The sequence below is a fragment of the Micromys minutus genome, assembly GCF_963924665.1.
Source record: "Micromys minutus genome assembly, chromosome: 10".
Lineage (NCBI taxonomy): Eukaryota > Metazoa > Chordata > Mammalia > Rodentia > Muridae > Micromys > Micromys minutus.
In genome coordinates this window covers 65,787,555-66,068,587 of record NC_137979.1, presented here as the reverse complement: position 1 = coordinate 66,068,587, position 281,033 = coordinate 65,787,555, and the positions used below count along the sequence as shown (strand labels likewise).

The 281,033-nt window shown below is 48.3% G+C and overlaps 10 protein-coding genes and 3 pseudogenes across 27 annotated transcripts in view; 8 read left to right on the top strand and 5 right to left on the bottom strand.

Annotated features, from left to right (window-relative positions):
* LOC308425633 (secreted and transmembrane protein 1b-like) overlaps positions 1-7,268 on the top strand; it is an 8,165-nt gene extending 897 nt beyond the window's left edge. Inside the window, exons 2-5 of the mRNA XM_080923043.1 lie at positions 4,714-4,986; positions 5,723-5,825; positions 6,061-6,369; positions 6,932-7,268. Of these exons, the coding sequence (XP_080779169.1) occupies positions 5,732-5,825; positions 6,061-6,369; positions 6,932-7,161 (633 nt within the window). The 5' untranslated portion in view covers positions 4,714-4,986; positions 5,723-5,731 and the 3' untranslated portion in view covers positions 7,162-7,268. The remainder of the gene's footprint in view (positions 1-4,713; positions 4,987-5,722; positions 5,826-6,060; positions 6,370-6,931) is intronic.
* Positions 7,269-23,467: 16,199 nt separating this feature from the next.
* CD7 (CD7 molecule) lies at positions 23,468-25,678 on the top strand (the record flags this gene model as incomplete). The annotated part of the gene is made up of 4 exons (XM_080922516.1): positions 23,468-23,540; positions 24,294-24,608; positions 24,831-24,967; positions 25,495-25,678. The coding sequence occupies 4 exons, from the start codon at positions 23,468-23,470 to the stop codon at positions 25,600-25,602; spliced, it is 633 nt and encodes a 210-aa protein (XP_080778642.1). The 3' UTR covers positions 25,603-25,678.
* A 5,271-nt stretch (positions 25,679-30,949) lies between these two features.
* Positions 30,950-31,290, bottom strand: LOC308425274 (NADH dehydrogenase [ubiquinone] iron-sulfur protein 6, mitochondrial-like; annotated as a pseudogene). The gene has a single exon. The product of its transcript is annotated as an NADH dehydrogenase [ubiquinone] iron-sulfur protein 6, mitochondrial-like (transcript).
* A 37,136-nt stretch (positions 31,291-68,426) lies between these two features.
* Positions 68,427-97,373, top strand: CSNK1D (casein kinase 1 delta). Of its 3 annotated transcripts, XM_080923327.1 has the most exons (10): positions 68,427-68,799; positions 76,330-76,440; positions 82,453-82,601; positions 83,301-83,529; positions 83,950-84,120; positions 84,847-84,995; positions 87,161-87,332; positions 88,346-88,485; positions 91,408-91,470; positions 92,528-94,620. In XM_080923327.1, exons 1-9 carry the CDS (start codon positions 68,724-68,726, stop codon positions 91,438-91,440), a joined length of 1,230 nt encoding a protein of 409 aa, XP_080779453.1. In that variant the 5' UTR covers positions 68,427-68,723; the 3' UTR covers positions 91,441-91,470; positions 92,528-94,620. The 3 variants fall into 3 exon arrangements, with proteins under 3 accessions (XP_080779453.1, XP_080779451.1, XP_080779452.1); XM_080923325.1 differs by lacking the exons at positions 91,408-91,470; positions 92,528-94,620 and adding an exon at positions 96,995-97,373; XM_080923326.1 differs by lacking the exon at positions 91,408-91,470.
* A 149-nt stretch (positions 97,374-97,522) lies between these two features.
* On the bottom strand, positions 97,523-107,436 carry SLC16A3 (solute carrier family 16 member 3). Of its 6 annotated transcripts, none has more exons than XM_080923320.1 (6): positions 106,978-107,436; positions 101,981-102,072; positions 100,773-101,016; positions 100,283-100,426; positions 99,171-99,938; positions 97,523-98,470 (listed from the first exon to the last, which is right to left on the bottom strand). In XM_080923320.1, the coding sequence occupies exons 3-6, from the start codon at positions 100,993-100,995 to the stop codon at positions 98,190-98,192; spliced, it is 1,416 nt and encodes a 471-aa protein (XP_080779446.1). In that variant the 5' UTR covers positions 100,996-101,016; positions 101,981-102,072; positions 106,978-107,436; the 3' UTR covers positions 97,523-98,189. The 6 variants fall into 6 exon arrangements, with proteins under 6 accessions (XP_080779446.1, XP_080779449.1, XP_080779444.1 ...); XM_080923323.1 differs by having other exon boundaries at positions 102,015-102,072; XM_080923318.1 differs by lacking the exon at positions 106,978-107,436 and adding an exon at positions 103,758-103,858.
* Positions 107,437-120,807: 13,371 nt separating this feature from the next.
* LOC308425067 (large ribosomal subunit protein uL13-like) lies at positions 120,808-121,416 on the bottom strand (annotated as a pseudogene). Its single transcript has one exon. The product of its transcript is annotated as a large ribosomal subunit protein uL13-like (transcript).
* A 4,088-nt stretch (positions 121,417-125,504) lies between these two features.
* CCDC57 (coiled-coil domain containing 57) lies at positions 125,505-216,124 on the top strand. Of its 3 annotated transcripts, none has more exons than XM_080924211.1 (19): positions 125,505-125,570; positions 138,159-138,576; positions 142,235-142,343; positions 147,726-147,827; positions 148,073-148,230; positions 148,339-148,413; positions 149,800-150,000; positions 153,809-153,967; positions 156,198-156,360; positions 156,865-156,999; positions 162,385-162,598; positions 163,165-163,317; positions 166,462-166,562; positions 168,980-169,153; positions 174,010-174,223; positions 180,709-180,830; positions 186,665-186,796; positions 187,121-187,337; positions 215,795-216,124. In XM_080924211.1, the coding sequence occupies exons 2-19, from the start codon at positions 138,167-138,169 to the stop codon at positions 216,061-216,063; spliced, it is 3,108 nt and encodes a 1,035-aa protein (XP_080780337.1). In that variant the 5' UTR covers positions 125,505-125,570; positions 138,159-138,166; the 3' UTR covers positions 216,064-216,124. The 3 variants fall into 3 exon arrangements, with proteins under 3 accessions (XP_080780337.1, XP_080780338.1, XP_080780336.1); XM_080924212.1 differs by lacking the exon at positions 125,505-125,570 and adding an exon at positions 125,640-125,792 and having other exon boundaries at positions 187,124-187,337; XM_080924210.1 differs by lacking the exon at positions 125,505-125,570 and adding an exon at positions 125,640-125,792.
* On the top strand, positions 182,304-182,782 carry LOC308426451 (low molecular weight phosphotyrosine protein phosphatase-like; annotated as a pseudogene). The gene has a single exon. The product of its transcript is annotated as a low molecular weight phosphotyrosine protein phosphatase-like (transcript).
* A 2,378-nt stretch (positions 216,125-218,502) lies between the features above and the next one.
* On the top strand, positions 218,503-235,341 carry FASN (fatty acid synthase). The gene is made up of 43 exons (XM_080922347.1): positions 218,503-218,621; positions 219,682-219,817; positions 220,335-220,487; positions 221,449-221,622; positions 221,752-221,952; positions 222,135-222,257; positions 222,353-222,468; positions 222,560-222,694; positions 223,311-223,773; positions 223,889-224,076; positions 224,335-224,524; positions 224,992-225,086; positions 225,290-225,424; positions 225,507-225,710; positions 225,816-225,931; positions 226,110-226,282; positions 226,356-226,547; positions 226,634-226,714; positions 226,801-226,980; positions 227,139-227,318; positions 227,394-227,597; positions 227,823-228,109; positions 228,457-228,843; positions 228,925-229,089; positions 229,168-229,286; positions 229,369-229,523; positions 229,628-229,831; positions 230,000-230,150; positions 230,235-230,413; positions 230,496-230,615; positions 230,726-230,848; positions 230,934-231,157; positions 231,375-231,576; positions 231,696-231,847; positions 231,958-232,049; positions 232,217-232,368; positions 232,447-232,692; positions 232,867-233,055; positions 233,180-233,407; positions 233,494-233,714; positions 233,833-233,931; positions 234,078-234,329; positions 234,414-235,341. The coding sequence occupies exons 2-43, from the start codon at positions 219,691-219,693 to the stop codon at positions 234,549-234,551; spliced, it is 7,515 nt and encodes a 2,504-aa protein (XP_080778473.1). The 5' UTR covers positions 218,503-218,621; positions 219,682-219,690; the 3' UTR covers positions 234,552-235,341.
* Positions 235,342-243,290: 7,949 nt separating this feature from the next.
* Positions 243,291-250,539, top strand: DUS1L (dihydrouridine synthase 1 like). 2 transcript variants are annotated; one of them, XM_080923250.1, is made up of 14 exons: positions 243,291-243,369; positions 244,009-244,255; positions 244,769-244,877; positions 245,491-245,541; positions 245,882-245,994; positions 246,696-246,778; positions 247,029-247,132; positions 247,328-247,472; positions 247,699-247,795; positions 247,882-247,970; positions 248,454-248,599; positions 249,862-249,899; positions 250,046-250,121; positions 250,228-250,539. In XM_080923250.1, the coding sequence occupies exons 2-14, from the start codon at positions 244,019-244,021 to the stop codon at positions 250,365-250,367; spliced, it is 1,428 nt and encodes a 475-aa protein (XP_080779376.1). In that variant the 5' UTR covers positions 243,291-243,369; positions 244,009-244,018; the 3' UTR covers positions 250,368-250,539. The 2 variants fall into 2 exon arrangements, with proteins under 2 accessions (XP_080779376.1, XP_080779375.1); XM_080923249.1 differs by having other exon boundaries at positions 243,328-243,460.
* Positions 250,540-250,696: 157 nt separating this feature from the next.
* On the bottom strand, positions 250,697-255,299 carry GPS1 (G protein pathway suppressor 1). Of its 5 annotated transcripts, none has more exons than XM_080923252.1 (13): positions 255,222-255,299; positions 254,369-254,461; positions 253,822-254,003; positions 253,092-253,392; positions 252,927-253,004; positions 252,687-252,747; positions 252,305-252,390; positions 251,981-252,075; positions 251,789-251,894; positions 251,631-251,711; positions 251,388-251,525; positions 251,170-251,304; positions 250,697-251,095 (listed from the first exon to the last, which is right to left on the bottom strand). In XM_080923252.1, exons 1-13 carry the CDS (start codon positions 255,252-255,254, stop codon positions 251,021-251,023), a joined length of 1,464 nt encoding a protein of 487 aa, XP_080779378.1. In that variant the 5' UTR covers positions 255,255-255,299; the 3' UTR covers positions 250,697-251,020. The 5 variants fall into 5 exon arrangements, with proteins under 5 accessions (XP_080779378.1, XP_080779379.1, XP_080779381.1 ...); XM_080923253.1 differs by having other exon boundaries at positions 252,687-252,744; XM_080923255.1 differs by lacking the exon at positions 255,222-255,299 and adding an exon at positions 254,848-255,157 and having other exon boundaries at positions 252,687-252,744.
* A 62-nt stretch (positions 255,300-255,361) lies between these two features.
* On the top strand, positions 255,362-258,422 carry RFNG (RFNG O-fucosylpeptide 3-beta-N-acetylglucosaminyltransferase). The gene is made up of 8 exons (XM_080923256.1): positions 255,362-255,677; positions 255,807-255,855; positions 256,271-256,373; positions 256,448-256,601; positions 256,873-256,961; positions 257,034-257,199; positions 257,501-257,586; positions 257,666-258,422. Exons 1-8 carry the CDS (start codon positions 255,402-255,404, stop codon positions 257,745-257,747), a joined length of 1,005 nt encoding a protein of 334 aa, XP_080779382.1. The 5' UTR covers positions 255,362-255,401; the 3' UTR covers positions 257,748-258,422.
* A 9,779-nt stretch (positions 258,423-268,201) lies between these two features.
* Positions 268,202-270,011, bottom strand: LOC308425273 (carbonyl reductase [NADPH] 2-like; the record flags this gene model as incomplete). Its single annotated transcript, XM_080922487.1, has 8 exons — positions 268,202-268,305; positions 268,398-268,515; positions 268,754-268,818; positions 268,917-269,009; positions 269,081-269,145; positions 269,239-269,393; positions 269,485-269,567; positions 269,960-270,011. 8 exons carry the CDS (start codon positions 270,009-270,011, stop codon positions 268,202-268,204), a joined length of 735 nt encoding a protein of 244 aa, XP_080778613.1.
* Between the last annotated feature and the right edge of the window lie 11,022 nt (positions 270,012-281,033).

The following is a 281,033-nucleotide window of genomic DNA, read 5'->3' as shown; positions in this document are numbered from 1 at the left end:
GCAAACAAAAATACAGGAGAGGAACTTAACCAACACAATCCTTGGGCAAGAATGGCAACAAAGTCTGTCAACCCATCTTTAAGACACAAACATGAGCTTTGAGCTTACATAGAGGAATGGGAAGGAGCTACATCATTAAGAAGTCCTGTCACAGTGTAGTCTGGTTGGTTACTGTCTCCATTCTGATTGAATAGGGTGCTGCCAAGAAGTCCTTGTTGAGGGATAATGGGGTTCCCAAGAGGTGACTCCTCCTGTGGGGATGACTGTGTTAAGGGGTCTGTGAGAATGTTATATGACACCTCGGGCCACTGCAATTTAAGAACGACGACTGGAGAGTTTTCATACGTTTGGGGGTGGAGGTCTGGAACATAACGCTGCAAAAGCCAAATGTTCCTTGAGTAACTTCCATACTTACATGCAGAGCTAAGCATGAACTGGAACAGGAAGGACCCAGATGGAAATAAGGTGGACACAGGTTCATTCTGTTTCTGGCCATTTTGTTGACTTGGGTAAAGAGGTCCGGTTATAGCTGGAAGAACTCCAAAGGCCCCCAGGGCCCGAGAGCCAAGGTGGCCAGGACCTAGGACCACAGACGAAGCAGAAGCCCGGAAGAGGAACAATCCCAGCTTCTCTCTCTTTGTGATCCCACCCTCACCAGGGTGGCACTCGACCCCAATCCGCTGGAAGAAGACTGAGAACTCTTGTGTTAGGATGTAGCGTGTAGCAGTTAGGACTTTGGAGAAAAGCCAGAGCCACACTGTGGAAAGTGAAACTTCAAGTTTGTCTTCTTCCAGGACATAGGTCCCAAAGGATCAAACTCAGGCAGTCAGACTTGGCAGTAAGTGATTTTAGCTGCTTGGCAGATGGTCCTTTCTTTTGTATTTTTCTGGTGTCTGTTCTTCCGGAGTGCTGGGATTAAAACCAGGTGCAACTATACCCGGAAAAACATGTTAGAAATGTGTGTGTGGGAGTCTGTGTAGGCGTGCACACGTGTACGTATATGGGGGTCAGAGGGCAACTTTATGGAGCCTTTACAAGGTTTCTGGGGTTGGATCCCTGGCGGTCATAGTTTTGATGCAACTACCTTTACCTCACCAGTCCTTAAGAGACATTTTTAACATAGATAAGGTTTTAACATAACCTTAAGGGTGAGAAGCCAAGTGGGAGAAACTAGAGTTGTTCCCCTCTCAAAGGAAGATCACACTTTGTTGTGCTTAAAACAGACATGTATAGGATGTTAGTGTGTTTTGAAGGTATTGCCTTCAAAGACTTATTAAGAAATTTAAACGACGGGGGCTAGAGCAATAGCTCAGAGGTTAAGAGGACTTACAGATTCCCAGTACACACATGGCTGCTCAAAACTGCCCATAACTCCGGTTCTAAGGGATCTTCTTCTTTCCTTTCTTTTTTGACCTCCGAGGGCACCAGGCATGCATGTGGTGCATGTGCATGCAGGCGAAATGCTAATGTACCTAAAAGTAAATAAACAAGTCTTTTTTTAACTAAATGATGCTGGGTTGGGTGGCACATGCCTTTACTCCTAGTGCTTGGAAGCAGAGGCAGGTGGATTTCTGTGAGCTCCACAGCCTGGTCTACAGCTCGAGTTCCAAGACAGCCAGGACTACACAGAGGAACCCTGTCTTGAAAAGCAAACTAACAAACTTAAATGAGATTGCAGTGATGTTTCTGAGGGCGCTAGACAGGCAAATCCTGGCTCACACAGGAAGGTAGGTACCAATATTGTAAATGTATTGTGTGTTTGAGTCCTAGAAAGTATCTGTAGTTAGACCAAAGGCATATTTAGGTCAGGCCTTGAGAATGTTTAGTGCTATTTTAAGTTTTGTTTGTTTGTTGTTTGTTTTGGAGGCAGGGTCTCTCTGTGTAGCCCTGGCTGGCTTAGACCTTGTTATGTAAACCAAACTGGCTTTGAACTCACCAAGATCTGCCAACTTTTGTGTCCCAACTACTGGGATTAAAACTATACCACTGCCACCATCAGTTATTTAACATGTTTTCCTCGGAAATATTTTATATAAAGGAATATTGTCTCTGTATAAGTAATCTTTCTAAAAACAAAACAAACAAACAAAAAAAAAAAAAACGTTAACTGTGTTGGAATTCTTGATTCTCTTTTGCTTTCCCACGTCCCCATTGTTTCCCTGTTTCCCTACCCTTTCTCAGAAAGAGAAGTAAGTATAGGGTGCTGCAGGTAGACATAGCCTCAGGCCAGACTGGAGGCACCTGACCTGGTCTGCGGTGTGTGTCTCAGAAGTCAGAGGTCCTGATCACTGTATGCCACGATCCAGGATGCCACTCTCTGCTGAACTGGGCTGGTCTTGTCACTGACAAGGACAAAGCGTAGAATATGCATACTGGAGGGTGAACAGGAACACAGATCACGTAGAGCCCAGAGGGCCATCTGATCCAGTGGAAAGAGGTCATCCACCTGTGGTTCTCAGCCTGAAGGTCCAAAATACCCAAAGAAGGAAGGCATGAACTATGATGCTGCCTGGTGCTCTGGGGAGCCCAGGGCTCAAACAGGGAAAGACTGCTGGACTGACAGGTTCCTCCTACTCCCTTCACTGGGCTGCTCCCGAATCCATTTCAAACTGGATCACTAGGAGAGGCAACGTTAGGCTACCAGAGAGAAAGAGGGGAGAGCCACCCAATCCCAGGAACAGCTTTGAGAACTGAGAAGTCTCCCGAGGGACAGCTCGATGCTTGCCCTTTTCTCTGATGGCCAATCTCAGTCCACATGGCATTTGTGACCACAGGGCAAACCAAAGACCACCTTAAAGTCAGGACAACCTGCCCAGCTTCAACTGCTTGGTCTACTGTAAGGCTTCTCTATACAGTGGTTTTCATGTAGTCACCTGGCTGTGGTGCCTGACCACTACCATAGCAACCATACTGTAGCACCACCCCAAGTGGAGGTACCTGAGAGTAAGTGAGGTGAGCATCAAACCGTCTGGAGCTCCCACTTGATGACCTCACAGCAAGCACGAGAAGAAGCTGTGGGTGATCAGGATCTTAAGTCGAAGGATAGTCTTGGCTTTGCACCCAGCTTTTCAGGAGGATTTGGGGGTACCCTCAGAGCTAAGATGCCTTCTAATGTGAATGTTTTGTGGCATTTGGAGGGGACTGGGCAGATGTGTTTCCTGAAGTGAGAAACAACAGGGAGACAGGTTCAAATGGTGAGTCGGGTGAAATGGCCATGGGGTAACATGGCAGTTAGGACTTGGGGTGTAAAGTATGGGAGAATCTTTCAGAGGCTCCCTAAGAGCCAAGAGGGAGGCTCTTGTAGGGAAAGGAAGTCCTGTCACATTCAATGCTAGCTGAGAGCTTCCTGCCTTCCCCAGAGAACACCAGCCCCCAGGACCGCTGGACCTTACTCCTGCTGCCCCATGGCCCAGTCCATCCTGTCTTTCACTTTCCATGAATCTCAACGTCAACTGTGGATCAGCAGGCATTATGTAAATACTCTTTTGGCTGAGGCTGCTAACTTTTCATGTCACCTGAGTCCAGATGAGGACCAAGACTGACCTTTGACTGCCTAGCTCCAGCACAGGAGTATGGACTAGGCCTCCCACAGGGGAGTGACCAAACCTTCCTGAAGGCTAATGTCCCAGAGAGCAAAGCTGGGCTCTGCGTCCAAGTCCATGAGGCTCCAAGGAGGCTGGACAGGGCCCCTTCCTACATCGCAGTGGGTCCAGACACACTTGTTTGAGTACCTACTGTGTGCATGGCGTGTATCAGGTCTACGGGGAACAGAGATATTGGTACAGTCATGATTGCTCACCTCTGCTCTCTTATCCTCCACCAATATAATAGTTATGTACATATATATGCACACATGTATGTGTACACATGTGAGCATGAGTGTGTTTGTGTTTAGGGTGGTGAAAAGTGGGAGGAGTTGGAAAACAGGTTATTACATCTTTACAGAAGAGGCAGTAAACTAAATAAGGTTGGGTCCTGCTGTCTCTGGGGAGCTCTCTGGCGGATGAGGTCCCTAGCAGGAGGTGTCGTGTTTTGCAGAGCCTTCTCTCTTATTGCCAGTCAATGTTCCAGGGCCCCTTGGACAGGGTCTACATATACCAGAGGTTGCACTAGTAAGAAGAGTGTGTAGGAGGGTGTAAATTTTGTGCTGGGACCCTCACATCGAGGCTGTGAAGGATGGTGCAAGACACAGCTTACATGTCCAGTGACCTGGAGCTGCCACTACCATAAGACGGAGTCACCCGGGTTGACTCTGAGGCATAGGAGAAATTGTCTACCTACTAAAAACAGCACACGGCCTATCATTTGATAAGCAGAAGAAACATAAAGCTCACTTGTTCTTTAAAAGCGTATAGTACAAAAGTAGCATGCAATCAGGCAAACAGACAGAGCTTGGGTTTAAGCAAGAAGGCACCGGGCAGGCTGCTGGGCTAAAGGTGGGTGCAGGTCTGACAGCATCTCACCTTTCCTGGCATGAATTACTGTGGTGGCTAATCTTGGTTGTCAACTTGACTACATCCAGAAGCAACTAAAACACAGCTGTGGGGCACTTCTGGGTGGAATTTTTTTCTTTTGGTGGGATTAAAATTTTCAAAACTATCATGACACCTATTGTGTTTATTTTTACAATTAAAATCCTTGCTAATTGTTGGCAAGGTGTTAAAATGGTAGTTTGGATTTAGCTCTGGTTGTAACACTTTTTTTTTTTTTAAGGATTTTTCTTGACCACAGATTATCTGAAGCAAGAAGAATCACCCGGAATGGAATGTGAGCTGCACCTTCTGGTGGCCAGATAACGGGAAGGGGAGAAGGGAGCTTTGGTTTCTGCCTGCTTGCCTTCACGCTTACTGGAGAGTTCATGCAGCCTGCTGCTGCCTCCTTCCACATTAGAACCTACGTCTTCAGGATTTCAGCACAGACAGAAGACAAGCAGCAATCCTCCAGGCCTTCAGCAGACTAGGAACTCCCAGATTCCTGGTCTCTCTGGTACGAGACAGCCATTGTAGAACCACACAGACACATCCTATAAGCTACAGCTCTCAGTGTGCCAAACACATGACTAAGGACAGGTGGGGTGGGTGTGAGAATAGCAGAGAGCCACCAGAGAGAACAAGGTGGCTCCTAGAGGCGGGCAATATGTACAGAATAGAGACAGTTCACAGGTCACAAGCCCACTAGTGTGACAAGACTGCAACGTGACCCTGTTTCCATACAAAGCACAGCTCAGGCAGTTTGCCTGGTTTGCTGTAAAGCTCTGAGAAGTGTACAAACGGCCAGTTCAGTGTGCCTGTCTCCCGGCGGCCATTTGCTCAGTGCTTTACCTCAGTACTTACACTCTGGACTTTACACTCTGTACTTTACAGTCAGTACTTACACTCAGTACTTATACTCAGTACTTTACACCCAGTACTTACACTCTGTACTTTACACTCAGTACTTTACCTCAGACAGCACTCCTTACCAAATGTGAGGACAGGAGGAGGAGGTTCACTGGTGGCTGAGGGCCCAGCATAGGTTAAGAAATCTGGGAAGGGGTGGGCAAGAAAATACTGGTGCTATTTTTGTGGGTGTCTGCAGCTGCTTTGGGGAGTTCTGACCCCTTCTTTTTCCTTCCCTTATATAGTGCCCACACACACACACACACAAACCCAACCAAAGAACAACAACAAAACAAAAACCACTGACCAGAACAATTGTTTCCTTGGAATTGTTTCCATCCTAGGAATGAGCCATGCTGGCCTACTCTTTAACATCCTCTGGCCTGTTTCCCAGATTGCTCTGGGTCCTCCTTCTACTGGCTGCCTCCCTGGACGCTTATAAAGACAGTAAGTCTGGGTTTGACTAGCCTCATGGTGGAAGGGTCAGACCTAGTTCGGGCCCAGGTGGTGACCTTACTTCACAGACCCAATATGGTGGGAACTGTTGGAGGGGGTTGAGTTGAGCTATGTACCTCTGAGAGTAGCTGATGATGGAGCTCGCGGTGCCTGCGGTCACTGCCGGGGCATTAGTTGGGGTACCAAGTACCTAGGCTGCAGAGTAAAGAGTGTGCTCTCTACACAGGCTGGGACAGCCTCAACTGCACTGAGCATGAGGTGTCTGTAGACAGAGGTGGCCGCGTGGTGATGGCCTGTAACATCCTCAACAACTTAAGAGAAGTCAGTATTAATTTGACTGCCTATGAAGAGACTAGAACCATCTTCAGAGAAATTCATCCAGGAAACTACTCCAAAGATTCATGGCAGCTTCAGATTCAAGGAGGCCGGGCCCAGCTGATGATCACAGATGTTCAGGGCTTCCACGCAGGGGAGTACGTGTGGAGGCTTCGTGGATTCCAGACGAATCTCACAGTCTTCATCCTGAATGTTAATGGTGAGCTGTGTGCTAGGGAGTGAGTGGGTGGGAGAGGGAAGAAGGACCAGAGAGGAACCCTCACTGGGTTCTGGATTCTGTCTGTTCCCACACATGAAGGAGGACTGCCCTCCCTTCCCTTCCCTCCCCAGTGTAGATTCCTCTGGGTTCCACTCCCTCAGGTCTCTCACACCAGTTCAATCCAACACACTCATATGAGCCTGCAGGAGATGGGGTAACATCAGAATTCCTTCTGACCTAACCTGGAGGTACCTCACAGCTGCTGTCCCCAAACCTGACCAGTTGTCTCTGGTAGAACCCCGAGACCAGGAAGAAGCTAAGGGCTGGAAACTCTTCATGTTCTCCGGTTCCCATGGTAGAGGCCCTTCGCAGTTTTCTCTCTCAGGCCACATAGCCACTATTTCTGGAGCCCCACCCATAGCTCCCCCAACCTCCTGCACAGCCCTTTGCTACCTCAGGAGTCCGTGGTGGGAGCACCGAGGGTTGGAAGAAGCACAAGGGTTGAGTGATACCAGAGCAAATCCATGAGGCAAGGCAATTCTCTTCCACACCTCTGCTCCAGGTCTAGCCACTGACAACCAGGAACCAGAGATCTTGCTGGTCCATGCCGAGTCCCCGACATCAGTTAGGACAGAAGTTATCTTCGTCACCATCATCATCATCACTGCCATCATCACAGGAATCAGTGTGCTTGCTTGGTACAAGCGCCGCTATTCCCCGAATCTCCACAAATACAAATTCCAGTATATGAGTCATGGATCTCCTGGTAGCCTCTACCTGACACTGCCCTAAAGTCTCCCAATTCCTGCCCCAAAAGATAGTTAAGAAGCTTTTTTATCTTCAAACAATAGACTACATAGAACCTCACCTGGCTATGGCTGACAATTCAAGCCCTGACTTGGGACAAGTTCATAGAAATTTTCTGTCCCCAAGCCCTCCTTTTGACCTTGGGACACCCAGTTGACTAGGCCCCTCCTATATTCAAAACGTAGACTGTTGGGACTTGGGGGACATCAAAGTACTTCAGAGTCTCCCGAGTATGTGTGCTGTGTCTGCTTATTTGTGTAAGCCGTCTGTACTGGGGTATCTACCTCACACAAGCCCAAGCCAGGATCTCAGGCAACTTCTCCCTCTCCTCCTCCCTTCCTTCCATATGCCTTTCCTTTCTTCCTTCCTCTTGGTCTCCCTCTGTCCCCAGATGAGGAGGCTCTGAGCCTTATGGGTGATTATAACCTGAGGGGAGCCCCCTGCAGAATGGATTCCTGTTGGAGGACCCAGAGCAAGGCCAACACCACGGATTTGGAGCCCCTGAAGACCCCATCACCCTGCAAGCATTCATGGACCTATAACTACCCACTGGCAACAGCAATAACCCATGTCCCATGTCTGGGGAGAGGCACAGGGTCCCATCATGTCCTGTGCAGAGACAGGGACATGGGTTCACCAGGGACAGGCCTAATAAGTGACGATCCAGTCCTCTCTCTGGTTCTCAATCACACACTTTCCCCTGTGATCGCTAGTTGCTTACTCTGCTCCCCCACTTTTCCCAAAATTGGGGAAAATCCAAGCAAGCACCTTGGCCTTTGGCTCTCAGGGATTTATCTGCCTTCTAAAGGGGGCCTGAGCTCCTTCCCTGCTAAAATCACTCCAATTCGCTATGGTCTCCGGTACCTGCGGGGGCTTATGGGAGATTCTATACCGGCTTTGTTCCGGGCTCGCGTCTTCTAACTCACAATAGCTAGTTTCACAGGTCCACCATCTCACACAAGAATTTTAGGTCCAAAATGATGCATTACCACACTACTACCACAAGGGGGTATGGTGGGCCTGTCTTCAGGGAGCCCTCAGGACAGCCTCAGGGAGCTCCTCACTGAGGAGCCAGAGGCCTGCTAGGGGGCACTGCTTTTCTGGTAGGACAGCTAGGCCCTCAAACTCCCGGTGAACCTCTCTTTATAGACCCTCTCCCTGACTCCCTATTTACCTCCACCCTCACCTGCTGTTCCTCTTGGGCCAATTATCTTCTTTGTTGTAATACCAACCTGAATAATCTCATCTTATATACACACTATAATTCATCCTTCAGTAAAATACTTCATCATGTAAATTGTTAAAAATATAGTAAACCAGCGATTCTATAAAGCCATAGATCTGCTAGGAAATACCTGTGTTATTGACAAACACAAACAGGCTGGAGAGAGGCCAGAGATTAAGAGTACTTGGTGCTCTCGCAGAGGACCTCAGTTTGGTTCCTACCACTCACTCACAACCATCTCTAACTCCAGTTCCAGGGAATACAGTACCTTTTATGACCTCCACAGGCTCCTACATGCATGTGGTGCAAATTCATACAATCAGGAATGTACACATAGATATAAAATAAATATTTTTTTAACCACAAAACACTTGCTTAGCACTACACACTAAATCCTAAAGGTGAAGGCTGAGGATGTTTCCTGTTGTCCTTGACCTGGTCCAGATCAGACCTATAGCAGCTTTGAGGTGGTGGCCCTAAACCCAGGTGCATGGGGGATGTGTATCTATTAGTCTAAACTAAGGTCAGTGTCATTATGGTTCAAGCCAAGCCGATTCAAGACAAGCCAGCCCACCAGCTCCTCTGGTGCCCTGGGTCGCATTGGCGACAGTTTGTGGGGCTTCTGAAAACTGTTATATACTGCCTAAAACCAGTCAAGACTGCTGATGCCTAAAAGTCAGGTGTCAGCTCTGAACCCTCGTCATAGTGGGAGGGACTGCTTAGCAGCCACAGGAATCTTACAAGAGAAACTGCAAAAGCCCTTGGCTTTTCCTTCCTCCCCCATGGCTTCTTTCTTGTCAGGCTTTCTCTGCTTGAGACAGTGCTGTCCTACATTGCCCAGACACCCTATCTCCCTTCTGTATCTTTCCCCTCTACTCCAGCCACAGGGACCCATAAGGTCTTTGTGCCATGCCCACGTGATCTGCCCCTCCCTAGTACTTTGATCCCTGTTTCATGGTGGCTTTTGAACTTCCTTCAGCAGGCCCTTCACCACCTTCCCCCCCACCCCCCCACCCCCGTGTGCCCTGTGTCCATGTCCATGGTTCATGTGATCAGGAGTCTTTGGTCCTCAGGTGTCTCTGGTCCCATTTTGCAATGTTTCTTTAAGTATACTCAGATTATAATCCTGAATGGTTTGTGTATAAATAATAATTTCCTCTTAAAGCCATATAATACCTCGTTCTGTATAAAGCAGTCCAAGAGCCTGGTCATATTGTAGAACTATTTCATTTACTGAATCTACCTGTTGATAAATCTGAGCCTGCTTTCCTGGTATGCCAGTTGGCATTATGGGTAGCCATTTTGTCCCCTATGACAGGAAGTTTTCTTTTGACCTAGCATTTCAACTTTTTAGGGGACAAGGGATGTCGTGTTCAATTTTCTAACTACTTCCAGCTGAAACTAGGGCATCACTGTTAGGGCCCAGAAATGCTGAATGGCTGGTCAGAGGCTGGGCAATGGGAAAGTCATCAGAAGCATCTGGTCAGCTGGAGCAGCTGAAGAAACCACACACATCAGCTGGACGGGTTCACATCCGCTTTCAGCAAGTCCAGGGCTCAGCAGTTTTCAGTCTGCAGCTGATTCCTGGCTGGTGTCTGTCAGCCAAGTGGAAATCTGTGGGGACAAATATAGACGAGTATACACGTTAAAATTGGGAACTTAAAGGGAAATCTTACATTTAGAACTTTCAGGCCCATATAATGCAGAACCTGGGAAAAGAGAAATCCCACTCTCTTGGGCTGTACTTATCTAGAATTCATTGACTTCATGTGTGACAGGTGCATCTGAGTCTTATGACTTCTTTGACTCCCTGTGATAACATAAATTTTTAGTTTACAAACAAGATAAAGAAGTTTTAAATATATTAAAATCAATCTGTACTGAAGCCCACATTACAAAACAGTGACTTTGAGTTCTAGCAAAAAGGTTTAAAGATTTATTTATTTCATGTATGTGAGTACACTGTCACTGTCTTCAGACACACCAGAAGAGAGCATTAGATCTCATTACAGATGGTTGTGAACTACCATGTGGTTGCTGGGAATTGAACTCAGGACCTCTGGAAGAGCAGTCAGTGCTCTTAACCACTGAGCCATCTCTCCAGTCATCTTTAACAGTTTAATAAAAATAACAATTTTCTGAATCGAAGCCTTTTTTTTATTAATGCAGTCCATAGGGAGATTTGCAACTTTATTTTCCTGGTCCTTATATAGCAAACCATTATAGGATATTAGTTACTTGTTTGACTCAGTTTACCAAAATAGCTATAGCTTAACAATCTTAGCAAGAACAAGGAGGTTGGATATACATTCTTAAATCAGTCTCTGTTAGCCTGTGTAGACCTTAAAGAAGAGACCCTTCACCAGACTGTTTAGATAATTATATTGTTATATCATAAGCTGGGAGCACCTCAGTCTCTGGTGTTTAATGCTCGGTACCCATATCTGTGGCCCTAATTTTAGCCTTTTGTCTTTTTATCAAGTTAAAATATTAACAAATATATTATAAAGTATATTATAAAATTAAAATTAAAATATACTATTCTAAGGTTAAAGATGTTCCTTTAAAAAAATAATCCTTTTTTTTTTCTCAATTAAGTCTTCTTTTTAAACTCAAAAAATTTTCTTCTTAAAGAAGTTCAAAATCTCAGCTAGGTGGTAGTGGTGCATGCCTTAAATCCCGGCACTTGAAGGCTGAGGCAGGCAGATCTTGGTGAGTTTGAGGCCAGTCTGATCTACAGAGGGAGTTCCAGGACTACATAATGAGACCCTGTCTCGAAGGGAGAAAAAAGCTTCAAGTTTCTCAACCGTGTGCTCCTGCAATATCAAAATGAAGTACCTTTTTTATTTCAAAGGAGAAGACACAGGTCACAGCCAAACCAAGTGAGGCAAAACCAAGTTCCAAGAGTGCAAACAAATTCAAAGTCTCTAAAACCAATGCAGGGTGACTCATGTTATAAAGCTTACCTGCCAGCAAGGTGTGCTGTTGTATATGAATGCAAGGGAGTGCTGCTTTTATGCCTTGTAAGACCCAAATTAGGTCTTATCTATTTGAGGCTCCCATGAATGAGAGGAGAGATTGGGGATCAATGCAAAAGCAGGAAGGAGGTTTATTAGTCCAGTGCACTGGGATGACCTACATCCAGAAGAGAGGCAATCCTGCGTCCTCCATCAGTATAGTTTTTATACACTTAGTAACAGGTGGGCTACAGCGATGATGACTAGGTAAGCATTGGTGGGTTTAGTTGACTTTTAAATTGACTGGCTGCTGCCAACATGGGTTGTTGAATCTCAGAACCTGTGCCCTACATTGCAGGGGCTGCCCAGATAAGACACTTCTCCCTGGGAAGAAGCTTGGCAGCTGCCTGGGTGATATATCAAGGCCCTTGCTCTACACTCCAGGGGCTTCCCAGATAAGGCTGAAGCACTCCTTCCTGGAGGGCGTGGGACCAAAAAGTCCTCAGTGGGAGAAGGGAGCTGTAAGACCCTCAGTGGGAAGGGGAAGCTGTAAGGAGGGTATGAGACTGTAAAAGCTCTTAGGGTCCCTCACTCTCTTTAAACAAACATTGTTTTAAAATCCTGTCTTTTATAAACCTTGTTTTTAAAATAGGGCATGAATTATCATATAAATAGCTATTCCTATTCAAAAGTATCTTTGGAGACCTGTACCAGCAGTTGCCCTTAAGCAAGATGGTGGTAAAGCCTTAGGACATCTGTCCCCTGCAACCTTAGCAAAAATGGTTACTAGCCACAGGGCTAACTAAGAAGGCAGGCCACGTGTTGCTTATAGCACAAAATGGAATTATGCCATGTGGTTCCTTTAAAACTACCTGTGAATAGAGTTTCAACCCTGTGCTATAAGTTTTAAGTTAACCCTTTGTTATGGATATTATAGTCGCCCCACCCCCCCATGGAAAATCTTTGTAATAGTTTTAGGCAATTAGATGAAACCAATCATCCCTTTTGCTGTTTTGGTTTCTTCTGTTTTCTTCCTGTCTCTTGACTCCACGGATAGACTTTAAAAGCATGTCTGGGTCTGGTAAAGGGAGAGCCATAGCCTAACTTCAGAAGCAGCTTTCTAATAAAGTAAAACAGCATAAAACAACGTTTTTGTTATCCACACACAAATGATACTTGGATCCATTTTTCACTAGATTCGGTGGCCTAAAAGCCCAGAGATAATTTCTGAGTTCCTGGGCATCACTGGCTATGACAGCAGCAGCTGAGCTATGACCAAGAAACGCAGAACACAGTAAACCCACACAGTTAAGGGAGACCAATCAGAAACAGACGTACAGTGGACACATTCATACATTCAAAGCAGACAGACAAAACTTTCCTCACCTCTTCCGGTGTTGTAATTTCAAGGGAAGAGGGCACATGGTGGCCAATGCCCAGAGGGCTAGATTGCCTGCCTGCATCTTAGAGCCACCGCAAAAGTGACTGCCTGCATCTTAGAGCCACCGCAAAACTGACTGCCTGCATCTTAGAGCCACCGCAAAAGTGACTGCAGGGTTGTGCACAGACTTGCCATATCTCATGTCCCCAAAGTTCCACCGTTTTAGGAGTGACCTCTGGAGGGGCATATCAGTCTATCCAGTCACCCCAACAGGTACATCCACAAGACAAGATGCCGTGTCAAAGTGACAATGGAAAACAACACAAAACAAAGACATTTGACTGTTGGAGTCTCTGCTTCAAAGGTCCCCCAGTTTGACCAAGACAGATTCTCTCTGCACAGCCCCTGGTCTGTCTGATGTTCAGGTTTGGCTCCCAGTGTCTTGAGGCGTCCTGGTTCTGTAGTGCAGTCCAGGGGTTGGAATCCTGCTGACAACACCATGTGCTAGACCTCTCAGCATGCTCAGATCCTACACCCTCAGGTCAGATCAGTGGCAGAGATGAGGCTCTTTTATTCTGGGCAGCTATGGGGTGGAGAGAGGCTTTGGAAGACTCCATTTGGTTTTGCTTATCTGACATAGTGTCATAGAACCATAAAGCATACAGGGTTTGAGCCGCATTTTAGAGGGGAGAAAGACGAGTTATGGAAAGAGGTCAAGGCTGGACTGTGACACTGTTTGATATCCCTGAGACAGTACCAGCTGGAACTTTATGGTCTGTAATCTGCCAGACAGCAATTGTACAAGAGGGTTAAGTTGTTGTAGTAAATAGTAAATGGACGGCTTAACCTTTTATCAGCCCCTGAGGTCTTACTCCCCGGATGCCGCTCTAGTGAGGAGTCAAACACACCGACTCTGTCACTCGGTCCACCAGCCACCCTCTCCTCCCACGTGGTTCACTCCACCTGCCCTGTTGCTTCGGCCCCCAGTGGACATGACCGCCCTATGATTCCTTTCCTTCACCAGCCATCACAAACATGACTCCAAAGCCCGGTAGCTTTTCAAGCAGGTTTATATATTAACTTCTCAACCCACAAACTCTCTGCACAATAAGACCTCATCCAATGGACAAAGGTACAAACTGCCCTGGTTAAGAAAGCAAAAATTCAAAAGGAGAATCATACAGGTGACTGGACTGTCAAGAATTAGTAACCAGGAAAGCCAGACCCATGGCCTTTCCAGGGCACCGGCTCTCAGAACTGATCTCTCCTAAATCAGATATCCTTTTGTTCTAGCTGCGGCTGGAGCTCTCCCTGATGGGTTGGCATAGACTCAGCTTTCCCCTCCTTGGGCCTGGCAAGAACCAGGCATGGCAGTTTTGATCCACCAGGTCCTGAAAGCCTTGGGAGTTGTGCAGTAGAGCTAACCCCACAGCCAAATTCACTGACCAGTTATGATAAACACAAGAAGCCAATCTAATTACACATTTCTTGTATGCATGCCTGCCATAATGTGGAGCCACTCAAAAGAGGGTGTGCTGGCTGGTTTTATGTCAATTTGATACCAACAAGGTTTGATATAAAAGAAGGGCCTCATTTGAGAAAATGACTCCACAAGATTGGCCCATGGGAAAGCCTCTGGCACATTTTCCTTCTTGATAATTGATGTTGGAGAGCCCAGTTCACTGTGGATGCTGCCACTTCTCTGCTGGTGGTCCTGGGCTGTATTAAAAAAAAAAAAAAAAAGCAAACAGGTGCTGGGACCCAAAACCAAGTTCTCTGCAAGAGCAGTAAACACTTTCACCACTGAGCCATCTCTCCAACCCAGGGTTAGTAATTTTAACCAGAGTAAAAGCCAGGGGTGAAAGAAATACCTAGACATCAAGAGCACTCCAGGGAAAAGTTAAAATAGAGAGATTTGCATTGTGGTACTGAGACTGTTTTATTTTTCCCCAGTATAGGTTAGACTGTTGTGCCCAGATCAACAAAACCCCAAAGAGACCAGCAGGAACCATAGCTCTGCGTAGGCACATGAGGGACTTTATTTAAGCCTGAGCTCAGGCTGCAAACCTTTCTAATGTAACAGGAGAGGAGAGGCGCTCCAAGGTCTAGAGGAAGGGGGTTTATAAAGGAAACACCCCCACAACCACCACCACCACCAGCAGCTGCAAGTGGGGGTTTTCAAGTCTTGGCATTATATGAGAGGGTAAAGGAATGTTGGCCTTTCAGCTAATTGGTTTACAGCACCTACTGAAACCACAAGGAGGGGGTATACATCAAAAAGGAGCACCTTGACCTGGGAAAGACTTAGGTTTTCTTGGCCTGCTCTGTTGTGATCAGCCAGCAGAAGCTACTGTGTCTATTGGCAGCTGCCAGGGAGAGTTTGTGATTTTTCTCAAGGGAGGGGGCCATGCCTCTCTAAGGGCAAGTTAACTTAGAAGGAGTCTTAAAAACAAATTGTTTATTCTAAAACCTCAGTCCCTGAGCAGAGAGAACAGCCAGAGACACCAGGAAGGCCAAGCAAGGAAATGGCTGGAGGGGAGGGAAGGAAGGGAGGAAGAAAAGAGAGAGGGAAGAGAAAAGAGAGGGCAAACAGAAGATATCCAGGAGTGAAGTCAAAATAAGACGAAGAAGCCCAGAAAGGGTGTAGCCAAAATGTCTGGGTTTTATTGAAAACAGAGAAGCTTGTGGAAGAGAAATTCAAGGGCTGGAGAGGGTTAGAATGGGGGTGAGGGTGGAGATGGGGGTGAGAAGTGGGGAGAAGTCAGGGGTAACAGGTACTTGCAGAAAGCTTGGCCAGTTTCCCCTTTGATTTGTTAATAGTCAACTCAGCCATTTTGTCCTGGGTTTCTTTGAGACCTAAGCTTAGTTACTTTTTTAATGCTGTAACAAAATACTATAACCAAGAAAACATAAAAGAAAGAGTTTAATCTGGTTTCTGGTTTCAGGCAGTAAAGGCACAGCAGCAGGTGGCTGGAGCAGCAGATGCGAGAGTCATAAGCAGGAAGCAAATAACACATTGTGAATGGCTACACTCTAGAAACCTCAAAGCCCGCCTCTGGTGACACTTCCCGGGACACAGTCACACCTCCTAATATTTGCCAGTCTACCAATTAAGCATTACAAGTATTCAATTTGAGCAAGGTCAAATCAATGACAGACATGAGACTCTTCTTCTGAACCAGCTGCAGAGCGTGGGAGCCCGTTCTCATTCAAACCCACACAATTGGACTCACTGTTATTCATTAGAGAGAGTGGGAATTTGTAGGGCCTTTTGAAAGCCCTACAAATCTTGCCAAGTTGACAAGCCAGGACAAGTTGTGTGCTGGTGAATTGTTTTGTCAACTTGACACAAAGTCCTAGGGGAAGAGGGAACCTCAACTGAAAAAGCTGCCTCTATCAGATTGGTCTGCAAGTCTTTGAGGGGGTGTGTTCTTGATTAATGGTTGATGTGAGAGGGCCCATCCTGTTGGCCTTTCTTCTAGGTTCCACCACACAGTTACCTGGCAACAGCCAGATGTGCCTGACTCACTATAAAAGGGGCTACTGGCTCCTTCCTCCCCTTCCTCACTTTTTTCTCTTGCTCCCCTCCCCCCTCTCCAGGTGTTCATGACCTGCCTCTACACCTCTACTCTCTCTTTCTCTGCCTTTCTCTGTCTCTACTCCCTCAACTCTCCTGCCCCATCCCCTAAATAAATGCTATTCTATACTATAGCATCATGTGGCTAGTACCTCCGGGGTTTGCAGAGGCACCCCTCTTCTCCCACATCATACTGAGCCTCCATTAAACATATCCCTGGCTTTTTTTTTCTTTCTTTCTTTTTCTTCTCTTTCTTTCTTTCTTTTTTTTTTAATAAAACACAATACATCCCACTGTGGGCAGTGCCACACTGGACAGAGGTCCTGTGTTGTGTGAAAAAGGAAACTGAGCCAAAGAGCAAGCCGGAAAGCCACATTCCTCCGTGGGCTCAGCTTCAGTTCCTGTTCTGATTTTCTGCCTTGGCTTCCCTCAGTGACGGCTGTGATCAGGGATCTGCAGGCCAAATACACTCTTTCCTCCCTGGGTTGCTTTTGGTCATGAACTTTATAACAATAGAAAGGAGACCAGGACAGTTAAGGACTAGCTTGATTGAGTGTTGAATTTTTATTTATTTAGAGTCTGTCAGACATGTGGAAATACCTATGAGACTTGTATGTTTATATGCTGCCTTTGCATTAGGGGTATGTGAGAGAAAGAGTAGAGACAGATTCTTTTTGTCCTGTGGAATAATATGATCTCTTTGTATAAGAGTACCTACAGGAGTAGACTTTTCTCTATGCTTGGTATCCTTAATACAGGAGGAGCCTGGATTAAAAGGCCAATATCTGACAGAACTTACAAGCAAAGAAAAAAGGGAAGGGTGAGAAAATTAAATTTGTACTTATATTTTGCTATGAAAACTTTGGAAGTGAGACAGGTCCATCAGGAGTGTGCGTTACTGGGCCCCGTATTCTGGCAAAGGAGGGAACCTCCATTGCAAAAATACTAGGGCATTTTCTTAATCAGTGATTTACAAGAATAGGCCCAGCCCATGGTGGGTGGAGCCATCATCCCTGGCCTGGTGGTCCTGGGCTCTATACTAAAGCAGGCTGAGCAAGCTAGTAAGCAGCGCCCCTCCAAGGCATCAGCTCCTGCCTCCAGGTTCCTGCCCTGCCTTCCTTCAGTGATGGACAGGTTGTGGAAGTATAACCCAACTTGCTTTTGGCTACAATGTTTCATCACAACCATAGAAATTCTAACAAAGACAGTCGGTTTGAATGGAGTAACGGTAAGCAAATCAACTTGAGTATGGGGTGGGGAAAGCCAGAAAAGTCTTCTGCAGAGGTTGAGTTGAATTGTGTGATTTGAGGAAATTATGGCCCTTTAGGAGAAGGTAAAGGGGAAGTGACTTAAAGGGGCTGGGAACAGAAATAACAGGATAACAAAAGTCTCGCTGATTTAAAAACATATCCCAGGGATGGGGCAGGCAGTATAGGGAATAGTTTAGCAGCCTAGGACTCTGCTTGGTTTGGGCTTGCACACACCTCATTTCTATGTACACCCTGGGCAGCCTGAAACACTCATCTGGACACATAATGCACATACACTGTCCTATGAGCAACGAGTCTAGCAACCTAGGACTCCCATTAGCACGGAGTTGCACTCACACATCCACTGTGAACCACTACCAAACTTAAGATTCTACTCAGCTATGCTACCCTTACATCTAGGAAGCCCAGACCTTCCCACCCCTTTCTGTGAGGGAACACCGACAGATAGGGAACAAACTCAGCTGTTAATCATTTTCGAGCAGGCCCAGGTGAGCTCACTAAGATCTCGGCGTTTTAGCTCAGACAGTCCTGCACAGCAGTTCAATGAAGACTCCATCACGGTGGGGAAGCTGAGGCAGCAGAAGCTCAAAGCAGTGGTCTCCTCGTACTGGAAGACAGGAAGCAGAGAATTATGAATCCATGTGATCGATTTGCCTCTTTTTATTTCTTTTTTTTTTTCTTTTTTTTTCCTTTTCTTTTTTTTTTTTTTCCAGTCTGGGATCTCCTGCTCAGGGAATGGTTCTGCCCAGAATTAAGATGGGTGCTCCCATAGCAATTAATATAACCAAGATAATTCTTCACAAGTGTCACCAGATGCCCATCTCTTGGTGATTTTAGTTTCTTTCAAGTTGGTAATCAGCAGTAACCATCCCAGGGAGCATCCTGTGATTCATCAGGGGAACACCACATAGAGGAAGACAGCTACCATGGGACTCCCCCCAAAGATGCTCCATTTGCAGCATGCAACCACCATCAATGCTGCCACCACCACAACAAAACAGACCCTCCGTCCATCCTGTACCAACGAGGGGAAAGTGGCCATGAGAATGCTCCATCTTCTGACAAACTGGCTTCAGCTTGCACGTCTCTTCATCACAGGGTTTCTACAACTTTCTCCTGAGCTCATCTTTAGTTTTATTAGTCTCAGAGCCCCTGCCCAACTCACAGCCACTGCCAATACAGAATCTATCTCCCCCCCTCCCCCCCCCATGTGTACCTGTATCCGTTTTTAAAGAGAAGGTGTAGCCCTGGAATTCACTACGTAGACCAGGCTGACCTCAATTCAGAGATCCACCTTCCTCTGCCTCCCAAGTGCTGGGATTAAAGGTGTGCACCACCACTGCCTGGACAGAGTCTTTTCCATCGCTTTTTTTTTTTAAAACTACATCTATAACTTTGGAGAGGAGCCTCCTGAATCTTTCTGAGCTTCCTGCTTTGCTTCCAGAGACTTACAACCCTCCTCCAGGAGGAAAAGTTTCATTTCAGTTCTGAGGAAATACCTATGTAGTGCTTTGCTCAAGTATGCTGGACATGTTTATGACTGAGCCTATGTGTGGATGCGCATTCACACACAGCACATTTCAGAGAAAAGGGAGCCCACAGAGCAAAGCCACACATTAGAACGAAGCCACAGTAAACAAGAGACTTACCCAGCACTTACAGAAGGTCAAGTGTTGTTTAAAAAAAAATCATGAAAGACCTCAGAAAGTACAACACAACTCCTGAAAACCCCAAGGTTTTGCTCCTTGCTTCACTTGACCTTCAGGGTCTGCTGCCTGTGGTGGTACACATCTTTAAATCCTTGGAAGGCAGAGGCAGAGGGATCTCTGTAAGTCCAAGGCAGCCTGATCTACATAAGGCGTTCCATTCCAGCCAGGGTGATACAGTGAGACTGTGGAGAGAGAAAGGGAGAAAGGGGGTAGAGGGAGGAAGGGAGGGAGGGAGGGAGAGAACACAACTGGGTTATCATCCCTTCAGCTGAATTCCTCATCTCAGAGCCTCTCCACTCCCTAATAGTCTGCAGTGTCTGCAAGGGCCACAGCACACCAGCTTTGCTTCAGGAGAGCTTGTTACTCACAGTAATAAACTCTGGGGACCCAGCTGGCAGGTTCCCAGGGCACTTGAGTTTAGACATCCAAGAGATGTCATCTGGCTCTTACCACAAGGGGGCAGAGTTGGCCTGCCTTACAGGGAGCTCCAAGAACACAATTTCTGGAGACTTTGATCTTCCCAAGGACCCCTTTACAGATCTCCACCCTCCCTCACCCCATCACCACCCTCCCTCAACCCCATCACCACCCTCCCTCAACCCCATCACCACCCTCCCTCACCCCATCACCACCCTCCCTCACCCCATCACCACCCTCCCTCACCCCATCACCACCCTCCCTCACCCCATCTCCACCCTCCCTCACCCCCATCACCACCCTCCCTCACCCCATCACCACCCTCCCTCACCCCATCACCACCCTCCCTCACCCCATCTCCACCCTCCCTCACCCCCATCACCACCCTCCCTCACCCCATCACCACCCTCCCTCACCCCATCACCACCCTCCCTCACCCCATCACCACCCTCCCTCACCCCCATCACCACCCTCCCTCACCCCATCTTCACCCTCCCTCACCCCCATCTCCACCCTCCCTCACCCCATCACCACCCTCTGTTTCTCTTGAGCCCACTTCTTTTTCCCTTCTTATGTAATCTGAACTTGGGCGATTTGGCCCCTACACACACCCCATAACCGGGGCTTCAGGTAAGCTTTCGTGATTCTGATTTTTAACCGAGAACAGTGAACTGGTGAATATGAGAAACATCTGGGAAATATGATTTTTTAGAAACAAAACCCACAAAATACTGAGTCAGGCTGGTGGCATATGCTTTTAGTCCCAGCACTCAGGAAACAGAGGCAGGAGGATCTCAGAGCCTAAGGCCAGCCTAGTCTACAAAGAGAGGTCCAGGACAGCCTGGGCTACACAGAGAAACCCCGTCTCGATAAACACCATCAACAAAAACCACTGTCGATCTGAGACCTGAAAATGAAGCCCTGAGCTAAAGACTCTGCCCAGTGACAGTGACCTCCAGAGCCACAACCACAGTGCATCTGAGGCTGTGGCCCAACACCCAAGTGCACAGGAGTCTGTGTCTCTTTAATCAAAACAAAGTCTGCTAGGGTTTGATCCTCACCTTCCCCTGGAGCCCTGGGTCACATTTAGGCACAGCCCATGGGGCTGTGTGTGTCTATAATCTCTGAAACTTGAGGCATTCTGCCTCAGTCAAAAGTGTCCATGCATGAAGACCACATCAAGTCATCCCTGCAGGGGTGGCAGCAGTCAGTCCATGTGTCCCTTGTATGGCCAAGGGAATCCTAGGAAGGAGACTAGGTTAAGGCCTTTGAGTGTTATTACTTCTGTCTTTCCATGAACTTCTCCCCTGGGGGCTGGGTGATGAATTCCCTACTGCCCACCTGACCTAGCTCCCCTAACACTTCTTTCCTATATCCTCAGGTTGCACAGTTCCATACCTGATGTTCCTCTGTTGCATACAGGTGACCTGTCCCTCCCCAACCCTTTGTTCCTAAAATTTTCCAACTTTGACCTTCCTTCACCTGAGTCCCTCTCCCATTGTCAGGAACCATAAAGGAACAAGCTAATAACTAGCAGGTGATCATCCTGAGATGACCAGCCTTGGATTATTATATAGCCTGAGACTGCTTCACCCTTATTCAGCAAGGCTGTAAGGGATTCATTTTAGGAAAGATCCCTGCTATTAATGTGCTTTTCCCATTATTATGAAACAGATATAACAATTATCAAGTAATAGCACACTCCTTTGGAGCAGATCTCTGCAGATCTATGAAGGTGTACTGTCTTGTAGTGATGCTATATAGACATAAATAACTTAAGTCTTGATGATCCTATAAGAATTCCTAAACTTATAACTGATTACTAAGCTCTTTTATAGTGAGACTGCCATTAGGTCATTTCTGATAGCCAAAACTGCAATGAGAACTTTGCCAGTCTCCCAAGTGACACCAGTTAATTACACATACATAGTAACCAGACTTTCTCCTACTCAGAGCACATTCCAAGAGGTTGTGAAACAATTAACCAAAGGTCATAAAAAGGGAACCAATGATTTATTATAGGTGCTAGGACAGAGAATAAAATATTGACTGGGTTTATCTATACAAAACTTCACTAGTAACTTAGCTATGGTTTTAAACCAGCAGAAAACCTGTGGAGCTGAGACAGGTGATGGATGTTTAGCCAGATAATTACTCCTAATGGATATGCATGTAAACATTCTCTGTTGTAAACTTCTATTTCAATTTATGATTTGACTTTTGGTGTGAACTTGTGATGAACTTTGTAACATGTGATCATGTATCTGAAAGATGTATAGGTACTGAGGACAAAGAGAGGAAAATATCTCTTTCTCTCACCCCCCAGATTCCTCAATTCCATTCCTATTTAGGGTTCCTTTCTATTTCCCATTCCTTTTCTACCCCACTCCATCCTTTTCTTCCCTTAGAAGAACTTATACTTTTAGAAACCTTTTTTCTCTTTCCCCACTGAGGATCTTTCTGCTTTCCCTTTAGATAGCTTTCATGGGACACTTTTACTACTCAGTAATAAACATTATAATCACTTTTCTAAGTATCCCTTTTTCTTCCTGTGACTTCCTGCTAGCAGACTAAAAGTTAGAGCCCAGCAGTTTCAGCTGAGATAGTACAAAGTCTATTTACTTAATCCCTTCTGTTTTAGGAAGAGGTGCTAAGTACCAGAAACTGCAGTTTCTAGTCTCAGAAGATCACAGAAGGCAGGTCAGCTACAGTAGCACAGTGACTTAGACTTAAATAGTAAACTTTTATTATACAGCAATCCTAAATATCTCGCAAGAACAAGGCTTAGCCCCCCGAATCTCGTAAGACAAAGTCTTACCCTCCGCCAACGCTCTTCCCCCTCCACTGCCTCAAGAAAAACCAACAAGAAAGAACCCCCACACACACGCTGGGGCTGGCTCCTGGCATCCCATGTACCCCACACAGAACCCCTGACTACACCATAGCATTCCAAATCCACCGACATGGGGAACATCTTTCAGCCACTTAGAGTAAGATCCCACAGAGGAATTGGCTCTAGGTCCCTGTGTGACCGTGTATACACACACATTAACACCCTCAGTATGACACACTGGCTCTGGTACCAGCAACTCCATGGCTGGCAAGAGCCCTAGCTCTCCCCTGACCTGGGTGCCAGACACTGGGCCTTCAGTTTTGTCCCAGAAGGCAGGTTGCTGTTGAAGGGGCTCCTAGCCGCCCTTTGGCCTAGCAGGTCTGACTCAATCCTGCTCCGAAGGCCTCCAAGGCAACCACAGCCAAAGCTACCCTGTATGCTGTGTCAGGCTGGTGCTGAAACCCCAGTGAGTTCAGACAACATGTGAGACCACAGACCTGAACATGTCCCAGTAGAAAGTGACACCAAAAAACCAAAGGTGACTTCAATTCCCTACTGTATTTTAATCCTCTAAATCCCCCTAATTTTTCTTCCAGGTCACAAGACTAGTCCTTATTTCTTCTCCCTCTTGATGTCTCTGTGGAGACTTTTGGTTAGGGATGATAAAGAGGAGGACGGTTGGGGCCAGGTGTCAGTATAATTAGAGTGGGTTCCTCCACCTGGCTTTCTGTGCTCCCTGCCCGCCAAGACTCCACCTTCATCTTCAGGAAGCCCTCCCTCTGAACCTCACCAATCATGCATGTTGAACTGACACGCCCCTGTTTCTTCCTCTCGGCTTGATGGTGTGGTCTCTCAAAGTGCTCAGTAATGTGTTGCAGCCAGAGTGGCTGATTTGGCTCTGACCGGCTGGATTTGGGCATCATGACTCAGCAGGCACTGCTGGCTTTGCTACTCACACTGGCCAGAATCCTGCCTGGCCCCCTGGATGCCCAAGGTAAGCATCCCCTTGGCAATTTTTCCAGGGGCCATCTCACACACCCGCCTGGGGAAGGGTTGGTCCTGGTGTGACTTCCCAGAGTCTTAGTCTTAGACCTGGAGTAGTCCCAGCTCCTCTGAAAAGCAGAGGCTTAAAAGCTTTAGTTACAGAATTAACACTTACCCTTGGTGCTTATGAGAACTTTGTTCTTCAGTCCGTTTCAGAGCAGCTGTCTGTGGGAAGCCTTGTTGTGGTAAGGTGCAAAAGAGATCTACATAAGAGTAGGGGAGGCTCAGGCTCCCAAGCAATTCTTGTGCAAAACCAGCATAGCTTCGGTCTGTGAGATAGTGAGGTTTGCACTCAGTCTGTGTACACAGGAAAATAGGTGGTATGGGTGCCAGGCAGGGCAAAGGGGCTGGAATCTGAAAAAGTGGGTATCCCTTGAACAAGCCAACATGCACCCCTTGCACAGAGCCATAGGCTCTAGATGCTTGAAATGAGGGAGCATTGGAAAGAGAAGGCAAAGAGGATCGAGACGGGAGAGCGAGAAGCAGGAGGGGAGAGGGGGGGGGGGAGTGTGTGTGTGTGTGTGTGTGTGTGTGTGTGTGTGTGTGTGTGTGGGTGGGTGCATATGCTGTGAGAGATGCCTGAGAGTGTGCAAGGACATATACAAATGTAGGATAGGTGGAGTCTTTGAAATATGTGTTAACATGTTTGAGTCACCATGTGCTGTGTGCCAGCTCAGTGCTAATGGTGGCTGGTCCTTCACAGAGGTGCATCAATCTCCCCGAGTCGTGATTGCCTCTGAAGGGGAGTCCATCAACATCACCTGCTCTACAAGAGGGTTCTTGGAAGGAATCTTAATGAAGCAAACCTGGCCACAGGTTTTCAATGTGATTTACTTTGAAGACGGGGAGGAGCCCACAGTAGACAAGACCTTCTCAGACCGAATTGATTTTTCTGGTACCCAGAAGAACCTGACTATCACCATGCGCCTGCTCCAGCTGTCAGACACTGGCATCTACACCTGCGAGGCTGTCAGAAAAGTCAGCGTCTGTGGCTTTCCCACCACGGTTGTGGTGAAAGGTAAGGATGTGCCCATCTGACTGCTGACCAGGCCAGGAGCCCTCTAGCTGCTAGGGACCTTCTTTACACTTGCTGGAGCTGTCTTCTTAGAGCCTATTTCTTCCTGGAAGCCTCCTAATAGTACTCATAGCTGGCTTGAACCCTAAGGCCTTCTGTGGGGATCCCCTCCACACCTGCTTATGTCCTCTCCTACCAACAATGGCTTTTTGTTCATTGTCCCAGAAAAACTATCCCAAGAAGCATACATGTCCCAGGAAGCTGTGCAGACATCAGTTTCCCTCCAAGCTGCCATTGCTATAGGGCTCTTCCTCACCGGGCTGCTCCTTGGGGTACTGTGCGGCATGCTGAGGAAGACACAGGTCAGTGTGAGCCTACGGCTGTTATCAACAAGCTGGTCCTTCTCGTGGGCTTAATGCAGAAATAGTCAGGATACACATGAGAAGATGCTGAAGAGTCAGAGAGCTGTGTGGGTGAGGTATCTCTCAGGGACACAGAATGGGAGAGTGAAGCTTAAAGAGAGTGTGGGGCTTCTGACCATGCCCCAAAATGTGTGTGAATGCGTATGTGTGTGCTATGTGAGACACACAAGTGTGCGTGGACTTGTATGAATGTAGAACATGCAGAGTCTCTGAGATATGAGTCAGTGTCTTTGAGTCACCGTGTGCTGTGTGTGAAGGACCCTGACAATGGTCAGCTCTTCGAACCACTCAGCTGTTTGCCCTGCGCCCTCCCAGCCGTTGATTCTGCCAGGTGCAGATGGAAACTGACCTGTCCCCCAGGTCTGGGAAAACTGTGTTATTGAATAAAAGGGTTACTTGGAGACAGGGGTAGTTTGCCAGGTCACCATGCTGGCCACTGCCTGGGTGACAACAGGCTGTCTTTTTAGATCAAGAAGCTGTGCGCCTCAGGGAATAAGGACTCTTCGTGTGTGGTGTATGAAGACATGTCCTGCAGCAACCGTAAGACTCCATGCACCCTCAACCAGTACCAGTGAGCCCCTCTGCCCGCAGTCCCCGTGCCTTGGTTCAGCAGAGCTCACAGCTGACCCACCCAGCCCAACTCCCCCAGTACCCTCCCTGTGGCACTTAAATGCCCCTTTGGTGCTTCTGGGTCGGTGGGATTTCTCTTCTGTAAGCTTCCCCTCAGGACTCTGCAATCTGTCACCAACCCTAGCCAGGTTCCCCTGAAAGTTGTGTCTGCCTTGGAGCAGCCTGGCCAGGAAAAGTTAAATAAACAAATACATAAGTAAAACTCTTGTTTTTGTTGTTTTGCCTTTCTCCTCCAACCATGGCTGCTTCTAGCCAGATCCTACCTGAAGAGGGCAGGGATTCAGATGGTCAGACCTCCAGGGTTCTGTGCCCAGTGTCTGTGAGATCAGAGGAAGGCAGTGTGGGGAGTAGGGGAGCTCTCCTGCCTCAGCACTCCAGGCACCCCATACAGAGCACCCTCAGAGGTGAAGAGCCAGTGGCAACAACCTCACTGGCTCAGCCCAACTGGGTTTCTGTCAGTGCAGCCCTCAGTGAGAACAGCATAAAGTGGTAGCATTGTCTCACTCCGTAGAGACTGACGTGACCACAGCACTGTCCCACACCTGGGGCAGCCCAGCTCCCAGTGTTACACCTGGGGGTAGAGCCCTCACTTTCCCATCTGTGGGTGGGGAGACCAAAGTACCCAACAGACACCTGGTGAGCTGCCCTATCCCATCCACTTCACCGTTGACTCTGGGGAGAGCTGAAGGACGAGGAAAAGGACAAAGCCAACATGTGTGCGCTGGTCTCACATCTGCTCCAGACTCCCGGCTGCCACCACTTGTCTCCTGCGGTTCTGCTCCATCCCTGTTGCCAACAGAATAAGGTGGGCACAGAAGACAGGTAACCAGCAACAGCCCTGCTCTGTGTGCCTGGGAAACAGGATGTCAGAGAATCCAGTGGAGAGGAGCACCCTGCGACCCAGACACAGCTCCCGTCAGCTCTCCACAGGGCCTCCCATGCCAGCCAGTCCCTCAGTTCAGCTTCCCCTACCCAGCTTGACCTCTGCCCCCCAAGCTTCCAACATGGTCCTCACAGAGACCCCATGCACCGTGACACTGACATGTGGTCGCTAAGGTGACTGTGACAAAGAAAGCCTGAAACAGTCCCAGGAGTGCCAGAGCCTGAAACAACCATGCAAGTCACTGGAGTTGTGAGCGCCCAGCCCACCATGTAGATAAATTGGGCAAGGGCCATGGGAGCCTCCTGGAACCTATAGGGTTAAAACCTCTGTGGGGCAGCTGAGGACTCTGTTAATAAGCCTCAGCGAGCCTTGTCTCTTTGTCCCTTGTCCCCTCTCACTTGTAGCCCCAAGTCTCATCTTTCTGGGCCACTCCTGGGTCTATGTAGCCTCCTAGACAGCACTATCAGCCTCCCTTAGGAAATGTGTATTTTCAGAATTCACTGATGCCTCTAAGACATAGGGTCTCCCTGTAAACCTAAACTCTGGCCCTCTGTCCTCCATCCAGGCCTGACCAGGCTGACCCAGCTTCCAGGTCTGCTCTACCCCTGGTTGCTCAGAAGAGCAAAGTCACTCCAGCACTGTTTGGCCCTCCCTGCAGGCCTTCATGAGCAGGGCATTGTTCAGCAGGGGTCATCCACAAAGATTCCTCCCTCAGCATGAAGAAAACCTGACTAAAATGGCTACAGATTCAGGGGCTAACAGTGAGTCCTGGGACTAAGTTTGTGCCTGACCACCACTGCAAGTCTGAGACAAAGTTAATGCCATCAACTGCATGCTTTCAAAAAAAAAAAAATCCCAGATAAAAATAGACAATGGGGAATTACAAATGGCTGGGAAATCTGTTTAATAGATGGGTCAGGATCCAATATGTTTAATTTATAAGATGACGAGTTCATGAACAGGAAGTCAGCATTTGAGGTAAAGAATCTATCAGTACCCAACTGTCCCTTTTTGCTTTACGGGGCTCTGTAGCGTCTGCTGTCACTCAGAGCTCTCTCAGCATCTGGAGACCAGATCTGCAGATCTGGGAGAGACTGTCACATCCATATCTAGAAAATCTTGGCTCCCCCACCCCGCAACAATGAGCCCGGTGGTTCTGAGTCCTTTATACCTAGCAACACCACCTGCATCCAAACAAAGTAGGAAAAGAGAAAAGAACGCAGGAGTGGGAGTCCTTGGAAGTAGCCTGAGGACAGCTGACATTCTGAGGCCCTCAGGCCGGTCGGTGTGCATGGCTGCTGCCGACAAGCATCCGGCAACCCTCAAGATGTCATATATACAAACTCTCCTTCCATTGCCGCAAAGTGGCCGTGTTGGCAACTGTACCCTGGGCAGTGACAGTTTTGTTCCAGCGAAGGACAGCAATGGTACAAAGCCCAGGAGGACTAATCCCCCTAAAGGAAGTGAAGGCTTCTAGGTCTCCAGACTCAGCCAACAGCAGATCCAGGTCTTCAGCAGGTGCTACCCAGGGCTTTCCAACTCCACAGAGAAGCTTAATTGTTGGTCCTGGGCCTCACTCCCCAGCTGTGAATTAGGTAGATGGAATCTACTTCTCTCGGTACTGGTTTGATTACCAGGCTTAGTGGGCACAAAGCTGCCCCAGACCCTCAGCTTCTATCACAGAGAAGAAACTCTACTTGGTTTCCCCTCTCATTTCAGAAGCAACTTCCTGAAAGATAAGCATACAGCCCACAAGCTCTTGTCATCTGAAACACTGCTTGCTAGACCCCACCCAGCCACAACCATGTGTACCAGAGCTAAATCCCCAGGGTCTTCATCCCTCTTCCTAACATCTCTCTGGCCACTCCGTATTCAGGCCTATGTTCCTCATGGTCTTCCCATGACCCTTCCATGTTGCAGGCTGAGTTCCCCACAGCCCTCTCTGCTCTCGTTGGGGGCCCGAATGCGTGGTACACAGGAATGAGTTCTACTATGTCCCCCTCCCCACCCAGGCTAAGAAGTACCCAGCCTCTTACTGAGAACCACTATGTGACATGTATGTTAAGTAGTATTCTGGTTCACTCCTCTACTGACAAAAGCTTGTACTTGGTCTGAGACCTGGTTCCCTGCTGTGCTAATTTCTGTGCCTCTCACCTCCCTGCAGGAAGTGGAGACTTCTATGGTTTGGGACTCAGCCAAGGACAGAGCTGAGTACACAGCTGTGCCATCAGGGACTTGCTAACTTCTGGTGCCAGATCTAGACTACTCAAAATTAAGCTTTATTTTTGGCCCTTGGGCCTTTGTGGAGGCATCTGGTACAAAGCAGTAGTTGAAAGCCATGAAGATTAACCAAGATGTGGCAGGAGATGCCTCCACATCAGAAATACTCTCTCAGACACTCAGGCTTGGACAGACAGGAGAGGTAGACCATGTGGGAAGAAAAACCTTAGGAGAAGCCCCACCCACGGGGGAAACCTTCCCTCCACCACCACCTCTTCCCCAGACACACAGCTGGAGCTTTGACACTTTTGAGGACTCAGCCTCAGCCTAAGGCTTTCCAGCACAGAGGGAAGCCACAGAACCAAAACCTTATGCCTCTTCCTCTTTTACTCCAAGCCTGAAGCTATAGATTCATTTGTTTTGTTAATATTATATATACTCTATTGCAAAAACCCGGCCAAGGGGTAGTAGCCAGTGGGGACTACAGGAAAAGAAAGGTCTACAGCAAGCAGAAAGCTCCCATGGGACAAGAGTTCACCCCACGGGCAGCTTGGGGTACCAGGTGAGAGGGAAGGGAGAGCCTGGGAGAACTATAGAGCAGTGAGGAGATTCCAGACCCACATAGTACCAGGCTCCTCATGCATTCTGACAAGAGTAATTAAAATCAAGAACTTGATTCCTGGACTGTCACTCAACAGAAGTATGCAAGAATGAAACAGATACTCAGGCATTTAAGCTCTTAAAACACACCATCCAGAGTTAACCTTGCAGTCACAGCTGGAGGCAGTATTCAAGTCAGACTAGGTTCAAGTGTAGGAGTCATCACCAAAGAGATGACATCAGGGGTTGGGTCTGTAGAGGGAACTAGCTGCAGTTCCAGGGACCACTGTTCAATTCCTAGCATGTGCATGGAGGCTCACCACCATCTGTAGCTCCAGTCCTAGGGGCTCCAAAGTCTTCTGGCCTCTCAAGGTATTACACACCCATGGTACACAGACATACATTCAGACAAACATTCATATACATAAAATAAAAGTGAGTAAAGTCAGCAGTAGCACACACCTTCAATTTCAGCACTCAGGAAGCAGATGATTTCTGTGAATTTGAGGCTACCCTAGTCTACAAAACCAGTCCAGTCCAGCCATGGCTGGACTCAAAAAAAAAAAAAAAAAAAAAAAAACAAAACACAACAACAAAAGGAAAAAATAAAGTCAAAGCTAAGAACACAAATTATTTTGCAGAATGTTTGCATGCTGTGATTAAGCCTGGAGTTTGAGCCTCCAAACCCCAAAATCTCATGGGGGTACACACCTATATTCTCTTTGCTCCGGAAGCGAGAGCAGGTAGATCGGGAGTTCAAGGTCATTCCTGGAGATACATATTTCAAGGCCGGTTGGGGTACACAATACACTGAGTCAAAACACAATAAAACAGATATAAGAGATCAGTTATCATTTGCTTTTGCTTCAAAAGAATAAAAGACTATGGAAAACAAAAGCAGGACCTATCTATCTAAAGATATAGAACTGAAACTACATCACAGCAGCAAAACCTGGCGGGAGGGAAGGCAGAGAGACATTTCTTACATCAGAAAGATAAGACAGATGAAGGTTAAGAAAATCACACTGTGAAGAATTAAGCGTGAGCCTTACAGGCAACTACCATAAAACCAAAATATTCCTATAGGTATATTTTAAAGAAGACATACATCTTTAAAAACCAGCAAAAAAAGGGGGGGTGGCTAGAGATGGCTCAGTGGTTAAGAGCACTGACTGCTCTTCCAGAGGTCCTGAGTTCAATTCCCAGAAACCACATGGTGGCTCACAACCGTCTGTAACAGGATCTGATGCCTTCTTCTGGTGAGTCGGAAGACAGCTACAGTGTACTTATATATAATAAATAAATAAATCTTTTTTTAAAAAGGACTCAACAATACATTGTTACAGGACAAGATACAATAGAGCAAGATGTAACCAGATGAGATCAGCAGAACTGGTTTCACTGGCATTGCACATACATAAGTATTTTTCTTTTTAATTTCAATCCACTGCCCATCAAAATTCCAGATAGTCTTTCTTTCTTCCTTCCTTTCTTTCAGTGGGAGCATCCTGTCTTCATAACAAGGGACACCATTCACAAAGCGGTGACCTCACACCTCTTGCACTAAGTGTGGAGATGCTCGATAGGTATCAGAGAACCTGAACACAGCCCACACTAGTGATGCTGCTGCTTGGACTGCAGGCCACAGTCGCCACACATCCCTGTTTCTGTTTATTTTTTCGTGTTTATGTTCACCCTGGGGTGGCCCAGGGCACCACCCCCTCTGTCGCAGGCTTTGACACTGCGGTCCACCTCATTCACAGGCTGCTGTGCTATCAGGTCAATGGCAAAGCTCTCATTCACCTCTTCCTGACAATCTATAAAACAAATCCTCCTGTCATTCTTGTACACCTGGCCAGTGTGCATGATCTTCTCCCCGCTCGGTGCCACTCGAGCCCTGAAACCCCATGCAGGCCCGGGGGAGAGCCAACAGTCAGCAGAAGGTCAGCACCACCACTATCTTGCTGGTGACCCTTCACAGTTATTCTTTACAGAGCTAAGAAAAAATACAAAAAAAATAAATGTGTGTGGAAACACAAAAGGCCATAGATAACCAAGGCAATCTACATAAAGAACATAGGCAAAGTATTCCATTATCTGACCTCAAATTACACCACAAAACCATACTGACAAAAACAACATGGTATTTACATAAAAATAGGCGTGTAGAGCAGAATAGAAAATCCAAAAATAAACCCACTCAATTACAGACAAAGGTGTCAAGATCGTACACTGGAAAGAGCACGCTATTCAATAAATGGTGTTGGCAGAACAGGGTGTCCACCTGAAGAAGAATGAAATTAGGACCATATTTCTTTCTTCCACTGCTTTCCTTTCTTTCTTTTTTAACCAATTAAAAGTGGATCAAAGACCTGACTTAATATCTTAAACATTTAAAATAACAGAAAGAAAATCCAGGGGAAATGCTTCAAGATAGATCTGGATAGGGGTTTTTGTTTCTGTTTTTGTTTTTTGTTCGTTTTTTTGCTTTGTAGCCCTGGTTGACCTAGAACCTGCTAAGCAGACTAGGCTGGTTTCCAGTTCAACAGAGATCCACTTGCCTCAGCTTAACACTGTGTACCATCATGTCTGGCTTGGGCCAGGATTTCTGAGCAGAACCCTAGTCACACAGAAAACAGCCTCAGTGGGATTACATGAGATCCGGAAGCTTCTGCACAGCAAGAGAAAACATCAACGGAATAAAGGAATAAACAGCCTATAAAATGGGAGAACTATTACCAGCTGTATTCCAGACTATCAAAACTATATCAGAAAGTGCAAAATTAAACACCAAAAAAAACCCACAACAAAACAAAACAAATAAACAAGCAAACCCAAAACTTCAAATCAGTAAGCAGTTAATGAGCTGAATCTGAAGTCCTCAAAAGGATACACAAAGGACCAACAGGTGCTTAAGTGTTGGCATCCTCAGCCATCAGGAGAATGGGTACTAAAGCTACTTTGAGGTCCTATCTCACCCCAATTTTATTCTTATCAAGAGAATAAAAGTCATCTCAGTGGTAGAGCACTTGCCACGCATGTATCAAACCCAGGGTTCAATCTCTAGTACTGAATAGTAGTAGTAGTAGTAGTAGTAGTAGTAGTAGTAGTAGTAGTGGTGGTGGTGGAGGTGGTGATGGTGGTGGTGGTGGTGGTGGTAGTGGTAATAGAAAAATAAGACGGCAAGTGCTGGTAAGAATATGGGGAAAGAGACTCACTGTTGGGAGTATGAACTGGTGGATGAAGCCACTGTGAGGGCTTCTCAAAAAGAGAAACAAATGCTAAAAGCATTGGGGCTGCAGAGATGGTTCCAGTGTGGGAGTCATGCCATGAAACTTGGTAAGGTAGAGCAGGTCTGAGAACACGGTTACACATCTGAGACAGTAGGTGCCTCCCTGCTTCCTGCCAAATTCCTGGTGTAGAACACTGAACCCTGTAGCCTGAAACAGAGATCTCCATGCTCATGAGGTGCCCAGAGGCCCTGAGGGTTTAGTCCCCAGGACCCACCTGGATGCTCACAGCTTTCTGTAACTCAAGTTCCAGATCAGAAACTCTCCTCTGACCTCTGCAGACATACACACATGGTATACACACATACATGCAGGCAAAACCGTCATACATGTAAAATAAATCTAAAAATGTTTTTTAATCCTAAAACTAGAAGCACCTGCAATGTCACACCTGAGCAGATACCAAAAGGTATTCTACTACAAAGCCACCGGCCCATCCATGTTTATCGGCTGTGCTTTTCACGATAGCGAGGAAATGGAACCAGCCTACATGTCCATCCACAAATGAACAGTTGGCAGACAGAGGGACGGGTGAAAAAAATTTTAATTATTTCAATGATATAATCATTATGCAGACATGTGATCTGGAAACATAAAATCTGTGCAGCTGTGGACGCCGTGACCACAGACAGAGACAGGTAAATCCATAGTTTCAAGCACAGATTTTACAGAGCAGTGTGAGGAGGAAGGAGAGTCAGATCAGCACGTGTGTAGCCAAGGATGACCTACAAGTCCTCAGTCTCCTGCTCCAGCCTCCCAAGGGCTAGGATTACAAGTGTTTGTCACCATGCCTGGCTTTGGGGAGATTTTTAGGCCTTGCTGCTGATCCAGTTCACAGAACCAGTCAACAAGGGATTCCACACTCATACCAACACTACCACCTGATAGTGTGAAGCTGTATTTTGATCATAACTTGTGTCAGGCTCTGATCAGTGAGAGGCAGGATGAGGTCTGCGAGCTCAGCATCCTTCGAGCAGCTCGTGAACTTGCAGAAAGTGCCAGAGTTATCTGCTGTAAGTTGACACAAAGGAAAGTGCACTTGAACTCAGACCAGTCAAGAGAGACTATCTTGGTTTTTCTTACAGGGGAAAAAACAAGAAACCACAAAGAAGAAGAGTGGCCACGATAAGACAGGTGACAGCTCCGGTCCTAACATCTGAGGAGGACCTGAGGCCCATACACCATCTTTGAAGTTCAGCCCGGCCTCTGTCTGGACCCAACCTGAGGGCTGTGTGCCAAAATCTAGATCTGCCCCACCCAAGAAGGACCCAAGCCTCCACCTGGGCTGCAGGTCCCCATGAGCTCAGGACACAGGACCCTAGAATATGCCTGTTCCCCGGACCCATCCTAGTCTCTTCCTTCTGGTGCTCACAAAACCTTTCTCTGTGTGAGCCCATCTTTTGCTCTCTTTACAGCCTTCCCAACAGTCTGTGTTTTTGAAACAGCTGCTGCTCTCGGTGGCCCAGAGTTCTGTGCAGAAACCCCAGAAAGTTAAAGAGTATCAGGGTATTAAAATGGAGAATGAGCCATACCTGGTGACACAGACTTGTCATTCCAGATAATTCAGAAGGCCAAGGCAGAGGGATCAGAAGTTCAAGGCTAACTTGGTCTGTGGAGGAAGTGCAAGGCTAGCCTAACAATTTGGTGAGAGTGGGGGGCTGAAGTTGTAGTTCAGTGGTAGAGTTTGCCTAGAGAGAGTGAGGCCCTTGATTCAACTCCCAGTACAATTAATTAATTAACTATATTCAACGGTTTCCATGAAGCAGTTGGTGTCTCATCTGTAACCACACTGCCTCCCAAATGCTGAGATTATAAGCATGCACCACTAAAACCTGCTGAACATTATTGTTAATGATACCACCAAAGACAACCACGACTTACCACACTGTAGACACTAACTCAGCAAATGCCAAGGTCTACAAACAGGGCTCCGGCTGCACTGGCCCTGGAGAGGCTCACCTTCTGGCTACCAATAATGAGAACACAAAGAGTTTCCTGGGTCCCCAGGCAAGCAGTGATTCTGCTGGAGGAGCCCAAACTGCACAGACTAAAAAGTTGCACCAGGAAAACAGATACAGAATCACAGATATAAAACTGTGCCGCCTGGTGAGGTAGAACATACCTTCAATCCAACACCTGAGAGGTAGAGGCAGAGGGGTTAAGAGTTCAAGGCCACCTGCAGCTACAGAGTGAGTTCAAGACTAACCTGGGCTACTTATTTAGAATCAAAAGACAATTGTAATGTGAATGTTTGTGTAACTGTGTGTGTACAGATGTGTGTAAGTTCCATCACTAGACCGAGGCTTACGAGTTAGAACAGACTGGCTACCCCTCCACCGCTAGATACCTGCTGTTTCTACCTTTGTCCTGCCACCATGCCTGGATTCTTATGTATTTGTTTTTTGTTGAGGGGCAGGAGGGTTGAGGCACAGTTTCTCTGTGCAGCCCTGGCTGTCCTGAAACTCACTCTGCCTCCCAAGTGCTAGGATTAAAGGTGTTTGCCATCACCACCACTGGGCTTTATGCCTGGATTTTTTTGTGGGTTCTGAAGACAAAACTCAGGTCCTTTGCCAACTGAACAATCTCTCCAGCCCCATTTTGTTTTTTGGTTGGCTGGCTGGTTGGTTGTTTTTTGAGAGTGGGGTTTTTTTGTGTAGCTCTGACTGTCTAGGAACTTGCTATGTAGACCAGGATGGCCTTGGACTCACAGAGATCCACCTGTCTCTGCCTCCTATTTACTGGGATTAAAGGCATGTACCACTGTGCTAGAAATCAAACTTGGGTCCAAGAATAGAATTTGATCTTAACCACTGGGCCATTTTTCTGTTTCAATATTTTTAAATGTTAAAAAGAACCCCTGAAGTTAATGTTTTAAAAAAATATGTAAGCAACATATACAATGTAGGAGCATGTACATATTTCTCATAGTTCAAAGAAAAGATTATAAGTTGTAAAATTTTAGAGAAAAAACAAGGAAGAAATTTTAATTTGTGTGAATAATTTGAAATTTATGAACTTTAAAAACTAAAATCTAGAACACTAAAAATGAAAATGACATTGTTATTTCTGTACATCTCCATCTCCTTGGGAAACTATGATTACAAAAACAGAATAGCTGTCATTGATGGCTTATTTTTTTTTTCTTTAAAATACCAGGTAAGACAAGTAGCGGGCTCATTTCTATACATCCTTAGTATGGAACTTAAACTTTTAGACGGTATTAAATTAATTGTAATGCAATTCATATTTAACCTCAGCTAACTTTAAAAATAACTATTTTGAAAAAAATAAAAGTATCTGGGGGAAATATCCAGGAACTAACAATATAGGTGTGCCTATAACACCCCCCTTCTTGTACATGAACCCACCCCACAGGACTCTATGTAAGTCTAACTCTCCTGGAACTCTCTTTGTTGAACAGACCAGCCTTGAATTCACAGAATCAATCCTCTAGCCTTTGCCTCTCAAGTGCTGGTTTTAGAGATGTACACCATCTTGTTTGGCCATTCAGCTCTTTTTTATTCCCTCTGGGTGACTTCACACCCTTCTGCCTCATCATCAACAGAGATATGTCTAGGAGTACAATCTACTGGGGATTTCCAGACGTGGGCATTGCTCACGACACACACAAGGAATTCTGAAAGATGTCTGTTGAGATTCTCAAAATAGTAAAAGACAGTGTGGTCACAGATATGATAGGCAGCTGCATCATGGGAAGTTGAAGTGTGTGCTTGTGGCCACATTTATGAGTGTGTGCATACGTGCGCGCGCGCGCGCGCGCGCGCGCGTGTGTGTGTGTGTGTGTGTGTGTGTGTGTGTGTGTGTGTGTGTGTGTGCATGACACATAGCACACTCCCATTTCCAACCTTGAAACCAGATTTAGGTCTTTCACCACTGAATATCAAGAATTTTAACACAGCTAACAAAAAATACAGTGATGACTGCCCGCAGGGATTGTGTGCTTTTTCTTGGGAGATGTTTCCAACAAAAACGTTAAAATCAGGATTGGAGAGAAGGCTTCATGGTCAAAGAGAACTTGTTGCTTTTGCAAAAGACGTGGGTTCAGTTCCTGGCTCTCATGCATCTGTAACTCTAGTTCCAGTGGACTCCTCTTAACACCTCCCCAGGCACACGGCACACACACGGCAAATGAACATACAAGCAAAACACTCACACACATTGAATAAATACACCTTTTTGTCAGTGTTTAAATAGCAGAGAACTGTGCCAAAGGTCAAAATGTTTGTGACCTTTGAGTTTAAGAGTCTCCTTTCTCAACTATAAGCTGATACCTTTCTGATAATCTCACATTAAGTTAATGAACCTGTTTACTGTTAAAAGAGGTCTTGGGGTTCTTTTTTCTTTCTTTCTTTCTTCTTCTTTTTTTTTTTTTTTTTTTTTTTTTTTTGGATGTTCCACACCTGTTTTTAATCTTATCACCCTCTATAACCTGCAGGACGCACCTCACACACCACTGATGATCTCAGTAAAGTTTCTTAGATAAAAGTAAGTGCAAATATCCTTAATTGTAAATCCTTTGGTTACTGTAACTTCAAACTCATGTATATGGCCATTGTTAAACATTGAAAAATGATTATCTTTTTTAAAAAGATTTATTTGTCTCTGTTTTGGGGCTAGAGAGATTGTTCATCATTAAAGAGTACTGGCTGATCTTCCAGAGACAGGGTCAATTCTCAGCACACCACCTTGCTCTGGCTCCCCCTCGGAGAGCTGCAACTTTCTGGCTGCTCCGGCCGGCCCAGAGCCCCTCAGATCCCCACGATAGAACCGGTACATAGACCAGCAACTGGACTGACTTGCCAGCAAATCCTAGAGATCCTCCTGTCTCTGGCTTTCTAGAAATAAAATACTCTTCCGGCAGTGTAGGAACTCTGTAACATTTAACATCTAATAAACAGTAAACCTATTTAAAAAAAGAAAAAAGAGATACAATACTCTACATGTTTATACCACATCAAACACTAAGCTGACTGGGCTACCTTCTGGCTACTTTTTGGTTTTGAAGACAAGGACTCCTATAACTCAGGCTGACCTTGAACTCCTAATCCTCCTGCCTCCACATCACAAACCCTGCCGTTGAAACCATTTGTCACCACACCTAGCTTTAACTTTTTGTTTCTATCCTGCATGTACCCATGCACCACTTGTGTCCCCTGGTGCTAATGGAGACCAGAAGAAGGTGTCAAATCCCTTGGGCTGGAGCTACAGACAGTTGTGAGCTGCCATTTGGGTGCTGAGACTCAAACCTGGGTCCTTTGAAAGAGCAGCCAGTGCTCTTAACAGCTGAGCCATCTCTCTACCCCTTATGTTTTGTTTCAGAGAGTCTTACTCTGTAGCCTAAGCTGATCAAGAAGTAACAATGTTACCTAAATTTACCCAGAACTCAGAGAGATTCTCCTCCTGTAGTCTACCAAGTGCTAGGATTTGTAAGTATGTCCCCATATACTCAACTCCCATATTTTTTCCCTAGCCACTGATCATGCTACCACCTGGTTTCAGCCCCACACGGCCCCATCAGTTGGCCATAGGGGTTAGGGCTGTAACAAAATCCATCTACCATCTACCCTTCATTACCCAGTAAGACATTGCAGGAGCCCCTCCCCCACGGCTCCCCACCAGGATGCTGAGACACCTAAATGGTAACCTGCCAGTGGGCGCCTGTCTGCTGGAGCTGTGGCCGTGGCTTTGGTTTACTGTGGTTGATGCAGGAAAAGGCTCCTCAGCCTGCAGAGGCCCACCAAGTTCTCAGGACTTCCACTGTTTAACACCACTCTCTGCTGCACCTCAACACCAGCAAGGGTCCTAGACTTTTGTGCTGGATAGTTCACAGCCCTCAACCAGGTTACGGGTGGGTTCATAAAACACTCTCACTTTGGCAAGGACCCTCAAAATGGACCTGAGAGTCAAGCTAGAGGCTCTGCACCAAGTGGGCATGCCAGTGTGTCTGGTCCCTCTGCCCATGCCTGGCCTCTCCAATGAGATTCCATTGGGCCCATCAACTGTACACACCTCTGCTCACTTCACCACGGGAGCCATAGCCAATCTGGGGAACCTTACACAGTCTTCGACTTCTATTCAGCCTCCTCGGTCTTATCTACAAGCTCGGTAGGACAATGCCCCAGAGTACAGGATGACCTCTTGAACTGTGACTTTGGATGATGGAGAGGGGGTCTTAGAGGGTTTAAGGTGAGCATGGCACAGGAGGAATACTAGACAGGAGGAAAGAAGAGGTAGGACGAAACTGAGAGAGAAAAACAAAAAACAAAAAACAGCCCTTCCAGCCCTGGGGTCAGCAAGCGCCTCTTGCCAGATACCCTCCCATCCCAACCCCATCCCACCCCAGTGGGGGAAGGAGAGAAAGCCTGGGATCCCCAGTGTTCAGAAACAAGGGCTCAGAGCCCTGTGGCCTCCAAGGGCAGCATTCATCTCGACAACCCTTCCAGCCCCAATGCCGGTTCTTCAGACCATGAGACCTTTATCCCGTTCCTGCTCTTCTTGACCCTTTCCCATTCATAGTGTTCTAGGACAGTCAATGGTGGCTAGACAACTTGCCTAGAGGCAGGACTCTTGCACCACAGTGGGCCTGAGGGCTCCTTGCATCTACAGTTATGGACAAGTATCCCACCGGCCATGTGAATGTCCCTGTTTCCTCAGACTCCTCCCCTACTTGTAGCTCCAAGGCTCAAGCTCTGAGCACTGCCATGTTATTTAAAGCATCCATTCCTCAGAGGACCCTTGAGTGGTGGGCTGCCACTCTCTTAGCAAAGCCAGCTTCCTGGGTCTGAAAACATGGCTCAGCAGTTAAGAGATTCTCAAAGTGGGCCTGAGTTAATCCCTACCACTCATTTGAGGCAGTTCACAACTGCCTGTGACTTCTGTTCTAGGGGATCCCTGGGCCCCCCAGCCCCCAACGAGCAGGGCATACAGCCTAACCCTACACTAAGCCTGTGTGCCTCAGACCCATGACCCACCCCCCTTACAGTTTCTGGAATCTGTGGCCTGCACCTTTCTGTATTTTTGGCTCTTGGGCAGCATGGAGGCCCTCTGTAGACAACTGAGAAGAACACCAGGTGGAAAAGGCACACCTTGGCTTTCATAGGTCATTAGTGATGGGTTAGCTGCTTTGTTGAGAGGCTGCTCACAGGGGCTGGAGAGATGGCTCAACAATTAATTTTGATCTTGCAGAGGACCTAGGTTCGATTCCCAGTACCTATGTGGTGGCTCAACATTCTGGGGACCCAATGCCCTCTCTCAAGAAGTGCTCAGCCCACTTCTACAAGTGCTGAGCATGCACATGGTGTAATTCATGTGCATGAAGTGACTAAGTGTGTGTGTGTGTGTGTGTGTGTGTGTGTGTGTGTGTGTGTGTGTAGAGGCTAGCTCACACTATAGTGGTCACTCAGGCCCCAGGTCCCAGGTAGCCTGAGTCCCAGAAGAACCTGTCAGTGGGTCACAAGCTCTACAGGTCCACAATAGCTACATTATATGTCAGCCGCCATCTTATCTCTACCCCCATATGGAGGCTAGACTGCTGTGTCATCTGGGAAACCGCTCCCAGGGGCTAGGGTGCCAGGCTAGCTGTGACCCTTTTGAGTGGACGCCATGAGGAACCTATGCAGACCTAAAACCTCAACTTCTCTCGAAAGGCCAAATCCAGGGTATAGGACCCAGCATAGAACTCCAAGATCTACCCTCAAAGGCTGAGTTCTTGAGGGTGGACCTTACCTCATACTGACTCTTGGAGGTATGTGCCCTCCCTTTTCTCTTGCAACCCAACCTTTTATACCTCCCATCCTGGCCTGGCAACTATACCAGGATCTTGGGCTATCTGAGATACCTTTCTACAGGACACCAAGCCAAACCACCATTACTAGCTTGAGACTTTCTGTTCTGCTTGAGCTTTGGGCCCAGCTACCCCACCTACACCCTCCAGGCCCAGAGGCCACCTTGATCTCACTCTGGGAGTGATCTGAGGCAGGACTTCTTAGGGGACTCAAGCCCCCAGAAGTGATTCTACCTAATGGGAAATGGACATTCCTCATCCTTTTTCTTCCCCAGTTGTCACCAAACTCCCTTGGGAAGAAGGAAGCCAGTCAGTCCTAAAGCCACAGCAGGAAGAAATGGCAACACACAATCATCTATCCAGGCTGAGGTGTAGCCACTGTAGTTCCTGACACTCTGGGAAAGACCAGCACAGGGGAGTGTGCAAAGGGACCTGGGTCTCTTGCTTTGTTCCCTCTCTTGGTGGTGAAACTTTGCAGACCTACCTCCTAGGAAGAATTTGGTCTAGCCACCTCCTGCCAGCCTGACCACAGCTCACGTGACCTAACAAGGCCTAGGACTCAGCTTGCCACAGGTACCACATCCCCTAGCAGAGACCTCACCCATGCACTCCAGGTATACACTAGCTCTACAATCTCAAGGTGAACATCCCTCTTAATAGCATTTGTGAGGAACGCAGAAGCTAGGTGCATCTTTCTCCCTTATAGGCCCATGATAGCGCCTAAGTTAGAGTACAAGGTCCTCCATAGACCACTGAGGAAAAAATAAAAGAAAAAATGGTGTGGGAGAGCTAAATCTTGGCTCTCATAAATGAGTAGCCTCTGATGAGATGATAACCCCCTACAAGGATCTCCCAGGCCCAAGCATGGAGATCTCAGATGCTCTTATCCCATGAAGAACTGATCTATCAGTGTGTTACAGGTCATAGGGGCAGCAAGTGACCAGGCCAAGGACCCATAAAGAGCCAGGTGGTTTCTAGCCCCAATTTTCAGGACCCTGGTCCTTGTCTTTGAGCCTGAACAATTAGGAGAAACCTGGTCCTTCAAGTCCTAACTTAGACAGCACTCAAGGGCCAGGGTTGCCTACAAGTCTTAGGAACTTTGTCTTGCTACTTGGTCATCTGTGGGAGAAGAGGGAAGCCTAGACTTTCACCATTGGTCCACAGGAATATTCCAAAATCCCAGGGCAGAGACATTTCACCCTCTGGCCACCAATGCATTCAGCAGACCTGCAGGAAGGCCCCACCTCCTCCCGCTGGTCACTCCCCTCCAGTCCTCTGTCCAAGTGAAATCCATATAGAGTCAGCCAATATCTGCACTTACTCTGTGAGAACAGGTAGAGAGCAAAGCAAAAAACATGACAGTAACTCCCTACCCATTCCTGGAGATATCGAGCCAAAGGAACCCTCAGGCAATCCCATTAATGTGACCTGAGAGTGGCATCAAGGGGTGGCCCTGGCAAGACCCCATTCAAGGTCCCAGCATTGTCTTCTAAGAGACCCATGATGAAGCCCACTACCCGTCTCTCACTCCAGGCCAAGGTGAGCTACTCTTATCCCTACCTGGGGCATGGGGATACATATCATATCAAGAGAGAGGGCCCTCAAATTCTCACTCAAGTGTTGGGAACCATGAAAAGGTCAGAGCCATAGCTAGCATACCCTGAAATGACCTTTGCCTCCAGAACCCCCTGTTTACCTCTTTCCCCACCTCTTACTCTAGCCCTTCTCTCTACTCAGGGACCACAGACCTCAGACTCTCCAGCCACAAGTGCTCAAAGGTCATCTTAGCCTTTCACACCTGGGAGGGGGGCCTCACAAGAGACCAGGCCAAGTCTGGGTCGGACCTCAGTCAAGTCTTCTCTTCCTGGCTCCGTATCTGCTGTCAAATGGCAACCTACTACTTGTAGGGTATGAGGCTGGAAAAGGGGGGAGGGTAAAAGAAAAGCAGGGAGCCCCAAAAGTTACCCAGGGCACACTGACTATCCTTGTTGTGGTCCTGGTCACTGAGGCTGAGTGGGTCACCCTAGGACATAGTCCCAGTCAAATCATCCCCTAAGACATTGAGAAAGACAGGCACTTAGTAGTAGAGCTGTCTGCCTCATCCCACTTCCCAGGATGCCGTGTGTATCCTGGGACAGCTCGTAAGCATCTAGTACCCCTGATATCTGAGCTGGAAAGCCTTCTTTCTCCTAGGGAGCCTTATTTTTCTATGTCTGACATGAGTTATGAGTCTTTAGATTTTCTCTCATGTTCCTCTCCTGTAAATCCTAGCTACCGAAGTCTTCAGTACCCTAGTACCAGCTATCTGAGTCTGAGGCAGAGTTATCTCACAAGGCAGCATGGCCTACCAATCCCTGTGGACCCTCCTTCCATAATGTTCAGGCTCTAGCATACCTGAAGTCCCCCCCCTCCCCCTCCCTGATCTGCCCCCACCTGCCCTTATCCAGAGTCAGCCCTACTTCTGAGGCCTTTGCTGTCCTTGGAAAAGATCCTGGAAGGTTTTTTAAAATGGTCACTGAATAGTCCCACCACCCTGGGGACACTAGGACCATCCTGTCTCTATACCAGGATAGCACTCCCTAGGAACCATCTGGAAACTTAGCCTTGGAGGCAGGGAAGGTCCTGGGAAGGGCTAGCATGGAGGTTTGGGCGGGGGCAGACCAGAGCACAAAGCAGTAGAGTCCAAGGCCAGTTGTAGCAAGGGCTGCCTGCCCTCTGGTGGCTAAACGGGGACAGTATGATCAGCTAGGGAGTGACCCTGCCTACCTCCACCAACACAGTTCCTTTGGTCTATCTTGCACACCTCATTTTCCCCACCAGGAAGAAAGATCTGGAAAGAGACTGAAGCCTAGTGGATAAGTGTCAAGGAAGAAGGAGCCGGCCATCACCTAGGCCCAATTGGACAACACAGATAAAGATGTCCCAGGAAGGAAAGACATCCATCTCTGCTTGTCTTCAGGCAGCATTGTGTCCATGGACCCAGGAGGAGTTGTTGTTTTGGAAGGGAAAGTGATTAGATAAAATGCGGAGAGGAGCAGGGTACCTTTGCCGGACCTGTGGCAAGGGATGCCCCCAGAAATTACACCAGGCAATAGATCTAGTAATAGAGGTTTACTAGGGGAGGGGAGAGCAAAAAGCTGTCTTGAAGTGGGGACATGAGGGAGAAGTAGAGGTACACAGGCAGACAGACAGACAGCAGACAGACAGACAGGGAGACAGAGAGTGAACAGGAGACCCAAGAGAGGGAGACAAGAGAGAAGGCAGAGAAACACAAAAGAGAGAGAGAGATCTGGGGTGGCCAGAGACACTTTTATGCACAGCATGCACCTGGTGCACCTGACAGCAGCAAGTCATGATGTAAGCTGTGGTTAGATCCCTGGGAGAAGACCAGTGAGACTGCCCAATTACTAACGGTGGCTGGGAGGGACCAGGTGGTCTTGCTTGTCCCATCTGTCCCTGTTGCTACCTGTATCTATAGTAAGCCTATGGGGCTCTCTCTCTCTCTCTGTGTGTGTGTGTGTGTGTGTGTGTGTCTGTATCTCTCCATATCTCTGCTTCTCTGTGTGCCTGTATCTCTCTGTCTCTGTGTATGTATCTCTGTCTATGTTTGTATCTGTATCTCTTTGTCTCTCTGTCTCTCCTTCCCCCTCTCTGTCTCTGACTCTCAATGTATCTCTGTCTCTCTGTGTCTGTTTCTCTGTCTGTCTCTCTGTCTCTGTCTCTCTGTGTGTCTATATCTCCCTGTCTCTCTGTGTGTGTATCCCTCTGTCTCTTTGACTGTGTCTGTGTTTCTCTGTCTCTCTGTCTGTATCTCTGTTTCTCTGTCTCTCTGTATCTCTGTGTCTCTGTGTATGTGTCTATAGCTTTCTCTCTCTCTCTCTCTCTCTCTCTCTCTCTCTCTCTCTCTGTGTGTGTGTGTGTGTGTGTGTTTGTGTGTGTGTGTGTTTTCATTACCTATTCTAAAAGGTGAACTGAAATTTGGAGATTCCATCTCTTCACAGAGATCTTTGCAGAAGTTTGAGCCCTCAGCCACTAATGGAAGTAACTCTGAGACTGGCCTGGAGGCCAGAGGCATTCTTTAGCCTTTGTGCTCCTAGACCACATATGGATGCTTCCTCCTCTCTGTCTGGGCCATGGGAAGCACAGGCCTCCATCTGTTCCTCTATCCCCATAGCCCATCCTGACTGCCTGGTGACCTGACCCCAGCTCCTGCATCACACCGTAGGGAACATCCTCCAAGACTACTCAGGTGGCCCTTAAGCAATTTTTTTTTCCTCATGAGCCTTAAAATGCCCCACAGCAGCCAAACAACCTGGTCATTCCAGCTGATAAACTGTTTCAAACAACTCGTGCAGGACTTTTTGGTATCTCAGACTTCCATGAACTTTACCTAACCCTGCAGCACTTTCTATGAAGACAGGGTGTGTAGCCTTTCCCCAACTAGAGGGCCTTGAGTAAACAGTCCTGTGTTTACAGGAAGGTCTGTAAATGTTGGTGCATTGTCTATGTATTTGAACAGGTGGTTCTACTCATCTTGTGGGGGAGCAAGAAAACACCTTCCTGGTGTTGCAACATTACAGGATACAGGACAGTGTGTGTGTGTGTGTGTGTGTGTGTGTGTGAGAGAGAGAGAGAGAGAGAGAGAGAGAGAGAGAGAGAGCAACTGAAGAACTCCAAAGAAATGCTGGGCAGAAACTAGAGTGCAGAAGTTAAGAGAAGGTTAGGTCCTAGTTACTGGCCCTGGCTGGCACCCAGGGAAGGAAGCCTGCAGAGCCCACACTGGCCTTCAGTGGTCTGGGCCTTATGGGGCACACACTGGGCTGCAGTGGACAGCAGAAAGAGCTGGTGGTGGGCTGAGGACAAGCAGTCAGAGGCTCCTGAGGCAACCACTGTGGTTATAACTTTGTCAAGCAGACTCAGGAGCATTGAAAGCACAGGTGCTCCCAAGATGGCTACCCACCTTGTCTGACAGTCCCTTTCTCAAAACATCCATGGTCCAACAGCTATCAAGTACAAAGTCAGACTACCAAACCTCCAGTATCTTTGCTACTTTTAAAAGATTAACTTGGAAAAGTGTACTTACAGCAAGGACTTCTTGCCATCAACAGTAACAGTGCCTAACAGAGTTTCACTTCTGCTCCGAGGAGATAGGGTGCTTCCTGTTCCCTTTGTCTGAGATTACAGCCTGAGGCGCCACACTTACTTCAAAGAATAAGTGAAGGTTTTTCCTCAACTACAGTGAATCCGAGGCCTTAGACAAACTAGACAAGTGCTCATTCCAATCCCTAGCATTTTGTGTTATCATTTCATTATAATTGGCCACTGTTTCCAAGTTCACATTCTCTAAGCTTTTTCCCATACTCCCTGCTCATGACTTTCTGGCAGCTGGTGTCCTGGGTTTAAGTAAGGAAAACTTGAGACAGGATAACAAGGAGAAAGTTTAGATGATATGGGTGTTAAATACAAGAGGAAGGTCATGGTTGCTGTTTAATGAAGGAGATGATACAAAATTACTCTTCATGAGTAAGGTTTATTAGGAACCCCTGACCTGGCCTTAAAGTGGAGAACATTAGAAGAAATAATAATGTATCAGAAACAGAATAATAAGGTCCTAAAGGAGAGGAGAACGAGCCCTTTAAAATCTGAAGGGAGGTTCACTAAGAGTAAGGATAAGGGACTTGGCTACTTGGGTAAGAACAGTGGCTGCTCTTCCAGAGGACCCAGACTCAACATGCAGTACCCACAGAGCAGTTCACAACTATCTGTAACGTCAGTCTCAGGGGCTCTCCTCTTTTGGCCTCCAGGGGCACTACGCTCACATGGTGCACAGACATACAGGCAAAACACCATACACAGAAGATAAAAAATAATGTTTGAGAGAGAAAGATGAAGGAGGAAGACTTTTATAAGTTTTGGGAGCTGGCTGGAATTGGTCTTATTGTAAAGTTCACAGGTGCTTTGCTATAGAGGTGTACTTTGTGAAGGCATTTTCAACAAAGCTTTGTTGTGATGACTGTCACCTGGAGACTCCCTCCCCAACACACACACACACACACACACACACACACACACACACACACACCCTAGGTTTTACTGCACTTAAATGTGTAAGAAAAATTAACAGCTTGGTCAAGCTCTGCAAGTTTTTGACCCAGTACCCACTAGAGTAGTGCTGACCCGTTTCACTCTTGCCTCAAGTGGATTGCTTGTCTGTTGGCTGTGATGTTTGCAGGGTTGCTGTGGGGGGGGGGGTATGGCTTGATTTCTTCCAGCTGAACTGCCATCCTTAGAATGACCAATATCTTAAAGAGATGGGCCTGTGTTCTAACAATGGGAAGGGGAGAGAAGCCCCTCATCCCAGAATCTGGCAAAAAAAAAAAAAAAAAAAAAAAAAAAAAAATCAGAAAACTGGACACAACTTATAAGCCCAGAATTGCCTACAGAAAGATATCTGCATCCCCTTGTTCTCAAACAAGGTGGGAGAAACCATTAGTGAACCAAGTGTATCCAGATAGAAATGTCTGACCTTGAGTTCACTAGTGTGAACTCTCCTCCTCTCTTGTCCCCGAATCTAAACGATGAGCCTTAAAAAATCACTGTTCAGCTTCATCTACAAAATGATGGGGAGGAGGACAGTTCATGTTTTCCTAAATTTTACTTAGTCATTAAACCTTGCTTTAAGTTTTATCCTTTGAGCAATGTAATTTAGAAAACTACAGAATCAGCTAGATGTGGGGGAGCTCAGTTGGAAATCCGGCACTTGGGAGGCAGAGGCTAGAAGATCACTATAAGTCTGAGGCTAGTTGAGTCTCTAAGACTGAGTTCCAAGACAATGTTGGCTACATAGCAAGACCCTGTCTCAAAAACAACAAAAGGAGCCACAAAATATATTTGGTCGTTGTAAAGATATCTAAGAGTGCCTCTTTCTAGAGATGTCGAATACCCATGCCCTGAGAGAGGCAGTGTTCTGCTCTTTTAAGCATCCCTCTCACCAGTGTCCATCCTGGTAAATATAAGTATTTTCCATCCGTTAGCTTTAGTTAATAACCCACTAGCTCCCCCCCACATTAGCTTGTCTCAGCTATTTTCGAAGCTGTTCCCACTTCCTTAGGCACCTCTCCCTTGTCTCTTCTCACTAAGAGTTAAAGGCTTCTGGCCAGATGCCCTGTGGAGGAAGCTGAAGGGCCCTAGACATGTCTATCCCAGCCCTATCCTGGTTTCCGTGAGTTGTCTTGGTTTAGTATGCCAGGAAGTACAAAACGCTGCCCTGTTTTGTAGTGTCGGGTTCTTGTTTTGTTTTCTATTCTAAGACAGAATCTGAATTTTTTTTTGAATCTGAATATTTTACAAAAGTAAAAACAGAAACTTTTAATAGGGATCTGGGTGAGAATCTAAATTTAGAAAACGCCTTCGCATTTATATCTAGTAAGTTTGGAAGCACAGACGTCAAGAAAGATGAAAGAAGGTTGTTTAGGTCTTGTCAGCTAGCAGAGATGGTCCAGGTGCTGTTGGCAAGCACTGCCTGCTGACGTCTTCCCTCAGGGGATGACAGGCGATTGCTCACTTTGGTCCCGAGACTGGCAATCAGTTTGTCTGGGACCTTTCGTCATCTGGAGGCGGCTCTTCCTGGTGGTGGGAGCTGCCTTCTGCTTTCAGTTCCCTGTGACCCATCCGCTTCCCCACTAGAGGCGGCAAACGCAAAGCTCTGGGCTACGCTCTGCAGAAAGTCCAGGCAGAGAAATGGGAAGACTGCAAGAAGCCAGACTGTGGCGTCACGCTTCCGGGCGACGCGCACACTTCCTCAGATTCACGCTATTACGTCATGATGAACTCATCTGGGAACGAGCGAAACCGATTGCCGGGAACAGAATGGCTAAAGCCCTATGTGGGTTGAACCGCTTAGATCCAATCTGCACTTGTCACGCTAGGGCGTGTTTTCTTCCACTTAAGAGTGACCCTAGTTTCGTTTGTGTCTTTGTACTCGGGAAGACCTGGGAGGATTAAAATCGTGAGTCCCCACTGCAGAACAGCCACACGATGACACAGAGGAAGAATAAGGAGGCTGAGAGGGTAGGGAGAGTGTGGGGAGGGTAAGACAATGTTGGCTGAGGAGTGGGACGTCAGAAATTCAATTATGGGGTAGAGAAAATCCTGTTACATATCCACACGGAAACCAGAACATAAAGATTTCCACGGAATATTTCTTTCTTCTGTGTTGCTGGGTCTGGAACTCGGGCCTCCAGAACCCTGAAGATTCCAAGTTCCTTTCCATTGAGTTGTACCCCTCACCCACTCAGATGTAACATTTTAACTGTTCTACCTGAAATAAGGTTCCGGCAAACCTACACGAAGATGCTTTTCTCTGCCCTCTCTGCCCTCCCTGCAATCTGGCTTAAAATACCGGAGTGAAAGGTGGACACAGAGTCACCATTTCCAAATGCTATCTTTTGGTTTGTGCTCTGTTTTTATTTGTTTGTAGCCCAGGCCGGCTTTGATTTTCACTATGTAGCCAAGAGTGACTTTGATCCTGTGACCCTCCTGCCTGTACCTCACAAGCACCAGGATAGAGCTGTATGTCACCACACCCACCTTTGTTGAGTTTGACATCATCCCATTAACTCATGCTGGCCTGTCACTTAATATGTACCTGACTGGCCTTGAACTCCTGATCCTCGGGCCTTAGCCTCCAGTGGGCTGGGATTCCACAAAGGATGGAAGATGCTGTGAGATGGAGGGAGAGGTAGAGCCAAGGGTTAAACTGGTGTGCTTTAGCAAGACTTCACAGGAAGAACAAAATTATTAACTAACCAAACCCACCACAGCTCCCAGGGACTAAAACACCAACCAATGAGCACACATGGATAGACCAGGTGCACATGAAGCAGAGGATAGTATTGTCTGGCATCAATAAGAGGAAAGGATTCTGGTCCAGCGAAGGCTCGTTTTTCCCAGTGTAGGGGGATGCCAAGGCACTGAGGTGGGAGAGGATGGCTGGGAGAGGAAAAGGGGATAACATCTGCAATGTAAATACAGAAAATATCCAATTTTTAAAAGGAGGGGGAAATTTTCACAGGCAGACAAGCATCTCAGGAAGACAAGACACTCACTCCCTGTACCGCAAAGCAGAGCAAGTTATACTTTAGACAACAGTGAGCTGCAGCCCCCTGAATGTAACTGATCTTTCTCACTGTTAGCATGTCCCCATCAGTTAAGAAACAGCCCAGCCCCGGTGGCTGGCACACCACATTTGACCGTCTAAAAGACTTCATTTGTCTGGATAGGCTCTGGGATGTGTGCCAGAGATGCCTGGAGCACAAGACTGCAATTGTGCCCAAGATGGCTTGTAATCATGCCAAGTGCATCCCTACAGCAATTCTATTTGCAACACAGAAATCTAGATTTCATCATGCTAACTAGATTTTTTTTCTTTTTTTGCTGCTTAATCAAGGCTTGAAATATAGTACCGTGTGTTTGAAAAAGTCTTTTCTACATCATAATCCATTTCACAGACATGTTCTCTGAGAAGTTGCTTGTGCTAGCTGTAGGACATTGTCATCTAGTCCTCAGAGCTATCCCCCACCCCTGTCTCTGTGTCTCTCTCTCTGTCTCTTGCTTCACAAGGTGGGAACAGAGGCAGGTTTTTAAGCAGGACTTGTTGGGTAAAGGGGAGTGAGTACCCAGGGGCCTATAGAATACCCAACCTAGAATGAATTAGGATTTATGGGGCCCCTCCCAGCCACAGGTTTTTCCTTCTTGTTACTTTTCCTTTCTTGGCAACTTGGTCTTCTGTCATCTCTGAAAGTTCAATTCCTTGTCCATACCAGAGAAGAACCCTCCATGATCACCAGCAACACATACACCCACACACTCACACGCATGCACACACACCATATACACTCACATGCACACATACATACACACTCACACACATACACACTCACACACATACATACATACACACTCAAATACACACATACATACATACACACCACACACACACACATCAAATACACACATACACACACCACACACACATCACATACACACATACACATATATACACTACACATACATATCATACACACACCACACACACTCAAATACATACATACACACACATCACACACATCACTCACACACATAAACCACAATACACACCACACACACACCACACACATACACACCACACATATACACATACACTCACACATACACACATACTCACACACACTTATACACACATGCACACATACATACACACACACACACATACACACATACATACACACACATACTACACACACACTTACCTACCCAAGAGAAAGAGAGAGAGAAACAGGCAAAGAGACAGAGGGCTGGAGAGATGGCTCAGTGGTTAAGAGCACTGACTGCTCTTCCAGAGGTCCTGAGTTCAATTCCCAGCAGCCACATGGTGGCTCACAACCATCTGTAATGGGATCTGATGCCCTCTTCTGATGCTTCTGAAGAGAGCAATAAAGTACTAATAAATAAACCTAAAAGAGAGAGAGAGAGAGAGACAAGCCTGCTTTCACCTTGTTTTTGTACATCTCTCTTACATCTCTTCACATTCCACCTTATTTACTTTTAATTTTTATTTCATTTATTTATGGGGCAGAAGAGGCCCATCTCTTCTACCGTATGGGTTCTGAAGCTGGAACTCAGGTCACCAGGATTAATAGTGAGCACCCTTACTCCCTAAGCCATCCAGCCAACCCACCCATCACCTTATTTTCTTCTTTAATAGAGTCTCTTGCAGAACCTGGAGATCATCAGCTCGGCTTCGCTGAGTGACCAGCAAATCCCAGGGTCCTCATTTTTTCTCTTTCCAGTGCTGTGATTACAATTGAACAGGACCATAGTTAGGCATTATGTGGGTGCTGGGGATCTGAACTGAGGTCCTCATCCTTTCAGGGCAAGTACTTTATCACTTAAAATTATTTCTTAAGTTCACCATTACCATCTTAGAGAGGCTATGAATTCCATGAGGGATTTTCACAAGACAGGACCTATTGGTGTTCTCTTGAAGGAGGGATTGATTGGTCCAGCAACTCAGTCCCTCCTATGTCCCCCAGCCTGGCTGCATATCAGGTCGTGTGATAGTTGTGGAGCACTGTCTGCTGGGAAACATAGCCTCCCTTGCCCCCATGTGTGCGTGCATGTATGTTCCTGTGTGTGTGTGTGTGAGTGTGTATGTGTGTGTATGTGTGTGTATGTGTATGTGTGTGTATGTGTGTATATGTGAGTGTGTATGTATATGTGTGTGTTCGTATATGTGTGTAGGCTGTAGAAATGAGGAAATTGCATGGTGCAGCTTCAGAAATGCGGTTGTTTTGCCATTGCCCATGCCCCTGTGACCCCTCACTGCACCCCTGTAAATAAACCAAATGAACTCTTTAGTTCACTAAGCTGGACTTGAGTGGAATCATTTGTTTGATCTGTTGTTGGTGTCCCAACTAGGGTAGATGTTTGAACATATCGCCCAAGGAAAAGTTACAGTAATCTTTTTCTCCTCCTACTCATCACCTTTAAAAATGGTTTACAGTGGCTGTAGTGGCTAGTTATTCTCAATGTGATACACGTTAGAACCCCTGGGAAGAGGAAACCTCCATCACATTGACCTGTGGGCATGTCTGTGGGGACATCTTCTTGGTTAATGATTAACATGGAAGAGCCCAGCATACTCTGGACAATGCCACCCTTGGACAGGGGATATTGGGGACGGGTGCAGGAGGTGTGGGAAGAGACAGGAAAGAGGGCCAGAGGGCCAGGAGAATAAATGGAAATCTGCAGTCTGGGGGCAGGGAGAGACTCTAGGAAGTTCTAGAGACCTGGGATTGGGGGAGGAGCCCAGGAGTCAATGTGGGCGACTTTAGCTGAGATGCCTAACAGTGGGGACATGGAACCTGAAGAGGGCACTTCCTGTTGCCAGTCAGGACCCCCAGTGGAGGGATAAGGACACCAACCCACCCACAAAACTTTTGACCTAAAATTTGTCCTGTCTAAAAGAAGTGCAAGGACAATGATGGAGCAGAGACTGAGGGAATGGCCAACCAATAACCTGCCCAACTTGTGACCCACCCCATGGGCAAGCACCAATCCCTGACATTATTAAAGATACTCTGTTGTGCTTACAGACAGGAGCCTGACTGTCCTCTGAGAGGCTCCACCCAGCAGCTGACTGAGACAGATGCACAAACCCACAGCCAAACACTGGATAGAAGTTGAGAACTTTTTATGGAAGAGTTGTGGGAAGGACTGAAGACTCTGAAGGGGACAGGAACTCCACAGGAGGACCGACAGAGTCAACTAACCGGGACTCTTGGGTGCTCTCAGAGACTGAGCCCCCAACCAAAGAGCATACATGGGCTGTACCAAGGTCCCCAGCACATATGTAGCAGATGTGCACCTCAGTCTCCACGTGGGTCCCCCACAATCAAAGCACAGGTTCTCCCTAAAGCTGTAGCCTGACTGTGGAATCTGTTCTCCTACAGGGCTGCCTTGTCTGGCCTCAGTAAGAAAGGATGCATCTAATCCTGCAGAGACTTGGTGTGCCAGGGTACGGGGATAGCTAGAGGGACCCCACCCTCTCAGAGGAGAAGGGGAGGGAGGGGACTCTGCGAGAGGGGTTTTTGGGTGGGAGGGGGCTAGAATGTAAATAAATAAATACATTTTTTAAAGAAAAGAAAGCAAGCTAAGAGCTGTGGGTTTCTTTAAAAACCCAGTTATATGAATTTGTTTTTGTTTTAGTCCCAGGTTCAGGCTATGGAGCCGTTCAGATTGTCCGCAGCTGCTAACTCTGATTGTCTCATGTTCTCAGAGGGGTGGGATTTCTGCCAGCTGCAGATAGTTTATGTTTGGAATTCTGGGGGGGGTGTGTCTCTTGAGAGGGTATATAAATTTGAGAGCCCAAGAGGGCCTGTAGTGGCTGCTGCTGCTCTTGCTGCTCCCTCCTACTTCCCTCACCCCCCACCCCACCCCCACTGGCCCCTCTGCTTGTCCCGGCTACTGCTGCAGTTGTTACTGCTGGATTGTTGGATTGCTGGCTGGAGACATATTCTGACGACAGAGATTGGACTGGACCCAAGGAACTTGACGCTCCCTATCAGCAGGAAATAATCTAAAGAGGTCTATGCCCCCTTTTGCTTCTAACCTTTCTCTCCTACCTAGTGTTGGGGGTTTAAAAGGGATTGTGGTAAAATAAGGGTTGGAAGGGTGACAGACAATAGAGCCAAAAAAAGTACCCCCCCCAAAGGGTACCTATAGGGAGCCAGGTATGGTGGCTTTGATATGCCTTTGATCCCAGCAGTCCAGAGGCAGAGTCAGGCTCATCTCGAGTTCAAAGCCAGCCCCTGCTCTACATTGAGATCTCTAGACCAACCATGGCTACATAGCAAATGCTGTCTCAAAAGAAAAAAAAAAAATCCACAACTATTCTTGAAGCCAAGTATCGGTTAGTAAAGGGTGCGAACACATCTCGGTGTGCTTAAAACAGTGCTACTCAGCAAGACTACTGAGGCCAGAGCGGTGGCTCAGTGCTAAAAAGAACTTACTGCTCTTGCAGAAGACCAGAGTTCAGTTCCCAGTGCCGACATGGTAGCTCACAATGGTCCATAACAGCTCCAGTGGATTCAACTCCTTCCTCTGGCTTCCCCTGGTACCAGGCACACCCAAACATGCAAGCAAAGCACTCATACACATAAAAGTAAATAAATCTGTCCAATGGTGGTGGTGCACGCCTTTAATCCCAGCACTTGGGAGGCAGAGGCAGGCAGATCTCTGAGTTTGAAGCTAGCCTGGTCTACAGAGTGAATTCCAGGATGACCAGGACTACACAGAGAAAAAGAGATAGATAGATAGATAGATAGATAGATAGATAGATAGATAGATAGATAGATAGATAGATAGACAGAATACATAGGAGAATTGCAAACACATTGTAGAAGGATATTGACCCCATGAACATGTGCTGATGATCTCACATGACCTCTGAGGATCAAACTAGTGGGAGAAACCAGAGCAGGGGATGCTTCCACAGATACGGTGACTTGAATAACGTGGGTGTTCTGGGCTACTGGAATTTTCTCTGCATCTGCAAAGCATCTTGGGTAATATAGTAATGGATATTTGCAAGAACTCAACAGATGTGCAGGTACAATTAAAATTCCTGGAGACAGTGTCTCAATTTGTAGCCCTGGCTAAACTGAAACTCACAGGTAGATCAGACTGGTCTCAAATTACAGAGATCTGACTGCCTCTGCCTCCTGAGCACCCAGACTAAAGGTGTGTGTGACCAAGAATGACACACAAGAATACTTTATAATGGTTTGAATGTTCTTGTGTTTAGGATGGAGCTGAAGGCATCTGCATTCTGATGATGTAATAATCCACCCTAAATGCACCTTAGACAGCAGGTGATGGTTTCGAGTCCTCCACTACCTGGGGAGGTATCGGTTTGACAGACAAGGGTCTCTGAAGGCCCACCCTTCCTTTTCTCTTCAGTAGCAGCATCGGTCTGCAAGTCAGCCAAGGTTCCATGTCCTCAGCAGCTCTCAGCAAACCCTCCTGCATGGGACCTGTCCTTTTCTCCAAGAATATGAAGAGGACATGAGTGTCCCGAGGAAGCACTGGAAGTCCTGGGAAACTTCTGTCTCCTCAAAGGTCCCTGTCACATGAGGCCTGATCAGAAGTTGTGGCTGATGCCAGCCAGCTCTGATATCAGCAATGACCCCTGCTTACCAAAAGTTCTCTGTGTCTACTAGCCACCAGACCCCAGTGACGTGAGGACTCGGCCCAAAGAGGAGCCCGGTTCACTACCGGAACCTTTATTTTATACATGTGGGGATCAGAAGGCAATTGAGTACAGCCAGAAAGAGCACAGATGGCTTGAGGAACATAAGACTGACATGGTATGCAGTATGAGTGTTTAGTATGAGGCTCAGGACTGTAGAGCCCATCCTCCCACCAGATCTGTTCTCATGCCTCAGAAAAGACCCTGGTCCCAGGATTTCACTAAGGCTTGCCTGTAACACAGAGACGATGCTACACCTGTGGCTTATCTGAAGCACAAATTCATCTGGAAATTCTAGGGTGTTATTAAATCTGGCCACCCGTACCTAGGTCACCAGGGACCTCATCTGGGGAGGTGATCTGAGTCTGGGCCTATCTGCCCATGAGATGTCCATTCTTAGATTCTTACCTCTCACTGTTTCCAAGAAAGCAGCCTCAAGAAAGCAGGTAGCACCCAAGCCTACCCTGGGCTGTATGGTTTCTCTGAAGGCCCCAGACACAGTTCTCCACAGAAAACCCAGCCTTCAGATAGTGTTAAAGGACAGTCGGTATAATTTTAGGTCCTAAAGATTTTTCACGAATGTGGTGTTGCCTGATTTTTTTTCTTGTTTGTATACTTCTAGTCCTTTCTATATGATTAAGGGTAAAGCTTGGTGTGGGGCACATATTTGAATGTAGAACTTTCTAGAAGTTGGGGCAACAATAACCAAGAGCTAAATGTCACTTCAGCTACTTAGTGAGCTTAAAGCTAGCCTGAGCTGCATGAGATTCTATATCTCAATCTCTTCTTGTCCCTCCTCCCCAATACTAAAAATGTAAAATAAAAAAAGGAACAGCTTTATTTTATTTTTTGAGACTGTGGTGCTGCAGTGGGCCTACTGGCCCCCTGGTAGCATAGACACTTACTTTCTTCTGATAGACCTACTTCGGGCAATCCCCAGGTCTTGTAATCTAACCTGGTTCCTAAGAGCCAGGACTTTATAGTTTCCTGTATTTCTCACACACACACACACACTCACACATACACACTCAAACACACACAAACACACTCACACACACACACTCACACACGTTCTTGTCCTTATCCTCTGAGCTTCAGGTGGGTCTTTTCTGGTGTGTTTCAGGTGCCTGTGCATTTATCACATGCTAAGTAGAAATATACATTCTTGCTGAAACCATTAGAGCCAGACATAGGTTGGTAAGTAACCTCATAGTCCCAGAATTCTGAGTCTGAGGCAGGAAGAACATTTGAATGCAGGATGTTGAGGTTGGCCTGGGTAGCTTAACAGTCCCTCACCTCAAACAATACAATACAGAATACAGATATTAGCAAGCTAGGAGGAAAAACAGAAAAGTCCATAATGTGGAATCATTCTGAAACCTAAAATATTTTTTAAAAAATCTTCCATATCAGTTTTTATTGTAGAGTAGCATAAAATTCCCACGCGCCCCATGTTTCCCACGGTTAACATTCTAACGAACATGGTGCTTCTGGGTTTGTTCTGTTTATTCACGCATGTTAGCTGTGCAGAGCAGTGGGTTTTGTGATGCCATTTTCACATGGGGAGGCAAGGCTGTTTACCGTTATGAGCCCGGTATTGGTGCGGGAAAGTCACACTTCTGGGGCTGGTGCTTCAGCTTGGCTGTTAGAGCACTTTCCTAACATGTTTAAAACAGTGTGCAATTCTCCACACTGTATAAAGCCCAGGAATGGAGGCACCCTTGTAATTCTTCCATCTAAGGGGTGGAGGCAGGAGAATCAAAGTTTTTAAGTCATTCTTGACTACATAGCAAGCTGGAGGTCAGCCTAGGCTACATTGTCTCTAAATGAAGAAAGTTGTACCTTGAACCCTTATTTCCTTAGTTACTCAAGGTGCTCCTTCTGCTCAGGATCCCACAGGTCACTTATATTCTATCCCCTCAGGCTTCTCCTGGCCCAGAGTTTCTCAGATTTTTCCCCCCTGTGGTGATGTAAATAAAAACTGCACCCCCAAAGCCTATCCCCCATAGTCTTTGGCACTTGAATACTTGATCCCCAGTTGGTAGCACGGTTTGATCTGGTTAGGAGCTGTGGCCTTGCTGGAGGAAGGACTTTGAGGTAAAGCCACCATGCCTGCCTGCTGCTATGCCTCCACACCATGATGGTGGTGAACTCCTGTCCCTCTGGTACCTAAGCCCAAACAAACCTTTCTTCTCGAAATTGCCTTGGTCGCGGTGTGCCTCACAGTGGTAGAGGGGTGAGCAATGTGCTGTCCTCTCAAGGGTTCTTGTCATCACTGTGTCTTGTCATTGACCACTGTCCTTTCCCCTTTTTCCCCCTGTGCCCCCTGTAGAAGGAGGTCACGACATTTGTGCTACTGTACTGTTCATTGCTGGGACCTACTACTCTGACTAATGGCAGTTTGGGGAGGAAAGGGTTTATTTGGTTTATGTTTCCAGGCAAGTCTGTCATTTAGGGAAGTCAGGACAGGAACCACAGGCTCCTACTTAGCTGGAGTTTTTTAAAGATCTATTTATTTATTATATACACATTGTTCTGAATATATATATATGCATGTCAGAAGAGGGCAACCAGATCCCATTACAGATGGTTGTGAGCCACCATGTGGGTTCTGGGAATTGAACTCAGGACCTTTGGAAGAGCAGTCAGTGGTCTTAACCACTGACCCACCTCTCCAGTTCAGCTGTTTCTTATACAGCCCAGGACTACTTGCCTAAGGCTGGTGCTTCCCACAGTGAACTAGGTCTTCCTGCAATAAAAATCAAGTCAGTCCTCCACAGAGAGGCCCACAGACAATTTCTCAGTTGAAATTTCCTTCCAGATAACTAAGCTGTGTCAAGTAGGCAAGGCTAACGGGGACAGGGGAGTGAGGCAGAGAATCTATTTAAGCTATATGGCATGTTCTACTTGGGACATTCTTTTCTCCAAGTTACACACTCAGTCATTTTTTAATTTATGTGTGTGAATCCACGTGGACTCATATTTGGCTCATGGCCTAGCATATGTTACGTATTTCAATGTTTAGAATCTAGATCATTCCAGTTTGAGCCATTAGGAATACCTTCTGCTTGTGTGTATCTGGTCTGATGCCATCATTGTGGGTTTACTGTTTTGTTGATGCTTTTTTCCCTTCCTGAGTGTATTAATCTGCCTGGGTTGCCTTGACTAAACACCACAAAGTGGCGTCAAGAGCAGGTACTTTCTCCAGTTCTGCTGGACATTTGCAGTCGGGATCTGGCATGGTTGGTTTCACCTGAGGCTTCTCTCTTCAGCCTACAGATGCCCCCTTCTCCCCGGGTCTCACCCTTACCTGGCTTTCTCTGTGTGCTCCCGGGATTCCTCTTATAAGGGAGTCATCCATGAGACCAGAACCTCACCCTGATGATCTCATTTAACTGTAATTACCTCATTACATAATTTGACTCCAAACAAAATCACATTGGGGTGTCTGTATGTGATTTGAGGGGAACACGACTTGGTCCACAGAAGCAGCACTAAAAGATACTTCAGGAACACAGATGTCTGCTGAGGCAAGTCCAACACCCTCCATTTCTCCAAGCTCTGTGGGTTCTTTATTAAAGAATGATGTGTCTGTGGTATTTGTGCTCACGGAAGTGACAGCACTTCTTAACTGACCACAGGTAGAGACGCATGGGGGCTGCCCTCTGCACATGCCTATGAGTAATGCATGTACCCATAAGCCTTTGCGTTAGGTAGGAGCTTGACTGTTGTCTCCGGTCTTCATTTACTACCACCTGGGCCACTCCACAGTGAGAAACCATCTACCTCATTCAGAAGCCTCAGAAACCTTTGCCAATCCACTTTACCAGATGTGGGCAAATATCTATGTGAAGTTCCTTCTGCCTTTGGTCCTTCAGAATTCGATCGCTTTCAAAATTACTTATGTCAGCCCCAAGCCTCCTTTAGCAATGCTGTCTGCTTTGATATAGTCATTGTCCCTCCTACATCTGAATCCCATCTTGGGACTCCACCTGCTAAATGACTAAATTAGCATACATGAAGGTAGGGTTTCCGGTGTCTACAATTACAAAGTAGTTCCACTGTCTTGAAAATCCCCTGTGCTTTACCTGTCATTCCTTCCATTTCTCCATCTGCAGAGCATGCAGCCTTTTGGACTGGCTTCTTCTACTAAGACTGAGCATGTGACTCATCCCTGTTTCCACATTCCCTCTTTCTGTGATTAAACATATATAATGGTTTATTCATTGTTATCATTTGAATATGACTCCTCTTTCACTGGCATGTACTGGGGCGTGTGGCTGCCAGCTGAGGACTTTGGAACCGTGACTGGATCCTGAGAGCTCTGACCTCACTGAGAACCAACCCCTTGATGGAGTCAGAATATGACATTATTGAGAGGAGGTAAACTGGGGAAGACGGGGCTTTGTCGGAGGAAGTGCTTCATCCTGGGAAGACAGTCTTGCGACCTGCTCCCTCTCCCCTCTCCCTGTATTTGCCGCAGTCCACCATGAGGAAAGCAGCTTTGCTCTACCAAGCCCTCACCCTCATGATGGTGTGCCTGTCCTCAGGGCCAACAACAGGTTTCTAAGGAACCCTTGAGGCTGTGAGCCAATCATTCCGTAGTTATTTCTCCTTGGATATTTTGACACAGCGATTTAAAAAAAGAAGCCAACATGCTTTTTTGTTTACTGCCCAGCAACCCCCTTCTTTTAGTTGGGGATAATTATTATGAGAGATGCTAAAAATCCTTATCTTTTGCTCCCACAATGGTGCACAGAGGCAGAGGTAAGTGTGCATACAAGACTCAGCTTCACTCATAAGCCACAGTGTAGCCATGGCAGAGGAACATCGTTGTTGGAGATTTATGGAAGGTGCTGCAGCCTACCCTCATCCATGTCTGTGGACTTAGGTCGGAGCCAAGCCTACCTTTGTATGATGGTATCCAATTATGGTGAGCCTCTGGACAGCAAGTCGGTAGGTGCCCTTTGATCGCCAAAGCAAACTAATTAAGGTTGATGGCAATAAACTAGAGGAAATGGGCAGGTCTCTCTGTAAGACTCATCATGAGGAGAGACCACACAAAGTGGTAAATTGTAGTTGTGTAGTGGTTAAGGACTGTGGTAAAAACAAAACAAAACAACAAAAAACCAAAACAAGCAAGCAAAATAACCTCTCAGGCCAAGGATGTCACCAAAGAGTACTTCAAATGCAAGAAACAAAGTGAAAAATTTGAATCATTTTTTTATAAGATGCTACAAATCTTCATATGAATGTTTTAATGGGGAGCAAACTAACGTGAAAGCCACACTTACAATCCTGGAGAATGAGGCACGGAAGTTGTAAATTCAAAGTCTGTTTTTTTTTTTTTTTAATTAATTTTACTTATTAGCATGTGTATGCAGATATGATGGGTGTGGGGAAACACACTCATGGCCCATGTGTAAGGTCCGAGAATAACACTGGGGAGTTGGTTCTCTCTAGCCTTTATGTGGGCTGTAGGGATGGAACTCGGGTTGCCAGGGTTACATAGCAAGCACTTTAACTAGCTGAGCCATCTTTCCAGCTGAACACAAGTTTCCAGTTCTGTTGGGCATCAAGGTTGACTGCAGGACTGTTTTGTATTGAAGGCTGTGTAAAGCAGGCCTTTTCTTGGGATTCTTGGTCTACCCATGGTCTGGGTTACTGATGTTTTTCTATTACTCACACTTCACTATACAACATTTTATATACATGTTTTCTTCTTTTGTTTTTAGGTTTCCAGTCCTCTGGAACTTTTTTCTTCATTGAGACTTTCATCTTTATCAATAACTTTTATATTATACATAGTAATTGCAGTAGACATGGGAATACTCTCATTTCTGTTGCACTGAGCTCTTTAGCCATAAATAAAGAAGACAAAAGTCTATGCTAGCTTATCAAATGATGTGTCCATGGAGTTAATGACAGAAATTGTCTGTTCCCTGATACTTATCCAGAGAAACCTAGACTATGAAATCTGTATCTAATGTACAATTGGATCCAGTTCCTGACATTGTATTTTTAAATTTGTATTTGTTACATTTATTTAATTTGGGGGGAGTGCCTGTGCCATAGCATTCATGTGGAGGTCAGAGCACAATTTACAGTACACCCTCTGTGTTCAGTATGTGGGTTCCAAGACTGAACTCTGGTTGTCAGGCCTGCTTTACTCCTGAGCTATCTTGGCAGAGCCCTATTTGTCTGCGTTTTAGCTCCTAGTGAAAGGGGCTCTCGACTGTCCTTTGTCCTTTCTGGTCTGCCTTTGCACAGTCCTGACCTTGTAAAATGAGCTGTCACCTCCGTTTTCCCTCCGAAACATTTTGTTCAAGGCAAGGATTCTCTGGTCCCAGGAAGCTGGGTGGAACAGTCCACTCTGAGCTGTGGAAAGGGAGGCACCCAAAGTCACTGTTTAGTCTTTTCAGACTGTTTCTTTTCATTTGTTTTTAGGTTTCCAGTCCTCTGGAACTTTTTTCTTCATTTAGACTTTCACCTCAATCAAGGTATCGGCATTCCTAACTCTGTTCTTCTAAACTCTGCCCGTGTGTGGCTCACTATCATGTTTTCCTGGCATCGTACCTGTGGGGAGCCTGCCTGCTGGTGTTCTTCCAGGACTGGCTTTCGGTTTCATTGATTCTTGCTCTGCCCTTCCTATTGACTTCTTTTTTTCTGGTTCCTTCAGTTTGCTCTCAGTTGACTGGTTATAGATCTGGAATGGAAGCTCACCTGGAGAAGAAGCTGCTCTTGCGTCCACTATCTGGAACCTACCCCTTCCCTAGAAATTACTCCTTTGTGTGTGTGTGTGTGTGTGTGTGTGTGTGTGTGTGTGTGTGTGTGTGTGTTTAGAGGAATGTGGATTTTGAGACTTTGGATTTGGGGAAGCAATGGAATGCTTAAGTGGAGCTTAAAGGACCACAGTCAAAATATGGAAGATGGTGGTGGTCCTGTGGGGGATTTTAACTGTTGTAGACCTGTTGGCTCAAGATGTTTCAGAGAACAGGAATTTTATTATGTAGCCTACAGACTGTTCTTGTATTATTTTGGTGAAGAATGTGGCTGCTTTTTGCCCTTGATTGGAGTCTACCTGAGGGTAAGGTAAAGAGATTTTGATTCATTAGCATTGACAAAGAAGTCCCTGAAAAGCCCCGAACAGACTTTGTACTCTGGTTGAGTCTCATGAAGAGCATTATGATCAAGCACAGCAAGTTTACAGAGGAATGGTTCAAGTAACAAAAGGCCACTAGGAAATGTAAAGGAGCCAAATCCTCTGTTAGAGGAGATAACAGATTAAAGGAAGGTCTTACTAGCTTAATACTCTAGGACAGGATGTAAATAGTCATCAGTCCCAGGTGGGACAGTCCTTTTGGAATGGAGTACAGCTGAATTCAAGATGGCAGTTGCTTAATTCATAAGATAGTCACTATGGACTGATTGATCACGGAGCCTCCACATGTTCACGTCTTCTTGGAAGTGAGAGTCAGCGCAGACCACTGTTAGCTGCTCCTTTGTTTCTGTTGCTTGTGTGCTTGCTTTTGACAATATCCCTAAGTATGTCTGGCTGGCCTAGAACACTGTTCATACCAGGCCAGCTTCTGTTTACTGGGTGCTGGGACAAAGGCTTGTGCCACTACACCTGACATGCCTACCTTTTTGTTTTGTTTTAAACCTGGGTTCTGGGGTTAAAATTCAGGCCTTGTCCTTGTACAGCAAGCAATTACTAATTAAACCACATCCCCAGCGTTTTTTGTTTTGAGACAGGGTCTGATGTACTCCACTCTTTCCTCCAAGAATTCCATGTGTCATGAAGGATGACTTTGAACACCTGATCCCTATGCCTCCACCTTCTGAATGTTGGGATTACAGGCTTGTGCCACCTTGTCTAGCCCCAGCAATTATTTCTAATAATCACAGCAGTTGTGCCTTCACTGGCCCCTGTGTATGGCCATATCCCCAACCTCAAATGTCTGTTTTGTCCCCCAGTCAGGTCTTTTGGGCCTTCTTAGAATCAAAATCTTACCCTGATTTCACCCCAAATTCCCCTAGTACTACAACACCCTTTCTTCTGCCACCTCCAGTGAACATGCTCAAGATTGGACAGAGTCAGAGTTCTGCCAGCTGAGCTGGGTGTGATGTCTTGCCTGGAGGGGGAGGGCAGACATCAGAGGCTGCCAGCACCCATCCCTTCATGATTGACTCCACTGGGAACCAAGCCTGTTGGGGTGGGTAGGCCTCACGGAGGAGGTGCTCAGGATGTTCCCATAGCTGCCAGCTAACTGGGTGCTCACCTTGGGAAACTGAGAGAAACTGGGCTGGTGACTCACACTGCCCAGTCAGTGCCCCACAGGCTTGAGATGCAGGGGTAACGGGGGTGTCAGAGCTCACAAGTCAGTGTCTGTGTGTCGGCTCTCATGCTGGTCTGGCTGGTGCCTAGACACAATGGGGTACTGTGTGGGCCTCTCATCTGCCTCCCTGCCACAAGAAAAGTGCAAGACTTCAGGTCAGAGACAGGCATGACTCTTCCAGCCTTGAATATATAGCCCAGTAACAGGAATTGGGGGCACAGCCTGAGCAAGGAGGGAATATCTGGATACTACTGAGATTTCCTTTAGACCAGGCAGGTGTCCTCCATTGCCTGCTCTGTTGTGGCAGCTGCAATGATGTCAGGAGTTCTTGTCACCTGCCAGGGCTAAGACAGGAATTCACTGAGGGACAGGACTTGGTATCTGAGAGGAAGGCCTAGGAATCAGGAGAGGAGAGGATGTGGGGGAAGAATGGTGGGCTAAAAGAAACCCAAGGCTACACAGCTAGTTCTAGAGAGGCCACTGTGGGCCAGAGCTGCTGCAATATGCCCTCCCACCCCGTATCTGAGTGATAGCCAACCGGAACTGTCAGGTTGAGAGTCAAGGTTAGGAGGCAGCCTGAGTGAGGCCCTATTAGAGCAGTGTTACTCAACCCTGAGCTTCAGCCCCTGAGGATTCCCACCTCTGCCTGTCAGCTATCAGGAGTGGCACAGAACATCTGAGAACCCAAAAGTGCTGCTTCCCACTGCTCTTGCAGGTACCTGTGTCTCACCCAAGTGCAACAAGCCCAGAACTTCCTGGAATTACCATCAGCATTTGGCTGGGTGCTAGCTTGGTCCAGCACACATACATCTGTGTGTGCATGTACACTGACGCTCATGGAGTGACCCTAGGTTCCACTGGGGGGGGTCTTCCACAGGGACAGTTCTCCACTAGACCTAAGGGTTCCCCCGGGGGGGGTGTCACTGTGGTGGCTATTCATGGTTGTCAACTCCACTACATCTGGCATAAACTGAATCCCAAGTGGCTGTGCACACCTGCGAGAGATTCTTAATTAAATCATTCGAAGTGGGAAGACCCACTTTTAATCCAGATCTTTTTGAGGTTGGAAGATACACCTTTGATCTGGGCCACACTTGCTGCTGGCAGCCTCTATAAAGGGCCTGGAAGAAGGAAGCCTTTGCTCTCTGCCTGCTTGCTCTCATTCTGGCTGGCAAGTCCACTCCTTCACTGGCACTGGAGCTACTCTTTTGGGATTCCAGTGCATACTGAAGGCCAGTTGAGACATCCAGCCTCGTGGACCGAACAACTACTGGATCTTCCATAGATAGAGAGCCATTGTTGAACTACTATAAGCCATTCTAATAAATCTTGTGTGTGTGTGTGTGTGTGTGTGTGTGTGTGTATGTGTGTGTGTGTGTGTATTCAATTAGTTCTGTTTCTTTAGAGAACTCTGACTAATATAATAATCTGCCCTATATACTGCCAGAAGTTGAAAACTGCAGCCAGGGCAGGTCTTGTGTTGCACGATGCTGTCATGAGACCCTATGTCTTTTGATAATTTGTAAATTTCTATTCACTTGTGAGTTGGGTTGTCCATCTTCACCCACCCCACCAGCAACGACAGGCTTGGGGCCACCTTGGGCAACAGGCATCGACATTCCTGTGGTTCTGCAGTGACAGGAGAGCTGCAAGAGAGAATCCTTGACCATTGATCCCCTTTGGGAAGCCAGCTAGTATGAGCTGAACTGATGACCTTCTCCCCAAGTACAAACCCCTATCAGTGACCCCAAGAGCCCCAGGGGCTACTTCAGGGGAAGCTAGAGGCAGCCACAATTTGTGTGCATGAGCCGGTTCCTTCCTAACTGTCTCCAAAGTGACAGTTTGGGCTAGCCAGTGACCTCTGACCTGATGAAACAATAAAAATAAGAGTTGGCCAATTGCCAGTGATCTCTCTTACCAAACCAAGTGGATTCGGTACTGGGAGGCCAGGAAAGCTGTTATGAGCAGAAACTGATAAGAACGGCACCAAGTGGCCAGGAAAGGTGGGACTGCCATGGGAGCTGTGAGGGGATCCCCACGGCACCTCTCATTCTGTATCCAGCCCAGGTCATGTCTTGGGACACAGGTACACATACATATACAGTGCCCTTGTTTAACTGGAGTTCACACTCATGCAGGTTGCTCGACAGGAGACATCTTTCATACTTCCAGGAGGAAGGATGTGTTTATTTTGTTCTCAGTCTCCTCTTCTTCTGATGGCTCATGATGAAAGTTAGGCTGGGTCACTGCTCATCAGACATGCCTTCCCAACTTGGGATTGTGAAAGGGAACCTTGCCCTGTGCCTGGGAGGCTGGGGAAATTTGGACTAAAGGCAAGTGGTCTTGTGTGAATCTGGAAGCTCCAACCTACTACAAGCATTGGGGGTGGGGGAATCTGCAGGCACATACCACCCTCACAGTGAAGTCCAGTGGGCAGAGACACTGCTGTGCTCAGCAAGGCCAGTGTGGAATCTATACTCCAAGTCATTGGGTGCACCTGGAAAGTTGCCTAGCTCCCCAACTCCAACAAGGGCTACTCAAACCTTCCTGAGAAAACTATGCTTCTGTTGGGGTTTGTAGTTAAAATAGACTTTGGTTGGGCAGGGGTGCCCAGTCTACAACATGCTTGGAGAGTTCAGGTATGAGTTTTGAGGGAGAGCCTGAATGAGCACTCTTGTTGGGAAGTAAGGATAAGAAGAGGACAGTCAGGACCCCATGGAAACTACCCCAAGCCCTCAAGACAGGATCTGTACCTTGTTGTCTTGCTTTGGGCTGGCCTGGCCTCATGCCCCACACTGGGCTGGACATCTGATCACGAGAGCCATTTGTGAAGCTGATGTTACTGAGTACTTAGTGTGGGTATCACTTAGGGCTGCCATGAGCCAGGAAGCTTACAAGGCCATTTCCGGCAGAATACAGCATGTTTGCTAAGCCTTTGCATGGGCATTGTTATTGTAGAAGGGTCTATAGGCCTGATACTTGGCCCCTTCTCAAGAGTGCTCAGATTACTAGCAGTGTGGTGAGAGGGTGGAGTGTGAGTACAGAAAGAACCGCAGCTTCAGAGGTGCCGGTGGTGAACAGCTGCCATGCTCAGTCTGTGTGATCCCAGCCTGGCATGCCCAGGGGATGGCTCTGGCTTTGGCACACACTTCCTGCAGCAAGGCACTGTGATGAGAAGCCAAGAACCCCAGCGCAGGATGCTTGCAAATGACCTTCGAAAACCAGCGCATCGATCCTGCCTGGGGCCTCTTTCATGCACTGCCTCCTTCTGATCAGCAGGTAAATAAAACACACCAACAACTTTGGTCACTTTATCAGCTGACTGTCCTGATTACAAGAAATAGGAAGGGGGTGCAGAGCCTAGGCATACAGCAGCTCATGCCCTCAGTTCCCTATCCCAGACAGAGCAGGTGCCTCCGGAGGGAGGACCACGGGGTCAACATCAGGCCCAAGGTTATGAGAGGGGTGAGACGAGATACCAGGTCTGCACTTTTCAGTTCAACAAATGGGCTTCTCTGATCAAGTTAGGTGTTGTTCATCAACAGAAAAAGAATTGTAAGTGAATTCTGTCTGCAAGATTATCTTTACTAGTTTGGACGAGTCTGGCTCTGAATCCTGGACTAAAAAGCTGGGCAGTGCCCAAGTACCCACCTCACTCACCACTGGTTTCAGTTTGCCTTCTGGTATCTTCTGTCTCTGGCTACAACTGTGTAAAGCTCCCCAATCTTACCGCCAACTGTGTGCATTGCAGGACCACCAAAAGGAAGGGAAGTGGAGCCAGGAGCTTAGGAGACATGAGCTCCAAGTGCTTCTGCAGGGCAGTTGCTGAACTGTTTTCTTGCCCCCAAGGCAGGGGTTGCTGAGGTGTCATGCAACTTTATACCAAGTGCAGAGTGCTGTCCGAGCTAGCTGACCAAATATAAGCATTGCATTGATCTGTGGCTCTTTTGTTTCTAGCTGGGTGGGAGTGGGTCTAGGAGTGGGCCTAGAAAAGCATCTATTTGGAAGGCTGTCCCCCCTCCCGGTTAGGGTGCGCCTGCTGTGTGGTGGTTCCTCCAGAGCCCCTCCCCAGTGGTCAGAAAGGACAGCTTGGAAGCTGGCCACCAGCCTGAACTTCATCAGAATTCATGCTTGAGCTTGCCAGGAAGAACATTCAGATCCAATACAGACCAGATAAAAACGTTGACTTGCAATCCAGGCTGATGTCCCTGGAGAGAGACCAGGATCTGGGACATACCCTTTACACACCCTCAGTGAACTCAACATTTCTTTTCCTGCCCACCGTGGTCCTAGAAGACTACTTTTCTTCTACCCTGGATGTGCAAGATTTCGGACAGTAGCAGACACGTTTTGCGCCTTTCAAAGCCCAGGACTGGTGATTCCTACAAAAACTGTCTACCTTTGGCCCGAGAGCCAAGCCTGGACCGCTCTCTCTGCCCTGTTTAACCTATCTGCAAAAGGCCTTTCCCGGTGTTTACAAAAAGAACTGCTGTTTAGCTTCTCGAACACATTATTTTGGTATACGTGATGATGTGTTAGGGGCAGGGTCTCTGTAGCCCAGTCTAGTCTCGAACTCCCAAGGGCTGGAACTACAGGCATTTCTTACCACACATGGCTTAGCTTCCTCGTACTTCTGCTGGAGACAAATGGAAACACCAAAGTAACCAGTTGTAGTCATCCTGCGGGAACAGTGGATACTGGGACAGAGAAACAGGCCCGGTTGCGACTGCGCAATCCATCAAGTAGCCAAGCCCCGCCCCCGAGCACGGTGACCCCGCCCCCTTGGGTTGCTAGGGGAAGTGACGTCACAGCGCGATGGCGGCGGCTCCTTTAGGCAGCTGAAGGGGGATTTAGGCCCGGAAGATCCGAGTCCATCCGCGGCGGGGAGAGGGCGAGCGGGGCCGGCAGGGGCCGGAGCAGCGGCGGCGGCGCTCGGACTGTCCCATCCGCCCCGTATTGAGGCGCTGAGAGCGACGGGGCGACCGGAAAGCGATGGTGAAAGCGGGGCCGTGAGGGGGGCGGAGTCGGACCGGACCCGCAGTAGCGGCAGCAGCGGCGCCGCCTCCCGGAGCGCAGACCCAGGAAGCGGCCGGGCGGGCAGTAGCGAGCCGCACCGCTGCCATGGAGCTGAGGGTCGGGAACAGGTACCGACTGGGCCGCAAGATCGGCAGCGGCTCCTTCGGAGACATCTATCTCGGTGAGGCCCAGCGCCATCGAGCACCCGGGAGCCTTGCGGGTCGGCGGGCGGGGTCCCCGGCAGGCCGAGGCCTGCACAGGGCCGTAGTGGACACTCGGCCGCTCGGCATCCCCGCAGTTCAAGGGCCCGGGCCACTGGCCGCGGCCAGACACCAACGGCCGCTGTGCGAGCGCGGCCGGGGGGCTGGGCGCGGCAGGTTGGGGTGGGGTGCGGGGAAGGGCTGGGGGGACAGCTGGGCTTGGGGACTGCAGGACCGTGGAGGCAGAGCTCGGAGCGTGTCTGGGGAGTGGTCGAGGACCCGGGGGAGGAAGAACAAGGCCTAGAGGCGGGGGACAGCGGGCCTCGGGAAGAGGTTGTGGGGTGTCAGAGGGCGTGGGAAAAGGACAGCGGGCCGGGGGGCAGCGGGGAGGGGGAGGGGAGAGCGGGGTAGGGGAGGGCAGCGGGCTGGGGGTGGGGCCCGGAGGGGGCAGGGCCTGGGCCGGGCGTCAGCATCCTCCCCCACCTAAGGTCACCGCAGTAAACAAAGGCCATGCTCTACTCCGAAAAGGGTCTGGCACTGTACCTCGTCCCTGCAGTGTCGTCCTGGATGTTTTCATGTGTGGGGGGAGAAATGTCAAAACAATCCAGATGTATAGTGTGGAGGTGGGGAGTGTCCTAGTCAGAAATGAGGAAATGACCAGCTGATTTCTAAGGGTTCTTGGGGCTGTCTGGGCCTGCCCTTTTTCCACATTGGCATCTCCAGTTAGCTGACCCGCCAAAGGGATCACCCATAGCCTCCTGGCTGCCACTTTACTCCAAAACAGGACTGAAAATGTTCTTGTGTCTGTCCTGAAAGGCCTTGGTTTGCTTGAGGTCTTCAGGATATGTTAAGCATCTAAGCTGACTACTTGACACCTGGACATCAACAGGAATGAAGTTTTGATTAATGCAGATATGTGGCAGAATAAAGGGGAGAGAAGTGGTGTGAAAGTTATGACAGCTCTCAGAACTCTCAAGGTAGACTTGAGAGTCCTAAACTTGGGGTTAAACTGTCCTGGGTTATTTCAAACTTAACGGTGAAAGGATATGCATGTACATACGTGTAATTAAAGGTTTGCTTAAACCTGATAGTTGGGGGTTTTAAATAAATTATAAGTTATTCCAAAGCCCCTTGAGAACTCGGAGCCTCCTGTTGGTGAACTTCCTGTTAGAGGTAACCTTGCTCTGTTGAGTAGTAGCCCATCCCCAGCATTTGTTTGCCTGTTGTACCTGTAATGGAGTCAGGAAGAAGCAGTGCTTTGGGCCTTGCCTTTCAGGCTTCCCAAGTTTAACAGCATGCACTCCTGCTCCCCTTAGGACCTTGGTAGCTGGCAGTGTGGGGTGAGCTGGCCTCTTTGGGTAGCTCGTAAGTGTTTATGGTGCCTGGTTAGCATGCAAGATAACCCTGCTCTGTGCCCCATCAGTGACTTTGAACCTGAACTTTTTGCCAGAATGGGCTGATGAGTAAAATATGCTTTAGAGACATTTAGGGTTCACTTATTTAAATATTTATAACCAAGTAGCCAGCCAGATGCCTTCTCGGCAATGTTTGGGAGTCAAAGTGCTGGGTAAATTGGAGCTGTTTGGCATATTTATAGAACAATAGATTTTGGCAGAAGTTTAACCTCAGGATATAGGAGCTATACTGAAAACCAATCCCATTAGCCACCCTTTCGTGGACATCAGAAAATAGGTACTTTGAAACTTTTGTTCCCTGAAAATGCCAAAAGGTTTTGTACTTTCTGAAGATTGATTCTAACAGTCATTTGTGCTATGGTGGTCACATGTCATTCAGAGATGTAAACCTTTCTCCAGGAGAATGCAAGCTGTGTCTGGGGTTACAGCTTACTTAGACACATTCCTTCTGCCCCATCTGGTTCTTACAGCCTTAAAAAAGAGAAAGAAGAAAATTATCTCCATCCAGAGCAGTGGGGTATCAGGGACAGAACAAAGGGCTAAAAGACTGTCTTCAAACAGCACATGCACATCCTTTGCAGGGTCTTCCACATGCGTGTGGAGTGGTGGCTTGCTTAGACACAGGCCTGGACACAGCATTTGATCATACGAGTTAACCTTTTCCAGAAAGTTTTAATTTGGTGACTCCTCTCATGTGCTCCAAGACCTAGGGTTAGAGTCGCTGGCTTATCTGTCATAGTGTGTTGTTTGGTTTAAGACATGATCATACCATGTAGCCCTGGCTGGCCTTGAACTCAGAGATCTGCCTTCTGAGTACCTTATGATGGGGGATTAAGCACTGCCAGTCTTTCTGCACTTAGCTCTCATCACTGTCCTTTCAAGCTCGGGGAACTGAACATGAAATGCACGATTCAGAACAAGATAGGTTAGAAAAGTGGGTCTGCGGGATGGTTTGGAGACAGGACCTGAAGACAGTGGGTGGATTGGCACCCATACTGTAGGTCAAGAACTACGTGAGCATGAGTGTAGTTGGATCCTCATCTTGAAATCTGTGTGACAGGCATTCTGGTGCAAGTATAGTTGAAAACATGCTCAAAATTCCTACTTGGGTATTCCTCATAAAGTGCTTTATTCTCCCTGTGGGTTTCTCTCTGTTTTAAGCCTGCAAGTTGGATTATTTTTTTTAAATATATTTCATCCTGAGACATTTTTTACATAGAAATTTGTAAAAATGTGGTCATAAGTTATTAAACCAGTGCTTGTTCCTTCCCTGGTGGCCTGCTGTGTGAACAGGCAGGAGGAAAGTTTGTGGTGGCCTGACACGTTATTGTTAATTCCTTCTCTAAAACTACCTCTGAAGGAAAGTGGCATCATGTGTTTATTTTTTGATCGCCCAGATTTTTAAAAACCCGTCTTGGTTTTTGTCTAAACCAGCCAGATGTAGAATATGCCATTGCCCACATACCTGTAGATGACCCCTGGACAGAAGCATTTGCTGATTTAAGCAGCCTTCCTGCCTTAACCTCACCCCAGCGTGTGTTGCTTTGGAACTGATGTTTCTGAAGCATTGAGAAAACCCTTTTTCTGGTACTGTGTCATTTGGTAACTTTCATTTCCTTTTTAATTTTATATGAATAAAATTTTTCTTGCATACTGTATGTACACAATGCTTTTGGAAACCAAAAGAGGACCGTAGAAGCCCCTGGAACTGGAGTTTGACTGTTAATGTTCAGCTAGTGCTCTTAGCTGCTAAGCCATCTCTCCAGTCCCTACTAGATAACATTTTAAAATGGAGGTTATACTCTTTAAATTGAGTTTGTTCCATGGGTAACTTAGGGAAGAGTTTGCAGGGTGGGCTAGGCTGGGGTCTCAGTTGTCTGGTGCTATGAAGTAAGTGAAGGTCTCCTCAGTGGAACAGTATAGGCCCAACCTACAAAGTCCCAGAGAGGCAAGACAAGCATTACCTACCTACTGTTTTTGGTGGCTACTTTCATCCTTATTTCTCCTCTGGAAGCAAGCAGTAAAGTCTGAGCATGTCTTTGGTAAAATGGAATTTGTTTCTTACCCATTATTCCGATTTCTCTGCACCTTAGCTGACAATGCAGTCAGATTTCATGATGTCCCTAAACATCCCTTGGGAGTTAAAACTTAGTAGTGTTTTCATCTGATTTTTCTTCTCAAAACCTCAATGGTTGATGAGAGTGGTACTTCCGATCTCACAATGGCCTCCAATAGGAAAGGTGTCTTTTAAGAAAAGTTGTGTATGCATGTGTTATGCCTATGTGCATGTGTGTTTACATGTGGGTGCATGTGTGTTTACATATGGGTACATGTGTACTTAGCATACATGTACATGTGGAAGCCAGAAGCTAACATCAGTGGCTTCTTAGTCCCTCTCTACTTTATATATTGAGGCAAACTCTCTTACTTGAAACCAGAACTCTACAGTTTGACTAGTTAACAAGCTTGCCTCAGAAATCCAGTCTGTGCTTCCTGTATGTAGGGGTGACAAGTGGGATGCCACACCTACCTGGCATTTAAATGGATGCTAGGAATCTAAACTCTGGTTCTGTGCTGGGGTAGTGAGTGTGTTACCCACAATGCCAGACATCAAAGAATTAATTTACCGGTTGTTGGAGAAAAGTCAAGGCTGAAGTCCTGGTATCTCCCAAAGAGGAGCTGACTGTCCGGAAAGAATCCATGTAGTTCTAACAGCTTATGTGACTACTTTGCTGGACAGATCTAGAACTGAGACAATAATGGTGGAACCACAGCTTGATTCTGTCTACTTCTTGCTCTGTGTTTGAAGTTGCAGGAGGGTCCACCCTAAGGCAGCTTCAAACCTCAAGTCAGTACCTGAGTAATGGGGACAGGGGAGTCACTAGATTCCTTTGTTTTGTTCTGCCCAATGTGACTACATTGAATAAATCTTCTTTCTCTTTTCGGTTTTTCAAAACATAGCTGGCTATCTTGGGACTTACTATGTTGTCTAGGCTGGCCTTGAACTCAGAGATTCACCTGTCCCTGCCTCCCCAGTAAAGGCCACCATCACCCAGCTGGTTTTTTTTTTTTTTTTTTTTTTTTTTTTTGCCTGCTTACATGTCTGTGGTGCACCATGTACCTGCAGTGCCTGAGGAAGCCTGCAGAGGATGTCTAATCTGTTTGGAGTTATAAGACAGTGTTGACTGCCCTGTGCATACTGGGGGAAAAGCCCAGGTCCTCTGGAAAAGCAGCCAGTACTCTTTAACTACTGGGTCGTCTTTCAAGCCCAGACAAGCTAGATCCTGATGAGAGTGACCAGCATCTGGGCTTGTCATTCAGTGTTCCCTTCCTGCCCTAGACAGAGTGATGTGATGACTTAGGTTCATGGAACCTTTTGGACTGCTCAACCTTAGGGCTCCTGAATATGTTCTTATCTGTTCTGTATCTGATCCCCTGACTACAGTGGCATCTTTTAGGTACTAGTGTCTCTTCTGATAAAATAGCATTTATCAGACTTATATATGGTAGAGAACCTGGTATTGTAAATTTTAGAAGTCTAAGTTGCTACCAGAGTTCCTAGGTCCTTCTGTGTTTAGCCCAGGAGCAGTGTCAGGTCTGGACTAGATTAGCACGCTAGTGGGGAATGCGGCCCTCTGGGTGATAGGACAGAAGTACAGGGCCAAATCAGTAAGTCTGAATTGGCACCTGCAATAGAACTTGGAGCTGCTTAGTCTTTGTATACGGTGACAAAGTCCCTGGAGTAGGCTTTGTGCTGTCCTCTCAGGTTTGCATGTCCTGTGTCCATCTACTGCCCTCCTGACTATCTTTCAGACTTAGTGCAGCCCTTTTAACAGGCCCTATAGGCTTTTTCTTTCTTTCTTTCTTTGGTGACATAGTATATGGTACTGACTGCATGAAAAATGTAATTCAGCCAGTTGATGGTGGCTCACACCTTTAATCTCTGCAGAGGCAGGCAGATCTCTCTGAGTTCAAGGACAACCTGGTCTTCAGGGCAAGTTCCAGGGCAGCCAGAGCTACACAGAAATATTCTTTAAAACAAAAAAAGGGCTGGAGAGATGGCTCAGTGGTTAAGAGCACTGACTGCTCTTCCAGAGGTCCTGAGTTCAATTTTCAGCAACCACATGGTGGCTCACAACCATCAGTAATGGGATCTGATGCCTTCTGGTGTGTCTGAAGACAGCTACAGTGTGTGTGTGTGTGTGTGTGTGTGTGTGTGTGTGTATGTGTATAATAAAAAGAAATATTAAAAAAAACAAAAACAAAAAAGGGGGGTGGGAACCAAACAAACAAAACAGATTAGGAATGGGGAGAGATGGTATAATTCATGTTATGTTGTGAAATTTTCATTGGTCATTTGTTCCCAAGGCTGAGCGCACTGCAGGGGTGATTTGTCAAGGCATGAGCCATAGGAGCCACAGTAAAGCTAGAGACATTTTCCATCTTCCTGGAAGTCCTGATCCAATAGGCAGGTTGGCAAGGGTATATGGTGTCCCAGAGAGTACTGCTTTGGGGTTCAGAGAATCACTGACATAACTGGTGACATGAGTCACCATAGCTCCTGGCTGGCAAGTTCAGCTCAGAGTCTGGGTCCTTAAAAGAATTCAGAGGTCATTTTTCATCTGCAGATGCATTCTAGATGAAGTCATTTCTTGTGTAAGTGTGATAAGTTGCTCTGCCTGTAGGCAAAAAGAGTAAGATATATTGCTTCTTACTACTAGTGACCCAAAGATTTCTTGTGGAATAGTAAATGAAGTTCTTAAACCTAGATTGGTCAGTGGCAGTGATTAGATCCTGTTATTCTTCTGGATCTGCACATTGGAGATGGGCTTTCAGCCCAGATGTTTTCTGAGCAGCCAGCCATCTGACAGACAAAAATGATTTGTCCATGATTCTTGGGTATCAGGAGACACAGTGTGTTGGCTTTAGGTTGTCCCTGTGCTTATGAGCCTTGCTCCACTGTCTACCTAAAGTGATTCATTTGTTTCCTCATCTCCCTGTGAAACTCTAGCATACCCCTCCTGTCTCACTTGACAAGAGAGATTGAGTCAACAACTTGTCTACCCAGTACAGACCCTGGTCATGTGTGGTTGTATCAGGCTCTATAAAAAAATTCATGTTAATCTTTTTCAAATAACTACAGTCCTGGAAGCATTGAATTGCTTTTTACTTAGAAACAACCTGTCTAGTAGGAGGACTGTGTGGTACATTAAGCTGTTCTTATTAGGCTGCTGGGTGTACCATGTGGAGGCAGAGGAAAATCCAAAGCATCTTGGACCAGGTAGACTGAGTAACATTTATAATGGAGCCTTAGAGTAAAGCACGAAAGTGAAACTTAGACAGAAAATTGCTTTTACCTCCAAACTCCAGGCTCTACTTATCAGAACATTGTCAAAAACTAACAAAACTTTGTGCTCTGTATTGCAGAGATAGAACTGGCCAGGGATTAGGTCTTTGTTCCCAAGAGGGTGAGGGTGACCTGCCTTTAACCCTAGCATTTGAGAGACTGAGGTAGGCAGATCTGAGTTCAGGCCAGTCTGATGTACAAAAGAAGGGATAGGGCCTTTTCCTTTGGCTTAGTTTGAGGGTCTTTGCTAAGCCTGTGGTAGTTTGTTTGGAGATGATTGTGTCTACATGAGAACTGTTGAGATGTATGGATGGACAGCAGGTTTGTCTGTCCTGAGAGTGGGAGGAGGAAGAATAGGCGGAAACCCAGCTCTCCTCCTGGAAGACTGAAGCATGCTCTAAAAAGGCCTATCAAACCATCACAGAGAAGCATTCTATTGCTCTTTGTTGGTATGTCCTGAGTGGGTAGAAGGAGAGGGGCCTGCAGCTATAGTGATTGGTTGGTAGGTATAGGTAAAAATGGAAGGTAGAATGCCAAAGAGACTTTCTAACATGTTTTTGAATAAAGATGGCTGTCTGTGTTGGTCAGCCAGCAGCACCTTCTCTTACTAGGAAGTGCAAAGCACCTATTGTTTATCCATCTCAGGAAGCTAGTATTCTAAGGGATAGGGTGTGGTTCTGTGGCATGGCCTTGGCCACGTGCAAGGGTGTAGACACAAAACAATGTGCATTCTTTTCTTTCTTTCTAAGGTACGGACATTGCTGCAGGAGAAGAAGTTGCTATCAAGCTTGAATGTGTCAAAACCAAACATCCTCAGCTCCACATTGAGAGCAAGATCTACAAAATGATGCAGGGAGGAGGTAAGGTTCATGTTTGGTTAAAATATCTACAACCATTGCCTGAGTCATCCATATCTCTCTCTCTCTCTCTCCTCCTCCTCCTCCTCCTCCTCCTCTTCCTCGCGGCTACCTTCCTGGGGAGACTCTCTCTCTCTCTCTCTCTCTCTCTCTCTCTCTCTCTCTCTCTCTCTCTCTCTCTCTCCACACACACACACACACACACACACACGAACCCCAATAGAGGAAGTATAATCAAGAACTGCCTTTATTAGCTTCCCATTATATGATAATGTCTTTGAAATGTGGATTTTGTATAAGTTTTAAAATAAACATGGTGCTGCATGTCACAGCACAGTGCTTCCTGCCAGTTGGCGTCTTCTGGGTCACATGCTTTCCTTAGAACTTGAGGGTAGTCCCATAAAACTCTGAAGTTTCAGTTTCTCTTGGATAGAAGTTTTGAACATGACTTCTCTGACTCCCAGCTACGTCACTCTTTTCAGTTCTGTAAAACCTTACTGCAAGACCTTGGAATACTAAATGGTTTGCCTGGTGAAGCAGGGGCTCTAATTTGAGGCTTTTAAGACCTAGGCACAACCTCCTAGGATTGGAGCCTGCTTGTAACGGGCTTTATGTCTGAAAAAAATAAACAGCAGAGGCCTCTGTGGTGCTGTGATGTTTGGAGGAGGGAAGAGAGCCCCCACCATGTGACAGACTGTTGGCCTCAGCAGGAAAAGGGAAACTGTTGGATTGATGTTTTGTTGCCCTTTCTCAGCAAAAGCAATTTAATTCTACCTCTGCTGGAGACCAACTTTGTCAAAATTTGACAAAATGTCTGAGGCTGTAGCTGTGTGCTGCTGTGTGTTTGTTCATCTTAGTTGCCATTGTATCCCTTTAATGTCCAATGTATCCTTCTCTGGGTATTAGAACCAAAGGGGTCATAGGTAGATGAATACATTCTGGTGGCATACACACATGCCTTCCAGACCACAGAGACCGTTTATGGACCTGAGCCAGATGGCCTCCCAGCCCTGAGAGAGGAAGCAGACACATGCGACCATCTTAACCAGGAGCTATTTCCAACTGATAAGTGTTCACAAAGGAAAAATTCATTTTCTCCAACAGAGTACCACTGTGCCCAACAGTAGACGGCCAACACAAAATGAGCTCAGCTCGTGTAGGTTCCTTGTCTCATAATGATTTGTTTGGACATTTTTGTTCCTTTTTTTTTCTTTTGCTTTTCATGTCACATCTTTTGCTCTGTTTTATGGTTTTTGGTGTTGTGTCTCTGCATCTCATTGTTTCATGTGTTCTTTCCTTGGTTCTTCTTTTGTTTTATCCTATTTGATTTTGTTGGGTTTTATTTTTATCTTTATTGTCCCAAAAAGAGGTCAGCAGAGTCCCAGTCCTGTACACCTGCCCTTTAGCACCATAGGACAGACTTCTTGGGGGCATTAGCTTTTGTAACAAGTGGAGTAGAACAAAATAGCATAAGGATTAGGCTTAATACATTAAGGGTTATAGTTCTGAGAATGTGCTAGCCTAGCATGCCTAAGGGTGAGGCATCTTGACAGTGTCAGAAAGGAGCATGTGGGCTCCAGACAAGTGCCTGGCTCCAGCATCACTGCCATTTGCTGTGATTGCTTTTGTTTGTGCAGTGGATCGAGAGTCCTGTGTGTTAGTTGTCCTAGTTATGATTAGAGAAGTCCTGGATGGTGCCAGGTATACCAGCTGGTAGATAGCATTACTTACGGGCATTACCTGTGGGCCCTTAATCGTTTGCCCGAATCCCTTCTCCAGACTCCTAGAATCCAGACAAGATTCAGAAATGGGTGTTACCCTTTTGTGGCCTTTGAATGTTGTTCTGGCTTTGGTCAGGTTTTACTCTTGTTGCCTACTTCTGTTTTAGGAAACACTCTGTGTCCAGGGAAAGGATGCACAGTTGGCAGTGTTTGCTATCTGTGACTAATTGGAGGTGGGGGATACACTTTACTCAGAAACCACAAGATATTGCTCCCTGACAAGTGTCATGTTTCTCTGTGTGTAGGTGATATGGGTCGCTTTTCTGCTGTCTGAAAGGAACAAGTGCCTCTTTGGTCGTCTTGATCTTGTTTACCTTAGCTCTGACTGAAACTAAAAGAAAAGCATGGCTGGCTGAAGCATGAGGTTTTATCTGGGAGAATAGTGGTGTCACCGTGCCTGATGGAGAGCTGCTGTGCTAGGTGGAAAGCTAGCTTGGGGTTCTGTGCAGTCCAGATTGAAGCCTGGACACTCAGCCTCAGGGTTGTGACCAGGCACTTCACCAGCCCAAAATCTAGTCAGGAATGTAAATTAAAGGTGAAATAGGAGAAATAAACTAGAGTTCAGTGTTAGTGGCCGTCTTGAGTAGTCAGCTGAGTTTTTCTCAACACCTGGTGCTGCCAGATAAGACCTGGTAGCTTGGTTAACTGCTTGTACCATTCGTAATATATCCCAAAGTAGATTAGACCACACCCTCCTTCAGTATCTCCTCGGCAAAAAAAAAAAAAAAAAAAAAAAACCATTAATGAGCTCACATATGCTTCCGGTAAATGTTAACTTTGTGGGAGGGGAGAATGGATCTTTGTGATAGGATCTGGATAGGGAAATAGGCACAGAATTTTCCTCTTTTTGATTATTCTTCCTTTTTTAGTAGTTGTCTGTATTGACCTGAATGGACCAGAACTTACTTTGTAGACCAGGCTGGTGTTCTTTCTTCCTCTGCCTCCCAAATTCTCTGATAAAGCACCATGTCTGGCAGTGTTTATCTTTGTCTTTTGCTTTTATCAAGATTTCATATTCACAATCTTCCTATTCCTCTTCCTAAGTGTTGGGGTTAATGTTATAGGATACTATGCCTGGCACATAATTAGTCATAAATAAACATTTGAATATTATTGGAGAACATACAGAAATAAGGAGTCTTAGATACTGGAGTAAAAGATGCCTGTGACCCCTCACTTCCTTGGAATCCAGTGCTCCCTTCTGAAGACATGTGCCTGCCTAGTCCCCTAATTTATCTCCTCTGGCCGTTGCTTACACATTCTGTTTGCCATGATTTAGGAGGTATTGGAGGTTGTTGTGGAGTGCTAGGATGAAGCGCCATCTTTGCCTGTGGTAGGTCAGCACTCTCCCAGTGAACTAGAGCCTCAGCTGTGCTGATGTTCTTTGTTGTCCTCCCACAAGGAAAATAACATTATACATATTTGACAGGTTTAAATTTAAAATTGCAGATAATGTAATGCGTTTTCTTTCAAATTCTGAGTACCCCACATTTCCATTGATAGACAAGTCGAATCATAATGGAAAGCACTTGCTAATACCTGTGTCTTTTAGTGTCTGGCCCCAGTTACTTATTTTGGTATCTTAGACCCCACAAGGGTAAAGTACCCATGTTTACAACTGTAAATGGCAGTGGGGGCAGCTCATTTCCAAGTCACAGCACAGACAGTACTCGGGTTTTTTCGTTAAACCACTGGCAGCATTTTCCAGGCATAGGTCTACTTTGGATTCTGAATTTTGCTAGTATGAGATATTTGTCTTCAGAGTAGTGTGAACCTGTTGTGGAAAGGGGCTTTGTTCTGCATTATCAGGAACCTTGTAGTTGGTCATATAGTTACCTTTTTCCTAGGCTTCACCACTAGTTAGTTTCCAGCTGTTGGCTGAGGGTAATGTGTACCATAAATGAGACTCCATCTTTTCTGGTCAGGGAATCTGTGGGCTTAGTATTTAATCCAGTCTCCATTGCCTCAGAGAAACAACACTATTGCTCCCCATTGAAAAGGATGGTGGTGCCATCTATCACATATACCTCTAGCCATGACATCAAGAAGCCATTACACACCCCTCCTAAAAGTCATGTTAGGTAATGCAGTAATGTTATGTGCATTTTATAATCGTTTGACAATATATTCCTGGAACTTGTTTGCATATGATAGAATCTCCTAGAGTAAACATAGAAAAAAATTAAGAGTTTATTTAGCTTAAGATCAAAATACCATCAGTTGGGCTGGGGAGTTAGCTCGGTGGGTTAAAATATAGAAGGTAGAAACAGGAAAATCACCTAGATGTCACGGGCCAGATAGATCACCTGGATTGCATTGGCCAGCAGCAGAAACCAAGAGAGACTCTGTCTCATACAAATTCTTTTTTTTTTTAAGATTTATTTGTTTTTATTTGTATGAGTACACTGTAGCTGCCTTCAGACACACCAGAAAAGGGCATTAGATCTCATTACAGATGGTTATGAGCCACCATGCTTCTCACACCTGGCATTGAGCTGAGTCTGGATTTGTTTTCAGATGTCTGCCTGTTTCGCTTTCCCATTTCTACTGAGCGTGAGCCTGCTGCACAGTACACTAAGGCTCCAGTTTACTTCTCTCTGCTTTAGCAGTTTCTTTTGCTGACTTTTGAGTTTATTGGTTTTTACAGTGTTTAATCTGCTTGGTTTCAATAGTTTTTGCATTATTGTGTGAGTTTTTTTTTTTTTAAGATTTGTTTATTTTACATATGTGAGTGCACTGTTGCTGCCTTCAAATATAGCAGAAGGTGGCCAGTGGTTGCTGGGAATTGAACTCAGGACCTCTGGAAGAGCAGTCAGTGCTCTTACGTACTGAACCATCTCTCCAGCCCTGAATTACTGTGTTCTAATATAAGTCTCTCACATGTTAGGCAGCCCCTCCACTACTGAGGTTTATCCCCATCACTTTTTTGTTTGTTTTTGAAACATGGTTTCAATAAGTTACCCAGTCTGATCTAGAACTCACTCTGTAGTCCTAACAAGCCTTGTGATCTTGCTTCAGTTTCCTGAGTAGCTGAAATTACAGTCCCTTATAATTTTTAAAGCCCTTCTCTACCAGCTCTAATATGTGGGTCCATTGCTCCATGCCTTTGCAACATGTCTCAAACTTTTTAATGCCAACATTGAAAATATTACCCACCCAAACCCATGTTGGATATTTCTGTCATGCACATTTTTTTTTGTTGTTTTGTTTCTGTGTTAAAGTTAAGTTACATTGGTCTTTTATGGTGACACTTGGGCATTTGTTAGGGGTTCTATAAGGTATCAGCATCATGGTCCTGAGCATCATCTTAATTCTCTTGAGTTCCTTTATAGTACAGGGGTAAATTGGATCTTTTAATGTATCACTGCTAGAAAGAGGCAAAAGTGACAAAAAGTGTTTTGTGCAGAAGTGCTCTCAGCCTTTTTCTTCCCATCTCCTGGTGACTGTTGTGTATGCTCTTAGATAAAATATTTGGGTTTTGTCCAATTTTTTTCAAAAGTAGAGTGTTTAGTGTTGACTCTTGTTTTCAGGTCTAGTATCTTGAAGGCATCTGTCAGTTTCTTCCCTCATTTGGAGATCTGAGTTGTTCATTCAGTAGTGTGATTGCTGTTGTTTTCTCTTAGACAGAGTTTTAGTATGTAGTCCAAGGTGTGAACATGCTGATCCTAGAGCTCCGCCTCATAAGCATGTCACCATAACTGGCTGGTGTCTTTCTGTTGGATTTGTCCTATTGTTTTTATTCTCTCTCCTACCAGTTGGTGGTGTGTTTACAGTCTGAATGAATCTCCAAGAAGTTGTCATTATGTTTGCTTTTCTCCCATCAATATCGGGGAAGGAAACGCTTTTTTCTCTCTTTTTACAACCCATGGTAGTTCTTTCTTTTCTGTTTCTCAACATTTGGTTCCAGCCTCACTGGTGCAGCTGTGGCTTCCAGCTGGCTTCTCTGGACCTGTCTGATCTCGCATGGTTTTCCTTTCCATGGATGTGATGTTATGAAATTGACTGCCTCACTTGCAGCCACCACTTGTTTGACTCCTGTCAGTTGGCTCTGTCGTGTGTTACTGTATCTGGCTTAATAACAAGTGGGTGTCTTACTTGAGGGCAGATACTGCCAATATCCTCTGAGCCCCTTAAACGCCACAGACCTAATCTGCTAAACACCTGTGTTATATTGAATAGAGGGGATATGATGCAATAGCATGGGCTGAAGTGCTATGTTTGGTTTCTTTTCCAGTGGGCATCCCTACCATCAGATGGTGTGGGGCTGAGGGGGACTACAATGTCATGGTGATGGAGCTGCTGGGACCCAGCCTGGAAGACCTGTTCAACTTCTGTTCAAGGAAGTTTAGTCTCAAGACTGTTCTGTTGCTTGCTGACCAAATGGTAAGCACCCCTTTTCCTGAAGTGCTAAGACACTGTAGCAAGCACTTAGTATGTGCTTTCTGGCTTGCTAGAGTAAATTATTGGGTTACATTGGCAATGGTGGCTTGTAACCCCAGCACTCAGAAAGCAGATATTTATGATTTTGGCCAACCTAGTCTACACAGCAAGTTCTAGGCCCATAAGGGCTACATAGTAAAACCCCATCTCAAACAACTAAACAAATTACTAGGTTGCCATTTCTCCATTATTACACCCATTTGTGCATAGAAAGAAAGGAGGATTTGTTTAACCTTGGCCTCAAGATGATTGACTTAGAAAGCACCCCACAGTGCATCTGTATTGAATGAACTTCTCAGTTCTTTCAGGTAGCCCACATTTGACTGGTAGCAACTCTTGGATGGTTTCCATGGAAATTCTTGTTTATGACTCACAACAGAGCCCATCTGACTAGCAGTAGATTGTCCCCTCAGCCTGCTGTCTTATCTATTCCTCTGGGAACTAAAGAGAAAAAAATATCTGGGCCTGTGGGGGGATGGGGGAGACAGAGAGCTGAAGATGTCTTGAGAGACCACCACCTTAACTGAAATCACTGTGCTCTCCAGAAAGTAGAGAATGTGTGATATGAGCTTCACTGCCAAGCAGCCTCCTTCTCCAGCATGAACCACTATAGGACTCAGTCTCACCTTTGCTTCTCTGTAGATAAGTCGCATTGAGTACATTCATTCGAAGAATTTTATCCACCGAGATGTGAAGCCAGATAACTTCCTCATGGGACTGGGAAAGAAAGGCAACTTGGTCTACATCATTGACTTTGGGCTGGCCAAGAAGTATCGGGATGCCCGCACCCACCAGCATATCCCCTATCGAGAGAACAAGAACCTCACAGGGACGGCACGCTATGCCTCCATCAACACGCACCTTGGCATTGGTGAGCCCTGACATAGAGATGGATCACTTGACTTCATGTACCTTTAGAATGTCCATCCCTTAGCTTAGAGAGAGTCCAATTTATATGTCAGCCTAGATGATGAGAGATGTGAAGGCTGTCGGCCAACCTTGGTAGCAGACAAGCAGAATTGAGCAATAGTTAGAATCTATATTGCCAGGTGCAGTGGGGTAGGCAGAAGCTGGCTTCTCCAGCAGTTCTTCAAGATGTTGATGTTGCTCCCCGGAAGTGTTAAGGGGGCGTTTCTTTAACATATGTAAGGGACTTCTGGTGACTTAATTCTGCAAGTATATTTCTCTGTTATTTTTGAAGTTTGTTTCTAATTTTTTGTTTGCCAGGTGTTGATTTTATGCACAAACAGATACACGTGCTCTCTCTAACATAGTTCCCTTTTTTTCCCAGAACAATCTCGAAGGGATGACTTGGAGTCTCTGGGGTACGTGCTGATGTACTTCAACCTGGGCTCTCTCCCCTGGCAGGGGCTGAAGGCTGCCACCAAGAGGCAGAAGTATGAGAGGATCAGTGAGAAGAAGATGTCCACTCCTATTGAAGTGCTGTGCAAGGGCTATCCTTGTGAGTCCCTCACATCCCCTTGCTGTAGACTTGGCTGGGGCATACCAGCAGCTACCTGTCCCAGTGTTAACTAGACACTTGTATGGAGCCTCTGGCTGTGCTGTCAGACTTGCTCAACTTCTGAGAAGAGCTACATGAAATGGGCACTTACATATGAAGGTGGCAGTTGGGACCTGCCACCACCACCACATCATTCCACTCCCAATCCCTAAGCACTTTTGCCAAGGTATTCTGTGGGGCCCAGAAGAGACTGGATTGAGGCAGGACTGAGCCTTGGGAAATGACCCCCCGTGGTTGAGAAAGGAAGACAATAGTAAGAGTCCTAAGGACATCTAAAACTGACCATCTTTACTCCCTTCCACCCACCTCCCAGAAACATTTCTCAGGGAGTTTTCTTGTTTGGTGAAATTGCTCCCAGGATAAGAATGCCCTCAATATCTAAATTTTGTTCTTTTTTTTTTTTTTTTTTTTTTTTTTTTTGACCTTTTGGGGGATGTGGAGGGTGCTGGATATGGAATCCAAGGCCTCACTGTGCTGTGCAAGCATTCCACCATTGAACTGTACCTCTACTTAGTTACTGAAGGCCCGAGTTCTTAAATATGACTAGTCTTAAGAGGTCTTCTTTAATGTCTTTAGTATATGGCACTTTAGTATATGGGAGGTGAACTGGATGAACTTGGCCACAGTTGGTAGTCTGGGCTAGCTTTGAGTTTCTTGTTTCTTTAGCTGAATTTGCCACATACCTGAATTTCTGCCGTTCCTTACGTTTTGATGATAAACCTGACTACTCCTACCTGAGACAGCTCTTCAGAAATCTGTTCCATCGCCAGGGCTTCTCCTACGACTATGTGTTTGACTGGAACATGCTTAAATTTGTAAGTAGAATTGCTAGAGCCTGGGGTGACAACAGCCTGGTCCTCAGGACACTGGCTGGGCTGGGTCTGCGTGTAAAACTATGCTGTCTGTGTCAGCCTTTGGTTTAACAAGGCACAGTAGAGTTGTGAAAGCCAAATACACTTTGTAGAACTTGGGCCTACAAACCACTTTGCCTGTGGGGTCAGAGGACTGAGAAGGAAGATGCTGAATAAGGCAAAAGCTTGTATAGCAATTGGGGCTGGAGAGATGGCACTGTAGTTAAGGCCACTCACTGCTTTTGCAAAGGACCTGGGTTTGGTTCTCAGGACAACTAGGGAATCCAATCTCTGGCATTTATGGATGTGCATAATAAACCCAGTAAGCTGTGGTGAAGGTCTGCTCAGAGTCCGCTCCTTCTGGATTGATAAGTTCTCCTTAGTTGAAAGGCTTGCTTGCTGTTTTTCCTCTTTAAAATTTTTATGGAGTAAAGCTACTTCTGAAAGAATTTAATTTTTAAGGGGTGTGTGTGTGTGTCTGTGTGTGTGCGCACTCGTGCTCGAGCGTGCGTGCACGCGTATCTGTGCTGTCAAGGTCAGAAACTGGCGGTAGAGGCTATTGTGAGCCTCTGGTGCTAGGAACCAAACCTCTGCAAGAGCAGCAAGTGCTGTGTAATCACTGAGCTTTGGCTCTCCAGGTGCTGCAGGGAGTGCTGTCCCTGTGCCCACCATATGTTATTCTAATTACTGTAACCAGTTTTAAGACCTTGGTGGATTCAGCTGCCTATGGTGTCATGACATGATAGTCTGGACTAGTAGGAAGCATGGTGGTAGTCTTAAGCCCTGCCCCTCCTTGTCCTCCAGTACCCCTATCCCAAATTTAGTGTATATCTTATAGGCCTCAGAAGAGCCTCTGGGGTAAAGTGCCTGGTGATCTGTCTGAATGTGATCTTGAACATTGCTGCTGCTAACATTCAAGGCTTTGTGAAACTTCGTGATTATTTTCATTAAAAATTCATTCTTGGACTGGCCATGGTGGCTCACATCTTTAAGCATTCAGAGGGCAAAGGCAGACAGATCTTGATGAGCTTGACACTAGCGCCTGGTCCACAGACTTGAGTTTCAAGTCAGCCAGGGCTACAAAGTGAGACTCAATCAAATAGACAAAAATAAATTTCTTCTTTGAGCCAAGCATGGTTGTACACCTTTCTGGTTAATTCTGCACTTAGGAGGCTGGTTGTTAGCTTGAATCCAGTCTCAGGCTGCAAAACAAGACCCTGTTTCAGTCAAGAATATTTTTGTAATTTGAAGTAGAAATTGGAATCTTTGTAGGTAATGTATCTAGTCAAAGTAGTAGCAGGAACTGCTGCTTCTGAGTTCATACTAAGCCTTGTCAGTTGCACTATGTCCCAACTCATAGGGGGCACTGTGAACTAGAGCTACCTGACTGGACCTAGTGCTACTTGTGTGTATGTACATCAACCAGGGCTGGAAGGTGACGATCCTAGGGGGTGAGCTGGCTCACAAGATGCCTAGACCTTCTGTCACAGTGAGGAGTTCAAGAGACAGCTAACTCTAATCAGACAGGTGGCACAGGGAAGTGCTTGCAGACCCCTGCTGACAGTGTGAGGATGGTACACTGACTCCTGTCCTTGGCATTGACCTGCATGTAGAAAGGCTGGCTTTGCCGTGGCACTGCATTGTCATAGTGTCTGGACTCTGCCGTGCACTCCTCCCTTCCTGCTAACACTGATAGGAAGGAGTTAAGGTGACAGGTTGTACACATGAGTTTCAGTATGGTGGGGAGTGCAGAGGCACTATGGCCTTCTTGGGTACTGTGCAGGTGTCGTTTCTGTGAGACTGTGATCTTTCTGGTTTCACTGTTTGGTGTGGGTGATTTCAAAGGGCAGTCTTACACCAAGAGCTGCCCTGTTTTTTTTTTTTTTAAAGATTTATTTATGCATCTGAGTACACTGTAGCTATCTTCAGACATACCAGAAGAGAGCACTAAGTTCATTGCAGGTGGCTGTGCACTACCATGTGGTTACTGGAAATTAAACTCAGGACCTCTGGAAGAGGTCTTAACTGCTGAGCCATCTCTCCAGCACCCACCTTTCTTATAAAGAACAAAACAGAAAACAAACACCAAGGCCATTTTGCTCCTGTTTATTCTCATCTTTCCTCATCAGGGTGCCAGCCGGGCTGCAGATGACGCTGAGCGGGAACGCCGGGACCGAGAAGAACGACTAAGACACTCCCGGAATCCAGCCACTCGTGGCCTCCCTTCTACAGCTTCCGGCCGTCTGCGGGGAACCCAGGAAGTGGCTCCCCCAACGCCCCTTACCCCTACCTCACACACGGGTAAGCACACCTCTTAGCGTGCTTCACCAAACTGGGGCCCCTGTTTAATGTATCGATGAATTGCTAACCACCCCAGTATGTGGCCTCAAAAGGATTCTGGGTTAATAAATTGAGGGTTATGTCCCTCCTTCATTCTAAAGGACACAGTGTAGTAGTAGGGGCAGAGCTCATGATGTTACCTTTAGACGTGGCATGGTAACCCCAAAACTTGGTAAGAGGGGCAGAGTGGCTCTCTGTGAACTTAAGGCCAGCCTGGTCTACATAGTGAGATCTTGTCTCAAAGAAATGAAAGAAATGTCCCTTTTACAAGACTCGATCTAAAGTTAATTTTCCCTGATGAAAAGTTGTTTCAAGAGTTGGCTCTCATGGGGCTGGAGATACGGTCGTTAAGAGCACTGACTGCTCTTCCAGAGGTCCTGAGTTCAATTTCCAGCAGCCTCATGATGGCTCACAGCCATCTATAATAGGATGTTCTCTTCTGAAGTGTCTGAAGACAGCTACAGTGTACTCACATATAAACTTTAAAAAAAAAAACACCTCTAGCTGGTCTTCCAGAGGACTTGGGTTTATTCCCAACACCCACATGTCAGTTTAAGTCCTCATAATATAGATTTTCTCATAAACCTTTGAATACTTAAGGCTGACATGTAGATTGCTAAACATTGGGGTCTTAGAATGCATTCAGCTCCCATCAGGTTTCTTGGAGTTGCTAAGCATTTGAACTTGAGTTGGTTAATAGGTTCAGAATGTGTACTTGGCTAGGGCATTTAGCCTCTGCCGTGCCTGCAGGCTCCTGAGACTTTTTTTTTTAAGATAATTATATGTGTTATGGGTATTTGCCCCATGTGTATGTGCATTGCATGTGTGCCCAGTGCCTATGAAGATCAAAAGGCATCAGATCTCCTGGAACTGAAGTTAGAGATAGTTGTGAATCACCATGTGGACACTGAATGTTTATTATTTAATAATAAAGCCAAGGGTGTTTGACAATTGTGGTCTCTCTTCCTCTCCAGCCAACACCTCTCCTAGGCCTGTCTCTGGCATGGAACGAGAAAGGAAAGTGAGTATGCGGCTGCACCGTGGGGCCCCAGTCAACGTTTCCTCATCTGATCTCACGGGCCGACAAGATACCTCTCGCATGTCCACCTCACAGGTATGCATGTAGAACTCACTGAGGCCTAGTTGTGCCAGACCCAGGTGTGGGGACGCATGTCCTTGTCACTGTGTGCTGACACACCCGGTCTTCTTACTTTTTCTTAAGGACTGACCTTTACAGGTTCATAGTCAGGAGTGGGGCGACACGTTTGTGAAGAGTGTATTTCCTTTCTTTCCCTCCTACTTCTTTTCTTATTTTTGTGAACATTTAACTCGTTGGAGTCTGTGACTTGCTGTGTTTCTAAAGGGCTTGTTTCCTGACTAGGACTGTAATGGGCTGTGAACTATATGTGAAGCTTTTTCTCTTCTGCTAGATTTCAAGGGGACATCCCTATCCCTGCTCCGCCGCCTTCCTCACCAGGGAAGACAAAATATGTCTGCTTGCTTGAACCTTTTGTTGGGGAGGTGTCTGTCGTTGGCACACCTGGCTTTTGTAACTCTACTTGTGTTTGCTAGCCAGGCTCTGCTTAGCAGGAAAAGCACTGGCTGTATAAGGGTTCCCATGAGCAATCCTTAGAGGTGCCAGGCTGTAAGTTGTCATCTTCCGTTGACCTGTCTGTCTCTAATGAAGGAAGTACTCAGGGAAGGTAGGGTAGTTTGAACTAGTTCCCTGGCCTCTTTCTCATAGATACTCCCTCATCCATATCTGAGTCGTCCTTCTCTCTTCTCTCTGCTTTTGCTGCTTTTGCATTCAACACTGTGTCATTCAACAGACTAGAATATCTTCTGTCCACATTACACTACTTTTTCTGAAGTAGGGTCTCCTACTTAGAGGGGGTGGGTACGATCAAGGATGAATTTGGGGTAGCTTTTGCCAGTACTACTGCCCTTCTGGAGCTTGTTTGGAAGCACACTTGTATGGGAACACCTCTCTGGCTCACTGTAGGACCTCGTACAGTGTTTGAGTGGGGAAGGACTAAGCATGTATGATCCATGGGGCTTCCTGGACTTGGGCCATACTTAGGACTGGTCTGATGAAAGTCATAACTGCTGAAATGTGTTTCTGTGCATTTCTTATTTACCAGAAATTATTGATTTTGTATAATTTTCTTCTTGAAAGACAACAGATGTAAGAAGTTTAACAAGAGATGACTTAAGTTCTAGGCCTTGAGTTTTGACATCAGGAGATTGAGTTCCTTGGTGTGTATACTCTTAAGCTCAGCTCCCTTGTGGAAGACTTAACAGTTTTTCTTTGTTTGGGTTTTTTTGGTTTGTTTTTTCACACAAATCATCCTGTTTGTATTAGGAAGTGGTTCAGTTCTGCCTGCTTATCTACAACCTGTGATGTGGTAAACCCTGGCTGGGTTTGGACATTTCATGCCAGCGGCTGAATAGAGACTAAGGAAGTGATGGCAGGGACGGGCTTTTTTGCTTTTGTTTTGCTTTTAGTTCAATATGGAAATGAAGCATCTGGTAGGTTGGGGTCCAGGAGGAAAATATAAGAATTAGGAGGTTCTGTGGATACCAAGAAAACACAGGGTACAGCCCAAGGCTATGGCTATCTTGGCCATAAGGTATAAGAGATTAGCACTTCTTCCCACACGATTAACTTAGACCTCAGAATTGATCTCTCGTGTTTCTACATGGAGAGCTATTAACAGGCTTTAACATAGTTAGGAGGCTCTCTTCCTGGAGTTTCTTAATTTCTCCTTGGCTATATTGGGGACTTTCTGGAGACTGCCATGTATGGTTGTCTCTAGAATGCTCATTTGTCTTCATAGCTGCATTTTTGGAGGAGTTTTGTTGTCACTAAAAGGCAGGTACCCATAAGAGGATCCCTTCCATTACATAGTACCACCAGCATCAATGTGCTTGTACAATATATGGTATGTTCTCTTCTCCAAATAATTCATCCCTCTTTACACTCTTCTCTAGGCCCTCAGCCAAGCTTCTGCTCTGGTGTTTTAAAAATTAAAGACTACTTAGGGTTACTGTAGGCATGGCAGGCCAGTATTAACTTCTCCCTAGAGAGCAGGGTTCTGGTCTACTTAGCACAAAGAACTAGAGAGCACTGTGCACATAAGCTCTTGTTACAATAGCACACACCTTTCACTTGGCCTCCTTTACTTACAGCTGCTGCTTTTCTAATAGTTGGTGCATCCTATAAGATATACTATGACACCCACAAGTCCGTACACTCAGTTAAAGCCAGTCTTGACAAGCATCTCCTGCCTTGTCCACCTCTCACAATGATAACAAGGCATAGTACAGGTCACTGGAGTCGCCTCTTCTTTCCTGTAGAACCCCACCCTCACCCAGGCTTTGCTTGTAAGCAGCTGCTGCTTCTTCAGAATCTTCCTTTCCCTGAAGGGCACTGCATTAGGCAAGTCATCTGGAGAGACCATGTTCCCATTTTTCCTGATATCTGTGAGTTTGTTCTCATTAGCCAAAAGAACATAGGCTTTGCAGGGCATCTGGTCAGTGGATCTATATTGTTTGTTTTTCCTTCGTTGAAAAGAGAGGTTTCCTGTCTAGCACAGTTCGAAATGTGCCAGTTACTGCTTTTGATACCTTATTTAGTCCACACCTGCCCCAAAATAAGGTCCTAAGATCAGCCTGGTACTCTATTAGGAGGGAGTGTGTCCATGGGTGTATCCTGGGAGGTGCTATCCCTTCTACCTGATGCACAGTACTGAAACTGATCAGTAGGGCTTCTTCAGCCTCGCCGTCCACTGGATTTCAGCTTTTCAAAAGCATGGTCACTTTTGTCAAGGGTCATGAGAGGCAGATGAGTTTTGCACTGTGTGGAGAAACTTGCCATTAGCTGGAGTCCCCAGAGTGTCTGTTCGTGTCCTGACCTGGTCAAGGCAAGGAACACATCAGGACTCAGGCTCAATACAAGAAGCCAGGGGACCAGGATCTCATGTGCTGGTGTGGCCAGCAGGACACTTACCAACAGCTGTCTTTTCCCCCACCTCAGAATAGCATTCCTTTCGAACACCACGGCAAGTAGCTGCTCGTCTCCATCGGAAGGCAGCACTGGGTGAGTGTGTTCATGGTGGGGCTCTGCAAGTAGCAGGTGCCAGGCAAGGTGGGAGCAACTCCCCACCCATCATCTGGGCTCGCTGGTGGGCTGGGCTTGCATGCCAATTGCTGGAGATAGAGAGGCTTCCTCTGCTTGTTTTTCTTGGTGTGGGTTATGGAGTAGCAATGGTGAGCTACCCAGTCTGGGGGATCAGTGGCATCCTTAGGATCTCTGGACTGAGTGACCTTTGGGAACCATCCTGCTGTGCCTTTGTCCTCTGGTCTCCTGTGATTGTATTCGGTATGCTGGAACTGCCCTCAGTCCTGGCTCTGGGCAGATGTGCTGACAGCACATGTGTCTATTGTACTCAGCTGAGTGGTCCATGCTTGGTGTTGGGCTTTCTTGAGCTCTTGCTACATGCAGATGCAGACTCCTGGTGGTCTGTCCCATCCTGGCTTTTCCAGTCATCCCTCTTCCTCTTTCATTTATCTCTGTGCTCATTTTGTGTTTCTTTCCAAAACTTGGTACCTGCCCAGCCATCTTGTCCATGCAGCTGTTGTCTGTATTAATCCAGCCACAGCCACCTGCTACCCTGCCGTCAGTGCATGGCCGGGTGTCCACGCTAAGCTCCTTTCTTGTTGGCCACATGGTATTTGGTGGTTTTTTTTCCATCAGGGGCTTGAGCTTTGGTGGGGGTTGTGCTGCTGGGAGATCTGCGCTGTTTAACACATATGTGCACTCTTGGAAGTGTGTTGATAAGAAATGTTCCGTCTTCCCTAAGGGGTATGCCTGTTCTTTCTAGGAAGGGAGGCTGGGAGCAAGTGTCGCTGCTCCACTTGGATCTACAGGAGCACAGCTCTGCAGTTTCCTTGCTTGCATGCCACTTCTTCCCCAACTTCCTGTCCTGGCTACTGAGGCCGTTCTGTGCAGCCAAGGGTGAAGGTGTTTAGATTGAAGCCAGGTGGCAGTGTATCCCTTCCCTCCCAGGCTCTATTGTGTTATGTGCACCCAAATGCCTGGCTGGCCTATTCCTCTGGCCTTATGCTGACCTTGTACTGTGCTTTGGCTCCGACAGATTCCCGGTCGGGTGGCTTCCAGTGGTCTTCAGTCTGTCGTGCACCGATGAGAACTCTCCTTTTTGCTGTGAAGGGCAGACAATGCATGGCTGATCTACTCTGTTACCAATGGCTTTACTAGTGACACGCCCCCCGGTCTAACCCGAACTGTTAACGCCGGGAGCTCTCCAGGCCACTCACCCAGCGATGCCCATGGGGAATCCAAACACAAACTAAATGGACAGGCTCCAAGAGCTGCCATCGCCAGGGGCTGCCACCATGGCCCCATGTGAGCTCAGTTATCATGGGGCTGGGATGAAGAGCAGAGGCTGGGAGACCATTGCAGAGAGAACCTGACTCCCTGTGAAGAGCCTCTCAGCTCCCACCTGTGGTGGCGGACCTGCGCTCCCTGATGACCCCACCGCAGCTACCAGTCTTCACTTGGTTAAGACAGTTTTGTATCATTTTGCTAAAAATTACTGGCTTAAATCTGTGTAAAGAAATCTGTCTTTTTATTGTTTCTTTCTTGTCTGTTTTTGCGGTCTTAAAACAAAAAAGATGTTGACCTTAAAGAATCCTAAGACATGCTGGCTTGGAGCTTCTGTGTAAAATGGAGGCAGGCAAGAAAGGGGCACATGTGAGTGTCAAGGATGTGTGTTTTGTTTTGTTTTGTTTTCTCGTGTTGTGCTGTTCACTTTGGAAAGGAAATTCTCATCAGTTGTGTGTGTGTGTGTCTTGTGGGCTCCCGTCAGCCTAACTTGGGCATCTTGCTTACTCTTCCCCACTGTAAACTGACAGCCTGCAGCCATCAGCAGGCCGAGCACTACTGCCATGGAGTAGGGTTCAACAGTCTAGCCTCAGCAGAGCACCATGGCATGGCACTCTTCCCAAAGGAGGCAAGAAGGAAGTCAAAACTGAAGAACCCACATCCCACATGTGGAGACCTTGGGAGCCCCATAGGCTGCTGGAGAGTTCGAAGATTCAAAGCTGAGCTTGTGTTTGTGGTCTCTAGGGAGAGGATTGCTGTTTTGGTAGGGCTGGTTGCCTTTGAACTTAAGAAGTTGTGGAGCAGACTCAATAGTCCCATGTAGATGCCTCTTGGGTTTGTCATTGCCTCTCTGCTCAGAGCCAGGGGGCAGGCTGTCCTAGACACCATGGTTTGCCCAGAGGGACCAGTGGCCAAAGGGAATCAACCCTGAAGTGCCAAGAAGCAGGTGCCTGCCTGACTCTAGAACCTCCAGAAAGGAGTGGGTGTCACACGCTTCATGATCTTCAGCTGGACACGTCTGCGGGCTGGGCTGCTCTGCCGCTGGCGGTTAGGATGCCAACATGCTCTTCCCTACCATGTGCACCGGATATGAAGAGACGGCAGGACCTGAGCTCCCTAAGAAATGGGGTACAGTACATGTGTGTGGGTCCATCTTTATTTTTTCTGCCAGCCTATGGAGAGAGTTATGCTGGGTACCTTGCTCCCTGTGGAGGATTGGGCTCTAATAATGCCACCATGGCTTCTCCCTTCTTCCAAGTTCCCTGGCTCTGAGCACTGGCCCAGGGTTGGGGGACACACTGCTAGTGTGTGGTAGCATCCCAGAATGTGGCTGTTAATTGTGCCTGCCAGCCATGTGAGCCTGTGGGTGCTTCTTTCTGAAACCTGAGCTGGTTACGCTGCAAGCATTTTAGGTGGAGAGACTTGACTTGGTGGGAGTGTGTGTTTAGGAGTGCAGAGGGAGGCTGAGGGGTCGGGCGAGTTTGAGATCTTCGTTCCAAATCCTTTATCAGAGTTGGCCCTCCCATCTCCAGTGGCAGGCCTGCCCGGCAAGTGTTCTTGTAGATACCTGTGGTGCTGGAGGGTTTGGCCTTGAGACTAATCCAGGTTCAGCCTGGCCCTGTTGGGTTGTGCTGAGATTAGGCCCATTGGAAGTCCTCCAGGGTGTGGCCCTGACGGTTCTTGCCCAATATTTAACCCCATCATCACTCGCAGGAAGCGTAGTTAGAATGTGTGTATCAACCTGTGTCTTGGTGACCAGTCTCTGAGCTGTGTGTTTGTACTACCACTGTATTTGTGTACTTTAACAATTGTGTAAATAATAAATTCATAATGACTTCTACCTTTCTTCCCTCCCCTTTGTGTGGTCTTTCTTTCAGCAGTATGTGTAAACCACATGAAAGCTAACTTGGTGTGGGTTGGGGTTCTGAAGTTAATAGTTTCTATAGCTTAGGCTGGCCTGGAACTCTGAGCAATCCTTTGCGTCAACCTTCTATGTGTTGGTTTTACAAACCCAACAGAGCCAACTTTTCAGGATGACATTCCTGCTTGTCCTTTTCAGTTTTGTGGGTATTGGGAAGATAGGTGGAGTAGGTGCCAGAAAGATGATTCCTGCTTGGACTGTGGTGTGCATGGTGCATATATTAGTGATGTTGTGGCATAGTTCTATGAACCCTCCTAAGTACCTAACCTAGACTGGTCTGTGTTAGTGCCTTAGATTTTCACCTTGCCTGGAAGGGAAGCTCTGAAGTGGGTGTGTCCAATTGCCTTAGTTCCTGGCATGCACAGGGAGAATCCATGTAGGATTCTACATCCACAGATCTACTGGTATCATGTAGACCTGAGTTTTCCACAGCAGCACCCTGGGGGGCAGGGGGAGAGGTACAAAGTCTTGTCAGGCTGCTGGAACTAGGTCTGTTTCTGTTTGGAAACCTGTCTTCTTGGGAGTTTCTAATCTGGATCCCACAACCTGATGAACTTAGCCAGTTGAACTTAGAGGCTCTGTTGTTGTACAGTTGGCCAAAAGCCACTTGGTAGTTCCCTGTATGTGGAAAGTGTGAACATGCTAGAGAGTAACTCCCACTATCCTGTCCCGCTAACCCCCACCCTCAACTTGCTCTTGTCTCTTCCAAGTTACTATTCAGCCTTTTCTACCTATACCTTGAGCATTCCATGCTGGCTTCTGACTCACTTGGTGTATCCTAGAAGAGGATCTGTTGTCCCACTCCATCTCATTAGCTAGGGCAGTGTTTCTTAACCTGTGGGTGGGCCACAGCCACTTGAACAAATCTGTCTCCAAAAATATTTAATTATGATTCATAATAGCAAATTTAGTTATTTAGCAGCAACAATGATTTTATGGTGGGGGGGGTCTCCACAACATGGGGAGCTGTATTAAAGGGTCACAGCATTAGGAAGGTTGAAAACCACTGAGCCAGGAGATGAAGTATGGGTACTAGCTGTATATGTGGGCACCTTCCTCAGCCTAGCTCTCCCTGCTGACTGAGCCAGGCAAAGGCAGGAGGATCCTATGAGCATCACAGTTAGGGACCTTCCCCTCCTGTACTTAGGTGAAAGGATAGACTGCACATCCAAGAGGCTGTTGTCTACACTGGAGACAACCAACCCCCTGTGCATCTGAGCAGCTGCCTTCCAGGAGCCCCATCCAGACTCCTCAGATGGTGTAGGATCTGTGTCCACTAGGCTGCTGAATCAGTCACATTCTCACTACCAAGAATAGGGGACAGGGATTGGGGAGCCAGACCAGCACATGGGGCAGCAGTAGTCTGTAAGCCAGCTAGCTCATTTGCCTCAGTCTGGTTCGAGGATGATGGGACCTTTGCAGGCCTAGTTATAGCTGGGTCTAGATGGATAGGCCTCCCCATTGTTGTTCAGGCTTGGGTCTATATAGGATCTTAAATACAACCTTCCCTTGGTAGTTATTCAGCCCTCATAGGGTTCACTGGGCTTTGTTTGTTTAATGTCCTCGACTGCTGCAGGAGTCTTTCTGGCTTTTGCATCACCCGCTTGGGTTGGTCACCACTCTAGGACCCCAGCAGCCATACGTTAAGGACGGAATTTCCTTTCCTACAATTGGAGAATATCCCAGTCCAGAAATCCAAATGGATGAAATTAGCTCCTCATTACAGGGCCCAGACTGCTACCCTGTAGAGTCCTATCACATGTAGGCTGAGGAGCCTTGGGGCCATCCAGCATCTCCCTTATAAAGGCTCCAGCCCATTCTGGCTCCCTATGAAGAACTACTACTAAACATGGCCTGCTGCCCTCACCCAGGATGAGTCTGATCAGTCCAGATAGTTCTAGGAGCCTGCCCCTCCCAAGATCCACTCTCAACCAATGAGTTCATGTCCAGGGGCCCAGGGCCTCTACCCACTTATCACCACTTTGTCTCTCTTCCTCTTCTTTCAAAAGACAGCTAATAGCAATAGCCACAGTTAGGGGTTTGGCCTATCTTGAAGCCAAAGTCTTTGCCATTCCCACTTGCTCTGGTGAGTTTGGTAAATGAGACTCCCAGGATGCATGTGACCACTGCTACCAGCAGGGCCCACCAGCTGACCCCCTAGTACAGAAAACAGACCAGATGGGAGAGGCATCCCAGAGTTTTGCCTGGGTCATGGAGTGGAGCTGAGTGGGGCCAGACCCAGCATGGGGTATGGGAGGCTGGGCCCAGATATGAGCATTCGCCTCCTTTTCCTTGCAGAGGAGCAGGGACATGGCATCTCTCCGGTTGCACGCGGCCCGCCAAGGTGCCCGCTGCCGTCCCCAGCGCCCACGACGTACCACCTACTGAGGCGGCCCCAGCGGCCTCTGACCGGGCTTCCAGCCACGCAGGCCGCCACCGGCCACAGGGCAGGTGGGTGTGAGGTGCCCAGGGCAAGCCCGAGTGCTGAGCACGGGCTGAACAGAGGACGGGGAACAGAGATCAGCAGGTGCTGACCACATAGAGAAATTTACTAGCCCTCCAGAGGGGCAAATAAACAGAAGGCAGGAAACTTATGTTGGAAGCCCACACACAGTGAACAGCTTATGCTGTATCTCAGCTCGCCCTTGGGGTTCCCAATGGCCTCCAAATGCCACCCAGGCACCCCTCTTTAGCATGGGGCTCTCTCCCTTGCTATTCCCTCTCCCCTTTTCTTCCTGCTGTATGAATGCTGTGGTTGAACAAACCCCAGGGACAACAGAGAATGTTACAGCAGGCAGAACTGGGAGGGCTAATGAGGGTCAGAAGCACAGTCTAAGAATTAGCAGTTTGTTATTTAACAAAGGTGGGACTCAGGGTGAACAGACCACTGCCCAGAACCACACAGCTCCTAGAGACAAGCCCTTTGATGCTCCTCCCGCAGGCATGTCTATTTCTGCCTTCTCAGGTAGAAGGAGTTCTTTGTCCCTTAGGTAGAGATGATGACTGGCAATGTAGGAGACTAGGGCTGGAGATGGGGGTAAGATGGTGGGATCAGGGAGGACCCTGCAGGCAGTGCCCACCTGCCAGCCTGTCCTAGCCCTGCCCTCTGATTAAAGTCATGTTGTCTCCTAAGTGTGGGTTTCTAGGTCCTTGGCCACAGTGGTGGGGGCGGGGGAGCCACAGGCTGCTTGGGCTCAGCAGGCTGGATCTCTGGTTTAGGCGGCTGGTAACTGTGGGGCTTCCTTGGCTTCACCGCAGATCCACTTTGGAATGACGCGGTTCCCACCCTGCCACCTCTCCCCGAAAAACACTGACCCGCTGACCAGGCAGCCAAGAGCTGAGCCGATGGCCCCGCCTCAGCTGGTCCTGTTTGTGAAATAAATATGAGCGTTGCCAGTCTCTGGGCCTCTTCCCTGCTCCCTGCCCGCCTGCCCGCCCGGCCAGGCCACTCACACGCTGGTTCCCTGCCCGCCCACCCGCCCGGCCAGGCCGCTCACACGCTGGTTTCGGGGGTATGAACCACCTCCCCATTTTTCTCAGGCTCTGCCTTCAGGAAGTGCTCCACCTCCCTGGAGTCCACCCTCACGTCCACAGGGGGCTTGTGGAGCTTCTCCTCCTCTGAGGCCACCTCCTCAGGCTTTGTCACCTCAGGCTTCTTCCTCTTCCCGATGCAGAAGAAGTTGCCCAGCAGCAGCACAAGGGAGGAGGTGAGCACCTCAGCCCCAGCCAGGATGAACACATACTTGTAAACTTTGGTTGCGTCCAGCAGCTTGCCTGCAAAGAAGACCCAGGTCACTAAAAGCTGCAGGGAGCCTCTTGCCTCCACCCTGGGCCAGGGCTCCATCTCCTGACATTGAGGAAGTGCCTCAGACATGCAGTCACCCTGTCTGTCTTGAACTCTATCCCTAGCGGCACCCACCAGCCCTCTCCAGTCTCCTCTTCTTTCTCCTCCCCGTGGGAGCAAAGGCTGAATCAGAAAGGACAGATAGAATCCACCTTGAGGGTTTGCACACACACCCCTTCCCAGTCTCAGCCTGGGACCCCTCGAAAGAAACATGGCTTAGCAAGACCCTTTGTATCTAGTAACTGAGGAGGCAGAGGGTATAAGGACATCAGATAGGGCTTAGAGAGACCCACGTCCAGGATGGCCAGGCTGCCCTCTCCTGCCACAGCCATTCTAAATTTCAGTGGAATGTCATTTTGTTTTTTCGGCCGGCCTTTAAATAGTAAGAGGACCAAAGCAACAAACATTGCTCCATTCCCTTGAAAGCTGCTTGTGTGGTGTGCAGACTTCTGAGGAAATGGCCAGGCCCTGTGTGTAGCGGTGTCAAGTTTATGCCTGTACTGTCTCAGAGCCAGCACTTAACTGCTGACATCTGCTGGCCCCAGTCTTCTAAAGCAGGGTGTGACGGGAGGGGGTGAGTAGCCCCTCTTCAGGTAGTGCCCTGTCTTAGATTCCGTCAGCAACACTCACCTCCCGATGGGGGTCCGATGAGCACAGCCACGGCCTCCAACAGCAGCACGAGACCAATGGCGCTGGAGAACTTGTGGGTGCCCACGATAGCCATGAGCACCTCAAACTGTAGCGCGCCCACCATGCCATATGAGATGCCAAAGAAGATGCAAAAGACTACCAGGCCACCGTAGTCGCTGGCCGTGGAGCCCGTCAGGTCAGTGAAGCCATTGAAGAACATGGCAAAGCTGAAGAGGTAGACGGAGTAGGGCCGCACCTTCTTGAGCCCTGTTATGAAACCAGCTGTGGGCCTGGCAAAGATGTCGATGAAGCCCAGGATGGTGAGAAGGAAGGCAGCCTTTGTGTCAGGTACACCCATGTCCTTAGCATAGCTCACCACAAAGACTGGAGGCACAAAGAGCCCCAGCACCATGATTGAGGCAGCCACGGCATAGATGAGGAAGCCACGGTCTCTGAAGACACTCAGGTCTAGCAGGCGCTGAGACGGCCGCTGGGGTCCAGGGGACTCAGTCCCTCCACTCGCCTGGGGTGCCACTAGTGGCCTCATGAGCGCAGCACACACGCAGCAGTTGAGCAGCAGGCCCCCCAGGATGAGGAAACCACCCCGCCAGCCATAGTGGTCCTGCAGCAGCTGCCCCAGTGGAGACAGCGCACAGAGGAACACAGGACTGCCTGCTGCCGCCAGCCCATTGGCCATAGGGCGACGCTTGTTGAAGTATCGATTGAGCATAATGAGGGAGGGCTGGAAATTGAGAGCCAGACCCAAGCCTGTAAGAGAGGGACAGCATAAGACTCCCCAGACCTCCACGGAGGACAGCTTAGAGCCCTGTGTCTCCCCAGACCTTTGTCTGTGCCCCAGCTTCCCTGAACGTGAGCTCCATTGCAGATGATGGTGAGCACCCACCCAATGGGTCTCAGACACTGGCCCCTCATCCCCAACGGGACTGTACTCACTGTTCTCATAGACTCTTGTGGGTGGGGTGAAGGATACAGCCCAGAGGCCCAACAGTCCTCCTCAACTTTTTCCCAAAGCTTGGAACAGGTGAGCAGAGGTACCACAGCCCACTCATCTTTCCTGACACCCTGAGATCTGCAGGTCCCACCAGACTCACCAGTGATGACCCCTGTGGTGAGGTAGATCTGGATGATGCTTCTGCAGAAGGATGCAGCCACCATTCCCAGGGATGCAAAGAGGCCACCCACAAGCATGACAGGCCGGCAGCCAAAGCGGTTCACACACACACTGCAGAGTGGGCCTGTGTGGAGACAGTAGCTGAGGGCAGGCTCAGGCCTCCATCTTGGCTCTGCCCTCTCCCTGCCCACCAGAACATGCCAGGCCCTCAGCCTGTCAGGTGTGCTGGGCACTGGGGGCCAGGTTCTTGGTGCAGTGACTCAGGGGACACTGGGCAGAGCTCAGCTTCTCACATTGCCTAATTAGGTCAACAAGCATCAACCATCTTTGAAGGAACTGCTTGCGGAGCCTGACCACTGGGAGTATCAATATTCCCTTCCCACCTAGACAGAGCCAATAGCTTCCTGGCAAGACCACCTACTCAGAGAGTCACCCCCATCCCCCTGTGCCCCCTGTGGGCCCCACCTCACCTGTACCATACAGCATAGCTAGCAGGATGGAGGAGATCCAAGCTGTGTCACTGTAGCCAATCCCAAATTCATGCATGAGCTCCTTGAAAAAAACGCTGACTGCTTTGGGGAAGGCATAGGAGAAACCCGTGATGATGAAACAGCCAAAGAGGACGGCCCAGCCCCAGCCCCCATCAGGGGCCTTGATGCCAGTGGGACCATCGTCCACCACAGCTCCTCCCATAGCCAGGAGGGCTGGTTTCACCTGAGAGAGAAAAGAAACGTGGATGACTCAGGTTGCTAGGGTGACCATCTCAGCCACAGCCCAGCAGAGGAAGGTAGGGATAGAATCGGGCAAGGCACCTAGAGAGTTGCCAGCTCCTCCAGCAGCTCAGCCATGGGTAGCCTGCTCTTGCTGGCTCAGGGCTACCACCCCTGGTTACCCCCTTAACTGGTACTTTGGGAAGCTGTCTAGACCCCTCGTTGCCTATTCCCACACAGGTGGTTATGGAGCACGGTGAATTTGGGCTCAAGCAGGATTCTACCTTACTTCCTGGGAAGAGCAGAAGTCAGCCTAGCTTGCATCTTCTAAACTTGTGCTGGGCAGAAGCTGTGCCCACAGAGTCATCTTGGCAGTAACTTATACTTCCTGTTCCTTTTAGGGCACACTTTTGAATCCTCCCCTAGAATGTCTAGGATGGGTATCCAGCATTCTGCCCACCCCTGAGTCTGAATAGGGTCGGCCCTGCCCTGCTTTCCTGTGCCCCAAGGAGCTATGCTGCATTCTTGCCCACTCTGGATTCCACTGGCTGACTGGGGGGACATGTCTCTAGAGCAGAGGCAGATGATGAAGCAGGCTGTGGTATCTGAGGGGAGCGTGTTTCCCAGTGCCCCCCCCCTCCCAGGTAGAGCTTAGTAGCTGTAACTCTGCCCGGAACAATCTGTGACACTGGCTTTTGGGAGAAGCTGAAGATCCCGATGGATTCTGGGAAGGTCTAGGATTAAGGAGAAAACAGTCAGCCCTGGCAGCAGCTCATATCTCTATCTATAAGAGGGGCTGACCCAAACCCCACACCCATCCAGCACTAACTTCCCTTTTCATGAATTCCAAGGCCTTACTGATGTGAGACAAAGCAACTCTGACAGCTAGGACCAAGCTTCTGTTTGGCTCTCATACCCCCAGTCAGTATTCTCCTAATCCCAGAGGTTAGCCTCATCCCCCATCTCACCAAGACTTGAGCTGCAGCGAGGGCGGCCTCTGACCTGAGTATTCAGTCCAGTCTATTGGCTTCTCCACAATGGTGTGCTGCCAAACAGTACTCTGAGGAGAAAATCAAACCATGACGTACAGAGGCAGCTAACTCTGGGATGTAAACTCCTGACCAGGTGACCTTCCCATTTTGGCTGCTCACCTTGGGAGGGCTGAGCATGGATCTCTGGGCTCCAGCTCTGCCCCTGCCCCTTTGCTGGCTTTCTCCTGTGAACAGTCCCATGATTGGGGCACAGACGTGCTAAACTAGACTGTCCTAGGAAGCCCAGTCTCTCTGTCCAGGTTTCCCTGAGGTTCAGAGAACACAGAGCTTGCTAGGAGTGCACACCAGCCTTCGAAGGCTGCACCCCATACCTCACCATCTGGCCATGGCCCAACCTGAGCACCCCCCACAAGACTCACTAACAGGACATGCTCAGTGTGAGCCCCAAACACCTCTTATCTGTTAGCCCTGAGTTTGAAAGGCCCTTAAGATTATTTAAAGGGGGAATCTTTAAAAACTAGAGTGGGTACATTCTAGGAATATACCATTTAGAGATAAAAACCAAAAGACAGAAAACATGAGGGTCACCCCAGGCCCAGAACGTAAGGAATAGTCATGGAGAGGATGGGGGCGGGGAACATAGCTAACTCTGGGGGGGGGGGGTTCAAATTGTGGACTTACAGAAGTTTGTTGCCTTTTTTGTCTGTGTGTGTGTGTGTGTGTGTGTGTGTGTGTGTGTGTGTGTGTGTGTAGACCGTGTTTCATTATGTAGCCCTAGATGGCCTTGAACTCTCCTGATTCTTCTAAATTGTTGGGATTAATTCTGATGCATTCTTTAAAATAAATCCAGGGTGGGCAAGATGGATCAATGGGTAAAGACACCTTCTACGGAGACTGACAACCTGGGTTCAATCTCCATGGCCTACATGATGGGAGAAGAGAATGAACTCCTGCAGGCTGTCCTCTGACCTCCACAAGCAATGGCGTGCACACAGACATACATTCCTGTGTCTACCTTCCCCCGCCACCACACCCTCCAGCCTCCTCCAATGTTTACAAAATAAAGATGTAAAAAAATAAAGTCCAGTTTCCATGTGAAGCAAAAAAGAGAGCAGGCCCAGAACCAGCAGTGAGCATCAGCCTAACCCTGGACACCTGAGGTCCCGTCAGAGGAGTTCGGGCTCCGGGGCTCGAGCTTCTGGGCTCTGATCAGACATACATGGCACTTACTTGTCAGGGTACTAACAAGCACCCCCAAGGTACTAACAGGCACCACAGCCTTTTGAAGTCTCTCTACCTTTGCTTATTTATTGTAAAGGTTGGCCCTCACTGGAGCTCTCGGAGTTTACAGGGGATAGAAATGGGGACATAATTACCTGCTGTAGATGAGGTGCCCTCTGAACTACAGTCCTGGAGGGCAGTCGAGGCCAAAAGAGCACCCGTTCCGGGACTTTTCTGTCCCATGGCTGCCATGTTAGGCTTACACAAGGAGGGACACCTTCAGTGCCAGGAGGTAATGGCTCGAAGACAGGAAACTCCTCGCCCAGCACCAGCGTTGTCCTTACCCAGCCCAGGCGCTAACTACCTTAATGGCACCTCACCAGTCAAACCACCAGAGAGACCTTGCAGAGAGACTGGAAGATCACAGTTTCCCAACCAGGAGTGGAGTTCGAGCATGCTATTCGTCCTGCTGTTCAACACCCAGGCCGGAACACATCCCAGTAGAGTAAAAATGTTAGAATACCCAACTTGCCTTGGGGATGAGATCCACAGAGTAACAGAACATGGATGGGCCAAAATGCAGACCAGTGCTCTAACCCTAGGGTTTCCCTGTCTATATTCACAGGGCCCCCCTTCCAACAGCATATCACATGGGCACACCCTAGCTCTCTGGCCTTTCAGTGACATTTACCCTCCCAGGGAAGCATGTGAAGCAGCCCAGAAATAACTCAGCCTCCAGGTCACAGAAAACTGATCTGGGGATGGGGGCTGGGTCAGAAGAGGCTCTGGGGTGCTCCTGAGGGCTGGTCCCTAGAAGCCTTTGGGAAGCCTAACTGGCTGTGGCCTATGACAGGGACACATGGAAGTCCTCTGCATCTGAGGGCCTGGACTTCACCCCTTTCGCCAGCTGGGGTCCTTGGACCTAGACTACCAGTTCAAGGAAGGCAAATCAGGTGTTCATTAAGTGCCTGTCACCAGAGGAGCGACCAGCCTCGGCCCTGCCTTTGTGGTCAAAGGAGACAACAGGAACTAAGGCAACTGCATCCTTTGTGCTGTACTGCAGATCCCCAAAGAACAAATAAGCACCGGTATCTCAGGGTGTCAGGGGCAGGAGGTTACTGAAAGGCCTCCTTCCAAGTTCCCTCCCTCCCCTACCATTGTACAAAAAGGTGTAGCAGCGTGTGCCTCTCCTCTCTGAGGCCTCTATGGACAGCAGAGGATGGGCCACGGCCTTGCCTGGCTCTCCATCCCGTCTCTACTGGCCTGCCCAGCCTCCAATGTGTGCCTGGCTCCCCGGCATGTTGTCCTGTCAGCTCACATCAACTTTACAGGCATCAGTGGGATAGAAATACTGGCCTTGTTTGCCAAATTAGACACTGCTGCCCAGAGCCAGCTACCACCTGGGATCCCTCCTCTTGTGAAGAACCTTGGCTGTCACAAAATGGAGCAGCCCTAGGGACCTGATCCAGCTTGCTGCGGGAGACCCTTCTATGCTAAGTTCCACCAAGACCTGCTGAGCATCCATTGAATGGGGCTCCCCTCCACAAGGGCATCTTAGGAGCCTCTCAATTCCCATGCAGTCCTCCTCCCTAAGTTAGGATCTGAGGCTAAAGCTAAAAGGAGTCATAAGCCATAAGCGACCCCCCACCCCAATTCCCATCGCTGTCTGACAAGGAGATAGGTCTGGAGATAGCTGAAGTTATGGGTGGAGGTGGGGCTTGGATCAGAGGGTGGCAACCGACTGGAGGTAGTGGTCCAGTCGACCTGGGCGGGGTTCAGTGGGTCGGACTAGGGTTGGAAAGGAAGCTCCGCCCAAGCAGCCTAGGGACGTGGGGGACGTGACCGCGCCAAGGGAGGAGCAGCCGCCGTATTGCCTGGAGTAGGCGGCCCTTCTCTGCATCTACCGTACTTGCAGCACACCGCGTCACATGCCCTGAGAAACCTACGCCTCACTCACCCGCAGATTCTCTTGCAAGGCGAGCCAGAGTGCGCGACTAAGCCTCTGGGATGCTTAGATGAGCTGCGGGTCTCTCGGTTAGTTCATGAATCCATCTGCCCCCTCATGGCCCATTCCACTGATGGGAACAGCCAGAAGTCTGCTCTGGCCACTATTCATCACTATCAGGAATGTCTCCATTCCTGATCTGCCCCTGAGCCAGTGCTCAGTGCCAGGTGGACCAAGGCCTGATCCAGAGACCTCTCCAACTGCTTAACACCGCCATCCAGAAAGTCCCACATGGGGCCCTAAGGTGCCGTCTGCTTTTGGCCCTGACCAGCCCTCCCCTTTCTGACCAGCTCACTACAGAACTGGCCCCTAGAGTCTAGGAATACCGGCATACTGTGGGGTTCCACACAGTGGTTCTTTCCACATTTCTTCTTGATGGTTCTAAGACCGACTGTGCTTTCTCCTTGCTGCCCCTCCAAATTTAGGCTTCCAAGCAGTGAGATCGTTTTTTATGGGGAGCAAGCCCTGCCCAAGGTCACTGGTGATGTGAGCAAGTCCATCTTGGAACCAAAGTCGACACCACAAAGTCCTTGTCAAGAAGGGGCCACACGTACCTCGGTAGGGTCATCAGTGCCCCTTGAAGGGTAGACCCACCCTTTGCACACCATCCTAGCTGTGCACTAGTCACTGCTCATCCTGAGTGAGTCTCCACACTTTGGGGACTGTCCTCATTCCTCAAAACCGACAGACCTAGCACCCACCGGACACCAGCCAACTTTTGGGCCTGTTGAATGATGCCGGGAGACCTCGGGGATAACCTGCTCCCGACAGAATCCACCCCCAGCTTTGGGAGAGCTAATAAGCTCCTGTTGTATGGGGGGTGGGGGGCCGCTTGCTGTTTACTGGCTCTCAGACCAACCTATTGCCCTAAGATCGCCACAGAAAGTATTCCTGTCGGCCTGGATGGACCCTGCTGCCCCCTCCTTGCTTGTAACCCAGACTCCAAGCATTATCAGTTGTTCAGAGTTAACGGCTTTCCTTGCACTTGAGCCTGTCTGTTGATTGGACCAGCATCCACGCAGGCGCCTAGTCAACCCACTTTTCAGGTAAGAAAACTGAGGCCGTGTGCCTGGTTTTCCTACGGGATGAGGATAGAGCAAACCAAGCCCATTCTGGAGGGAAACCCCACTTTCCTGTGCCTAGTTTGGACTAATAGCGGTGGCTGGGTGAGGGTTAATGAGTTTAAGATGGTTAGTAAAGGTGGATGTAAAGAGACGAAATTAAGAGTCCCGAGGGCATTCCTCCCCCAACCTGGCACCATTCCGAAGCGCACGTGTCCCTCTCTCTCACTGGGCGGCCTGCTGACGCCCGCTGGAGATTCGGGGTTCCAAGAAGACTGTAGCAGTCCCACCAAATATAGCCCAGGCTCCCCGGCCGTCCGGCCACTCTCCAACCCTCTTGGGCCGAGCTATTTATACTCCGGACGTTTGGTCGCCCAGGGCAGCTGCCTCCAGGATGAAGCCCAGCCCCCGAGGGCTACCGGATGGATAGATAGGCTTCTACGAGGGCAAGGAAGCAGGATGCACGCGCGCGAGTAGCTGCTCAGGGGCCCTTTGGTGGAGCCGAAGTGGTAAGGGGGTTCTCCAAGTCAAGAGAGATCGGGGCTGGAGAACCAGGAGGGGAGAGGATCAGGGGCTGGAAGCTCCAGGTCCGGATCCAGCACCTGATGACCGAAGGCCCCAAACCTGGGGCGACTGGAGGTGGGTCCCCGTCTCGCCACGCGCGCCAAGCATCCCGCCGCGCCTACCTGTTACCGCCAGCCGCTGTGTCCGCCTCTGCCCGCTTCAGCTACCCAGCGCCGCGCCGGGGGCGACTTTAAGTGCTCTCATCCGTCGCGCGGCACGTCCCCCGCGCACGTCACCACTGCCTGGCGCCGCCCCTGTCCTCCCCACCCGGACCCCGCGCTGCTGCCGGTGGGGGCGCCCTGGCCGCTGCGCCCCGACGGCGCGGACACTGCCATTCTCCACTTAAACGGGAGACCAGGCCGGAACTCGCTCTATAGGCGCCCAGGGCACGGACCACACCCAACGCGGACTTTCTCACTGTTCTCTTCCGCACCCTCGGACTGGAGCTGCCCATCTCTGCACCCCATTCTGCCCTCCATTTATCCCCTCACAAGGCTGTGGGCTCCATGATTCCAGCCAGAGAGTGACAACGTCCTCACTATCTCTGAGACTAGTGCCTTTTGCTCTCTAGGTCCTGGCTTGCTGGCCTGCGCCTTCTGCCGGATGGCATACGCCCCCACCGCACCCCATGCACCCTGGACTCCTGCAGCCTGCTTCTGCTTTGGGTCTGTAGGGCCTACTTTGGACTTTTCCACCCCTTCCAAACCACCATAATCCTGGACTTTTGCGTGGCCGTGGCAGCTGTCTCCCTTGGTTGAGAAGCAAGAACCAGGCACCTTGGACTGCCTGGGGATCTTGGGCAAGGCTGTCAACCTCCCTGAACTTCCGTTTTCCCCTGTGGGCTGTGGTCGGGGCTCTGCAACAAAACGAGATACGGGCATTGACACAGCCCTGCTCTGTCACCCTTCAACTCCTATAGAAGTGATTTTATGGGTGGGGGGGTGCCCCACTATAGCCTGCATAGCTCCTGAAAGAAAAAAAAAAAAAGACACAGAAGCCTGGTGTTTTTATTAACAAGCTGTAAGCTTAAACCAGGCAGGTTACTTCTGAGACTTTTATAACATCATAGGTGCCATGTTGCTTGACAACTGAGTCTTGCTGTGTTTGCTCTACCCCAAGTGTGTTCTCAGAGCAATTTTCTCTTGGCCCATCCTCGCAGTACATCCAGCCTCATGGCAACCTACTCCTTCCTCTACCTTTTTCCTTCTCTAAGTCCATAGCCAAGACACACACACTCACACATCTCAAGTTCTACCCTTCTCTCTCTTGCCCAGCCACAGGCTCTAACCTTTTCTTATCCAATCAGAAGTTATTGGGGGAACATTCTTTACAGCACATTAGTCAATACGCTGCCCACGTCCAGACTGCAACCTGATCTTGGGGCACAGAACTCAGTGTCTGAATAGGCAGAGCCCAAGACCAATCCCAACATACTCCCAGCCCAGAATGGGGACTGAGGACAGGACAGCAGCTTTCCATCCTGCTCTACAAATGGAGACTCCCTGGAAAGGAACGGGGTTGGGAGAAAACAGAGCCATTCTTCTGAGCGGGGAGAGTTCTTCCCAGCCCTGTTTCCCTCATCCACACAATGGAAATAACCAGGCACTTTGGGTGATAAGGTTTGAGGAGGCATCAGGTAGCACCCCCTTTGGTGAACAGAGCCCAGAACCCTTATTCCTGAGCATCCAGTCTGGGTTAAAGGAGCACTCCGTCTCACCTCTAATGTGGTTCCTAAATGACCCCAGGTCCCCTGAAGCAAGGGAATTTTGATAATAACTCAATGTTAGACAAAGATCTCAATGCAACCAGAATGGGAAAGGGTGATCTCCCAGTCCGAGAGGTCACAGCTGCTCATTCTTTTGACTGTGGTGATGGGGAGTGTGGGGGTGGGGAGTGAGCATGGGCATTAGCTGTGGCTCCATAGCCTACCATCCTGAGTCCTTGCCTACTGAGATGCCCAGCCTGGTAAGGCCAGCTGCACTACCAGTCATCCAGAGTCTCCACCCCTGCCTGACTGTTATTCAAAAGGTGTTTCAGAAACTACGAATTCAAGGACCCCATCGCCTCCAACAAATGGAAGCTTCAATCTTCAGGGAAGGAGACCTGTGACAGGTGGCTGACAAACTTCAGCCTCAGCCACTGGGTATGTCACAGATACCCAAACACCATCCCACAGATGCTTGCCACTCCTACCCTTCAGACCAAATAACTCAGAGCTTCCAATAGGGAAACAGAAACCAAGCCAGTGCTTCCAGGGTCTCATTGCCTCCTCGGTCTCCCAAAGGAGCAGCACAGTCGATAACCACATGTCTGCAGACCTGGTGACCTAGTTGCCCTAAAGGACCCAAGAGTTCATTTTCTGAGTTGGGAGCATTCAGGACACAGAGCCGGAGAACAAATCCTGTAGCACAGCCCCTACAGGTTTACAACTCACCTAGCAAAAATGTGAGAGTTCTCTTCAGACCTGGATCTAGTGTCCAGACGACCCACCATGGCCCTGTAACCGCCCAGGATGTCCCTTTCTGAATGAAGGTACTTGGAAAGATGTAGCTATCTCTGGTGAGGTGACAGTTTCCGGCCAACCCACTCTTGTCCCCTCTTTCCATTCCAGTCCACAGCTTCAAGTCCCACCAGTCCCTGGAATGTGCTCCAAGGTGACTTAGTGGCTGAAACCCTGAGGGACATGGAGTTTCCCAAGGAACCATGGGGTGTGAAGACTCTATCACCAGTCCTTCTTGGGGGGAGGGTGCAGTGAAACTTTATTGATGGTATTACTATCACCAGTCTTAAGCAACCATGAGGTCCCCCAGACAGCCACCTGGATCCTCCTCTGTCTCCGAAATTATCTTAGAAACAAGGAGAAAGTTATCTGAAAGGTCAAATCTCCTCTCCAGTCAGGAGCCAAGGAAGATTTCAGATTCTGTAGAGCCATACAGATGCCACATTTTTGGCCCATGGGTTTCTTTATGATCATCCAGGTTACAGACTAGTCACTATGCCTGGACAAGCCTACATGAACCACCCAGCACCAGTTGCTACTCCATGATGGATGGGGGCCAAGACAAGCTGGGTCAGGTAAAGAAAGCCAAGTCACTGGGACAAACATTCTGTCTCAAGCACAGCTCCCCTCCCTGAGGTCTGCAGCTGCCTGTCTCTTACCCCTGCTGGCTGAGTGATCTCTGTCCAGAGGATCTAGGAGACACTATCGAAATCTTTACTCCATACTGAGTGCACTTTTTCTCTAGGCACCAGCAGGTATAATGGAATGCAGCCTTCCCTGGCCCGCTCCTAAAGTTGCTAACACCTCCCAACATGCCATTACATTATAAATTAATCCATTTCTAACAATCCACAAACCTCCCAGAAGTCCAGTCTCTGAATGAACACACAAAGCCACAACAGGATCTCAGATGACTCCATCACCCCAAGGCTCCACGGGGCCTGGAGGGTCAGCTTCAGCATAGCTGTCCACAGAAGATCCTGACACCAAGAAGGGAGCAGGAACACTAGGACCAGACAGTCCACCTTCAGCCCTGGAGGGAGAGAAGAAGGCTCAGGAGCAATGGTTGCACAGGCTGTGGCCTCAGGGAGCAGCTGGGTGTGGACCGATTGAGGCAGTCCAGTGTCTGAATGGATGAGCAGGGTATGCCCCACAACTGAACAAATCATCCAGTAGACAGCAAGATGCAGACTTGAGCAGGGTGGGGCTTTGTCTTCCCGTTAGGATTGCTCCTGTACAAAGGGGTGTGGTAGCATACACAGCAGTCTGAGAACCCAGGTGTTGAGGCAAGAGGTTTGAAATGCAAGGCCAACCTGGGCTAACACACGTGTGCACACACACACACACACACTGCATACACACACACACATACACACTGACACACTGCACATGTGCACATAGATGAAATCCCAGTCTTGAAGGTAGATTTGGGATGGCTCACTGGATAAAATACTTTCTGCATTAGTATGAGTGTAGGAAATGTAGATGAAATGTACTGTCTTCACTTTCAAAGGGTTAAATGAGACCATGAAAGTCTCATCTATAAAGAATTTAGTCAAGACAGAATCTGAAGAGATGGCTCGGTGGTAAGGAACAGTTGTTGTTACAGAGGACACAGGTTAGATTCCCAGCACCTATATGGTAACTCACAACATCTGTAATTTCATACAGTCCCAGGGGATCCAATTCTGTCTTCAAGGGCACGAGGCGTGCACATGTGCATGTTATACATACAGGCAAAAGACTTAAAATAGTCACATCTGAAAAAATTATTCATTTACTTTAATTTTATGTGCACTGACTGGTGTTTTGCCTACATGTATGTCTGTGTGAGAGCATCAGATCCCTTAGAATCAGAGTTACAGACAGTTGTGAGCTGCCATGTGGGTGCTGGTAATTGAACCCCCAGTCCTCTGAAAGAGCAGTCAATGCTCTTAATCCCTGAGCCATCTCTCCAGCTCCTGGAAAGAAATTAGTAAAGACATAATCTGGCAAGAATCTCTCTCCAATTCAGCATCTTTGGGTTGTATCCTGCTCTTAAGAGTTGCAAGTTGCTTATCAGGTATGCCATTTTAAGTGGCATAATCCCTTAAAGAATGTGAGGCTAAGCTCTGGCCAATCAGTGGAAAGCCCTAGGCGCTCCGTATGGCAGGATCTGTGTTGCTCTGCACCCTTGTGCAGAAGTGAAACGTTTTACCTTGATGAAATTCTTTGGATTGTGTGGACATTTTCTTGGGACCCATTTCTAACATTAGAACTAGAGTCTGGATTTCCAAGAACCAACGTAAAAGCTAAGGCTGTCCGTTTATGTCCATAACCCCAGCAGCGTGGTGGTGGCGGACAGAGAAGGGTGGATCACTTGCCACCTAGTCCAGGCAAAACAGAGAGAGGTCTTCTTCCAAAACGGGGGCTGGGGAGATGGCTCAGTGGGTAGAGGTGCTATCTGCACCAACCTGACCATCTGAGCCACATTCCCAGAACCCACATAAAAAGTTAGAGTCAATGGGGAGCACCTGTAATACCAGCACTCCTGTGGTGACGTGGGAGGTAAAGAATCATAACTGCCCAGAAGCACGCAGGCCAACTGGCCCGAAGCATGTAGTATAACATCAAACAAAGGGCGCATTCCACCTCAACAAAGTGAAAGGTGAACTGACTCCCAGAAGTTGTCTCCTGACCTCCACACCTTGTGACACCCTCTAATCCAAACTCCCTCTCACAGCAAATGTTTTTTAAAAGGCAAGGTGATCGAGAGAGACACCCTAATGTTAGCCTTGACCCCTACATGCATCTGAGTGGCTGGGCACACTCACATAGCACACATACATACAAAGCAAACATGTATGTGCACATAGAGACCAGGACACCCTGAAGGCGACCTTATTTTATGTCTTCCCTTCTATGGCCTCAGACCGCCCTTCTCAGCAGGGTAAACGGTTACTTGCGCTTCACCTCTTTTCAAAATCAAAATGAAGTTTTCATAAAGAAACAGTGGCATCCAGTGCCTGCAAGTGTTGTGTAACTGTCAGCTTCTCAAAATCTTTCCATCATCCATAACAGCACCCTGCCCCCACTGGGTAATCACTCCCTACCAAGTAGCAACTTCCTTCCTTTTTTAAAAGATTTCTTTATTTATTTTATGTGAATACACTGTAGCTGTCTTCAGACACACTAGAAGAGGGCATCTGATCCCAGATGGTTGTGAGCCACCATGTGGTTGCTGGGAATTGAACTCAGGACTCTGGAAGAGCAGTCAGTGCTCTTAACCGCTGAACCATCTCTCCAGCCCGTAGTAACTATTTCTGTGCCTTCTGCCTCTTTCCCTGTGGACATTTTATGCACAAGGAGACAGTATGTCAGGGACTGAACCTGTGGCCTTGGGCAAATGTTCTACCCTGGAGCTACACTTCCAGACATTTCTCTTTCTTTTAACACAGGTCTCACTATGTTTCCTAGGCAGGCCTTGAACTTGCAGTCTTCCTGCCTCAACCTCCCAAAGCCACAGGGATTGCAGACCTGGCTCAGAATGTGGCCTGACATGACCTTTTTCTTTCACTGACCATAAAGTCTTTAGATTCATTCACCTGTTGATGGACATTTGGGCCATTACTGCCTCTTGGCTATCATGATGCTCTTATGAACATTTATGTATTAGTCCTTTACAAACATACTTCTCCATCTTTCTCAGCAATAGTTGGAAGAGAAATTGCTGGCTCACGTGACATTGCGTATTTAGCTTCATGAGGAACTACATACCAAGCTGCTTTCTACATCACCTGCCCCATGTCACACTCCCACCACAGAGCAGTTCCAGTTTCCCTGTGTTCTTGTTAACACCTATTTTTTCTGGTTGTGGGTTTTCTGTTTTTATTTTTACTGAAGTCATCCTTATGGGTGAGGAGTAGCAGCTCACTGTGGTTTGGATTTGTGTTTCTAAAGGGACTAGCAATTGAACATAGTTTATTGGCTTTCTACTGTGGTGTGTATGTGCATATGTGGGAGGGTGCTTAAGCACATATGTGCCTGTGAAGGCCTGATATTGACAGATGACAGATTGTTCCCCAATCTACCCAGAGCTCAGCCTTTGGCTAGTCTGCCTACCTAGTTTGCCTACGAGACTCCCTGTCTCCACTTTACACTTCCTTGTGGCTAAGATCACAGACAGGTCACCACGCCCACTCCCCCGGCATTTACATGGATGCTACAGAGCTAAACTCCTCCTGTCCTTGTACAATGAAAGCTTTACCCACTACGCCCGGCCCCTAGACCATCTTGTTTGTTGGCTTTCCCCAGCTCCCACCAAGTCTCACTATGTAGCATTGGCTAGTCTCTCCAGCAAGTGTGGGGCTTAAAGGTAACACACCACCAGGCCTTTTGTTACCCTTATTTTTTTTAAGATTTATCTATCTATCTAACTATCTATCTATCTATCTATCTATCTATCTAACTATCTATCTATCATGTATAGAGTCCTGCCTGCATATACACTTGCACACCAGAAGAGGGCATCAGATCTCATTACAGATGGTTGTGAGCCACCATGTAGTTGCTGGGAATTGAACTCAGGACCTCTGGAAGAACAGTCAGTGCTCTTAACCTTCGAGCCATCTCTCTAGCCCTATTACCCTTATTTTTAATTGCTCGTGGTTTTAGTGTCCTGACAAAAACCCTCTGCTGTGACATTTCACATACCTTTTCTTTCTCTTTACTTTTGATGTTGGGAATAGAACCCTACCCAGTGTTTCTTTCTTCTAGGAGTTGCTGGTCCGTTGACCCATTGCCCAATTTCAACATAGGCTACGTGAACAGCTTGGGATAGAGGTCTGGACTCATTCCTCTGTATGTGGACATCCAATTATCTCAGCCTTTAAAAAAGATGCTTGTCATTTTTTGTTGTCGTTGTTTTGGGTCAAACTCAGGAATGTTCACATGCTATGCAAGAGTTTATCTATTGACCTGCACTGCCATTGCCACATACATGTCTTTTATTTTTGTTTCTGAGACAGGATCTCACTGTTGTATAGCCCAGGCTAGTCTCAGATTTACGTTCTTCTTGCCTTATTCTCCCAGGTGCGGGTATTAATGGTCTGAGCCATTGTAGTTTGTTCCGCATTTTGTTTTGTTTTTGAGACAAGTTTTCCCTATGTAGCCTTAGCTGGTCTGGAACTCACTGTGTAAGCCAAGCCGGCCTCAAACTCATAGAGGGTTCTGCCTGCCTCTGCCTCCCAAGCGCTGGGATTACAGGTGTGTGCTGCTACGTCAGAGAATTGTCACTTTCATGGTTGCAGACTTGGTTGTGCTAACCCTCCTCTGTGTCTAAGCTTGAGTGAGCATTGCCTAGCAGGTCTTTCCCTGTGAAACTGCAGACTGCCCTGAGTCCCCCTCTCTCCTATGGGGTGACAAAGTCCATTGTCCATATCCTCCCTCTCCTCCTTAACCAGAATGCTGTGGGGTTTCCAGGACTTAGCTGCAGTGATACCCTACTTGAAGTAGTCTGGCCAGGCCCACAGAGAGTTATATCGTTTTCTGGGATCCACCAGACAGGTGATTTGGTGAATGGGGACACTCCCACCCCAATTCAGTCCTTAAGCCTGCAGGATGGGCAGGGAATATTTTCTAGGAATCTGTGTTCCTCCACACACACCTACTGTGACACAAACTCTCTGTTGGCTCTGTAGGTCCAGAACCCCCTGGGTAATCTTCCCCTTCCTGTTTTTCTCCCTCTTCCTTGTGTCTTTTCTCCCTTGGCCAGCTGCAGGGAACTCCAGCTCCTTGGAACCATCTAGGTCCTGGATGAGCCTGAGATATGGAGGAGACAGGCTGTGTAGGCAGAGGGGCCATTTTACCTCTTGTCCTCCTCTGCTGTGTCTGTCTACGTCGCCAGTCTCCTAGGTCTGCTCTTCTGACCTGTGGTGGAATCCAGCCGTGTATTAGTCAGGGTTATCTAGAGTAACAGCTGACACAATGAAGGGATTATTAGAGTGGCTCACAGGCTGTGGTCCAGCTAGCCCAACAGAGGCTGTCCCCCAATGGAAGGTCCAAGAATCCAGTAAGTTGTTCAGGCCATGAGGCTGGATGTCTCGGCTGGTCTTCAGCAGACACTGAGTCCTGAAGAAGTCGGCTCTAATAGTGAAGGAAAGGCCTGGCCAGCACACGTGAGAGCAAGCAAAGAGTGAATCCTTTGTCCATGTCCATTACATGGGCTGCCGCCAGAAGGTGCACCCAGATTAAAGGCGTATCTTCCCACCTCAAAGGATCCAAGAGTGGGTCCTCCCACTTCAAGTGATATGATAATAATAATAATAATGATAGTAATAATAATAATAATAATAATTTAAAACAACAACCAAGAATGGCTATCGAAAGCCTCCTCTGGATTCCTGATCATAGTGTCTCCCTTCCCTCCCTTGCTGTTCTTTGGCCTGCCACCTTTCTCCATATCCCCAGGTCTTAAGAGCAGCACCTGACCTTTCTGTATCTCTGTCCCATCTATAAAGAGCACGTGGCACCATGTTGCTTCAGAGATGGAAGGCAGTGCTGTAAAGTGAACCTTCTAAGTCTTGGCTTATGAGGTGACACTAGGAAGTCTCTGGGTCACCAAGGCTCTACCAGAGGATGAGAGTACAGCTGAGGACAAAGGGAAGACCTGTTCTGGAGCTTAGAGAACAGCCCGTGGTTGCATGGCCTCTGCTGACAGAAGTCTGTGAACGCTCTGGTCAAAGGGATAGCTGTCAGAACTTACCAGCTGCACAGACCCTTGCTCCTCATCCCCACCATGTTAGACACCGACACCCTTATCAGGTAGTGTTGGTTATTCTATACCTTGGCTCAGCCTGGACCTAAAACACACCAACTACTCCTCATACCCATGGCTTCTCTTGCGGACATCCCTGGGCCTTCTTAGCCCAGAGACCTTCTCCACGACCCCCAGATCCCAGTCTCCAAGGGTTCTGGAGACTCTTTCCTGGGAACCTTGTCCTTACTTTCTTCAGAGCTGCTTCTCCCCTCCATCCCCCACCAGCCTTCCGCATCTTCTTTCCCTCACTTTCTGTCTATACCAATAGTAATTCCCAAGGCCCCCAGCATCCCACTGGACCTCCAGACAAGGTGTATGGACAGTCAGCAGGATAGGTCAGGTCTTGCCCCCAGCCTATCCTGCCCGCATCCCTTTAGCCCATTCTCCACCAGCAGTGGGGTGGAACTGCAGAATTTCCTAGTGGTCAGCACGGCTTTGCTTATATTCAGCACTGGCTCAGATGAGCATCCATGATGATCTACCTGAGCTAGTCCCACCATGGTCTTACCACAACTTCAGCCAAACACGGCTGGGGCATCTCCTGGCTTGTGACCCACAAGAACGAATGTACCTGGTCCCTTGATTTCTCTTCCTCTACTGATTGAGGCCTGGTTTACCTCTACCATCTACCTGGAGCCTATCATGTCTACACTGCAACTAAACACTCACAGTGTAGAACACCGCAAATCATGGGGACAGAGGTCATGATCCTACCCTACCCTTGCTTTGAAATGCTCTTGCCCTTGGCTTTCATCACAGAAGAATCTAGAGTCCCAGGAGAGGCCAGACCATAGTAAGGGCACAAGAGAGCTTAGGGGTAGACAACCTTTGTGCACAACTCATGCCTCAGACCAAGGGGTGGGTAAAGCTCTGCACAACTGTCCATCAGAAATCAGGAACTACTGCCACTCCCTGTGAGTCAGCACCGAGACCTCAGAGGCCAAGCGCACAGGGAAGCAAAAGGTCACAGGTTTCTGAAGGAGAGATCGGCTGATATTCCCTCTGTACAAGACAAGTGCTGCCTTCTCGGATGTCGGCCTTTCTTTCCTCCAAAGCTCTCTCTTCTTCTTTCCTTCTTTTCTTCCTTCCTTCCTTCCTTTCTTCTGTTGGTTCTTTTTGTATGTGACAGGGTTTGTGTGTGTGTGTGTGTGTGTGTGTGTGTGTGTGTGTGTGTGTGTGTGTAAATTTGGCAGCCCTGGAACTTGCTCTGCTGACCAGGCTGGCCAGGCTGGCCTTGAACTCACAGAGATCTGCCTTCTCTCTGCCTCCCAAGTGCTAGGACTAAAGGCATGTGCCACCAATGCCTGGCCAAAGCATCATCTCTTATGTTCTCAGTCACTAAGGCAGCCCACACATCCTTGTGGCCCTATTTGAATAATTCTCTGGTTCTTAGGAAACAGAGACCATTTGTACATGTCCCGTCATACTGTAGGGTGGGTGACAGACGTTGCTGCTAATAGTCATTTCCAGAGTGGCTCCCTCCTGGGGCCTTGTAGGGAACAGATATCTGCATCCATTGTCACTCACAGAGAGGTCCAAGAAACAGGTTGCTTTCATCTCCTTCATTCTTCAGCTCACTTCCTGCCCCCCCCCTGCCATTTCCTGAACCTAAGGGAAGTGGCTTGCTCAAGCCCACACAGGCCAGTGCCCAGGCAGAGCCCTGCCCCAATTCTCATACCATCCCTGTGCTACTGTGGTTCCAACAAGGCCTAAAGTTCTAAAGCAGACAGCTTTGTGTGTGTGTGCGGGGGTGCATATGTATGCATGTGTATATGTGTATATGCATGTGGGGAGTATGTATGTATGTGTGGTGGGGTATATGTTTGTGGAGTGTGAATGTATGGAGGGTGTATATGGGGATGTGTGAATGTGTGTGGTGTGTATGTATGTGTATATATGTGTGAGGGATGTGTGTGTGTATGTGAATTTATGTGAGGTGTGCATGAATGTGTGTGTTGGGTGTGCATATATGTGTGTATATATATGTGTGTGTGTGAATGTGTTTGTGGGGGGAGCTGTGTGTGCATATATATGTGTATGTGTGTATAGATGTATGAGGTGTATGTGTGTATGTATGTATATATGTGTATATATTATATAGGAGGGTTATATGTATGTGTATATATGTGGGGTGTGTAAATGAATCTGTGTGGTATATGTGGGATGTGTGTGTGGGGTGTATTATGTGTGAAGGTGGGAGCAGGTATGTGTGTATATGTATGTATATTATGTGGAGGGGTTATGTGTGTGTGTATTATGTGTGTGTGCATGTATATGTATGTTGGGGGTAGGTACCACTGCAAGGTTGGCCTATGGCCAAAAGTCAAAGAAAGGACTCCCAAGTTGTGGGTGGTCAGAAGCAGGTGTCCTTGGGTAGCTCTGTGTTGCCTTCCGCCCCAGGGCATTGTCCTAGGAGAGTGTCTAGCTACCCAGTTAGGCTGCTCACTCAGGGATCAGTAGTATTCACATCAGCCTGTGTTTTGACTTCTCAGAATTTTGATCAAATTCTAGCCTTTCAGCCTTTCTACCCTTCCTTGTTCATTTCAACCAGGAGCCTACACATCCACTACACACAGATATGCTGACATCTGCACTGGGTTGGTGGCATTGATGCCGGGTGGTGGAGGACAGTTGGCTTCTCCTCTGCATCTTAACCTGTAGCAGGGATCACTGCTAAGTCATCAGCACAGGCTCAGACAACGAGGTCTATAGCGGGGTACACGCTGGCTCCCCAGAGGACAGGCTCAAGTCCCAGTCACCTGTGTTTCAAATGTGGCCCTACATGGAAACAGTATCACTGAAAATGCAGCTGGTTAGAATGAGATCACACTGCCTTGAGTACCTCCAGATCTGGTGTGACTGGCATCCCATGAAGTGCAGTGTGAGGAGGAAGAGAGGCACAGTGTAGAAAGTGCCTGCAGCTGAGGATACCAAGGATGGCTGCCACCAGCAGCAGCTAAAGCACACAAGGAAGAGCTTCCTTTTGAGCCTTAGCTGTGAGGCTGGTCCCCTGTTCTTCTGTCTGGAGGTGCTGAGGGTTCCAGCACATCCTTTGGCTTGAAAAAATCAAGGCAGGACTTGGATGTGGCGTCTGGGAGGCTGCAGGGTGTGGCAGTATAAACCAGCACCCTCGGGGTGGTATTTGAAAGAATCGTGGGGTGTAGATTTATGTTACGTTGATATGTGACTGGACAGTGGAAAGGTAGGCGGGAAAAGGGTTGGAAAAGAGGACAGGGAGTTAGTTAAAAGGTTTTTATTTTCTAAATAAGAGGGGCTAGAACCATGTTGAGTCATGTGATGTCTTAAGCGGGTGTTGGGGGGACCTTAAACAAAAGAAACACAGAGAAAGCCTCTGTTGGCAGGCTGTGAGTGTCCTGCCGTGAAAAGACAGGGGACCATGAATACGCATAGAGAAAGAGATTAGTCACTATTCGATTCTTTGACAAAACTGTTTTAAAAAATTAAAAGGCTTGTTTGTTTTAAGATGGTATAAAGAATTAATGTACAAGTCAAGTTTGTTTAAGAGAATATAGAATTCACCCAAATCACATGGGAATTTTCACCCACAGTTTGGAACTAAGAAGTCTGTACACCAGATAGAGTGAGTGCAGACATATATTAGGGAAGGTATTAATAAATAAAGATCTGATGCTCCAGATTGAGAGAAGGAAAGGTTCTAGTTTTACAAATTGCTTACTTATTAATTTATAAGTGATAGTAAGTTAGTTTGTTTTGTGAATTACTGCACTAAGGCCACGTGGCTCGTCAGGTGCCGGCTAGTGAGGGTTTGTGGTTATCTCAATTGTTTATATTGTTTTAAAATAGGTATGATGTTAAGTTTTGTGTTTACATTATTTCTATGGGAGAGAATACAAGATTCAAGATATTCTAGTTGCCAACTAAGGAACACACTATTTTGGGAGAAAAGTTTTGTCTTTGTGTTTTTAAAAGGTGTGATTCGGCTCTGTGTGCCTTCCAGAGTTATATGGATTAGATTTGATAGAGGATCGCCTCAAAAACTAAATTTAAAAAGATCAAAATATTTTTCGATAATAAAATGTTTTCTGTTGAGTTTTATATATATTACAGTGTATGCAGCTATGGTGAAGCTTGTCATCAGAATGCTGAACTGGCTTGATTCCAGACATCAGAGACTACAACAGTCGACAGTGTGGCTTTTCTTCTTGCTGCCTGGCCAGCTTATTCATCCCCCCACCTTCTAAATTTCCAGCACCCATATATTTAGCTTGAAGAAGCTATGAAGAGTTGTCACCCAATTCTCTGGACTTTGGGGAATAAAAATGGTTATTGTAAGGTTGTTTTTATGAATAATTTAGAAATGGTCATAATCATATAGTGAGGAATTAGCCAAATTTGATTATACAGCAATAATCTTCTTTTGGTAACTAAGCTAAAGTCATATCTTCACTGGTAGGAATCTTTCTAATTGATACAAAGTTAAAGTTATAATCTTTACAGTGCTATAAAATCGATTTGATGCTATTTAAGGTTTATACACCGTTTTTAGTTGATTAAACAATACTAGTTAAGGGCTGGATAACAAACTCATAATTCTGAGTCAATAAAAGGGTGTTTTTGAGATATTTCCTTTTTTTTTTTTTTTTTTTTTTTTTTGAGGCACAGTCTTTATTGGGTTCACACCAGTAGTCCATTGGTCTTGAGGACCTCTATGAACTTGCAGATTTTCTTCTCCACATTCTTTTCTGCCTGTTTCTGTAGCCTCAAGAGCTGCTTCTTCCGATAGTGGATCTTGGCCTTTTCCTTCCGTTTCTCCTCTAGAGTGGCAGTTACTGCCTGGTACTTCCACCCGACCTCATGAGCTAGACGACCCAGGTAAGCAAACTTTCTGGTAGGCTTCAGCCGTACAACCTTGAGGGCAGCAGGGACCACCATCCGCTTTTTCTTGTCATAGGGTGGAGGGATCCCATCCAACACCTTAAGGCGTTCCAGGGCAGCCTGGCCTCTCTTGGTCTTGTGGGGCAGCATGCCTAGCACAGTGCGCCAAAAAATGCGGCTCGAAGCTCGGAAGTGGTAGGGGCCTAGAGAGGGGTTGGTGTTCATACGCTTTCGGAGGAAGGCTGGATATTTCAACTTGTTTCTGTAGAAATTTCCAGATATGTTAATGCCCTCACAGCGTCCAACCACCACCTTCCGGCCCAGCAGTACCTGCTTGGCCACAATGGCTGCCAGGCGGCCCAGAAGATGACCTCAGCCATCCAGTATTAGAACCTGCCCCTCCGCCATCTTCAGCAGCTGCCTGGGAAAGGAGATATTTCAATTAAAGATGGCCAAGAGTAGCCAAGGCTTAACAACAATTCAGAGATGCTTTGTGTAGATAGATAATCTTCAAAGGTATCAGAAGTTCACAGAATATGACATTTATGAACATTATTTTATTAAAGATCATTTGACTAGAGACTTATCTGCTCTTGACAGCACCCCTTTTTGGATTCTAAGAAGAAATTGAGCATCAATAGAGTTGCTTCAGCTGTGGTGAGACAGCCACTAGGCAAGAATTGTCTCATTTATCTACAGACAATACTGTCCAGAAAGAGACACTTTTGTGGAACAGTTGACTGATAAACTTTGCCAAGCCAGAATTATCAGCCCTTCAAAATTCTTCATTACAAAGGTCTGTCAGATATGATCCTGGGCCAGAAGACTGATGCTCCAACGTTTTGAGGGATGAGGAACTGTCCAAGTGATCAGCGGTCTCTATAAATTGGCTAGTTTTGGAAGCTGTGTTTTGTGCTTCTCATATATCAGGTAACATTATTTGTTCTGGGTTTTCTGACGTGGTTGAAGACTGGTTGTCTCATAGCCAACCCAGGTGTTTAGCATTGAGAAAGTTAATATAGATCTGAAAGGGTGGTTTTCAGATGACATACACTCTAAAACCAGGATTTAAGTCAGGTGTAGAATTATAGTCTTTTAGGATGGATGGCAGAGTGCTTTATTTAATGGACAAAATTGTTGGACTGGGTGTTAAGGCTGTGTTATACTTCATAAATTGTAGAGTAGTAATAGTTTTACACAACTTACATTTAAAGATAAAGTTTTTTTTAAGTAAACAAAAGGAGTGATATGTAGATTTATGTTAAGTTGATACGTGATTGGACAGTAGAGGTAGGCGGAGAAAAGGTCGGGAAAACAGAGAGGACAGGAAAGGAGGAAAAAAATCAACATGGAGCCGGGAAATGCAGACTTAGATCCTGGTGGCTGTAATCAGACATAGGTAGATATAAATATTTAAAGAGATTCTGTAGGTCTTTATCTCATATGGAAGGGCAGTTTGTGTCTTTGATTATTGAATACAATCTTATTGTGTAGAGGGTTTGTGAACTGAGAATCTATTATATAAGCCATTTGAAAAGTTACCAGGCTTTGAAGTGATGTTTGTGACGGGCGGTAGAGGAAAGAAGACAAGGGGGTGGGGCAGTAATTCCACCACCTGGGACAGAAGCAGCAGGGCAGGCGGAGTGAACCTTCTGGAAAGGGAATCGTGTGTGGAGCAGGCAGCTAAAGGACAGAGTGACAGAGTCCAAGTGCATGGCTCCATACTAAAAGCGGGGTCCTTGGAGTGAGACTGTGGGGGCTGATAAAGAGATAAGCCAAATTCCATTTAATATTTACTGCAACAGTGGGGTGCAAGGGGTGTTTGGTAGGGCAGAGTAGTTGAAGATACAGCCTTAGTCAGAGCCATTGAGGGGAGCCATCAATCAAGGCAACATAGTTCAATTGGACCGAGATTAGTACAAACTGTGGGACAGTACCTCAGTTTCCAGACCTAGATGGCACCCCTGCTTCAGTTCTTAGATAGCAGGGCATGTGGCTTTGCTGCAAGACTGACTGCAGTCACTACAACACCTAGGTTACCCAGCCACAGTTCCAAGCACATGTACCTGTGATGCAGTATTTCCACCCTGGCTGCCATAACTAAATTCAGAGGGCTGGGCCTTCCAACAGACACTCCTTTCTCTCACTTCTGAAGATGAATGAGGTCAGGAAGCCAGCAGGGCTGGCATTTTTCTGGCCCCTCTTTTCAGCCTGCAGACAGTCCCCTTTTCCTATGTCCTTGCTTGGCCTTCCCTTGTGCTCCTGGCGTTTCTTCCTCTTATATTGGTCCCGCACAGATGATCTCATTAACTGGTAATTACCCCCTTAATGCCTTCCAAATGCAGTCCCTTTGGGGATTAGGAATTTAAAATATTGTTCTAGGAAATCCACTTCCTTCCATAACACACAGGCTCTTACAGACCTTCACTTTACAGATGAGGAGAAGGAGGCTTAAAAGACTCAGATGACACATATTCTGGCTCTCTTGTGGGTAGACTGGCCTTCGTTTGAGCACACAGCTTAGGCTGGCTTCTCCCAGACTTCCCTGGCCATTTTTATGTACATAGAGGCCCAGTTCCCTCTGTCACCACGGGTAATCCAAGGTGTGGAGGTATGAGACTGCTTCAGAGTGTCCACAGCAACCGACTATGATTTTCCTTGTGCTCCAGCAGAGGCGTGGTTTTGCCAGTTGCAGATAGTTTCTTCAATTGTATGATGCTTGGAATTCTGGGAACTTTTCAGAGGGTATATAAATACTAGGGACCCAAGAAGTTGGCGGGGTGGAGGTGGAGTGGGGATGGGGGTGGGGGTGGGGGTGGGGGTGGGGGTTGCAGTTTGTTAGTAGTTGTGCTCAAAGAAGAAACGAAAGGAAAGAAATTAGATCCAGGGACTTCTATCTTACTCTTTCCCCTCTAACCTTTCTCTCCTATCTGATGAGAGGGGGTGACACAGGGTTGGGGGAATAAAGGGTGGGGGGAAAAACACAAAGTAGCAAAGACCAACTATGGGAAGCTCCCAGGAATATGACAGAGGGAGGCAGAGACAAGGGATATGAGCATTCTTGTCTGGAACCAGGTTGACCCTTGAGCCCCTCAACTAAGGCAGGGGTTCTACATTAGGCATCAAAGAACTGACATTTGGGCCTACCTCACTTTTTAATAGAACAGAAGGCCCTTAGGGGTCCAGGGGATCTCTGGCTGAGGAGAAGGCTACAAAGACAAGCTGGTTGGGGGAAGGCTCAGGTCACGCACCAAGCATATGCTATCAGGAAGTGGGGACAGCAAGTAGAGGGAAGGAAGGGAGGGGAAGACCGCAGGATGTAGGGCAGGAAAGTAGGAATGACTAGATTTCTTGATGCTGCCCTCCTGGAAGATGGAGTTCCCAGACACTCCCTGTCCTCTAGGAATTACACTGGTTGAGGTATGTGAACCAGTTCCAGGGCCCGGCCACACAATTTAACTTCTTCAGTATGAAGAGAATATTTTTAGCTGGAGAGATAGCTCAGTGGTTAAGAGCACTGACTGCTCTTCCAGAGGTCCTGAGTTCAATTCCTGGCAACCACATGGTGGCTCACAACCATCTATAATGGAATCTGATGCCCTGTTCTCGTATGTGTGAAGACAGCTACAGTGTACTCATAAATAAATCTTTAAAGAAGAAAAAATACCATTCTTTTTATTATGTATTTTGTGTATTTTTGACTGTGTGAACATGTACACCATAACATGTAGAGGACAAGGAAACTCATAGGAGTTGGCTCTCTCCTTCCATTCTGTGGGTTCCAGAGTGTGAATCAGATCAACAGGCTGACGCATTCACAGAGCCATTTCCCTGACCCTCAGATGACCTGAGAATTTAAACTATGGGGAAAGACAGACAAAGGCTAGCCTGCAACTGTTCCTGGTGTGGGGCCCATGAAGGCCCCCTCCCAGCATCTAGCCTCATTCCATCCAATTCGTCTTAGTCCAGCAGGACAGACTCCATGAAAGCTGGGGTTCTGGAGAATCATTCACCCTTTGATGCTTGTGGTATCAGACCAAATCGTGGAAGGATTTCTTGTGGCCCTGCCTTACCCAGAGCTATGAAGGAGGATCAACTCCTTCACTTAGCCCTCTCCGTCTGGAGACAGGCCCTAGTTGCAACCTCCACCCATCCTTGCCATGTGCGCCCTTGTCACGGTCTCCTGTGCAGTCTACAAAGGAAAAACCTGAATCCCGGAATAACTCCTCACTCACGACTTGCAGGCTCCACCTCTGAGCTCCCAGTTGCCCCGCCTACCGGCGCCTTCTGCTAAGCTGAAGTTAGCCCTTTGGGGCTCCAGGGTGGGCACTCTGGGGACCCTCAGGCCAGCTATGGGATGGGCACAGGGCCCACAGGTGTGGGTCCTTGCTCTGGCTTGCACTGCTCTGGGAGTCGGGTACGCCACGGAACCCCGTGAGTCTCTTCCTTCGGTACCAGCATACATGTCGGAACTCTGTGTTGCGACTCCTGTTTCTGCACGGCGGGACCCGAGCGCCGCTTAGGGTGCATCCGGACCAAGGTTGCGGACTCCAGTCGCTATGGTAACGTGGCCCGCCGTTACGATATAGGCGCGGGCGGGAGAGTGCTAGTGCTCGGAATCCTGGAGACCCCGGTCCGGACTGGCGCAGCTCTAGATCGCACGCGGGAGACGGAGCTAGTTCCGCTGGGTCCTGCTGGGTGGCACATGCGTTGAGTGGACAGCTATCGCGTCAGGTTCTTGCTCCCTTGTGGTTTTGACGCAGACTTCCCAAACGCCTAATCTCGTGAGTAACCATCATCCGGGGACAGCGTCCAGCACTGGGTGCAGGTTTCACTCAAACCAGCACAAAGCTGCAGTCTTTTTACTGCTCTGCAAGCCTGCAACAGCAGCTCTTCAGTCCCTCACTGACCTCATCAGTCCGTTATCTTGTAGACTGCATTTCCTCCTGGGTTGGCCCGATATTTAACGTGATTAAGTTACACATTTTTAACAAGAAAATGTCACAGTCGTGCCTCTCAGAAGGCAGACACCCATTGCTGGGGAATACTTTTGTCACCAAGTTTTGAGTGGTTTAAGTGGTGCCTGCAAAGTGGCTAACATAAAGTTTCTATTTTTCTGCGCCGCACGGTGGCACGTGCCTTAAAGTCCCAGCACTTAGGCAGAAGCTGGGGGATCTCTGATTTCAAGGCCATCCTGGTCTTCATTGTTCCAGGACAGCCAGAGTTATGTAGAGTCTTAAAAACAATAAATAACAAAGTTACTATTATCGTAAATAATAAATACCTTATGGGGAGGTGCTTGACTGTGTAAAAGTCTTGCTTCTAACCAAATTTTCAGTTACTAATTTTAGCATACATCAGCGAAAGCTTCCTGATTTTTAAAATTTTCTGTTTTATTCTTGCTATGTTAGGTGGAGAACATGACTCACAAGTTAACTGAATCAAACCATTCAGACCTTTCAGACTAAACTGGGATCCAGTTTCCCGTAGTCTTTATTTAGAATCTGGATCAGAGTAGGTTTGGGTCATGGCTCTGGCAGCTGGGGCCCTGGGAGAGTGCAGAAAACGGGCACAGAATGCATTCTTTAGGGTTCCTGCCTGGGTACAGGTCAGTCCTCCCTGAGGATAACAGCAACTCCAAGGGATTGGGGACAGCACAGGCTAGTTATGAAGAGATGGAGATCATTGATGTCCCCACAGGGAGGGCTTCAAAGGTCACTAGCCTTCCACCTATATCCTGGAATCCTTTATAAAACTGCTCCATGAGGTCCAAGCAGGAATTTCCTTGACTTCAGGAATAGTCCCATATAAACCCCGTTGTCTTAGTTACTGTTCTATTGCTATGAAGAGACACCATGGTCAAAGCAACTATTACGGAAGAAAGCATTTAACTGGGGGCTTGTGTGTAGCTTCAGAGGCTTAGCCCATTATCACTATGGCAGCAAGCATAGTGCTGGGTTGCTGACAGCTACACCCTGATCTACAGCCAGAGAGACAGAGACTGAGAGACAGCCTGGCATGGGATTTGGAAACCTTGAAGCCCACCCTAGTGACACACTTCCTCCTACAAGGCCACTAACCCTTGCAATCTTGCAAATAGTCCCACTTTCTGGTGACTAAGTATGCAGATACATAAGCCTATGGGGCCATTCTTATTCAGACCCCTACACCCATAGATTAGCTTCTGGGGACATTTTACTTTTCTTTGTGATACTTGGCTTGCAGGGCCTGGTCTGTGTTTTTCTTCTCCCTCACCCTGATAATACTTTACCTAAAAGAAATTCCAGTTTTTGCAGAAAGCTGAAGATTTCCCAGTCACACCACATTCTCTTGGCTTGATAGTTTCTTTCTTTTAGCAGTGGATAGCATTATTTGATGTGTATCTTCACCTAGTAAAAGACATCTTGAGAGCTTACAAGCTTTAGCAACTATAAAAACAAGAGCTCTAATCATCTACGTGGAAGGTTTTGTGCATACACCTTGTTTAGATGCTGAGCCATAATGTAAGAAATTAAGCTTGGCTTTGGAGAAAACCTTCAAAATGTTTTCTAAAGTGTCTGTGTTGATTTGCATGCCCACTGGCAACAAACAAGCGTCCTTGTGGCTCCACAGCCACCAGCTTGTGGCTTGTCAGTGTTCTGCATTTTGGCCATTCTAAAGATATATGGTTTTGGTGGAACTCATTTTATCTCACATTTACCTGATGGTACGTGATGTGGAGGACATTCCATATGCTCATTTGCCATCTGTAAACCTTATCTGAAGTAGTGTATGGCTAAGGTCTTTGAGAAATTATTTAATTTGGTCATATGCTTGGTAGACGACAGGGTTTCTTTTTCTAAAACAGGTGCTGGGAAGACTATATTGTCTGACTGATGCTCATAAGACAGCATTTCATAGGCCTTTCCCCTGTCTTCTATCTCTTACATTTTTTCTTTTATTGGCACAATGTGTTCTTTGAGCTTTAGTAAGGTTTCTTTTATGAATATAGGTGCCCTTGCATTTGGAACATAGATATTCAGAATTGAGATTTCATCTTGATGGCGTTTTCCTTCTATGAAGTGTCCTTCCTTATCTTTTTTGATAACTTTTGGTTGAAAGTTGATTTTATTCGATATTAGAGTGATCTTAGTCAGGGTTTCTATCCCTGTACAAGCATCATGACCAAGAAACAAATTGGGGAGAAAAGGGTTTATTCAGCTTACATTGTTCACATTGCTGTTTATCATCAAAGGAAGTCAGGACTGGAACTCATGCAGGTCAGGAAACAGGAACTGATGCAGAGGCCATGGAGGGATGTCACTTACTGGCTTGCTTCCCCTGGCTTGTTCAGCCTGCTTTCTTATAGAACCCAGGTCTACCAGCCCAGGGATGGCTCCACCCACAATGGGCTAGGCCCTATCCCCTTGATCATTAGTTGAAAAAAAATTCCTTACAGCTGGATCTCATGGAGATACCTCCCCAACTGAGGTTCCTTTCTCTGTGATAACTCCAGCTTGTGTCAAGTTGATACAAAACCAGCCAGTACAAATGGCTACTCCAGCTTGATTTTTGGAACCATTTGCTTAGAAAATTGTTCTCCAGCCTTTTATTCTGAGGTAGTATCTGTCTTTGTCATTGAAATGTGTTTCCTGTATGCAGCAAAAGGTTGAGTCCTCTTTACATATCTAGTCTGTTATTCTATGTCTTTTTATTGAGGAATTAATAAATCCATTGATATTTAGAGATATTAGGGACCAATGGTTGTTGTTTCCTGTTATTTTTGTTGTTAGAGGTAAAATTATGTTTATGTGGCTGTCTTCTTTTGGATTAGTTGAAAGATTACTTTCTTGCTTTTTCTAGGGTGTAGTTTCCCTCCTTGTGTTGGAATTTTCCATCTATTATTCTTTGTAGGGCTGTATTTATGGAGAGATATTGTGTAAATTTGGTTTTATCATGAAATATCTTGGTTTCTCAATCTACGTTAGTTGAGAGTTTTACTGGATATAGTAGCCTTGGCTGGCATTTGTGTTCTCTTAGGATCTGTATGACATCTGCCCAGTATCTTCTAGCTTTCATAGTCTCTGTTGAAAAAGTCTGGTGTGATTCTGATATGTCTGCCTTTATAGGTTACTTGACCTTTTCCCCTTACTGCTTTTAATGTTCTTTGTTTTGTGCATTTGCTATTTTGACTATTATGTGATGTGAGGAATTTCTTTTCTGGTCCAATCTATTTGGAGTACTATAGGCTTCTTGTATGTTTATGGGCATATCTTTCTTTAGGCTAGGGAAATTTTCTTCTATAATTTTGTTGAAGATATTTACTGGTCCTTCAAGTTGGGAATCTTCACTCTCTTCTATACCTATTATCCTCAGGTTTGATCTTCTCATTGTGTCCTGGATTTCCTGGATGTTTTGGGTTAGGAGGTTTTTGCATTTCACATGTTCTTTGACTGTTGTGTTAATGTTTTCTATGGTATCTTCTCCCTCTGAGATTCTCTCTGCCATCTCTTGTAGTCTGTTGATGATGCTTGCATTTATGACTCCTGATCTCTTTCCTAGGTTTTCTACCTCCAGGGTTGTCTCCCTTTGTGATTTCTTTATTGTTTCTATTTCCATTTTTAGATCCTGGGTAGTTTTTTCAATTCTTTCACATGTTTGCCCGTGTTTTCCTGTTTTTGTTATTTTTGTTTCCTCCTTAAGGGGCATCTACCTACCTGTTTACCTGTATTGTCCTGTAGTTTTTTAAATTTATTTTATTTGTATGAGTACACTGTAGTTGTTTTTAGACACACCAGAAGAGGGCATTGGATCCCATCACAGATGGTTGTGAGCCACCATGTGGTTGCTGGGAATTGAACTCAGGACCTCTGGAAGAGCAGTCAGTGCTCTTAACCTCTGAGCCATCTCTCCAGCCCTGTCCTGTATTTTTTTTAAGGGAGTTATTTATGACCTTCTTAAAGTTCTTTAACATCATGAGTTGTGATTTTAAATCAGAATTTTGCTTTTTCAGAGTGCTGGGGTATTCAGGACTTGCTGTGGTGGGGGAACTGGGTTGTAATGATGCCAAGTGGCCTTGATTTCTATTGCTTATGTTCTTGGACTTGCCCCTCACCACCTGCTTATTTCTGGTGTTAGCTAGTCTTGCTGATTCTGACAGTGGCTTGACTCTCCTGTAAGCTTATGTGTCAGCACTACTGGGGGACCAGCTCTCTCCCAGTGGGGTCTGGTTACAGAGAGCTCTGGCTCTGGGTCAGTACAGGGCACCGACAGAAACCTGAAGGGTCCTGTCCCAGACTGCTCCTCTGTTCCTGTGTTCTGTGGGTCCCTCAGCTGAAGTGGTGGTCTTACCTGTGCTCTCAGGTGTGTCAGCCCTTCTGTGGGACTGGCTCTCTCCCAGTGGGGTCTGGTTACAGAGAGCTGTAGCACAGGGTCAGCTCTGGGTGGGCACAGGCCACACCACATTCTCATTAACTGGCCCAATGACTCTTCTGGTCCTGTGTCTCTTGTCTCTTCTTAAGCACCCAGATAATTTCACTAATTTCGGTTCAAAGAGCTTCCATCTCTACTCTGACTCCTGGGTTTTCTTTTCACTGAAACCGCAAGGCCTCATTTGAAACTGGCAGAGAATCAGCATTTATGTTGCCTGATGTAGGATCAGAGCCATGGTGCTTAACTGTGGTGACCTCTTTCTGTCTCTGGCAGCCTCAGTCCTGAAGTAATATGTGGTATTTGACAAATATTTTTCTATTTCCATTACTCCTACATTGATTAGCTGGCACTTGGCTGTAAAAGTTTCCTTATAATTTTTCCCATTAATTAATTTATTCACCTTATGTCTCGGTTGCAGCCTCTTTCTCCTTCCACTCTCCTCTGTTAAGGCCTAAGGATCTATTGCCTATCCAGACAGTGTTATAAGGAAACTTTCTCCTGCTCTAGTTGATCGCACGTTTGTTATGTTCTATGCTTTGGTGCTCTTGGAAACCAAGAGAGGTCAGTTAGAACTGCTTTGTACAGTTAGCCACAGTAAGCTTGGACCCACACTTCCCAGCAGCATTTTCTGCACCCGTGTATGAGCTTTTATGGTTTCTTGCCTTCTTAAACTGTCCCATGGATAGACCCTGACTTAGGCAGGGTTTGTATTCCTGCACAAAAACCATGACCAAGAAGCAAGTTGGGGAGAAAAGGGTTTATTCAGCTTACACTTCTATATCACTGTTCATCACCAAAGGAAGTCAGGACTGGAACTCAGGAAGGTCAGGAAGCAGGAGCTGATGCAGAGGCCATGGAGGGATGTTACTGGCTTGCTTCCCCTGGCTTGATCGGCCTGCTTTCTTATAGAACCCAGGACTACCAGCCCAGGGATGGCTCCATCCACCATGGACTGGGCCCTTTCCTTGAACACTAGTTGAGAAAGTGCCTTACAGCTGGATCTTAAGGAGGCATTTCCTCAACTAAGGCTCTTTCTCTGTGATAACTACAGCCTGTGTCAAGTTGACACAAAACCAGCCAGTACAGACCCCAACATAAGAAAGACACCTGCACCAATATAAGAGCCATTTGGAGTAAATCTTTTATTTTGGGTAGGGGTTGAGTTTAAGTTTAAGTTCCCAAGATCTCCCTGGGAGCTGACATCCTACTGGGCAGGAAGAGGCATGTACATGGGTAACTGACAGCCTGCTTAGGCAAGTCACCCAGCTCCAGTTGACTGCCCCAGCTGATGGGAGCAGGATAGGTGTACAAAAAGCACATGTTCCTAAGGGAGTTCCCTGTCCCCAAATACTGAATGGTGGAATAACTTGATGTTTGTGGATTTCAGGCTTAAATGCTCTGTAGGATCCTGGCTCTGGGTCGAAGCCAGCTCCTAAGTCTGGTCTGTGGCCATGATTGATCAGTCCTGAGGCAAATGCTCAATAAACTATCCCTGTCTGACTGAGATTGGTGTTTGTGTTTTATGAGGTGACTCCTGGACCCCAGTATCTCCCCTCACAACACTCTAGAAGTCAGAGGCAGAGGTAGAGGCAGAAAGATCTCTGTGAGTTCCAGGCCAGTATTGTCTGCATAGAGAGTTTGTCTCAGAAAAACAAAAACAGAAACAAAGACCGAATGCTCCTTAAGCTAGCCATCTTGTCTGTGTAGCCGGGTGGTGGAGCAGTTTTCAATGCAGCACTCAGAAAGCAGAGACAGGCAGATGTCTGAGTTCGAGTAAGTTCCAGGACAATGAAGGGCTACAGAGAACTCCCCTTTTTCTCCCCCTCCAGAAAAGAAAAGAAAATGCGAAAATGCCCTACAGGCTTGCCTCCTTACGGCTTGATCTTCTGGAGGCTCTTTCTCAATTGAGGGTCCCTCCTCTCAGATAACTGTAGCTTGTGTCAAACTGACATAGAATTAGCTGGCATAGGAAAGAGGGGTTTATTCATTTCATACAACCACAGACCATCACCAAGGAAAGCCAAGACATGAGCTGGAGGCAGGAGCTGAAGCAGGGGTCATGGAGGGCACTCACTATTCTCTGGCCCACTCCTCATGGTTTGTCCAATCTGTTTTCTTTTTTTAAAATTTTGTTTATTTTATGTATATGAGTACACTGTTGCTATCTTCAGACACACCAGGAGATCTTCAGATCCCATTACAGATGGTTGTGAGCCACCATGTGGTTGCTGGGAATTGAACTCAGGACCCCTAGAAGAGCAGTCAGTGCTCTTAACCACTGAGCCATCTCTCCAGCTCCCCAGTTTGTTTTCTTATATAAGCCAAGACCACCTGCCCATGGGTAGTACCATCCACGCTGGGCTAGGCACTCCCACGTTAATCATTAATCAAGAAACTGCCTCACAGACTTGCCTACAGGCAGTCTTGGGCAATCTGATGGAGTCATTCTTCTCAACTGACATTCCTTTTCCCAAATAACTCTCAGCTCGTGTCAAGTAACACAAAGCTAATCAAGACATCCTGTAATACACACAACATGGCTTCAGAATGGCAGTCTGTTTTCCTATGAAAAAACAGGCCTATTATAACTGTCAGGTATAGTGCTTGTGCGCAGTTTTTACTCTTGCTCAGAATGTATAACCAAAATGTTCTTCAAAGTCTTTGTGTGTGATGCCCATTTTTAATGGCATTAGACTCTTGTTTTTATTTTACTCTGAATGCTTATTGGTAAGTTTTGTGGGTTTGGGGGCATCTGAAACATTGCGTGTATCTAATCGTTCACATGGACCTAGCTCTTAAGTATGAGATTGTATGACTTCTCTTCCATTTTATTTCTCAATTACTTGTGTGCCCCTTGTAAGGGCATGGCACCTCTCTCCTCCAGGAAGTATGGCAAGATAGTGGAGATCCATTTAGAAATTGTAATTTTAATTTTTATTCCCCAGAGGTAATTGTCATCTCAGAAGCTTACTGCTTCAGTCTGTTCACCTAGACCTAGTCCTGGAAGCCTCCAGCCTCCATACAATCTAATCTACGCCTAGAATGTTTTCAGCCTCTGAGACCTGCTGCTAAATAAACTTACCCTTTCCTAGTTCTTTCTTTAGTCTGGATGGCTGGTTCAACTTAGCTGTTATGACTTAAACCTCTCTTCAAGCTGACTGATTCCATCTGGCTTCTCTCTCTCAGGCCTTTCCTGAATTACTCTGCTTGGCCTCATATCAACTTTGGCAATCTGTTCTGGCTCCTTCTCACTCTCTGGCTCATATCCTCACTTGTGTCTAGCTTGTTTCTCTCTCTCTCTCTCTCTCTCTCTCTCTCTCTCTCTCTCTCTCTCTCTCTCTCTCTCTCTCTCTCTCTCTTTGCAATTTGTCTCCATAAAACTGTCCTGGTGAAGTTTCTCTCCCTCTCTTCGTGACAGTTGGGCATATCCTATTCTGTCAAATCTTTCTCTGATTTGTCACTTTGTCTGTAACTCAGTTTGACATCGCTTTCAAACATGTGCTCTTCCTTCTACAAACTGATTTTACCTTCATTGTTTGGGATTAAAAGTATATACTAAGGGTGCTTCTGTATTCTAGCCAGAGGAATTAAAGGTGTGAGCTAAAGACTGAGCCACACCACAACTAGAAACAGGATTTTTCAGTAAATAACACAATGTCAGGGTTCAAAATGTGATCAAATATCCAGTAACAAAAAAAAATGGTTATAGCTGTGGCTCTGGCAAATATGAATATGAAAAAACTTGGGATCTCATAGGTTTGAATTTTGTCTCCTGTGAGCATTTAAAGGCTAGACTCCCTGAGCTTAGTTTAAATCCTTCAAAATGTTTATGAGTAAAGGCCATTGGATATTGTGATGATTAACACTGATCATCAATCTGGCAGTCTCTAGAATCAAGAGACAAATCTTGGCATATCTGAGACTTTCCCAATTAAATTAACTGAAGTGGAAAGACCCACCCACATGGGAGGGAGCATCGCTCCATAGACCGATGTCTCAGACTCAAGTAAAAAGAGAACTAAAAGCTAACTGAGCAGCAGAGTTAATCTCTTTGCTTTTTGAGTGTGGGAATGACATAGTGACAGCTGCTTTACCTTCCTGCTGCCCTGCCTTCCTGGCTGTAGCAGACTGTGCTGCCACACTGTGAGCCAAGATAAGGAAGCCCTTCCTTCCTCCCTCCCTCCCTTCCTCTCCTCCCCCATCCTTTCATCCTTCCCTCCTTCCCTCCTTTTTTTGCTGGCTCTTTGTTACAGCAATGAAGCAGTACTCATATAGGTGCTTACATGGTCATGACAGGATGACAGTGCCCCTAGTCCAGAGTAGATGGTGTTCTTCTGCACCAGACATGGCAGCTTTTCTTATTGGTATCAGAGAGAGCCAAGTGCACCAAGCTGCAATTCTTCACAGGAAGGAAACCAAAGGAAATAGACGCTGTGGAAGGCCGTCTAGTTCCTGTTCCCAAACAGCTTGTTCTCTCTCTCTCTCTCTTTTTTAAGCTGGTTTTCTTAAAAAAAAAAAAAAAAAGATTAATTTATTTTATGTATGTGAGTACACTGTAGCTGTCTTCAGACACACCAGAAGAGGGCATAGGATCTCATTACAGATGGTTGTGAGCCACCAAGTAGTTGCTGGGAATTGAACGTAGGACCTCTGGAAGAACAGTCAGTGCTCTTAAGCACTGGGCTTGAGCTGATGGGCTCCAAGACTGGCAGAAGCTTGTTTCTCTCTCTGGCTGGTGGGTTACATCATTTGCCATCTGCTCATCGAGTTGCTGTCTATGTAGGGAGACCCCAGTTTCACTGGAGAGTACAGGATGCCACACTTTCTACCTGGTCAGAGAACAAAGAGGAAATGACAGGGACAAGTGCCCAGTGCCTGGCATGGTGGACAGAAGCTTCATCGATGGTGGTGACCTGCTGAGTTTCAAAACCAAGCAGTAAGAAATTGCCCCAGTTTAAAAACAAAAGCAAAAAAGGGAAGGCCTTTATTTATTTATATTTATTTATTCTTTAGAGGATAACAGGTGTCTAGGAATAAAAGTATCAACCCTTAGGCCTCCTGGAAGCAGCTAGAAGTCAGAGAGCGCTGCAGCAGACTCTAACCCAGGGGTCTCTATATGCAGCTCCAAGGAATGAAACTTATTTAAAATTTCCAGAGGCCACAGCAGATGTTAGGCACAGTGGCGTCACACAGTCAGATTTAGTTAGAACACTAACAGCCTGAAGCCTTGTGGCTAGTGTGCTGAAGACAGGTGGTAGCTGAGTGACTTAGGTGACTCCAGTGTTCTAGGTGGAGCAGGACACCCCAGTTAGGCATCTTAAAGGGATTGTTTTCCAGTAGCCATTGGGGCATGTTACCTTTCTCGTTGCTCTGACAAGAGCCGTTTAAGGAAGGAGGGTCTCTTGGCTCACAGTTAGAGGGTGTAGACTGTGTGGCAGGAGTGTGAGGCAGCTAAGGTGCAGGCATGGGGATGAGGCAGTGTAAATTCAGGCCTGTTAGTGAGATGACCAGACCATTTAGTAGGATTCAGGAACTGAGCAGAGCTGTAGGGTGGATGCCAGGCAGCAGGCGTATCCTGAACTCAAGTAAAGGGTGATTGTGCGGCAGTTCTGAGAAGTCAGGCAGCTGTGATGGGTTGTAGAGCTAGAACTTATGCCAGGTAAGCAACAGGATGAACTAAGCTGACACAGATTGCAATCTGCTCAGGTGAACTTTATCTCAGCATACTTGAGGAGCTCTGGGGCCTACAGTGACTGTCACTGGTGGGCCAGTCTCTTCTGGATGCAGCTAGGGGGTCCCTTGCTCCAACTTTGGTTCTTCTGGGCAGCACTCAGACTCTGTGCCCTGTGCCCTCCTCCCCTAGAATCAGGGGCTTTGCACAGCCAGTGTCTTGTTTGTGTCTCTATACAGCCCATGCTAAAGGGTTGGGAATCCCGACCAGCTCTGAGAAACTTTGTCAAGCTTGTCCCCTACATGCAGGGCAGGGCTACAGTTGTAAGTTGCTATGTGGCCCAAAGCCCCTAGCAGATATTGCCTGGTCCATTACAGAGTACCTGCCAGGCCCTGACCTAGATGATTCAGCACTTACAGGAAGACCTGCCACAGAGCTGTGCCCACTGTCTGATGCAAAACTCCTTTCTTGTGGAATGCACTCTTGGTGTTTTAGTCCTGATGATGTATAATGATTTGGGCTGTAATTTTAAATTTTATTCACTTATTTTTATGTCTCTGTGTGTGTTTTTGTGAACATCTTATGTGTACCGTATATGTGAAGGAACCTGTAGACTCCAGAGGAAGACATCAGCCCTGAAACTAAACTTACAAATGCCTGTGAGCTGCCATGTGGGTGCTGGCAAAGGAATTGGGTCCTCTACAAGGACTGCGAGTACTCTTAACCACGGAGCCATCTCTCCAGCCTGACTGTTCCTCTTATCAATAATTTCTTGAGTTAAATTCTCTGTGTATTGCTTATATAAAGAGCAGTACTGGCTTAGGAACTCTGGATGGAGTTGATGTAAACACATAACACAGCACACTATAACACATGAACTCACCCACATCATACCATATACACCCATGCTGTAATATACTCACAGGCCTTCATAGCACCACACACTCATACATACACACTATAGTACATACAACACACATGCACACTCAACACATACATCATCTCCTTCTCCATGCACACATACAGCACAGCACAAAAGCAATCCCTGTTTTTGAGTTTTATGTCTGTGTTTTATGGCCTGTTCATTGTCTATTTGAGTAGAGGTGAGGGAACCCTCATTACCTGTACTCTGGGTTATCTCAGTGTGCTAGCCATGGGCTATCTCAGGGTGCTGGCCATGATTATTTTTACCTTCTCTGTAAATATACTATACATAAGATTAGTGAGTTGAAGTGATCCAGGACAGTGTTTTTCTTTCTAAAGAAGACCCACTTACAGAGAGTCACACTGCCGCCCTTGGGTGACAGTGATACAAAACCGTTACTGCCAAAAGCCTCCATGTGCCCTGGGAAAGACTTCTGGGAAATGGTGACATCAGAGAAGAGCTCTTGTGGCTCCCCTTGCTTACACTTGGCTCTTGTGCCTAGGTGATGGTGCCTAACATTGTTGACCTTAGTTCTTCCCTGTGAGCAGCCTTGGGTTGACTATAAATAAAGCCAGAAGCCCCAAGCTAAATGGCTCTGTATACAGAAAAGAACCCCTTTTATGTTGAGTACTGGCAGCAAGGCCTCACTAGAACCAGTAATGGTCTGTAGTGTACCTTGATAAGAAACAGTCTCTTCCAATGTGCTTGTGACCACTGCAGTTCCTGCCCTCTAGGCCCATTCCTCAACCCTCCAGTAAGTTGTTTTTAAAGGTTTGTTAGCTATTTGGCAAGGATCTAATGTTTTTAAAAATTAAGGCTTTTGGCAGACACAGTGGCACAGCTATTGCTGTAGCTATTCAGGAGGTTAAAATGGAAGATTGGTAGTTCAAGGTCAGCCATGGCAACTTAGCAAGACTTCATCTTAAAAAACATTGGACTTGTATATTATATCTTGGTGGTTGTTGTTGTTTTGTTTTGTTTTGTTTTTGTATCTTGTTTTTTAAATTTATTTTTATAACCAAGCAGTGGTGGCACACACCTTTAATCCCAGAGTGTGTGAGGCAGAGGCAGGTGGAACAAACAAACACATTTTATGGGTTAGGGTCCCTAATGGTGTGCTACTTGTTTTCTTCTTTGCTGCAGCTGTCACCATGCTGCTGCCACCATGCTCAGAGCGGGAACTGAGTGAGCTTTTGACTCGAAAGGAGGAGGAATGGCGAGCCCTCCAGGCCCACCGTGCACAGCTGCAGGAGACAGCTCTGCGAGCTACTCAGAACCGCCTGGAGGAGGCAGAGGGGAAGCTGCAGCGCCTACGGGAGGACTTTGTTTACAACCTTCAGGTGCTGGAAGAGAGGGACCGAGAGCTGGAGCGCTATGACTTTGAATTCACCCAGGCCCGTAGGCGGGAGGAAACCCAACAAGCAGAGGCCAGTGAGCTCAAGATAGAGGTGGCCAAGCTGAAACAGGAACTCACCAGAGAGGCCAGGCGCACCGAGGAGTTGCAGCATCAGCATCAGCTCATGCTGCAGGAGCTCCGATTGCAGCTGGAGCATGTGCACAGGTGTGTTATCTTACAGATGATTGTGGCTGGTGCCTAGTGAGTGATGAGCACATCTATAGGTCGATCAGTGGAGCTGTGAGTGATGTATATGTTCTATAGGATGCTCAGTGGAGCTTGAGTGAGTGATATATATGTTCTATAGGATGCTCAGTGGAACTAAGTGAGTGAGTGATGTATATGTTCTATAGGATGCTCAGTGGAGCTGTGAGTGATGTATATGTTCTATAGGATGCTCAGTGGAGCTGTGAGTGATGTATATGTTCTATAGGAAGTTCAGTGGAGCTGTGAGTGAGTGATGTATATGTTCTATAGGAAGCTCAGTGGAGCTGTGAGTGATGTATATGTTCTATAGGATGCTCAGTGGAGCTGTGAGTGATGTATATGTTCTATAGGATGCTCAGTGGAGCTGTGAGTGATGTATATGTTCTATAGGATGCTCAGTGGAGCTTGAGTGAGTGATGTATATGTTCTATAAGTCGCTCAGTGGAGCTGTGAGTGATGTATAAGTTCTATAGGTCGCTCAGTGGAACTAAGTGAGTGATGTATATGTTCTATAGGAAGCTCAGTGGAGCTGTGAGTGAGTGATGTATATGTTCTATAGGAAGCTCAGTGGAGCTGTGAGTGATGTATATGTTCTATAGGAAGCTCAGTGGAGCTTGAGTGAGTGATGTATATGTTCTATAGGAAGCTCAGTGGAGCTGTGAGTGAGTGATATATATATATTCTGTAGGAAGCTCAGTGGAGCTGTGAGTGATGTATATGTTCTATAGGATGCTCAGTAGAGCTTGAGTGAGTGATGTATATGTTCTATAGGATGCTCAGTGGAGCTGTGAGTGAGTGATGTATATGTTCTATAGGTCGCTCAGTGGAGCTGTGAGTGATGTATATGTTCTATAGGAAGCTCAGTGGAGCTGTGAGTGATGTATATGTTCTATAGGAAGCTCAGTGGAGCTTGAGTGAGTGATGTATATGTTCTATAGGAAGCTCAGTGGAGCTGTGAGTGAGTGATATATATATATTCTGTAGGAAGCTCAGTGGAGCTGTGAGTGATGTATATGTTCTATAGGAAGCTCAGTGGAACTTGAGTGAGTGATGTATATGTTCTATAGGAAGCTCAGTGGAGCTGTGAGTGAGTGATATATATATATATTCTGTAGGAAGCTTGGTGGAGCTGTGAGTGATGTATATGTTCTATAGGATGCTCAGTGGAGCTGTGAGTGATGTATATGTTCTATAGGATGCTCAGTGGAGCTGTGAGTGATGTATATGTTCTATAGGATGCTCAGTGGAGCTTGAGTGAGTGATGTATATGTTCTATAAGTCGCTCAGTGGAGCTGTGAGTGATGTATAAGTTCTATAGGTCGCTCAGTGGAACTAAGTGAGTGATGTATATGTTCTATAGGAAGCTCAGTGGAGCTGTGAGTGAGTGATGTATATGTTCTATAGGAAGCTCAGTGGAGCTGTGAGTGATGTATATGTTCTATAGGAAGCTCAGTGGAGCTTGAGTGAGTGATGTATATGTTCTATAGGAAGCTCAGTGGAGCTGTGAGTGAGTGATATATATATATTCTGTAGGAAGCTCAGTGGAGCTGTGAGTGATGTATATGTTCTATAGGATGCTCAGTAGAGCTTGAGTGAGTGATGTATATGTTCTATAGGATGCTCAGTGGAGCTGTGAGTGAGTGATGTATATGTTCTATAGGTCGCTCAGTGGAGCTGTGAGTGATGTATATGTTCTATAGGAAGCTCAGTGGAGCTGTGAGTGATGTATATGTTCTATAGGAAGCTCAGTGGAGCTTGAGTGAGTGATGTATATGTTCTATAGGAAGCTCAGTGGAGCTGTGAGTGAGTGATATATATATATTCTGTAGGAAGCTCAGTGGAGCTGTGAGTGATGTATATGTTCTATAGGAAGCTCAGTGGAACTTGAGTGAGTGATGTATATGTTCTATAGGAAGCTCAGTGGAGCTGTGAGTGAGTGATATATATATATATTCTGTAGGAAGCTTGGTGGAGCTGTGAGTGATGTATATGTTCTATAGGAAGTTCAGTGGAGCTTTGAGTGATGTATATGTTCTATAGGATGCTCAGTGGAGCTGTGAGTGATGTATATGTTCTATAGGATGCTCAGTGGAGCTGTGAGTGATGTATATGTTCTATAGGATGCTCAGTGGAGCATCGAGTGAGTGATGTGTATGTTCTATAGGACGCTCAGTGAAGCCATGAGCTTTTCCTTAGGTCTCAGCCCAAATTTTTTTTGTTTTTGTTGTTTTGTTTTTTACCTAAGATCTCACTGGCTGCCCTGGAACTTCCTTTGTAGACCATGCTGACCACAAATTCAGAGATCCACCTATCTCTGCCTCCTGAAATGCTGAGACTGAAGGCATGCATCCTTCTCAGCATGGCTCATGCTATCTGCTGACATTCTTACCTGTAGAGTTTGATGGAGGCTGCTGGTTTGCTCGGTTTTAGCAATATATTCTACAGGTTTCACCTACCAGGCAGATGTTGTGTCAGACATGGAGGTCTTTAGTAAATGTTCTGCAGCACCTGTGACCCAGTCAGGAAGTGCTGCTCAGCCACTGTTGGAGGACCCTCAGCTCAGGTGTCAGCTCGCACTGGGAAGATGCTTTGTGTTATTTTGTGACTCTGCTTTTTTTCCAAATCTGAGACCTTCCAGTCATGTTCAGATACTTGTCAGTCACCAATTGTTAACTACACCAAAAATCCTCAGGGCTCCGTTTGTTTGTTTGAGACAGATTTCTCTGTGTAGCTCTGGCTGTCCTGGAGCTCGCTCTGTAGACCAAGCTGGCCTCAAACTTAGAAAGCTCCCTGCCTCTGCCTCCCAATTGCTGGGGCTAAAGGTGTGTGCCGCCACTGCCTGGTTTTGTTTCTTTATCTTTTATTTTTAGTTAATTTTCTCTCCATTCAGTCATGTGATGTCTAATGTTTGTATTAAGTTCACCAACTCCCTCCTTTGCCACATGCCTCATACCCATAATATGAGACTTTTGTTTAGCTTAACGTACTTTTAAAATCTTTTCAATTGTTGTTGTTTTGAGACAGGGTCTCACTCTGTAGACCAGGCTGGCCTTGAACTCATAGAGATCTGCCTGCCTCTTCCTCTGCCTCTGGGATCCTGATTAAAGGGGTAGCTACCTGGGTACTGTTTGTACTTTAGTTATCAGGTTTTGGTTTGATTTGTTGTTATATGTTCTCCTTTGCTGAGATTCCCTGTGTTCCCTTGGTTTTTCTAAATATTGGCATCTTTTGATGATTAACCCCTCTATTTTAGTACATAGTTCTGACTGGCCTGGAATTCACTATATAAACCAGGTTGGCCTCGAACACAGTGATCAGCCTGTCTTTGCCTCCTGAGTGCTGGGATTAAAGGTGTGCTCCACCAACCTGGCCCTTTTCCTGGTTCTTGTTTGTCAACCAGTTTGTATTCTATGTTGTGTTTTCTCCTGCACGGTTGGTCCCTTCATTTAGGGGTGGCAGGCAGGTTCAGGTCAAGCAGAAGTCCTCCTTCTTGGAGGTCTGTTGCACGAACCCCTGCAACAGCCATGTGCCGGCTCCATGGGTGAGGGGCACCCTGTAGTGTGTCCAGTCGTGAACATTCAGTATGGCTCTCTGAACACTCTGTCTGCTTCCACAGCGACAAGAACAGTGAGCTTAACCAACAGCGGGAGCAGTATGAGAACCTGAAGTGGAAACTGGAAAGAAAACTGAAGGAACTCGATGGTGAACTTGTTCTGCAGAGGCAGGTAGAGAAAGCATCACTGGGCTTAGTTCTTAGGGGCAATTCCTTGCCAACTAGTTTGAAATGTTGATGGTGAAGGGTTCATTGAGTATGCTATCCAGAAGGGGATCCTTGGGCTGATCTATGTAGGAATTTGTTGGATGCTGTGAGAGGTGCCCAGATGGTTCCTGGAACTCACTGGCAATGTGTTCTTCTCTCATATACCAAACAAAAGTCTCCAGGGAAGATGATGCATAGATATGCAGATGCACATTTATTAGTGAAATGACCTTTGAGGCCACATTATCTATCATGTAGGCTGCAGAACCTGGAACTTGGTTATGTCTCAACCCAAAGGCCCTAGAAACTAGCATCCCACCCGTAAGGGCAGGAGAGATGAGGCCAGGACCTAAGCAGAGAGCAAAGGAGTGTTTCTGCAGAACAGGCCATCTGGTCTACCATCCAGCCAAACCATTGCCTACAACATGTGAGTCAGTATAGAGTTGCATATTTGCCCCCTTTTTTTTTTTTATTTTCCCCAAAAAAGTGAGCTCACTGCCCAGAGTCCTGCCCACCGGGAAGAATTACTGTGCGTCAGGAATGCTCTAGGGAGAGCCTGTGTTGCAGCTATGCACCCTCAGGTGGTGCCTGAGAATCATGGTGCAGCCAAGCCTTATCCTCCTCGGTGAACTGCTTACAGGATTCCCCTGAGACCATGGATGCAGGCTCTAGAGAAAAGGCCTGGTAACAGGAGTGAAGGCCATAGCCTTTTAGCTCAATGTACTCCTGTGGGTACCACTTTTTCTTGTTGTTGTTGTTGCTATATTGCAGTAAATATCAGACTGTGCTTAGTGTGTCAGAGAAGGAACCAGCTGAAGTCTCATGGTAAATTGGTGGCTTATAGCCAAGTGTTTGAGTTTATACCAAGACCCAGTGGCTGACCAAGAGTTTCCTAACAAAAAGGAAATAGGGAGCCTGGCTTAGTGGTGCACACCTTTAATCCAACAGAGGCAGGGGGATCTCTGTGAGTCCCACAGAGTCTCTGTGAGTTGCCCAGCCAGGGCAACATGAGACCCTATCTCACGTGCACACACACACAAAACCAAGGTGGGGGTAGAGGGGCTTGGGGATTTTGTTCAATGGTAGAGCATTTGCATATGGGTTTGATCTTCAGCTCTGAGGGGGGGGGGTGGAAGATAAAATAAAAACCAAACTGTTGAGGCATGGTGGAATATGCCTTTAATTTGAGCACTTGGGAGGCAGAGGCAGACAGATGGCTGGCCTACATGGTGAGTTCCAGGGCAGCCAGAGCTACATAGTGAGATGCTGTCTGGAAAAAACCCAACTAAACAACTAAACAAAAAACACCTAAAACAAAGATAAACAAATATAACAGGAGAGGGTTTGTCCTTTTCCCCCAGTGTTGGGAGTGAAATCCTAAGCAAGTGAGCTGCATTCGCAGCCTAGAGACCTAGTTATTTATGGATGATATTGGAGCTGCTTCACTTTTTTGAAGGTAGCCATGCTCCCAGTTTATACCACTGTCACCCAGGTAATGTTTAGTACCACTCAGTGGCACCCAAGTGAGGTGTATATTGCCTTGGAGGAGGGAACCTTGACTGAGAACTGCTTTCATCAGATTTGCCTGTGGCATATTTGTGGGACATTTTCTTGATTGCTAGTTGATGTAAGAGGGCTCCAGCTCACTGTGGGCACTGCCAACCCTTGACACTTGATTCTGGGCTATAGAAGAAAGAAAAATCCAGGGAAGCGAGCCAGCAAGCACCATTTCTTCATGGTCTCTGCTTCTCTTCCTGCATTAGCTTCCCTTGATGATGGACTATAACCTCTTACTGAGTGAACCCTTCTTTCCCCAAGTTGTTTTTGATCAAGTGTTTTATCACAGTAACAGAAGCAAGCTAGGACAGTGTAACAGACCAGTGTAATGTCCTCGTGTAGAAAGGTCAAAATTCCAAAATCCCTGTGAGCTAAACTGAAGAATGGAGTGTGGGAGCCATAAAAGCCTCAGGTAGGATAGTGCAGATACATTTCAGCCTTGGCAGCCAATCAGAAATACTACTACTGGGCCTTATGGGCAAAGGATGTCTGCATTTATCAGACCAGTAGCTGCATCTGAGCATAAGAATATGTACTTCTAGGGGCAGGAGAGATGGCTCCGCAGTTAAGGGCACTGGCTGCTCTTCCAGGGGACCTGGGTTCAATTCCTAGTACCCACATAGCAGCTCACAATTGAAACTCCAGTTCCAGAGGATCTGACACACTGAGAAGAGCAGTTCTCAAGACAGAACGTCTTATAAATGTGCTCTGGACCTGCATGTCCCATACCCATGACTTTTGAGGTAGTCACATGGCCTGGTGGCCAGGATACAGGTTAAATTTCCTCTTTCCTTGTAAGGTCAGGTTCAGCAAGCACCTGGAACTTCTTCTTATGCAAATAAGGCATTTCTGGTACCCTGACAGTGACATACACTTATCCCATAGCCCCTTCTCACCCACCAAAGTTTTAAATAGCCTTTGTTCCTCCTAATTAAATGAGCTTCTCAATGAAGCCTGCCTCCCAAGAACTCTTTTTTCTCTCCTGCTCATCCTACTGCTGCCTGAGGTCTCCATCACCCTTGCTATTCCCACTTAGCTTTCCTTGTCAGGGCACCTATCTGGGTCTGACGAGGGTGACTGACTGTGCCTTTAAGAGGATTCAGAGTGGAGTGGGAGTGACCAGTTTGACTTCCAAAACAGCCAGAGCCTAGGAATATGTAGTCCAGAAAAGATTGATTGTATCAGATATGGTGGTTCAAGGTAGCAAGTAATCTTAATACTTGGGAGGCTGAGGTAGGAGAATCACCATGAGTTTAAGGCCAACTTGGCCTACAAGATGAGAACCTGTCTAAAAAGTTAGCAACAACCACCAAAAGCAACTCAACAACCGTTATGTCTAACAAATGACTCTCTTGCAGTGGTGACAAAGTCACCAAAGGAGTTTCAAGAGAGTCTTTAGCTGGATTAGGCTGCTGAGTGGTTGGTTTGCTCGGACTCAGTGGAATACACTCGGGTGACACCAGGGAGCTTAGGCTCTGTCATTCAGGTGGCATCCCTATCTCTGGAAGCAAGAAGCCCTGACATGCTGCCACACCAGCTCTGCTGAGGAGGCTAGGGAAAGCTCTGCCCCATGGGCTGGAATAGCCAGCCTAAGGCAGCCTTCTGCATCCCAGGACAGTCTGCCTATAGCAGCCTGGAGTGACCTGGAGCAGTGTTGGCCTTCTGGGTAGTTGTGAGGAGAGTTGAGTAAACACAGTGATTCCTCAAGGCCCTGTCTTTTTGTTGTTGGGCCAGAATCCCATTTGTTGGTCACCCTTGTAAATGGAACTGATTCAATGAAATCATGATTTTCTCTATAAATTGAGACAAGATGATGACTAGTAACTGACGGGTCTGTTTAACTTCATCACGTACTGTGACCCAGAGAAGTCCTGTTTCTTATTGATTAGTTACAGGTTCACAAGATAGTGAAGGAAATTTACCCACTCATTTCAGAAATATTTCTGAACACATACTCCATGCTGGTAGCTCTTCAGGCTTGGGGTTGTGCACGGATACCTGTCATACCTGTCATGCCTGCAGTCACAGAGCAGAGAACACCCTGGGACAGTTAACTACCTGTGGACGTGATGAGTGGGGAGTGGTTGGACTCAAGTTCAGTGAGTGGGCAAGAAGGGCCATAGACGTTGGTGAGGGTGCAGAAGAGTTCAGCAGGAGAAAGACCAGAACCACCAATATGTTCAGGGTTACCTAGAAGCTAGAATTCAAGTTCAGAAGAGGAATGTACAAGGTGGAGCTGGGCCTTCAGGGCCTTACAGACTTTGGCACCATGGGAAACTGTTGAGCGTTTGTGTAGAGCAGTGACATACATGATTGGGGGGACCAGATGTAGGACAAGAACCATCAGGCTGATGGGGTGTGCAGATAAGAGCATGCCAACTCTTGGTATGCCCAGAGGGGAGCCAGTGGGGACTTCTAACCTGACCCTGAGTCCTGAGGGGTCTGAGGAAGAGGCAGGTGTCCTAAGCCCTTTCAGTTGGTTTGAGCAAAGAGGGTGACTGCCGGTTGTTGAGACAAAGAACACATGCAAGGAAACAGAGTAACAGGCTGTTGTGTAAGGTAAGTTTTCCAGAGACCTCTAGACAGGAACCTGGGGTTATAACAGTCCCCAGAACCTGGACAACAAAAGTACAATGGAGACCCGACCAGAAGGTGGCAGTACAGGCTTGATGTTGTAGTGTGGAACTCCACTTTCTGGCTGCCACGACCTGCATGCTGAACTTCCTCTGTGGCTTTTGTTCAGAAGAAACAATGTTTCGAGATTGCATGGATTTGTTGTTTGGTTGTTTGGTTGCTTTGGTTTTGAGTCTTTTGAGACAGATGCCTAACAGTAGCCAAGGCTGCCTAGACCTTGAGGGATCTTCTCTGTCTTTGTCTACAGGTTCTCAGTGGACAGGTATGTTCGACCAACTCACCGTCCTCCTTTCCTTTCCCTCCCCCTCCCCCCCTTTGCTCCATGCCTATGCTTGGAATAGAACCCAGGGCACCACACATGACAGGCAGGCATTCTGCCGTGATTTTATAATAATAATAATGATTTTAATATTCTGATTTCAGTAAGTCACATTTACCTTTCAAGGGATTGAAAAGGTGACACATAACTTCTAGTTGTGCTTTTTGCAGTTTCCTAAGCCAGAAAGTGAGACCTGCTGCTGCAGAGCTCACACAGTGCACCCCGTTTTTATAGGGCCTGTCTACCAGGGCTGGATGGTGCTTCATGAGGTAGGGGTGGGGTCAGGCTTTTTGGTTCACTGTAGCTGGAGGATCCAAGTACCCCATGGTGGGCCTCATTGTGTCAGAAATGAAAAGGAAGTGTGCGGAAGGGAATGTATGCTATCTTGACCCATGACTGTGCAGCCTGGGTGCTCACCAAACTGCAAGAACTACAGCAGCCATCCCTCAGAGAGAGGGGTCTTAAAATGGTTTCATTTATGACCCCATTTTACCTGAGAACTGTTGTTGTTTCTTTGGTTGTTTGGTATTGTTTGTTTTTCAAGACAGGATTTCTCTGTGTAGTCCTTCCTGGCTCTCTTAGAACTCTCTATAGACAAGGCTAGCCTTGAACTCAGAGACCCACCTGCATCTGCCTCCCTAGTGCTTAGATTAGAGGCATATATAGATATAGATACATAGATATTGAAGAATAGTGGTAGGAAAATATAGTTAAACAGTTTTGTATATAGAACAGAAAACCTTGTACTGTAAAAATGTCATTCATCTCGAGCAGCAGGCTCACACCTGAGCTGAGGTGTTTGCGGCTGCTCTCCTTCACCCCTGACTCTTGTTTTAGGAGCTGCGGCTGGAGTTTGATTCTGAAATGCAGAGAAGAGAGCATGAGTTCCAGCTGAGGGCTGAGGACTTGAGCAACATAGTCTTGACCCATGAACTCAAGGTAACTGGCTGGGCAGGCCTTTTTCAGGGTTTCCAGCCTTCAAGCTCACTGCTGCCAGCTTTAGTCACCCTGTGCTACAGAACACCATGCTGTTCCTTAGTTAGTTTGCTTGTTTGAGTCAGGGTTTCTCTGTGTAGTCCTGTTTACCCTGGAGCTAGATCTGTAGACCAGGATGACCTGCCTGCCTCCACCAAGTGCTGTTCCTTTTTCTCAGCTACTCTCCTGAACTTTTCAATCTTTCTCAGGTAAAACTGCTAAACAAAGAGCTTCAGGCTCTAAGAGAAGCTGGAGCACAGGCAGCAGAGAGTCTACAGAAGGCAGAAACAGAGCACGTCGAATTAGAGAGGAAGCTACATGACCATGCCCGGGAGCTCCAGGATCTGGAGGCCATGAAGGATGCTCGGTGTGTAGGTTCTGCTCTCAAGGCATTGTGGCCATAAGGACTAGATCTTCCAGTTCTGCTCTCTGGTCTCTTATAGACCTGCTCTCTACTGATACAGTTTCTGTTTAGGATAAAGGACTTGGAGAAGAAGCTTCACTCTGTACAGCTGGCCAAGAAGAAAGCTGAGGAGACTTTCAGGAAGAAGTATGTATTTCTGCCTGGGTGGTGTCTCTGGAAAAGAGTTTGCATCATGCTCACTGAGACAGGAGCCCTGGGACTGTAGCCTGAGCTGGGATGCCACTTTGGTCAACTCCATGCTCTACTTCCTCAGAGAGGGTTAGGCATCAGGTGTCTCAAAGTTTAAAATGTTTTAAGGGCCAAGACTCCAATCCAGTTCATTGATAAAACAAACTAAGAATGTCCAAAACTCTGGATTTAGTCTCCAGTGCCTAAAACAGGCTTTTAAAAATATAACCTTAGTTAAATTTTAACTTTTATAGATAAATGAGATTGCTCTGTGGATAAAGTCACTTTTCACCTAGCCGGTGACCCGAGTTTCATCCCCAGAACCCACGTGGTAAAGGAGAGAACTGACTCCACACACGCCCCCACACTAGATAAACAAGTATTTAAAAATTAAACATTAACATTTAAAACTTGAATGTTTCACTAACTAGTTTATAAGTTTTAGCCCCAAGCTTTGCTATGCTGACACAGTCACCTGGACGGTCACCCCTTACTCTCACAGGTGTTGAATCTCTTAGTTCTCTTTTTCCTACTGACATACCCTGTACTCGGTGTGGGTTGGGACCCAGCCAACAGGAGCAGGCGCTTCATGTTGCCAGGTGCCTGGAACGGCCAGGAAGTAGATGGTATGTTGGCTCAAGGTGGAACTTCAGCAATGCAATTAAGCATTGCTCCTCCCCCAGGTACAGCAGAGTTCAGGAGGTGCTGGAACAGCATAGTCTGCAAGGAGTGGGGTTGGGGCTGCCAGCTAGATACTAGAAGCACAGCTGTGGGCTCAGCCCCTGGGACAAGAATCATTTACTTTCTCTTCCAAAGAAAATGGTAACTGTAGCTACCACACACCAGACACTTAGGCTTCCCAGCCACACTTAGGAGGAAAGAGGGGAACAAATTCTCCCTTGTGTTTTCTTGTGCCACAATTTGTGCCATCAGACAAACTGCTACACTAAGAGGGTGCTAAGGAATCTGCCATCTGGGAGGCAGACAGTGTCTGTTTTCCATGGGCTGGTTGGTCAGGCCTAGTTGTCTCCTTCGAGTGCTTTGTGATCCTGCTTTGGGGTGTGTGTGTGTGTGTGTGTGAGAGAGAGAGAGAGAGACAGAGAGAGAGAGAGAGAGAGAGAGAGAGAGAGAGAGAGAGAGAGAGAGAGCTTGGGGTGGGTATGGGGGGCTCCGAGAGCCTGGCATTTAAGAAGATCTCATGTGGGAAAAGCAAGCGTACCCACAAGTTACTCCTGCAGAGTCATCAATCTTGTCAGAGACAACTATAGTGTAAGAAAGGATGAACACTTTAGAAGATTCCAGGGCACTGAGTGAGCCATTGTGGAACCTTTCCCTGTGTTTCAGACATGAAGAGCTTGACCGTCAAGCCAGGGAGAAAGACACTGTGCTGGCAGCAGTGAAGGGTGCCCATGCAGAGCAGCTGCAGGCGCTGGATGCCAAGGTGCTGGAGTTTCAGTTCCGATGTGAAATGCTGGAGGGACAGCTGCAGCGGGCTGAGTGCATGCGAGCTGAGCACACCAAGGAGAAGAATGCTCTTACTGACAAGTGAGCTGCTGCCTCTGGTGCATACAGTGGATAGGAGGGACTTTAGGGACTTTCTGCCCACCGCCATTTCTAGTAATGTTTTATTTTAATTATATAGTTTTTATATTTCTGCTTACTTGTGATAAAGTATATATAACAAAGTTGACCTATTATCTTCAGTTTTTGTTTTTCTGAGACAAGGTTTCATTTGTGCAAACTTACTCTATAACCTTGGGTGGCCTTGAATTTATAATCAGAGTGCTTTCACCTCCCAAGTGTTGTGACTGCAGGCATATGTCACTATAGTTGGCCCTCTCCTCCCCACACCCCAACTTATCTTTCTGCCTCAACCTCCCAAGTGCTGCTGGGGTTATAGGTGTGCAGCTCCATCACCTACCTGGTCAAGCTAGCCACTTAATCTTTTTAGTGTAAAATTCGCTGGCATCAGGATATGACAAATGCAGTTTCAGTTGTCCATCTGAGTACTGTTCCCACTGAGCTCTAGCTGCCACCCCTTCCCCTAGTCTCTCAACAGCCCCAGTCTGCACTGTCTGTGAATCTGCCAACTCTAGGAACAGCACATAGATTGGAATCTTATGGCACCTGACCTTATGTGTTTGGCCTGTCACAGAGACTCAAGTTCTCAAGGGCCATCCATATTTATAGGATGAGATTCTCTTTTAAATTGTGATTATGTCAAAATATACATCTCCAGAAGCCATGGGGGCCTTATTGGCCAGCTTGCCTAGCATAATCAGTGAGCATTAGGTCCCAGTGAGAGACCTTCTCTCAAGGCAAATGGCTACTGAGAAGCATCACCCAGGGTTGACCTCTGACCTGTGCTCATGCACCCACACATGTACACTCGGCATATACACAATCATTCCGTACCTAACACAGGCTCACTATTTAGTTATCTGAGTTACGGAGGGCAGTGGTTTATCAAGTCAAACTTTGTGTCTTTTAAGGCTGATATCCCATTGTGAACAGGCCAGTCTTTTATCTTCTTTGTACACATGAGTGTTTCCGCCTTGTCCCTTAGGAGTAACCCAGCTGTAAGTGCAGGTATGAAGATTTCCTTTGTAGATGTTGCTTTCAATTCTCTTTGGAATTTGAGCAGAGTTGGAAATTCAGGACCATTCAGCTCTGGGTTTACTTTTTTTTTTTTTTTTGGAGACAAGGCCTCCTCCTGATGTAGCCTGAGCGTAGTCTGAGCTGGCTTAGAAGCCTCTGTTCTCCCACATCAGCCTACCCAGTGCTGGGATACAGGTGTGCTCCAGTACACTGGCTCCTTCCCAGTATTTCATTCCAGCCATAGTGTTTGGGCAACCTGCTCCACTTGTGCCTCATGTCAGGAGCTGTGGGCGCTGGAGAGCCGTGTAATAGCGGTGGGTGTGTAGCACTAAGCCTGTCTTGGTGAGGAAATACGTGGAGACACTGTGTTCAGTAGTGTTCAGTGCATTTGCTGACATTCTGGGCTTAGCAACTGGATATTTCTTTGGGATGGGAGTATTTATATCTTTTAAAAAAGGAGAAAAATCTCTGCCAAATTACACTTCCACTATGGGGAGAAATAGTTCTTAGACCTGTAAAGTATCAGATATTAAAGCTACATGGGCAAGAGAGAAAACTCAGTGCTTAAGACTAATGGCTGCTCCTGTGAATCGGAGTTCAGACCTCAGAACCCACATGCAGACCAAACACCCACACACATAAAGTAAAATAAAACCTTAACAGTTATACTTTAAGAATTTTGGTCCACATTACATGTTAATCTAGTATGCTCTTGTTTATTCTGTAGGAAACCTGAGCAGCTCACCCTAGTGAGACCCCATCTGTGCTCTGGCTGCCTTGAGGGGTGCTGGGTCACTGCTGGTCCCACTCTCTATCAGAATAGTTAAAGTGGTGGGGCCTTACAGAGCCTGGCTGCTCCCTGCCTCCTCTTGATGCCTTAAACTAAACGACTTTGTGTTTTGAGGGGGGTCTCATTCTATATAGCCCTGGCTAGTTTGGAACTCATAATCCTCCTGCCTTAGCCTCCCAAGCGCTGGAATTACAATGTACCACACCCAGTTTTTTTAGTTTCTGTCTCGAAGGTTTTTTTTTTTTTTTTTTTTTTTTTTTTTGCTTCTTAAAGGTTATTACTACACAGACAGATCATTTCTCTGACAATATAAAACAAGGCAGGGTGGTACATTATCTGTAATCTCAGAACCCTGAAGGTAAGGCTAGCCTAGGCTACAAACTGAAATCCCATCTCAAGAGAACAGGTTCAGGAATCCTAAATCTCGCTTCTTACTTCTGGGGAGTTTGGTGACCATTCCACCTCTGTCCTGAGCATTACTAGCATTCTGTGACAACCTAAGTGCCTAGCAGCTAGCCCTTTTGGTGGGGTTGCTCTGGAACCATGGGGCACACTTGTAGGATTACAATAAGAACGCAGGCTTGGTGGTTGTGATAGAATCTCGGCCCCTGTCTGGACAGACCACACCATGCCAATGCAGTTCCACATGAGAGAGGTTTGTTGTGGGGGAGGGGACAAAATTCGGTGACAGAGACAAAGGAAGAAAAGAGAGAGGGAAGGTCAAGAGGATCTGCCGTTTATTTAGGCTGTGATGTAACCATTTGCAGAGCAAGGTGGGAGGTAAACCAAATGGATGCTGGGAATGTATGGTGATCACTATGGCAACAGATACATGAGTCCCTGTTGCCTATGGGTGATGTCACCATCATCACTAGACTCAGAGGCGATCTGCAATCCTAAAGCCGGTTCTCGATGCCAACAGTAGTGGCATGCCTGCCCCACTTGAAGCTGTGAGTGTTTATATGGTCTTCATAGTAAGACTGTGGCAGCCATGGTGGCAGCTAGGCCAGGCCAGGTGTTTGTGAAGGGAGGTAGAAGGTGAAGGAGAGGCCACAGTGGACAGAGGTCACTGGACCAAGTGTTTCTGTGCTGACCCTGGGAATGTCAGCTGGCCCGGAAAGCAGCCAGGTGAGAAGTGTTACTGAGGGCATTTCTAAGACCATTTCTTCAGTACCAGATACCAGCACAGAAGGCAGAGTCGGGCGGGCTTACCCAAAAGCAGCTAAAGATCAATACCTTTCATGTACCTGTTTTCAGCACTCCCAAAATGTGTGGAGATGTTGGCATAGTGGCCTTTCTCGTGCTGTGCAAGGCCAGGTTTGAAACTCAACATCCTGCTCTTAGTCCAGGGCAGCTCCTCGCCTTCTGCTTGTCGTACCTACTCTCACTAGCCCAGAGCCCCAGAAGGTCCGCTCCCAGGAATGTGATCATTGGCACACCGTGTGACAAAAGCAGAGCTGTTCCTATGAGCAGGTATGGTCTTGCTTAGATGAGAACAATGCCTCTCCCGAAAGTGTCACTTAATGTTTGTTTTTTGAGAAAGCCTGTCGTATTTGGGAGGCTCATCCTGCAGCACTTGACGGCCAAGCTAATGAATGTGTGGACTCTGGAGTCTTCTTGTACTTTTAACTAAAGTGTGTTAGGTGCTGGGCTGGGCAGTGAAAGACGCAGAGCTGACTCACCAGCAGCACTTCCTCAATCCCACAGGCTGTGTGTATAGATCACCTTTCTACCTTGCGCAATTTGGCCCTTTATAGTCAACTAGTTAACATTTACATGGCTGGCTGCTAGATATTTCTTCCTGAGTAGAACCATGGTCTTAAATTAGGCAATGTGGCAATGCCTTCTAATGTGGCTTTTTGATGAGGGCTTGGCAACTGTATGTGCATTCCTCTGGGTCTGTACAGGAGCACTAGAGAGAACACAAGAGAACCTCACTGCACTCACATACTTCTTCCTGTGTAGATTCCGTGAAGATGCGGCAGCTCTGAAGGCTGCCTGGGATGCCCAGATCACACAGATGTCCAAGGAGGCTGTCTCCAAAGACCTTCAGGTTCAGGCGCTACGGGAAGAAGAGATGAAGCTCAAGGCACAGGTGGCCAAGTTCCAACAGGACATAGACAGGTACTATCCCCAAGGTAGCCAGCCGCCTGTGCTGTTTCCTGCAGACAAGAACCATTCCAGGTCCTCAGGATTGAAACCACATCAAACAAACTTGGCCCTGCATTCCCTGGGGTAGGAATGGTCAATGGATGAAAGCAGATTGTGGTGGTAAAGACAGCAGACATCCAGGCCCAGAGGGCATGCCCAGACACTTTGGGATGAGGACTCTCAGTCTTCAAGGAGGCAGCCAAGGGCTGGTGTAGTGGTGAGCAGTGACAGCCTTCCTCTGCCATCAGCTTGCAGAGACAGACATTACCATGACTTCAAGGCCATTCTGATCCACACAACACTGCAGGACATCCAGGGCTATAAGGAGAGATCCTATTTCAAAAGAAAAGAAAAAGAAAGAAGGAAGAAAGAAACAAAGAGGGAACTGTGCTCGTTTTTCCTGCTTATTGTACTGACTTATGCCTGAGTGAGGAGAAGGGCCTGCTCCCTTAATGTCATTAAGTCCATCAGATATAATAAACACTGTCCACACGGTCAGTGAACTTGGATGGACATTCACATCTACACACCACTATCTAACCCAGACCCGCTCAGGTCTGTGGCCACCCTGACCGCCCCCTTCCCCTTTGTTGGTAGCCCTGGGGGAGGGTCTTCATGGACGGGACCTCCGAATGGCAGCCATAATGTGGCCTTTGACCTTGGCTTCTTTGGATTTATCACTTGGAGGCTAGGATGCACAGATTCTTTTTGATGTTCTGGAGCCATGTGATACTTGAGTCTATAGCTGCTTTTTTTCCCCTCTGATATTTGTTCTGTTCGACTAGGTATTTTGTGTTCCACTAAGTCTATTGTTGGCACTCTGCAAAACCCCTATCCTATCCTCCCTTACCCTGCTTCTATGAGGGTGTTCACCAACCACCCACCCACTGGTCCCTGTAATCTTAATGCCTGTGAGTGGATAGCAAAGGTCTCTTACTCACGACACTGGTCATTGATGGCCTCCCTTTACCCTGAGCAGCCTCACTGGAGGCTTATCAGTTCCACCAGTTTTGCTGATCTTTGTGAAGAACCAGCTTTGGATTTGTTTTTCTCCATTGTTGTTGTTGTTGTGGTGGTGGTAGTGGTTCTATTTCCTTTGGCTTTGGTTTGTTGTTCTGATCGATTCTGATATTGGAGCCAAGATGATTGATTAACTCTGAGACATTCTTCCTTCTATCAGATGTAATTGGTGTTGAAAGTTTCCTTTCCAGCACAGCTTAGCAACATCTAACAAGTCCTGATGTTATTCAGGTAAATTACTGTCTCCTTTCATATTCTCTGGTCAGTAGATGACTTAGGACCATATTGCCTAATCTCTGGTGATTTTAGTTTGCGACATTTGTCAATGATTCTGACCTGATTCTGCTGTGCACACAGAATGCACCTTGCATGATTGACTTCCTCTGCAGTCTGCTTTGTGGCTTTGAAATGTGTTCTGCCCCAATACCTGGCTAAATAGACTTAAAGATAAAACATGCCCTTGTGGTCTGGGTTCTGAAAAGTCACCTGGACCACACTGGTGGATAACACTATTCTGGTCTCCCATGTCCTTGCGATCTGCTTATTGGTTCTATCAATCACAGAAAAGTATGGAGATCTCCAGCTGTGCTTGGGCATGGCTCCCTCTCAGCTTTGTCTTTAGAGATGATGTGAAGTTTTTGTCAAGTGCACTTGCATTAGAGTTGTACTGGCTTCCCACCACACTGGCCTTTGTATAACTATAAACAGGCCTCTTTGTCCCCCTCTGTCCACAGACTACTGCCAGGCATGGACCCTCAGCCCCTCCTGCTTTTTGAGCCTTTGTACCGCCATGGCATATGCTCTAGTTTTGCCTCTTAGGTCTCTGTTCAGAGGATTTACACAGCAGTCCTGGTTTAGGTTTGACAGCTTCCCTTCTCTGTCTGCACTCTGGTTCTCTCTGCAGAGTGTGGCCACCTCCCTCCAGCCCTATTTTCTTCACCGTTTGTTGAGTCTTTATCTGTCCCTTATGTTCACCTGTCCACAGATGCTGTTGTTTCTCCAGGTCTCTCTTAGGACAGCTTCTCCTCATATCATGCACACGTCCTTCTCACATGAGCCGGGCGTGAGGTGGGAAGGACAGGGCAGAGCATCATGACAGTCCCTTACATATCACCCCACTTTTGCACTTCACGTTGAAGGGACCTCAGGAAAGTTAACATGGGACATTGACATTTGTCTATAGGTACAAACAGCAGCTGTCCCTGGCAGTGGAAAGGGAGCAGAGCCTGGAGCGTGAACAGGTACAGCTAGGCCTAGACTGGCAGCGTCGCTGCGATGACATTGAACGAGACCAGATCCAGAGATCAGAGACTTTGATCCAAGGGCTGACCAAGGCCAGAGATCAGGTGTGTTGGGTACTCTGGGAGTGGAGAATAAGCAGTCCTGTACAGGATGGGTTTGGCCCATGCCATATTATTTTTTGACTCAGAAAACTTCAAAACCTCAAATCCCAGTTAATTTATAGCTGTGAGTCACACTCATGCTGATGTAGTAATTCAGCCCTGAAATCTCAGCTGCTTGGGAAAAGGAGGCAGGAGATCTCAAAGCCAAGGCCAGTCTAACAAAAATAAGTCTCTGCCTAATCCCTAAACATATTTAGGGGCTGTTTCTGGTTCTGGAAGTGCTGAGGTGGTCCCTACCCATTGGGATGGTCCTGCCCAGCCAGGGCAAACTAGGCGCCATAACTGGACAGGAAGGCCCTCCCCCACGTTGGAGGCTGGCGCTAGAACTCTGAGGCTACATATGGACCGGCTCTTGTGGCTGCTCACCTGCTCCTGCCGCCTGCTTTTTAAGCAGAAGGGAGTCTGGTCCCTGATGACCAGCACTGCCCACAGATGGACATTTCACAGGTTGCTGCTAAGCTCCGGGAGACAGAGAGGGAACTGCATGCGCAGGAGACACTGCTGAAGGCTGTGTCTCTGGAGCGAGACCAGGCTATGGAAACTCTACGGATGCATGGGCTCCTCCCTGGACAGGAGGCACAGGTGAGCCCCCTGCTGGCTAGAAAATTCTTCACTGCCACACTTCAGTGTCCATTACATTGGTTCAGGCTTTCTTAGTCCCACCCCTCTTGATGACATTTGCTCCAATGAGGGCGAGTCCAAACTCAAATCCCAGTAGATCTCTGTGAGTTTGGGACCAGCCTGGTCATAGTGAGTTCCAGGCCAGCCAGAACTACACACTGAAACCCTTTCTCAAGCCAAAATTAAACCCACACCAAAAATATGAATATTTGAAGGGATAGGGAGATGATTCAAAGCATAACGTCCTTGCTGTATAATCATAAGGATCTAAGTCACACAGAAGTCATCTGATGTTGCCTCTTGACTCCGTACAGTGACAAGTAGATAAATAGATGCTCATGGCATACACAATTGTATCACACACATACACACACACACACATGCACACACAGACACACACACACACCAGTATATAACAGACACAGACGGGCTGGAGAGATGGCTCAGTGGTTAAGAGCACTGACTGTTCTTTCAGAGGTCCTGGGTTCAATTTCCAGCAACCACATGGTGGCTCACAACCATCTGTAATGAGATCTGATGCCCTCTTCTGGGGTGTCTGAGGAGAATGACAGTGTACTCATATACATTAAATAAATAAATCTTCAAAAAAAAAAAAAACAGACACATATACACACACACACACACCAGTATATAACAGACACAGACAGACAGACACACACAATATTAAGATTTAGGCAGGTGTGGTGGCACACACTTGTAATTTCAGTACTCAGGCAACTGAGGGAAGAATATTGTGAATTCAAGGCCAGCCTGGATTTCATAAGGTTCTGTATCAAAAACAAAGTGAGGGCTAGAGAGATGGCTTAGTGGTTAAGAGCATTGACTGCTCTTCCAAAGGTCCTGGGTTCAAATCCCAGCAACCACATGGTGGCTCACAACCAACTGTAATGAGATTTGATGCCCTCTTCTGGTGTGTGTCTGAAGATAGCTATAGTGTACTTATATATAATAATATTTAAATTTTTAAAAATGTGAAAAATGTTAAGTAGGCAGGGTTACAGAGACCAAGCACTTTCCTTGTATAACCAAAGAGGCCGTAGGCTTGAGCCCTAACACCTCAAGTACATGAAAGTGATTCGTCACTGCACAGTTATCCTCACTGTCCTGTGAGGCACACAGAGCCAGGAAGCCAATTTGTTCCCTGTGTTGGGCATGAACATATGAAGTCAATTCAGTCTTCACCTCATGGGAATTGTCCCACCACAGGAGACTGACTGGTTGTGTACTCTTGCCTGGGAGCTACTGCTGCATGAAAGGCAGGTATGTGAGTCATGGTGCAACCTCTCGGCCACTGGAGCATAAAGGAGAGGAAAGAGTTAATAGAAGCTCTAGGCTGAAGCCAGAAACCAGCATCTTAGCACCACATCATCACTAGCCAGGAACTCAAATGCTTTGCTTTGCTTTTTGGTTCTTTTTGGTTTTTTGTTTATTGGTTGGTTGGCTGATTAGTTTTTGTTTTTGTTTTTTGTTTTTGAGACAGAGACTCACTATGTAGCTTTAGCTGTCCTGCAACTCACTGTATAGAGCACTGAACTTTTTTTTCCCCCTTGAAACAGGTTTCTCTCTGTAGCCCTGGCTATCCTGGGAGTAGCTCTGTAGATCAAGCTGGCCTTGAACTTACAGAGATTCACCTGCTTCTGCTTCCCAAGTGCTGGGATGGCACATGCCCCCATAGCTGCACCTTCATTTTTAAAATATAAGATAGTGCTTCCTCTTTTATTGATCTCATTGGTTTCTGGTGCCAATTTTGAAAAATTTAGTATAATGTCAAATGTCTGGAGTAACATTTCAGAATGTTCACAGGGCCTTTTTTTTAATTACATTATTTATTTTGTGTTTCTGTGTGTGTGCATTTGTGTACATGACACGTGGGTGAAGTCAGGAAGTTCTGAGCAAGAAGTGAGAGTTCTGTCCAAACACACGACTTTGTACATGGTGTCTGAGTAACATGAGACGGAGAAGATGGTTTTCTCTCCACAAAGAGGAGCCCAGCAGCTCCGCGGTGACGACAGCCAGACACTGATTACAGGATGCCTGTGGACTGAGTTGCATTCCCTTCAAGACTCAGGTTAAAGTTCAGACCCCAGCACTTCAAAATATGACTCACTGAGATTGTATTGCAGAGGGTATAGTGAACTAAGATGAGCCATGCTGGAGTGGCCCCGACTCCTGATCCCTGACCCTGCTTCTGCTGTGCTTAGAGGAAAGGACACTTAAATGCACAGGATGGCCATGTGGTGGAAGAGGCAGAGACTAGAGTGACAGACGTACAAGCCCAGGAACATTAGATTCTGACAAGGCGTGGAACAGATCGCTGCAAGCCTTCAGATGAGGCACAGCTTCCCTCACAGCAGCGTCAGGCTTCAGGCCTGAAGAACAGGAGAGAATACATTTCTGTTTGAACCCAGCTTATGACCAACCACATGTCCCTGAAGCTGTAAGAAACTCCTACAGACTCTACTAAATCTGGATTGGCTCTCCTAGTCTGTGTCCATTTGAAGATATGGCTTCACTAGTGCAACCCCTTCTCAGGACCTTCTTTAGTGGTGTGTCCTAGTCAGGGTTCCTATGACTGTGATGAAACACCATGACCAAAAAGCAAGTTAGGGACGAGAGGGTTTATTTGGTTTACTCTTCCATGTCACTGTTCATCACTGAAGGCAGTCAGAACAGGAACTCAGACAGGGCAGGAACCTGGAGGCAGGAGCCGATGCAGAGACTGTGAAGGGTGCTGCTTACTAGCTTGCTTATCCTAGTTTTTTATAGAACCCAGGGCCACCCACAGTGAGCTGTGCCCTCCCCCATCAATCACTAATGAAGAGAATGCCCTTTAGGTTTGTCTACAGCTTGATCTTATGGAGGCATTTTCTTAATTGAGGGTCCCTTCTCTCAGACAACTTTGGCTTGTATTAAGTTGACATAAAACTATCCAGCATTTGGTCCTTTTTTTTTTCCCCAGTAGTCAAACACCTGCCCCTTTATGAAAGGTCACTCACCGCCTCTCTGGAGTAACGATGCTGAAGTTCTTACAGGCCCTTCTTGAGGGATGCCTGCCTCAAACTTGTCTTTCTCCTACCAAGAAGGCCAAGTCCCCAGATCACAAAGAGCAGGCATAGTGCCTGCACTAAAAGTGGCCCTGGTGCTGGTGACTGGTGCTTGTCTATAGCCATACTGTGCACATGTAGGGTCTGAGCAGCAGATTGCCAACAAATGCACTTCTCTGAACTTTCACATTCTGCAGCTCCCAAACTTGGCCCATGGATTAAAGTTGGTTGAAGATACTCCTGACCCCTCCTGGGGCCTATGAGGAGAGCTGCCCCAAGGGTGGACTGAGGACACCTGAGCAGCTGTGCTCATATTTCTGCCACAAGAATCAGGATGATGAAGGGACGGATGGCCTTTGATACACACAGGCCTCTTAGCCCACAGACTCTCGTGAGGTCACATATGAAGTGCCCCCCAGTCTGAGCACAGGAGAAACTATAGACAGATGATAGAAGAAAAAGTACTTATTTTCATCAATGGGTCCTTACTGGAAGCTTTCTTGTACTTTTCCCCTAGGCTGGCAATCAAAAGAATACATTTGTCTCCAAGTACCAGCTAAGCAGGTCAGCAAGGCCTATCGGCTGGCCGGCTTTTGTTAAGTAAACAATAAACTTCAGAAGTGTGCTCTATAGTCAGGAACAGCCCATACCCACCCACCTCCTCAAGTGTACCCTTGATCTTGGACACAGTATCTGGCTGTGTCCCAACAACCAAAGCAGCTAGTACAGTTCCCAGAATCTGTCTGCAGACGCAAGCCCAGGTACAGCTTTGGAATAGAGAGATGGGCCAGGCCTCAGGAGGGAGAAGCCCTCACCAGCTCCTCATTGGCAGCATTACAGAAAATTTTGAATTGAATGGTGAGGGTTGCCCAGCCTGACCTACTGGTGAGCTGCAGAAGTCAGCAAGGGAAATGCTGCCCAAGTGTTACTGAGTGAGGCTCTTCTGCAGGCCCCATTAGGAGCACCTGGGGGCTATCGCTGGACTGGCCAGGAGCCTGTGCTGTGCCCAAGGCCTGTTCAGATGCTTTCTGTTACAACTGAAGTTCTTGCTCCTCTTTGTTTTCAGCTGTATTCTACCCCAGTGAATTGTCTTACTGTTCTAAAACTGCAGAGAAGTCATAAAGCAAGGACTGGAAAAGTGGCCCAGCAGTTAAGAGCACTGACTGTTCTTCCAGAGGACCCAGGTTCAATTCCCAGCACCCACATGGCAGCTCATTGCTGTAACTTTAGTTCCAGGGGATCCAACAACTTAACTTCACATAGACATACATCTAGGCAAAACACTAATGCACATAAAAAAAAATTAAATCTTGGCCAGGCAGTGGTGGCACACACCTTTAATCCCAGGATTTAGGAGGCAGAGGCAGGTGAATCTCTGAGTTCAAGGCCAGCCTAGTCTACAGACCTAGTTCCAGGACAGCCAGGGCTACACAGAGGAAACCCTGTCTCAAAAGAAAAAAAGTAAACAGACAAATAAATCAATCAATCTTAATTTTCGTAAAGCCTCTGGTGGAGTAAATGTAGGTGTGTGACTGAACCGTCCATCCCTCCAGAGTCCCCCTGACATGCTGACTCCATCCTAGCCCTGTGACCCTTGTCTGTGAATCCAGCTATTGAGAGACCCTCAGTGCAGTACCTCACAAATCGACATACCCCTCAAGGCAAACATCCGCCTTTGTGTCAGGAGCGTCATTGTGCTGTTCGCACTTTTCCCTGGGGAAACAAACAAGCTTCTGCATCCTCCATATAGAGCTTGATGGCAAACCAAAGTATGATTCTTCCAAAGCCCAACTTGAGAAATCCAAGAGCACATTGGTCATGCGTGAGTGGCTGCCCATAGGCACATGGTGAATTCTAGAGCAGTCTTACTGCCAGTGTAGCCCAGTGTGGACAGCTACTTTCCCATGGCTGGGTAGATAAAGCCACTGCCTTCAGTTAACCTCCCACAGTCTCTGTAGACCCCCACACCTCTAAACCATGAGGACTTGTGTAGTAAGGACAAGATGCATACAGCTAGGTAGGAGAGGCCAGAGTGGGAGCTGAGGGCCCAGTGATGCCTCATTCCCACCTGTGAGGTTCGTCATCAGTCAGCAAGCCCAATCCTGGGGATCTCTTGCAAATAATCATAAAGATAAAGATGGTGGATATTACACTCCGAGGATAGTGTTCTACAACACACTGCAGTTCTGGAGGATAGGGTATGGCTCCAAGCTGAGCTAAAAACAAAGGACCTCTTCTTTTGTATTCCTAGTTACTCTCCCTTGCTGTCTGTGGTTGGCAGGTACCTCCTCAGCAGTGTGAAGGAGAAATAAGGACAGATTCTCCATCTAGTGAGATCCAGAGGCTACAGGAACAGAATGCAGGTCTGCGGAACGCTGTTTCACAGATGAGAAGAGAGATGGAAATGCTGAGTGGTCATCTTCCCTCTGCCCAGCCAGAAGAGTGTTCAAATGCAAACTCTGATCCCAAGGTTGGAGAAGATCCAGCCCCTCCAGGTGAGCAGGGAGAGATGGAGGCAAAGAGGAGTAAATGGTGGGGTATGGTAGCAGAGAGAACAGGGAGAACCCCAGGCAGGCTTCCCATTCCAGTCGTGAAAGACACACTACTACAGAGTTAACATGTTTCTTTAGTGACATAGGGGAAGAGTGCAGGGTGCATATCTGATACCCAAGGCAGGCAGGCAGACTGGGCAGGATATGGCATTGCCCACAGGGTTGCCGGACAGGCCTTCCTCAGAAGAAGCATCCTATGGTAGGTCTGAGTTGGCAGCCCTACCTATGTCTTGTTCTTAGCAGACACCATGATATCGTCCCTGATGTGGGAGTTACATTCCCTCCATTCAGAAAGCCTATGGGAGTGGAGGCAGGCAAGTTTCCACTCCTAACCCCAAAGCCTTCCTCAAGGATATGGAGGCCAAGCTGAGAAGTGAAGGTTGGTCCAGAGAGTTGGGTGGGGGGATCAGGGGCAGAGGAAAGCCTGTGAGCCCTGAAACTTTGGCAATCAGACAGTGGTGTAAGTGTGCCAGTGACTGTGTGCTGTGTTGTTCCTGGTGTTTTGGCAGATTATGTTCTGGCCCTTGAAGCAGAAATGCAAAACTTAAAGCATAAACTTAAGGCATTGGAAGAACAGCTACAAGGCACGGAAGAGCCAGTGAAGACGTCCATGGCCATCTCTGATCCACACCATGGTGCCCAAAGCTCTGCAGAAGCAGCTGGTGAGAGCACCTGGCTACCTGAACCTTACTCTCTGTCCCAGTAACACTAACTATGTGAAAATTAAGATGTATGCTTGGTGATGGCACAGGCCTTTAATCCAAGCACTTCAGAGGCAGAGGCAGGTGAAGCCAACCTGGTCTACAGAGTGAGTTCCAGGACAGCCAGGGCTACACAGAGAAAGAAAAGGCAGGACAGGACAGGGAAAGGAAAGGAAAGGAGAGAAGAGGAAAGGAAAAAGAAAAGTTTCCAAATTTGTAAAAATTAAACAGTGTTTAAGAATAAAGAAAATTGAGATATATTTCCAAAGGCAAGTCTTCCAAATGCACTCATAGCTACACAGTCTTGACTACCATCAGACACCTTATCTCCAGAGCAGGAGCTCCCTGGAAGTCCCCCAGTGTTCGTGGGAGTTCTATTTTCTCATGTAAGTGGAATTGTATGGCACATAAGCATTTGTCTGGTGTCCTTTGGTCAAAATTGTGTTTTAGTGGACACACAGCTTTACAGTGCTTGTCTGGCACAGCGATGGGCAGTCAGTGCCCATGAGCAGTGTCAGGGCCTCTCCACAACGTACACAGCCTGCCTTCCTGGTTAGCTGCCGTAGAGTCTGTGTAGCGTGTCTCATTGCAGTGTGAATTTGCAGTCCATGTGAACATCAACATCTTTTCCTGGGCTGCCCTGGCTGTCACAGTAAGTGCATTATGTTTTTGTGGCTGTGACAGCACACCACGAATTAGACAGGTTATAGAAGAAAACACTTACTTTGGTTTACAGTGGTTAGTCTATAAAGTCAAGGCTGAGGCAATAGACAGGTATGGTGACTGGGAAAGAGCAGCAAGAGCTTACACCTTGAGCCACAAGCACAAAGCAGATAGAGGTATGGAGTCTTTAGCCTCCAGTGACACATCTCCTCCATCAAGGCCATACCTCCTAGGCCTCCCTAAACACTGCCACCACGTGGGGACCAAGTATCTAACCATCTGAGCCTGTGAGGGACATTATCATTCAAATCTCGACAGTGAAATACAGCCAGCCTGGCCTTAAACCTATGCTGTGACCTACTTGTGACCTCTGAGAGACCCTGGAGTTCTGAGCAGCACACCCTACTGCCAAGTCCCAGACATGTGTTGCCCCTGAGTCCCTCTGACCACAGGCCCTTCCCAGGAGTGTGCTGTCCTTGGTGCGGAGCTGAAGCTAGCAGTGGGGCAGGAGCACAGAGGACAGACATCTTTCCTGAACAGGTTCACCCTGGGTCTTTCTTTCCATTCTTTTCAAGGAAGAAGAATGTCTGAGGTGCAGTGTACATCCCCTAGTGCCTGAGGGAAGAAAGGACAGGAGTTCACATGGGTCATCCATGGCCCCATCCCTGATCAAGGGGTCAGGCTGTGATTTTGAGTAAAGCAGGGCCGAATGCACTGTGTTCTGTCACACCACCCTTTCCTGGGAAGGAGCCGGGCACTGTGGTGCAGCTTCCTCATTGGTCCTGGGAAGGGGTCCAGACACCGTGGTGCGAACTTCCTTATGGGCTGCTGCACCTGGCCTGCCAGTGTTCTATGGAGAAACACCACAGATAGGCTTGTTACTTTGTTTCCTTTTTTGTAATGTTCTGGTCAGTTTGAAACTAGGGTTACTCTGGCCTTAGAGATATGCATGCTTACACACACACTTTATTTTTTTTAAACCATTTGTAGAATTCAGCTTTCAAATCACCAGGGCCTAAAGTTTTCTTTGTGGGAAGATTTGAAAGTTAAGTATTCATTTGTAGTTAAAGAGACTATTTACATTTTTTTTCCTGAAACAGGGTCTCTTTGTGTAGCCCTGGCTGTCCTAGAACTCACTCTGTAGACCAGCCACTAGCCTTGCACTCACAGATCTACCTGCCTCTCCTCCTGAGTGCTGGGATTAGAGGTGTGTGAGCTAGCACTGCCATATTTCTTTTTATACATTTTGTGTACATTATACTAAGAAATTATCCATTACACGATGAAGTTTCTTATCCTATCGGTTTCATTCATTTGTTTCTTTGATACAATAATCCTCCTGCCTCCACTTCTAGAGTGGCCGAGACTACAGCTGTATTGCTGTCCTGTATGTCTGTCCTGAGTCTCGGATGTCCGTAGACATTCCCCATGCACCATGCTGGGCGTCTGCCTCCGCTCTCTTATGTTCTTTCTTGGTGTTCTCCCTGGTGTACAGTTACTTCTTTCCTCATTAGCAAAGTCAGCCATCTGGGTTGCTGCATTAGACTATGTTACTTTCTATCTCCTCGGTGGTTAATTTTATCCTGCCCTTCCTTCTAGGCTATTTATTTTTCATTGCCTAATCTTTTATTTCTAAAATACTCACCTAATGATATAAATGTTCTTTTTCATTTTCTGTGCAGTGCTAGAAATGGACCCTAGAGCCTAGCACACAGTGGCTCTGGCTAGTTCTCTGCCTCTGAGCTCTAGCCACAACCAGTGGTTTGGTTTTTTTTTTTTTTTTAACCTGTATGGGTGCTTTACCTACATGTGTCTGGGTACCATGTGTGTGCCTGGTAATTGCAGAAGCTAGAAAAGGGTGTCGAACCCTCTGGAACTGAAGTCACAGATGACTGTGAGCTGTCATGTGAATGCTGGAAACCAAACCCAGTCCTCTGGGAAACAGCAAGTGCTCTGTGCCCTGGGCACCTCTTCATTCATGCTTGACCTACAGCCAGCTCTTCATTGCCACACATTCTCACTAAGTAGATCATGCTGGCCTTGAACTCACTCTGAAACCTTCTGACTCAGCCACCCAGCCTAGATGCTGTGAGTGCTATGAGTGTTCTTGAAAGGACAGCTTTACATATATTTTTATTATTATTATTTTACACATATTAGTTTACAACATCCTTAGAGTTGTTTTTAACCATTCCAGGCAAAACAACTTGGAATATTAAGTATCACTTCTTCTTTGCCCCAGGCGTGTCCCCCCCCATAAGGTTTTATTAAATATCACATCTCTGGTATTTCTAGGGACCCAACCATTTGATTCAGGGATGGACATATTTATCTTGAGGTCAATTAGAAGCTTCAATGGGCCTCTGGGAAAGGAGGGCCAGCTTCACCGGAAGATTGTTTTTGTTTGAGGTCTGAGCTGACAGCATCTGTTCTTACCTACAGATGCAGCCCTGGCAGATCAGACACCCATTGCATTGGCACTCAGAAAACTTGAAGACAGGGTGCATCTCTTGAACTTGCTGGTGACACAGCTCAAAAAGAAGGTGAGACTAGCCTGGACACTTAAGATTGTGCAAGCATTCCTGCTGAAGAACCAGTCCAGATGTGGACACAGGTGCAGGCTCTGAGAGGTGCCAGGTGTGACCTCATTGACCTTGGGTGTCATCCCAACTTCTGTTTCTTCAGAACAAAAGACTGCACTGTGCAGTAGTTGGTTTATCTTATGTTTGGCTACAGATGATTCACAAGGAAGCCTAATATGGTGGTGTCTGTTGTCCGAGCACTCAGGAGGTAGAGGCAAGAGGATCAAGGTCATCCATGGCTATAGAGAGAGTTGGAGGCCAGCCTGGGATACATGAGACTCTATTCAAAACAGCAACAACAACAACAGCAACAACACTGCACACACATACACACACATATATGTATGCATGTCTATAAACACACATTGCAAAAGTGTTTATGTACATTATGCATTTTATAAGTATATGTATAGATGCATGATGCATACACATATTTCATATGTACACATATATATGAAAAGAAAGAAGAAAAAATACAAAAAAAAAAAAAAAAAAAAAAAAGGTAGAAGACAGAGGAGGCCTTGACAGAGCAAGGTGGAACACAATACCTGTATAATGAAGTCACTGTGTCTGGCTTCTTTCACTTAAAGCAGAAGTTTGTTTTGTTTTATTTTGGTTTGGTTTTGAGATAGATGTATGTAGTCCTAACACTCCCTCTGTAGACCAGGCTGGCCTTAACTCCGAGAGATCCTCTTACCTCTATATCCCAAGTGCTGGAAAAGCTCATTCATGTTCACACCACACATGAGTGCTTCCTTCCTGTTTGTAGCCACACAGTACTCTTGTGTGGCTTTGCTTACCCATCTACCTGTGGATAGACACTTGGGTTGCCTCTGTTGTTGGCCATTGTGATAGGGTGAGCATCCCTGTACACGTGTCTCTGTAGAGATGTGTCTTCGGTTTGGGCACTGTGTACCCAGATGTAGAATTGCTGTGTTAACATTGTGGAGAGTCTGTGTTTACTCTTTGAGGAGCAACCAGACTGTTTCCAGCACAGCAGCAGCAGCAGCATCACACCTCCCCACTGTGGCTGTGCTGGGGCCTGTTTCCTCCATGTTCTCACTGACACAGCCCTCTTCTGCCTTCGTGGTTTGGGTATCTCCTGATTCATGGCATTTCACTCTGACTTGACCAGTCTTCACTTTCTGCTGGAAACAATGCTGAACCTTTTCCTAGGTGGCCAACGCGGCTCCTTTGGTGTTTGTTTGCTTAGATCCTTTGCTCATTCACAGCTCAAGTGCATTCTGGATTTTAGATCCTTAGCAGGCACATTGCTTACTAAATCTCCTATTCTTCATTTCTCTTAACTCTTGGTCACCAAACACAGTGTACCCACCTTTTCTGTTACCTGAGCCTGTGGTGCGTGGAGGGACACAGTGTCCTCTCACCATAAATGCTTTTCACAAGGATGCAGAGACAAGTACAGGCATCCCTGGAACAAAAGCATTGTTTTAATTCTTAACCTAGTCTGATGGCCGCCATGTGAGGACATGTGCTTCCCATCCTCCTGGTCCTCTGCCTACCTGGCCCAGGCCACCGTGGAGCCACATGGGTACTGGTGACATAGTAACCCTGCTGCCACCATTGTACCTGTGGCCCATGACTTCCCTTCACACCCACCATAGTCATGTCTCCCGTTGCCTTTTTTTTTTTTTTTTAAAGATAGGTTTTTGTGGAACCCAAGCTGGCTGAGAATGACCTTGAATTCCTGATCTTTCTGCCTCTACCTCCCAAGTACTAAAACTACAGGCATGGACCGCTGCTCTCTGTTTATGTGACACTGGCAGTGAAGCCCAGGGCTTCATGTGTCCTAGGCAAGCGCTCTATCAGCTGTATAGCCCCGCTCATCACTGCCTTGTGGAGCTTTCCCTTGTATCACTTCCCTCTTAAAAGGTGCCTTCTCTATCACTCCTCCTTTTTGGTCTTTTGAGACGGCATCTCTACAGAACCCTGGCTGTTCTGCAATTCACTCTGTAGACCAGGCTGACCTCAGACTCCCAGAGACCCAACTGCCTCTGCCTCTCGAGTGCTGGGATTAAAGGCGTGTGCCACAGCACCCAGCCTACCATCTACCCTTTTGATAGAAAAGATTTCCTGGTCACCAGCAATGTTATAGAAGCAGTTATATCTTCCCGGAACTAGGGCTCAGGAGAGGATTGTAACCCACTTTCATGCACGAACTCTTCCCAGTGAGCTTGGGCAGTCAGCACAGGCTATACAGATGTGGAGTACATGACAGGTTTGCAGATCATCATGTAAGTCAGAGAAGGAGTGGCCACTTGGTCCTGCTACACCCCCACACTTCATGTTTCTATTTCTAGGACAGTCCCCACTGCCTCTCTCTAACTTTAACATTACCTTCTGAACTGATTGCCTAGCTGCGGCAGAAATCCCTGGAGCTGGTCGCTATCCAACACCAGATCCCCAGTGAAGTGGACCAGGTGCACCTGGAGGTTTTGGAGCTGCAGAAGCAGGTGGCTGAGCTAAGGAAGCATCTCAAGATGATACAGCCCCAAGGAGAGCCTTCATACAGGAAGCAGTTACAGAGAGAGGTGGGTGCTGGACACATAGGACTGCCACCAATATTTTCTGGCCTGCCAGCTTCTACTGCTGAAGGCAGACATGTTTGCTGGCACATTCCTCATCTCCTCAGACACTGTTTTCCTCTGTGAGCTTGCTCAGACCTCGATTCTTTCTTTGGCTGACCATACTATTGCTAGAATGGAGCTCCTGCACTCCTTGACCAAAAAGCCTTCCTTAGGAAACACATTGCAAAGAATGTGTATCTCTTCATAGACAGGCTTGGATTGATGGCTAAGAAGGTACTGTGTGACCTGGCCTGGCCTGCCTATGAGAGAAGGGGCCATAGAGCCCTTAATGTCTGTGACCAGGGCTGATGCCTAATGAACTGAGTACCCACTGAATCCCACAGCAGACCCTAATCTACAGAAAGGGCCCCAGGCTTCAGCTGTAAGGCTTGGTCCTTTCTTCCCACCTAAGGCTTCATTGGAACCATGGGTAGGAAAGGTGACAGTCCTACCACTGCTGTGCCCTGAGGCTGTAGCCATCCTTTATGACCTTGGGTGGTATGTACTGACTTATGATGACCTTCTTCCTTGCACTGACCTGCAGTGGCCATAGTAAGTAACCTGAGCTATGACTCCCTGCCAGGTAGTTGACCTGCAGTGACAGTGGTGACTTATGCTCACTTTTGGCTACCTGTACTAATCTACAGTGGCTTCCTGTGGTTGCTGATGGTGACCTATTAATCACAGAGGTCATAAGCATTTACCTGAGATGTTTAAGACAGTGCGTGCTCATATGGCACCATAGCACAAGAACAGGAACACAGGCCATGCCTCTGGTAAAGGCTATGTCTAAGAACAAGCAGAAAAGAAACAAGGCAGGAATAGGGGCTGAGGGAGCCTTAGGCTCCAGCAAAAGACTAAACTGGCCAATACTGAAGGATCGAGCAGTGTTCATCCTGAAGGCTTCCTGCACCTAGGCCTCCCCAGGCTCTCAGACCTTCCCAGAATCCAGCAGTCCAAAGGAAGTGGACAGATCAACATTTTATGTATACACTGGATTTTAAATAGTGGTAGACTAGGTTGAAGCAGTAAGTGTGGGCCTCAACAGTCACATTTATCAGGTCACATAGTAAAAATAATTTTTAGAAAAAGATATTGGATACCCTTATTCCTGTTGGGTCTTAGTAGCTGTGATTTTGGCACACTGTGAGGTCATTCTCTGAATAAAGCTTCAGAACCATGAATGTCCAGCCCCACTGCCCAGCAGCATATCCCCCAATTGGACCACATGTTAGATGCTCAGAAATAAGGAGGCCTGGAAATCAGTGCTTCTAAGGGGCATGGTCAGTGTCCTCACCTGTCCTTACTGATAAGTGGAAAAATGGATGAGCCATTTGCATGCTTGTTCCTCACTGTCCTAAGGACCTTGCAGATACCAGTACCTGTGTCCAGAGTTTGCTCCATTTCCAGCATCAGTATCCTTGAACAATGCCAGTCCCAAATGGATATTAGGACAGCACAGATGCCATCTGGGAAGGGCTCCAACTGGCCACCTCAGCTAGGAAGGACTACGGTTCACCAGGTTTATAGGAAACCCTGAAGTGAACAGACACACGAAGAACTGTAAGCCAGCAAGATATCTCAGGAGGTAAAGAAAGGTACTTGCTGGCAAGCCTGAGGACCCAAGTTCAATCTCTGCGACCCATGTGGGAGAAGAAGCAAGCCAATTTCTAGAAGTTATTCCCATAACATGTATGTAGTGACCTGCACAGCATCCCAGACAAACAAAAGGCATAGTAAAAATAAGTTTTAAAAAGAAATGTCACAGGGTAGAGAGATGGCTCAGTGGTTAAGAGCACTGACTGCTCTTCCAGAGGTCCTGAGTTCAATTCCCAGCAACCACATGGTGGCTCACAACCACATGTAGTGGAATCTGACCTCCTCTTCTGGTGTGTCTGAAGACAACTACAGTGTACTCACAAACATCAAAAAGAAGTTACACGACTTGTACATCAAACATTAGTGAGTAAACGTGACCCACAGGCAGTTGAGTGTGGGTGTGGAACTCAGGCAGAAGCTTGGTGAGGGCCGAGGTACCCTAATCTCCAGCCACAGCGTTTCTCTCACCTCAGTCGACCTAGATCAGAAGGTGAAAAAGTCCTTTCACTGCACAAACCATGGGACACAACTGACCAACTTCTCCAGGACCAGGGCATCAGCATCTGTGCCAAGACTCACTTTGGAGTTGTGCCAAAGGACAAAACCTGAACCTAAGTAAGAGACTGCCTCAGACAGAACCAGTGGAAGGATATCCTCAGATTAACCCCTCAGGACACTTGAGGATGTCATTGTCATAAAACAAATTACGCTGGGAGATTTTTGAGTTTGAGGCCAGCATGCTCTATAGAGTGAGTTCCAGTATAGTTATGGCCTCACATAGAGACCCTGTCTCAAAAAAAAACAAAACAAACAAAAAAAAAAAAAACCCAGCAACCCCCACAATAAACAAAAGAACAACCCCCACAGATAAAGACTGAAGAACCTTCTAGCTCTAGGCACGCTCATGCTGAAGCACATCCATGCTATGAGGCCCTAGACCTGGAAAGGAGCCTCGGTTTGGAAGAGCATGCTCAGGAGGCCAGGATCAACAGTGTGTCACAGTCCTATGTGGGAAGTGCAGAAGGGATGAAGGCACAGTCTCCCGTCCATTCTCCAGTGTTTCAGGAAGAGGGTTATGTGCAGAGAGATGGGCAGCCAAGCTTGGAAATGGCAGCTCTCAAGACAGGAGTCAAAGACTGTCAAAGGCCAGCTTTGGCCAGGTGGATCCAGCCTAGTCTACAGAGTGAGTTCCAAGACAGCCAGGGCTACACAGAAGAACCCTGCCTTGGAAAATACAGAACAAAACAAAAAAGCTAGTCTTCTTTTCCCTGCACAACCAAAGAACCTGCAAAGCTAGCCACTCTTTTCTGTGCGTGTGTGACCCCAGTGACATAGCCAAAACGGGTGCCTAGATAGGCAGTAGCCTGGGCCTATTGCTCTCCATCCACACCTGACCTTCACTGGGCTTCAGTGGTTAGTCAGAGCTGGGCCCAGGTTGTCCCTGCTCCTAAGTCCTACCGTCCATCACCACACTTCCAGCCCCAAGCCTTCCTGTCCTGTGCTGGAGTAGTGTCAGCTGCCTGGAAGCTCTGACCCTGGCCTGTGAAAGACCCCTCTGTTTTACCACAGACCTCTGCAGGACTCTGGTCTGGGCCCGGTGAATCTCACTGCAGATTTCCTTACTCTACAGACTTGCTACCATTCCAAGATGGTGAAAGTAGATTGTCACAGTGTTTACTCAAATGCCTGTAGACCACAAGACATCTCTGAATGTATCTCATGTTATAAAATCTTTACTCAGGGCAAAGACTTTACAGAACACTTTAACTAAATGAAAAAAGACTTTAGAAGATTTATTTAATATGTGAGTATACTATTGTTCCCTTTAGACACACCAGAAGAGGGCACTGCATCCCATTACAGATGGTTATGAGCCAACCATGTGGTTGCTGGGATTTGAACTCAGGACCCCTAAAAGAGCAGCCAGTTCTCTTAATCATTGAGCCACCCCCCCCCCCAAATAAAAATGTTTAACAGCCAAGCCCAGGGAAATCATTCCATGTCCTTGAGGCCAGTGTCCCATCAGGAACAAGGTCACACTGGGCGCTCCTTAACCTACACACAAGGGTTCTATCCCTGTTTAGAAGTGATAGGAATGTCACACTAGGCTCTAAAAAGGTAGAGAGCCCCATCCTCCTTTCCTCCCTAGAACCTGAGTTTCTTTGTATTCTGAAGGCCACATTTGAGGAGAGACACAAGAACAAACTGCGTACATTGGAAATGCATTGATGTCTGGCGTGTTTGGTCCTATAACAGCACTTCCTAGGAGTATTGCTCTTGCCTAGCTTGGTCAGCTTGCCATAGGACCTTCTCCGACCCAGAGTTCCTGCTTCTGCCATGTCTTTCTGTGAGCCCTTCAGTCCCTTGTGGTCTGCAGCACTTGCCAAAAGCACCTGGATACAGTGCAATCACCCACACACTTCAGGCTACCTGAGGAACAGTAGCACCCAGAGGGCACAAGCGCCTGCCAGCACTGGCAAGGACCAGGGACACAGAGCAGGACATGCAGGATGTTCCAGGGCCTGGAACTCAAGCACCCAGAATAGCAACAGGTTGTCATGGTTTCTCGTAACTATCAGGACTCGATGGGTCATGCCAGAACCTGGTCTTTCCTATATCCCCTCATCACAGGCATCCCTTATGTTGTGACTATATTTCTGTAGTACGTGGTTGCCCCCCAAATCCAGGCTGGGCTAAAGGAGAGGTACATGGCACTTCCCCAGGGTTCATGTCTACTTGACCCTGGCACAGTGCCCCGCCTCCCCGGCAGTCTCCTGTACTTTCTCAGGGAAAGGTGACCATAGCTGACCCACAGGGTGATAAGAGGACAGGCAGGTAGAAGGGGTAAGCAGAAAAGGGGTAAAAGAAGAGAAGGAAGGCATGCCTGACCCTTATGCAGCAAACGAGAACATGAGGAGGTGGGGGTCTAGGCAGTGAGAACAGCAGTGGGGAGGCTGAGCACTATGCAAACTCCTGGGAGAGCAGTAGCTCACCGAAACCTGGGTACTGTTCCTACCTCCCAACTCAGGGAAAGCATGGGGAAATAGTCACTTTATTGTTTTCAGTGAGCCAGCCAGCCATGGTGATTCTAAGAGGGAAGGTGAGCAGCTCAGTGGGCCGTGCAGTAGGCTATCCCATGTACTCCCAGCCCTCATGATCTCCTCCAGCAGGCCTTCTGGAGTGTATTAACACGGCTGCTTCCTGACTGGGTTTGTGCACAGGGTCTGGCTGACTGGCACCTAATGGGCGTAGAAGACCAGACGGAGTCCCCCACTTTCCCCCAAGAAGGGGCACAGCATCCACAGACCATATCTGTGTCTCATCTGCAAAAGAAATTAAAGGATGCAGCTAGGAAAATACTCAGCCTCCACCTAGAGAGGGAGCAGCTCCTAGAAATGGGAAATCGACTCCGAGCTGAGCGGGGCCACGCGAAAGGTAAGTATCTGGGAACAGGATGGTAAGCCAGGCCACAGTTGGGGTCACGCCAGTGGGGAGGGAAGGTGGTGCCATGGTTCTGCCACAGGAGGCCAAGAGAAAAAAGCTTCCTGGCTTGCTTGCCACAAGCCTGGGGCCAGAGGGAGGGCTACAGGCTTGCTTCCCAGGGAGGCTGGAGGACAGAGGCCACTGGTGGTGGAATGGAGCCAACCAGACGCCTTAGGCACAGAGCAGGGCTTCATCTCGGCACTGTGTGTCCCTTGACCCACTCTTCTGGCCACATCTGGAAGAGGTAGCCGTGGAGCAGCTGAGGTCCTGTGAGGCAAGCAGCAGGGTCGTCCCAGGCCAGCCCCTGTAGATGTCCTCCACAGGGCAGCTCTGTGACCCCAGCACTCCAGGCCAGCCTGATCTGTAGAAGACCTTCTCTTAAAAACAAACAAGGCTGGAGAGGTAGCTCAGTGGTTGGGAGAGTTTGCAATTCAGATCCCAAGACCCACTATAGGGTCCAGCCAAGGAGCAAAGCACTGGGAATGGAAGGAGAAGGAAGAGGGGTACATAAATGGACCATGCCACTGCAGGCCCAGCAAAATGGATGGTTGTTAGCCACCTCTTCCTCCTACACACCCCCTCTGTCTCATACTGCCTCTCCCCCAAATTAGAACCCAGCATCTGTTCTTGCCTCTTATCTTATACAACATCTAATATTTTAGGGTTTTTTTTTTTCAGATTTATTGAAATGTGCATTGGTATGTCTGTGAGGGTGCCAGACCCCATAGAACTGGAGTCACAAACAAACAGTTATGAGCTGCCATGTAGGTATTAGGACTTGAACCTGGGTCCTCTCAGCCAGTTCTCTTAACCACTGAGCCATCTCCCCAGGACCCTTGCTTCTACTTTTAGACAAGGTCTCATATAGCTCAGGTTAGCCTCAAAAGGATTCCTTGTATAGTGAGGAATGAGTTGATCTCCTGCCCCCTTCCAGAATTGGGATTACAGGTCTGCGCTAGCAACTCAAGTTCCAGTGGTGCTGAGGCTGAAACTCAGGGCTTCATACATGCTAGGTAAGCACTGTACCAACAAGACATATGTGAGACCTGGTACCTATGTTTTAATCTAGCACAAGGGAGACCATTGCAAGAACACTGACTTCAAGACTAGCCTGTGCAACAGAGTGAGACAAACTCAGTCAAGGAGCGGAAGCAATGGCTCAATGTTAAGAGCACTTGTTCCTCTTGCAGAGAATCTGGGTTTGGTTCTAGCCCCAACTAGGTGACTCTGTAACTCTAGTTCCAGGAGATTCAACACTTTGTTCTGACCCCACAGGCACCAGGCACGACTGTGCATACACACGGACAAACCACTCATACACATAAAGCAAATAAATAAATCTACATTTTAAACAAAAGAAAAAACACAAGGCAAAACAAAAACTGTAGGAAAACAAAACTGAGTAACTGGAGCCCCTACACTTTGGGGAGACTCCGTCCTTCAGTCCTGGGTCCATGTGTACCCCGTGCTCACCCTCACCCAGGGGTCATGGGCATAGACGTAGGTACACAGTGTGCACATAGCTTGCTCTTCCTCCCAGCAGGGCATGCTTTGCATTCTGAGTCTTCAGCAAGCTGATTCCTAGAAGATGGAACAGTGGCTTCATACATGCTGGGCAAGCACTGTACCAGCATTGATTCCTTCCTTCTTCCTGTGGCCTGGTAATGCTGTGCGCGCTTCCTCTCATCTGCCAGCAGCCTGTTGTCTGCCTCCCACACACTCCTCTCTGCACTCTTCAGGAGCTGTGAAGGGCTGGAAGAGACTTGTATAGCAGAATTAGAATCCCATGTGACCACAGGCCCACAAAAAGTAAATGCTCGTTAGAAAATCATGATAGGTCAAATATTCATTGTTTTACTTCATATAGCCTTCCTTTTTGAAGGGTTTTCTCCCATTTATTATTATATATTTCCCCATTTTATTATATTATTATACTCTGATTTATATACTAGGTATCAAACCCAGGGCCTTGTGCATTCCAGTCAAGTTCTCTACTACTGAGCCACATCCCCAGCCCTGCTGAGGAGAATTTGATCCATCTATGAATGATTTGAGGAAAACCTGCCATGCTGGAGGTAGTGATACCCACCTATGATCCCAGCACTCAGAAGGCGCAGGCAAGATCATGAATTCAAGACCAACCACAGTCAAAAAGTAAAAAAGAAGGTAACTGGGGACCTCAGTTGGTGGTTTTTCCTTCTGAGTATATGTGCCTGAGCTGTCAGGTGCCCATACCTGGTAATTACAGTGACATGCACATCCAAAAACCTGATGTAGAAATCACTCATCATAAGAAATAGCTTGGGTTGGGGATTTAGCTCAGTGGTAGAGCACTTGCCTAGCAAGCATAAGGCCCTGGGTTTAGTCCTCAGCTCCAGAAAAAAAGAAGAAGAAAAAAAAAGAGAAGAAGAAGAAATAGCTTTAGTACAAATTTTCACCTTACAAAGCAGTTTATTACACTATTATGAAGCCATGTCATTGTCCTGGGCTCTGGGAGCAGTCCTCCTCCACACTTGGCCTCTTTAGACTCCACAAAAGGCAGCTGAGGAAACCTACCTTACATTTCATTCTCTGAGGTGGGGGCTTTTGTTTGTCTTTTAGCTGTTTCTTTAGCCAGAGCTTGAGAGCAGAGAAACCCTAGTTTAGCCACTGCCTAGAAATCTGGCTAAGCTGGAGGTACACCACTGTGTGTGTGTGTGTGTGTGTGTGTGTGTGTGTGTGTGTTTGAGCCAGGGTCTCATCTCACTCAGGCTGGCCTAAATCAAAATCCCTCTGCCTCAGACTCCCCACATGCTGGGTTAATAGGTATGTCATCTTGAGGTCTGGTCTTGGCTCCTGGTGAAGGGTCTGCTCTATACACCGGCCACTTCTGATCTGCTGTCTTCCCATTATGTTGTTGTGTCCAGTTGGGGCAATTTGATTTGTCCTGATTAAAAGTCCATGTGATACACCGTTTTGTTTTTCATATTCTTGAAAACCTAGCCAGAGGGACTGGGAAGGTGGCTCTGTGGTTAAGTATCGATATATAAACAAGGGGACTGGAAGTTGAGTCCCCAAATTCCAGTGGATATAGTAGCTGGAGACAGGGATCCCCAGAATAAGCCAGCTAGGGAAGTTAGCACATCAGTGAGCTCTGGTGTGACTGAAAGATGCTGCCTCAAAAAATAAAAGGTGAAGGGCAATAGAGAATAATCTCTGACATCGACCTTGGGACTCAGAGTTCACAAGTTCACAGATGCATGCTTTTCCACACATAAAATCCAACTCCTAGTCCTTTAAATGCTGCTTCCTGTTTCCTTCTGGTCCTTGGGTATGCCTCCATGACAGGTGTATGTGGTGTGTATTGTGTGTCTGTGTAGATGAGTATTGTGTCTATGTCTCTGTGTCTGTTGTGTGTGTGGTGTGTCTTTGTATGTGTGTGCGGATCTGTTCCTCTTGTTTTTCTGAGGCTTCTAAAGTGGCTCGATTAGTCCTGGGGGCTCTCAGTCAGCACCTCATCTCTGCTCCTTTCCTTGAGTTGAGTTGATTGTTCTCTCCCTGGTGTCTTCATTGTCTAGCCTTTTACTTGATTCCCTCATGTTCGGCTATTGCATGGCTTCTGTTGTTTTGTTTTGCTTTGCTTTGCTTTAGACAGGGTTTCTGTGTAGCCCTGGCTGTCATTGAATTTGCTCTGTACACCAGGCTGGCCTCAAACTCAGGGATCTGCCTGCCTCTATGTTCCTGGTGCTGAAATTAAAGGTGTGTGCCGCCATGCTTAGCTTGCCATTGCATGTTTTAGGGTGTAAATTCCCATGTGACTATGAATTTAAACATGTCCTAGAAACATACAGGACAGTTACCAAAAAGCCAATCTCAAAACACACAGTCTTGTTGGCTCGGGGCTCTACTTCACCCCTGAATTATCTAGAAGAGATTCTCAAAATCCCTTTTGATTATTTTTTTACTTTAATATGCAGGCTGGCTTTTTTTTTTTTTTTTAAGATTTATTTATTTGTTATATATAAGCACACTGTAGCTGTCTTCAGACACACCAGAAGAGGGCATCAGATCTCATTACAGATGGTTGTGAGCCACCATGTGGTTGCTGGGATTTGAACTCAGGACCTTTGGAAGGGCAGTCAGTGCTCTTAACCACTGAGCCATCTCTCCAACCCCGGCTTCTGTTTTTTTATTTTCTGCTGTTGAACAACTGAATAAAACATACTTACCTCCCTTCTGAATTGCCTTCTGCTCCTCAGGTTGCCAGTTTCGGTGCTTTAGAACCTTTCCATTCTGGCCTTCTACCTGCTCTTCCCTATCCCTCTGCATTTTGTTCTTGTGCTGAGTTGTTCTTGTTCTTGAGACTTTACACTTTATCACGGCTCACCCAGCATCCTTTGCTATCTGACAGTGTCCACGGTTAGATCATTCCAGGAGGAAAGCATGGCTCTCACACAGGTGTGGCCATGAGCCTGGGTTTAAATTTTGTTCTTCATTGGACAGTGAGGAGTAAGACATGCTGTGACCCATTCGAAACCTCAGGAAAGCTGCCACCCCTCCCAGTCCTCAGTCGAACATAACAAATTCCTTTCTCATTCCATTTTATTTCTCAATTAGAACTGGGAAGACTGAGTCCATGCACTCAAAGTGCTCCATTGAGTGCTCCAAGCCAAAGTTCCCACCCACTCTTGATTGAAGCGGAAGCTCCCTGGCTGACAGGCCACCCAAACTTACCAGTGAAAGCAAGAGTCCTGCCCCTAGCAAAGAGAACCACTTAACTGCAGACTGTGGGAAACAATGTCCCAGACCATTTCAGGCCTTATCCATACAGGATAGCCATGCCTCTGCAAGGCCGAGTTCTGCAGATATACAAGTGGGCGGTCCTATGGTGATGAGTCTGAGGCCAGCATGATCTATACAGAGAGAGTTCCAGACAAGCCAGGGCTACACAGTGGTCTCAGATCATGCTTACCATCTTCATCATTTTCATCTTTATGTCAGATGGGTGTCATAGCACTTGGGAGTCTGCAGCTAGAGAGAGACAGTTCTCGTCCACCCTGCCTACAGAGTTAGACCTGTTTAAACAAACAACTCCAAGATGTTTAGATTAACTTAAAACAAGTTAGGGAATACTTATTTGATTTCAAAATCATTCCTCAGTGAAAGAGTACAGAAGTATTTATTACATCCATAACTTTTAAGTTTATGCACATATATTTTCCCTGTTTTTTATTTTTATTTTAGGTTTATTTATTTTATATGTATAAGTGTTTTGGCTGTGTGTTCGAATATGTACCATATATGTGTCTGGTTCCTAAGGAGACCAAAAGAGGGTGTTAAATCTCCAGGAACTAGAGTTTTAGATATTTGAGAACCATTGTGTGGGTGCTGGGGACTGAACAAGGACCTCCTTAAGAGCAACATACCCTTCAAACAGTTGAGCTATCTCTCCAGTCCCAGCCCCCAACCCCTTTTTAAAATGGGGCTTTGCTGTGTTGTCCATGTTGGCCTCATCCTAGAACACTGGAATATCCAGAGCATTAGGGACTCAGTGTGTGAGTGTTTTATGTGTGTGGGGTGTGTATGTGGGGGGGGGTGCGTGCATGTGTGTGTGCGTGTGTGTTGATGTGTGTGGGTGTAGTGTGATGCGATATAGTGTGTGGTGTGCGTGTGTGTATTATGTGTGTTAGCATTCTAAGCTCCGCCCCACAGTTACCTGGTAACAGCCAAGTATGCCTGACACTATAAAAAGGGCTGCTTGTCCCCCCTCTCCCTCTTGCTCTCTTGCTTTTGCCCTCCTGCCCCTGCTCTGTCCTCCCATTTCCCTCCCCCCTCTCTCTTCACATGCTCATGGCCAGCCTCTACGTCTCTTCTCTCTCCCCCCTCTCCCGCTACTACCCTCATGAGCCTACTGAGGCATCTCCTCCCCATATCTCACCACACCTCCATAGAACATATCACCCCTTATCTTTTTATAAGCACATCAATGTGTGTGGGATGGTGTCTGGTGTATGTATGGTGGGGTGTGGGGTTGTGCATGCTTAATGAGCAGCTCTGAGGCCTGTATTAGTGTCTGAGGGTTAGGGTTATAGGTTAGGATTTGCTGGGAAGTAGTGCTGTGTGTCCCTGGGCTCTGCTAGGGCTCTGTGTGTCACAATTCACACCTGACCTCTGTCACCAAATTCCTTCTTTAAAGTAAAAATTTCTTTGATTTTGAAAAATAGTTTGTTGTTCCTGTCCCTAGCCCACCCACCTTGTTTTCTGAGACAGGGTTTCTCTGCATAGCCCTGAAATTCTCTGTAGACCAGGCTGGCCTTGAACTCCTTCTGACTCTGCCTCCCAAGTGCTAGAATTAAAGGTGTTCATGACCACTGCCCAGCTTAACCTGGTGTTCTTGTGTTCAAGAAATCCTTTATGATGTACATGGGGAACCAACCCTTTCCTGATCCTGTTTCCAGGGAAACTGACTCCTTGCCCAGGTCCTCCCACCTCTGAACCCCAGGACCCCCAGGAGGTGCCTGAGAGACCTTTGGATTGTGGCCCACCTTTGGGACAGTTGCAGCCCCACTCAACAACTCAGGTAACTTCTTCATCAAGAGATCTGTGTTAACTTTTCCTAAGTGCCTGGAGTCTAGGTTTTCAGTAGAAGACAACAAGAAAAACCTCTCGTCTCAGCATCCATTGTGGTGCTGCCACACCATACTCGCTCTTGCCTTCTTAATTTGTCTTGAGTTTTGGAGACAGAGCCTCACTATGTGAGCCTAGTGTGAACCCTGAGTCCTAAGTGTAGGAATTACACAAGTGCCCTACCATGCTGGCTTCCTGGATTTATTTATGGCTTTAAGTAACTAATTATACATATGGTTTACTAGCTTTGCCCATATGGGTATTACATTTTTTATCTTTACCAATATAAATTTTAGGATTTGTATCTTTAATAAAAATGTCTTGGAGCTGGAGAGATGACGCAGTAGTTAAGAGGACTTGTTGCTCTTCCAGAAGAACTGAGTTTGTCTCAGGAGCTCACAGTAACTGTAACTAACTGTAGCTCCAGGGGATCTGTCTCAACTTACTTCCCACTGCTGTGACAAAACCCCAGAACCAAAGCAGAGTGGCAAGGAAAAGGCTTAATTGGCTTATGCATCCCAGTCATGGTTCATTGTGAAGGAGAAACAGGGTGGGAACCAAAGCACAGGCCATGGAGGAACTCTGCTTACTGGCCTGCTTCTCGTGGCTTTTGATAAGTTAGTTTTTGTTTTCTTTTCTTAATTTATTCGTATTTTATGTGCATTGGTGTTTTGCTTGCATGTTTGTTTTTGCTCTGTGTGCATGTCTGGTAGACCAGGAAAGACATTAGATCCCTTGAAACTAAAATCACAGAGGGTTGTTAGCTACCATGTAGGTCCTAGAAATCAAACCTGGGTCCTCTGGAAGAGCAGCTTGTGCTTTTAGCTGTTGAGTCATCCCTCCAGCCATTCACTTGCTGTCTTATCCAGTCCAGGACCACTTGCCCAAGAGTGGCCCCATCCACGGTGGGAAGGGTAGGGCATTCTCACTTTAGTCATTAATAAAGAAAATGCCCCCACAGACTTGCTGTAGGCCATCTGAAGTGGGCATTTCCTCCATTGAAATCCCCCTCGCCACATGACTCTAGCCAATATTAATCCACCCCTTTTCTTTCTTGTTTCCTGCCTGTTAAGTTAATGTGTTCCTCCGATGTTCTGTGCAGCTAAAAGACAGGGCTGTGGATTAGGATTAAGTTGTGCTGTGTGTCCCTGAGCTCTGCTCATGTTAATATCATCGCAATATAATATATACTCCAACATTTAAAATGATCTTTAAACATTTAAATCACTTTAAAGCCAGGCAGTAGTGGTAGCACATGACTTTAATCCCAGCATTTGGGAGCAGAAGCAGGTGGATCTCTGTCCAGGGCAGCCAGGGCTTATCACACCGAGAAACCAGAAACCTTGTATTGAAAAACAAAACAAGGGGTAGTGCGCATGCTCCACATTCCTACGAGGTTTCTGGGCGCCAGGGTCAGCACTGAAACATGGCAGAGGTTGAGTCCAAGTCGGTGCTGTTCATGTGTCTCGGTAACATTTGCTGGTCACCCATTGCAGAAGCAGTGTTCAGAAAATTGGTCACCGATGAAAAGGTTCAGATAACTGAGCCATTGACAGCAGCGCCATTTCCTATTGAAACGTGGGTGGGCCCCCAGACCCAAAAGCCGTCAGCTGAATAAGAAATCATGGCATTAGCACAGCCCATAAGGCAAGACAGATTATTACAAGAGAAGACTTTGCTACATTCGATTATATAATATGTATGGATGAAAGCAATCTGAGAGATTTAAATAGAAAAAGTAATCAAGTTAAAAACTGCAAAGCTAAAATTGAGCTACTTGGGAGCCATGATCCACAGAAACAGCTCATTATTGAAGATCCCTATTATGGCAATGACTCTGACTTCGAGGTGGTGTATCAGCAATACCTTAGGTGCTGCCAGGCCTTCCTGGAGAAGACTCAGTAGCTGGTCCTGCCCACCACCATTGAGCAACTGCCTATTCACCTCTGCCATGCCCAAGGGTGGTGGCAGTCCCATCCCCCACCTCTCTTTTCAGCTGACTTACTGTATATCTTTAAAATAATTGTAGGTAGAAATTAGGCATATGTTCAGAAGGATAAAAACATTTGAATCGGACAGTTTGAGGTGTGGTTAAGCATTCTTAGACTAACTAAATCTTGCCATAATTACAAAATAGTGGAACAGCAAATATGGAACAAAAGAAAACCCAATAACGTAAGAATGACCTACAAGGTCTGGGTCAACCTCTGAGCCCAGCAAACCTGGGTAGCCTGATCTAACTGGAGCGCATGGCCAGCACCCAGTGGTGCTGTCTGCTTGCCTTGTACCTCTCTATTCTAGACTCTTATTGTGACAATATCTCTACCCAGGGCAGCCTTTCATTTAACATTAGAATTGTTTAAACTCTGAGGGTATCAGTATTTGAGAGGGAGAAGCTGGATGTGATGATGGGCCGGGAACTCCAGCAGGCCTTCCTGGGCTATATAGTGACAATCTGTCTGAAAAAGAAATAAAAATAATAGAAGATGGGACCCACAGATAGGTAAAATTAACAACTTTAATCTTACTTGGTTTTTGTGTAGTTTTTTGAGCTTTGTTTCTATTTGAGCCACTTTGCTTTAAACAAATAAGTGTGCTTAAATAGTGGTATGAGTTTTTAAGTGTTCTCTATCAACATACACAGTGACAGGCAAGCATAAATAATTTTAGTGTATTTTCAGAAAAGGGACCTCAAATTTATATGTATGTCAGTAAGGATTGTGAATTAAACTGGGACGTTATCAAATACAAGTAAGATACAAAAAAAAAAAAGAAGAAGAAGAAATAAAGAAAAACAAAAAATGTAAACACCAGAAGTTCAAGAATCCTTTTTAAAAATACAAATTATTTTAACTGTGGCATTCAGTAAAATAAAAACTAATGTAAATATTCTGTGTGTGTGTGTATGTGGCAATTTTTTTGAGAAAAAGTTTCATTGAAGCTATGAAAGGCCTAGAACAATGCAGACCAGGCTTGCCTCATGATTATCTGCCTTTACCTTCCAAGTGTTGGGATTAAGGGCCTGCTCCGTCACACCTAGTTTTTAGATCTCTGTGGCCTGGCATGGTGGCTATGGCCAAGGCTTGGGGCATAGCTCAGAGGTAGAGCACAAGTTTAGTGTGCACAAGGCCCTGTGCTTCATCCCAACGGCACAATGTCAACTCCAGCTGTGTTATTCCTTTGACTTGATTAGATTTTCCATCACTCAGAGAAGTGCCTTCTCCTCATCCCAGATTAGGAAGCAGAGGCAGGCAGATCTCTGAGTTTGAGTCCAGCCTGATGAACTCCATCCAAGGCTGCACGGTGAAACCCTGTCTTAAACAAACCACAAGATGATCTCTCCTCAGGTTTTACCCAAAACATTCATGACTTGCAAGATATGAATCTCCAGGTAGTCCAGTGTCTGGGGCTGCTCACTCAGAATTTGAGCTGAGGTAGTGGACCTGCCTCCCTGAGCGCTGAGGTAGCATGCTTCTGCCACGGGAATGTTCATATTGCTCTTTCTTCCCACAAGTTTCAATACAACTAGTAATTTCCACCATTGACCGATGAAACATAGCAAGCTTGTGCCCTGGAGCCAGATGTGTATGTAGCAGAGTTATTTGGTTTTTGAGAGTCTTACAGTCTTCCTGCCCAAGTTCCTAAAATGTGAGGATTTCAGGTCACCACTCTGGGCCAGCTGAACGCAGGGTTTAAGCTACTAGTGATCCACTTCTTTAGGTCTATGGGATTGTTTTTGGAATCTCAGTAGATTTATATTTGTTGGATAACTGCAAATATAGTCTCCCAAAAGAATTTGCCTTTTGAGTTTAGTTAAAATAAGTTAAAAGAAAAGAAAGCCATGTAGAGATGTTTTACCTTGGAGTGATGTAAATTCTAAATGTATTCCTAGCCAGGTGGGAACAGCAGGCTTTGGGCCAGAGAGCAGCATGCTGACCATCACTGGTGAGGCCCACTGAGGCTGTGGTGGAGGCAGAGCAGGGCTGAAATGTGGACACTGAGAAAGAACATCAAAGCTTAGGCCTGAGCAGCTGGGTAGGGAAGAGGGGCCAAGGTATCCCTTCCTCCTCCATTCACACCTGCACTCCAGACCACATGTGAAGCACACACCAAGAAGAGCAAGTCAGGCACAGGGGCAAGGCCACCCAGGAAGCAGGCGTGGAAGGAACAGCGGAGGCGCCTTGGTAGGCCACTTGTTCCTCAGAGAGGAAACTGAGCAGGGTTGGCCAAAGCGTGTAGGGCAGGTCCAGGTGTTTCCCCAGTGGACCACTCTCCTCACAAAGGGAGTCTGAAGGAAGCATTTCCAAGCATGGCTGAGTCTGGAGAGGAACCCCGTTTGTTCAGAGTGGCAGCTCTGCACTACTGGAGAGTGGGCTTCCCTGCTCATGCCCCACCCTCTCCCTCCACCCCCCCTCCATGGCCCCACACAGAAATGCTGCACTCACAGTGCAGAGCGCTTCAGCTCCTGACCCAGCTCCAGTCTGGGGAGGTTTCACCTCTAACTGCTTGGGAATTTTCAGTCCCTTGTACTAGTCGTTGTTTTGTCAGGAGAGACCTTTCCATACCAAGTAAACAAGTCTGCTGTCCATTGCAGTAAGCATGCCTGACATCTGACTACTCCTTCCTAGTACAGTAAATATTCTTGTTAAACTTAATTTTTCCCAAACAACAAAAGCACCACTGTTATTCCATCTACTGAAATAACTTAAAACTCTAGAAAAGAAAGGCTGGAGACTGAGGGAAGAGGACAGAGTTTAAGACCAACTTGGGCTGTGCAGAAGCCCTGCCTTAAACACAAACAAAAGAAACAAAACAGCTGGAGATGGTTTGATTCCCGGCAGCCACATGGCAGCTCACACTGTCTGCAACTCCAGTCACGGGATCCCAAGCCGCTTTCTGACCTCTGTAGGCAGCAGGTATGCACAGAATACACAGCCAGAACACCTATAGTCGTAAAAATATAAAACAGCCAGGTGGTGGTGGCATATGCCTTTAATCTCTAATCTCACAAAACTAAACAAGAATATATATGGTCATCTTTTTATTCTTTTTTTTTAATTTATGTTTATTTCTAGTAGTAATTCTACCTGCCATGTAAGAAGTAGAAAGAGCTGGGCCGTGGTGGTGCGCACCTTTAATCCCAGCACTCAGGAGGCACAAGGATCTCTGTGAGTTCAAGGCCAGCCTGGTCTACAGAGAGAGTTCTAGGACTTCCAAAGCTACAGAGAAACCTTGTCTGGGTGTTGGGGGAGGGGTGCACAGAAAAGACCATGAGCCGGGTGTGCTCACTACTGTGTGCCCTAGAGGACTGCCAGAGGGTTGGCGCCTTGTCCCACCCAATGCTCTGAGTTTGGCACACGCCCAGCTGTTTTTTCCTTCCTGTTTCCTTGTTTCCTTTCAAGCCCTTTAGTGTTCTCTTTGAAGTCCCCTGCCTCCCTTTCCATTCACTTCTCTGCAGAGCATGATGGGACTAAGCGTTCAAACTGTATGACGGGCAGAGTGGCCCAGGTAGGGACCAGCCTGAGAGCCATGCAGGACTGCCCTGCTCTTGGGGAAGAGACTTGTGCTTGAAATTCATAGCTTCCTTCCCCAGAGGATTATGAGAACCACCTAGGCCAACTGGAAGAAGATGGCTGAATTTGTAGCAAAACAAGCATGTCCTTTGTTTAAAGGCTAACAGCAAATGCAGAGCCCCCATCCTAGGATTTGGGGAGCTCTCTTTCTAATCTTGTGGGAGAGCTGACACCAATGACCAGGTCCTAAATCTCTCTTAACTTTCCATGACAGGACCCCAGGCTCACCAAGAGAAAATGTGTTTCTGAATATGCAGGGAAGAATCAATCCCACTCAGCACAAGTGGTCAGCAAAAACAACACTGCACAAGGCCACAAAGCAGGAATGGCATCAAGGCCTGCACAGGTATATAGCCAGGTCCTGGGGTGCAGTGGTCTCTGGGGGTGCATATGGGAGTTGGAGTGTAGCCATAGGATTCTGTGGGTACTGGGGTATAACTCAGCTAGATGTCCACACACACACACACACACACACACACACACACACACACAGACTGTCACACTCCAACAGGAGCCTCAGCTCTCAGGGCTGTCTCCACACTCTGTCCCCGGAGCACTCCTTTTTTATCCTGGGCCCTTTATCCTGATGGGAGTGGGAGGGAGAGATACAAGCATCTCAAGGGTGGAAAGAGGGTAGCTATGGACCATAACTACCTCTTAACTTCCCCAGAAGCAACACAGAATCCCCACAGAGACTTGGAAGTCAGTTTATCAGAAAGAAAACAGAACTCCAAAGCCACCACAGGTTCAAGAAGTTCCTGAAGAAAGTGACCACCATACCCACAGATCATCTTCATTGGCCAGCAGTTCCCTCCAAGATACCTGGAGGCTGCTAGACCTGGGATCCAGCCCTTCGGGTGTCCCCTCACAGGATAACTCTGCTGCAGGTAGGAGAGCTACCTGCCTGACTGCTACCAACAGGGTAGAGTGCCTCAGGGATGGGGACAGGGTGGCTGTGATGTTCTAAAGTGACAGGAGGTTGTGTATTGCATTTTCTCTACCATTTTGATCTCCTGGGCCCATGTATCTTAGTTCTTTATGAAGCCAGTGTCCCATGCCTTGTATCACAGAGCCCTGTATATCAGAAACCATATCATTCACAGTGTCCCCCAGGGCTCGTTAGGATGAATACTGGGTGGATGGCCTGCTTCTCTAGAAGAGCCAGTGATAGTCAAAGTGAAATTCCTAGTAAAATCTCTCCCAAGGACTCACTTTGGAGGAACTGTTTGAGATGACACTGAGCAAGAAGGGGAAGAAGAAACACTGATTTAAAACCAGAGCCAGACAAAACAAACAATACCTGGCACTATGATGCACTTGTTTAACCCCAGTACTCAAGAGGCAGAAGCAGATGAGCAAGTGAGTTCAGGGCCAGCCTGGTCTATTTACTGAGTTCCAGGATCCAGAACTACATAGAGAAACACTGTGTCGAAGGGGGCGGAGATTACAGCAGATACATTGAGTGTGCTGTGTGGTCACAGTGCACAGCTGCTATTCTCCATCACTTGGTATTAGGATTTCTAGTCCTTTGTCATTACAAATAAGACGACGGTGAGTACCCGTGAACATGCTTATTAGCATGTATTTTATGTAAAATGAGACAGTTCTAACATGAGCATGAGCACATGCCTCTGGTCCCAGTTACTCAAAGCACTGAGACAAGAGGATCAACTCCTTGGATTCAGAAATTCAGTACCTCCCTGGGCACATAGCAAAATCCTGTGTCAAAGAAGTAGAAGAGGAGGAGGAGGAAGAAGAAAGGAGGAGGAGGAGGAGAAGTCCGCCCCCCCCCCCACATTACTGTTGCCAGGCAGTAGTGATGGTGGCACATGCCTTTAATTCCAGCGCTCAGGAGGTAGAGGCAGACAGATCTCTGGAGTTGGAGGTCAGCCTGGACTACAGAGTGAGTTCCAGGATAACCAAGGTTACACAGAGAAACCCTGTCTTGGAAAACAAAACAACTAAGCTACATCCTCACCTGCCCATGCTTGTTAACCACTTTCACATTAAAGGGGAAAAATTAAATACAAAAACCATTAAAAACTAAAACAAAAAACAAACACACAGTGGAAAAAAAGAGGCAGAGACAGGCAGATGTCTGAAAGTTCAAGGCTAGCCTGGTCTACAAAGCCAAGGTTCCACAGTGAGGTTCCATTTCAAGAAACAAAAACAAGGAATTGGATAACAACAGGAAAGTAGGCTCAAGAAAGAATTAAAGAAGGACCAAGCAGCACTGAGTACAACTTAATACAGGGAAAGCAGCTCACTAGCAACAGTGCCAGTTCCCAAGTTCTTCCCAGCACAGTGAAGAAAAAGAAGGGGGAGATAGGGGCGGGCACTGGGAACAGAAGGCAAGACCTCCAGGATTTATTACAAAATATCCCTACATGGTCTCAGAACAATAAGACCCACACCCAGGAAGTTACAAGACTGCTGGCACCAAAGGCAGGTGGGTACCTCCCTGGAAATGCAGGTTCCCAAGGAGACCAGAGGATTGGATACCCCTGGAGCTGGAGTTACAAGGAGGTTGTTGTAAGATGCCCAGTGTGAGTCCTGGGAACTGAACCTGGAAAAGCACTGAACAGCTGAGCCATCTTTCCAGCCCCAGTGCAAACCTTTTGAGGGTTGTAGCAGTGGACAGACTGTTGTGACTCAGCACAGGGAACTGAGAGGCAACACAGGCAGCAAAGAGGGTGGAAATGCATTCAATAACAAAGAAACCTGTGCAACATTACCAGCAGCTGTCCCTCACCAACAGTAAGCTCAGACTTAGCCAATCTGGCAGCCACTCATGTGTCAAAACTGGGCATGGTGGCTCACCCACACCCTGAGACATCTCAGCTCTCAAAGGCAGAAGAGCAGTACAGAGTCCAGACCGACAGCAAAAGCAGCTGGTGTGAATAAAATTTTTTTTATTTTTATTTATTTTTCCAGTAGTAGTAGTAACATTCTGTTTCTTAAGCTAGATGTATAGAAAGAACCTTAAATTATTTTATTTTTATTGTTCTTTCAACTATGTGTATTACATACATTTAGAGTTTTTGTTGTTAGTTTTGGGGTTTGTTTGTTTGCTCTGAGACTGTGTCTCACTGTGTATTTCTGTCTTTAACCCTGTATGGATTAAAGACTGAGGGAGTAGTCAGCCCACAGATGCAGGAGTTATGTACAGATCAGATGGAGAAGTCACCCTTGTTTTGATTTGATTTAATTTTGATTTTTGAATCATGGTCTTGCTTTGTATCCCTGGCTGGCCTGGAACTTGTGGCAGTCCTCCTGTCTCTGCCCCTGTCTCACATGAGGACTATATAAACCTGCTGCTGTTCCCACAACTCCCAGGTTTTGCCTGGTGTAGAGCACTGGTGGTTTTGAAGAGTGGTCTCAGTGGAACAAGGATCACCACTTGAGTCTTCCTGACTGAACAGCTTCAGCAGAAATGAGGATGGACAACTCAGAAAGCAACTACCAAGAGGCCACAGAATTGGGAGCCAACAGAAGCTCCCCTGTGCAGGGATGGGGTGGGAGACAAACTCAGAGAGAAGCCCTGGAAGGGGTGAAGGTCGGATGCACCCTTGCAGTCCTGACCTGGACAGCACAGTCTGACTGGAATAGAGGGAGACCGGCTGCCAGTGCTGACAGGCAAGCTTCCCCACACTCGGACTTTCCGCATAGCTCCGCAGTCACAGTGCAGCTAACCCTGAGGGAGCTTCTGACTCTTGAACAACTGGTACCCCTGCCAGACAGAAACTCACAGGACCCAGAAGCGTGTCTGACATCAGGTTCTCAGGAAAGCTGGGCATGAGAGTGAGAGTCATAGCTGGTGGCCATGTGCTGTCCATAGCCCCAAGTGCAGCCTGGGAGCACCCTGGCTGGCAGCTGAAACAGCAGCAGAAGCCACATTTGGTGATGATGAGTGGAGTGTGGGCTGAGGGGGTAGAGGGTGGCACAGACCAGCCAAGATGCATGCAGCCACAGGTCACAGCACCCCAGGGAAGGGGGCATGGGGCAGAGCACCTTGTCAGGAGAGCCAAGGGGAACACACTGGCCAGTCCTGCCACAGAGTGCAAGCCCCCAGAGCATCAGCAGTCTGCAGGACAAGCAGGAGGACAAGACCTCTGGTTGGACCTTTGGCATCCGTATAGCTCTGCTCGTGCCATGTTGGCTGGGAAGGTCCCACCTCCTCCGCCTACTGGTCCATTTTTATCCGTGAAGGGATGCTGCCCTAGAAACCACATGCCTACTTTTCATGGGTCTCATGGCTGTCCTCACCTGTGCCTTAGGCCATCTTAGAAGCCTGCTTCTTGGAGCTCCCAGTAAGAAAGATGGGGAGAAGCTGAGCTATCTTCCTCAGCCTGCCCAAGTGTGGGGTGTGGCTGGTAGCTCCTAGCAGCTCTTTTATAATAAAAGTAAAAGTTAGAAAAAAAAATACAGCAAAGATCTCTGGCTTTCTGGTTTGCCCTACAAAGGATTTTATTGAAAGGAAAGTGAGCATTGTCAGTGCTGTCTGGTGGCTTAAGTACCTGTTAGATTCCTTGTATGGGCCTGGCATCTTGGAGACTTGGGCATGTACAGCTGGGTAGACCATGAAATTTGTCACTGTTTATGCTAATACTGTAGTGGCTCATACTTCAGGAGATGAGGTCTCTGGTGAAGATGTTAGTGGATTGAGATGGGACCAGACCCCAGTCTGTGAAACTCCAAGATCTAGGGTGGAATTCTTCCCGACTGGTTGGTTTTTGCACTTTGCATTGTGAACAGCAAACTGGCCATTGCACAGCACTAGACAGTTACAAATACTGATGAAGGAACAGAGGAGCCATGGAATAGTGTCCATATTTCATGACACCGAGGGGCTGAGACAGGAGGATCATGGGTATGAGGCACCCTGGGCCCTATGGTGCCACCCTGTCCAGAGGCTGGGATTACCTGCCTCACGCCTCCAGGTTTTGAGGTGAGAAGGAAGAAGCACTGTGTGTCTCCAGTCCAGATCCTGCCATATCAGGGCAAAGCCTCAGCCATGGACAGCTTCCTGTCATCCCTTACAGAACTACCTACACACACCCTGACTCCTACCCCACCCCCCCCACACCCTTACACACCCTGACTCCTACCCACACACACCCTGACTCCTACACACATACACACATATCCTGACTCTTACCCTCCACATACACCCTGCCTCACACACTCACACACACACATAACTACATACACCCATACTCCTATCCCCCCCCACACCCAGACTCCTACCCACACACACCCTGACTCAAACACACATACACACATATCCTGACTCTTACCCTCCACATACACCCTGCCTCACACACTCACACACACACACACACACACACACACACACACAACTACATACACCCATACTCCTACCCCCCACACACACCCTGACTCCTACCCACACACACTCTGACTCAAACACACATACACACATAGCCTGACTCTTACCCTCCACACATACACACAACTTGACTCCTACCCTCCCCCCCCCCCACACACACACCTGCAAAGCAGGCTTCCTCTCTCACCTTCACTCTTGCAAAAGCCTCAAGTCTCTCTGAGCAGAGCTGGCCCAAGGCCTGGACCCATTCTTCTGCTGTGCACCTGCAGACACCAGTAGACTTTCCCACTCTACTAGTCCCTCACACACCTAAGGGCATCCTTCACCCCCCCCCACCCCATCTCCCTAGCACCTGCCTCCTCCCCTCAGCAAAACACTCCCCTCCCCCCTGCACCTAACTGCCTCACCCCACCCCCATCCAGCCAATCCAAGGGATCACACCCCACCCAGTTTTCAGCAGCTCACCCCAGACCTTTTTCTCTTGAGCCACTTCATTCTCTTCTGGAATGCCCCTAAGGGTGGGGACACTTGAGGCTTTGTCTTGGATAATGAACTCCTAAAACCAATCAACTGGTGTTCTGATAAAGGAGGACAGAAAGAATCTTAGGAAGTCAAACTGGTTACTGATAGGGTCACTGCAAAGCCTGGGGCTAGACCAAGGCTCAGTGGTGGAGCCCTAGTCACATCCAGAAAGCTCCCAATTCACTCCACCCAATCTCCCCACACCTAACGGCTAATACTTTCTTCTAATCCTCCCCTATACCTCACAGCTAAACTTGCCTATAATCCCCACACACATACCCCACAGCTAACACTTGCCCCCTGAAAGTGGTGCACATCTACAATCCCAGGACCCTGGAGCCTAAGTCAGGCCAGACACTGTTCAAGCAAAGAAAAAGGGGGGAAAGTAAGGTTTTAAAACTAACTGCATGAAAGCATTAAGTTTGGCCAGGACAGTGGTTTTCTCCAGCAAAGAAACCTTTATATAATCCTAACTGATATATGGACAGACTTTCAGAGCCAAACAAGCGGGTTTTCAAGTTTCACAGCATTGGATGCCTGGGGAGGAGGACTCAGCCCGTTGCGGCCTTCCACACATTAAGCATTAAGACATGATGCAAGGCTAGGGCCTCCCTGAGTGACAAGAGACTTACCGCCCTATGTGCCAGGCTCTGGGTTCATCCGAAGACACACACACACCACACGCACATGCGCGCACACAAGTTAGGGCTAGGGCACTAACACAGGAAGAGCCAGAGCAGAACTTGTTCCCAGTCTGAGTAGCACCGTGGGCTCTCTCTCAAAGAACAGCTCATTGACAGGCTTGCCAGCCATTTCCGACATCTTGGCTTATCCTAGAACCAGACGCAGTTCTAAAGATCAAACTGGAAGGGTTCCTTATGCATCTTAACAAAGGGCAGTCATCTCTAAGCAGCTGTCCCCCTTGTTCACCTGATAGGACACATCTCTGAAGCTCACAGGTCACAGCCAGGGGCTTCAGGAGACCCCCTCATCCAGAAGCGCCTGTCTCCAAAGCCCAGTCTCAAGGCATCTACTACCTTCTTGCAGTGCCCCTGACTGTCTTTTCCAGGAATGAGGATAGTCCAGCCTCCCTAGTGTCTGCCCCAGGAACACAGGTGGAAGAAAGGGGCTCCGATGGCAGCCTGGTTATGCCTCCCACCTCCCTCAGTTGGATACAACCTGTGTAGTAGCAGGTGGAACACCAACCTCCACACAGCCGACTCCAGTCCGCCCACTGCCTGGTTAGTTGCCTTCCACCTACCCAGCTGCAGGGGCAGGTACACTGTGCCTTTAAACACACTTCTGCCCTTTTCCTTCCAACAGCCCTAAGCAGCTTGCTTTTTTTTTTTTTTTAATCGTATCTAAGGATCTTTTCAGAGCATGTGTTGGCTGGCAGGTCTCAGTCCTCAGCAGGGCCACACTCATTTCTCAGGGTCTCCTGCGTGTCACCTTCCACGTGAGATGTGCTGCTGCAGCATATGTCCCTGTCCTTGTGGAATCAGTGGTTGGACAATTATCTAGAAGGGAAATAGCTGGGTCAAAGGTGTGGGTAGTTTGAAGTGTTACCAAATTGTTCTAAAAAAAATCTGGTCCTATGCCAGCAGCTGCCTGGGGCGGTGTGTGGGGGGGCGCAGCTCTCAACTCCAGTGCCCAGACTTCTCTCAGTCGGGTAGATGAAAACTGACACTTCATTATTGATTTTAATTTACAGTTTGGGGTGAGGTGTGGGGGCTTGTGTTTTTTGGTTTGTTTTGCTTTGTTTTTTGAAACAGGGTTTCCTGTAGCTCAGTCTGGTTTCAAACTGTATGTAACTTAAAATGGCTGAACTTCTGATCCTCCTGCCTCCAACACCTTGATTCCCAGACACTTGTTTTGTTGTTGTTTGTTTGTTTGTGTTTGTCTTTGTGGCAAGGTACCAGCTGTCCTGGAACCATACAGTCTAGGCTTGGATTTACTAAAATCCACCTGCCTGTGCCTCCAGAGTACTGAGACCAAAAGGCGTGTGCCACCACACCCAGCCCATTAACCTGCAGTTTTGAAGCTGTAGACAGTTCATGGTCTGAGCTTACTGTGGATTTGTGACCCTTTCACAGGGGACAATTGAAACTGAGGACTTGGGGTAACGGACAGACAAGGTGCTGGGGGACCAGAGGCAGGGTGGAAGGTCCATACCTGCAGGTAACAGGGGTTGTGGGGTTCTAGGTGGGATTGTCCTGAGCGGCCAGTGTCTCGAAGGAACCTTCAGTGGTTGGCAAGTTCTTGGTTTACAAGACATCTAGGTATACAAGACAAAGTCCCAGGTACAGTGATCCCATTTTCAAGGGAAACTGAGGCCAGATTGTGGTCAGCTGGGAGGAGGGCTAAGGTTGTCCATGGGACAAAGGGTAATGGGCGTGGACACTCCTGAGGAATTCGGCTACTGGTTGGGACTAGCCCAACCCCTCCCTGCTCAGTACTGAGCTCCTAACTTTTGTCAGTGTCTCCCACCAAAGTGAAGGCTAGGCACAGAGGCACAGTACAGTGTAATGGTTGGTTTGTTTGTTTGTTTGAATGTTGTGGGGTTTTGTTTTTTTTTTTTTTTTTTGGTGTGTGTGGTGTGTTTGTGTGTGTGTGTGGTTTGTTTTGTTAGTGCATCTTTATAGCACAAGACTCTAATTCTAACTCTTGGTAGGCTAAGGAAAGAGGGTCATCATAAATTAAAGACCAGCCTGGGCCACATACCTGAACCCAGACTAAAATAAGAAACAAGAAGTTTAAAGCCATTTCTTAAATCCCACGTACATAACACACCACACCTGCTGTGATTCTGACTGTGACAGTGACCACCCTGTGCTACCAGGCTTCTCTTATCTGGAGATCCAGAGGGAAAAGAACTGAACAGCTGGCCCTTGTCTGAAGAGCCTCCCTGTCCTAGACTCGGCTTGAATGACCAGCCCTTTACCTCAGGCCTTACCAGGAGAGCACTCCTTCAGGGAAGGGGTGGGAGGACAGGCAGGAAGTGGGAAGTGGCCACAGGACAGGCCTGTACACACCCACTGGCTCCTTCCTGGCTCTGTGGCTCTAATAAGCATCTGTTTCTAGGGAAGCTAGGAAATGGTTTTTGGTTTTCCCCCCTTTAAAATGTTCACTTTGAGAACAAAAACCAGACAGTTTGTTGGTTGAGACGGGGTTTCTCTGTGTAACCCTGGCTGTCCTGGAACTTACTCTGTAGGCCAGGCTGACCTTGAACTCAGATTCACCTACCTCTGCCTTCCTAGTGCTGAGATTAAAGGTGAGCACTGCAACTCCCTGGCTACAGAACAATTCTTATAAGGACCTGAGTTCAAATCCCAGCACCCACATAAGCCAAGTGTGGCAACATGTACCTATCTATCATGGTGGATTTGGGAGTTGCTGGCAAGTCCATCTGAAGCAGCTCCTGTCAGTGAGAGGCCTTAGCGTTAGGAGATAGCTAGCTGTGATGATACACACCCTCATCCTCAGCACTGGGGCCATAGGGGTACTTAGAGGTCTCTGTAGCTCAAGGCCAGGCATAATAGAGTGACCATGTCTGAAAAGATTAAGGTTAAAAGATTAACCCAGCACATAAGACAGAGGCAGGCAGATTTCTGAAGTGGAAACTGAATGGTGTTTTGCTGGGCAAACACTTGAAGGAACGTTTAGTTTAGCTCAAGTGGACATAGACAGACTCTGGAAAGGAATGCGTGACTGAATCAGGCCAAGATAAAGGTGTTTTGTTAAAGCAAGCATGTGGAAAGACATGTGATCAAAGATTTTTATTATTGTATTGGTCTGTCTTCTGTTGTGTAGTTGAGATGTATTTGTCAGACTCTATAGAAAGAAATACAGCAAAAAAACCTTCTGGTGGTGTGGTACAGTTTCTTGTTGCTTCAGTGGACTCAGGCAGAGTGATATCAGCTGAGGCAGACCTATAAAAGACACGTGATGTTTGGAGGATACACATAGGACAGTGGCCGAGGCTGAGCTTCGCTGACAGAGCTAGGTGTGCACTGTGGGTCTCTTTGCTGATCTTCCATTTCCCGAGAGAGGCACAGCTGAGAACTTCTGGTGTTCCTCCGGGTCCCTCCTACTGACTCAAGCTAAGACTGAGGCCTTGTCGTTCCTATTAGGTCATGCCATTGCTGCTACTGACCTGGTATTTCTGTTTTTAACTGGTGTTTGTAAATGGATTGAGCTACCTCTGCTAACCTATAAAGTGAACTGCCGATTTCCAGACAACACAGTCACCCCAAAGAACCTTTCCAAACAGGTCCACTTCCCCCATATCCTTTCTTTTCTACTAGTGGGCTAAAGGGAGGTTCAAATGTTTAAAACTATCATTAAAAATTGGTTTTAAGGATTTCCCTGAGTTTGAGTACTGTATTCCCAGCACTCGGAAGGCAGAAACAGGCAGATCCCTGAGCTTGAGACCAGCCTGTTTGACAGACTAAGTTCTAGTACAGACAGGGCTATACAGAGAAACCCTGTTTCAAAAAACTAAAACAAATGAATGAATGAATAAGGTAAAGGGCTGGCAAGATGGCTTAGTGGATAAAGGTGTGTGCTGCCAAATCTAACAAGTAGATTTTGGTCCCTGGACAACATCGAGGAAAGAATATCACAAATTAACTTCTACCCGTCACACACATGCTGTGATGACATGTGCCCCGCCCCGCCAAACAAGATACTGCTCACAACCATATCCAACTCCAGTTTCAGGGTCCAACACCCCCTTCCGACTAAGTATGGGAGTGTACACATGTGGGGTATATACTGTCTCGCAGAAAAAAATACCTTAGACATAAAAGAAAATAAGTAAATATTTTTAAAAACCTTTTTAAAAAAAGGTTTTAAGAAAAGATTATTTTATGTATGTGAGTACTCTGTTGCTCTCTTCAGACACACCAGAAGAGGGCATCAGATCTCATTACAGATGGTTGTGAGCCACCATGTGTTTGCTGGGAATTGAACTCAGGACCTCTGGAGGAGCAGTGCTCTTGACCACTGAGCCATCTCTCCAGCCCCCTTTAAAAACCATTAAAAATTAATTAAACTAAACTTTACAATGTTCACTTTTTAACATAAGCACTTAATTGAGGCAAAACAGGTATGGGCTAATCCCAGTGGTTTTCAAACTCCAAAACTCACACTCTTGAAGCTTCACCAGGGTGTGGCCTCCATCTGGTCACTGGGCTGCCTTGTGGACTTCAGTTGCAGCCTCGCTGTCAGCACCAGTTGAGGGCAAGATGGACTGGAGGAGAGGTGGCTCAGCAGTCAAGAAAACTGTGTGTGCCTAGCGTGGCATATACTTCTGATTCCAGCACTTTGGGAGACAGAAGCAGTTTGAGGGACAGCCTCATTCACAGAGTGAGTTTCAGGGCAGCCAGAAACTCTGAGAAACCTGTCTTGAAAACTCATTAATAATAGTTGTAGTAGTAGTAAGATGGATGGATGGATGGATGGATGGATGGATGGATGGATGGATGGATGGGCAGACGGACACACAAACAGATGGACAAACAGACAGACAGTACTGGCTTTTCTCCTGAGGACTTGTGTTCACTTCCAGGTACCCACATGGCTCACAGCCTTCTGTGACTCCAGTCCTGGGGAATCTGGCACACACTTGAGGATGGTAGTGTAGGATTTTGATGCATTTCCTGATTTGTTTCTTAGTCCCCAACCTGGCCTCCTATAATGTTTATTAACCAGGAGTCCCTGACATCAGAACTACCTACTGTCTGGCCTCTGCAGGTGCTTTGTGTCTCTTGTGAAACCCAAGGGAAGCTCAGGAGATCAGGCAAGCTGTCCCTGTGGGAGATGGTAATGAGCTGGTTGTGATGCTTATTTATGATAAGAAAAATCAAGCGAAATCTCACAGGATGGGTAACCTCTAAGAACAGTTTGTGACTACTGCAGATTGACCCAGAACACTGTGTTCCTTTCCTGTCTGCTTCAAATACTCAAAAACTGACACACAATTCCCCTAAGGTGTGAGTAACCTGAGGTGGAAGGTGGACACGAGGCTTCTATAGCCAAGGCAATGAGATGCATGAGCTAAGAAGACCCTGGTGACAGCCACTCCACCAGGGAGAAACAGACCTCAGCAGCCTGCCAGCTGAACTCCAGGAACTTTCCAGAGGACAGCAAAGAGAGCCCTGCAGCCCTAGTTCACCTGGCCCTGGCCCACTGTCACAGACGCCTCACTGAGAGTGGGGCGTCTCTCTGCTTCTCAGCTTGTCTGTCCTCGGCTTGGTCCCTGTTGCAGAATGAGAGCCTGCTGCTGGCAACACTTCTCTGAGATGCCTGCGTACCACCCACAGCATCTTCACGCTGCCTTTACAGAAACCCATGCAGAGGCTGGAGAGATGACTCAGAGGTTAAGAACACTGACTGCTCTTCCAGAGGTCCTGAGTTTGATTCCAGGTGCTCACATAGCTGTTTACAGTTGTCATACCTCTAGTTCCAGTGAGCTCACACACACACACATAAAAAATATATATATTAAAAAGAAAAAGACAGGGAGTAGTGTGGCTCACCTTTAGAATAGCGAGGGAGACACACACACACACACACACACACACACACACACACACACGTCTCAAAAGCAAAACAACAAAATTTTTTGCTTTAGAAAGGAAGAAACAAACAAGCAAGCTTTGGAGATCCTGAGGTAGATGAGATACCTGTGCTGAGGCCCTCAGGAGAGAGGTCACGCCACAATTTTGGGACACAGATGCCCAGAGTTCTGTTTGTTTGTCTTTTAAAATAGTTATGAGGCTGTGATGACTACCACTCAGGACCACGTGTTTAAGTCTCTTCTAAAGCAAAGCAAACACATTTAGAAATACCCAAATCAGCTTGCTGCTTAGTGGTATTTGTGCTAGGGCCATAGGATTCCGGCACCTACTTCTGCTCCTACAACTTCTGCTGATAAGAACTTCACTCCAAGGCTCCCCTTAAACAACCGGCTAACTGGATGAAGATACAAAGCAGCCGTTTGCATACAGGAGGACAGGCATCACTGCGTGCCACCCTTAGGAGGAACAGAAGCCAGTTTTAGGTCGTCTGACCTTCTGTCTGGGGTGCAAGGAGCAGGTAACCACAGGGAATGGAACTCAGAGAGGCCAGGAGGATGAAGCTTGAGACAGAGTCTAGATAAAAGAAAGGACTGCACAGAAAGGAGTTCTGGATACCCTACAGTGCACGCAGCAAGCAAGGATCTGGGCTGGGGTACCTGGGTGGTGGACCACTTTTCTGACCTGCCCAAGGGTCTGTTCATTCCAGCACCAACGATGCCAACGAATGGATGGCTACAGACTCAAGGCCAGACTGCTCTACATGTGAAGTTCCAAACCAGCCAGGACTACACATGGGACCCTGTCTCAATAATCTACTTCTCTCTACCCTCAAATTATTTGAGGTCAGCCCTAAGGTACATTAGGCTTGAGACCCTATCTCAAAGAGCAGTGAGAGAGAAAAAGGAGGGAGAAAGAGGAGTTAAGGGGAAAACAGGAAAAAGAGAAAGAGAACACTAACAAGACGACTGACATGTTTTCAGAGCTCTGCCTGGGACCCAAAGAAAGCACCAAGAAGGAGGTGAAGCCTCATCTGCTTCTACAGGCCTGAGGAGTCTAGATGGCAGTTCAACTATACAAAATCAGCCCAGTCTTCCCTAAAAAACAGGGAATTTCAGTAACCAAAGAAAATGTCTAGAGGCTGGAGAGACTGCTCAGTGGTTAAGAGCACTGACTGCTCTCGTCCTGAGTTAAATTCCCAGCACCCACATGGTGGTTCCCAAACATCTGTCATGATTCCTTCTGGTGTACATGAAGATAGAACATACTCATAACATACATGAATACATAAATCTTGAAAGAAAGAAAGGAAGAGAGAGAGAAAGAAAAGGAAAGAAGGAAAGAAAAGAAAGTATCTAGCCAGGCTTGGTGGTACAATTCTTTAATCCCAGACTTCAGGAGGCAGAAGCAAGCAAGTCTCTGACTTTGAGGGCAGTCTGGTCTACACCATCAATTCCAGGACGTCTAGGGCTACATAGTGAGATCCTGTCTCCAAAAATAAAAAAGTAAAAAATAAAAAAGGGGAAAAGAACATGTCTAGTAACATCAAATCACAGTTTTATAAGACGTGAAGTGTATGAGACTGTGATCCATAACAAGGAGGATAGAAGGCTGGGTGGTCAGGTGGTTGGTGCATGCCTTTATCCAGCACTTGGGAGACAGAGGCAGGTGGATCAGAGAAACCCTGTCTCCAAAAACCAAACCAAAACACGTAGAGGGAAATCAGTCAGTGAGAAGATCCCAGAAATGGGGGAAGTGACTGAGCTAACAGACACGAGCTGTTATGAGGGCTGGAGGTGTGGACTCCCCTAACACCACATCAACCTGGGTTCAATCCCCAGCACTGCATGAACCAAGCATCAGGGCACAGTCCCATAATCCTAGCATCTAGAAGATGGAGGCAGGAGGACCAGAAGCTGAAGGTCATCCTTGGCTACTTAGCTCAGTGGTTCTCAACCATCCTGATGCTGAGATCCTTTAAGACAGTCCTCATGTTGTGGTGACCCCAACCATAAAATTATTTAGTTAGTATTTCACGTCTGTAACTTTGTTGTAAACACTTGATATGCAGGATATCTGATATGTGAGCCCTCAAAGGGGTGGAGACCCACAGATTGAGAATCGCTGACTTAGGTAGTTCTAGGCCAGCCTGGGCTATTGTCAGCACATTTGGAGGGGGGCAGTTTTTAAGATTTGGTTGTTTTTCTCTTTTTAACTATTTTTCCTACTTCTCAACCAGTTTCTCCTCCCAGTCCCTCCCCATACCCCTCCCAACCCCGACCCCATCCACTCACTCCTCCTTAGTTTCTCTTTAAAAAAGAAAGCCCTGCAGGACTGTGGTGGCACATGCCCTTGGTTCCAAGCAGGATCTCCACAGTCTCACAGACAAAGAAAGGACAGAAGTGTTTGAAAAAATAGTGGTTTGTTCTTTTTTTTTTTTTTAATTACCTTTATTTTTTTTAACAATCCAGTCATTACCTCCCCTTACCCCCTTCCACCCTCCCACAGTTCCTCATCCCATTTCTCCTCCAACTGTCTCCAGGAGGATGTCCCCACCCCCTCCACCAGGCCTCCCCACTCTCTGGGCCTCAAGTCTGTCCAGGGTTAGGTGCATCTTCTCTCACTGAGGCCAGACCAGGCAGTCCTGTGTATGTGGGGGGGTTGGGGGTGGGGAGGCTCAGACCAGCTAGTGTGTGCAGCCTGTTTGGTGGCTCAGTGTCTGAGAGATCTCAGGGATCTGGGTTAGGTGAGACTGCTGGTCTTCCTCCTCAGCTTCTTCCAGCCTTTCCCTAGTCCAACCACAGGGGCACCTGACTTCAGTTCATTGGTTGGGTCTCTCAGAGGACAGCCTTGATAGGCTCCTATGTGTAAGCACACCAGTAATAGTGTCAGGCCTTAGAGCCTCTCCTTGAGCTGGATCCCAAGTTGGGGTGGTCACTGAACCTCCTTTTCCTCACTCTCCCCGAAGTTCTTTCAAGACAGGAATGAAACTCTGGGTCAGAGTGTTTTTACCCCATCCCTCCTCTTGATACTCTGGAGGTGGACTCTGCAAGTCCCTCTCCCTACTGTTGGGCGGTTTATCTAAGGCCCCTCCCTTTGAGTCCTGAGCATTTCACACCTCCCAGGTCTTGTGAGCCAGGGGTGGGTATTACCAATCATTCTGCTGGCCCTCAGGGCTTCTCTCTGGTCCCCCTCTCCCAATACCTGATCTTGTTCCTCTTTCCCCTCCCCCTCCACTCTTCCATCCAGCTCCCTCTCTCTGCCTCCCAAGTGAGATTGAGGCAGCCTCACTTAGGCCCATTTGCTTGTTAACCTTGAGTTCTGTGGATTGTGTCCTAGGTATTCTGTACTTTTTGGGGGGCTATTATTCACTTATTAGTGAGTACATATCATGTGTGTCCTTTTGGGTCTGAGTTACCTCACTCAGGATGATATTTTCTAGTTCCATCCATTTGTCTGCAAAACTCATGATATCCTCATTCTTAATAGCTGAGTAATATTCTGTTGTGTAAATGAGCCACATTTTCTGTATCCATCCTTTTGTTGTGGGACATCTGGGTTGTTTCCAGCTTCTGGCTATCACAGATAAGGCTACTATGAACATAGTGGAGCATGTGCCCCTGTGTCATGGTGGGGCATCTTTTGGGTATATACCCAAGAGCGGTATAGCTGGGTCTTCAGGTAGACCTATTTCCAATTTTCTGAGGAACCTCAGATTTCCAGAGTAGTTGTACCAGTCTGCCATCCCGCTAGCAATGCAGGAGTGAAACCACTGGCACAGGGAGAGGGCTACTTCCTAAACAGAATTCCAATGGCTCAGGCTCTAAGATCAAGAACTGATAAATGGGACTTCATGGAACTGAAAAGCTTCTCTAAGGCAAAGGGCACAGTCAATAGGACAAATCAACAACCTACAGATTGGGAAAAATTCTTCATTAATCCTACATTCAATAGAGGGCTAATATCCAAAATATATAAAGAACTCAAGTAGCTAACTTTCAAAAAAAAAAAAAAAAAAAGTCAAACAGCCAAATCAAAAGAATGGGGTACAGAGCTAAACAGAGAATTCACAACAGAGGAATCTCAAATGGCCGAGAAGCACTTAAAGAAATATTCAAAGTCCTTAGTCATCAGGGAAATGCAAATCAAAATGACCATGAGATTCCACTTTACACCAATCAGAATGGCTAAGATCAAAAACTCAGATGATAGCAGATGCTGGCGAGGATGTGTGGTTTGTTTTTGAGAGAGTTGTTTGGTTGGTTTGCTGAGGTTTACTTTGTAGCTCTGGCTTGCCTGGAACTCACTCTGTAAAGTAGACTAGCCTCAGACTCACAGAGACCCACTACTTCTGCCTCCTTAGTGATGGGATTAAAAGGCTTGTACCACCACGCAGCAGAATCACATTTTTAAAAATCAGTGATAAATGGCCTACTGAGCTAAGTTTGCCAGACAAACCTGGTGCTCTGAGCTGAATCCCTGTGACCCATAGACAGGTGAAAGGGGCTAACACCACAGTTACCTTCTAGCCCTCAAACATGTATTGTGGACTCTCCATTTACATTATAAGCCTATACACACACACACACAAATAAAATATATTTTTTTAAAAGGAGGAGATAAAGAAAAAAACCTTAATGCTATCAAAGAAAAACTAGCACATTGTACATGAGGATAGGTAAAAATCCTGATAGGTTTCTTGGAAACTACAAGCCACAAACCAGCATTTCCACTTGGAAACACAGACCGGGCCTAGTCTGGTGTTCACTCCGTCCAGTAGCTTTAGTGCTCAGGCTGAAACAGAAGACGGGAAGTACAAGGTTAACAACACAGAACAGTGAAAAACAAACAGGCCTGCTTCTGTGGTCGAGCATACCTTTAGTCCCAGCACTCAGGAAGCAGAGGCAGGCGGATCTCTGGGTTCCAGGCCATCCTGGTCTACAAAATGAGTCCAGAGCTACCCAGAAAAACCCTGTTTCAAAAAACCAAAAATGAAAGAAAGTAAAAAACCAAATACAGCTGGCAAGTAGCTCAGCATTAGAACACTAGGGGGCTGAGGATGTTCAAGTGCTAAGAGTCCTCAGGTTTCCATACCCAACACAGCATAAATAAACACAGTAGAGTAGCATCGGTCTGCCATCCTAGCATGGGGGGTGGGAGCAAAGGCAAGAAAATCAAGTAATTCAGCTATATATGGAATTTGAGACCAACTCAGACTATGGGATCACAAAATCCATAGCCAAGTAACGGAGGAAATGGCCCAGGTTCTGTTTGGAAAACCAGAACTTACTGGGAAAACAAAATTGCAGAACACTGTTGGGGTCCAGCGGCAGACCAAGCTAAGGTGTCAGCATAGAATTGCTGTCCCTTACATCCAACTTAAAGCCAAGCTGTTCACCTCACCTTCCAGAAATCAGACCTAGAGAGACAACTGCCAAACTCCCAAACAGGCCACTTTCAATTGGCAAGATAACAGCCTTCTCTCCGCCCTAATCCTCTCACCAAATAGCCTGGAAAGCTACCCAGTGTTGCCTAATCGTTATTTTTCTATTGTTCTAGCTGCCAGTTCCAGCCTGACAAAGAAAGTAATTTTACTTAGTTCCTCAATTTTGCTCTGCTGAGAGAATTGAGCCCAGGGTCATGTATGAGGTAGGCAAGTGCTCTGCCACAGGCAACATCTCCAGCAAGGAAAGTTAACTTTGAAATAACTTGTTCGCTGAGCCTTGTGGCAAAGGCCTGTAATTCCAACTTGGGCAGCAATCTTCCTGTCTCAGCTCCCAGAATACCATAGCATGAACAAATGGGAGTCACTGTGACCAGCTACAACATACCTGGCTCATGTCACACCATGGTATTTTCCTAATGTAATCTTTTCATGTGTGCTATCCTATTGGATAAGTGTTGTGAGGCCAGCAGATGATGTTGGTTTATCAACAGAAAAGGCCAGGCAAGCAGAAAATGTAGCTAATCTCCAGCTTGATCTCAACCAAAATGGGTTTATACTTGTTAAAGCTGAATTTGTATTAAAAATGTACACACTTTATCCTGTCGTCCCCAATAATACAGTACAGAAGTTTTTACAGGGCAAACATGTGTGCTGTATGTTAAGTTCTGTGGGATTAAGAGGGACTCAGAGTAAATGGCATCTTTCAAAACTTTCAATTAAACATGAGACATTTTATGAGGACTAGGAGATAGTTTAGTGTTGGGGAGTGAGATGGCCTAGAGCCGAACCCCGGTGGATACTGAGGTGTAACTCCACTCTAATTTCAGACCAAAGGACTTACCAGTCATAAATCACAATGCCACAGGATGTGTGGGTGAGCCTGTGTACTGCAGCTATACTGACCCTAGTGTTTAGCACTGGGTCCTATACACATTTTACTTGTGAAGCTTGCCAACAGGCCAAAGGCAGAATTTTCTCAATTGAGTTAAATGTATGAAAGAGCACATGGAGGCAAAGCTCTTATAGAAATGCATGAAGACTCATTGAAGAGACCCAGTGCACCCCTACCTCATTTGGTGTGGACACAGGTCTCAGCCATCTTTCTGATGGAGGTGATACTCAGACATCCCAGCATCAAGGAAAATCTTTAAGGTCCATGAACATACATGTGTTTCCTTCCCAGGCTCACAGGCAGGAAATAACTGAGGTGGGAACCATAGGGGGCTGGGCAGGAGTTGTGATATCATCTAGAGGCCAGTTCGTAGAGGTTTGTGTCACAGTGACCCTGGACCCATTTTGTCACACTCCAGCTGGTACTGACCGAATCAGATGAAAGGTGAGAATCTTTTCAACACAAGCACTCTCCCCTGCCCAACCATACTGCCTTTCTTTTCTTTTAGCTTGAATTTGGACTCGCAATCTTCCTGCATCTCTGCCTTTCAGGTGTGGAAATTACAGTGTGAGCCCCCACACCCAGCGTCTTTTTGTTTTTAACTTAAATTTTTCCTTTCGTTCTTTCCTTTCATTTTTTTAAGGCACAATTTGCCCTGACTTTTCTGGAATTTGTAGAGCTCCTCCTGCCTCTGACCCGTGCTGGGATTAAAAGAGCAAGTTTCAGGACAGTCAGGGCTATATAGAGAAGTTCTGTTTGGAACACACACACACACACACACACACACACACACACACACACAGATCCCTGGTATGGTTACCCACAACTTTGGTCCCAACACTAGGGAGGCAGAGGCAAATGGATCTCTATGAGTTGGGTGCCAGCCTGGTCTACAGAACTGATTCCAGGCCAGCTAGAGTTACAGGATGAGACTCTGTCTTAACAAATAAACAAACAAATCAATGGGGCCATAGTAGCACATGCTGTAATTCTGGCACTCAGGGATTACATAGTTAGCCCTGTCTGAAAAGCACAATTTAGGGTTCAAAATAGGACAGCAATTAAAAGTGCTTGCCATTCAAGGCTGATGGCCCGAACCCACAGTACCAAGAAACAACTGACTTGGTGGTAAGGCTCCCTAATCCCAGCATTAAGGAGGCAGAGGCAGGCAGATCTCTAAGTTCAAGGCCAGCTTGGTCTACAGAGTGAGTTCTGGAACGGCCAGGGCTACACTGAAGGCTGTCCTCATGGCCACGTTTGTGCACTCACAATACAACATCATATACACAAACCCAATAACATGGTAATAATGACAATGATAATCTGATCATTGAAATACAGGAGCTGGACAGATAGCTCAGTGGTTAGGGGCACTTACCGGTCTTGCAGAGGATCTAAATTGGGTTTTCAGTGTCCATGTCTGTTGGCTCACAACTGCTGGAATTGCATTCTAGTTCCAGGAAGCACAACACCCTCTGGCCTCCACAGGCATCTGCACACATATGATGCACATAAACTCATGCAAATACACATTACACTTTAAGAATGTTTACATTTTAATTGATTAAAAAATAATAAATTCAGGCAGGGTCTGGCTGCTTGAACCTGTTATCTTAGCATTTAGGAGGCTAAGACAGTAGGATTTTTTTTAAGATTTATTTATTTTATATATGTGAGTACACTGTCAGTGTCTTCAGACACACCAAATAGAGCATCAGATCCCATTACAGGTAGTTGTGAGCCACCATGTGGTTGCTGGGATTTGAACTCAGGGCCTCTGGAAGAGCAGTCAGTGCTCTTAACTGCTGAGCCATCTCTCCAGCCAGAGACAGTAGGATTTACATTAGTTCTAAGCTATCTTGGACAACATAGTGAGTTTCAGGCCAGCTTGAACTACAGAGCGAGATCCTGTCTCAAAATCAAGCAATTTAGCAAGTCAGGAAGGCACCGATAAAGAACCTGTGGTTTCCAACTTTGGAGAGAGCATAATGCCATATTCCTCTGCCTGTCTATGTTGGAGATCCTACATCATGGCAAAGCAAGAAAGGGGACAAGGGGACAAGAAGACTATAAAGACAAAGTACTTTCTGCCCTCCCCTGTCCTCAGCACCTCACTATCAGGAAACACTCTTTATCCCAGTTTGCTCCCAGGAACACACCAAAAAAAAAAAAAAAAAAAAAAAAAAAAAAAAAAAAAAAAAAGGCCAGACAAAGTAGTGCACACCTTAATTCCAGTACTTGGGAAGCAAGGCAGAAAGATCTCTGAGTTTAAGGCCAAATGGGTCTACATAGAGTTTTTCAGATATCCAGAGCTACATAGGAAGACCCTATCTCAAAACAACAAAAAGCCAGAAAGGTTAGAGTGAAGCTCGGTGACACACTATTCATTTTATATTGTGGAAGGTCCCAGTTTATTTTTTATTTATTTTCATGTGTAAGAGTGTTTTGCCTATATGAATGTCTACAATATGTGTGCCTGGTACTTTACAAAGTCAGAAGAGGGTATTGGATCCCCCTGAACTGCAGTTATAGATGGTTTTATGGGTTAGTTATGGGTGCATGGAATTGAATCCAGGTCCTGTGTAGGAGCAACAAGTATTTCAGCCATTACTTCCATCCTGGAAGGCCCCAGTTTAACCTTCAACACTGCAAAACAAACCTGGCAGTACACACTTATAATCCCAGCACTCAAGAGGCTGAGGCAGGAGGATCAGAAATTGGAGGCCTGCTTTGCACAGTGAGATCCTGTCTCAAATAAGGCAAACAAGAACATATCAAGAACTCATATCCAGAACATCTGAACTGACAACTTAGGGCTTGGGATAAATAACTCAGTTGGTAGGGTGCCTGCCCACCCTAGCATTCCCAAAGCCCTGGGTTCAATCCCCAGTGTTCCATAAAGGGAGAATGGTGGTGCACACCTATAATCTCAGTACTCAGGAGGCAAAGCCAGGAGGTTCAGAAGTTCAAAATCACAAGTTTAAGGCCACCCTGGGATGCATGAAACTTGGATTCAAGAAAAAAAGAAAACAAGAAAATTTACTGAAATATTTGGGTAGATACTTTACAAACTAGGTAAGTTGCTAGGAAGTTCTAGAAAGATGCACACTATTGTATGTAAATTACTCTTTAATAAAAATAATCTATGAGGCTTGAGAGGTGGCTCACCTCCTTAGGGCATTTGCCTCTGATCCTGACAACGTGAGTTCCATCCAGGAACCTGCTCTATGAAAGGAAAAAACTTCCACAAGTTAAGTTGTTCTGTAGTTTCCAAAGTGCATGCTGTGGCATACACGAACCGCCTTTCCCCAACACACACACACACACACACACACACACATACACACTACTACTACTACTACTACTACTACTACTACTACTATATTCTTTCTCCTTGGAGATCTGGGTCCATCAGTCAAAATCAAGCCAAGACTATGTAGGAAATGCCTTATCTTACCAGTGTGTTGTTTGTAAGCCACTTGAGATTCTTGAAGGATACTTAAAATTCTCATCAAGCCATCAGAGGCTTCTAATTGTTCTCCCCCGTGGCATTTAGGGACACCAAGGGAGGCCATTATTTCCAACAAGCAGGCCAGGAGCTCCAGCATCATGGGAGTATAGTAGAACACAGGGGATAGAGCCAGCGGAGGAGCCTGGCCACCCCCACTCCCAACAGCTTCAGTGAAAGTCTGCTGTACAGATTCAGCCTGAAGAAAAGGACCTAAAAACAAAAAACAGGGTACAAAGCAGTTGGCTTCCTAGATTGATGAGCAGGTGTCTGGCCTTGAGGTTTGTTCCCATCCAGGCCCAAACACTGCACCTGGGGCAGTGCCAGGAAACCTTCATTTTGAGGTGGTGGCCACTTCGGTGCTGCTGCCCTAAAGTTGTGGCTCTTACAGCTGCTTCAGAAGGGCCCTGCGTGGGTGGAGCCGCTTGCAGTTCTGAGCTTCTGAATAGGCCTTCACAGTTTGGCTTTGATTCATTCTCCTGCTAAGTAGATGATGCTGTCTTCCTTCATTTCTTCTCTTCCAGGCCATACACTCCTTTTCCTTTTCTTAAAGAGTTGGCTGGGCCTCCCAGCACCATGGTAACAAGAGTGGTGACAGTACTTGTCTTGTATCCTTCCTAAATCGAAGGGGATTAGGCTAAAGTTTCTAAATGATGATTGCTGTGTGCTTCTCAATGGGACCTTTATCAAGCTAAGCATTTCTCCTAGCAGGGGCTGGAGTTCAGGGCTGGAGTGTGTGCTTAGCATGCACAAAGCCTTGCGTTCTATCCCCAGGACTGTAAAAAGGTACTTTATATCCCTGATTTATAGAGATGTGTCATCACAGACAGGCCTTAAACCTTGTGCAGTACTTTCTGTCTGCCGAAGTAAACATGGAGAAGCAGCGGCAGACCTGGTGTGGGCCAGCCTTGAGGGGCAGCTGTGAGCTAGACATGGTTGGAGAGGGGCAGGGCATGTGCATCCCATTCCCCCACACAGACGTAGAGGACAATTACTTCAGTTCTCTCAACCTTTGCATGGACTCTTGGGATTGACCTCAGGTTGCAGGTTTTTATAGAAGCACTTTCACCCACTGAGCCATTTTCCAATCCCTCCACCCCTGCCTTTTTAAATTTTGTTTTGAGACAGGGTTTCTCTGTATAGCCCTGGCTGTCCTGGAACTCACTCTGTAGACCAGTCTGTCCTTGAGCTCACAGAAATCTGCCTGCTCTTACTGGAACTAAAGGCCCACCATTGCTGGCTGTTTGATTTCTTGAGATAAGGATTCACTGTCTAAGTCGTGCTGAACTTGCACTTGGGATCCTATTGCTTCTGCCTCCTACGTTCTAAAGTTACAGGTCTTAGCATTTCCCTAATCTTACGGATAACTTGGAGAAGATAGAACTCGACTATTTCCTAAATTTTCTTCCTCCCTGCTCCCCCCTCCCCCGTTCCATTTAAAACAGGGTCTCACCCTGTAACTCCAGCTAGGTGTAAGCCCTTATACAGAGCCAGAATCCCCTTGTGTGGTGGCACACACCTTTAGTCCCAGCACTCAGGATCTCGGTGAACTCAACAGCCTGGTCTGCACAGTGAGTTCCAGGACAGCCCGTCCTACACAGACAAACCAAAAAACCCAAACCAGAATTCTCCCTTCACATTTAAGAATCTGTGCTATGCCTACAGTACCTGGGAAGCTGTGTTTACAATGCAGAGGAAAGATGCAGAAAAGTTTGGGCTGAGTTGACCCCAGGAAATAGTGCTGCCCTTCCTCCTTACCCTCAAAATTGTGCACCTTCATGTCCAAGATGGTAGAACTTTGGTGTGTGTGAGCCTTGTTTCCTGACTTCTTCACAGCTAAGCAACAAGGGCTAGCTCTCAGGTCACTATTGCTTGGGTCCCTTGGCAGCAGGTCTTCAATAAAACATTCCATTCAGCTCAGGATTAGGAAATGTGGCTTCCCAATTAAACTTCAGAACTAATCAGTCTAGTAGGGCAAAGGCCGTGTTTCCTATCAGGCCTGGCATTGAGAACTGGAGGTAAGAGATTGGTTCGGCACTCAGGAGAAACAGTGTTCTCTGGGCATATGCATTGTGATACCACAGACTTTTGTCTAAAATAGAAAGCCAATGACAGGCTAATAGGATGCTTTATTCTATCTCTGAGGTTATAAATTTACAAAGTTCATGTCATTCTGTATCTGGGGCTGAGCCCCCTCACATAAGCAGGGCCAGTGCCTATAGTGGAATGCAGGTGGAGGTGCCAAGTGAGACACCTGGAACACCAGCAGGTGTTACAACCCACAAGTGTCCTAGTGACCAGAAAGACCCTCCTCACCAGCCAGAGTGGCTTGCTTGTGCTCGTCTGAGGACAATGGCCTCTGGTCTTAAACATGGAAGTACTGTGTGCTCCTAAACCAGTATGGACAGAACTCAAGGAGGTCTGGGAGAAGAGTGTGAAGACTAGGCCTGCTGGGAACACCTGTGTATATTCTGATATGAATTCCAGTCTGTGACTGACACAGTGGCCCAGCCTATGAGTCCCAAAACCTCCCCTCTCCTGCCTGTCGTGGAAACATGTCACGAGCACTTGGTGGTGTGGAGGAGCTGAAGACAGCTGAGGTAGGGGGGCAGCCTCAGCGGTAAGCCCCACACGCACTGCTCCCAGGAGGAACTTCACCTTAGTGTAAACACTGGCACGATACTTTGCAGTGCTAATCCTGCATCCCTAACCCAGAGAAGCAGAGCACTGAATAATAGCTGCCCTCATCCAACCCCTGAGTATCCCTCTCCTAGCCCAGCAAGGTGTTTTGTCCTGGAGTCTGATCCCCTGTAGACCCAAGAAGTGCTAAGCATTAGTTGAGTAAAGCTGGCTGGCCTCATGACGCCATGTCTGCTTGTCTTCCTGGAGTTCTTCTCCACCTTGCAGTCTGGGTGAGTATGTCTCCCATCCTTCACAGAGAGGCACGCTGAAGCTGAGAACTGAGAGAATGGAGCTGTGTGGCTCTGACCCTGGCCTCAGGCCCTGTGAGTGCACCCTTCCTGCATGTGCTGCAGGCATGCCATCCTCTGCGTCTCCTTCCAGGGGGACAGAAAGCAGCTGATGGGGTCCAAAGGGTCATTGGCCAAACCTCCAGAGAATGATTTCAGAGAAGGCCTTTGACCTGGCCAGGCGCCCATGATGTCTTGAGCAAGCTGGGCAGCCTGTGTCAGCATGGCCAGCAGCCTCTCCCCATAAGGCCACACTGGTAGATGTGGGGGACATTGCCTCACTCAGCTGTCCTGGGCTGGGAAAGCAGAAAACAACTAAGATACAGCAGCCCAGCCAGAGATGCCACAACCCTGAGGTGCTGCAGGGAGGTGAGATGCAGATAATGAGGGCTTGCTACCCACAGTGTAGCCATCAGTGAGGACCTAACAGCCCCTCACCAGCCTTGGCCTGCCTGGAACCTCAAGTTGGTAGGCAGACCCTGCAGAAGCTCCTCTGTCAGAGTTTTATCTAGGAGCTAGCAAAACACAAGGTGGCCACCCCCAGAGAACAGCTGACAGAGCCACACACTGTCTAAATACAAACAGGATTCTACACGGGGAGAGTAGTGTGGATTCTGAAGCAGGTTCACAGCTTCCTAAACAACTTGAGATACATACCTGTTACACCCCTGCACCTCCCCTGCCTTTCTCTCACCTCTGCCCACACTATCTTCCGTATCTTCCCAAGAATGTATCCAGAGGCAAGCCGGTTCTGAGGCTACCTCACAGTGTAGCTCCTTCTACAGCTAACACCCCTGTCCTCAGCCCTGTCTCTCCCCCACCCCCTTTCCTCTACCCCTGCCAGAGGCAGAATTAGAGTTAGGTCAGGTAGCTGCACAGGATCTCTTTGCCTGCTCCCTTTACAGATGGTTTGAATAGGCAGGACAGCCAGAAAGAGATAGGTCCAGTGTCCACACCTGGCAAAGTAATCTTCAGGAGGTATGGTGGGACCTAACTACCAAGGGCTCCCTCTCTGAACCCTATGGTAGTGGACACTTACTGAGGTTCCTGCTTTTCTTCTATAGCACAACTCAAGAGAACATGGTGTCCAATAGGCCTGTGGAAGAAACCTTTAGGACAAGGCATGAGGCAGGGGGTTGGTACAGGAGTGATGCCAGGCCACCACTGCATGGGAGCATGAGGGCTGAGGAACCGAGATCATGTTCACCCGTGCAGGCCACACTGAAGGCTTGGACTCTGGGAGCCTTGGAGAGTTTGAAGGGCCAGAAGTGTAATACGACCTAATTGATAAGTGTGATGGAAAAAAAGGAGCTCAGGGTAAATGCCAAGAAAACTGAGGTGCACACAAGATCCCATGGGGATAGGAGAGGTCTCAGTGAAGCTTGGTTAGCCCCCAAAGGCAGGACTGGCTAGAGTAGCCAAGCCTGAGGTAGGGTAGAACAGTCCTGACAGCTGTGCCCAGGGCCACAGCATGAACTGCGTTGAGCTGTAGCCAGAGCCCAGGGTGAGCCCTCCCAGCTCCAAGGCAGGTTCCAGAGACCTCACTGAGTCCAGTCCTTTGCAAAGCCACATCAGGTCATCCATGGAACTGGGAGGTCACACCATACCCTAGAGCCAAGCAGCTGGGATGGCAGCTCTGAAAATGACTCCTGGGCCTAGGACTTTCAGGGGCAAGAGAGCAGAGGCTCAGAAAGCATTACCCTTCGATAGTCCAACACTCCATCTCCAAACAGTCAGCTCTCCTCCCCAGACTCCAGGATCAAGTGTTCAGTGACAACATACCATGACTCTGCACGAACCCCACACATGGACCTGTAAGGCTACAATACTTCTCCCTCAATTAAGAGCCAAGGAACTAAAATATCTACAGAACCAGAACTTTGCACAAGTCAAATGCTAGGCAGAGGCAGATCAGACAGGAGGCTGCAGCGAGTGTTTGCCTGGTAATGTCTAAGACATCTATGCATCCTGACTTTTCCCTGGTGCTCACCTGGTGCCCAGGTGACAATGTAGAGTCCCAGATAGGCAGAGTGTGTTTTACAGGCCAATTACTGGTTGGACCTCAGGCCTCAGACAGGCCTGGGAAACCCAGTGCTATGCTTCCTAGCTGCAGAGTAGAGTAGTGGGATAGGGCCCCCTGCCCTGGAGGCTGGGGAGTTGGGCCAGGTACCTCCTTCCCCCTACAGGGAAGACTGTCTAAAGAGAGGCCCGAAGCAGAAACCAAAGGCCACAAAGCAGAATGTTCCATTCTTCCTCTAACCAGACCTACTCAGGGATAGCTCAAGTAATGTGTCTGGGTCTTGGTGTCAGTTAGAAGCTACTTGTCTGGCACCAGTCTAAGTCAAGAACAGCTCCACTGTGACCACCAGTTGGAAGAGGCTAGTTCCTTCCTTGGCCTTTGCCCCGACCTGTGCCAGGTAGGCAGCAAGAGGATCTAGCATGAAGCCCTTTCTGTGATTCCTGCCCCTCCATGATGCCTTCTAGAAGACTTAGAGGGGGAAGAGCCATGTGACATGGTAGCTAGTGTCTAGGAGAGAAATGGGGTGGGAACATCTGTGAAAGAAGGGTGGCCTGGGTGTGGAGAACCAGACACAGCTGGCAGGGGTCCTCAGGATCTCTGATGGCTCCTGAGTCAGACAGCAGAGCCTGGTCCAGCAGCAGCTAGAGCAGAAATGATCCTAGTGAGGTTACTGGTTCTAAATGTTTCAAAAAGTTTCCTCAGAAAGCTGGACAGAGTATCACATACTTGTAACCCCAGTTCTCACAAGGCTGAAGCAGGAAGATTGCATTGAGTTTAACATCAGACATGAAGAAAGAGAGACTCACACACAGTCTTGGGACAGCAAAGCAGAAATAAACACAGGATGGGAAGCAGGGAGGAGGGCAGTTGACTCTTTGGGAGCCTATGCAAGCTCTCAGGCTCCATGCCCATGGTACAGTGGGTTCAGCCAGGCACTCTGTGGCTGTACTGACTCTTAGCCTAGTCAGTGCCCATTCAGCACAGTCCAGGTCCATGGCAGTCAGAGAGGCGGACTCATCAACTCTGGACAGACATGCTATCACCTCCCAGGTTGCCTCATGCACATAAGACAGATGAGCTAAGACTGGCAAGTAGTGAGGCTTTGTCCCCAAGACACTGGATTCTGCTGTAAAATATACAGTGCATGGTGTTGCAAGCTCCTACCTAATCCCTGCACTTGGGAGGCAGAGGCAGTTGTGTCTCTAATTCTAGGCCAAGCCATTTACATAGTAAGTTCCAGGTAAACCAGAACTGCATAGTAGGAGGAAAAAGTATAAAAATGCAAAAACCCCAGCTCCAGGTAAACCAGAAGCTGCTTGTCTGTTTACCTGAAGGAAGTGAAATGGTTTTAGAAAAGAAATACATTTTTTAGTGTCAAAGATTCAAAGGACAGAAGAGCTCAAAAGATAAAGATGGTCATCCACAAAGGCTAGATGTGGCTTCTTAGCAGGCACTTACCCACTGTGGTTCTAGCAACAGTGGCACCAGCAGCAATAAAATGGCCACTTTGACCATGGCTCAAGTGGACACTGGCAGGGCCTCTCTAGGCTTTAACCTGTGCCTGTGTGTAATACAGCTTACCAGGCAGGCCTTGGCCTGTCTGTGTCAGAAGCATTCATCAACACTCCCTGTACACTCAGGCTCCAAGGACAGGACAACTGACTTAACTCTCAGTGGGGTAGCCTGGCTTGGACCAGAGGTGGGGACACCTGCCCCCATGCCCTTTGAAAATGGTCACAGCAGCTCGGGGTGTTTTATTTTTTGCTTTGTTTCTAGAGCCCAGATTTCTAGGTGCTAGAGGAGAGGCAGGCCCAGGATCAGCTGAAAACATGTGAACCCTGTACCCACACAGACCTCTTGCACCCTAGTCAGAACCCAGTCCAGTTGCTGCCACTGCCTAGGGCTAGCGCACTATGGAGGGCCTGCTGGCCTGTATAGGTTCCTGCAAAGAAAAACAGAATGAGTCTCTACAGGTTGTTGATTATGATATGATCAACTCTGCACACATACCCACCTCCCCTTCCCGTGTTCCTAACCTACATCTTCTTCTCTCCTGTAGAGTGTTCAGCACCTCTGGGACCCAGCTGTTTCCAAAAGGTCAACCGGAGCCCTGTCCCCATACAAAAAGTCAACCGGAGCCCTGGCCCCATGCAAAAGGTCAACCGGAGCCCTGGCCCCATGCAAAAGGCCTTTGCTGTCAAAGGGCTAAAGATGGAAGCTCAGCCGAAAGCCACACACCCCAGACCCAGCAGGCCTCATCCAGCTAAACCTACAAACTGCCAGCAACAGCAGCACCCTAGGATCCGTAACTACAACCTCAAGGACTAAATCTCAGCCTCCTATAGGGGACCACACAGGGGCCTCTACCTTGTACAAGTTGGGAGTGAGTCTACACATGGTATACAGGTGTGCTGTGAGCATAGGACAGGCTCCCAAATGATGGCCTTCCTGATGCTAAAGAGCAATTAAAACCCTTTTGCATCTGCTTGCCTGTGAAGTAGTCTATCTTGTCCTACTTGGGAAATGAGATATCAACTGCAGGCTAGAGCCTGGGCTGACCTCTGCCACCTGCCTGTGTCACCACCCACAGCCACTGTGCACTGACCCTGTCAGTGACACTGCCCTTCCCTAGAACCTGGTGGGCAGTATAAGAGCGTCCACCTGCAAAGTAAGTATGTCCCCAGGAACACTGTGTGACAGGTGCTCCCAGGAGCATGAGCCTAGCTGAGAGGCTCTACCACAGAAAAACTCATCATTAGACCTGCCTGACCATTTCCTGCCCACAGCAGAATTTAAAGAGGGCCATGGCCTTAGCCAAGCTGGGCGTCAGACAAACAGGCTGCAGGGACAGAGACAGCTCCCAGGTCCAGGTTGCTATGTCCCTAAGGAATCATGTGACTCCCACAGCTTCATTTTGCACTGTGTAAACTCCTGACAGATTCCTGGCTGGCTGGCTCACGTGTGGGCCAGATATCACAGGAAAACCCACACACGTAGTGATGAGTACTTCAGGCCTAGGTAGCAGACAGCAGCAGCTCACTCTTGCTGTGTGTCCGGTGGGCTGCTCTCTGCACATGCACAGAGCCACAGGATGTCTTCCCAACAGCCCACCTAGGTACACTGTGCTTCCAAGGCCATCCTGATACGGTTCTCCACATCAACCTTTCCAATCAATCCACTTCCATGGTGGAAAGATGAGCAGAGAAGCCTGCTCTGACCCCAGCATCCTCTGTGCACAGGCCCAGACTGCATTCCAGCGTACTCTCCTGGGTCATAATCCCGCCACCCGAGACTCTGGTAGCTGCAGAGGGCAGAGCTCTGCTGACCACTTATGGTCACACCCACAACAAAGTGAAGACCCTCGAATGGAGACAGGACATGCATCGGACCTGGGTCCTGCACCCTCCACCTCCAGAGTACACATTACAGCAAAAGATGCCACCAGCAGGCCATGGAACAGACCCTAAAGACATAGAGAAACTAATGGGAGAGCTTGGGGGGCGAGCCAGCATGTGGGCAGAATACACCTGCCAGTCCTATAGGCTACCCCCTCAGGGTCCCTGCTTAGCCTCCTTCCACAGAGAGCCAGGGTGGACAGCCAGGCTGGACAAGCTAGAGGCCAGGATTGACAAACAAGGCTGAGGCTCTGGCTTTGCTATAGACATACAGTCAAGTTGTGGGGGTGGGACACGACCCCCACCCCCACAACTGTCCTCCCACACACAAAGCCATTCATTTCCCCATAAGAAGGTTGGTCTTAGTGGCCCGGGCCTGTAGTGGAAGGGCAAAAGAGAAGGATCAATCCTGTACAGTCTGTCTTTCTGGTCGGTGAGTTTTGTCGTCTCCCGCCCCCAAACTGGATAACCCTTTCAAAAAAGGAATTTAAAGGGAGGGAGGGTGAGGGTCCCGGAAACTAGCAACTCAGGGAAGCGCGCAGCAGCTCCTTTGTTCCCATCAGGCGGGGGAGGGGTGGTATCCCGCTCGCCAGATGGCCGCGCCTGGACACTGAGCGGACTTCGGAGACCGCGGCACGCGCCCGTCAGCGTTCCCTATCCTGCCTACTGCTCTCGTCCCTGCCCGCATCCTGGTCTCCAAAGCAGACACAGATAGGGAGGGTGGGTGTTCGAGAAAGCCGGGCCGCGATGACCGGTAGTAACCCCGCCTGAGGCGCCCTCTGCCAGGGTCAACGACCGCGCTTGCGCGGGGGCCCGCAAAGCGCTTTGCCGCTGTTGCCGGCCCATCACCCTATTGCCTAGCAACGCCCACCCGCGCGCCGCCATTGGGCCATCGAGAACGGCCTCGGTGTCCAATTGGTCTTGATGTGGAGCAGGCCACGCCCCTCGGCTCCGCGCGCGCTAAGATCACGGCGTGGAATCGCAGCGACACGTACCTGTCCCCCCGCGTGGCCCCGGTGTCCTCCTCAGTGCAGTCCCCAGTGTGACAAAGCACGCCCGCCCCACACTGTGCGCACAGAGCGCACACCTGGCCCGGGTCGCAGGGGATGGGGGGGGTGGGAGGACAGAGATGAGGGCGTCGGGATGAGCCCCGCGTGGCCCGCGCGAGGTCGGGGGCGGGGACGGAAACGGGCGGGGGCTGCGCGTTCCTTGTGCTCCAGCGCGCGCCCGTGCAGGGTCCCGGCTGGGGGCGGCGCGCGCGGGCATCACCCCACCGGCGGCGGCGCGCCGGGTCCCGGGGCGCAGCCCCGACGCTCATTGGCCTGGGCGGCGCAGCCAAGCTGTCAGCCCATGTGGCGTGGCCGCGCGGGGATGGCCGCGGTTTAAATAGCGCCGGCGCGGCCTAGAGGGAGCCAGAGAGACGGCAGCGGCGTCCCATCCAGTTCGCCTGCCGCGCTCCTCGCTTGTGGTCTGCCTCCACAGCCCAGACAGGTACGCCGCTGCGCTCGGGGTTCCGGGGCGGCAGGTCGGGGTCGGGGTGCCGCGGCTCCAGTGGGAAGACAGGCGGGCGCCCATCCTCAACACCCCTGCGCTCACAAAAGCGCCGCCGCGCCCCTCCGACAGCCAGCCACCCGGGTGTGCGCCGCGGTCCGGTCGAGAGGGGCGCGGGAGGGGTGTGCGGAGAGCCAGCGCGGCGGGCCGCTGTCACGTGGGCGCCGCGCCAGCCGGGTGCAGGAGGCTGGGCGCCTCGTGGATGAGGCCGGGGGCCTTCACTCGCACTGGGAGGTTTTGGCAGGGCGCAGGAGGCCGCGGTGGTACCCGGGCTCCAAGTTGGAGAGGCCAGATGCGGGTCTGGGTGTGCACGAGGCCCCAAGGGCCTCAGCGGAAGTATCAGACCATCCAGGCCTCACCGGCTGGGTGGCGCGGAAGCCTTCTCGTTGGACTACGGCTGCAAGGCCTGGACTGCCCTGGGCAAGTGCCTTAGGGACCCGAGGATCTGTCCGACCTTCTGCTGCCTCGGCCAGGTTACAAGGTCTTCGGCCAAATGGCGAGAGGCTTCGCCTGTCCCCGATCCGCACCTAGCTGGGAGTGGTATTCCAGGTCGGATTTTGCTGAAGAGGGTCCATTGGCAGCGGATCTGTTTGCCTCAGCCCTGCTAGGCCTGAGCACTAAGTAGTCGGGCCTGTTCCTTCTGGGTCCTTACCGTGCCTGGAATCCTGGCTGGCCATGAACGCCAGTCAGTCTCCACTCTCATCATGAAAGGGAAGCGCTGGCTTCCCCGTGGCTTGAGGTGAGAGTGCCCCAGGCCCTGCTTCTTGAGTTCCTGATTTGACTAGCTTGGGTTGGAGCACCCAGTAAAGATCGTATGGTAGCTCTGGCAAAGCATGGCCAAGTGTCTCTGTCCTGGAAGGGATGAAAACCTCAGAGGTAGCTATCAGTGCAAGACCTGAGCACCCCGCTCATCCATTGATTTTCCACTTGGGGCTTTCTGAGTCCTCGCTCTCTCGGAAAGTTATGGCAGGGCTCTGAGGTGTGCTACCTTCCCCCACAGAGAAGAGCCATGGAGGAGGTGGTGATAGCCGGTATGTCGGGGAAGTTGCCCGAGTCAGAGAACCTGCAGGAGTTCTGGGCCAACCTCATTGGCGGTGTGGACATGGTCACAGATGATGACAGGCGATGGAAGGCCGGTGAGTGTCCCCTCGGGGACCAGGCAGCAGGACAGACTGAGAGTCTGTGGCCAAGGCACTTCTGGAGACAGTGAATTCCCTGTAGAGCTGTGGGGTTGAGAACCAGTCAGAATGAAAAAGGACAGGTGACTTGGTCAGTCCTGTATGGAGGGCACCAGAGGTGGGCCATAGAAGTGGCCCTTTGGATAGCCCACCTGAAGCTATGCCCTGAGCTGGCAGATGGTGTCTGAGATGATTCTCACACCCAATTGGGCTCTAACAGAGCCACAGAGCAGCTCTACCTGATGGGCAGGTAGGTGTGAGTCAGCATTGGGCTGGCCTGGCCAGCCTTGGAGCAGGCAGAGGGTCTCCCAGTCAGGCTGGGGTTACCAGGGGGTAGTATGCCTACAGGTGTTGCTCTGGGTCACTCACATGTGGCTGTCTTGGGACTCCTCAGTGGTGAGGCTGGGTCACTTTCTGGGAGCCTTCCTCAAGAAGAGGTTGGTTCCCTGGCTTCAGAGGCTGTGATCTTCCACAGGGCTCTATGGGCTGCCCAGGCGATCTGGCAAGCTGAAGGATCTGTCCAAGTTCGATGCCTCCTTTTTTGGGGTCCACCCCAAGCAGGCACACACAATGGACCCCCAGCTCCGGCTGCTGTTGGAAGTCAGCTATGAAGCTATTGTGGACGGAGGTGGGTCGTTGGGGTCACTGCCCTTTTTAGGACTTACTGTAAAGAGGGCTGGGGACGTAGTTTAGTGGGAAAGCACTTTTGTCTAGTGTGCACAAGAACCTGGACATCATCCCCAGTACTGGAAAAGGAAATGCAACAATGATACCTTTTTGGCTCTGAGATACCAAGTGCTCAGAGACAGGCATGGCATGGGGGGGGGTCTCTCTAGCTATGTCCCCAACCCTGATATAGGGCCAGTGGCTCAGGAGGCTGGAGCCCTGAGCAGGGCACGGTTTCACAACCGAACCCAAGCAGTGTTCCAGGCGCGCCCTGTTACCCCAGTTTCCTCACTCCCGGTGTCTGGTTGTTCTCGGGCTGAGGGCGGGGCTTACAGCAGGTAGCTCTGCAGGGGCTCAGCTGAGCTTGGGACATGGACATGTCCACAGGGGTAGAAGGCCCCACAGTGGGCAGCTCGTGTGGGTTGGTATGTCAGGGGTGAGCTTCAGGTTGGTAGGTGCTAATTAACTCTGTACTTAAACTTGGTGCACAACTGCCCTGGGGTATACAGTACAAGACCAGGGAGTGCAGGACCCTGGTAACCTCAGTGGTGAAAATGAAGGTTCTCGCCTTGGGCCTGTCTGGCTGCCCAGGCTCTATCAAAGGCTGGGCACAGCTCCCAGGGGGTTACCCACTGTCCTCTGCTCTCTCAGCTTGGACACTTGGCCTTTGTCTTCCTGTATCTCCTTATCACAGCCTGTCCCAGGGCAGGCTGCCCTTGGCACTGGAGAACTTATTGGCCAGCAGCCTCTTGAGACCCACCAGTAACACCAGAGGCCAAAGGAGTTGCCTTCAGACAATGCTGTTCTCTGTCCTAACTATGGCCTCCTATGGCTGCTGCCTGACCCAGACCTTAAAGGTCTGCTGTGGCCCCCGGTGGCACCCCTCTCATCCAAGCCTACCTGGCTATTGCTGCCCCCGGCAGGTATCAACCCGGCCTCGCTCCGAGGAACAAATACTGGCGTCTGGGTGGGTGTGAGTGGTTCCGAGGCGTCAGAGGCCCTGAGCAGAGATCCCGAGACGCTTCTGGGCTACAGCATGGTGGGCTGCCAGCGTGCAATGATGGCTAACCGGCTCTCGTTCTTCTTCGACTTCAAAGGTGGGTGGGCAGCCCAGCCCTGGGCACAGGCCCAGCTGTGTGTGTGCATTCACCTAGACAACCCTCTTGGACTCAAACTGAGTGGGGTACTCAAGGGCACTCACACCCGCTCTGTGCCCTTGTCCACAGGACCCAGCATTGCCTTGGACACAGCCTGCTCCTCTAGCTTGCTGGCACTCCAGAATGCCTATCAGGCCATCCGCAGTGGGGAATGCCCCGCTGCCCTTGTGGGTGGGATCAACCTGCTGCTGAAGCCTAACACCTCTGTGCAGTTCATGAAACTGGGCATGCTCAGCCCCGATGGTACCTGCAGATCCTTTGATGATTCAGGTAAGATTGGCCTGGTAGGGACCATTAGGCTCCACATGGCACGGCTTCCAGCCAGCACCCTGAATGTGGCATCTCGGCTCCTGATGGTGTGTGTGTGTGTGTGTGTGTGTGTGTGTGTGTGTGTGTGGACTTACACACCCCATCACCCCAGAGCACCTAGCTGAGATGTTGATCTACCCTAGGGAGTGGATATTGTCGTTCTGAGGCTGTCGTAGCGGTTCTGTTGACAAAGAAGTCACTGGCCCGGCGGGTCTATGCCACTATTCTGAATGCTGGCACCAACACAGATGGCTGCAAGGAGCAAGGTGGGCACAGAGGGAAAGAGCGTGAATGGCAGGAAGTGGAGAAGGGGAATGTGCAAGGCTTGATACAATACTGTACCACTGCCCCTCTGCCGCAGGTGTAACATTCCCCTCTGGAGAAGCCCAGGAACAACTCATCTGTTCTCTCTATCAGCCAGCTGGTGTGGCCCCCGAGTCTCTTGAGTATATTGAAGCCCATGGCACGGGCACCAAGGTGAAAGCCCTTTTTGGCCCATACCTGTGACTCCTCTATCCTTACTAGAGGGACCTCCGGCTGCAGCCTTAACCTACTCTGTCCCCCACAGGTGGGTGACCCCCAGGAACTGAACAGCATTACTCGGTCCCTGTGCGCCTCCCGCCAGGGCCCTCTGTTAATTGGCTCCACCAAATCCAACATGGGACACCCTGAGCCTGCCTCAGGGCTTGCAGCCCTGACCAAGGTGAGCAGGCTGGGCTTCTGAGTCAAGAGTCCCTGTCATGTGATAGCTGTGTACTGTGACCACCATTGGCCTACCTTGGGGCTCCTGCCTGCCTACTAACTGCCTCTTTGGCTGCACCGTGACCGAAATGGCAGGGAGACGGGGGCTGCCCTCGTAGCACATTCATTGTGGTTGGTGTGCTGACTTACATAGCTTCTGGCTGAAGGGAACACTTGGCTACATAAAGGACAGGTACAGTTCTGAGGAAGTGTCTAGGCAGACAGATCTAGCAAAATGCCTCATACTGAGATGAGGAGGGAGGAATGAGCCAGCATCTGATCTGGCATGCCCTTTCCTGCTGGGGGACCCTGCGCACCTGCCTGTCACTTGTCGGGACCTTTAGCTTGTTTCTACATTGGGAGATGTGTGGCTGTCTAGATGACCCATCTCTTTGGGCTTCTGGGCCTGGTTTGGGGGTTCGTGTGCTCAGGCCTATAGTCCCTCAACTTGGGGACCATGCACCCTGGACAGTTGGTAGCCCAAGGCCAGAGAGGACAAGGGTCTTGGTGGCCCTGGGGAATTAGGTGTCCACACTTGGCCGCGACTGTTGTCCAGTAACCATGTGTTCTGTCTGCAGGTGCTGTTATCCCTGGAACATGGGGTTTGGGCCCCCAACCTGTATTTCAACAACCCAAACCCTGAAATCCCAGCACTTCTTGATGGGCGGCTACAGGTGGTCGACAGGCCCCTGCCTGTTCGTGGTGGCAACGTGGGCATCAACTCATTTGGCTTTGGAGGTGCCAATGTTCACGTTATCCTCCAGCCCAACACACGACAGGCCCCTGCTCCTGCCCCACATGCTGCCCTGCCCCATTTGCTGCATGCCAGTGGCCGTACCGCAGAGGCAGTACAGGACCTGCTGGAACAGGGCCGCCAGCACAGCCAGGACTTGGCCTTTGTGAACATGCTCAATGAGATTGCGGCGACCCCTACAGCATCCATGCCCTTTAGGGGCTACACTGTGCTCGGTGTCGAGGGCAACATTCGGGAAGTGCAGCAAGTGCCTGCCACCAAACGCCCACTCTGGTTCATCTGCTCAGGTGAGCCCACTCCCATGTTCCCTGGCTGGCCCTTAGAGGAGGAGGAGGTGTCCCCTTCTTGAGGGTGAGGCTGGTGGATGGCCATGCTATGGCCCTGATAAGCTTTCTGGGACAGGGATGGGCACACAGTGGCGTGGGATGGGGCTGAGCCTCATGCGCCTGGACAGTTTCCGTGAGTCCATCCTGCGATCTGATGAAGCTGTGAAGCCGTTGGGAGTAAAAGTGTCAGACCTGCTGTTGAGCACAGATGAACACACCTTTGATGACATCGTGCATGCCTTTGTGAGCCTCACTGCCATCCAGGTATGCCACCTGCATGGTGCTGCGATCCTGGGACATTTGTGTCAAGGTCCTGCCTTCCACTCCAGAGTCACATAGTCCTGGCCTAGTCTGGTGTGTAGGCAGAACTTTGTACTGCGTATAAGCCTGGGCAAAAGTAGGGCTTTCTCAGAGGTCCCTGAGAGGGGCCTAGTATGCTTTGTGTGCTCAGCTTTACTGTTAGGGATTGTCAGGGGGGTGGTCAAGGGGCTATGTGCCATGGCTTATGTCCCCAATTCACAGATCGCCCTCATTGACCTGCTGACATCTGTGGGGCTGAAACCTGACGGTATCATTGGGCACTCCTTGGGAGAGGTTGCCTGTGGCTATGCAGATGGCTGTCTCTCCCAGAGAGAGGCTGTGCTTGCAGCCTACTGGAGAGGCCAGTGCATCAAGGATGCCCAGCTCCCGGCTGGATCCATGGCAGCTGTTGGTAAGTGTCCTCCTAAAGGCCTCCAACCTCACCAGGATCTTCTTAGAAGTGGTTTCTGTCCTGGGTCCTTCAGAGGAGCCAGCTGCTTTGGTATAAAACGTGAGGTCGCTCTGTTCAGATTGTCTTTGTATTCGGGCTGACCCACAGGCCTGAGCAAGGTATGAGACAGCACACACATCAGATGAGGGTCAAGGTGCTGAGGAGAGCTACTTACCAACCCTGGGTGTTCATTGCCTGGCTCCTCAGCCGCTTACCCCTGACACCCCTCAGGTGTCATTTCTGAGGTGAGGCCTGGCTCCTTTCCTGCACTACCTCCATAATGACACCTCTCTTGATCAGACATAGGTAAAAGTGCCCTGGAAGGTCGACTCTTGTCATCCCAACACCACTGGCCCTAGGTAGTGCTCATGGTCCAGGAGGATGGGCTGAGTTCTGGCCGGCTCTGAGACCAGCCACTTTGCTTGCAGGTTTGTCCTGGGAAGAATGTAAGCAGCGCTGCCCGGCTGGTGTGGTGCCTGCCTGCCACAACTCTGAGGACACTGTGACCATCTCTGGACCTCAGGTAGACCCTGCAGTCATAGCCATACTTTTGTCCCCTGGCCCTGCCTAGGAGGCAAGGCCTCCTCAGTCTGTGTCTACCAAGATATGAAGGGCCCAGCTGGTGAGCTACACTGGTCTCAGGCCCCCTGGGTGAGACCTAAGCTGGGTGTACCTGACCAGGGAAAGCCAGTTCAGGCCCCCTGACCACTCAGTGTGATCCTGCAGGCTGCAGTAAATGCATTTGTGGAGCAGCTAAAGCAAGAGGGTGTGTTTGCCAAGGAGGTTCGAACAGGCGGTCTGGCCTTCCACTCCTACTTCATGGAAGGAATTGCCCCCACATTGCTGCAGGCTCTCAAGAAGGTAAGTAAGTACCTTGGCCGTATGCTCGGATCTAAGGGCACAATGACTTGGCTTCACTTGCTAACCAAGCTCCTGTGTGCAGGTGATCCGGGATCCTAAGCCACGCTCAGCTCGCTGGCTCAGCACCTCTATTCCTGAGGCCCAGTGGCAGAGCAGCCTGGCCCGCACATCTTCTGCTGAGTACAATGTGAACAACCTGGTGAGCCCTGTGCTCTTCCAGGAAGCACTGTGGCACGTCCCCGAGCATGCCGTGGTGCTGGAGATTGCGCCCCATGCGCTGTTACAGGTGAGCACCTGACCCACTGGGGTAGGGCCCAGCAGCCTTGCAGTCTCTGGAGAAGGCAAGTGTGTCCTGGAAGGGGTCAGAACCTAGCCCTCCTTTGCTGTGTAGGCTGTCCTGAAACGAGGCGTGAAGTCTAGCTGCACCATCATCCCCTTGATGAAGAGGGACCATAAAGATAACTTGGAGTTCTTCCTCACCAACCTTGGCAAGGTGCATCTCACAGGGTAGGTCTCCCTTCTTTCTGCTGCTCACAAACAGTCCCCCCCCCCCCATAAGAGGGGTTGCTGTTGGCCTAGCTCAGTACTGGCCTCGGTCTTCATCTTGGCTGTCTTGGGGTCTTAGAGCAAAAGCAGAGCCACAAACTCCCAGGGCCAGGTGTGTCACTCAGCTCTTTTTTCACAGCATCAATGTCAACCCTAATGCCTTGTTCCCACCTGTGGCGTTCCCGGCTCCCCGAGGGACTCCTCTCATCTCCCCTCACATCAAGTGGGACCACAGTCAAACTTGGGATGTCCCGGTTGCCGAAGACTTCCCTAACGGCTCCAGCTCCTCGTCTGCCACAGTCTACAACATCGGTGAGCCAGGCATCATGGTCAGTAGCTTCCTTTCCAGGCCTGTGGGCCAGTGCTGAGGCATTTGTCCTTACAGATGCCAGTCCTGAGTCACCTGACCACTACCTGGTAGACCACTGCATTGATGGCCGCGTCATCTTCCCTGGCACTGGCTACCTGTGCCTGGTGTGGAAGACACTGGCTCGCAGCCTGGGCTTATCCCTAGAAGAGACTCCGGTGGTGTTTGAGAATGTGACATTTCATCAAGCCACCATCCTACCCAAAGCAGGTAAGAGGCCCCTTAATTGCAGCTGCAACTGCAGCTGCTGAGGTTGTCATGACTACTCTGTTCTGACCCTCCTTCTTTCTCTGCAGGAACTGTGCCTCTGGAGGTACGACTGCTAGAGGCCTCCCATGCCTTTGAGGTGTCTGACAGTGGCAACCTGATAGTGAGCGGTGAGTAGAGCCTTGGTGGGCCTGTGAGGCAGGGACCCCAGCTCCTAGCCTACCCCATGCTCAGACTGCTGCTCTGTCTCCTACAGGGAAAGTGTACCAGTGGGAAGACCCTATCTCCAAGTTATTCGACCACCCAGAAGTTTCGATCCCCCCTGAGTCTGCATCTGTGTCCCGCTTGACCCAGGGAGAAGTGTACAAGGAGTTGCGGCTGCGTGGCTATGATTATGGCCCTCATTTCCAGGGCATCTGTGAGGCCACCCTTGAAGGTGGGCAAGAGCGATTGATCCCTGAGTCAGTGAGCGTGGTTACCAGGAACCATTGTCACTCCTGAACCATGTCTTGGTGGAATACGGGGAGTACAGGAAGGGAGTAGAGGCCCTGGGGCGGGTGAATTCTGGGGTGCTGACCAGCCCCTCTATTGCAGGCGAACAAGGCAAGCTACTCTGGAAAGATAACTGGGTGACCTTCATGGACACAATGCTGCAGATATCCATTCTTGGTTTTAGCCAGCAGAGTCTACAGCTACCTACCCGTGTGACTGCCATCTACATCGATCCTGCAACCCACCTGCAGAAGGTGTACACGCTGGAAGGGGAGACTCAAGGTAGCTCTGGCCCTAGCTTCATGCACTTGCGTCCCGGGCTGGGCATTGCCCACACTAACCAGTGTGTCTCCATAGTGGCTGACGTGACAACAAGTCGCTGTCTGGGCATAACGGTCTCTGGCGGTGTCTACATCTCAAAACTACAGACAACAGCAGCCTCACGGCGACAGCAAGACCAGCTGGTCCCCACCTTGGAGAAGTTTGTTTTCACACCCCACATGGAGGCCGAGTGCCTGTCTGAGAACCCTACCCTGCAGAAAGAGCTACAGCTGTGCAAGGGTGAGGAGCCCAGACCTTCCCTCCTCTTCCCTCAGTCTTTGCCTTTGAAACCCGTCAGACAAGACCTGGATGGTGGGGAGCTTGGGGTTGGCAGAGCAGAGCCTACAGCACAGAACTGCGTCCTTCCCGTTGCTGTGGACTCTGTCCTGTGGACAGGCTAGGAAGTGGGCCCCGGAAGTTGGCTGACGGCCGTAGAGAGAGAACATAAACCTTTCTCCCTCCCAGGTCTGGCAAGGGCTCTGCAGACCAAGGCTACCCAGCAAGGGCTGAAGACGACAGCGCTTGGGCAAGAGGACGCTGCACAGCACGGGCTGCCTCGACTCTTGGCAGCTGCTTGCCAGCTGCAGCTCAATGGGAACCTGCAGCTGGAGTTGGGCGAGGCACTGGCTCAAGAGAGGCTCCTGCTGCCGGAAGATCCTCTGATCAGTGGCCTCCTTAACTCCCAGGCCCTGAAGGCCTGCATAGACACAGCCCTGGAGAACTTGTCTACTCTCAAGATGAAGGTGGTGGAGGTGAGTGCTGGGAAGGTAGACGAGCCACATGTGTAGATCCAGGGCAGTCTCAGACCTGAACCCAAAGCAGGCATCCATGATGTAGCAGCTTTCTGTGACCTTTATGTTTTGGTTTGTTCCACCCTAAAAGATTGTGGGAAACTTTTCTCTGCTACCAGCCCAGGGGATGAGATGTCAGAGGGAAGGCTTCTGGGAAAGAATCCTGTGATGCTTGGGCTCTAACCTGGGGTGTCAGAGTCTCTCCAGGGGAGTAGAGTAGAACACTGAAAGGACCTCCCGGCTGGCATGCTCACCCAGTCCCCAGGTTTTTTGAGAGGCAACAGATCTAAGATGCTTTCCCACCCCAGGTGCTGGCTGGAGAAGGCCACTTGTATTCACGCATCCCGGCCCTGCTCAACACCCAGCCTATGCTACAACTGGAATATACAGCCACCGACCGGCACCCCCAGGCCCTGAAGGATGTTCAGACCAAGCTGCAGCAGTATGATGTGGCACAGGGCCAGTGGAACCCTTCCGATCCTGCTCCCAACAGCCTGGGTGCTCTTGACCTTGTGGTGTGCAACTGTGCATTAGCCTCCCTGGGGGATCCAGCCTTGGCCCTGGACAACATGATAGCTGCCCTCAAGGAAGGTGGTTTCCTGCTAATGCACACAGTGCTCAAAGGACATGCCCTTGGGGAGACCCTGGCCTGCCTCCCCTCTGAGGTGCAGCCTGGGCCCAACCTCCTAAGCCAGGTACTGCTCCTACACATGCAGGGCAGGTAAAGGCTGGGTACGTTTAGCTGGTTCAGTACTTACAAGACTTTATACATACAGGAAGAGTGGGAGAGCCTGTTCTCAAGGAAGGCACTGCGCTTGGTGGGCCTGAAAAAGTCATTCTATGGTACTGCGCTGTTCCTGTGCCACCGAGTTGTCCCACAGGACAACCCCATCTTCCTGCCTGTGGAGGATACCAGCTTCCAGTGGGTGGACTCTCTGAAGGTCAGGCTCTGGGAATGGGTACCTTGCCTTGCCCTGGCGTATGATCAGTCTAGAGGCTGACCCTTCTTTTTCCTGCAGAACATTCTGGCCACGTCTTCGTCCCAGCCTGTGTGGCTAACAGCCATGGATTGCCCCACCTCAGGTGTGGTGGGCTTGGTGAACTGTCTCCGAAAAGAGCCGGGTGGACACCGAATTCGGTAGGAAAGACCCTGAGAGGTGTCCACCCTTCCTCTCTCACACCCTCCACTCTTGATCTCCTTACCTACTTTGCCCCCACAGGTGCATCCTGCTGTCCAGCCTCAGCAACACATCCCATGTCCCCAAGCTGGACCCTGGCTCTTCAGAGCTACAGAAGGTGCTGGGAAATGATCTGGTGATGAACGTGTACCGGGACGGCGCCTGGGGTGCCTTCCGTCACTTCCAGTTAGAGCAGGGTGAGTCCACTGATGCCCTATAACTGACAGGCCAAGGGAGAGGTAGGGGACAAAGAGCTGGTCAGGACAAAGAGCTGTGTCATCCTTGCTTTCTCTTCCCTCAGACAAGCCCAAGGAGCAGACAGCACATGCCTTTGTAAATGTCCTGACCCGAGGGGACCTGGCCTCCATCCGCTGGGTCTCTTCTCCTCTGAAGCACATGCAGCCTGTGAACTCGGGAGCCCAGCTCTGCACTGTCTACTACGCCTCACTGAACTTCCGAGACATCATGCTGGCCACGGGCAAGCTGTCCCCTGATGCCATTCCAGGTGCCAACTAGTATGGGGTCTTGTGACTGGGTTGCTGGGAGAAAGAGCCTGTGCCAGCTCCTAGGGAAGAGAGGGCTCCCCAGGACCAGGGCTGCACTTGCACCTGCACCTCTGACAGCCTGTCCTAGAGTCAGGACTAACACGAGCCTCCCTTCTGTCTACCCTAAGGTAAATGGGCCAGCCGGGACTGCATGCTTGGCATGGAGTTCTCAGGCCGTGATAAGTGTGGCCGGCGTGTGATGGGGCTGGTACCTGCAGAAGGCCTGGCCACCTCGGTCATGTTATCACCAGACTTCCTCTGGGATGTGCCCTCCAGCTGGTGAGTGGCTGGCTGCAGTTGTGGGGGGATATGTGGTCTCAGTTGGTGGCCTGGCTGAGTTGATCCTGTGCTGTGTTCCCTCAGGACCCTGGAGGAGGCGGCCTCTGTACCTGTTGTCTACACCACTGCCTACTACTCCTTAGTCGTTCGTGGGCGTATTCGGCATGGGGAAACTGTGCTCATCCATTCAGGCTCAGGTGGTGTGGGCCAAGCAGCTATTTCCATCGCCCTCAGTCTGGGCTGCCGAGTCTTCACCACTGTGGGTAAGGCCCCAGACCTCTCCCAAGCCCTCGCAGCTTCTTGAGCCCTGTGGCCCAAACTCACTTGGGGTCTCTCCCCTGACAGGCTCTGCTGAGAAGCGAGCCTACCTCCAGGCCAGGTTCCCTCAGCTGGATGACACCAGCTTTGCTAATTCACGAGACACATCGTTTGAGCATCACGTGTTAACACACACAGGTGGCAAAGGTAAGTGCTCTTGGGACATTGCCTGAGAGTGGGTCATACGGTCAGTCCAGCCCTTAGGACTGAGGTATGGATGAGCCCAGCCTGACCAAGTGACCTATTTGCCACCACAGGGGTCGACCTGGTCCTCAACTCCCTGGCAGAAGAGAAGCTACAGGCCAGTGTGCGGTGCTTGGCTCAGCATGGCCGCTTCTTAGAGATCGGCAAATTTGACCTTTCTAACAACCACCCTCTGGGTATGACTAGTAGTCTGAGGAGCAGGGGTGGCAGCTGGTGTTGGGGCCAGGGGCGTCCACCAGTGAACATGACTCTCCCATTCAGGCATGGCTATCTTCTTGAAGAACGTCACTTTCCATGGGATCCTGCTGGATGCACTGTTCGAAGAGGCCAACGACAGCTGGCGGGAAGTAGCGGCGCTCCTGAGGGCTGGCATCCGTGACGGGGTTGTGAAGCCTCTCAAGTGCACGGTGTTTCCCAAGGCCCAGGTGGAAGACGCCTTCCGCTACATGGCTCAGGGGAAACACATTGGCAAAGTCCTTGTCCAGGTGAAGTGGGGCCCTCAGGCATGCAGCCTGGCTTTGCCTTGCATGTTCATTGTTTTCTGGTTATGTTTACATACTTTGTTATGAGTGGCATGTGGGTGCAAAGGGGGACTTGGTTCTCTCCTCCATGGGTCATCAAGCTTGCTACAAGCCACCTTCACCTACTCAGCGGTCTCACTGGTCCTCGGACAGCTTCTGAGCCGATGCTACTTGTCTGTAGGTGCGGGAGGAGGAGCCCGAGGCTGTGCTGCCAGGGGCTCAGCCCACCCTGATTTCTGCCATTTCCAAGACCTTCTGCCCAGCCCATAAGACTTACATCATCACTGGTGGCCTAGGTGGCTTTGGCCTGGAGCTGGCCCGGTGGCTCGTGCTTCGGGGGGCCCAGAAGCTTGTGCTAACTTCTCGATCTGGAATCCGCACAGGTAGGCAAGTAGGGGCATCTGGTAAGGTAGGCTTCCCTTTGGTGAAAGGTGTTCTGGGAAGGGCTGTGGGCCACTCCCTTTTCTCTGGTGCAGCCCCATAGCCCTGTGTCTACCCACAGGCTACCAAGCCAAGCATGTTCGGGAGTGGAGGCGCCAGGGTATCAATGTGCTAGTGTCGACAAGCAATGTCAGCTCCCTGGAGGGGGCTCGTGGGCTCATTGCTGAAGCCACAAAACTTGGACCTGTTGGAGGTGTCTTCAACCTGGCCATGGTAAGAAAGGCGTGCAATGCTCTGAATTCCTCCAGAGCCTGAGACCCAGGCTGCTGCTGAGTGGGGTTAGAACTCAGAGCTGCAGCAAGCACTACAACCCCTTCTTCCAGGTTTTGAGGGATGCCATGCTGGAGAACCAGACTCCAGAACTCTTCCAGGATGTTAACAAGCCCAAGTACAGCGGCACCCTGAACCTTGACAGGTGGGCAGTCAGTTCCTCCGTTGAGCTTTACGTATGCTCACAGTGTGTTTGGCCCCTGCTGGTCTCGAGGGTCTGGGGGGGGGACAGCTGTGCTGCCTGTGACCTCTGCCCTGTCCTGGAGAGGTTATGGGCAGAGAGTTGTCAGGGACTGACGTGAGCACCCACAGGGCAACCCGGGAAGCCTGTCCTGAGCTGGACTACTTTGTGGCCTTCTCCTCTGTGAGCTGCGGACGTGGTAATGCTGGCCAAACCAACTATGGCTTCGCCAACTCTACCATGGAGCGCATATGTGAACAGCGCCGGCACGATGGCCTCCCAGGTGGGCCTCTCTGTCCAGCCCAGCCCTGCTTATGGTCTCTATCCTCAAAGCACTTACCACTGCCTCCTTTGCTCACAGGCCTTGCTGTGCAATGGGGTGCCATTGGTGATGTGGGCATTGTCCTGGAAGCAATGGGTACCAATGACACAGTCATCGGTGGCACACTGCCACAGCGCATCTCCTCTTGCATGGAGGTGCTGGACCTCTTCCTGAATCAGCCCCATGCAGTCCTGAGCAGTTTTGTGTTGGCTGAGAAGAAAGCCATGGCCCATGGTGATGGTGAAGCCCAGCGGGATCTGATGAAAGCCGTAGCACACATCCTAGGTAGGCGGGCTTTGTGGACCTTCCCAGCCTAGATGACTCCCTGGGCCTTAGTTTTCCCATCTGTAGAAACAGACGACAGAGTTCTGTGATCTGAATGCTCGGCTGGATGATTGTCGGTGGTGTTAGGGCTACATCCATCCCCATCTAAAGAATGACCACTTACCCCTTTGGCAGGCATCCGGGACCTCGCAGGTATTAACCTGGACAGCTCGCTGGCAGACCTTGGCCTGGACTCGCTCATGGGCGTGGAAGTACGCCAGATCCTGGAACGTGAACATGATCTGGTCCTGCCCATGCGTGAGGTGCGGCAGCTCACACTAAGGAAACTTCAGGAAATGTCCTCCAAGGCTGGCTCAGCTACTGGTGAGTATCAGGCAGCAGTACTGCCCTTTACAAAGAGCACTTGGGCTCGTGCTTAATCTGTGTGTATATCCTCACAAGAGGTGTTACCACATGCCAAGGCTTATCCTATATCCTGTCTTTACAGAGACGACAGCCCCCAAGTCCAGGAGTGACACATCCCAGAAGCAGACGGAACTGAACCTGAGCACCCTGCTGGTGAACCCTGAGGGCCCGACCTTAACACGACTCAACTCGGTGCAGAGCTCTGAGCGTCCTCTGTTCCTGGTGCACCCCATTGAAGGTTCCACCACTGTGTTCCACAGCCTGGCTGCCAAGCTCAGTGTGCCCACCTACGGTCTGCAGTGCACCCAAGGTGCTGTGCACAGGGCAGGGCAGGGCGGTATATGTTGCCTTGGGCCTCAGTTCCTTGATGATGCTGAGACCTGTTTGTCATTACAGCGGCCCCCCTGGATAGCATTCCGAACCTGGCTGCCTACTACATTGACTGCATCAAGCAGGTGCAGCCTGAGGGGCCCTACCGAGTAGCTGGGTACTCTTTTGGAGCCTGTGTAGCCTTTGAGATGTGCTCCCAGCTGCAGGCCCAGCAGGGCCCAGCCCCCACCCACAACAACCTCTTCTTGTTTGACGGCTCACACACCTACGTATTGGCCTACACCCAGGTGAGAGCTGGGCCAACTGGTCCTGAGCATTGCCACCTGTGTCTTGGCTCTGGGTACACTTCTGGGAGGGTCCTGATTACTTCAGCACTGGCCGCAGCATTCTCTCCTTCCCTGACAGAGCTACCGGGCAAAGATGACCCCAGGCTGTGAGGCTGAGGCCGAGGCTGAGGCCATATGCTTCTTCATAAAGCAATTTATTGATGCAGAACACAGCAAGGTAGGCCTGGAGACACCTTGGGAAATTGGGGTCTGTGGCCTTTAAAATGGACCAGGGAGATCCGAGTGCTTCTTCAAAAACCCACCTACCCAGTGATGGCAGGGCAGGCTGGCCCCACCCCACGTGCTCAGAACTGTTGCTTTTAGGTGCTGGAGGCTCTGCTACCACTGAAGAACCTGGAGGACCGGGTGACTGCTGCTGTGGACCTCATCACTAAAAACCACCAGAGCCTGGACCGCCGTGAGCTGAGTTTTGCTGCCCTGTCCTTCTACCACAAGCTTCGAGCAGCCGAGCAGTATAAACCCAAGGCCAAGTACCACGGCAATGTGACACTGTTGCGTGCCAAGACAGGTGGCACCTATGGTGAGGACTTGGGTGCTGACTACAACCTCTCCCAGGTGAGTGGAGCAGATGAGGCAGGTGTACTTGCTAAAGGTGGGGTGCTTGGTGGTGGTCACAGAGTGAGACCTGAGTCTTCACAGGTGTGTGATGGGAAGGTGTCTGTGCACATCATCGAGGGCGACCACCGTACGCTGCTGGAGGGCAGTGGCCTGGAGTCCATCATCAACATCATCCACAGCTCCCTGGCTGAGCCTCGAGTGAGTGTACGAGAGGGCTAGACCTACCTACCATGAAACCACGCTCCACACCCGCCACCAGAGATGCTCCAATCCCCATCACACCCTGAGTGCAGGGACTGGGGAGGGTCCTGCTGGTGGGACCCCTCCCCCAGTGGCCCAGCACCACCCCCTCCCCTGGTGGCTGCTATAAACAGGACCATCACATGTGTCCCAGCCACCTAGTGGGGTTCCCAGAGCCACTGACTTGGAGACACCCTGGTCTGTGAAGAGTCGGTGGAGGCCAGCAGGAGCCAAACTGAGCCTTTTCTGCCAGTGTGGCATTTGCCACACTGGTTATTTCTCCATTAAATTCTCATATTTATTGCATTGCTGGGAAAGACCCCCCAGGGTTGACTCATTCCATAACCCCTGACATGGGAGAAGCCATGTGAGGGGGATTTCTGGGAAAGTTTCCAGATGCACCATACACCAGCTGCTGGCTGGAGCCCCTTTTTGTCTTGGCCCTGTTCCTGCTCTCTGCAGGGCAGGATATGGAGAGGGCTGGTTCCCAGGGAACAAGGACCCCAGCAGACACTGTAGCCCATGGCCCTTGGTCCCCAGTACCCCCGGCTGCACCCATGATGCAGGGCCAACCTGACTCTGCGGACCGCACCGGGTACTGGCTATATTTGTTTTCCAAGATTCAAATTGCTGCCTGGGTTTTGAATTCACTGAACCTGTCTGTGAATTCTGTAACCATGTCTGGACTATGTCGTTTTTTACACCAACCTAGTAAAAATGCCACTTGATGCTGTCCTGTTCCCACAATTAAACTGCACGTGAGCTCTGACTTCTGTTCAGTCTTTCCAGTCCTGGACCTGGGCTTCAGGTTCTCACACTTCTGGGTACTCTCCACAAGGACTTCCAGCGGCCGCTACAGCTCTTACAGTGAGAGTGGAGGGTGTGACACTCTGTCGGTATAAGGGAAGTAGAGCGTGCCGGTGCGTGTTTCAGCGTGTAGGGCTGGCTAGAGACCTTGGCACTGTAGTGAACAGAGTTACATCCTCTGCTTGTCATCAGCTGAGAGGTACCAGCCCCTCTAGAAGACGTCAGCAGTATGTGGCCACTGTGAGGAGGGGAACAGGTGACACAACCAGAACAGAGGGCAAATGCCTGCCCAAGTCACACGAGACTCTCGGGGCTTGAGTGTCCCCAAGAGGTTTAAAGGGGAGGCTGCAGATTCAGTCCTGTCCACAGAAAGTTACCAGTTTAGAAAACCACAGTGATGGGGCACAGGAGAATGTTCAAAAGGTCCCAGTCCGAGTGATTAGCCTAAGACTGACGCATCTGGTTGGTTCTTGTCCCACCTAAAAAATTCTTAAAGCTCTTGTTGTCATGGGTTACGTGTACCTTGCTGGGAAGGACCTGCCCTATTTCTGTAGTGTCTCTACCTGGTTGCAGTCTCAAAGAAATAGATTTATAAACCATCCCAGAAAGGCCTGACTCCCTTACAAGACTCTGTGATTCTTAGAACTTATGAGAGGCAATAAAATCTTCCTTATGAGATTCCTTATGGCCACCTTGCTCCTTCTTGCTCTTAAGACTTAAGCTGGGTCTGATGAGATTGATTGCTCAGTGGGTGACCTGTGTTTGATCACTGGAACTATGTAAAGGTGGAAGAAACTGAGTTGTCCTCTGACCTCCACACACACGTTGAGTGGGGCAATACTAAAATAGGTGAAAATTTTAAAGAGCAGTTGCTATTCACAGGGATCTTACAATACAGGAAGAGGACCAAATTTAACATCTGGTTTGTCATGACACTGAGTCCTTAAATTAGTCAGGAATAGAAGTTGTCTGAAGCCTCTATTATAGGGGCATTGGTTTTCCTTACCTACTTCACCAATAAAAATGACTCCAAGGGGGTAGAGAAGTGACCCAGCAGTTATTAGGTTCCCAGCAACCACAGCAGATGCAGGTCCTGCAGGAACCACATAGGGTATTCAGTCATGCATGCAACAAAAACTCTAGGGTCAGAGTTTCTAAATAGCTGCTCTGTGCAAACAAAGCTGAAGATGAATGGGCACTGGTCCCTGAGCACCCACTGCCCCAGCAGACAGACCAGCCTGAGCTATGTAAGGAGCAGGGTGGGGGCTGCTGGGCAGTTTAATCCCAACATTCTGGAGGCAGAGGCAAGAGGATCTCAGTTCGAGGCCAGCCTGGGCCACACAGAAAAACCCTGTCTCGGCACAAAAAAAGAAGAGAGACCTATTAAATCATACAGGTGGATACTAGGTCACCAGCCAAAAACGGGAGCTAGCTGTAACCGGGAATAGTGAGGTGTATAGGAAGCAAGAGAAGAGCTCTGTTGAGTAAAACCTGGAGAGCGGCAGTCCTGCGAAGGAAGGGACCTGGAATGGGGAACAATCTGGCCGATCTTCCAGAGAACAGAATCTGCTTTATTTATGAATAATGAACAGAGCTCAGGAAGAGGGGCCTCATGAGTAATTTACAGTCCCAGAGTAAAAGGGCAGGGGTGCAGCTTAAGAGAAAAAAATGGCCATTGTGTGAGGAGCACAAGGCCCTGCTTTCAATCCTTAGAGCCAGAAAAGGGGGCTTAGAGTGGGGGCTGGAGAGCTGGCTCAGTGGTTAAGAGCACTGACTGATCTTACAGAGGTCCTGAGTTCAAATCCCAGCAACCACATGGTGACTCACAACTGTCTGTAGTGGGATCCGATGCCGTCCAGGAAACATACATGCTAACATCTGTCACAGTCAAACTGCTCAAACCCAACAAGAAAGTAGAAGCAAAAGCTTTTTCTCCTTGTGGGAAGATGGGTTGGGTGATGTTTCTACCCAACCCTCCTGCACACACACACACACTCTGTATGTAATATCAACTGAGCAAGGACAGAGAAATACTGAGTCCAAATGTGAGATCGACTGGTGCGGGGGAGTGGTGAGAGGAGCGTGGGGAATCATAAGGGCACAGAAAGGCCCCAGTCCCATAAAGGTCTCCATGGCAGTGTACCTCTGTGATGAGCACCTGAGAGTCTGAGGCAAGATGATTACTAGTTCAGGGCTGACTTGGACTACATACCTGTTCAATGGGTATGTGAGTGGGATTAATTGGAATTTCTTAGATCCTGAGTTCCATCCCAGGAACAAAAAGGGAGAGAGAATAGGGAGGAGAAAAAGAAAGGAAGGCGGTGTAGTTAGAGGACCAGAAGAGCCTGCCTAGTAACTCAGAATGGTAAGTTGGGCAAGGAGCCCACCACCTTACTGCTAATTGGTACCAGAAATGAAGTTCCTTTCCCACCTCAGAGGCCTCCCTACCTAGGTGACCTTTTACCACGTTAAAGCAGCCAGGCCTTTTACCACATTGGTAAAAGACAGACCATCTAGGTTGAAGGGTTGAATGACTCTCATAGCTTAATACAGCCTAATGCACCAAACAGGTTTGGTTTGGTTTTTGCAGACAGGGTTTCTCTGTTCAACAGTGTTGGCTGTCCTCCATCTGTAGACCAGGCTGACCTTGAACTCACAGAGATCTACCTGCCTCTGCCTCCTGAGTGCAGAGATTAAAGGTATGCACCACCACTGCCTAAAAGGTTTCATCTTTTTAAAATTATTTATTCACCAAGAACCAGAAAAATCTTGAATAGGGAAGACAAAAGTGTCAGCTAATGCTGACAGGCAGAATTCTCTTAGAGAAACCGGAAGAGGCCAGCGGGCTTGGATGTAGTTCAGGGTAGAGTGCTCATCTACTGTTCAAGTGGCCCTGGGTTTCATCTCCATAACCAGAAAACAGGGAAGGAAGGATGGGGGAGGGGGAGAGAGGAGGAAGGAAAGAATGTAAACTGGGAAGGTGGCATGCACCTATAACCTAACAAAGGACCACATGCTGCCGCAAGCAATAAAGAACATACCTAACAAGACGGCGAAAATAGGAAAACTAAAACTCAGTCTAGAGAGATGGCTCAGTGGCTAAGAGCACTGAATGCTCTTCCAGAGGATGAGTTTGATTCTCAGAACCCCACGTGGCCACTCACAACCATCACAACTCCAGTTCCAGGGAATCCCACACCATCTTCTGACCTCCTCAGTCCAGGCAAGCATTCATTCACATACAATAAGTCTCTTACTTATTTTTAAATTTTATTTATGTATTCATTTTTTGAGTACACTGTCACTGTCCTCAGACACACCAGAAGGGGGCATCTGATCCCATTACAGATGGTTGTGAGCCACCATGTGGTTGCTGGGAATTGAACTCAGGACCTCTGGAAGAGCAGTCAGTGCTCTTAACTGCTGAGCCATCTCTCCAGCCCCATAAATCCTTTTGGGGGGGGCAGTTTAGGTAGACTATATAGAGCAGAAGGGCAAAGGGTAATGATTCGCATGCTTCACCAGAATGGGTGAGATGGTCTCAGGGACTGGGAATTTATGTTTGTAAAGCAGAGCCTATAGCAGCAACCAAAGAAATCACACAGCCATGCTGACAGCAAGCAGTGTTCCTCTATGGCCTCTGCTTCAGTTCCTGACTTCAGATCTCTGTTTGAAATCTGCCCTGACTTCCTTTCATATGGACTGTGATTGGGAGGAATAAATCAAATAAGCCCCATACACACACACACAGAGAGAGAGAGAGAGAGAGACAGAGAGAGAGAGACAGAGAGAGACAGAGAGAGATAGACAGACAGAGAGAGAGAGAGAGAGAGAGAGAGAGACAGAGAGACAGAGAGAGAGAGAGACAGAGAGAGACAGAGAGAGAGAGAGAGAGAGACAGAGAGAGACAGAGAGAGATAGACAGACAGAGAGAGAGAGAGAGAGAGAGAGAGAGAGGAGAAGGAGGAGGAACATGAATCCAGGTATGTTGGCACATATCTGTAATCCTAGCACTCATTTGGGTAGAAAGGCAGAGGGATCAGGAATTCGAGGTCATTCTTGGCTACATAGAGAATTTGAGGCCAGCCTGGACTATATGAAACCCATTTCAAAACATACATGATCTGCCATTCCACTCCTAGGTATATAAATTACCCTCTGTTCACATGAAGATTTGACAAGAACATTCCTAGCAATGGCCGGAGAAGCCACTCCAGATCATAAACAGGTGAATGGAGAAACAATTTTCGGAACATTCTGTAAAAGTACACTGCTCAGCCACGGAAAGAATGAGCCCTGTGCCTCAGACCAAAACCAAAAATCTAACACAGTTCCATGGGAGTAAAGCCCTCGAAAGTACACATATAAAGCAACAAACACTCATGGATGAAGAAGGCTGAGGAGGGGCCCAGGGAAACCGGGAGGAGTGATAAACACTTTCATCATCTGACCGGAACAGTTTCACTTGAATATATGGGTGTCTATAAACATGTAATCGAAACTTTGTATATATTTTTAAAATATTAATTATGCCTCCATGAAGCTGTTTAAGAAGGGATTTATAAACAAAATAATAGTCAATTAGACCTCTAACCATATAAAAAGATGCTCAACCTCTCATTATAAGAGAAATAAAAAAATGATAGTCACACAAGGATGATTCCTTATCTGTCAGGCTGACACAGTTGCAAAGCCACAGGGGGTTGCAGGGACCGTGTCAAAGCCACCCTGTGGGAAGCACAGAACAAAGGGTCTCAAGGGGGAGATTTGGCAGCACATAGAAAAAGCACCTCAGTGTTCATGCTTCTTGGGACGTGTTCCTTATACACCTACACACACATACACACACACATACATATGCCCATGCACGCCCACGCATATATACACACATACACATGTACACGTGCATACACACATATGCATACACACACACATGAACACACATATACACACACATGTGCACACAAACATACACACATCCATTGTAAAACAGTATAAAACTGAAAAATATTGTAGAGAACCTACATATCTACTCTAGGTGACCAACAGAACGGGACTGTGTGTGTCCAAATGAGAGGCATGAATAGGGAAACAAGGCATGAGCTTCAAGACAACAAATGGGAAAGATAGGTAAGCTCAAGATGGTGGAACTCACCTTTAATCCTTGGGTGGATGGAACTAGAAGACCACCGTGAGTTTGAGGCTAGTCTGGGCTGTAGAGTCAGTTCCAAGTCAGCCATGTAAGACCCTGTTTGAAAGAACAGGCCCAAACAAGAAAACTAATGATAACACCATCTTTATGTATTAGGAAGGATAGGTGGGAGAGAGACATACAGGGTTGTTCTTAGAATACACCGTTTGGTTCAGTTGCTGTTGCCTTTAAGGTTTTGTTTCTAGGCACAGTCGCGTACACCACTCATGCCCTCTTGTCCCAGCACAGAGGAGGCAGAAGCAGGCTGATCTCTTATGAGTCTGAGGCCAGTCTGGTTTATCACGTCCAGGCCAACTAAGGGTACACACGATGAGCTCCCATTTCAAAGAAGGGGGGAAGAGAACAGAGGGAACGCACATTGGCAGACCCTGACGACATCAGAGCAGCTGTGTGAGTCACACTAAACTGAAAGGGTCACATACTCCCGGTGGCCAAAGGGGTTCAGAGGACAGTCCCCAGCAAAGCAGCCTTTTCTGGTGAAAAGTCTCCAGAAAGGCGTGAAAGTCCTGGAAGCTGTTCTGAGGATTCTCAGCCAAAGGGAAAACAGTGTTCAGGAAATCTACCAAATCCTGTCAGGAAGGGAGTGTGAGTTTGGGGCACTTGCCTTGGCCCATCCCCCTCTCTGCCCACACTCTAAATGGGTGCAGGTAAGGACAAAGCCAGAGGCTAGCCTAAGGCCACAGTACAGGCTACTAAAGGCTCTTTCCACCCAGCTCTTTGCCGGAGTCCTTTCTCACCAAGTGGCCTCTGGAGGTTCAAAGTTCAGTTCTGGGGAGGCAAAAAGAGGAACCCAGTCTCAGTGTCTTTACCCAGCTTTCCAGTAAAACAGTGGGTCCCCGCCAAGAGAGATGAGTGGAAATCATAGGCTGCCCAGTCCCAGTTGCCACTTATTGAATCAGGGGTGACCTGTGCTGCCTCGTCTGGAACAGTGCTGGAAGGTTCCACTAGGGGGCAGGCCAACCTAAGGGTAGAGAAAGCCCAAGCTCACCCAAAGGGATCTCAGAGTAAAACAAAGAATTCCAGGCAAGATGGTGCTAACAATGGAAACTTAGGCAGTTTCATAGACAAAAGACAAGTGGGGGGAAAAAAGTAAGAAAGGGCTGGTGGAGGAGGGGGCGCTAGAGAGATGGCTCAGTGGTTAAGAGCACTGGCTGCTCTTGCAGAAGTTCAGAGTTCAATTCCCAGAAACCATATGGTGGCTCACAGCCATCTGTAAAGGGATCCGATGCCCTCTTCTGGTGTGTCTGAAGGCAGTGACAATGTACTCACATGCATAAAATAAATACATAAAATAAAAATAAATCTTTAAAAAAAAAAAGAAAAGAAAGGGCTGGGGATGTGGCTGAGCCGGTAGAACGATTGTCCAACACACACAAGGCTTGGGTTTGATTTTCGGCACAGCATAAATGAAGTACTTGGGAGGTGGGGAGACCAGAGGAACAGGAATTCAAGGTCATCCTCAGATCTTCATCTAAAAACCTAATTCAAAGCCAACCTGGGTTAGAGATCCTGTTAAGAGGGGTGGGGAGGGAGAATGGAGAATGGCTGAAATATTGCTGAAAAAAATTAATTTATGGGTGAAAGAAGTTTAGCAAACCTGTGTGGTGATACATGTTTGCAATCCCAGAGCTCAGGAGGATGGAGAGTTCCAGGCTGTCTGGAAGTACAAGTATGTATCACCATATTCAGCTGATGTCTTCTTTTCCTTTCTTTCTTCTTCTTTTGGTTGGGGTTTCAGAGATTTACTAACAAGTGAAATGAGGTCATTGATCTTTCAGATCTGTCAGGACTAAAAGACAGTTTAGCTCAAGGGACAATTATAACAGGTAAAAGCTCAGATCTACAGAAAGGATCAAGAATGCTGGAACTGCTATTGTTGGGGTTCGGAAATCACCACGTAAACCATATGAATACTGACCTCAGTTAAGCAAGAATAGTTTATTGGGGCTGGAGAGATAACTCAGTGGTTAAGAGCACTGACTGCTCTTCCAGAGGTCCTGAGTTCAATTCCCAGCAATCACATGGTGGCTCACAGCCATCTGTAACGGGATCCGATTCCTTATTATGATGTGTCTGAAGGCAGCGACAGTGTACTCATATACATTAAATAAATAAATTAAGAACAATAACAGTTTACCATCATAATTTTGTTTCCTGTTTAAAATACCCTGACAAAAGGAACTGAAGAGAAAGCTTTTTTGTTTGTTTTTGTTTTTGAGACTGGGGGTGGGGGGACGCCTGCCTCTGCCTTCTGAATGATGGGATTAAAAGTGTAGGCCATCACTGTCCGCCTAACACCATATTTCTCTATGCTTGTTCCTTTCCTCTAGGAAGCGGCTCATTACTCAACGAAGGACAGGCCTCTTGTAGCCTTTCCTATCCAGGATCTGAAGTAATAATTCTTTATCTCGTTTCCTATTGTGGTGTTATATTGAATTTATGCCTTGTGTCTGAAGAACCAAGGGCTGCAATGCGTGGGTGGGTTGGGGATAGAAGTGGGAGGAAAGGTCTCCCAGTGCCAATTGTCTGGAAGGGACAACGTGTCCCCGGGCATGCGCAGTCTGTACTTTTACTCAACTCCAGTTTCCGTGGGGCCGGTCCCTTCAGCGCTGAGCTGCAGTTTCCGAGGATTTTGTTCTTTGAAGCACCACAGACTGTGCGGAGCGCCTGGTAGTGCGCTTCCGGCTTCGGCACTTCCGGCGGTGGTCCGCTGAGTCTGAGCCACAGTTCCCGGCGGCTGCTGCCGCCTTCCAGCGGGTCCTTCTGGCGGCGCCGCGGGTAAGACAGAGGCTATGGGGCCTCGTGTGTCCCTTTCTTTGGAGCGTGCCCGCAGCCACAGGCCTTCATCGAGCCCCGGCCAGCACCGACGGTGCGGGAAGTAGTCCTAATTCAAGCCCCTTTGACGTCGTCCGGAGGCTACCTCGGGCCCCCAGCCAGCCCAAGGGGTAGTAGGGTCAGCGCAGCAGGCTCTAGGCCAGACCAGGAAAGAGGCCTTTGGGGCTGACCTGCTTGCTGCTCTCCCAACTCAAGAGGTGTGAGGCGACGTCAGGCCTCATGTAGTCAGGTGGTCTCACCTGGCCAGGTCCGGCCTGCAGGGACGCAGATTTCCTTGTTCGGGCACAGAATTGTTTATCCTCCACACCTGTTCCACCAGGCTGCCGTTTGATGCAGTAGTAAATGAGGGGGTAAGGTCCAGAGAGAGTGAATGATATGTCAGGGTCACTGCTAGAAAGGTCTCTGAGGGAGGACAGCTCGACCCTGTGCCTTCGTATACCTCTCCTGTTGTCTTCGTGTGTTTGGGAGAGCCGGCAGCCATGACTGAGTGGTCAGCCCCTTGAATTGAACTTCGTATCCTCCTGAGGTATGATGATAGTATATTATGGCTGAAATGAGAGCTTGTTCTTCTTCTGCCCTTAGTGTGGAGAGGATGCCCAAACTGCAGGGTTTTGAGTTTTGGAGCCGCACCCTGGGGGGTGCCCGACATGTGGTAGCACCCATGGTGGACCAGAGTGAGCTAGCCTGGAGACTGCTAAGCCGCCGCCATGGAGCTCAGCTATGCTACACCCCTATGCTACATGCCCAGGTCTTCGTTAGAGATGCTAACTACCGGAAAGAGAACCTATATTGTGATGTGTGCCCTGAGGACAGACCTCTCATTGTGCAGGTGAGCAGAGGGACAGTGGCTACTGGGTGGCACCTGAGTTCTAGACTGTGTATATAGGGACAGCATTCCCAAGCTGTCCCCACCATATACGTATAACCCAGGGGGAGGGTGGGGTCCCGTCCCTTCAGTCCTGCATGACACATGCATTAGGAAACAGCTGCTGAGTGAGCATCCCCTAAGCTGGGAGCTAGCCTTAGTCCTGGTGAAGGGGCAGCTTGGAGAGCGTGAAGGATCTGTAACACCATTATCACCTTGACACTTCTCCTCTGTCTCAGTGCCCTCCTGTGGAGAACTGTCAGTTCTTTAGAAGCCTGCCAGTGGTTTCTGTTACACATCACGTACGGCTCATATCCCTAGTGGTATGAGATGCTTCCCATCTTCCCATATTGTAAATGTTGGTGGAAAGACCATAGCTCATGCAGTTACCATGGGATTCCTCCCAGGGCTGGGTGGCCTAGGCAGGGAGAGTCCTAGACCTGGTCTGACCAAAGGTGACATTCATTTCTTCTTCAGTTCTGTGCCAATGACCCAGAGGTGTTTGTCCAGGCAGCTCTCCTAGCACAAGATTACTGTGATGCCATTGACCTGAACTTGGGCTGCCCACAGATGATAGCCAAGAGAGGTGAGTTTATTTCTACAGTCCTGTGTTGACACCTATCCAGGCCAGTGCTGAGTCCACTAGGCCTGCACAGCAGGGGTCCAGGCTTGTCCTGGTGGAGCCTGGGTATCGGAGGGCATGGGGAGTTAATCCCTGCCTCTGACTATGGTGGAACCTGTAGTCAGCAAGCAGCCCTTTTCCTGTTCTTTTCATCTGGAGAGTTCCCAGGTGCTTGTCTGGAGACCAGATTCTGCTGGCCACATAGGCATCCTACTGATAAATGTGACCAGCTGGTGGGGAAGTCCTTGGCTCTCTAATCCCACACGTGGGCTCACTGGGCCCCCAAACAAGCATTATTAGTCTGAGGCTGCGTGGTGTAAGTTTTATGTGTGGCCTCCTTTAGAGTTTTGACAGCATAGCAGACAAAGCTCCAAAGTCAAGGCTAAGAAGCTGTTTGACTTCCTTTTTGATCCTGCTCTAATCACAGACTCTACTGATGTTGGGGATTCTGTGTGAAGGCTGGTGCTCATACACCCAGCCTAGCTGTGGAGTCCTCTGTATTCTGAGGAGCTGGCCAGCCTAGCAGGGGAATTCATGGCAACGTGGATGTAATGAGGGCCACTCTCATCCTCTGCAGGTCACTATGGCGCTTTTCTGCAGGAGGAGTGGGATCTTCTGCAAAGAATGAGTGAGTTGGCTGCATGCCACTGTGTCAGCGAGTGAGTCGCCCCAGAGAGACAGTCTGGCAGGGGCTCCTAAGCACAGCTGCTTGGTTGGGGCTCAAGAGAGGACAACGGTGATCCCTCTGGGGGCTCTTGGCCACAGCACTTTCCCTGCTGGAAGGAGGTGACTATAGAGTCCCCTGGTACATACCAACTATCCCCTTAGACTCAGACGTTAAGTGCTAGGACAGTGTCCTTACTCCTGTTAGCTCCCAGTGCCCCATGGGGACATATTGGGGTTTGGCCACCTTGGAGTAGTGCTGTGGTTCCCTCAGAGACTGTTTTTTTTTTTTTTTTCTTTCTCAGTTCTGTTGGCTCATGAGCGACTTTCTGTTCCTGTCACGTGCAAAATTCGTGTCTTCCCAGAGATTGACAAGACAGTGAGGTACGCCCAGATGCTGGAGAAGGCTGGCTGTCAGGTGAGGCCATGGCTCCCAGGGTGGTTGTTGGGATCTAGCAGGCAACCTGGCCTCACATTTGAGCACAGTCTGTCCATGACAATCTTCTAACAACAGAGATGGCTCTTGCTTCTGCAGCTGGAGTGGTGGCTGCAGCCAAGACATTTTCTTTGATCAGGGCAGTGGGCCTCTCCTGGCCCCACTTGTTTAAGACCTGCTACCCTGGCCTCAGACCTCTAAAACTGCCATTCCAGCTCCAGGGCGTTGTCTGAGTGGAGAGTAACATTGGGTTTACTACCACATCTCAGTCTCTCTAGACATCAGCCAGCGTTGCCTGGCCTCTCTGGAAGCCTGGGCTTAAGCTATGGAGGTAGCCGACCTGGTCCTCTTCCCTGCCCTGCATGTTGAGCCTGGCCAAGTATGCAAAGAGACAAGTGGTTTCTGGAAGTAGCAGGAGCCACCCTCACTCAGCACCCTACATCCTGAGTTCTCCAGAGTTTTCCTGTACTCAGGGTTCTGCCTCTTGACTCACATTTTCTGATTGCAGCCTGGGGCTCTTCCAGAGGGGCAAGGGCTCTCAAGACCCTGGGACCAGGGACAGATCCATGCCAGATGGCCTTGGTTCCTCCCAGCATGGAAAGCGGGGAAACTTGAGCAGATCCCTTGTATTGTTTGGGACCTTTGCGTAGAGCAGGGTTGAACCAAGTGTTGGTCTGTCCTAGCTGCTGACTGTGCATGGGCGCACCAAGGAGCAGAAGGGACCCATGGCTGGAACAGCCTCCTGGGAGCACATCAAGGCAGTTCGGTGAGCAGATATAGTGGGTTTGGGGCAGTCATTGGTCCACTGGACTTTGTGGAAGCGGCATAAACCTAGTTCCACACCTTGGGGTGTTCAGCATTACTTATAATGATGCCCTATATCTGGGAGGGAAGGCAACAATGCCATAAAAGCCAAGGCATCTCAACAAGATAGAACTTGGTGGTTGGTATCTGCCCCTCCTGGCTTAGCACCACCCTGGCATGGTGTAGGGTCAGGCTTTCCTTTCCCCCAACAGGAAGGCTGTGGGAATTCCTGTGTTTGCCAATGGGAACATCCGGTGCCTGCAGGATGTGGAGAGGTGCATCCAGGACACAGGCGTACAGGGGGTCATGAGTGCAGGTGAGCAGATGCATGCCTCAGCCCTGTTCTGTCCTTATAGACCTGTTTAAGTAGATGGTGTTCACTGTCATGTCTGCTCCAAGGAGCCCAAACTAAGCTCTCAGACCGTTTTCCAGATTTGACCGCTCTCTAGTGAGCCAGTGACTTGAGTGACCAGGAAAGTGTTACAAGCTTTCTTCCTTGCCTTCTTCCCAGAGGGGAACCTGCACAACCCTGCCCTCTTTGAGGGCCGGAGTCCTGCTGTGTGGGAGCTAGCCGATGAGTACCTTGACATTGTACGGCAGCACCCTTGCCCGCTATCCTATGTCCGGGCCCATCTCTTCAAGCTGTGGCACCACACGTGAGTTGCTCCTTGGGCAGGAGTTTAGAGCGGGTTTCTCTGGGCAGTGTCAGAACCCTGCCTAGAGTGTTCTGTAGTCTTCCCAAAACAACTTGCCACCAAGTCTGCTGAAGGACTGGGGACTTGGCAGTGAGGGAGGGCAGAAGCCTCAGTGGGAAGAGATAATTGGCCATTTGCCTAGGACTTGGCCTAGGTGGTGACTGGGAGTGACAGGCATCTGCCTCAGGCTACAGGTACATCAGCAGCTTCGAGAGGAGCTGGCCAAAGTGAAGACCCTGGAGGGCGTGGCTGCTGTGAGCCAGGCGCTAAAGCTTCGGTGTCAGGCAGGTGCAGGGCTGGTGCATGGGAGCCCAGCAAGTTCTGTAGAGGGCCAGCAGTTTAGTCTTTGACAGGCCTTGGACTTTTACAGGAGGACATGTCCAGGCAGCAAGAAGGAGTGAAGCTAGCTGACAACTTACCTGCTTTCCATTGGATCTGCCAACCCTACATCCGGCCAGGGTGAGTCAAGCCAGCCTACCCTGGGAGCACGTGCACAGGTGCCCTTTGCCATTGTTCTAGTCGGCAAGTCCCTGTTCTGGGTGGAGGAAGAGGAGAGTCTGTGTGTCATGGGTGTGGCTTTGTCCTTGGGGTTAACAGGTAGACCCTGGGGTTGAAATCTCTAAAGTGGGTAGGCTGTCATCTGTGATCTCAGCCTGATGTGCAAAGTGTCAAAGACCCTGAGACTCTGAACCTTAGATGTCATTCCAGGAAGGCTTAATTTCTGTTAGCCATTCTATTGTGTAAACTGTACCTATGTCCTGTGTCCTTGGACAAGCCCTGTTTGCCTGGGCAGCCAAGAATAGTTACTTGGGATGAGTGGGAGAACCATGCATGTCCTTGCCACCTATGGCTCTCCAGCCTGTTTGCCTTGGAACCCCTTCTGCAATCTGCTCCATGTAGTACTGAAGTGCTTAGATGCTGCTCACTGTCCTTTCCCTTTAGACCTAGGGAAGGGAGCAAGGAAAATAGTGCTGGTCGAAGCAAGCGGGCTCTGGAGGAAGAGGAGGGCAGCATGGAGGGCTTGTCCAAGAATAAGCTGAAGAAACAACTGAGGAATCCTCACAAAAACTTTGACCCTTCCCTGAAACGTGAGTGCTACTCCTGTTGAAGCCAGGTTTTTGGACAGGCTGCCTGAAAACCTCTTCATTTATCTTCATCATCTTTACTTGGGATAGGAGTCAAGTTTAATGCCTAGATCCAGAAACAGATGTCTAGGGACAGTTCTCCCAGCAATACTGTGCCCAGACCAGACTTTAGACACTAAGAACCTGTAAGGGGCCTTTGAATCTCATCTATAGTGTATGACTATAACCCTACTGAATATATCAGACAAGGCCATTGTACAAGCTCCTCAGCCAGGTGTTGTTCAAGTGACCACAGGAGTTTGTTTATATGACAAAGACTGTCACTAGGGCTCTCTTCAGCCTGCTGAGTCCTGGGTGTGCCTCACCCTTGCATGGTGGTGAGCCAGGATCCTGACCCAGATAGATTGGGGTGAAGATGCTACCCTCTCTCATAGAGATGCAGGATTTCCCAGTATGGTTTCTAGGTGTGTAGCTTGAGGTCTCATTCCAGGGTATTGTCCTCTGTGACCTAGTCATTTTGGCAATCTGGGCTCACACACTCAGCTGCTTCCTAGAGGTTCAGCAGTTTGGTGGCAGTTCCCTGGAAGTTTAATCTGAGCTTTGCAAGACTGAGGAGACAGTAGGAAGTCCTGTATGGACTACTTATAAGGGAATGCCGTGGTAGTATGGGCCTGCGATTCTCCACCACAGGAAGTGGACATATAGGACAGGGGTTCTGATTTTGCCCCCTTTGTTTCTTGGCACAGGTCACAATCTGTAATCCGAGATGCCTTGGATTTCACTGTGTAGTGTTCTGACTTTATACTCAGCAGCAAACTGAATGCTAGGATTGTAGGCTTATTAAGCCACCACACTTGGATGTCCTGTTTTTAGTAACAGACCTAGGGCTCTGGATGCTAGGGGTAGTGTGGGCAGCCCACCTGCTGTTTGTTTCCAGCGAGGCCATGATTGGTCTGCCATCAGCCATCTCTTGTCATAACTAGCTACATCCTCTGTCCTTACTCAGTTTTCTGGCCTGGGTGTCCACAGCAAGCTTGGTAGAGGTGGGAACCTCAGAGGGCTCACAAATTAAGAATACTTTCACTGATGCTCTTCCAGAGGTCCTGAGTTCAATTCCCATGAACCACTGGGTTGAGATCTGGTGCCCTCTTCTGGCATTCAGGCATATGCGCAGACTGAACACTGCAGCTCTGTAGAGGTGGATGGCAGCTGCTTGACCAGCCCTGCCTCCTTCATCCCATTCACCCTGCCCTTTTCTTCCCCAGCCAAATATGCAAAATGTGACCAATGTGGAAATCCAAAGGTGAGCTGGCCCTTCTGTTGTTCTGTGGGCAAACAGTCTTCATGGGTGTCCCTTTTGCTGCTGGAGTCTGGTACTACTTACTTACCTCAGAATTTAGCCCAAATACACGTGTTGACCTCAGCTCATTAGCTTTCCTATATACACAGGGCAATAGGTGTGTATTTAATCTATGCCGTGGCTGCTGCAAGAAGCGAGCTTTCAGAGAGACAGCAGATTGCCCAGGTGAGCAGATGCCCGCTGTAACCAGCCCCAACCACCCTCCAGCAGCATCTACGGTGTATGACTATAACCTTCCTGACCCCCATTCTTCTCTTGCCCTTCCTGTCAGGTCATGGATTGCTTTTTAAGACCAAATTAGAGAAGTCTCTGGCCTGGAAAGGGATCCAGCCTGGACTGCAAGAAGCCCAGCAAGTGAGGCCTGTAACACCAAGTGGTTTCTCTGAAGTCATGGGTAGTGCCCTAGCCTGAAATTCAGCAAGAGACATCTCCACCCCAGCCACTGAAGCCTGGACACTCTAAGGAAATGCCTATACTCAGGGAATCTCCTCTTTGACACAGAACATGTTGATGTCTGCAGGTGGGAGCCTGGCAATGCTGCACCAAGGGCAGCCTTGGACTTGTCCTGTTCCCACACTTGTGTTTCCAGCATTCAACAATAAATAAACCATTTCAGAGATGTGTTTGTTGAGATCTTTAGTAATGGCCTAAGGCTCCTATTGACTCAGTGGACCTCCCCTCCTCTTATGAGTGGTCGGAGTATCCAGGAGACACAAGCAGAAAGGGAGGGAGCCTGGGGCAATGATCAACTTGTACTTTAATGGACTACTCAGTTAGTGAGACTGCTTCAGTCAGAACTACATGGACAGGAAGGGTTTGAGGTACCCTTACCTAGGAATTGCACATGGTCTGTTTCATTTGGACAGAAACCTAGAGTCAGGCCCGCGTGGCCATAATGGGCAGCCTGCCTACCACAGCAGAGGGTACCTCAGTGGAAGGCCAATGAACTGGCATCCCAGTGGCCAGACTGCTCTAATGAACCACACACAGTCTGGGGTCTCATCTTGAGGAAAGCAGGCAGAGTAGCTGTGCAGACTACCGTCTGGAGGTCACGGAAATGCCTCTCACATGTTGGTGCTCATCCGTGACTGGCTGTTTGCTGGAGTCAGCTCCCCTTGGCTCCCTTCTCTAGGAGGAGACTGCAGTGGACAGGGAGGGGTTCAGTGGAGGCTGTGTGAGCGCTGCCCATTCCCTCGCACCCCAGGCTGTTCACCTTGACATGGATCTGGTTGCGCAGCACAGCTGCTCTCAGAATCATGGCTTTGGCACGTCGTTGGAACTCCTTGCCCATCAACAGGGACTTCTCAAAGGTGGTGCTACGCTGATCCACATCTCGAGCATACAGTATCTGTACAAGGACGAGGAGGCTCAGAGCAGCCCAACAGGTCTCCACGCCACATATTCATAGCAGTCCTAGCCCTGTGTACCCACCTTGCTGTGTGAGTCGATGCGGGCATTAATAAGCCCCTCCAGGATGAGCTGTGTCAGCTCATCTTCCAAAGCTGCAACTGTTGTGTTGAAGGCTGCAGCCATCTTGTGCATATCAGCTGACACATAGGGGCTGAAGTACTATAGAACAGAAGCCACAAGCTGTCCACTGCTCCTCAAAAGGTCTACATTCCTTCCACATAACCCCTAACTGTCCATGTCCTCTTCCCCCACACCCACACTTACTTGGATGAGAGCCCGGTTACGGATCTGGGTGTACAGTGTCCTGACATGAGGAGCCAGGTACATGTCCAAGAGCAGGTTGTCCTGCAGAGGAGAGCTGGTCAGGGACCCTGGGGCACAACCCACGTTAGTTTCAGTGTGCCTGTGCCCTTGTGCCTTACCTTCATCTCGTCCAACATTTTCAAGCATGAGGCATACTTGGACTCATAAAATTTGAATATGATGTCTCTGACCTGTGGCTCCAGCTCCAGGAACAACTTGAAAGAACTGAGGATACCAAAATGCTCAACTTAGAAGGAACAGAAGGGCCTGGCTTGACAGGAACAGAGATAGGAGCCCACTACCCAACTCACCTGCTGGAGATGACATTGCGTTGCAGCTCCTGCCGGTCAAAGGTGGCCAAGGCACACAGGCCACCATAGACAGCCACATTGCTGGGGGACAGCAGCTGAGAGGCAGAAGGGGAGGTGGGTCCAGAAACCTGGGGTCCTGGGCATTGACTGGTGCACAGACCAAGGAGGAAGCCCAAAGTTGGGGCCTGCCCTGCCCTCCCCACTACCCATTCAAGACAATGCTTAGACCCTCATTCAGGTTAACAGCCCAATCGATGAGCTTTCACTTCCTCTTAAAGATTTGGACAAGATGTAGAAAGTAGAGTGCCTCATGCCCCTCCTCACCTCTGGGAAATCACAGTGATCAAAGGAAGCCAGAAGGAAGCACTTGGCGGCTTGCTTATACTTTCGTGCAGCCAGCTCAGCCAAGCCTAAAGGCAGGGAGGAGAGGGATGAAGCTAGGGGACTGAGGAGGAATGGCCCTTGGCCTCCTACCCCAATATTTTGCAGTTTAGGGATGGAAATCCTAGCTGTTAGTTACAGCATCTAAAACATTCCCACAAGTTAGGTCTGCAGGGCATCCTCAAATATCCGTAATACATATCCAGGCTCAGGGAAACCAGCTGACCCACTTCCCCAGACCCTACCAGCCTCTCTATGAACTTGAGCAAGTTCCACCTACATGTACACAGAGGGAGAAAGCAGGAGAGGTGGCTGGGGGCCTCACCTGCAGCACACTTGAGCTTGGTGAGGATGGCTTGAGTCTGGCTGTCCCGCTCTCCACGCTGCTGCAGGAGAAGACAGCAGACATGAGAGGCCTGTCCTCATTGAAGGCCCTCTATTCCCTGTCCCCACCCTACCCTAAGAGCAAACTCAAAGGGAGATTGAGGGAAGGAAGAGGTATACAGGGCTCACGAGTGGGGAGGTAAAACTTCTAGAGCAGGGTATCTGTGGAGGTGGACCTTACCTCAGCAATCTCTGGAGTAGACTCGGCCTTGCTGACATAGCTTAACACATGAGACCAATTTTGCAAGTAGACACTGACCTGGCAGAGGAATAGGCAAGGCCAGATTAATTCTGAGTTGTCCCTTCTGGGCGTCCTCCATGCCTACCCAGCTGTCACCCAGGCCACCTTGATGACGTTGAGGCACATGTTGATGACATGCTTAGCACTGGTGCAGTAGTCTCGGGCTCGTGAGTAACACTTGAGGGCATTGCTGAGGTCCCCACAGTCCAGATAGTGATCACCCAGGTCATCATGGCCGCGCCTGATGCTCTCTTTGATAGAATTGCCCTTATAGTTCTTCAGGTCCGTGTCCAGCTTCTCCAGTTTCAACAGGGCCTTCTTCCGAGTGGCCTCCACCCAGGCTGTGTCCAGGGGTGGGGGCTCCACTCCACTCTCAGGGATGGCATCAGGTGCATTCTGCAGCTCCCTGAAGGATAAGGTAGCCATCAGATAGTGATAACCACAGGGGCCAGGGTATCACAAGCCATAGGCTGGTTCTCAAGAGCCCTTTGCCTCTCCCTGACCCACTGGAAGGGCCCAGTCTGTACCAGGGGCACAGAAACAACTGCTGATCTAAGGGACCACAGCCAGACAGGGAAATTCAAAGGAGAGTAGGTGGTGTAGGACAACTATATCATATTCTCATCAATTAGGAAACTCAATTGTCTGCACAGAGGCAAAGGAAGCCAGAAAAGAGAAAATGGCCTGCTACCACTTCCCCACACCAGGAAAGAAGCACATTATCTTCTCATCAACCACAGGCTTCCCACCTGCTACAGACACATCACAGGTGAGATGCTGGGAATGGGAAAATCATGAGCAGCCCAGCTCTGCCTCCCCTGCCCCCAAGGCTTACCTGGTAGCCTCAGAGAGTTTCCTGTGTATCTCTTCATACATGTCCACATTGAAGGTCCTCTGCACGAAGGACAGAGCCATTTTCAAGGCTTCCACCCGAAGTGGAGGGCAACGGTCAGCAATAAACTGTAGCCGCTCAATGCGCATCAGACCACTGTAGCTAGCTGCATACTGCTCCAGATCCTTGTGGGGAGGAGGGAAGAGGGTCAAGTGGGGTGAGCAAGGACCTGACAACCTGAGCCACAACACTAAGGTTTCCCCTGAGTCTTGGGACCACAGTCTTGACTGATGCTGGGGTAAGAACAGAGGAAAGTGTTGGCTGCAAATAGAGGTGCTTCACCGTGACTTAATGGGACCTTGGGTGCAGGGTCTTAAACTGCCTGAGAACCCAACATAGGTGGGCAAGTGAAAACCCGGTTTCCTGGCTTAGAACGATGTGACTAAAGCATCAACCATCCTAGGATATACGCCACAACGGGAGTCTGTCTGACTTGGACCCCTCAACAGATCCAAGTTGCCAGCTGTCCTCCGCCACACGGGATCCATACCAGGGTGGGGTTCTCCACCACGTAGTTGACATCAGGGGCGTTCTGGGGATCTTCCTGCGGGTCTACATCAATCTGCATGGGTTCCACGGCCCCCTGCAATACAGGAAGAGCATTTGACACAAGGCACCAGGGAGAGCAGAGGATGTTTCTGTCCCCCACGGTCAGTTCTGCCCACGATTTTCCAAGGCAAAACTACACTGAGCTCCCACAGGTGTCGGCAGCCGAGTGCCCTCCTCAGTTCTCCCACCCAGGTCCTGGGCACAACTCTGACTGGCTGACTGGCTACAGGACCCCTCAAGCATTCCCAGCCAGCTTCCTCCAGGCCACAGAGAATGGAATAGAACTGCCACACTATCTTCATAAATCAGGAGAGCCAAAGCAGACAGGCCACGATGCGGAAGAGGGTGGCCGAGGACTCGAGGGGCCAGGGCCTCGAGCGACACCGGGAGAGCCGCTACCCGGTAGGCCCGCAGCTGTACCTCGGAAAGTAGCGTGCAGGCCGACAGGCTGGCGCTCAGGCAGTAGTCGCCCGACGTGCAGGGCCGCAAGTCTGACCTGCTGTGCGCAGGGCTGCGGCTCAGGTCCGAGGCCGACGACGAGGCAGAGCTGGGCGCCGGGCTGCCCCGCATCTTGGCCTGACGCACCTCTCTGGGAGGCCAGCACCCGCACGAAAAGCGTTGGCGTGCGAGGCGGGGGCGGGGCGGGGGCCGGGGCCCAGGGCGGCCCGCGAGGCAGGCGACGCTCGCGCGCCCAGGCCAGAGCCGCGGGCCCCGCCCCGCCCGCCGCCAGCCCCGCCCACCAGGCCCGATCCGGACCGAACCGCCACGCGGCGAACGCAGCTACCAACCCCTACCTGCAAGTTAAACACCTGAACCGGCAGCGGCATCTTCCACCCCCGGCGCCGCAGCGACGTTCACTTCCGGGGCGGCGCGTCCGTCAGTTCCGGGTCAAGGCTCGGGGCGGGGTGCTGTCACTCTTAAAGGGGCCGCCGCAATCGCAGGCGGGCGCCCTGCGCCCGGGCCGGGGCGATCGTATGAGCCGTGCGCGGCGGGTGCTGTGCCGGGCCTGCCTCGCGCTGGCCGCGGTCGTGGCTGTGTTGCTGCTACTGCCGCTGCCGCTGCCGCTGCCGCTGGCGCTGCCTCATGCGCCCGCACCAGACCCGGGTCGACTCCCGACCCGGAGCCTAACCCTCGAGGTCTCCCGCCTGCAACCCGACGACGTCTTCATTGCAGTCAAGACCACTCGGAAAAACCACGGCCCGCGCCTGCGGCTGCTGCTGCGTACCTGGATCTCACGAGCCCCACGGCAGGTGCGCGCCCCGTTCCATTTCGCGTAGGTTCCTGGATTCCGAGCTGGCGCCCCGACCCCGGGGGCTCCGCACTTGCCCTCAGACCCACTTACTGGATCCTCCGGCGCCTCACAGTGTTTTCTCCCACAGACGTTCATTTTCACCGATGGAGACGACCCAGAGCTTCAGCTGCTGACTGGTGAGACGCTCTCTTGGACTGAGTTTTATCTACCGGGGCCATTCATCCCTGTGTCAGTCACTTGACTAGTGTCACAGAGCTAGTGGAGGGCAGAGCCAAGACACCTACCTGTACATTGCCAGTCTACCTCCCAATGCCCATTATCAGATCTCCCATCCTGCCCCCAGTTCCTGACAGGGTACCATGGCCAATGTCACCCACATTCCCTGAGGAAGGCCCAGCAGCAGTCACCTGCCAAATCTTGTTCTGTTTCCTCCTGTGCTGTTCTAAGTATCTGCATCTGCTTTAGAATGAGGGCTGCTTCGGGTAGGGCTGCAGTTGGACCTGGTGCAGTAGCTGGACAGGCACATTCCAGCCCACACTTAAGGATGCAAGCTAGAAGTCAACCCTCACATTTCCCTTTGCAACCGTGCAGGCGGCCGAATGATCAACACCAATTGCTCAGCTGTGCGCACCCGGCAAGCACTGTGCTGTAAGATGTCAGTGGAGTATGACAAGTTCATGGAATCTGGACGAAAGTAAGTAACTTCGCCCATCAGACAACCAGGACTGAGCAATGCGGAGGCTCCCACCCATACGCCTCTCCCTTCAGATGGTTCTGCCACGTGGATGATGACAACTACGTGAACCCCAAAAGCCTGCTGCACCTGCTTTCCACCTTCTCTTCCAACCAGGACATCTACCTGGGGCGACCTAGTCTGGACCACCCCATCGAAGCCACAGAGAGGATCCAGGGTGGTGGCACCGTGAGTCTTGGGCTAACATCCTCCTGGGGCTGGCCCCAAGGATTGCAGAAGAGTGAGAAAACTCTAAGACAGGCATGGGCCAAGGAACCGGCAAATCAGGTGCAGTGATAGAGAAGGGCTTAGAGGCCACAGGTGACACATCAGGAAACCCCTTGTGCCTTCTGCAGACTCCTATATGGTGGCCCCAGGATAATGGTAACAAAATTCATGCAGGGCTGAGGGTAAGGAACCCTATCCTGGGCAGCCCTGACCAAGCTTTCCCTTTTTCCAGTCAAACACAGTGAAATTCTGGTTTGCTACTGGTGGGGCTGGGTTCTGCCTGAGCAGGGGCCTTGCCCTCAAAATGAGCCCATGGGCCAGGTAAGTGGGAGCCCAGCTGCCTGGTGTGGGGGTAGTAAAGGTTGTAGAGGTGCTGACTAGCCTCCCCTCCAGCCTAGGCAGTTTCATGAACACAGCAGAGCAGGTCCGACTACCCGATGACTGCACAGTGGGGTACATTGTGGAAGGGCTTCTGGGCGCCCGTCTGCTTCATAGCCCCCTGTTCCACTCCCACCTGGAAAACCTGCAGAGGCTGCCGTCTGGAGCTCTTCTGCAGCAGGTAGGAGACACTCCAGCCTGGGCCCACTCCTCTCCTACAAGGACCTAGCCTAGCTCCCACAGGGTCTCCCAGATGTGAGGGGCTGGCCTCAGGATTTCCTTGTCCCTGGGGTGTGGGCCCTGGGCAGAGACTGCCTGCTGGATGAAGGACCTTCGGGAACCTGCCCATGGCAAGTTTCATGGGGCTTCTCTATGAATGAAGGGCCACTTCCCTGAGCCTGAGGGGTGAATGAAATTTCCTCCAGCAGGTGGAGGACCCAGGAGAAAGAACTGACCCTCACCCTCCCTGATTCCCCTCCCAGGTTACCCTGAGCTATGGGGGTCCTGAGAACCCACATAACGTGGTGAATGTAGCTGGAAGTTTCAGCATACAACAGGACCCTACGCGGTAAGTGGGCACTGGAGCTTTTGGCCCTCGTGGGCTCTGGCATCAGACCCCCACCTAACCTGACTCCTTCCCCTGACAGGTTTCAGTCTGTGCACTGCCTTCTCTACCCAGACACCCACTGGTGTCCTATGAAGCACAGGGGGAAGGAAGCTTTTCAGTAACCGGTGACCCCTGGTGGCTGCTAACCTAGCTCCCTTAGGCCTTGGATTCAGGCAGTCAGCAGAAGCTGCTTGAAGGCCTCCCACGACCCTGGTCCCAGTTGGATACCAGGCACCTTGGGAAAATGAACCGATTGATTGGGTTGTGATGCTGAGATCATCCAGGAAGAGAGAACAGCAAAGACACCGAGCCACTGATGTCTCTAGCCCAATCCAAATGCCCTTCCCAAGGATAAGGTCTTCTACCCCAACTACCCCAGTGACTGTGGCCCAGGAGGCCACAGCCTCCCACAGCTGCAGCTTGTCCTCACCTGCGGGAGATGGTGCCAGGTGGGCTGGTGGTTAAGGGTGGGCTTCACACCTGGCCACTGGCTCTTGCTGGGGGGCACAAAGCTACTACTACAGTCAGAATGTACAGGCCGTATAGCCAGTGGACGCTTAGGACCAGCTTCAAGGCTGTGTTTCCACGCAGGGCTACTGCTTTTCTGTTACCTCCATCCCGGGCCTCCCAGAGACACCGCTGGGAGACGTCCTTCCTCTAACTGAGCTTCCCATCGCTAGAGCCTTTTCTCTGATCTCCTCAGGAGCAAGATGCAGATGCGGGCCCATCAGCTTCTACTGGGGTGTCCTGTGGGGAAGCAGTTATAGTGTTGAGTAAAGGCTTCTTTGTCATTCTTAGTGCGGTTCCTCTTGTCATAAATGACCCCTGGCAGCTCAGCTTTGCAGATGTCCACACACAGCAACTCAGTCTCCAGGAAGGCCTGGCCTGTTCCTGCAGCACTGCCTGCCTCCTTCCTCCTTAACCTTTCATGCTGTGAGGCCAAGCAGGAAAGCATGGTCTTTCTCAACACGCATGACGGAACCACTGATACACATGTGTAAGCATGGCTGCATGTGCCTGAACACTAAGGCTGGTGTGGGCACAGATGCTGTGTGCATGGGTGTGCGGGTTCCATGAGAGAGTGGACATGGTTGCTCTGTGTGTGTTTGTGTGTGTGTGTGTGTGTGTGTGTGTGTGGGTGAAGATGTATATCAGTGGCCCGAGGGTTAGAATGGTTCAACTTAGAACTTTTTTTTTTTTTTAAAGACCGGGTCTCCCTTGGTAGCCTTAGCTGTGCCGGAGCTTGCTATGTAGACAAGGTGAACCCTGAACTCACAGAAATCTACCATCTCTGTCTTCCTAGGGCTTTTAAATAGTGTAAAAGAAAAAAAGGGATGAAGGCATGGCTCACTTGCCACGAGGAAGGGTGTGTGGGAGGGAATCATGATGTTAATGCACATACTTTGTATACTATAGGAAAACTACTTTGGCCACGTGTGGTGGCACATGCCTTTAATCCCAGCACTCTGTATGCAGAGGTAAGTGGATCTCTGTGAGTTCATGGCCAACCTGGTCTATAAATGGAGTTTATCCAGGGCTCTGATACAAAGAGAAACCCTGTCTGGACAAAAGCTAAAAAAAAGAAAAAGAAAAACAAAATCCTACTTTGAAACTAGGTGTGGTGGCTCACACATGTAATCCCAAGACTGGATAGGCCAAGGCAAAAGGGCCACAGGTTTGAGGTCAGCCTGGTCTACATCATGACTTCTAAGCCATCCAGGACTAAATAGAGACCCTGCCTCAGATAATCCAGGACTGGGGGACACCAGACAACTTTCTCCAGGTACAGAGTAGTTGAGAGTCTTAAGCAATGACGGTGGAACTGCTATGTCCAGCACAGCTCCCAGCTCAGTAACACAGTTTGTGGTGGTGAAAACTGCACAGTTCAAGAGGCAGAGGCTGAGAGAGCTCTGTGAGTGTGCACATGAACAGGCAGAGACACACACAGGAAGAGAAAGTCCAATATGGGTCGGATCTTACAGGTCATGGAGTCCTTAGATGGCTGGAATTCCAGGGAGAGGCTTTGGCTCTGTACAGTTGGGTTCTGGGTAGAAGGGTGAGGGCTGAGGTTGGGAAACAGGCATACAGTGGACCTGGGTGAGCTTGAAGCAAGAGAGTTGTTAAAAGGTGCTGCAGAGGGCTGGAGAGGTGGCTCAGAGGGAAGAGCACTGTCTGCTCTTCCAGAGGTCCTGAGTTGAGTTCCAAGCAACCTCGTGGTGGCTCAATAAGTATCGATTTAAAAAAAAAAAAAAAAAAATCTGGGGAAAAAAAAAACCAAGAGATCTGGTGCCCTCTTCTGGCGGGCAGGCATATGTGCAGGGAGAACATTGTATACATTATCTAGAAAAAGGAAAAAAAAAAAAAGAAGAGAAAATGATGCTCAGAATCCTCTAGCAACATTAAGATACTGTGAGGAATGGTGTCACTATCAGCCAGTTTAGCTTTGACCCCGATGTGGAAATGCAGCAGGTCTCAACTCCATCCAGTACCTGGAATTTGGAGGCCTCCCCTTTGTCCTTAGAAATCAGATTCCCTCCTTTGCCTGCGCTGTATTCACTCATGGGCCCCACCAGCAGTGTCTTTCCAAGGATGACAGTATATCCACACCACAGGAGAGTTGTCTGCAGACTCTTAGGTGGTGATTGAACATGTGGTTCTGTCCCCAGTTCCTCCGCCTGCCAAGGCTGGTCCTGTAACCTAAGCATCACATAGCCCACTCGTATGAAGCTCCCATGCCATCTCACTGGTGGTGTCTCTGGTTCATGAGAAGCAAGACTAGATGTAAAACTTCTCTTCAATAAATGAATGATTTGTTGCAATGAATCAGTCTGGGAGAGCTGGGCATGGTGGCACAGACACACTTTTAAACTGAGGCAGAGGCGGGTGGATCTCTGAGTTCAAGGCCAACCTGGTCCACAAAACAGGTTCCAGGACTATTACATAGGGAAACTATGACAGTTAAATAAAGAAAAAGAAAAAAACCAATCTGGGTGTGGTGGTGCACACCTATAATGTCACACGCAGTGTGTGGATGAAAGAGACTCAAAACTTGATAGTGAGCTTAAAACCACCCTGGTACAGGAGCCCCAGTTTCTAAACTGTCCCAATTGCATACCCTTCTCCTGAATGTCACTTTACTTGACGTGTTTTCTTGCCCACAGTTTCTGATTCGTTGGTAGTAGTGTATGTGTGTTTGTGAGAGAAAGATCCCTTGTTCGTATGTATACATGCATGCATGTATGCTCTCGCACACTCGTGCATCGGAATGTTTATCTGTGCATGTTCATGAGGTTTATACTGGCCGTCATCTTCAGTTGATCTACACACTATTTTTGAGACAGGGTCTCGGTGAACCAGAATCCTCTAGCAACAAGAAACCTGCCACTTCAGCTAGACTGGATGCTAGGGAACTTCTGCTGCCCTGCCCCCTTTCCTCTTCCCCAGAGCCTGAGGACATCAGTGCTGTCTCCTCACTCAGCTTTTTACTGGGTTCAAAGGATCCCAACAGAGGCCATTTTTGCCCAAGGACACAATCCATTACACCATCTCCCCATCCCCACGTGTGGATTCCTAGGGACGGACAGGCAGACATGAGAGAATTGAATGTTAAACTGCCTGGGAAATAAAAGCCTTTGGAGAATCCTAAGGCTCCATCTACAAGGCTGGTTCTCTGACAGATGACTCCCGGGCCAGAAAACCTTCCAAGGCTTCTTGGATACTTTGTTTCCATTCAAAGAGCAAGCTACCCAGGGTTACCCAGAGCTCTACACCAAATCTCTACAGTGCTCAGGAAAGGCGCAGTAATGGGCTGAACTGATCCTGAGAAAACTTGAAAAAACAACATAAATAAACAGAGGGAAAGGTCCCTCTGTAGAATCCAAACTGCGCTTGGTCTGTCAAGAGTATGTGGCTGCCCTGTGTCATCTCAGTAATATTGTTGTTGGTTCTCTGGAGATTTCATATCATGCACCCCTTAGTATACCCATTCCTGTCCTGCCCCCACCCTTACCTTTCCACTAGCCAAAAAAAAAAAACAAAAAACAAAGTTCAATTTGTGTTATCTATATATTCACTTGGTCAAGTTGAAGGCTCTGCAATACATTTTTGTGCCTTTGTGTCTCTCCTGGATGACTAGCCATGCACTCTTGTCTAGTTTTGGCTCTGGTTACACGTTTTCCAGCAGTTTTCTACTCTGAACCAGGCATTCCTGCTGTTCAGATATTCTGGGAAGAGACTTGAGCCCCTGGAGGTCTGCTAGTTACAATGGAGCAGTAGAAGAAAGAGCAAAGGGGAGTGAGTATACATCTCCGGAGCAGGGGTAGAGGCTGCGGAAAGGCAGCAATTTGAGCAGCAGGAAGTGGTAGTTAGGAGATTGGCTGCTGCGGCCCCCAACTCAGCTCAGGTTCAGCTCCCGGCATTGCAGGCACATAGACAGCAGGGGGCGCTGCAGTACAGAGGGAGAGCCTCTGGCTCAGGCCAGTAAGAATGGCTGCAGTCCCCAGTCCTTCCAGCACCGGGACTGGGTCAGCCTCTGGAAAGTCCCCGAAGCACTCTACTTTCTCCTTTGTAAAGTAAATAAAAGTAGAACCCATGAAAAAGACCCTGTATATGTGTTTCCTAGCAACGGTGGTTGACTATTAAGTCAGTATTCTAACTAGTGGACACAACTGACTTATGTTCACTCCCATAGTTAGTACCCCCATATTCCACAGAGAGGATTGAGATCACAAGGAAAGAATTAAGCACCAGGTGCACGTAACAGGTTTTATGGGACCAACAGTGTGAGCTCATCCACCAGAGAACCCAAGAGAAAGGGGATGAGTGGCCCCCTGGTTGGTCCCAGTGAGGTGTTTAAGAATGGAACATCTGTGAGAGATTATTAAGGAGTTCTGGCTCAGGCTTATACCAGGATCTCAGGGTCAGGGCCCTAGGGTGGTCAAAGACTGAGGCTGAGTTCAGACCTGCTGGGAAAACATAGCTGGCTAGTCACAGCAAGGTCAAGGCCATAACTGATGGTCACAGTAAGGTCAAGGCATAATGGTTGTTAAGGACACAGATATGAATCAGAAGCAGTTTGGGGAGCTAGGGAATTCTCAGCGTTACTTGAAGGGTTAGTTAAGGGCTGGTGAGATGGCTCAGTAGGTAAAAAGGTACTTGCCACCAAGCTACATTAACCTGAGTTCAGACCCTGGGGCCTACATATTGGATGGGGAGAACTAACTCAGAAGTTGCCCTTTTGACTCCGCAAGCTCACTATGGCCTGCACACATTCAGGCAGACAAAATAAAATTTTAGTACAAATATTTTTAAAAGATGGTATATAGCCAGATGGTGACACACACCTCTAATTCCACCCAGGGAGGCAGAGGCAGGAAGATCTCTCTGAGTTCAAGGCCAGTCTACAGAGCAAGTTCCAGGACAGCCAGGGCTACACATAGAAACCCTGTCTTGGGAGGGAAAAGATAAAGTGTGAAGTGGAAAAGGCTCTTAAACATATCAACTGATATGTGGTGTACGTGGGGGAAGGGCACACATGTGCACGTGTGTAGACGTCAGGGGTGTAGTTTATGTCTGTGTAGGAGTTGCTTACACTTCCCTTCTCTCCTCTTCCTTATTCCTTATCTCTTTAATGCACTGGGGACTTACAGACCTGGCCTGTTGGAATTTCCATGGCAGCCTTTGACCAGGAGAAATTATGCCTTTGGGGTGACAGCCACACAAGTGAATAGACCCCAGCCGAATCCCAGTGGTTTTCTACCACATTCCTGCCAGCCAGCCAGCACGCAGAGGCCCTGAAGAAAGATTGCAGTGGTGGTGTTGTGGGGTGGTTGTTTTGTTATTGTTGTTTTGAGACAGGGCTTTGTATAACAGCCTTGGCTGTCCTGGAACTCACTTTGTAGACCAGGCTGGTCTCAAACTCCCAGAGACCCACTTGCCTCTGCCTTTCAAGTGCTGGGATTAAGGACACAGGACATCATGCCCCAGAAGATTTATTTTTGTTTTGGGGGTGTGGCTAAGTTTGCTTTGTACATCATAAAATTCAGTGACCGTGGAGGCCAGAAGAAGGCATCAGATCCCCTGGAACTGAAGTTACAGATGGTTGTAGCACATGGGTACTAGAATTTTAACAACTCTTCTGCAAAGAGCAGTCAGTGATTTTAACCACGGAGTCATCTCTCCAGCCCCTGGCAGAGAAACTTGAAAATTTGTAAGGACCATGACCTGTTTTTAATTTCTTTGTTGTATAGGCTTTTTGAACTATTTTAGGTTTAGGTCATTTGTTTTTAAACAGGAAACTTGAAATCAAAGAAAAAGGCTCAAGGTATCTTAAGGGGCTAGGTGTTGTGTGATCTCTGTGTTAATCTAAGAGCTGGGGAAATACTGGATGTGCTAGCATGGTGCCCCCCAAGGGAGAATCCCAGCTGATTGGTCCTCTATGAACCTTTGACTCAGTAGACTATCTAGAGAGTAAAGTGATGTGTGCCATTGATCTGGGTGTGTCAAGGAGGCAGCAAAGCCTTGTCCCTGGTCTGAGAGAGGCAAAGCCTTCCCCAGGCCTGATTGGGAATGTTGACAGTGTTTACAGAAAATGTTCACTGTAGCTGTCTGCACCTTGTGACAGATTTCCTACAGAGATTAGCTGAACTGCCTCTTTGTTCAGCTGGATACAGTAACACCCCTCCCTTGTTGAGTCTATGTAACAAGCACACTGAGATCTGAGATACTGCTGAGCTGTGGTTTCTCCATCAGACTTCCAGATCCCAGCTTTTCTGGGTGCATACATTGGTCATTTCTTCATTTTCTCACTGCCTCTAGTCAGCATTCCAGGATCCAGGCCGCGCAAGGACCCAGCAATAGGCAAAACAGTGGTTTGTCTAAGTGTCCTCTGAGTCGGTATCGTTTCCATGTATCCTGTGCATATGTGTCTGTGAGTCTCTATTTGTGATGTAGCTTCACGGAGGGGGGGGTGGTGGAAACAATCTGCTGGCTACAGCTGTGGTCTCATTAGAGGTTTGGCTACATGAGGATGTCTGGGACTCTGAGAAGAAACAGTTGCTCCTCCAGCCTATCTGGCTGACTCTAGAAGACTAAGGTACTAGAGGAAGCAATAGGGGTGACAGAGGCCTCATGACAAGCAGTAATCTTTTAGGGAGCCACATAAGAAAAATATACCTGTTCCTGGCTTGGCAGGAAATCCAGCAACTTGGTTAGAAGATGTAGTGTATGAATGTGTTTAGCTGATGGAAGGGGGGAGTGTGTGGACATGTTGAGTTGGTCCGGGTGTGCCCTGTGGCATTCTCAGCCTGGTTTGACCTATTCTCTTCTGGGCAAGTGTTGTGGACAGTATGTTAGATACATAGAAGAACACACTTTTGTCGTCCCACAATATCAGAATATATCACAGAACATATTAACTGTACAGGAATTTAAATTTAGCAGCATGGTTACACTGGATGGAATACAGACAGACCTTTAAATCATAGGAAAGAGAGAGGCAGGCAGATCTCTGAGTTCAAGGCCAGCCTGGTACAGAGCAAGTTCCAGGTACAGAAAAGCAAGGTGGCCCATGCCTTTAATCCCAGCACACAGGAGTTGTTTGAGAAGCAGTGCAAAGGAGTTGTGTCTGCAGTTCAGTTGGTAGCAGTTTGGTTTGTGGCATTTGAAGTTAGTTTTTACTGGGACGGTTTTACAGAGACAGGAGAATAAGAACAAGCTAGACACAGGTGAAGACAGAATGAGCCAAAGAATGAAAAGAAGCCAGAAAATTAGAACAGATTGCTAGTTAGTTGAGGCCAAGCAAAACAATTCAGTGAGAAACTGAGTGTCTTCCTTAGAGTTTTACTGCTGTGAGCAGACACCATGACCAAGGCAACTCTTATAAAGACAACATTTAATTTGGGCTGGCTTCAGGGATTCAGTCCATTATCATCAAAGTGAGAGCATGGCAGCATCCAGGCAGGCATGGTGCAGGAGGAGCTGAGTGTTTTACATCTTTATCTGAAGGCAACTAGGAGAAGATCTGGTTCCACTTAGCTAGGAAGAGGTTATTTAAGCCCACACCCACAGTGACACACTTAACCCAACAAGGCCACATGTATTTCAACAAGGCCACACCTCTTAATAGTGCCACTCTCTGAGCCAAGCATATATAAACTTTGACACTGTGAGAAGTCAGATTGAATCAGTAGTAGTCAGTTTCAAGAGGAGTTTGAGCCAGAACAGCTAAGTTGAACCAGCCAGCCAGAGTTCGGAAAGATCTTGAAAGGGTGAGTTTATTTAACACTATAAGTCTCAGAGGCTGAAAACATTCTATGCCTAGATTAGATTGTACAGAGGCTAGAGGCTTTCAGGACTAGGCCTAGGTTAGCCAATTGTGGTAGTAAATCTCCCAGAGGCCAGTTACATCCTGCTAATAAAAGTTACTTTAACATGTAACAATAAATTCACAAGCTACATTGGTTCCCTACAATTTACAAGTAATATCAATTTCCTTTGATGTCTGTTTGCAAGCAAAGTTTAATTTTATTACTTTAGTTTCAAGTAATAACTGGGTTGCAGGTTACATTTCACAGAGCTGTGTGTATGTGTATTTGTACACAGGGATTTAAGTTATCAGATGATTACAGAATAGTTAAAGAAGCTGGAGACAGAAGAAAATCCAGACAGAATTGCTATTTGTGGTTACATGAGAATCAACAAAGGCCAGCTGGTGGCAGCACCCTTCTTCTGGAGGCAGAGACAGAGGGATCTTAGAGATCAAGGCCAGCCAGCCAGGGCTACACAGGAAAATCCTGTTTAAACAATCAAACTAACAGAAAGAAAGAAAGAAAGAAAGAAAGAAAGAAAGAAAGAAAGAAAGAAAGAAAGAAAGAAAGAAGGAAGGAAGGAAGGAAGGAAGGAAGGAAGGAAGGAAGGAAAGAAAGAAAGAAAGAGAAAAGGAAGGAAGGAAGGAAGAAAGAAAGAAAGTCAACAAATGGGTTCCCAGAACCCACACAGTGGCTCACAGCAATTCATAATTCCAGTTCCAGAGGCTCTGATGCCATATGACTTCTGAGAGCACTAGACTTGCAAGTGGTGCACAGATATATGTGCACAAAACACCCATTCAACTAAAATCATTGTTGTCCCATCTTTTGAAACAGGGTTGTCCTGGAACTCACCAGGCTAGCCTCAAACCCACAGAGATCCTTTTACCTCTGCCTCCTAAGTTCTGGGGTGAAGGCATAGACCATCATACCTAGCAGAGATCTGCCTACCTCTACCTCCCACGTGCTGGGATTAAAAACGTGTGACACCACTGCTTCCCTTCGTTTGCTCAGCCTGCTTTCTTGTAGAACCAAGGCCCACTAGCCCAGGGATGGCACCACATGGGCTGGGCCCTCCCTGTTGATCACTAATTAGGAAAATGCCCTACAGCTGGATCTTATGGAGGCATTTCCTCATCAGAGGCTTCTTCCTCTCTGATGACTCTAGCCTGTGTCAACTTGACACAAGACACTAGAACAACGTCCACGGAGTGAGACCTTGGTGTCCGGTAAAAGATTAAGCCATCATTTAAAATTATTTATTTATTTATTTTTATTATAAGTACCTTGTAGCTGTCTTCAGACACACCAGAAGAAGGCATCAGATCTCATTGCAACTGTGAGCCACCATGTGGTTGCTGGGATTTGAACTCAGGACCTCTGGAAGAGCAGTCAGTGCTCTTAACCACTGAGCCAAGTCTCCAGCCCTAAGCCATCATTTTAATATTTAATACAACAGGCCTCCATAATCCTAGGTCACTGACACAGGCCTAGTTGAGGTGGTAGACAAAAGGCAGCAGCAGGATGCAAAGGGGGAATTAGGGTCACCTATATAATCTCTCCACCCAGGCATTCTGCACAAAACACTGGGCAGTGTAAATCCACAGATGACCATGCAACCCTACTTCTCCACTGTATCGGGTGTGTGCTTTCAGGATTTGGAATCCTGTACTGGCTGGCTCTGCGTGTCAACTTGACGAAAGCTGGAGTTATCACAGAGAAAGGAGCCTCCCTTGAGCAAATGCCTCCATGAGATCTAGCTGTAAGGCATTTTTCTCAATTAGTGATCAAGGGGGGAGGGCCCAGCCCATTGTGGGTGGTGCCATCCCTGGGCTGGTAGACCTGGGTTCTATAAGAAATCAGGCTGAGCAAGCCAGGGGAAGCAAGACAGTAAGTAACATCCCTCCATGGCGTCTGCATCAGCTCCTGCTTCCTGACCTGCTTGGGTTCCAGTTCTGACTTCCTTTGGTGATGAGCAGCAATGTGGACATGTAAACTGAATAAACCCTTTCCTCCCCAACTTGCTTCTTGGTCATTGTGTTTTGTGCAGAAATAGAAACCCTAAGATATACTATGGTCCATTATTTAGGCAAATTAGCACAGCCTAGCTGATATGGAGGGGAGGGATGCTGGAGTCTGAGGTTGGGGGTGGATGTGAGGTTGATCCACAGGAAGGAAGCAGAGCTATGAAGCTGGGTTGAAGGCAGGGTCATGGTGTGAGCGTGGGGCCAGGGAGGCTGCCAAGGGTCTATTGGTGCCATCTGGGCAGACTAGGAAGCCAAGCAGCCACAGTCCACCAGGATGCCAGAGCCAGTGGTAGAGGCAGTGTTGTCGCTGAGCAGGAAGAGGATGCTGTTGACGACGTCCTCAACCTCTGCAGGACAACAGACCAGTCAAGGCTCTTGTTGCTTGGCTGCTGGAAAGCAACAGTATTTCCCTCACCCACCGTCCCAGTCCCCAGCTGACCTGCGAACTTCCTCTGTGGGTGGCGCTCCTTGAGCTTCCTGGCAAAGTCAGGGTCTGCAGAGACTTTCTTGCCCATGTCAGTCAGCACCACAGTGGGGTTCACGGAGTTTACTCTGATCTGAGGTCAGAAGCCACAGCTGGTGACACAGCCAAGGAACTCGCCTGACCTGCACAACTCGGGACTCGTCCCAGGACAAACCTGATGAACTAACTTACTCTGTCCAGATGAACCCTGAGCCCATTGCTCAGAGCTTTGTATAGTCCTCAGGTCTCACCCATCCTCAGCCTCAACCCCCAGCCCTGCCCCAGGTGCCCATCATTTGTCCTTGAGATGTGGCCCTGCCCCCTGTGCCTACCTTGTATGGCCCCAGTTCCAGGACCATGGATTTGGTCAACATAATTAATGTGCCTTTGGTGAAGCCTGTGGATGTGTGTAAGTGCGGAGGACCCTTCAGTTATTCAGTCCTTCTCAGAGGCCCGTCCAGAACCTACTCCTGTCCCTTCCACAAATGCACTCACTGTAGGTGGTCAGCCCAGGATAGGTGACATAGGCCGCTATGCTGGAGATGTTGACAATGGACCCTGCCACTCCACGGCTAATCATGCCCTTGGCTACCATATGGAATTCAAGAGTTTTGGGCAAACACACATGTTATCCTGCCCCAGACTCTCTGGGTTTGCACCACAACCCTCCAGTTTTCTCAACTGGTACACTTGCACAGTGGCACGCACGTTCACGGTGAATGACCTGGCAGAAGGGGGGAGATTGGCCCTCTGAGCCACCTGTCTTCAGCCACCCCCCTCAGCGTGCCAGCTTTTCTCCCCGCCCCCGAGTGCCCACCTGTCAAAGACCTCCTTTGTAGACTCTACAAAAGGCTGCATCAGCACCACCCCTGCACTGTTCACCAGCAAATCCACGGGGCTGATGCCACCCAGCGCCTTCTCTGTGGCTTCCCAGTCACCCAGGTCCACGCACACAGGCTCTATCCCAGGACACTGTGGATGACATAGGTGGCCTGAAACATTGTCTCATCCAGCTTCTGATATTTTCTTGAGGGTGGGGAATAGGCCCTGGCCATGGCCTTACCTCCTTGGCATGGCTGACCAGGTCTGCGTTGGTCTGAGTCACGGCCACCACTTTGGCTCCTGAGGCAGTGCCCCGCCCAATCCCTGTGGAGAGGGAAAATGGTGGGATAAGAAACTGGTAGGATCTGGGTGCCAGAAGGGAGTAAATTTAGGCTGTCGCTCCAAGCAATGGGAGGTCAGACAGACCGGTGTCAGGTCAAGGAGGCAATACCCTCCTGATGGGGTCCCACCGCAGAGTGACTGCTGTCTATCTTCCCAGCCTGGATGGAGGAGCCATGTTGCTGCCAAGATAAACTCATCCCTCAGAGTGTAACTTTGTGGTAGCCCAGGAGAGACTGGCACGTTGACCAGGTCAGATGACAATGTTGAGGCTGGCCTCCTTCCTCTGTTCAGTGCCAACTCCCCCATCTGCTCACACTCACCTTATCCTGATCACACTCACCTCCCCCTCACACTCATCTTCTCCTCACACTCACCTTTCCCTGCCCCCTTCACCAGGGCCCTCAGACCAGTGAAATTCAGCTTCATGCTGCTGACACCAGTGTCCTGCAGTAAGGGGAGGACTGAGGTTGATAAGATGGAACTGTCAAGTGGGACAGGGTTGGGGCAGATGACCTGCTCCCGCCTGGCAGCCCTCCTTTGCTCCTCAGAAGTGCCAATCTGCTGCCCATGCTGGGGCTTAAAGGGCAACGAAAAAAAGGTGTGTGCACATGTATAGAAGGTCTGGCAAAGCAGTGGAAATGTGTGTGCACATGCATGTGTCTGTAAGAGGATCTGACAGGGCAGTGTAGCGGGAAGGAAAGGGCAGCCTAGGGAAGGAATTCGCCTTTTCAGCACCGAGGTGCTGAGTCTTGAACCCAGTGCCTGAGAGCATGCTAAGCCAGTGATGCCCACCTGAGCTGTACCCTCAGCCCAGGGGAGTGAGATTTTGAGTTTGGAATTTGTCTTATCTGGACAGAAGCATCAGCTTGTGACTTTTTGTTTTATTATTATAAATAAAGGTAGTGATCTGATGGAGCTGGAGCACGTGGCACTGGACCCAAATACCCAGGGATCCAAGACCCCATCATGCCTACAGTGTGCCCAGTGAGTCCACTGACTGTCCTCAGTCTGTTCCTCCCAGGTGCCCCTCACCTGCTGCCCCCTGCCAGCCTGGAACTCTGCCCTCGGTGACCATATTGAGGCACTGTCTTTACTCTGAGGCAGGACTCTGATAAATCTAAGCATCAATTCTGGGTTTCCTACCCCAGTAGCCAACCCTGAGTCCCTCTGTGTGTCCCCTTTTCTCTGAGCAGATGGCTGGGTCTTGGAGCCACTTAGAAGTAATCAAAGAGGGGCTGGAGAGATGGCTCAGCGGTTAAGAGCACTGACTGCTCTTCCAGAGGTCCTGAGTTCAATTCCCAGCAACCACATGGTGGCTCACAACCATCTGTAATGGGATCTGATGCCCTCTTCTGGTGCATCTGAAGACATCAACAGTGTACATACATAAAATAAATAATTAAAAAGAAAAGTAATCAAAGAATATTTATTGTCTACCTCAACCCACCTCTGTGTGTCAGGGTTCATGGAACAAGTACTTCTGTCCAGGGAGTCATGGCAGGTCACATGGCAGGGGCTCAGGTACCAGACTGTCCTGTGGACAGGCCTGGGGAGTGGGTGTGCTCAGACTGTGCCTGCTGCTTTCCCCTCGCTCAGTCCAGGCTCTGCACTGAGACTGTGACTTTCTGAAAGAAGGCAGCTGTCTTTCAGGTGCTCTACAGTGTGGGGACAGCAGTCACCACACCAGTCAGAAGGGTGCTCTGTGATCTCCCTGGGGCTCAGGGGACAGGGTACTGGGAGACTGGAGAGCATCTCACATGTGAGTTTGTCTCATGACACACTGGGTTGACACCTAATGATTTGCTGTCCCTCCATCTTAATTATTTATTTATTTATTTTGAGACAGGTTTTTCTCAATGAACCTGGAGCCTTTCCACTTTAGCTAGACTAGCTGGTCACTGAGCCCTCAGGTTCTCCCCGTCTTTTCCTCTACAGGTCACAGACACGTGGTGTCTTCTAACATGCACAGCAAGCACGCTACCCACTGAACCATCTCCCCAGCTCCACTTGTGAATTCCTCAGGCTACACAGAGAGAAAGGACACATTGCTTTTCACACTAGTTCCTGTGTCGTCGGTGCTGGCTGAGTTTTGCTGTTTTATTTGGCTTCTAGTTAGTTCTTCTGGCAAACTCAACAGCAAAGGAAGGAAAACCACACCTAGAAGACCCTGGAGTTCCATCTACACAGCCGGCTCTTCCCTTCTGGTTGTGTGTGTGTGATGCAGAGGCTACAAAACCTTACAGGAATCCTTGGACACTTTGTTTTTTATCCAGCGAGCAAACTGGTATAAATCCTTGGTGTTTCTCTTGGGTTACTGGCCACGAACTCTTGTCTGGTTTTCAGTTATGATTACAGAGATTTCGAACCGGTAATTTTCTACTTTGATCCAGTCACTCATGTGACTCAGATATTCTGGGAAAGGACTGTAATCATCTCTGAATTGAGTACAGGAAGGCAGGAAGCATAGGAGGGAGACTAGAGCTTAGCTATGCACTGGGGCGGAGCCTGGAGAGCTGGGGCGGAGCCTAGAGAGCTGGGGCGGAGCCTGGAGAGCTGGGGCGGAGCCTGGAGAGCTGGGGCGGAGCCTGGAGAGCTGGGGCGGAGCCTGGAGAGCTGGGGCGGAGCCTGGAGAGCTGGGGCGGAGCCTGGAGATGGGCAGGTGGGACTCCAGCTGGTCAAGTAGAAATAGCCAGGATATTGGAAGTAGGTGCTATTAGACCCAAGGGACTACCTTTTAATTATTCTTTTGAACATTCCAGCAACCCTACCCTTCCTCCCATCCTGCCTTCCCACTACAGGGTTAAAAGGGCCATAGACCATAGAGGAAGGAGTTTGACCAGGCTAATGATAGATTCACAACTCAGAACTTGCCTATAGCTAGGTCAGAGCTGGGACTCTCCAAATGGGTTCCACACAACCTCCACCTCTGGAGGGAGAAAGGCCAAATGGTAACGGCACAGGACAGTGCACACCGCCAAGAGAGCTATTTAACCTGTGCTGACATTCCTTCCCTGAGACCCACACGAGGTAGTGCACACCTTTGATCCAAGCACTCAGGAAGCAGAAGCAGGCAGATCTATTTGAGTTCAAGGCCAGCCTGGTCTGTAAATCAAGTTCCAGGACAGCCATGGCTTGAAGAAACAAATTACACCCTTGGGGAGTTTTCTATAACATGAACCCCTCCTCCCAAGGTCTCAACTGACAGAGGTGTGATTCCACCAAGTTCACCTGGGGAAGCCACTGAGTTTACCAGGCTTATAGTGCAATGGCTGAATGACTCCAAACAGGAACATGGTGGGATCACAGGGGGGATGGTGGCTTTCCCCCAGGGCTGCCTACCTATGTCCTCTAGTCCCTCTCTCAAGAGTGAAGGACACGCAGTTGGAGGGTCCCATGACCCAACCCGATCCCTCCTTTTGTGAGAGAAGCTAGAGAGTCGGTAGGCGAGCTGTGATTATCTTTTGAGGCGGGATTGCTGATAATGGCTGCCAGTTAGGCTTGGAGGATAGACCAAAGCTTTATATAGAGAGAAAGAGGGTGGGAAGAAATTGCATCCTCTGTTCTATGATTGTCTCTGAGAAGCAAGAAATTGGTAAAATAATTTTCTCTCTCTTTTTAAAAGATTTATTTTAGGTACATGAGTCCACTGCAGCTGTCTTCAGCCACACCTGAAGAGGGCATCAGAGCCCATCACAGATGGTTGTGAGCCACCATGTGGCTGCTGAGATTTGAACTCAGGATCTCTGGAAGAGCAGTCAGTGCTCTTAACCGCTGAGCCATCTCTCCAGCCCTCTCTTCAGTTTTTTAAAACTTTTATTTTATTTAATTTTTTTGGTCTTTTTTCTTTCCTCTTATTGGATATCTTATTTACATTTCAAATGTTATCCTCTTTCCCAGTTTCCCCTCCAGAAACCCCCTATGCCATCCCCCCTCCCCTGCTTCTAGGAGGGTGCTCCCTACCATCTGCCTCTCCTCCCTGGCATTTTCTCATTTTATTTTACAGATTACATATAATAGATATGATGATAATATAATTGATATGTAATCACAAAAATTGAGATATTATGAATGAAAGTTAACATTTAATTGTATTGGGGCCAGGGGATATAGTTCGGTATTACCACACTTAGCTGGTACACACAAGCCACCAAGAGAAAAGGGTAGTTGTGTACACGTGAACTGGCTCCACCTGTCATGTTTTTGAGACTATTTCTTAGGCTTGTGCCTGATCACCTGGCAGGTGCGGAGGTCAGAGAAGCCACACGGGGCATGTTGGATTGGGGATGGGAGGTCGGTGGTACTGAGCGAGAGGCTGCTAATTGGCCCTTTCCCATTATTCATAAATAATAAAACTCACTTCATTCAAATGATGGTGCAAATGTGCGGAGTGAAGAAAAAAAAATGGGAGTAGTGGTTGATACACCCGAACTTCTCAGACTCAGCTCCCGGCGTGGCAGGCACATAGACAGCAGGGGGCGCTGCAGTACAGAGGGAGAGCCTCTGGCTCAGGCCAGTAAGAATGGCTGCAGTCCCCAGTCCTTCCAGTACCGGGGCTGGGTCAGCCTCTGGAAAGTCCCCGAAGCACCCTACTTTCTTCTTTGTCGTTTATGTGTGTGTGTTTTTGAGACAAGGTTTCCCCGTGTAGCCCTGGCTGTCCTGGGCTCACTCTGCACCCCAGGCTGGCCTTGAACTCAGAGATCTGCCTGCCTCTGCCTCCGAGTGCTGGGATTAAAGGCATGAGCCACTACCACCCAGTTTATTTTCTTTGTAAAGAAAAGTAGAATCTGTGGACAAGAGCCTGCCCAGTTCTGTGTATGTGTGTTTCCTAGCAACGGTGGTTGACTATTAAGTCAGTTTTCTATCTAGTGGACACAACTGACTTATGTTCACTCCCATAGTTAGTACCCCCATATTCCATGGAGAGGATTGAGATCACAAGGAAAGAATTAAGCACCAGGTGCACATAACAGGTTTTATGGGACCAACAGTGTGAGCTCATCCACCAGAGAACCCAAGAGAAAGGGGATGAGTGGCCCCCTGGTTGGTCCCAGTGAGGTGTTTAAGAATGGAACATCTGTGAGAGATTAAGGAGTTCTGGCTCAGGCTTATACCAGGATCTCAGGGTCAGGGCCCCAGGGTGGTCAAAGACTGAGGCTGAGTTCAGACCTGCTGGGAAAACATAGCTGGCTTCATAGCAAGGTCAAGGCCACAACTGATGGTCACAGTAAGGTCAAGGCATAATGGTGATTAAGGACCCAGATATAGAGCTGGCTCAGTGGTTAAGAGCACTGACTGTTCTTTCAGAGGTTCTGAGTTCAAATCCCAGCAACCACATGGTGGCTCAACCATCTGGAATGGGATCAGATGGACTCTTCTGGTGTATCTCAAGATAATAAATAATAATAATAATAATAATAATAATAATAATAATAATAATAATAATAAAACAGATGTGGAAGCAGTGGGGGAGCTAGGGAATCCTCAGTGTTTGCCACCAAGCCTGAAGACCTGAGCGCTATTCCCCAAAATCCCTATGGTGGATGGAGAGGATCAACTTCTGCAAGGTGTTCTCCAACATCTTTCCATCCATGTGCACAATAGCCCACGTGCATTTGTATGCATGCATGTGCATGTGCACACACAAGTAACTGATGATTAATTGGTGTAAAAATAGTAAAGATAGAAAATGGCAGTAACTCTTGTAGTCATCATATGACTTATATTTGTGTGTTTACACGTATAAATGTTAATGATCCCCCCAAAACAGACAGGAGCCAGTCTGATGCAACTCACAGCAGGGTCTTTATTCCAGCTAGCTTGCCCTCCCATCCTGCCCCCAACGCACCACTGTCATGCGGATGGTTTTGTTGGTGGGGGAGCCCCAAAAGTCTATTTGAGCAAGGTTTTATTGTAAGCAGCAAGCAGAAAGTCCGTGTGCAAGCATCTGATTGGAAAGCTGTTGTGGCCTTTAACATAATTGGCTGGTGCTGGGAGTCACATCATAAACTTAATTTCTGCACCCCTCTGCATTGGTGGTCATTAGGCAAGGGGTGGGTGCAGGTTTGTTAGAATAACCTGGAGACGTTGGTCTTGTTGAAAGTGTAACCTGGAGATGCTGGTCTTGTTGGGGATTAGCTTAGTGACTGAAGCTAGGATCACTCGGGTTTTGTTGGGGGGTAACTTGGAAACTAATGCTAGGTACCAGCCTGTTAGGTTACCTGAGTTCAAACTTAGGTTAGGTTCTCTAAAATGGAGTCTGAACTTAAAGATTTGGCATCTCAGTAGAGGTCAGAAATCAACCTTGGTTATCATTCCTCAGAAGGTATTCACCTTGTGTTTTGAGACAGGGTTGCTTGTCCGAGACCAGCTCGGGCAAACAACTTGGGTCCCCCAGAGCCTGAGTGAGGATTGAAAGAAGAAAGACAAGTTAGTTAAAGTTGCAGCATGACTTCGGCTAGACTTGAGGCCTAAGCCTCATGGCCAAAGTGAAGCTTGGTTTAATTCGTCCCTTTTTAAACCACTTTAATTACATGCAAAAAGGTAACAAAGGCTCTGAGACAGGGATCAAGCCAGATAACAACCAAAGACCCTGTAAACATCTTACTGGAGGTCAGGTGAAAAGGTCAGAGACAAAAATGGATACTGCTGTGTCTACATCCCGAAATCCACCCTGCCCTGAGCTGCATTCCTAAGGGCATCAAATAGGAATGTACTTCCCTATGCCACATTCTTAAAAACCCAGCCCTGAACTTCAGAAGTGGATGTACTTTCTTATAGCCTCATTCTTGAGAGCCTGCCTAGAGCTACAGATGACAATGTGCTTGATACTTGCCCTTACAGGGCGTAGCATAGAAGCCAGATTCCTGCCTTGGACAGTCCCAAGGTGTACTGGGATAATATTAATATTACTCTGCCATCAACTGTTCAGAGGTGCCGAAAATGCTCTCCACAGTTGCTCATTAGGAACAGGGGGTCACTAATTTAGCTAATTATTCATCTAACCCAGGGATCTTCCTGTGGCATCCCCATAACTGGGCTTACAAGCTTGTGGCATTACACTGGTCTTTCTACATGGGTTCTGGGGACTGGATTCAGAAAGTAGGCATTTTACATAGTGATCCCTCTCCCCAGGCAAGTGTACATTTGCACACACATGAACAAGGACCTTGGAATAGAACCAGGACCTCACAATGCTACCTAACACCTCACCACTGAACTATACCTGAGCTGCAAGAACTTACATTTATTAATAACAAATGTCTACAAAGAAACCTCTGCGACGAGCTCTTACTGCTGAATTGAACCCAACATTCAATGTACATACATTGCTTCTGTTAAAGCTGAGAGTCCTCTCCTGGGCCCACAGGGTGATTGTGTGCAGGAAGGAATTGTGTGTCTTTCTCCTTCAGACACATTACCTTCCATTTTGACAATGCTGGATCCTTCAAAGGCACCTATATTTGTAGTCACCTTGGATTCCAGGAGGAACAGGACTGGTAAATGTCCCTAAATGTTCATGAACTGACTATTTCAAGTGAGAGCAGTTATCTTTAGGGTGAACCTGCACCTTAGAGCCCGAAGTCATTTAATGAGAGTTAACTCTAACAATCACCTCGAAGAACCAGAATTAATATGCAATCAACCAGACCACAGCTTAGCCAGGCCCATCATGCTTAATACACCCCTGCACACACATGACATACCAATCTACTTTGAGAAGCTGCTGGTGGTGCCTCTTAACTTATATAAATAAGTCATCGCTTGCCATTCTGAGCCTTGTGGGTGATGCTTGAAATAGTGCCTACAAGTGTCAAAGTACAAAGTCATCTTTGACACTGGAACTCAAACTGGAGTCATCCAGGGCAAGCCACAGTCTGAAAACACTGTTGTCATACAATACATAAGAGTGGTACAGTTCAGCCATTTCTTGGGAAGCATCCCAGAGGAGGAATCAGATGTCTGGACAGATCTGATGGGGTCAGAATCAGTCTCCGGTGGAGGTGGAGCAGTTTCTAACAGTCCCTGAGACTCTGGCTGGAGGGAAGGGCTACTCCTGTCTGTGAGTTGAAGGAACTGTGTTAGGTCACAGGCAGCTTGGACAGCAGTGACCCAGCTACACAGGAAGCAGTCCCCTCAAGAACATGGGGACCCAGCAGCAGGGTCTCAGCTCTGTTCACAGGTGCTCACAGATTGGGATCCCACCCTGTGGACACTAAAGGTCAAAGGGCTACAGCTTCCATTTCCCCACCCAGGTCAGGGTCAGGAGCGGAGACTTCTTTAAGGGCAGCAAATTTGACAATCCCTTCCTCCTTTGAACCCTGCACCTGTTTGCCTGCCCCCTCTTTCTCTGCATTTATTTATTCTTCTCTAACACAATAGATCCCAACCGCAGCCTCACCCTCTCACTTCTTAGCGTGGAGAATGTCTGGATGGGCTTTTTCCAGCCATATCCCCTTACATAAGCCTCTCTTGACGGGTCCTGCAGCTGCCCAGCCCAAAAGAGCTTAGATTTTTGGGAAGGTTCAAGTTTAGGAAAGTCTTTGTTCATGCTTGTGATTCAGTCCTTTTATAACTTCATTATATAATGAGAAGAAGGGTTACAAGGTGCTGGGACCAGTTGGCTGTCTGGAGGAGATGAAGCTAGATACTCTTACACCATTCATGTACAGGCAGAATAGAATGTAACCTAGGGTGAGCCTTGGTGTCCTTGCCAGAGCAGGCGTCTTTGCTCTACCTCTACCTGTTGTCACCCAAAGGCTCAGGGCTGCCTGCACGCCTGACCCCGGTGCAAAACCTGCCTTAGCTGACAAAAAGAGGACCACCCACAGAGCTGGATGGAGATGAAGGACCTGTGGGTGACCAGCAAGTGGAAGCTGACTGGAAGTCCATCCTTGAATTTGCATTTTCTTTCTCTGTTTCTTTGTTTGTTTGTTTGAAGGGGAGGTTACTGCTCCTTTGAGATAGGGTCTCACGGTGCACCCCTGGATGTCCTGGAACTTACCTTTGTAGATTAGACTGGTTTGAACTCAGAGATCTGCCCACCTCTGATTTCTGAGCACCAAACTCAGCTCTGATTTTTTGTTTGTTTGTTTCCAATGACACGCCCTCACCCGCACTGTTCTCCTTGGTGAGTCAAGAGAACCCCAGTATTCTGCTCCCTATTTGGGTTGGCCCTCCTCCAATATGTTACTGCAGGACAAGGCTGGGGTCAAGCCCAGATACTCTCTCCTAACCCATGTTGTGCCTTTCAACACCCTAAGTTCCGGAACCTTAGCTTGCCCCAGCAGGTGCCTGGTGGCTTCCTCCCTCCTCCTCAACTCCACTTGTGCCTAACTCTGAAGGGCAGCTGTGGTCCAGCTCAACCCACACCTGGCTGGTGTATTTCCTTGTGAACCTGGAGTCCAGTTTCGAGTTGCTTCGTCAAGAGCCCTCTCTCTACATCTTAAGAGCAGGGGAATCAAAAGCTTCCCCCTACTGAGTGCCAAAGAAGGGACTTGAGAGGGCTCAGAAGCTTCTAGAAGGATTTTGTCCAGCTGAAGCTATAACGTGTTCCTGTGTTCAGGAAGGGGTGTGGTCATACCTCTACATACATACCACAGGAGTTCAAGAGACCCTAGGGGCCTCTTGTGTGACATAGTCTCCTTCCTTGTTTGTGTACCTGCCAGCTTAACTCTCTCCCCTTTCTCCTGTTACATGTGCACACGCAGCTGTTCATAATGACTTGCAAGGGTAGGCCTATGCAGGTGTGTGCCCCCCAAAGCCGTCTCTCCAGGGTGGCCTCAGACTGGTCAGGGCACATCCTAACCTCATCCATCATGAAAGCCAGGACAGGATATAATGCCTGGCTAGCTCAGTGGTGACCTGACTTGGAGTGACAGTCTAGGGCCAGCCTGGGTTAGCTCTGCACTGACTAGCAAGGGACTTCCCAGACCTGCTGCCCTTACAAGGGATGCATCCACTCACCCAGGGGCTGTCACTCTGCAGGGGGAGACAACAGGAGTCAAGTGGAAACCACAAATAACTATGTACTGCTCTGTCAAAATGCCTTCCCTGGACCCAACAGACATGATCTCATACAGGAAAAAGGGGTTCGCAGAAAAAGCTGAGGAAGAGCCCAGACACCATCCTTCAGGGTCTAGCCGGCCATCCCTTTTTAGACAGCTTTTTTCAAAGACGTTTGCAGCTTATCAGCCAGAGTAACATGCTCTCCTAGAAGCCAGCAGCTCCACTGTGGTCCTGTGAGGACAGGTGCTCGGTGGATTTCCAGCACACACTGTTTCATAGCAGGCTCACAGTGGTAGTCAGTGCTGTAACCCCCACAACACACACGCACACACAGAGACACACACACACAACACACACATACACAAACACACACACAGACACACACATACATACACACACAGAAACACAGACACACACACAGACAGACACACAGACAGACACACACAGAAACACAGACACACACATACATACACACACAGAAACACAGACACACACACACACACAGAAACAGACACATACATACATACACACACAGATGCACACACACACAGAAACACAGACACACACAGAAACACAGACACACACACATACATACACACACAGACACACACACACAGACACACACAGAAACACAGACACACACACATACATACACACACAGACACACACACACAGACACACACACACACACGACACACACGCAACACACACAGAAGCACAGACACACACACATACATACACATACAGACACACACATGCACACACACACAGAGAAACACAAACACACACACATATATACACATACAGACACACACACAGACACACACAGAAACACAGACACACACACACACACACACACACACACAGAGAGACACACAAGGAGGAGCCTATGTCAATCTCCTGACTCCTTGAATCACGAGGAGACCACAGACAGTCAGGCACAAGCAGAGAGGTTGGGAGTAACCCTGCTTCTCCAGTGGGGAATAACATTAAAATTAGTGTCACCACCAAGGACTCTATGTTCCAGACCCCACAACCCAAAACAAGAGGGCTGTGCTGTGAGTATCCTGTAAGGACCCGCCGAACGCTTCTATTTATTACCAACATGCCCAGATGGGTGGTTCCAGCTCAGCCATTAAACTTCCCTTGCTAATATTCAGGAGACAGGGACATAGCAACCTCAGTCACCACTGCCATTGTGGACACCATTTCTTGAGAAAGCCCTGTAAGTAATCACAGTCCAAACCTTCTGCTGCTCAGCTGTGGCCCTGCTGGAGGACTTTCCCCTCAAGCCTAGCGGCATCTGCTCTCAGCGGCAGACTCCTTTACTCATTTAATTCCCTGTGTAGACTGTCCTCTACGGGACACCATGAAAGTTTGTTGCCTCAGTGAGATCATGCTTGCTGGACTTGCAGGTGTAACATAACAGCTCTCCTCACTCTA

What these genes read in the sequence shown, in the direction of transcription:
- CSNK1D (XM_080923325.1), top strand. Translation starts at nt 68,724, where the DNA reads ATGGAGCTGAGGGTCGGGAACAGGTACCGACTGGGCCGCAAGATCGGC. An exon ending in GCTGTGCAAGGGCTATCCTT is followed by an intron (nt 84,121 to 84,846) that starts GTGAGTCCCTCA and finishes TTGTTTCTTTAG; the next exon opens with CTGAATTTGCCACATACCTG. An exon ending in CTCGCATGTCCACCTCACAG is followed by an intron (nt 88,486 to 96,994) that starts GTATGCATGTAG and finishes TTTTCCTTGCAG; the next exon opens with AGGAGCAGGGACATGGCATC.
- SLC16A3 (XM_080923320.1), bottom strand. Translation starts at nt 100,995, where the DNA reads ATGGGAGGAGCTGTGGTGGACGATGGTCCCACTGGCATCAAGGCCCCT. An exon ending in CACCACAGGGGTCATCACTG is followed by an intron (nt 99,939 to 100,282) that starts GTGAGTCTGGTG and finishes CCTCTCTTACAG; the next exon opens with GCTTGGGTCTGGCTCTCAAT. An exon ending in CATCGGACCCCCATCGGGAG is followed by an intron (nt 98,471 to 99,170) that starts GTGAGTGTTGCT and finishes TCTTCTTTGCAG; the next exon opens with GCAAGCTGCTGGACGCAACC.
- CCDC57 (XM_080924211.1), top strand. Translation starts at nt 138,167, where the DNA reads ATGCTGCTGCCACCATGCTCAGAGCGGGAACTGAGTGAGCTTTTGACT. An exon ending in AACTTGTTCTGCAGAGGCAG is followed by an intron (nt 142,344 to 147,725) that starts GTAGAGAAAGCA and finishes CTCTTGTTTTAG; the next exon opens with GAGCTGCGGCTGGAGTTTGA. An exon ending in TGAGCGGGGCCACGCGAAAG is followed by an intron (nt 174,224 to 180,708) that starts GTAAGTATCTGG and finishes TCCTGTTTCCAG; the next exon opens with GGAAACTGACTCCTTGCCCA.
- FASN (XM_080922347.1), top strand. Translation starts at nt 219,691, where the DNA reads ATGGAGGAGGTGGTGATAGCCGGTATGTCGGGGAAGTTGCCCGAGTCA. An exon ending in TGACAGGCGATGGAAGGCCG is followed by an intron (nt 219,818 to 220,334) that starts GTGAGTGTCCCC and finishes GATCTTCCACAG; the next exon opens with GGCTCTATGGGCTGCCCAGG. An exon ending in TTGGCAAAGTCCTTGTCCAG is followed by an intron (nt 231,158 to 231,374) that starts GTGAAGTGGGGC and finishes ACTTGTCTGTAG; the next exon opens with GTGCGGGAGGAGGAGCCCGA.
- DUS1L (XM_080923249.1), top strand. Translation starts at nt 243,384, where the DNA reads ATGGGGCCTCGTGTGTCCCTTTCTTTGGAGCGTGCCCGCAGCCACAGG. An exon ending in TGGAGAAGGCTGGCTGTCAG is followed by an intron (nt 245,995 to 246,695) that starts GTGAGGCCATGG and finishes GGTCTGTCCTAG; the next exon opens with CTGCTGACTGTGCATGGGCG. An exon ending in ACAGGGGGTCATGAGTGCAG is followed by an intron (nt 247,133 to 247,327) that starts GTGAGCAGATGC and finishes CCTTCTTCCCAG; the next exon opens with AGGGGAACCTGCACAACCCT.
- GPS1 (XM_080923254.1), bottom strand. Translation starts at nt 254,997, where the DNA reads ATGCGGGGCAGCCCGGCGCCCAGCTCTGCCTCGTCGTCGGCCTCGGAC. An exon ending in TGGTGGAGAACCCCACCCTG is followed by an intron (nt 254,004 to 254,368) that starts GTATGGATCCCG and finishes CCTCCCCACAAG; the next exon opens with GATCTGGAGCAGTATGCAGC. An exon ending in AAACTCTCTGAGGCTACCAG is followed by an intron (nt 253,393 to 253,821) that starts GTAAGCCTTGGG and finishes CTTATCCTTCAG; the next exon opens with GGAGCTGCAGAATGCACCTG.
- RFNG (XM_080923256.1), top strand. Translation starts at nt 255,402, where the DNA reads ATGAGCCGTGCGCGGCGGGTGCTGTGCCGGGCCTGCCTCGCGCTGGCC. An exon ending in GGATCCAGGGTGGTGGCACC is followed by an intron (nt 256,602 to 256,872) that starts GTGAGTCTTGGG and finishes CCCTTTTTCCAG; the next exon opens with TCAAACACAGTGAAATTCTG. An exon ending in AAAATGAGCCCATGGGCCAG is followed by an intron (nt 256,962 to 257,033) that starts GTAAGTGGGAGC and finishes CCTCCCCTCCAG; the next exon opens with CCTAGGCAGTTTCATGAACA.